Source organism: Myodes glareolus, chromosome 24, assembly GCF_982192425.1.
Source record: "Myodes glareolus chromosome 24, mMyoGla1.1, whole genome shotgun sequence".
Lineage (NCBI taxonomy): Eukaryota > Metazoa > Chordata > Mammalia > Rodentia > Cricetidae > Myodes > Myodes glareolus.
The window spans coordinates 17,031,509-17,313,497 of NC_142049.1; the positions used below are offsets into that span (position 1 = coordinate 17,031,509).

Below are 281,989 nucleotides of genomic sequence, written 5' to 3' on the forward strand. Positions count from 1 at the left end.
TGGTTTTGTCATGACAGGGTTTCTCTGTGTAGCCCTGGCTGTCCTGGAACTCACTTTGTAGACCAAGTTGACCTTAAACTCAGAGATCCACCTGTCTCTGTCTCCCGAGTTTTGGGGTTAAAAGCATGTACCACCGCCTCCCTGCTAACTTTGACTTTTGTATCTTTCGTTTTGTTTTGTTTGAGACAGGGTTTCTCTGCAGCTTTGGCGCCTGTCCTGAAACTCACCCTGTAGACCAGGCTAACTTTGACTTCTTGAAAACAGTCTGGATGTCAAGAGTTAGCCAGAGCTTGGCCTGGAGAGACTGAGGCAGGATTAACAGTTCAAGGCCAGTCTGGGCTACAGTGAGTTCAAGGTCAGCCTAGATGATTTAGTGAGACTATATCTTATTTTTTTTTTCTTTTTAAGGATAAGAGTTGAGGGTGTAGGTCATGGTTGAGCACTTTAGTATGCAAGAGACACTGGATTTAATTCCCACTGCCTGAAGAACAGAAGAGAGGGAGGGAGGAGAGAAGGAGAGAGGAAGATAAAGTTGGATAGAATTGGTGGATAATCCCAGCACATGGAAACGTTTAGCAGTGAAGGAAGATTGTTGCTAGTTTGAGATTAGAAGCTGGACTACATAGTGAGTTCCCAGTCAGCCTGGGCTGTACATATATGAGCCCTTTATGAAAGGGGGAGAGGAGGAGGGAAGGGGAGAAAAGGAATGGAGAGGAAGAGGAGGAGGAAGGAGGAGGAGAGAGGAAAGAGGAGGAGGAAGGAGGAGGAGAGAGGAAAGAGGAGGAGGAGGAAGAAGACACAACAACAACAACAACAACAACAATAACAAACGACAACAATAATAATGATAATATAAAATTTTGTGGAAAACCACCAGGGCTGTGGGGCTTCTCCTACAGGCTGAGGAGGCTAGGAGCCCATCCCTCCAGCTGCAGATGTCTCCCAGATGTGGTGGGCGGGACACTGGGACAGTGCGAAGTGTGGGTGGGTGAGGGCGAGAGGTCCGAGTCTGGCGCGCTTGGGGCCAGGGGCCCGCGCCTTCGGGGGAATGGCTGTTCGCTGGCAGGCTGGGAGGAGCGCGGGCGGAGCCGGGGTTAGGAGTGTGCGGGGGTGGGGGGGGGGGGGTAATCCTGGCGCAGCGGCGGTGGGCTCGGGTTACTTCCCTTTAACCGGCCCGGCCAGGCGGGTGGCGGCGGCTAGGCAAGAGCTGCTCGAGCAGTGCGGTGTCCCAGGCAAGTGCGGGACGGCGACTTTGGGCTTCGGAGGTTTGGGGACACCCAGCGTGGGGCTTGGCATCCGGGATGCGGGAGCCAACTGCAGCTTTTGCCCCCACTCAGATGGGTAAACTGAGGACCTAGAGCTGCCGAGGCTGTTGGAGTGGGTCCCCAAGGTCGCCAGCTGTCTTCAGATGCCTACAGGGCTCAGAGGGAGATCCCGGCTTTGATGACAGAAGATGGAAAACAGTGTGGCTGGAGTCGGGGAACACAGGGTGGTGGCTGGGTCCTGGTGGAGAGAGGGTGGCCAGAGTCAGGGATACAGGGGAAGAGAGGTGTCGAGGGACACATGGTGGACGGAACCGGGGGTCGAGAGGATACTGGATGGTTGGGGCACGGAGGACTGGGGACGGTGCGAGTGTATCAGGGCGCGCGCTGGCTCAGGGAAGTCACAGAGCGAAGCCACAAGTTTCTGCTCTGCAGTTCCGCCCAGCCGGGTTTAGAGCTGTGGCCCGGGCGCCGGACCTCAGCCCCTTGTGAGGAAGCGGGAACCAGATTTTATCCTCGTTTCGCTACCTGGACTCCTGGAGCCCACCCCACCCCATCCATTGGCATTCTTCCTGGAAGCGTGCCAAGTTAGAGGTGGCCGATCCTAAGCGGTGCCCTCCTGGGAGCAGCGTCGGTGGCAACCCGAACTTTCTGCGAAGGGGTCTTTCCAAGCGGAAAATCTCCAATAATAACCTCCGGTCGTCAGACCGACCTCGAGGGTCAGGGCTTTTGTGACTTAAAACCCCTCCTTGCTCCAAGGATACCAGCGAGGTGTGCATTTGGGAGATTTCAGGGCACTAACGCGCACCCCTGTGGCTGACTGTGAGAGTAAAGTCTAGGGCGACAGGTGGACTCTCAGGACCTTGGCCAGGTCACTGTGAAAGGGGAGCTTGGAGCAGGTGACTTCCCGCTGCTGTCAGCATGGGTGGCCAGTAAGAAAGAAGGAGGTGGGCCTCCTCCGCACAGGACCGGCCACAATTTCCCAGGGGCAAGGGGGTTGTTCTTAAATGGGAGGGGCCCAGGAACAGGGACCAGGGCCTGAGTCCTATCTTAAGGGACCCTAGGGTGGCCTCATTTCTCTCTGTGTGGTGTATACGGACAGTGTCTTGTAGCAGCCCCCTGGTGGTTCCCAGCTTACAAGTATCACTTCCCAGAACAACTGCCAATTCCTGGCCACGGTCTGAGTGAAGGAATCTGTCCTTGTTGTGGTCTTTAGAGCCACTCCTACCAAAGAGAGTGTGGGCCTGTATGATTAGTGCACAAGGCCTCCCTGTTCCCGCTCTTCAGGGGCACTTCCCCAGCCCACAGAGGCCCACTTGCCATGGGTTTAATGCTGTTCCCACAGAATGGACAGTGTCCAGGGCTCCCAGAGGAAGCACCCTGGGGGCTGGCCCAGACCAGCCCAATCCAGCTGTGACATGGGAATAGGCCTTCAGCCAGGATGGCCCTGTTCTGGGAGCTGGCTTCGCCCTGGTCCTACTCGAGGCTACTTCAAAGTGGGCAGATGGTCTACACGCTTTCTCCTAGCTTCCTCATTGGCCAGCTTCACAGTACCTACGCCAGAACTCAGGATGAGAGAGCTCTGGAGAGGAATCATGAGCCTGAGGTGTGGTATGGAGCACAGACTACCTAGTGCACGTGTGTGTGTGTGTGTGTGTGTGTGTGTGTGTGTGTGTGTGTATGCACACACATGTGCACATGCATGCATATCTGAAACAGTGGTCAGTGGTCAGGGCTCCCACCCCTAAAGGGGGAAGCAGCAAGGACAACAAGAGCCTTGCTCACCTGCAGAAAGGCTCTACACTGAAGCAATGACCCCCCCCCCCCCATCAGGCAGGACAGAGTGCTATGTCTCCAGCAGCAGGTATGCAGGGTGACCTCAGGCTGCCTTAATGCCTCAGTTATCATCTGAGTTATGAGTTGAGCTGCAGACCAGAAAAAAAAAGAGCAACTTAACACATGATGTCAGGTTTTTTATTACTCACCAGGCCAAGTAACGTGGATTGGTTTTGAGAAAAATATGAAGCAAATGACCTACTTGCTGATGGCGGAGGTGGCTTTTCTGCCCAGTCTCAGAGCCTAGGATGGAGTGTGCTGTGTGGAGGGCGGAGCTATCCCCCAAATCAAGGCTCTGACTTTCCTTGAGTGCCTTAGCTTTTGTCTGCCATGTTTGTGGTGAAGCAGGGGCTGTCCTTGGCGCTGGACTTGTGTGGAGACTGATACAGCTCTGGTCTTTTTGTAAGGAGTGGAGACCACAGACGTATGCCCCTAAGGAGCATGACAAAGTTGTGGTGTTAGAGCTGGGCTTTGATGTGTAAGAGAGGAAAGGTGCTCCTGGCCAATGGGCCAGAGGAACAAAGGCAGAGCGATAAGAGGCTTAGGGGACTGCAAAAACCTGAAGCAGCCAGGGGGTCAGATTCAGGGGTGGTCATGGCCCCCAGATAGAGTTGCAGCCTCACCCTGAAGGCAGTGAGGGTCATCTCATCCACACACCCAGGAAGATACCCTCGAGGCTGGCAGGGCAGGGTGATGAGAACCCCACAGAACCTGCAGACAAGAACCTGCCTGCTGGGGTATGGAAGTGGTGAGATCTGCCTTGAGGCAGGGGCTCTGGAGAGGAGGGGCTGTGCACCCCACACACCCCTAGCCTGGGTTGGTGCCATCCCTGGAGCTATGCCAAATCCAGACACCAGGGCCCCTTTGCGGAGGAGCCCAGATTTTGGCCAGCTGGCCCATGGTCCGCATCCAAAGCAAACAGGAAGAGGTTGCAGAGGGCTGGGCAGAACCTAGCTCTTTGTTTGTAGGCGGAATTAGCCGAATGGACTTGTGGGTGGCCTGCTGTTCAGGTAGGAGGGGGCTGCAGGCCCAGTTGGGGAATGTAGTGAAGGGTTATGATGGGGGGGCATAGCCCTCAGGGGGTTAACCTTCTGGCCCTTCAAGCTGGCTCTGTCTGCAAGCTGGGGCACCATTATGTGCCTTTCTTAAGCGGGGGTTTCCCACTAATGCCCTTTGGCCATCAGCTCAGGCCTCATAGGTAGAGCTGCTGCTTGCTGCAGCAGAGTCCACTCAGGCCCCAGATCGAGGCTCTGGGGATGGGCTGCAGATTCCGGGGAAGACCCGAGAGTACCATATACCCTTGGCCTGAATCGTAGACACTCAGAACTAGACATCTCAAACACAGATCCTGGCCTCGCAAGCCAGAGCAGAGGGCAGCTTCTCACCCCGGCTCTCTCTCACACCTGCACCTCCCATCACACATTCATTCCACACACCTCCCTGAAGGCCAGGGCTGGTGGCGGGTGGATGAGGTCCTGGAGGGTCAGATGGGCTGGAGGAGGGCTCAGAGGAAGGGTAATTGTTCTCTTAAAATGCCTTATTGGCAGAGGCAGAGTGGAGATGAAGGCCAGAGGACTTCAAAGAGGGATTTCTTCTGGAATGACTTATGCAGTCTCTCAGTTGCATACGTGAGCATGTACCCAACAGATCCATGAGGAGTACCTACCAGGTGCCAGGCACAGAGCCAAGTCTGGGGGCAGAAATAGCTAAGGCAGCCGGGTGGTGGTAACGCTTGCCTTTAATTCCAGCACTTGGGAGACAGAGGCAGGCGGATCTCTGAGAGTTCGAGGCCAGCCTGGTCTACAAGAGCAAGTTCCAGGACAGGCTCCAAAGCTACCGAGAAACCCTGTCTCTAAAAACAAAAAACAAAAAAAAAAAAAAAAAGAAAGAAAGAAAGAGAAAAAGAAAAAGGAAAAAGAAAAGTAAAAAGAGAGAAAAGAAAAAGAAGTAGCTAAGGTCTTAGTCTAACAAGCCTGAGGTTCACAGTTACCTCTGAATGGAGTAGAAGCCTATGCTGAGGTACAGGGATCTGAAGAGGACATGCATGGTGGGAAAGCCAACCCACTGGGGCTGGAGATGATGAGGGGGTATAATAAGAGTATAATAATATAAGGATCTAGAGAAGCTAGTCAGGGTGAGAGTGAAGTCTGTCCAGGCAGCAGCATGCACTGCTTGTGCAAAGGCCCTGAGGTTGAGGGGCTAGATGATGGCTGAAGTATTGTGACAGTGTGTGCGTGTGTGTGTGTGTGTGTCCCCGTCCGGGGTGAGGGTGGCAAGTGGATAGGCTGATTTCTGCACCTTGTGTGTGGATCTCTTAGGAAGGCGGGGCCTGGGTCCCAGGGAGTGAAAAGAAGGTTTGAAACAGTGGAGTGCAATGGCCTGATGCGTAAGAGGTTTGAGGGTCACTGGAGGAAGCAGGGAATTTCTGGGAATACAGCAGAGTCTGCTGAATGTGGGGAGGAGGTGCTGGTGAGCTGCACATTGGAGTGAGCATCAGTCAGTGTGGCGGTCTGAAAGGCGGGACTGGTGCAGGAGAATGACAAGGCTATATGTTATGGAGTTGGTAAGTGCTCGTGTCTACCCAGGACAGAAAGCAGGGAGGTACTGTGCTAGGGGAAAAGGTCATAGATCTAAGTTTCGAACATGGGAACATGGGATGGCCCATATGATTCCTCTTAAATCTGCTAGGCAAACTGAGGGGGAAATACTATTATTTACTCGTGGGGGAAGCTATAACTATGAGAGTGGGGGGGGAGGAAGGAAGGAAAGAGGGAAGGAAGGAGGGAAGGAAGGAGGAAGGAAAAGAGATATACGTTACTTTCCTTGGGGAGTGAAGAAAAGAATTTGGTCAGGAAAGAAAGGGAGAGAATCTGAAGAATGTCCCCACAGGCCCTGACATCCCTCAGGGAACCCAGCACAAAGGTGGATCCAGTGTTTGTTTTGTTTTGTTCTATTTTTTGTTTTTGTTTTTGATGGCGTGCTGGGAATTGTCTTTATTCTGCTCTGCCTGTCCCACCTCTTGGGCTGGATGAATCCTTTGCTAAGTCTCACCTCAATTCTCGTATTTCTCTGTCCTCCATTTGTGCTTGCAGGTGGATCAGTGTCACCAGCCTTCCCCTCTGCCCTCTGGGTGCCAAGCCTGCAGTGTGCCCTTCAGCCCCAGCTCTGCCTGATCCCCCTCCCACTTCTCGGCCACCTGCAGCCTGTAACCAGACAGACACTGTTTGCTCCCAGAAGGCATTCCCCCCATTGCACGCGCGCGCACACACAAACACACACACACACACACACACACACACACGCGCGCGCGCGCCAGCTTTGCACACTGTTCCGTTTCTCATCTCTCCAGAGCCTGAGCAGAGAATACCCCTATCTAAGCAAGTGACCTTCGCCTGAGCCCTGGTTAATATTTGTCCAATCCAAAGACAGTGGTGCTCTGCCCCCTGGGAGATATAAATTGGCCCAGGGCTGCTCTTCTTCTCGCTTGGCCTGAGCCACTTCGAGCTCCCTGCCCACCAGCATCATGGCCAAGGGTTTCTACATTTCCAAGCCCCTGGGCATCTTGGGCATCGTGCTGGGTGTGGCAGCTGTGTGCACGATCGTAGCCCTGTCAGTGGTCTATGCTCAGGAGAAGAACAAGAACGCGAACTCTGCCACAGCTCCCACACTGCCTGGCACTACCACCTCTACTGCCACCCCAGCCACCACTGTAGATGGAAGCCAACCTTGGAACCAGTACCGCCTGCCCAAGACTCTGATACCTGACTCCTACCAGGTGACTCTGAGACCATACCTCACCCCCAATCAACAGGGCTTGTACATCTTTGAAGGTAGCAGTACTGTCCGCTTTACCTGTAACGAGGCCACAGATGTCATCATTATCCACAGCAAAAAGCTCAACTACACCCTAAAGGGAAACCACTTGGTGGAACTGCGAGCCCTGGGTGGTTCCCCGGCACCTACCATCACCAAAACTGAGCTGGTAGAGCGCACCGAGTACCTGGTGGTTCACCTGAACGGACAGCTCGTAAAAGGCAATCAGTATGAGATGGATAGCCAGTTCCAGGGGGAGCTGGCAGACGACCTGGCTGGCTTCTACCGCAGCGAATACGAGGAGAATGGCAACAAGAAGTAAGTTCCCGGGCTATGGGCACAGGCTGAGATAGGGCTGCATCTGGGGATCATGGAAAGGAGGGGCTGGAGCCTTCAGGAGACTTCAGCAGCCCTGTTGCTCATCTGTGGTGGCGGTGGGGGGGCAGTTAATGGGGGTACTGTCTTCCAGCCTCTAGGGATGTGGGGTGGAAGAGTTCCTTGGACAGACAGGAATACTGAGAGGAGAGAAAATTGCCTGAGATGACCTCTCAGCTCACACAGGCGTGGAGCCTGCCAGGATTTGGATGGAGTCTGGAAACTTTGGTCTCCCATGGCAGCATGTTGACCAGGGTCCTGAGGTTGTTTGGAGTTGGGTGAAGGGCAGTAAGCAGCTTGGGTCAGCCTTCCATGTACCCCTTCTTTTATACCCTAAAGATATTCTCCTAGCACCCTTTCTAACACTCTGATTTGGACAGAGTGGTGGCCACAACACAGATGCAGGCTGCTGATGCCCGGAAATCCTTCCCCTGCTTTGATGAGCCAGCCATGAAGGCTGTATTCAACATCACACTCATCTACCCCACTGGCTACACAGCCCTGTCAAACATGCTTTCCAAAGGTGAGCCTGGCTGCCCTGGGTTTGCTCTGGACTGGAGTGCAGAGCAGGAAGCCCACACGTTCACGTGTCCCATGTCCAGAGACCAAACTCCATCCGGAAGACCCTAAATGGACCATCACGGAGTTCTATCCCACCCCCAAGATGTCCACATACTTGCTGGCCTACATTGTGAGCGAGTTCACTTCTATACAACCGGAGAACCCATCTGATGATGTTCTGGTACGGAACTGGGCTTTTATGTCCTGGGGTGGCCCTGCCCAGGCTCAAGGGTCCTTCCTAGATCTTCTCAGTACTAGCTTCTGAATTATAAGGCTGCTAAGTCCCAGCTCCGAGTGACCCCAGGCACTCCTAAGAACTTCCCAGTCTGTGTTTTGAACAGGAAATCACAATTCCTGTTTGGTAAGGAAGCTCCTGACCACAGCAGACAGACCTTTACTGGCTTTTTTTTTTCTACACTATTAGGGATTGAACCTGAGGCCTTGGGCTTACCATACAAATCTTCTACCTCTGATTTAAATCACCAACTCCTTTTTAAAAACCCATTTTAAAATTTATTTTTAATTATGTGTATGAGTGTGTGTCTGTATGTGGTATGCACACAGGAGTACAGGTGCCTGTGGAGACCAGAAGGAAGTGTCCAGTCCCTTGGAGGCAGAGTTACAGTGGATGTGAACCCCCAGACTTGGGGATTAGGAATCAAACCTGGGTCCTCTGGAAAAGCAGCAGGCACTCGGGCTCTAAACCTCTAAACTTTCTAACTTTTTTTTCTTCTTCTGAGACAGTCTTTGAGTCTTCTGAATATCCTAGAACTCACTCTGTAGACCAGGCTGGCCTTAAACTAACAGAGATCCTCCTGCCTCTGCCTCCCGAGGGCTGGGATTAAAGTTGTGTGCCACTATGCCTGGCCCCCTTTTTTAAAATTTAAAACAAATTTGTTTTATGCGTGTGGGTGTTTTGCCTACATGTAAGCATGGGTACCACTTCCATGCCTAGTGTCCTTGGGGGCCAGAAGAGGCATCAGATCCTCTGGAACTAGAGTTACAAATGGTTGTTACCTGCTTTGTGGGTGCTGGGAACTGAACCCAGGTCTTCCGGAAGAAGAGCAAGTGCTCTTAACCACTGTCTTAGTTAGGGTTACTATTGCTATGATGAAACACCATGACCAAAAAGCAAATTGGGGAGGAAAGGCATTATTTGGCTTACACTTTTACATCTTAGTCCATTGCTGAAGGAAGTCAGGAAGGAACTCAAGCAGGGCAGGAACCTGGAGTCAGGAGTCAGGAGGCCATGGAAGGGTGCTGCTTATTGACTTGCTCCTCATGGCTTCCCCAGCCTGCTTTCTTATGGAATCCAGGACCATCACAATGGGCTGGACCCGCTCACATCAATCACTAACTAGGAAAATGCTTACAGGTTTGCCTACAGTCCAATGAGAAATGGAGGCATTTTCTCAATTCGGGTTCCTTCTCTTAGATGACTCTAACCTGTTGAGTTGACATAAAATTAGCCAGCACAGCCATCAAGCTATCTCTCCACCCTTCTGTTTTAAATTTTGAGATAGGGTCCACTAATGTGCCCAGGCTGGCCTTGAATTTGTGACACTCCTGCTCCTAAGTGTTGAGTTTATAGGCATATGATACCATGCTTGATTTTCTGTTTAATCTGTTTGGTCCCCATCCTGACTTATCAGCGACCTCCAACTCATTGGATTGTGGGACTCTACTTACTCTCCTTGAGATCTCAAACCTGGGGCTGGAGAGATAGCTCAGTGGTTAAGAGCACTGCCTGCTCTTCCAAAGGTCCTGAGTTCAATTTTTAGCAACCACATGGTGGCTCACAACCATCTGTAATGAGATCTGGTGTCCTCTTCTGGTTGCAGACAGACATACATGCAGGCAGAACACTATACATAATAAATAAATAAAACCTGATATATCTCTGTCTCTGTCTCTGTTTCTCTCATTTTGCAGATTCGAATCTGGGCTCGGCCCAGTGCCATCGACGCGGGCCATGGTGATTATGCCCTGAATGTGACAGGCCCCATCTTAAAATTCTTTGCCCAACATTATGATACACCCTACCCTCTACCTAAGTCTGGTGAGTGACCATGGGGCCTTCATGGGGAGGAGTGTTAGGATCCTCACCCATGCCCGCTCGCTCTCACGTGGCTCCCCTCCACAGACCAGATTGCCCTGCCCGACTTCAACGCTGGAGCCATGGAGAACTGGGGGCTAGTGACCTACCGTGAGAGTGCCCTGCTCTTTGATCCCCAGGACTCCTCCATTGGCAACAAGGAGCGGGTGGTCACCGTGATTGCTCATGAGCTGGCCCATCAGGTAGATAGATGGCTGTTGGGGAAGCAAGAAGGAGTAGAGGCCTTGGAGTGTTCAGCCCTCACTTGGCCTGTGCCTAGTAGACAGTCAGCCGTGTTTACCTGCTATTGGTGATGGCCTGTGAAACTCAGCAGACTTGTGTGTCCCCTGCAGTGGTTCGGCAACCTGGTGACAGTGGCCTGGTGGAATGACCTGTGGTTGAATGAGGGCTTTGCCTCCTATGTGGAATATCTGGGTGGTGACTATGCAGAGCCCACCTGGAATCTGGTAAGCCACCATCCTGGGAATTGGGCCGAGGTGGGAGAGTGGACTGCCTAGGATATACCCCTCCTGGGCCAGTCGCCTGATGGCATTTGGGGGCTCTGCAGAAAGACCTGATAGTGCAGAATGAAGTGTATCGTGTGATGGCCGTGGATGCACTCGCCTCCTCCCACCCATTATCCAGTCCTGCCGATGAGGTCAACACATCGGCCCAGATCAGCGAGCTGTTTGACAGTATCACCTACAGCAAGGTGCTTCTTGGAGGCCCTGAGAGTAGCGGGCTGTGGGGAGGGATCTATCCTGCAGGGAACCTCAGCACAGCCGCTGCTCTGGGGATGTCTGTCCCTGGTAGCCAGCTTGGCCTTCTGAGCTCCCTCTCCCCTTATCCCAGGGAGCCTCAGTCATCCGGATGCTGTCCAGTTTCCTGACAGAGGACCTGTTTAAGAAGGGCCTTGCAGTGAGTATCACTCCAGGTGGTGCCTCAGCATGGCGGCTTTTCCCCTAGCACAGTCCTCCACAGCCCTGGGGACCACCCAGCCCTTACCAAGGTTTGTTGTTCTACAGTCTTACCTCCATGCCTTTGAATACTCCAACACCATTTATCAGGACCTGTGGGAGCACCTTCAGAAGGTGGGTAACATGCCTTCTCCACTAAGGGCCTAAGGCTCAAGGTCCCTGGGGACAACATGCGTGAGACCGTGCCCAGCTTCCCTGTTTGCCAGTCAAGGCAAACTGTTGGGAGCCTCAGTGGTTCGTCTATAAAATGGGTGTAAAGATGAATCCTTAAAGGTCCTTAAAGGCAGTGGGTAAGGCCCCTTCTCCCTGTTCACTTCAGGTTCTTTTTCTTCTTCTTCTTCTTCTTTTTTTTTTTTTTTTTTTTTTTTTTTTTTTTTTTTTTTTTTTTTGTGGGGTCTCTTCAGTTGGTTCTCTAAACTTATTTCTGAGGCAGGGTCTTTTTTCTGTCTTCTCACTTACAAGTGCTGGGATTACAGATGCTTGCCAACATGTTCAGTTTTTTTTTTCCCTTTGAGACAGGGTTTCTCTGTGTAGCCCTGGCTGTCCTGGAGCTTTCTCTGTAGACCAGGCTGGCCTTGAACACAGAGATCCTCCTGTATTTGTCTCTACAGCATGTCCTACTGGCCTGTGCCACCAGAGCTGGTCTACTTGATGTTCTTGATTAAACACATCATGGTGGAGCTTGTGGGATCACTTAGTGCTGAGAACATGAGCTTCAGGGCACCTATGCCCAAACTACTACCTCTATTCCCCTTCCTCTTCCTTATCCTCCTTTTCCTCTTTCTTCTGCGAGAACTTTGGCACCAGCCATTTAACTAACTCAGCACTCCCGGCTGCCCTGTGCCCTGTGGCCCTCCCTACCTGGTACATGCTTGCACACACCAGCACCTTGGATGGAAACTCCGACCCTCTGTCCCTCCCTGCCTCACATTCCATCCCTCAACTTCCAAGCCCTCCTGTCTTCCCCAGAGGCCCCTCTCCTCCCTGCCTCTCCTTAGGGCTGGAGTCCACCCTGCACATGAACCCGCATCACTTTGTCCCCCCGCCACTTGGCTCCCAGTCTTGTGCACACTTTGCCCACCCCTCCTCAGCCCCATCCACCTCTCCTCATCAGTGTTTCCTCCTGATTCCTAGGGCCCTATCATCCTGCCCAACCACTCCCTGGCTGGGCCATGTCCTTCTGGGCCCCAAGGCCATCTCACTGGGGAGGGAACGTCACAGAGTCACAGTTGGGCAGGCTCCAGTCCCCCCTCTCCCTACCCCTAACCTGTCTATTAACCACCCCCCATTTTGGCAGCTGTCTGGGTGGGGCCCCATTGGATCCTTCCTCCACTGCTTGCCTTCCTGCCTTCCAGCAAAGCTTGCTCCCTTTCTCTGTCTTCTGTGGCTCCAGACTTCCCCTGCCTCAGCTTTCCCTTTTGACAGCCACGCCTCTGCCCGGCTTTCAGGGATTCGCAGTTTTAGTTACTAGCAGATGTCTTTGGCTTTTTGCTGTGACTATAAAAGCGGTGCCCATGCATTTGGAAAAGGGTGAAAAAGACCCAAGAAGACAGTGACAAGGGCTGTGGCATCCCCCATTCCCTCCTGTTGGGGGACCTTTCCTCCACACCCCACAAGCCCTGTCCTTGCTCCTGCCTGTGACACTGGGTACTGCTTTATCTCTCTCTGTTCTCATCTCTAAACATTCAGAAGGTGCCCTGGCCGTGGGTCACACCCAGGTGTGTCATCAGTGTGGCGTCAGCTAGAGGCAGAGAGGTTATCCTCCAGCTCACTCAGCACTGGGCAGACAAGGAGAGGCAGCACTGGATGGGGTCCCTTGTCCTCTGCTCCCCTGCCCTGTATTAGGGGCACCATAGGCTTAGGCTGGCCATAAGGCTGCCTAGGCAGTAGGCACAGGAGGACGATGGTTTGTCAGCCACACTGTGTCCCTCGAACAGGCCGTGAACAACCAGACAGAAATCAAACTCCCAGCCAACGTGAGTACCATCATGGACCGCTGGATTCTACAGATGGGTTTTCCCGTTGTCACTCTGAACACCACTACAGGAGACATCTCCCAGGAACACTTCCTCCTTGACCCTGAGTCTACTGTTACCCGCCCTTCCCAGTTTGAGTGAGCACAGAGGGTCACCAAGGCTTGGGTCCCAGGGAAGGGTGGACCGCAGGAAGGGGATTATGTGGGGTCAGGAGCACGGTGACACTTGGGATCGGTGTTGGGACATCTCTGGGCACCTGAGGGGGAACCCATGGTTTGCCCAAGAGTTGCCATCATCACTGACTGGCCGCTGGGTCTCTAACTGCAGCTACACTTGGATCGTGCCCATTCCGTTTCTCAAAAGTGGAGCGCAGCAGCAGGAGGATCCCTACTGGCTGCAAACCAAGAAAAGTAATCCAGTCCTATCTTATCTGCTGGCTCCTGTTCTGGGAGGGGAGGGGGTTATGGGAGAGCTGAGGGAAGACCACCTTCATTATTTCACTCCACAAATGGAGCTGATGTCTTTGTTTCCTCTTCACCTTGCTTCTGTGTAGTCTTGGGCAAGTTACTGACCCTCCCTGGCCTTTATTTTCTTTTCTATCAAGTTGATTACATCTGCTCCATTGAACTGTGTGAGAATTCCAGGAGGGAATTCCCGTGAAATGCTTAGAAAAGTGATTGGCAGGTACAGTAAGCTGCCTTATATGACCAGGCACTGAAGAGTCGAAGGTGAAGGCCAATCACAGGCAGCAGAAGGAAGGCACACAATTAGAAACATTCAGGAACTCTCTGACTGTCTACTGTAAAATCTGGCTGGGATGACACGGTGGTGGGCCAGGAATCAGGATCAGGTTCCATGCAAAGGCCCAGAAAGTGAACTGTGTCCTCCACAGGCTACCCGTGGAAGTTGTCTAGGCGAGGTAGAGGCTGAGAGGAGGCTCAGGGTCCTTCATGACCTTCTGGGCACACTCCACTCAGTCCCGCCCTTGGCCCTTCTTTGCAGGCCAGAATAATGCCTTCAAGACCTCTGGAGACAATGAGTGGGTCTTGCTGAACCTGGGTGTGACGGGCTACTACCAGGTGAACTACGATGAAGGCAACTGGAGGAAGATTCAGAATCAGCTGCAGTCAGATCTCACTGTGGGTATCCCTCCTGCCCTGTCCCCCATGGGATGATGGGTCATCAGACCGCACGGTCTGCCCCTTCCTGGAAGCCCAGGGTCACACGGTTTCCCTTTCTAGGTTATCCCTGCCATCAATCGTGCGCAGATTATTCACGACTCCTTCGACCTGGCCAGGTGAGTGCCTCCTGGCTGAGGCAGAAAGAAGCCTGTGACTGGACCTATGTCACCCTGCTGTTCTAAATTCCCACCAGGTGCTGCACCAGGGGCCCCTAGAGCAGCTTCCTGGGGGCCCCACATGGCCATTTCACAGAGAAGGGTTTTGACAGTGTAAGAACACTTTATTCAACCCGGAAGTGGTGGCTCGCGCCTTTAATCCCAGCACTTGGGAGGCATAGGCAGGCAGATCTCTGTGAGTTCGAGGGCAGCCTGGTCTACAAAAGCAAGAGCTAGTTCCAGCACAGGTACCAAAAAGCTACAGAGAAACCTTGTCTCAAAAAAAAAACCAAAAACGAAAAAAGATGGAAAGCAACCAAGGAAGACATATCTGACATTGGCCTCTAGCATACCTGCAAGCACACATCCACAGGAACACATTCGCACACATGTATACACACACACACAAACACGTAATGTATACAAATTAAAAACAAAAAGCAAAGAAAAGTTCAGCAGAGTTGAGAGCACAAGGCTCTGAACTGGGTCTCTTTTGTGTTGTGTGGCTTTGGGGAAGTCAGTATGCGTCTCCCCAGGAGCACACTTTTAATCCCTTTTGTCCCTGGATTTGGAAGGTAGGCAGGTCTCTGAGTTCAAGGCCAAGGCCAGCATGGTCTACTTAGTGAGTTCAGCCAGGGCTACATAGAGAGACTCTGTCTCAAAAAGCAAACAAACAAACAAAAAAGACAAAACAATTATCATAGTAAAAACTAAACAAAATAAGGATAATAGACAAGAAAACCTGACTGGCAGTAGATTGAGGTGGGGCCCAATTGGTGGCACCACAGAGCACCTGTATCATCCCTTCTCCCATGGAAAATATGAAGGTGTCAGGAGACCCAGGCTTAGGTGTGTCCTTGAGAACCTGAGCTAGGGTCCCCAGGGTGTAGCTGGGTTGGGTGGGTGCTGACCTGGGCTTCCTGTTTGTCTCCAGTGCTCAAAGGATACCCGTCACTCTGGCGCTAAGCAACACCCTCTTTCTCTACAAAGAAACAGAATACATGCCCTGGCAGGCTGCCCTGACCAGCCTTAACTACTTCAAGCTCATGTTTGACCGCTCCGAGGTCTACGGCCCCATGCAGGTATGAGTTGATGACTTCCAGTGTCTGAGTTAGATCGCTGGGAAGGTGCATTACCTGTCCAAGCTCTTTCAAGAAAATAAGTAGGTGTGGGGAAGATGACAGAGTCAGGAGGATCTAGAAGGAACAGGCGCAGAGAAGGTTAGAAGAGTAGACACCCCACCATGAAGACAAGATCTGCCCATTGGAAATATGGGAAGTTAATGCTTTGGGGAGGCCTGGAGAGGACATTGCACAGGAAGATAAAGGCCTGTCTTACCAGCCAGGTGCCTTAAGCAGCTGTTACCAGCAGCACTGGTCTGCTGAGGTGTGGATCTGGTCACAGCCCATCCTCCCAGGCTGGCAGTAAGGCACTGGTCTTACAGGCTTTGACAGGTTCGTAGCATGGCTTAGCTATGTGGAGATCCCACTGGAGAGACCAAAGATGCTCAGAATGAAGTCACACCCATGGGATGTTCACGGCATCCTTCATAAAAGAGCAAACAAGGTGCAAAGGAATTTTTAACGTGTCTGATAGCTGGGATTGGCTGAGTTACACTGCGATGCTCGTTTGGTGGAGTCTTAGCTCTGTAGACCATATTTAAGAGACTTGTCATTGGGATTTGATTGATTGATTGTGTGTGTATTTTGTATGCGTGGAGGTCACAGGTCAATACCATTTTGGCTAGCCTGTGTTTGGCCAATACCTGTGTCTGTCCACTCAGAGCTGGGCTTCCAGGCATGTGCTTATATGGGATCGGGGATTTGAATTCAGGTCTTCATGCTTGGGCAGCAAGCACTTTAGCTCCCTCCACCTTGTTGTTTGGGTTCACTGACCCTGCAGCCCAGTTCCCAGCCCTGGGATTGCAGGTGTTGGTGATGTGTCTGTGTGTGTTTGTCTGTGTGGTATGTATGTGTGTGTGTGTGTTCTGGAAAGTGAACTAACTCATGTTTGCATGGCAAATCCTTGATTAACTGAAGAAACTCCCTAGCCCAGTTTTTGGTTGTTTTTTGTTTTGTTGTTATTGTTTTGCTTGTCTCTTTGTCCATTTTTTAGATAGTCTTTGTTGGTTGGCCTGGAATTCTTTTTTTTTTCCCCAAGATAGGGTTTCTCTGTAGCTTTGGAGCCTGTCCTGGAACTAGCTCTTCTATACCAGGCTGGCCTTGAACTCACAAAGATCCACCTGCCTCTTCCTCCCAAGTGCTGGGATTAAAGACGTGTGCCACCACTCTCTGTTGGCCTGAAAGTCTTTAAAACTTTTTAATTTTTAACTTTTTAAAAGGTGTACATATGTATGTATGTATGTATGTATGTATTATATACAGTGTTCTGTCTGCATGTATGCTTACATGCCAGAAGAGGGCACCAGATCTCATTATAGATGACTGTGAGCTACCATGTGATTGCTGGGAATTGAACTCAGGACCTCTGGAAGAGCAGCCAGAGCTCTTAACCTCTGAGCCATCTCTCCAGCCCTAATTTTTAATTTTTTTTGTGTGTGTATGAGTGTTTCTCCTGTATCTATGTTTACTGGTGCCCAAAGAGATCAGAAGAAGGTCTGGGGCCCCTGGAACTAGATTTATAGATGATTGTGAGCCAACATGTGGGTGCTGAGAATCAAATCTGGGTCCTTTGGAAGAGCAGCAAGTGCTCTTAACCTCTGAACCATCTTTTATTATTATTATTTTTTTTATTATTATTATTGTTTAAAAGTAACCCACTGTCGGCTTAGGATAGCAAATGCCTATTTTGGTAAACGGAACTTTTTTTGTGCTTGGTGCTGTAGCACAATCACAATACCAGCATGCAGCATACGCCTGTGGTCTGGATGCCCTTCGGAGCCAGCTGGAATGCTGTGTTGGCACCTGTGTTCCCATATCTAGGAAGGCTTTGTGGACTGATCCCATAGGAGGGGTCGGGCCTTTCCTGGAGTCTTCTGCCACTTCCAGAACTGCTGCTTGGGCCATACACTAGGTCTTCTACTGACTGAGTGGCCGTCTACTTCCTGAATCCCATGACTCCCTTGTCTATTTTCTCTCAGGGAGTACACGGTCTTCAGAGTTTGGAGGAGGATTTGTGAGGGTAGGTTTTCTCAGGCAAGTTGTCAGGAATGTCTTTTGTTCTGCTTTCACACTGGGCTGAGAATTTATCTGGGTTTGGAAAGTCTCTGAATTGGAAATCACGACCCAGAATGTCTAAGGTCTTGATCTGTTGACACCAGGATTCTCATGTTACAGTTGAAAAGTCCAGAGCTTTTGTCATTTCCAGTTCTTGGTATGTGACCAGTTTTCCTTCCTGGAAACTTCTGGGCTCTTGTAGCAGTCCTGGTGGGCCAGTCTGGGTCTCACCAGCTTGGACACAGATGCGCTGTATCAGAACTATTTTGCTGTCCTTTTGAAATTCTTCCCTGTCTGTTGTCCATTTACTGTCTTTCTGGAAGTCTGAGTAATTGCACTGCTTTCTCTTGCTTTGGCCTGGTTTTTATGTCCCTCTTACTTTCCAGCTTGGGGACTCTTCACTCTCTCCCAGGGAGGGACCCCTCAAAGTTTGCCTCTCTCATTCCTGTCCCGTACGGGATCTTCACGTCTCTCTTGAGGGCGGTTATTACAGGGCTTGTGGAGTCTCCTTTTCCCTCTGTTGACTTGTTTCCTCTGAGCTTTCTGTTTGTTTTGGTCCCTTGTCAAGTTGGAGGCTGAGAGGCATTTTTGGATTTGAGGGTGAGGCAATAAACAGTGACCCAAAGCTGTACCAGAATTGGAACAAAAGAGCGTGGCGGTGCTTGCCCTTATCCCAGCACTCAGGAGACAGAGGTAGGAAGATCTGAGTGTGAGTCCAGCCTAGTCTACAGAGCAAGTTTCTGGCTAGTCAGGGCTACATAGTGAGATGGTGATGATGATGATGATGATGATGATGATGGTGATGATGGTGATGATGGTGATGATGATGGTGGTGATGATGATGATGGTGGTGATGATGATGATGGTGATGATGATAGTGGTGATGATGGTGATGATGATGATGATGGTGGTGGTGGTGATGGTGGTGGTGATGATAATGATGGTGATGATGATGGTGATGATGGTGATGATGATGATGATGATGGTGATGATGATGATGGTGATGATGATGATGGTGATGATGATGGTGATGATGATGATGGTGATGATGATGATGGTGATGATGATGATGGTGATGATGATGATGATGATGGTGGTGATGATGATGATGATGGTGATGATGATGGTGGTGGTGGTGATGATGATGATGATGGTGGTGGTGGTGGGGATGATGATGATGATAAAGACAATGACAAAAAGGGATTGGAAGCACCCTAGAAAGGTGGAAATAGCCATAGGTCCTAAATGTTCTCTCAGAATTGTCTGGCGTCCCTGGCATGGGCCTCTGTTGTGTGTAGTGAAGTTGGCAGTGCCCACTCTTGGGGGACAGTATGGCAACTGATGGAAACCTCTATCTCTGACCTCCTTGTAACCCTTCTCACTGTGTGTGGTGCACAGCACCCCCAGTCTCTCTGGTCTAGCATCTCCTGTGAATGAGGGCAGGTTGCCACTGGACACAGGAGCCAGGCTGGAGTTTGACTTACAGACTTGGATTCCAGTTTCTAGTACTCACAGCTCTAGTCTTAGCTCAGGTTTTTAAATTTTGAGCCTCATTACAGCAAGTTCTTTTTATGTTTTCTTCTTCATTTTCTCCTTTCTTTTCTTTCTTTCTTTCTTTCTTTCTTTTTTCTCTCTCTTCCTTTCTTCTTTTTCTTCTTCTTCCTCCTCCTCTTCCTCCTCCCACTTCTCCTCCCCCTCCTCCCCCCTCCCCCTTCCCCTCCTTCCTCTCCTCCCTATCCTCCCTCTCTTTCTCCTCCTCCTCCTTCTCCTCCTCCTTCTTCTTTCTTCTTCTGCTTTTTTGAGACAGGATTACTCTGTGTATCCCTGTCCCAGAACTTGCTATGTAGATCAGGCTGCCTGTCTCCCAAGTGCTGGGATTAAAGGTGTGTGCCACCACTGCCTGGCTAGCAAGTCCTTTTCTGCAAAAGCTTGGTGGGCAAATCCTTCATCTCTGCCAGGCTGGGCCTACCTCCCTCCTCCCTTCCCAGTGGCCCTGTGTTGGCATCACAGCCACAGCTAACTCTTCTTCAAGAACAAAGATGTTCTTGGGGAGGGGAGCGGTTGATCCCTTTTGCCATTGAGGAATGGCTTCAGTGTGTCACAGAAGCCAGTCTGCCACATCAAATCAGAATCTGCAAAGGACTTTAATAACAGTGTGGGGCTGACATGAGTCAGGTAAAAAAGAACAGTGCACAGATTTAGCACAGCTAAGAAAGGAATGCAAGAATAAGAGGGGATGAACTTGCTGGCTTGGAAATTGTAGTTTGGGTCTGTCCACTGTTTAGGTTGATCCTCTGTGTTTGCTCATCTGTGTTCCCAATTTGCTCACAATAAGATCAGGAAGGGAGACCTGGTGTTACAGTCAGAAACAGGGATGTGTGGATGACATAGGTTAGGACTAACTGGATTTGAGGAGAAAGAACACCAATTCAGCCATCTGAAACCTAGACTGAGGTGCTGACCTTGGGCGCAGCCTGACCTCTCCCTGCCTGCCAGTACCCACTCATGCCTGCGGAGACTGCCAGCCCAGACAGGTGGACCTGGATCCTTGACACTGCTCCTACATTCTTTCCCCAGAAATACCTGCTGAAGCAAGTCACGCCCCTCTTCGAGCACTTCAAAAATAAAACCGGCAATTGGACCAATCGCCCAGACACGCTGATGGAACAGTAAGTGTGACTTTTGTGAGCCCGGACGTCCACATGACCTGAGAGCTAAGAACGCCACCTGGAAGTGTTCTCTGGCTCCTTCCATGTCTGACCACCAGGCAGGGAGAGAGCCCTCCTAAGCTCAGGGAGCTCTCTTGAGAACCCACCTGGCCTGTGGGCTCTTCTAGCGTTTTGGGTTTTGTGGGTTTCTTTGACACGGGGTCTTATGTAGCCCAGGCTGGCCTGGAACTTTTGATCCTCCTGCCTCAGGCTCTCAAGTGGTAGAATTACAGGTGGGCATCACCACCCTCAGTTTGTACAGTGTTGGGATCAAACCCGGGGTTTCCTGAATGCTGCAAACGTCTACAAACTGAGCTACCTCAACAGTCCTAACTTCATTAACAAAGACTCAAACCTAGAGCCGGGTGGTGGTGGCGCACGCCTTTAATCCCAGCACTCGGGAGGCAGAGGCAGGTGGATCTCTGTGAGTTCGAGGCCAGCCTGGTCTACAAGAGCTAGTTCCGGGACAGGCACCAAAGCTACAGAGAAACCTTGTCTTGAAAAATCAAAAAAAAAAAAAAAAAAAAAAAAAAAGACTCAAACCGAAAGCCCGAGGCCCTGAGGCTCAGGGCATTGGGACCCCAGAAATCACAGGCAGGAAGAAAGCAGGAAAATCCCCAAAGGGTCTAATGGACCAGAGTCTTAGGGCCCTGGCTGTGTGGTGTTGAGAGGTCTTGGTGGGGGTCCGTGCAGGATGCGCTAACCACATATCACCCCTGGGACAGGTACAATGAAGTTAACGCCATCAGTACGGCCTGCTCCAGTGGTCTCCAAGAGTGTAAGGACCTGGTTTCTAGACTTTATAAAGACTGGATGGATCACCCTGATAATAACACGTGAGTGTTCCCGGGCTCCTTCCCTGCCTGTCCTCTTGGTCTAAATTGAGCCCCTGGCCAGTCACTGGCTACTCCTTGCTCCCTGTTCTCCACTGATCCTTCGTCCCAACTTCCCCATGTCAGGATCCACCCCAACCTTCGGTCCACTGTCTACTGCAATGCTATTTCTTTTGGCGGCGAGGCTGAGTGGGACTTTGCCTGGGAGCAGTTCCGGACCGCCACTCTGGTAAACGAGGCAGACAAACTCCGAATAGCCCTGACCTGTAGCAGGGAAGTGTGGATTTTGAACAGGTGAGGACATGGCCCCACCCACAGACTCAGCCAAGCCTCCATGCTCCTCTTCCTACAGCCTAGCAGCTTTGCGCTGGTGAGGGCAGAGAAGCTCAGACACAAAACAATTAATAGCCCAATGACTACAGGCTTAGTAAGTGACTGAGCCAAGACTGGAATACAGGGTTATGGTCAGGGTTGGATCCCTAACTCTTAACTGCTGTGGGCTCTTTTGTGAGCATCAGGGCAAGGTCTCCTGCACCTCAGTGAGGTCTCTCTCACCCTGGTAGCCCTTTCAGAGGCCAGACCTGCAAAGTTCCAGAGACCACTGCTAGAGATTGTTTCTGATCCACAAGACACTCATGACCCCTAGACCCATGAGTGCACCCTCAGCATTAGTGACAAGCCATTCAACTGAGTCTTGTTTCACGTCAAAACGAGGAGCAGCCACCCCCTACCTGGTGTGAGGGCTGCAATGACTGGAACTTCTTCCTTCTTTCATCTGTTCTCAGAGAGTTGTAGGGTGGCACATGCTTGCATAGCCAGTGACCCTGTGACCCTGTGACTCAGTTTCCCACCTGCAGAGGGAGGTAGAACCCGGGTTGTCCCACAGCCCTTCACACATCAAAGGCATGTTGAGCCATGCAAGAGGCGGTGATTGGGTGTGAGACATCAGGCTCCCAATCCTGTATCATGACACCATAGTTCTCAAGTGATCCCTATGCTTGCCTCCTGCCGCAGGTACCTGAGTTACACTCTGAATCCTGAGTACATCCGGAGGCAGGATGCCACCTCCACCATCATCAACATTGCCAGCAATGCCTTGGGGCAATCTCTGGCTTGGGACTTTGTCCGAAGCAACTGGAAAAAGCTCTTTGAGGAGTGAGTCCAATTGGGGTGTTGGACTACCAATGGCCAAGGCTGGGGTTGCTGGGATGATCCGCACAGCTCCCCATCCCTGTGCTGGACTTTCCCACCTAGAAAACTGCAGCCAGGGAAAAAAATCTCCAACAGGGACAAGAAATCAGGGACCTACAGCCTGAGCTGTGTTCAAGACTTGGCTTCTGCATGTCCTGGCAGGGTCTCTTTGCGATCTTGGGGTGTCTATTTTGTTTTGTCTCCATGTGTCTCCTTCAAAATGGTTGTAAAATTCTATAGTTCCCTGACGCTCACAGAGAATGCCCCTTAGGTCTCTGCCCCTCCACTGCTCACACTCATCCTTCCCCCACCAAACAGCTACGGAGGAGGATCTTTCTCCTTTGCCAATCTCATCCAGGGAGTGACCCGGCGCTTCTCCAGCGAATATGAGCTGCAGCAGGTAAGGACCAGATCTGTCCTATCCCAGTTGAAGGTGGTGGCATCTGCTCACAGAACAAGGACCAAATAGAGAGAATTTGTATATATTGTTTCCATTTTTTTAAGATTTATTTATTTTATTATGTATACAGTATTGTATCTGCCTGCAGGCCAGAAGAGGACACCAAATCTCATTACAGATGGTTGTGAGCCACCATGTGGTTGCTGGGAACTGAACTCAGGACCTTTGGAAGAGCAGGCAGTGCTCTTAACCGCTGAGCCACCTCTCCAGCCCCTAATGTTTTCATTTTCAAAAATTCTTGAATTTTAAAATTTATTCATTGATTGATTTCCTAGGCTAACCCTTAGCTCCTAGCCTTAGTCTTCCAAATAACTAGGATTGTATATCTAGATTCCTTTACCTAAAAATTGAGTTGCAATTCATGTACCATAAAATTTACCATTTTAAGTGCTTTCTAGTATATTTATAAGATTGTACAACCAGTCTTTGCCATCAGCTCCCCAAAGAAATCCTCTAGTTGCTAGCAGTCCCTCCTCATTTCTGTCCCATCCCCCCCAGCTCCTGGCACTCACTCATCTACTTCACTTTTGCATTTCATAAGATAGAATCATGAAATTTCGTGACCTTTTAAAAGCAGAATTATGTAATATGTGACCCTTTTGTCAGGTTTCTTTCATTTCGCATCTCAGGTTTAAAAGGTTTGTTCCTGTTGTAAGAGGCATGTATTTGTATGACTGAGTAGTATTCCATTGTGTAGATGCACCACGTCTGTTCCTCCATTCCTCAGCTGATGAACTTTTCAGTTCTTCCCATTTTTTTTTTTTTTGGCTTTTATGAGCAGTGCTGCTATGAACGTTAATGCATGTAGTTTAATACAAACACACGTCCATTTCTCCTGGGCATATTGCTAAGAGTGGACCTGCTGGGTCATTGCTTTCCTTCACATTTAGCTTTTTTGAATAAATGGCCAAAATGTTGTCCGGAGCAAATTTACTGTTGCAATATTCCTGGCAACAGTGTAGGATGGTTCTAATTTCCCTGCGTCTCTGGGCTTTGTTATGGTCTTTTCTGGACGAATAATGAGGAGAGCTTACTGGCTGTCGGAATATCTCCGGAATAGCTTCTATCCCTGTCTCTTGCCTGGTTTGAAATTGGGCTGCTGCTGTTTTTATTGCTGTTCTGTGACCATTCTCTGTGGATTTTAATACAGCTGCATGGTTCGCAAATATCTCCCCCCATTCTGTGGGCTGTCTTTTCACCTTTGACACACACACATATTTCTATTTTGTTTTGTTGAGATGGTCTTACCATACCGCGCAGGCTGGCCTTGAACACATATCCTCCTGCTTCTGCTTCCCACTTGCAGAGACTCTTTAATTTTTATGAAATTCAGTGAATTTGTTATTTTAATTTGTTTATACTTGAGTGTAAGATCATTTTAGGCCTGTGTGTTTTAAAGAGTTGTATTCTTTTGTTATACATAGGACATTTTAAAAAGTGTATGTGTGGTGCTGGGGATTCAACCCAGGCCTTGCATGAAAGCAAGCGCTCTACCAATAATGTGTTCCCCTACACCTTTGATTTTGGTTTTTTTGTTTGTTTTGTTTGGTTTGGTTTTTTGTTTTCTTTTGTTCTGTTTTGTTTTGTTGTGTTTGTTTTTGGTTTTTGGCTTTTTTAAGACAGCGTTTCCCAGTAGCTGTAGCCCAGTCCTGGAACTCACTCTGTAGACCAGGCTGAGTTCAAACCCACAGAGATCCACCTGCTACTGCCTCCCAAGTGCTGAGATCAAAGGAGTGTCCCGTCACACCTGACTCAGTACTTAAATTTTCTGGTACTGTTCTAAGGGGACAATCATGTCGCACCTCAGGTTGTCATGGCTCTTCCTAGGTGTACCGTTGATGTTGTAGATTATGAAAACTTGCTAAATTATCAGTCTCACGGTTTCCTTGTATTTTTTCTGGTGCTGGGGTTGGAAGTGAGGGCTTCACACATGCTGGGCAAACTGTCGGTGAGAGGTAGCTTAGCCTGAGTTCTAACAGTTCTTTCGCGGATACCTTAAGATTCGGTGTATATTGTGAATGAATAGTAATAGTCTTCTAGCTGGACGGTGGTGGCGCATGCCTTTAATCCCCGCATTCAGGGAGGCAGGGGCAGGCAGAGCTCTGTGAGTTCAAGGCCAGCTTGGTCCACAGAGTGAGTTGTAGGACAGCCAGAGCTACACAGAGATAAACCTTATCTCGAAAAACCAAAAAACAACAACAACAAAAAGTCTTCTACCCCACTTCAGTGATGAGGGCCTTGATCAGGCTTAGCAAGTTCTCTGCTCCTGAGCTGAACCCCCCTGTACCCACTTCTTTGTAAAAAAAAAAAAAAAAAAGCTACTTAGGCATTGAAGGCACTGGAGGGTCAGAAATTCCCGCAGCTGTTGCTCCTATGTGGCACCTGTTTCATTTGCTCTCTACTGGGTTGAGATTCTTCAGCTGAAAGTCAGGGCCAACTCATTGGATATTGCACAACAGAGCCCAATACCCTCTTTGCAGGGCTCCACCTGGGGCTGTGATTTCCCCATTCTGTGTAGAGACTACTTCTAGCCCCACGAAGTGGTGAGGGATTTAGCTCCTTATACAGGGAACAAGATATGGTCTCCGTCCCCAGGGACCTGTGAGTCGGGTGAGAGGCAGAGGACTGGGAAGCCCCTCTCCTCTCAGGACTGAGTTTTTGAGAGCCAGCCCAGACCTGACGCTTTGTTTTCCTGGCAGCTGGAGCAGTTTAAGGAGGATAACCAAGACACGGGCTTTGGCTCGGGCACCCGGGCTCTGGAGCAAGCTCTGGAGAAGACGAAGGCCAACATTAAGTGGGTGAGGGAGAACAAGGACATGATATTCCGGTGGTTCACAGAGAACAGCTAGGAATGAGACCTGGACCTGAGAGCCGCTTGGTCCCTGCGACACCAATCAACTCTCTCAGCAGCAGTCTGTGCAGGGTCTCTGTCAGCGCGCCATACACCAGCATCCTACCCTCAAGGACCCGGTGGAGCCAGCCTTGCTCCTAACCGTCAGGCTGCTCTGGCACCGCCCAGCCCTTGCCCCTCATGCCAACTCTGCCCCAGGCCCAGGCCTCTGGGGCTGATCTCAGGGAAGCCCAGCTTTGAAGCCAGATTAAGAAGACTTTACTGGACCAAAGGCCGCCCGGATAGAGTCACCCTGCACACATTACTGCTTTCCCCACAGGACCCAGAACCAAAGAATCAACAGGGCACCAAGATCTATATATATTTTTAAGAGAAAAATGTAAATAAAGAATTTATAAAATCAGCTCACAGACTTATCACTCACGGTTGGGGGGGTGAAGAGGGGAGCTGGCGGGGGGGGGCATGCTATAGGTCTAGCGGAGTGGAGAAAGGAACGTGCCTCCTGGCCCCTTACAGTGTCCTGCAGCCAATTCCAAGGACAAGTATTTAGGGTTGGGCCCTGAGGAACCTCCTGGAAGTTGAGAGGGGTGGGATGGGGGTTCCCACAGGATCCACTCTACCAAATCTCAAGGGGGCAGTGTGCTGGGTGCGGCCCTCCTATTGTGGGCACTCAAAGAGACACTGGGCACATGGGAATGGGGGAAAGGTAGTATAGTAGAGACCCCAAACCTAAATGCTGAGTCATGGCCTTGGGCATGAACTTCCTCTCCAGGCTCCCAGGTGGATTTTTCGGGGGACCAGAAGGGCTGGGTTGAAGGTGAAGGCCAAGTAGGCTGCTGGGTGAGGAAAGCTTAGGAAGACTTGAAAGGAGAGTGGTTGGTGCTAAGGACAGCCTCTTGTGCCAGATACACATTGGCCCCTGGGGATTGCAAAGGCGCAAAAGCACCAGGCTGGGCTGCCCGTCTCTATTTACAAATGAAAAAGATGAGCAAGCTAGGTACAGTGGCACACTCTTGTCCCAGGCAGGCAGAGGCAGAAAGATCAGGAGTTGGAGACCAGCCTAAGAAACCCTACCTGAGGAGGGAGGGCGGGAGAGGGAGGGAGAAGAGAGAGAGAGAGTTAAACAAAATAAGCACACTGGGAAGTACTGATAAAGGGGCCCAGTGCCTCCCAAGTCCATCTCTGTCACAAGCTTTAGGAGTAAATGAACGAAAAGAATCGGGGCAGCAGGCAGGAGGGGGTCATTCATAATTAAGTCGTCTTAGTCTAGGTATGGTATGGGATCACCGCCTCTTCTGGTTCAAGACGATCCAAGAAGTCCTTTGTGCTTGAGAGGAAGAAGCTGGCTCTGTGTGAGGACTGACCCTTCGTGGACTGATTGTCTCTGAGGCTCTGCCTGCGATTGGATGCTTTGTGGCACCTTCCTAAGGGTTGGGAACGGGACAGGACAGACATTGTAAAAGGAGGCCAAGAGCAAGATGCCTCAGAGACTGTACTTCCGGCCTTGGAGATGTGATCGCTCAGACATCCCCCAGATGCCCCAGTGACTAATACACCTGCGGGCAGAGTTCAGCTGCTCATATGCCACCACACGCGTGTAGAGGTCAGAGGACAACCTTGTGGGGTTGGTTCTCTCCTTCCACCTTTACTTGGGGTCCTGGGATCAGACTCTGGCTGCCAGGTTTACAAGGCCGCTGAGCCATCTCCCTGTCCCCCAACTCTTTTATTTGTGTCTCGGTATCTGCGTGTCCGAGTCCTTGTGTGCGTGCAAATGTGTGTGAAGGCCACAGGTGGTCTTCCTCTACCACTATCCACCTATTTATTTATTATTTACTTATTTTTATTTATTTGTTTAGTTAGGTTTTTTTTTTGAGACAGGGTTTCTCTGTATAGCAGTTCTGGCCATCCTGGGATTTCCTCAGTAGACCAGGCTCACAGAGATCCACCTGTCTCCATCAGCCACCTTCGTCCGGCATATTTATTTATTTTTTGTGAGACAGCATCTCTCACTGAACCCAGAGCTCGCCTCTGAGTCCCGCAGACCCTTCTGTCTCCCCCTCGCAGAGCTGGGGTTATGGGTTTGCACCGCTGTGACCAGCTTTATGAATGGGTGCTTGCATTGCTGAACTTGGATCCTCACGTTTGTGAGGCAGGTACTTGGCTGACCGAGCCCCTGGTCTCGTAGCTTTAAGGAAAAGGAGACAGATGGAGAAGGCAGGCAGGACTATTAGGTTTTTATTTTTTTGTTACTGTGGGGTCCCAAGCAAGGAGTCAGTTCTTTTCGCCAAAAGCAGTAACATAGTTCGGTTGTAGGAAGCTCACACAACCTCAGCCCAACCAGGCCCTGCTGGATGATTTGAAGGGAAAAAAACGTGACTGACAGTCACAGGAAACCTTGGGACATCAGTTATTACCCACAAACGTTACTTCCCAGCAGGAATCCCTCTTTAAAAAAATCAATCAGTCAATCGATTATTTTATAGCTCTGGATGGCCTCCAGATATAGATAGACCAGGCTAGCCTTGAACTCACAGAAACTGCCTGCCTCTGCCTCCTGAGAGCTGGAATTAAAGGCTCGTGGCGTGAGACATACCACAGCTATTATGTTCTTGGCTGCTTTCGTGTGGGTGTGTGTACATGCATACATGTGTGCACATGTGTATCTGCGTGTGTGTTGTCCAGCAGTCCACACTGTCTGTCTTTCTGGGTTGTTTTCCACCTGGGTCTCTGAACTGTCCACCTATTTATTTATTTATTACTCTAATTACTTATTACTATGAGGGTCTCTGAAGTCAGTCTTCAAGCCTGAGCAGCAGGCACGATCAACTGAGCCACCTCTCCGGCTTTTCGATGACTTTTTGACACAAGAGCAGGAGGAACAGGAGTTCAAGGTCATTCTTAGCAACACAGCAAGTATTACCATCCCTAGCCTCCTCTGGCTCCAAACTCGGGTCTCTCCAAGCAGAAAATCTCCAATAATAACCTCCGGTTGTCAGACCGACCTCGAGGGTCAGGGTTTTTGTGACTTAAAGTCCCTCCTTGCTCCAAGGATACCAGCAAGGTGTGCATTTGGGAGATTTCAGGGCACTAAGGCGCACCCCTGTGGCTGACTGTGAGAGTAAAGTCTAGGGCGACAGGTGGACTCTCAGGACTTTGGCCAGTTCACTCAGTTGCATACGTGAGCGTGTACCCAACAGATCCATGCGGAGTACCTACCAGGTGCCAGGCACAGAGCCAAGTCTGGGGGCAGAAATAGATAAGGCAGCTGGGCGTGGTGATGCATGCCTTTAATCCCAGCACTCAGGAGACAAAGGCAGGCGGATGTCTGTGAGTTGAAGGCCAGCCTGGTCTACAAGAGCAAGTTCCAGGACAGGCTCCAAAGCTACCGAGAAACCCTGTCTCTAGAAACAAAAAACAAAAAAACAAAAAGAAGGAAAGAAAGGAAGAAAGAAAGAAAGAAAGAAAGGAGAAAAAAGAGAAAAGAAAAAGAAAAACTAAGGTCTTAGTTTAACAAGCCTGAGGTTCACAGTTACCTCTGAATGGAGTAAAAGCCTATGCTGAAGTACAGGGATCTGAAGAGGACATGCATGGTGGGAAAGCCAGTCCCATTGGGGCTGGAGCTGATGAGGGGGTATAATAAGAGTATAATAATATAAGAATCTACAGAAGCTAGTAAGGGTGAGAGTGAAGTCTGTCCAGGCAGCAGCATGCACTGATTGTGCAAGGGCCCTGAGGTTGAGGGGCTAGATAATGGCTGAAGTATTGTGACAGTGTGTGCGTGTGTGTGTGTGTGTGTGTCCCCGTCCAGGGTGAGGGTGGAAAGTGGATAGGCTGACTTCTGCACGTTGTGTGTGGATCCCTTAGGAAGGTGGGGCCTGGGTCCCAGGGAGTGAAAAGAAGGTTTGAAACAGTGGAGTGCAATGGCCTGATGCGTAAGAGGTTTGAGGGTCACTGGAGGAAGCAGGGAATTCCTGAGAACACAGCAGAGTCTGCTGAATGCTGGGAGGAGATAGGGGTGAGCTGCATGTTGGGGTGAGCATCAGTCAGTGTGGCGGTCTGAAAGGCAGGACTGGTGCAGGAGAATGGCAAGGCTATATGTTATGGAGTTGGTAAATGCTCGTGTCTACCCAGGACAGAAAGCAGGGCAGTACTGTGCTAGGGGGAAAGGTCATAGATCTAAGTTTCGAACATGGGAACATAGGATGGCCCATATGCTTCCCCTAAAATCTGCTAGGCAAACTGAGGCGGAAATACTATTATTTACTCATGGGGGACGCTATAACTATGAGAGTGGGGGGAGAAGGAAGGAAAGAGGGAGGGAAGGAGGGAAGGAAGAAAGGAAGGAAGGAGGGAAAGAGAGAAGGGAAAGAAGGAAGAAAGGAAGGAAGGAAGGAAGGAAGAAAGGAAGGAAGGAAGGGAGGGAGGAAGGAAGGAAAAGAGATATATGTTGCTCTCCTTGGGGAATTAAGAAAAGAATTTGGTCAGGAAAGAAAGGGAGAGAATCTGAAGAATGTCCCCACAGGTCCTGACATCTCTCAGGGAACCCAGCACAAAGGTGGATTCAGTGGGTTTTTTTTTGTTTTGTTTTGTTTTGTTTTTTGTTTTTGTTTTTGATGGTATGCTGGGAATTGTCTTTATTCTGCTCTGCCTGTCCTACCTCTTGGGCTGGGTGAATCCTTTGCTAAGTCTCACCTCAATCCTCTGTTTCTCTGTCCTCCATTTGTGCTTGCAGGTGGATCAGTGTCACCAGCCTTCCCCTCTGCCCTCTGAGTGCCAAGCCTGCAGTCTGTCCTTCAGTCCCAGCTCTGCCTGATCCCCCCTGTCCCACTTCTCAGCCACCTGCAGCCTGTAACCAGACAGACACTGTTTGCTCCCAGCAGGCATCCCCCCACATACACACACATACACACATACACACACACACGCCAGCTTTGCACACTGTTTCGTTTCTGATCTCTCCAGAGCCTGGGCAGAGAATATCCCTATCTAAGTTAGTGACCTTCGCCTGAGCCCTGGTTAATATTTGTCCAATCCAAAGACAGTGGGGCTCTGCCCCCTGGGAGATATAAATTGGCCCAGGGCTGCTCTGCTTCTTGCTTGGCCTGAGCCACTCTGAGCTCCCTGCCCACCAGCATCATGGCCAAGGGTTTCTACATTTCCAAGCCCCTGGGCATCTTGGGCATCGTGCTGGGTGTGGGAGCCGTGTGCACGATCGTAGCCCTGTCAGTGGTCTATGCTCAGGAGAAGAACAAGAACGCGGAGAACTCTGCCACAGCTCCCACACTGCCTGGCACTACCACCTCTACTGCCACCCCAGCCACCACCTCTACTACCACGACTACTACCACCTCGGCTACCACCTCTACTTCCACCCCAGCCACCACTGTAAATGAAAGCTTACCTTGGAACCAGTACCGCCTGCCCAAGACTCTGATACCTGACTCCTACCAGGTGACTCTGAGACCATACCTCACCCCCAATGACCAGGGCTTGTACATCTTTGAAGGTAACAGTACTGTCCGCTTTACCTGTAATGAGACCACAGATGTCATCATTATCCACAGCAAAAAGCTCAACTACACCCTAAAGGGAAACCACTTGGTGGAACTGCGAGCCCTGGGTGGTTCCCCGGCACCTACCATCACCAAAACTGAGCTGGTAGAGCGCACCGAGTACCTGGTGGTTCACCTGAACGGACAGCTCGTAAAAGGCAATCAGTATGAGATGGATAGCCAGTTCCAGGGGGAGCTGGCAGACGACCTGGCTGGCTTCTACCGCAGCGAATACGAGGAGAATGGCAACAAGAAGTAAGTTCCCGGGCTATGGGCACAGGCTGAGATAGGGCTGCATCTGGGGATCATGGAAAGGAGGGGCTGGAGCCTTCAGGAGACTTCAGCAGCCCTGTTGCTCATCTGTGGTGGTGGTGGGCAGTTACTGGGGGTACTGTCTTCCAGCCTCTAGGGATGTGGGGTGGAAGGGTTCCTTGGACAGACAGGAATACTGAGAGGAGAGAAAATTGCCTGAAATGACCTCTCAGCTCACACAGGCGTGGAACCTGCCAGGATTTGGATGGAGTCTGGAAACTTTGGTCTCCCATGGCAGCATGTTGACCAGGGTCCTGAAGTTGTTTGGGAGTTGGGTGAAGGGCAGTAAGCAGCTTGGGCCAGCCTTCCATGTACCCCTTCTTTTGTACCCTAAAGATATTCTCCTAGCACCCTTTCTAACACTCTGATTTGGACAGAGTGGTGGCCACAACGCAGATGCAGGCTCCTGATGCCCGGAAATCCTTCCCCTGCTTTGATGAGCCAGCCATGAAGGCTGAATTCAACATCACACTCATCTACCCCACTGGCTACACAGCCCTGTCAAACATGCTTCCCAAAGGTGAGCCTGGCTGCCCTGGGTTTGCTCTGGACTGGAGTGCAGAGCAGGAAGCCCACATGTTCATGTGTCCCATGCCCAGAGAACAATTCCCTTCCGGGAGACCCTAAATGGACCATCACGGAGTTCCATCCAACCCCCAAGATGTCCACATACCTGCTGGCCTACATTGTGAGCGAATTCACTTATGTAGAACTGGAGAACTCAACCGATGATGCTCAGGAGAATTCATCCAATGCTGTTCAGGTATGGAACTGGGTTTTTATGACCTGGGATGGCCCTGTCCTGGCTTGGGGAACCTTCCTAGATCTTCTCAGTACTAGCTTCTGAATTATTAGGCTGTTTAGTCCCAGCTCCGAGTGACACCAGGCACTCTTAAGCACTTCTCAGTCTGTGTTTGGAACTCAGAAATCACAATTCCTCTTCGAAAAGGAAGCTCCTGACCACAGGAGACAGATCTTTACTGTTTTTTTTTGTTTCTTCTACACTATTAGGGATTGAATATGGGGCCTTGTGCATACCATACAAATCTTCTACCTCTGAGTTATATCACCAACTCCTTTATAAAACCCATTTTAAAAATGTGTTTTTAATTATTTGTATGAGTGTGTGCCTGTATGTGGTATGCACACAGGAGTACAGGTGCCTGTGGAGACCAGAAGGAAGTGTCCAGTCCCTTGGAGGCAGAGTTACAGTGGATGTGAACCCCCAGACTTGGGGATTAGGAATCAAACCTGGGTCCTCTGGAAAAGCAGCAGGCACTCGGGCTCTAAACCTCTAAACTCTCTGACTTTTTTTTCTTCTTCTGAGATAGTCTTTGAGTCTTCTGAATATCCTAGAACTCACTCTGTAGACCAGGCTGGCCTTAAACTAACAGAGATCCTCCTGCCTCTGCCTCCCGAGGGCTGGGATTAAAGTTGTGTGCCACTATGCCTGGCTCCTTTTTAAAATTTAAAACAAATTTGTTTTATGTGTGTAGGTGTTTTGCCTACATGTAAGCATGGACACCACTTCCATGCCTAGTGTCCTTGGGGGCCAGAAGAGGCATCAGATCCTCTGGAACTAGAGCTACAAATGGTTGTTACCTGCTTTGTGGGTGCTGGGAACTGAACCCAGGTCTTCCGGAAGAAGAGCAAGTGCTCTTAACCACTGTCTTAGTTAGGGTTACTATTGCTATGATGAAACACCATGACCAAAAAAACAAATTGGGGAGGAAAGGCATTATTTGGCTTACACTTTTACATCTTAGTCCATTGCTGAAGGAAGTCAGGAAGGAACTCAAGAAGGGCAGGAACCTGGAGTCAGGAGTGGATTCAGAGGCCATGGAGGGAAACTGCTTATTGACTTGTTCCTTATGGCTTGCCCAGCCTGCTTTCTTATAGAATCCAGGACCATCACAATGGGCTGGACCCGCTCACATCAATCACTAACTAGGAAAATGCTTACATTTTGCTACAGTCCACTGAGAAATGGAGGCATTTTCTCAATTCGGGTTCCTTCTCTTAGATGACTTTAACCTTTCGAGTTGACATAAAATTAGCCAGCACAGCCATCAAGCTATCTCTCCACCCTTCTGTTTTAAATTTTGAGATAGGGTCCACTAATGTGCCCAGGCTGGCCTTGAATTTGTGATACTTCTGCTTCCAAGTGTAGAGTTTATAGGCATATGATACCATGCTTGGTTTTCTGTTTAATCTGTTTGGTCCCCATCCTGACTTATCAGCGACCTCCAACTCATTGGATCGTGGAACTCTACTTACTCTCCTTGAGATCTCAAACCTGGGGCTGGAGAGATAGCTCAGTGGTTAAGAGCACTGCCTGCTCTTCCAAAGGTCCTGAGTTCAATTTTCAGCATTCACATGGTGGCTCACAACCATCTGTAATGAGATCTGGTGCCCCCTTCTGGCTGTAGACAGACATACATGCAGGCAGAACACTGTTACATAATAAATATCTCCTCTCTGTCTCTCTGTCTCTCTGTCTCTCTCTCTCTTTCTCTCTGTCTCTCTCTATGCAGATTCGAATCTGGGCTCGGCCCAGTGCCATCGACGCGGGCCATGGTGATTATGCCCTGAATGTGACAGGCCGCATCCTAAACTTCTTTGCCCAACATTATGATACACCCTACCCTCTACCTAAGTCTGGTGAGTGACCATGGGGCCTTCATGGGAGGAGTGTTTGGATCCTCACCCATGCCCGCTCGCTCTCACGTGGCTCCCCTCCACAGACCAGATTGCCCTGCCCGACTTCAACGCTGGAGCCATGGAGAACTGGGGGCTAGTGACCTACCGTGAGAATTCCCTGCTCTTTGATCCTCAGGACTCCTCCATCAGCAACAAGGAGCGGGTGGTCACCGTGATTGCTCATGAGCTGGCCCATCAGGTAGATAGATGGCTGTTGGGGAAGCAAGAAGGAGCAGAGGCCTTGGAGTGTTCAGCCCTCACTTGGCCTGTGCCTAGTAGACAGTCAGCCGTGCTTACCTGCTATTGGTGATGGCAAGGCCTGTAAAACTCAGCAGACTCGCGTGTCCCCTGCAGTGGTTTGGCAACCTGGTGACGGTGGCCTGGTGGAATGACCTGTGGCTGAACGAGGGCTTTGCCTCCTATGTGGAATATCTGGGTGCTGATGAAGCAGAACCCACCTGGAATCTGGTAAGCCACCATCCTGGGAATTGGGCCGAGGTGGGAGAGTGGACTGCCTAGGATATACCCCTCCTGGGCCAGTCACCTGATGGCATTTGGGGGCTCTGCAGAAAGACCTGATAGTGCAGAATGAAGTGTATCGTGTGATGGCCGTGGATGCACTCGCCTCCTCCCACCCATTATCCAGTCCTGCCGATGAGGTCAACACGCCGGCCCAGATCAGCGAACTGTTTGACAGTATCTCCTACAGCAAGGTGCTTCTTGGAGGCCCTGAGAGTAGCGGACTGTGGGGAGGGATCTATCCTGCAGGGAACCTCAGCACAGCCGCTGCTCTGGGGATGTCTGTCCCTGGTAGCCAGTTTGGCCTTCTGAGCTCCCTCTCCCCATATCCCAGGGAGCCTCAGTCATCCGGATGCTGTCCAGTTTCCTGACAGAGGACCTGTTTAAGAAGGGCCTTGCAGTGAGTATCGCTCCAGGTGGTGCCTCGGCATGGCGGCTTTTCCCTTAAGCACAGTCCTCCACAGCCCTGGGGACCACCCAGCCCTTACCAAGGTTTGTTGTTCTACAGTCTTACCTCCATGCCTTTGAATACTCCAACACCGTCTATCTGGACCTGTGGGAGCACCTTCAGAAGGTGAGTAACATGCCTTCTCCACTAAGGCCCTAAGGCTCAAGGTCCTTGGGGACAGCATGCCCAGCTCCCTGTTTGCCAGTCAAGGTAAACTGTTGGGAGCCTCAGTCGTTCGTCTATAAAATGGGTGTAAAGATGAATCCTTAAAGGCAGTGGGAAATGCCCCTTCTCCCTGTTCACTTCAAGTTCTTTTTCTTCATTTTTTTTTAGTGGGTTCTCTTCAGTTGGTTCTCTCAACTTGTTTCTGAGGCAGGGTCTTTTTTTCTGCATGAACAGTTGACTCCCTGTCTCACTTACAAGTGCTGGGATTACAGATGCTTGCCAACATGTTCAGTTTTTTTTTATTATTTTTTTTTTGAGACAGGGTTTCTCTGTGTAGCCCTGGCTGTCCTGGAGCTTTCTCTGTAGACCAGGCTGGCCTTGAACACAGAGATCCTCCTGTATTTGTCTCTGCCGCATGTCCTACTGGCCTGTGCCACCAGAGCTGGTCTACTTGATGTTCTTGCTTAGACAGATCATGGTGGAGCTTGTGGGATCACTTAGTGCTGAGAACATGAGCTTCAGGGCACCTATGCCCAAACTACTACCTCTATTCCCCTTCCTCTTCCTTATCCTCCTTTTCCTCTTTCTTCTGCGAGAACTTTGGCACCAGCCATTTAACTAACTCAGCACTCACGGCTGCCCTGTGCCCTGTGGCCCTCCCTACCTGGTACATCCTTGCACACACCAGCACCTTGGATGCAAACTCTGACCCTCTGTCCCTCCCTGCCTCACATTCCATCCCTCAGCTTCCAAGCCCTCCTGTCTTCCCCAGAGGCCCCTCTCCTCCCTGTTTCTCCTTAGGGCTGGAGTCCACCCTGCACATGAACCCGCATCACTTTGCCTCCCAGTCTTGTGCAGACTTTGCCCACCCCTCCTCAGCCCCACCCATCTCTCCTCATCAGTGTTTCCTCCTGATTCCTAGGGCCCTATCATCCTGCCCAACCACTCCCTGGCTGGGCCCTGTCCTTCTGGGCCCCAAGGCCATCTCACTGGGGAGGGAACGTCACGGAGTCACAGTTGGGCAGGTTTCAGTCCCCCCTCTCCCTACCCACAGCCTGTCTATTAACCACCCCCCATTTTGGCAGCTGTCTGGGTGGGGCTCCATTGGATCCTTCCTCCACCGCTTGCCTTCCTGCCTTCCAGCAAAGCTTGCTCCCCTTCCCTGTCTTCTGTGGCTCCAGACTTCCCCTGCCTCAGCTTTCCCTTTTGACAGCCACGCCTCTGCCCGGCTTTCAGGGATTCGCAGTTTTAGTTACTAGCAGATGTCTTTGGCTTTTTGCTGTGACTATAAAAGCGGTGCCCATGCATTTGGAAAAGGATGAAAAAGACCCAAGAAGACAGTAAAAAGGGCTGTGGCACCCCCATTCCCTCCTGTTGGGGTACCTTTCCTCCACACCCCACAAGCCCTGTCCCTTGCTCCTGCCTGTAACACTGGGTACTGCTTTATCTCTCTCTGTTCACATCTCTAAACATTCAGAAGGTGCCCTGACCGTGGGTCACACCCAGGTGTGTCATCAGTGTGGCGTCAGCTAGAGGCAGAGAGGTTATCCTCCAGCTCACTCAGCACTGGGCAGACAAGGAGAAGCAGCACTGGATGGGATGGGGTCCCTTGTCCTCCACTCCCCTGCCCTGTATTAGGGGCACCATAGGCTTAGGCTGGCCATAAGGCTACCTGGGCGGTAGGCACAGGAGGACGATGGTTTGTCAGCCACACTGTGTCCCTCGAACAGGCCGTGGACAACCAGACAGAAACTAAACTCCCAACCAACGTGAGTACCATCATGGACCGCTGGATTCTACAGATGGGCTTTCCCGTTGTCACTCTGGACACCACTACAGGAGACATCTCCCAGGAACACTTCCTCCTTGACCCTGAGTCCACTGTTACCCGCCCTTCCCAGTTTGAGTGAGCACAGAGGTCACCAAGGCTTGGGTCCCAGGGAAGGGTGGACCACAGGAAGGGGATCATGTCGGGTCAGGAGCACGGTGACACTTGGGATCGGTGTTGGGACATCTCTGGGCACCTGAGGGGGTACCCATGGTGTGCCCAAGAGTTGCCATCATCACTGACTGGCCTCTGGGTCTCTCACTGCAGCTACACTTGGATCGTGCCCATTCCGTTTCTCAAAAGTGGAGGGCAGCAGCAGGAGGAGCCCTACTGGCTGGAAACCAAGCAAAGTAATCCAGTCCTATTTTATCTGCTGGCTCCTGGCCCATGTTCTGGGAGGGGAGGGGGTTATGGGAGAGCTGAGGGAAGATTACCTTCACTATTTCACTCCACAAATGGAGCTGATGTCTTTGTTTCCTTTTCACCTTGCTTCTGTGTAGTCTTGGGCAAGTTACCGACCCTCTCTGACCTTTATTTTCTTTTCTATCAAAATTCTTGATTACATCTGCTCCATTGAACCGTGTGAGAATTCCAGGATGGAATTCCCGTGAAATGCTTAGGAAAGTGATTGGCAGGTACAGTTATCTGCCTTATATGACCAGGCACTGAAGAGTCGAAGGTGAAGGCCAATCACAGGCAGCAGAAGGAAGGCACACAATTAGAAACATTCAGGAACTCTCTGACAATCTACTGTAAAATCTGACTGGGATGACGGGATGATGGGTCAGGAATCAGGATCAGGTTCCATGCAAAGGCCCAGAAAGTGAACTGTGTCCTACACAGGCTACCCGTGGAAGTTGTCTAGGTGAGGTAGAGGCTGAGAGGAGGCTCAGGGTCCTTCATGACCTTCTGGCACACTCCACTCAGTCCTGCCCTTGGCCCTGCTCCGCAGGCCAGAATGATGACTTCAAGACCCTTGGAGCCAATGAGTGGGTCTTGCTGAACCTGGGTGTGACGGGCTACTACCAGGTGAACTACGATGAAGGCAACTGGAGGAAGATTCAGAATCAGCTGCAGTCAGACCTCACTGTGGGTATCTCTCCTGCCCTGCCCCCATCATTCCGCAGGGGCTGCCCCTTCCTGTAAGCCCAGGGTCACACGGTTTCCCTTTCTAGGTTATCCCTGCCATCAATCGTGCACAGATTATCCACGACTCCTTCGACCTGGCCAGGTGAGTGCCCTCCTGGCTGAGGCAGAAAGAAGCCTGTGACTGGGCCTATGTCCCCGCTGCTGTTCTAGATGCCCACCAGGTGCTGCGCCAGGGGCCCCTAGAGCAGCTTCCTGGGGGCCCCACATGGCCGTTTTATGGAGAAGGGTTTCGGCAGCCTAAGAACACCTTACTCCAGGTGTCACAGCAGCCACACACAGGCCCGTCCTGCTCTACCGTCCACTTCCCACCCACGGCCCCATATTTCCAGAGTGCTGTGTGCACACCAGACCTACACTTGGTGCTTTTTTAAAAATTAAAAAAAAAGTCTGGGCTGAGCAGGACAGAGCGACAGAGCCTGGTCGCAGTGATGTTTATTGAACGCATTCTTTGTGCATGGTGAGGTGCTGAGCTCTTTGACATGAGTGACGCTCCCCAGAGACATCTGTGAACCCAATGCCCACACATGCCTAAGCCAGAAGAGGGAGGCAGGGTCCTGCTAGAAGGGTCTGAAGAGATGATGACTCAGTCAGTAAAGTGCTTGTCACTCAGCATGAGGACAACCGAGTTCAGACTCCCTGAGCCCATAAGAGCCTGGTGCCGCAAAGTACTATAGTAGTGTGCCGTGACCCTAAGACTGTTGGGGAGAGGCAGGTTCCTGGGCTCATTGGCCAGCTGGCCTCTTGGACTCAGTGAGTTCCGGGTTCAGTGAGAGACCTGCCATCTCAAAAAAATAAAATAGAGAGTATCGGTCATTGAAAAAATATGATGAAGAGGCCGACGTTGGCTTCTAGCCTCCACATTCATAGAAACATTCATAGAAACATACCTACAAGCACAAACACACACACACACACACAAATAATTATCATAGTAAAAACTAAACAAAATAAGGATAATATACGAGAAAACATGACTGGCAGTAGATTGAGGTGGGGCCCAATTGGTGGCACCACAGAGCACCTGTATCACCCCTTCTCCCATGGAAAATATGAAGGTGTCAGGGGACCCAGGCTTAGGTGTGTCCTTGAGAACCTGAGCTAGGGTCCCCAGGGTGTAGCTGGGTTGGGTGGGTGCTGACCTGAGCCTTCCTGTTTGTCTCCAGTGCTCAAAAGATACCCATCACTCTGGCGCTGAACAACACCCTCTTCCTCTACAACGAAACAGAATACATGCCCTGGGAGGCTGCCCTGACCAGCCTTAACTACTTCAAGCTCATGTTTGACCGCTCCGAGGTCTACGGCCCCATGCAGGTATGAGTTGCTGACTTCCAGTGTCCGAGTTAGATCGCTGGGAAGGAGCATTACCTGTCCAAGCTCTTTCAAGAAAATAAGTAGGTGTGGGGAAGATGACAGAGTCTGGAGGATCTAGAAGGAACAGGCGCAGAGAAGGTTAGAAGAGTAGACACCCCACCATGAAGACAAGATCTGCACATTGGAAATATGGGAAGTTAATGCTTTGGGGAGGCCTGGAGAGGACATTGCACGGGAAGATAAAGGCCTGTCTTACCAGCCAGGTGCCTTAAGCAGCTGTTACTAGCAGCACTGGTCTGCTGAGGTGTGGATCTGGCCACTGCCCATCCTCCCAGGCTGGCAGTAAGATACTGGTCTTACAGGTTTTGACAGGTTCGTAGCGTGGCTTAGCTATGTGGAGATCCCACTGGAGAGACCAAAGACGCTCAGAATGAAGTCACACCCATGGGATGTTCACGGCATCCTTCATAAAAGAGCAAACAGCGGGTAAAGGAATTGTTAATGCGTCTGATAGCTGGGATTGGCTGAGTTACACTGCGATGCTCATTTGGTGGAGTCTTAGCTCTGTAGACCACATTTAAGAGACTTGTTGTTGGGATTTGATTGATTGTATATGTGTTGCGCATATTGTGTATGCGTGGAGGTCACAGGTCAATACCATTTTGGCTAGCCTGTGTTTGGCCAATACCTGTGTCTGTCCACTCAGAGCTGGGCTTCCAGGCATGTGCTTATATGGGATCGGGGATTTGAATTCAGGTCTTCATGCTTGGGCAGCAAGCACTTTAGCTCCCTCCACCTTCTTGTTTGGGTTCACTGACCCTGCAGCCCAGTTCCCAGCCCTGGGATTGCGGGTGTTGGTGATGTGTCTCTGTGTGTTCGTGCGTGTGTGTGTTTTGGAAAGTGAACTAACTCATGTTTGCATGGCAAATCCTTGATTAACTGAACAAACTTCCTAGCCCAGTTTTTGGTGGTTGTTTTGTTGTTATTGTTTTGCTTGTCTCTATTTGCTTGTCCATATTTTAGATAGTCTTTGTTGCTTGGCCTGGAATTCTTTTTTTTTTTTTTTTTTACTTTTCTTTCTTTCTTTTTTTCAATCTTTGAAAGTCATTATGGAATCTTTAAAATTTTTTAATTTTTAACTTTTTAAAAGATGTATGTATGTATTTATTTATTATGTATACATTGTTCTGTCTGCCTGTATGCTTGCACACCAGAAGAGGGCACCAGATCTCCTTATAGATGGCTGTGAGCCACCATATGGTTGCTGGGAATTGAACTCAGGAGCTCTGTGTGTATGAATGTTTCTCCTGTATCTTTGTTTGCATACCATGTGTGTGTCTGGTGCCCAAAGAGACCAGAAGAAGGTCTGGGACCCTGGGGCCCCTGGAACTAGATTTACAGATGGTTATGAGACAACATGTGGGTGCTGAGAATCAAATCTGGGTCCTTTGGAAGAGCAGCAAGTGCTCTTAACCTCTGAACCATCTTTGTTGCTGTTATTATTGTTTTCAATTAAAAGTAACCCACTATCGGCTTAGGATAGCAAATGCCTATTTTGGTAAACGGAACTTTTTTGTGCTTGCCCAGGCTCCTCTCAAACTGGTGCTGTAGCACAATCACAATACCAGCATGCAGCATACGCCTGGGGTCTGGATACCCTTCGGAACCAGCTAGAGTGTTATGTTGCCACCTGTGTTCCCATATCTAGGAAGGCTTTGTGGACTGATCCCGTAGGAGGGGTTGGGCCTTTCCTGGAGTCTTCTGCCACTTCCAGAACTGCTGCTTGGGCCATACACTAGGTCTTCTACTGACTGACTGGCCGTCTACTTCCTGAATCCCATGACTCCCTTGTCTATTTTCTCTCAGGGAGTACACGGTCTTAAGAGTTTGGAGGAGGATTTGTGAGGGTAGGTTTTCTCAGGCAAGTTGTCAGGAATGTCTTTTGTTCTGCTTTCACACTGGGCTGAGAATTTATCTGGGTTTGGAAAGTCTCTGAATTGGAAATCACGACCCAGAATGTCTAAGGTCTTGATCTGTTGACACCAGGATTCTCGTGTTACAGTTGAAAAGTCCAGAGCTTTTGTCATTTCCAGTTCTTGGTATGTGACCAGTTTTCCTTCCTGGAAACTTCTGGGCTCTTGTAGCAGTCCTGGTGGGCCAGTCTGGGTCTCACCAGCTTGTACACAGATGCGCTGTATCAGAACTATTTTACTGTCCTTCTGAAATTCTTCCCTGTCTGTTGTCCATTTACTGTCTTTCTGGAAGTCTGAGTAATTGCACTGCTTTCTCTTGCTTTGGCCTGATTTTTATGTCCCTCCTACTTTCCAGCTTGGGGACTCTTCACTCTCCCCCAGGGAGGGACCCCTCAAGTTTGCCTCTCTCATTGCTGTCCCGTACAGGGTCTTCACGTCTCTCTTGAGGACGATTGTTACCGGGCTTGTGGAGTCTCCTTTTCCCTCTGTTGACTTGTTTCCTCTGAGCTTTCTGTTTGTTTTGGTCTCTTGTCAAGTTGGAGGCTGAGAGGCATTTTTGGATTTGAGGGTGAGGCAATAAACAGTGACCCAAAGCTGTACCAGAATTGGAACAAAAGGGTGTGGCAGTGCTAGCCCTTATCCCAGCACTCAGGAGACAGAGGTAGGAAGATCTGAGTGTGAGTTCAGCCTAGTCTACAGAGCAAGTTTCTGGCTAGTCAGGGCTACATAGTGAGATGATGATGATGATGGTGATGATGATGATGGTGGTGATGGTGATGATGATGATGATGGTGTTGATGATGATGGTGATGATGGTGATGATGATGACGATGGTGACAATGGTGATGATGATGATGGTGATGATGGTGATGATGATGATGGTGATGATGATGATAAAGACAATGACAGAAAGGGATTGGAAGCACCCTAAAAAGGTGAAAATGGCCATAGGTCCTAAATGTTCTCTCAGGATTGTCTGGTGTCCCTGGCATGGGCCTCTGTTGTGTGTAGTGAAGTTGGCAGCGCCTACTCATACTCTTGGGGGACAGAATGACAACTGATGGAAACCTCTATCTCTGACCTCCTTGTAACCCTTCTCACTGTGTGTGTGCCCAGCACCCCCAGCCTCTCTGGTCTAGCATCTCCTGTGAATGAGGGCAGGTTGCCACTGGACACAGGAGCCAGGCTGGAGTTTGACTTACAGACTTGGATTCCAGTTTCTAGTACTCAAAGCCCTAGTCTTAGCTCAGGTTTTTAAATTTTGAGCCTCATTACAGCAAGTTCTTTTTATGTTTTCTTCTTCATTTTCTCCTTTCTTTCTTTCTTTCTTTCTTTCTCTCTCTCTTTCTTTCTTCTTCCTTCTTTTTCATTCTTCTTCCTCCTCACTCTTCCCCTTCCCCTTCTCCCTCTCACCCTCATCTCCTTCTCCCTCTTCTTCCCTTCCTCCCCGCTCCCCCTCCTCCCCCTTCCCCTCCTTCTCCCTCTCCTCACTCTCCTCCCTCTCCTCACTCTCCTCCCTCTCTTCCTCCTCCTTCTCCTCCTCCTTCTTCTTTCTTCTTCTGCTTTTTTGAGAAAGAATTTCTCTGTGTATCCTTGTCCTAGAACTTGCTATGTAGACCAGGCTGCCTGTCTCCCAAGTGCTGGGATTAAAGGTGTGTGCCACCACTGCCTGGCTAACAAGTCCTTTTCTGCAAAAGCTTGGTGGGCAAATCCTTCATCTCTGCCAGGCTGGGCCTACCTCCCTCCTCCCTTCCCAGTGGCCCTGTGTTGGGATCACAGCCACCACTAACTCTCCTGCAAGAACAAAGATGTTCTTGGGGAGGGGAGCGGTTGATCCCTTTTGCCATTGAAGAAGGGCTTCAGTGTGTCACAGAAGCCAGTCTGCCACATCAAATCAGAATCTACAAAGGAATTTAATAACAGTGTGGGGCTGACATGAGTCAGGTAAAAAAAGAACAGTGCACAGAATTAGCACAGCTAAGAAAGGAATGCAAGAATAAGAGGAGATGAACTTGCTTGTTTAGAAATTGTAGTTTGGTATGTCCACTGTTTAGGTTTGTTTGTTTGTTTGTTTGCTCATCTGTGTTCCCTAAATTGCTCACAGTAAGATCAGGAAAGGAGACCTGGTGTTATAGTCAGAAACAGGGATGGGTGGATGACGTGGATTAGGACTAACCGGATTTGAGGAGAAAGAACACCAATTCAGTCATCTGAAACCTAGACTGAGGTGCTGGCCTTGGGCGCAGCCTGACCTCTCCCTGCCTGCCAGTACCCACTCATTCTTGCAGAGGCTGCCAGCCCAGGCAGGTGGACCTGGATCCTTGACACTGACCCTACATTCTCTCCCCAGAAATACCTGCTGAAGCAAGTCACACCCCTCTTCAATCACTTCAAAGCTGAAACCAACGATTGGACCAATCGCCCAGACACGCTGATGGAACAGTAAGTGTGACTTTTGTGAGTCCGGACGTCCCACATGACCTGAGAGCTAAGAACGCCACCTGGAAGTGTTCTCTGGATCCTTCCATGTCTGACCACCAGCCAGGGAGAGAGCCTTCCTAAGCTCAGGGAGCTCTCTTGAGAACCCACCTGGCCTGTGGGCTCTTCTAGTGTTTTGGGTTTTGTGGGTTTCTTTGTCATGGGGTCTTATGTAGCCCAGGCTGGCCTGGAACTTTTGATCCTCCTGCCTCAGGCTCTCAAGTGGTAGAATTACAGGTGGGCATCACCACCCTCAGTTTGTATGTGTTGGGATCAAATCCGGGGTTTCCTGAATGCTGCAATGAAGCATGAGGGCCAGCTTGTTGGGGTATCTGTCCCGCCCAGTACCCCACAGCAGGCAGGCCCCAAAGAAAATCACACACAGGACTCCATAAGATTATAAACTGATTGGCCCATTAGGTCAGGCTACTTATTAGCTCTTATAACTTATGTTACCCCATTATCCTTATCTATGTTAGCACATAATGGCTCCGTACCTTTCTCAGCTGGGCAAGTTACATGCTGACTCTTCAGTGGTCTTCGCAGGAGTGGCTGAGGAACCCCTGCTTCCCAGAATTCTCCTGTTCTCATTGCATCACCTCTACTTCCTGTCTGGTTTTCCCACCTATACTGCCTGCCTGGCCAATCAGCATTTTATTAAAACATGATTGACAGAATACAGACAATTTTCCCACATCATTTCCCTCTTTTTTTTTAAACAAAGGAAAATACCCATAGTCCATTTGTTGGGAATGTGGGCGTAGTATTTCAGGCTACTTCCTGCTGGTTGGGGGCGCTGATAATCTTATGGGGACCTAAAGAAAATTTAGAGTTAAAATCAAGTCCTGACTGGAGTATCCTGTGAGTCTTGATCATCTCAGGCAGTAGTCTTGAATCTGTTCTGGATGTAGAACTCTGTCATCTGGGCCATCTGTTCCTGTCGGAGATTTCTCAGGTGGCCTCCCTTGGTCAAAGATGATTTTTCTTAACTCTGAATAAATCCACAGTCTCTCGTTTTCTGTGGAAACAAAAGCAAAATCTCTTCTCCAAAGTAGCATATCTTTTGACTTCAATTTTGAAGCCAAGGTATTTTCAAAATATCTATATTGGATTAATTCAGCAGCATTTATAAACAAAAGTCTTTTAGCAGCTGTTGCTCCTTCCTCAGCATTCAAACAATTCAAAGAGAGCATAATAACATACAGTATCAAGATTCTCTGTGTATTTTCCATCTTTATTTTAACCTCTATTTCTTTTATTATTACTTTTTGAGACAGTTTCTCTGAATATCTTTGTCCTGGAATAACTCTGTAGACCAGGCTGTCCTTGAACTCACAGAGATCCTCCTGTCTCTGCCTCCCCAGTGCTGGGATTAAAGGTGTGTGCTACCACACCTTGAACTTACAGAGATCTGTCTCTGCCTCCCAGGCATTGGGATTAAAGGCGTGTACTACCACACCTTGAAGTCACAGAGGTCAATCTCTACCTCTGTCCCTTGAAGTCACAGAGGTCAATATGCCTCTGCCTCCCAGGCATTGGGATTAAAGGTGTGTACCTCCACACCCTGAAGCCACAGAGGTCACTCTACCTCTTTCCCTTGAAGTCACAGAGGTTAATGTACCTCTGCCTCCCAAGTGTTGGGATTAAAGGTGTGTACCACCATACCCAACTACTCTCTTTCTTTTTACTTTAAGAACTTTAACTTTTATCCTGCAAATATTTTAAACACACTGCAAACCATTTAGAGGTTTTCTTCCTCTTTGAATCTCTCTTTACTGTATATCTTCTTTTTTTTGACTACATAAGCCTTTAATTTACAAAGCAATATGGAAAACCGTGGCTTTGAAGGCTAGATCCTTAGCTTTCCAGCCTCATGGCTGAGATACCAGAAAGAGCTGTGTTCACTGCCACAACTCTATGGCGTTTCAAGGTCCTTGCTAGCAAGCAAGCCGCAGCATTCTGCTCACAGACCACACTCAGTCAGACTGCCTGCCTGAAAAAGTCAGAGTTTGCTCTGGCAGGACAGCCCAGAAAGCCAGCATTTTAAAACGGCACAGCTTTTTTCCTGCTATGGCTGAAAACTGAAAAGCATGCATTCAGCTTTTCATCAACACCATTTAAGTGTTTTGTGGCAGGACCTCTTTAAAGAGCTGCAAGGTTTTGCAGCTAAAGCTGAGTCAGGAAGCCTCTCTTAGATGAGAGCGCTTGCTTGCCTCTAGCAAGCAGAGCAGACCCGAGAAATTGCTGCCACCAAGAAGCCATGCTTTATTCTATTCTTTTTCCAAGCTTTTTTAAGCTTCTGTGGATTTAGTTATCCACGTCTGGGCGCCATATGTAACATGAGGGGCCGGCTTGTTGGGGTTCTGTCCCACCCAGTACCCCACAACCGGCAAGCCACAAAGAAAAATCACACACAGGACTCCATAAGTTTATAAACTGATTGGCCCATTAGGTCAGGCTACTTATTAGCTCTTATAACTTATGTTACCCCATTATCCTTATCTATGTTAGCACATAATGGCTCCGTACCTTTCTCAGCTGGGCAGGTTACATGCTGACTCTTCAGTGGTCTTCGCAGGAGTGGCTGAGGAACCCCTGCTTCCCAGAATTCTCCTGTTCTCATTGCATCACCTCTACTTCCTGTCTGGTTTTCCCACCTATACTGCCTGCCTGGCCAATCAGCGTTTTATTAAAACATGATTGACAGAATACAGACAATTCTCCCACATCACTGCAATCGTCTACAAACTGAGCTACCTCAACAGTCCTAACTTCATTAACAAAGACTCAAACTGAAAGCTAGAAGCTACCTTGGGAATCCAGAAATCACAGGCAGGAAGAAAGCAGAAAAATTCCCAAAGAGTCGGGTGGACCAGAGTTTTAGGGCCCTGGCTGTGTGGTGTTGAGAGGTCTTGGTGGGAGTCCCGGCAGGATGTGCTAACCACATGTCACCCCTGGGACAGGTACAATGAAGTTAACGCCATCAGCACGGCCTGCTCCAGTGGTCTCCAAGAGTGTAAGGACCTGGTTTCTGGACTTTTTAGTCGGTGGATGAGGAATCCTGCTGTTAACCCGTGAGTGTTCCCCGGCTCCTTCCCTGCCTGTCCTCTTCTGCCCCTTGGTCTAAATAGAGGCCCTGGCCAGTCAATGGCTACTCCTTGCTCCCTATTCTCCACTGATCCTTTGCTCCCGACTCCCCCACGCCAGGATCCACCCCAACCTTCGGTCCACCGTCTACTGCAATGCTATTTCTTTCGGCGGCGAGGCTGAGTGGGACTTTGCCTGGGAGCAGTTCCGGAACGCCACTCTGGTAAACGAGGCAGACAAACTCCGAACAGCCCTGGCCTGTAGCAGGGAAGTGTGGATTTTGAACAGGTGAGGACATGGCCCCACAGACTCAGCCAAGCCTCCATGCTCCTCTTCCTACAGCCTAGCAGCTTTGTGCTGGTGAGGGCAGAAAAGCTCAGATGCAAAACAATTAATAGCCCAGTGACCACAGGCTTAGTAAGTGCCTGAGCCAAGACTGGAATACAGGGTTATGGTCAGGGTTGGATCCCTAACTCTTAACTGCTGTGGGCTCTTTTGTGAGCATCAGGGCAAGGTCTCCTGCACCTCAGTGAAGTCTCTCCCACCCTGGTAGCCCTCACCTTCAAAGTTCCAGAGACCACTGCTAGAGATTGTTTCTGATCCACAGGACACTCATGACCCCTAGACCCATTAGTGCACCCTCAGTGTTAGTGACAAACCATTCAACTGAGTCTCGTTTCATGTCAAAATGAGGAGCGGCCACCCCCTACCTGGTGTGAGGGCTGCAATGGCTGGAACTTCTTCCTTCCTTCATCTGTTCTCAGGGAGTTGTAGGGCAACACATGCTTGCATGGCCAGTGACCCTGTGACCCTGTGACTCAGTTTCCCACCTGCAGAGGGAGGTAACACCCGGGTTGTCCCACAGCCCTTCACACATCAAAGGGATGTTGAGCCATGCAAGAGGCAGTGATTGGGTGTGAGACATCAGGCTCCCAATCCTGTATCATGACACCATAGTTCTCAAGTAGTCCCTATGCTTGCCTCCTGCTGCAGGTACCTGAGTTACACTCTGAATCCTGAGTACATCCGGAGGCAGGATGCCACCTCCACCATCATCAACATTGCCAGCAATGCAGCCGGGCAATCTCTGGTTTGGGACTTTGTCCGAAGCAACTGGAAGAAGCTCTTTGAGGAGTGAGTCTGATTGGGGTGTTGGACTACCAATGGCCAAGGCTGGGGTTGCTGGGATGATCCGCACACCTCCCCATCCCTGTGCTGGACTTTCCCACCTAGAAAACTGCAGCCAGGGAAAAAAATCTCCAACAGGGACAAGAAGACAGGGACCTACAGCCTGAGCTGTGTTCAAGACTTGGCTTCTGCATGTCCTGGCAGGGTCTCTTTGTGATCTTGGGGTGTCTATTTTGTTTTGTCTCCATGTGTCTCCTTCAAAATGGTTGTAAAATTCTATAGTTCTCTGACACTCACAGAGAATGCCCCCCTAGGTCTCTGCCCCTCCACTGCTCACACTCATCCTTCCCCCACCCCACAGCTACGGAGGAGGATCTTTCTCCTTTGCCAATCTCATCCAGGGAGTGACCCGGCGCTTCTCCAGCGAATATGAGCTGCAGCAGGTAAGGACCAGATCTGTCCCATCCCAGTTGAAGGTGGTGGCATCCGCTCACAGAACAAGGGCCAAATAGAGATTCTTTGTATATAGTAATGTTTCCATTTTTTAAGATTTATTTATTTTATTATGTATACAGTATTGTATCTGCCTGCAGGCCAGAAGAGGACACCAAATCTCATTACAGATGGTTGTGAGCCACCATGTGGTTGCTGGGAACTGAACTCAGGACCTTTGGATGAGCAGGCAGTGCTCTTAACTACTGAGCCATCTCTCCAGCCCCTAATGTTTTCATTTTCAAAAAAAAAAAAACCTTGAATTTTAAAATTTATTCATTGATTGATTTCCTAGGCTAACCCTTAGCTCCTAGCCTTAGTCTTCCGAATAACTAGGATTGTATTTCTAGATTCCTTTACCTAATAATTGAGTTGCAATTCATGTACCATAAAGTACCATTTTAAGTGCTTTCTAGTATATTTGTAAGATTGTACAATTAGTCTTTGCCACCAGCTCCCCAAAGAAATCCTCTAGTTGCTAGCAGTCCCTCCTCATTTCTGTCCCATCCCCCCAGCTCCTGGCACTCACTCATCTACTTCACTTTTGCATTTCATAAGATAGAATCATAAAATTTCATGACCTTTTTAAAGTGGAATTATGTAATATGTGACCCTTTCGTGTCGGGTTTCTTTCATTTAGCATCTCAGGTTTCAAAGGTTTGTTCCTATTGTAAGATGCATGGTTCCTTTGTATGACTGAGTAGTATTCCATTGTGTAGATGCACCACGTCTCTTCCTCCATTCCTCAGCTGATGAACTTTTCAGTTCTTCCCATTTTTTTTTTTTTTTGGCTTTTATGAGCAGTGCTGCTGTGAACATTTATGCACGTAGTTTTATACAAACACACGTCCATTTCTCCTGGGCATATTGCTAAGAGTGGACTTGCTGGGCCATTGCTTTCCTTCACGTTTAGCTTTTTTGAATAAATGGCCAAAATGTAGTCCGGAGCAAATTTACTGTTGCAACATTCCTGCCAACAGTGTAGGATTGTTCTAATTTCTCAGCATCTCTGGGCATTGTTATGGTCTTTTCTGGACAAATAATGAGGAGAGCTTACTGGCCGTCGGCATATCTCCGGAATAGCTTCTATCCCTGTCTCTTGCCTGGTTTGAAATTGGGCTGCTGCTGTTTTTATTGCTGTTCTGTGACCGTTCTCTGTGGATTTTAACACAGCTGCATGGTTCGCAAACATCTCCCTCCATTCTGTGGACTGTCTTTTCACCTTTGACACACACATATTTCTATTTTGTTTTGTTGAGATGGTCTTACCATACAGCGCAGGCTGGCCTTGAACACATGATCCTCCTGCTTCTGCTTCCCACTTGCAGAGACTCTTTAATTTTTATGAAATTCAGTTAGTTTGATATTTTCCTTTGCTTATACTTGAGTGTCAGATCATTGTAGGCCTGTGTGTTTTAAAGAGTTGTATTCTTTTGTTATACATAGGACATTTTAAAAAGTGTATTTGTGGTGCTGGGGATTCAACCCAGGCCTTGACATGAAAGCAAGCGCTCTACCACTAAGGTGTACCCCTACACCTTTGGTTTTGGTTTTTTTGTTTGTTTGGTTTGGTTTGGTTTTTTGTTTTGTTTTGTTCTGTTTGTTTTTGTTTTTTAATTTTTTAAGACAGGGTTTCCCTGTAGCTGTAGCCCAGTCCTGGAACTCACTCTGTAGACCAGGCTGGGTTCGAACCCACAGAGATCCACCTGCTACTGCCTCCCGAGTGCTGAGATCAAAGGAGTGTGCCATCACACCTGACTCAGTTTTCTTTAACACAGCTTAAATTTTCTGGTGCTGTTCTAATGGGACAATCATGTCGCGTCTCAGGTTATCATGGCTGTTCCTAGGTGTACCGTTGATGTTGTGGATTATGAAACCTTGCTAAATTATCAGTCTCACAGTTTCCTTTTATTTTTTCTGGTGCTGGGGTTGGAAGTGAGGGCTTCACACATGCTGGGCAAACTGTCGGTGAGAGGTAGCTTAGCCTGAGTTCTAACAGTTCTTTCGCGGATACCTTAAGATTCGGTGTATATTGTGAATGAATAGTAATAGTCTTCTAGCTGGGCAGTGGTGGCCCATGCCTTTAATCCCCCGCATTCAGGGAGGCAGGGGCAGGCAGAGCTCTGTGATTTCAAGGCCAGCTTGGTCTACAGAGTGAGTTGTAGGACAGCCAGAGCTACACAGAGATAAACCTTATCTCGAAAAACCAAAAAACAACAACAACAAAAAAGTCTTCTACCCCACTTCAGTGATGAGGGTCTTGATCAGGCTTAGCAAGTTCTCTGCTCCTGAGCTGAACCCCCCTGTACCCACTTCTTTGTAAAAAAAAAAAAAAAAAAAAAAAAAAAAAAAAGAAAAAAAAAAAAAAGTTACTTAGGCATTGAAGGCACTGGAGGGTCAGAAATTCCCGCAGCTGCTGCTCCTTTGTGGCACCTGTTTCATTTGCTCTCTACTGGGTTGAGATTCTTCAGCTGAAAGTCAGGGCCAACTCATTGGATATTGCACAACGGAGCCCGATACCCTCTTTGCAGGGCTCCACCTGGGGCTGTGATTTCCCCATTCTGTGTAGAGACTACTTCTAGCCCCACGAAGTGGTGAGGGATTTAGCTCCTTATACAGGGAACAAGATACGGTCTCCCTCTCCAGGGACCTGTGAGTCGGGTGAGAGGCAGAGGACTGGGAAGCCCCTCTCCTCTCAGGGCTGAGTTTTTGAGAGCCAGCCCAGACCTGACGCTTTGTTTTCCTGGCAGCTGGAGCAGTTTAAGGAGGATAACCAAGACACGGGCTTTGGCTCGGGCACCCGGGCTCTGGAGCAAGCTCTGGAGAAGACGAAAGCCAACATTAAGTGGGTGAGGGAGAACAAGGACATGATATTCCGGTGGTTCACAGAAAACAGCTAGGAATGAGACCTGGACCTGAGAGCCGCTTGGTCCCTGCGACACCAATCAACTCTCTCAGCAATCTGTGCAGGGTCTCTGTCAGCGCGCCATACACCAGCATCCTACCCTCAAGGACCCGGTGGAGCCAGCCTTGCTCCTAACCGTCAGGCTGCTCTGGCACCGCCCAGCCCTTGCCCCTCATGCCAACTCTGCCCCAGGCCCAGGCCTCTGGGGCTGATCTCAGGGAAGCCCAGCTTTGAGGCCAGATTAACAAGACTTTACTGGACCAATGGCCGCCCAGATAGAGTCATCCTGCACACATTACCGCTTTCCCCCACAGGACCCAGAACCAAAGAATCAACAGGGCACCAAGATCTATATATATTTTTAAGAGAAAAATGTAAATAAAGAATTTCTAAATTCAGCTCGCAGACTTATCACTCACGGTTGGGGGGGTGGAGAGGGGAGCTGGGGGGGGGCGCATGCTATATGTCTAGCAAAGTGGAGGAAGGAGCGTGCCTCCTGGCCCCTTACAGCGTCTTGCAGCCAATTCCAAGGACAAGTTTTTAGGGTTGGGCCCTGAGGAACCTCCTGGAAGTTGAGAGGGGTGGGTATGGGGGTTCCCACAGGATCCACTCTACCAAATCTCAAGGGGGCAGTGTGCTGGGTGCGGCCCTCCTATTGTGGGCACTCAAAGAGACACTGGGCACATGGGAATGGGGGAAAGGTAGTATAGTAGAGACCCCAAACTTAAATGCTGAGTCATGGCCTTGGGCATGAACTTCCTCTCCAGGTTCCCAGGTGGATTTTTCGGGGGACCAGAAAGGCCGGGTTGAAGGTGAAGGCCAAGCAGGCTGCTGGGTGAGGAGAGCTTGGGAAGACTTAAGGAGAGTGGTTGGTGCTAAGGACAGCCTCTTGTGCCAGATACACATTGGCCCCTGGGGATTGCAAAGGCGCAAAAGCACCAGGCTGGGCTGCCCGTCTCTATTTACAAATTAAAAAGATGAGCAAGCTAGGTACAGGGGCACACTCTTGTTCCAGGCAGGCAGAGGCAGAAAGATCAGGAGTTGGAGACCAGCCTAAGGAAATCCTACCTGAGGAGGGAGGGCGGGAGAGGGAGAGGGAGGGAGAAGAGAGAGAGTTAAACAAAATAAACATACTGGGAAGTACTGATAAAGGGGCCCAGTGCCTCCCAAGTCCATCTCTGTCACAAGCTTTAGGAGTAAATGAACAAAAAGAATTGGGGCAGGGGCTGGAGAGATGGCTCAGCGGTTAAGAGCACTGACTGCTCTTCCAGAGGACCCCGGTTCAATTCCCAGCACCCACATGGCAGCTCACAACTGTTTGAAAATCCAGTTCCAGGACATCTGACACCTTCACACTAATGTACATAAAATAAAGTTAAATAAACCATGAAAAATATTAAAAAAAAAAAAAAGAATTGGGGCAGTAGGCAGGAGGGGGTCATTCATAATTAAATCGTCTTAGTCTAGGTATGGTATGGGATTACCGCCTCTTCTGGTTCAAGACGATCCAAGAAGTCCTTTGTGCTTAAGAGGAAGAAGCTGACTCTGTGTGAGGACTGGCCCATCGTGGACTGATTGTCTCTGAGGCTCTGCCTGCGATTGGATGCTTTGTGGCGACTTCCTAAAGGTTGGGAACGGGACAGGACAGACATTGTGAAAGGAGGCCGAGAGCAAGATGCCTCAGAGACTGTACTTCCGGCCTTGGAGATGTGATCGCTCAGACATCCCCCAGATGCCCCAGTGACTAATACACCTGCGGGCAGAGTTCAGCTGCTCACATGCCACCACACGCGTGTAGAGGTCAGAGGACAACCTTGTGGGGTTGGTTCTCTCCTTCCACCTTTACTTGGGGTCCTGGGATCAGACTCTGGCTGCCAGGTTTACAAGGCCGCTGAGCCATCTCCCTGTCCCCCAACTCTTTTATTTGTGTCTTGGTATCTGCGTGTCCGAGTCCTTGTGTGCGTGCAAATGTGTGTGAAGGCCACAGGTGGTCTTACTCTATCACTATTTACCTATTTATTTATTATTTACTTATTTTTATTTATTTGTTTAGTTAATTTTTTTTCAAGACAGGGTTTCTCTGCATAACAGCTCTGGTCATCCTGGGATTTCCTCGGTAGACCAGGCTCATAGAGATCCACCTGTCTCCATCCACCACCTCTACCCGGTGTATTTATTTATTTTTTTGTGAGACAGCATCTCTCACTGAACCCAGAGCTCGCCTCTGAGTCCCGCAGACCCTTCTGTCTCCCCTCGCAGAGCTGGGGTTATGGGTTTGCACCGCTGTGACCAGCTTTATGAATGGGTGCTTGCATAGACTTGGATCCTCACGTTTATGAGTAAAGTACTTGACTGACTGAGACCCTTGTCTCGTAGCTTTAAGGAAAAGGAGACAGATGGAGAAGGCAGGCAGGACTATCAGGTTTTTATTCTTTTGTTACTGTGGGGTCCCAAGCAAGGAGTCAGTTCTTTTTGCCAAAAGCAGTAACATAGTCCGGTTATAAGAAGCTCACACAACCTCAGCCCAACCGGGCCCTGCTGGATGATTTGAAGGGAAAAAACCTTGGGACATCAGTTATTACCCACAAACGTCACTTCCCAACAGGGATCCCTCTTTAAAAAAAATCAATCAATCAATCGATTATTTTATAGCTCTGGATGGCCTCCAGATATAGATAGACCAGGCTAGCCTTGAACTCACAGAAACTGCCTGCCTCTGCCTCCCGAGAGCTGGAATTAAAGGCTCGTGGCGTGAGACATACCACAGCTATTATGTTCTTGGCTGCTTTTGTGTGGGTGTATGTACATGCATACATGTGTGCACACGTGTATCCGTGTGTGTGTTGGCCAGCAGTCCACACTGAGTGTCTGTCTTTCTGGGTTGTTCTCCACCTGGGTCTCTGAACTATCCACCTATTTATTTATTACTCTAATTACTTATTACTATGAGGGTCTCTGAAGTCAGTCTTCAAGCCTGAGCTGCAGGCACTATCAACTGAGCCACCTCTCTGGCTTTTCGGTGACTTTTGGACACAGGAGCAGGAGGGACAGGAGTTCAAGGTCATTCTTAGCAACAAAGCAAGTATTACCATCCTTAGCCTCCTCTGGCTCCAAGCAGCCCTCCTTCCCAAGTGAGAAGGGGTAGTCCGGTACTGGGGCAGGCGGGAAAGCTCCCAACTTCTCCCCTTCTATCTGCATATCAAAGGGCAAGGAGGGGCAAGATCCTGTGGCCTGGCCTTGGTGAGGGGCCCTGCCGGAGGTTCCCTGGGCTGCCCTAGATTAAATGTCCAGCCTCCTTCACTCTGCACCAACCCTTCCTGTCGCCAATACCCAGCAGCCTTGGCTAGCACTTGACCTTCTGGCGTTCAGCTGGGGGAGGGGTCAGTCTCACTGTTTCGGGTCCCTGTGGATATCACAGGGGAGAATTGGCTTATCAGAGAGCAGTCTACCAGCATCCCCTCTTTCTTAGCTGATGCTAAATGATCATAGACTATCTTAATCTGTGTTTTTTTGTTGTTGTTGTTTTTAGTTTGACTTTTTCAGTGCTGTGGACCAAACCTAATGCACGCTAGGCTCATGCTGCAAAGTGGGGCTACACAGCCACACCCACTCAGATTTATAGATAAGGTAGCTGAGGCCAGAGAGATTAAGTCGTGACTCTGGCGTAGGAACTACCTTTGACTCTATCGTCAAAGTTAGTGGTAACCTAACCTTTACTTTTAGCTGAGCCAGAGTCTGTGACATCCACATTTATAAGTTCCTGTTCCCTGTCTCCTTAAAATGCTGGCATTCATAAGGCTCTGTGTGGCTGGAAGATGCCAGTCCCCTGAGATGCAGCCGAGATACCCAGAGCCAAAAGCCTGCCCACAAGAGCTTAGTTAAGGTCCCAGAGAAGAAACTCACTAGAATGCAGGCTGCCCACTGCCTGTCCAGCCTCTGCCTGCAAGGGGACAGACCATTGCCATCAGGGATAAGGATGCTTCCAGCAGACAGCTGCAGTCCCAGGGGTCTCAGAATAGCACCTGAAGGTGAGGGATGAACCAAGCTCAGTAAACCTTTACTGCAGCCTTGATTCTGAGCCAACCAGGCCTACTCCTCCAAGCCTCAACTTTTGCATGTAGAGACAGCGTGGCCATTAGAAATCCTGGGTGAATACTCAGGCAGTGTTTAGTCTCCTAAAGATGCTAAAAGGGCCCCCAGTCATCCCAACCGGCACCAACATCTCCATTCTCCCTGCTCTAAGAGTAGCTCAGGGCAATCTGTGTGAAGACAAGGGATGGGTGGGAAGACAGGGAGGGGTTACAGCTTTGAGAGGCAGGGCTGAGCCTACCTGCTTATTTCCAGTTGCAACTTGTAGGTGGGTCTTCTGCACCACCACCTCCCCCCCCCCACGCGCATCCCATTGGACCTCCATGCTGGGAACTGAGGCAGGAATGATGTCTTTCTGTCCCTTTGGGAGCTCATCCTAAGCAAGTGTCAATCACAGGAAGCTCTGGCACTTGTCTAGTTCTGCCTTGAGGCCAGGTCTAGTGAGACAGGTATCGAGCCCCATGTCCTCTTGGAAAGGGAGAAGCGGCAGACTGGAGTCAGGTGCATGGTGCTTACACCTAGCTAGGAGCTATGGGAAGGGAAGTTGCTTTCCTCCCTAGGTCTCTTTGCTCAACTGGAACAAGAAGGTGTACTGGGCGGTGGTGGTGCATGCCTTTAATCCCAGCACTCGTGAGGCAGAGGCAGGTGAATCACTGTGAGTTCGAGGCCAGCCTGTTCTACAAGAATGAGTTTCAGGACAGGCTCCAAAGCTACAGAGAAACCCTGTCTCAAAAAAAAAAAAAAAGAAAGAAAGAAAGAAAGAAAGAAAAAAGAAAAAATAAAAGAAAAGGAACGTATAAGGAAGAACTACTGAGTCAAATCCTGTCTGGACCTCAAAGTCCCTCTTTAAGTGGGACACTGTGCCCAGGTGGCTCAATATCCAATTAGTTTGGGAGTCACCTGATTGGGTCATTAGTTCTGTGACCTGACTCAGCTACTCCGTTTCTTAAGCGGCCATCATCTTCCAAGTATAGCAACCCCGAGGGACAGGTGGGATCTATTATGATCTCCACTGCACGTTTGGAGAAGCAGATGCAAAGGGCTTTCATAGTTCACCTACAGTTACTCAGCAAAGAAGAATTGAATGTAGTGTGCACTGAAGTAAGTCTGTGTGTGAGTGTGCTTGTGTGTGTGCACACATGAGTGCATGCGTGTGTGCATATGTACATGTGCTGTAGACTTTTCCTCATCTTCCCAGGAATAGTGACAGTCCTTAAGGACTGTTAGACCCTGAAGCTGGAACTAGACCACTTCTAATAGACGAAAGAAAAAAAGAATAGACCCCCTCTAGTAATTACCTAAGCCAGTTCTTCCTTTAGGAGGGGGTAAACTGAGGCTCAGAGAGGGAGTGTGGAATATTCCTTTACACTGTGTCGCTGTGATTGGTTTAATAAAGAAACTGACTGGCCAATAGCTGAACAGGATAAATTTAGGCCAAACTGAGAATATCAGGTGGGAGAAGGGTGGAGTCTGGGAAAATTGCCAGCAGACTGAGAGAGAAACAAGATGGGCATGCCGTACTAAGAAAAGGTATCAAGACACGTGACAGAGCATAGATAAGAAATATGGGTTAATTTAAATGTAAGAGTTAGCTAGTGATAAGCCTGAGCTATTGGCTGAATATTTGTAATTAAAACAAGCCTCAGTGTGTTTATTTGGGAGCTGCTGGTGGGACAGAAACTTGCACCAATAAGGGAGTAACTTGTCTTAGGGCGTGTCAACAGACAACTGGCTCCACATAGGACCAGAGTTCCCACATATGAGAGGCCTCATGTATGGCCAAGATCCTGGCCAGGGAATCAACAGCTTCCTCCCTTCCTTCTCTCCACCTAGGCTCTTTGGTGACTTGTTTTTGATCCAGAGTCTGATGTATCCCATGATAGTCTTGACCATGCTTTGTGGCTGAGGATGAGCCTCCTGCCTCCACCTCCCCAGCTCTGGGATTATAGGTGCTTACCATGCATAGTTTTACGTGGTACTGGGGATTGAACCCAGGGCCTTCTGCATGGGAGGCAAGCACTGTACCAACTGAGCCACATCCCCAGGCCTAGTAGCTCTTTTATTTTTTTTTTTTTTAATGAAGTGTTGAAAGGACCCAAGATCTCCCCTGGCCATTTCACCCCTATTCCCAGCTTCTATAATCTACTACTCACAGGGTTCCACTTAATCTTGCCTCCTTTGAGATTCCCTCTTCAACTCTCTGCTCTCCCCCAGCCAACTCAAAACATTGGCTGCTTCTACCCGCTAGTAGATCATCATACCCTTTCCCAGAAGCCTGTTAGGCTTGCTGAAGATGCCCCGAATCCAAGCGACGGGGATTGATGGTCTAGAAACTGAAGAATGAAATGGTCCCCAAGCCCCTATACAAGCGTCATCTTTACATTTAGAATCTAGGGACTGATTATGGGGCTCCCTATAATTTGCCTGATTTGTTGGGGAATAATTTTACACTGGTACTTAACAACAGGCTGAACAGGTCCCCTTAGAACTGAGATTGAAGCCCCTTGCTGTGATTTAGATTTTGCATGCGCCCTCACAGATCCATGCGTTGAAGGCTTGGTGCCCAGGAGGGTACTATTAGAGGTGAGGCCTTACAAGAGGACCTGAACTAGGAACCAAGATTAATGCTTTTTTTTTTCTTTTTGAGACAGGGTTTCTCTGTGTAACAGCCCTAGCTGTCCTGGAACTGGCTCTTGTAGACCAGGCTGAACTCGAACTCACAGAGATCCACCTGCCTCTGCTTCCCGAGTGCTGGGATTAAAGGTGTGCACCACCACCGACCAGCTAATGTTCCCTTTTAAATTTAATTACCTCTGGCATTTTGTGATAGCCACAAGAAGCAAATGCAATCCCTACCATCTAGTACCTCAGAGTGGGACTGAATTAAGATTAAATGGGGAGAAGGGACTAGGGAAATGGCTCAGTTAATAAGAGTGCTTGCTCTTCAAGCCTGAGGATCCCCAGGACTCTTGTAAAAAGTTAGACATGACTGGGTGTGTCTGTAGCCCCAGCATTGTGAGGCAGAGACAAACTGAACCTGAGGTGGCCAGCCAGGCTAGCCTAAACAGAGAGCTTCTGGTTTAGTGAGAGACCCTGTCTCAAGGCTGTAAGGTGCAGGCTAGCCCAAACAGGGAGCTTCTGGTTTAGTGAGAGACCCTGTCTCAAGGCTGTAAGGTGCAGGCTAGCCCAAACAGGGAGCTTCTGATTTAGTGAGAGACATTGTCCCAAGGCTGTAAGGTGGAGAGTAACAGTAGGGGAAGACAACCTTGGTCCTTGCTCTGACCTCCTTGTGTGGAGTGTGTGCACACCTACACATTCACATTCATACAACACACACACACACACACAGAGAGAGAGAGAGAGAGAGAGAGAGAGAGAGAGAGAGAGAGAGAGAAGCACATGCATGACTGGTGTCCCTGTAAGGGATTATAACACAAATAAAAGGAGGAGGATAATACCTGGAGGCTAAGGGAGGCCCCAGACACAGCCAAGCCTGCCTACACTTTGGTCTTGGGTTTTCAGCCTCTAGAACTGACATTAAGTCTCTGTCCTTCGAGACACCCAGTTGGTGTCTTTTGTCATGGAAGTCCACACAACTAAAACTGGGCCTAGCCAGAAGGGGTCACTCAAAATCATTTGAAATACAACAACAACAACAAAAAAGTTTTTTGAGACACCTGGGTCTTTCTATATAGTCCTAGCTCCCTAGGAATTCACTATGTAGACCAGGCTGGCCTTGAACTCACAGAGAACCACCTGCCTCTGTTTCTGGAGTGCTGGGATTAAAGGCGTGCGCCACCACACCTGGCACCACATTTCTTTCGTTTCTTTCTTTCTTTTCTTTTTTTTTTTAAGTTTTTTTGAGACAGGGCTTCTCTGTATAGCCGTGGCTGTCCTAGAACTCACTTTGTAGACCAGGCTGGCTTTGAACTCAGAGATCTGCCTGCCTCTGCCTCCCAAGTGCTGGGATTAAAGGCGTGAGCCACCATCACCCGGCCATCACATTTCTTATAACTTTGAAAGAGCCCTACCTCACAGTATCTGGGCACCTCATATCCCCATTCAGCCCTGTTTATCCAGGACTGCACACACACATCCTGAAGTCATCTATCGCTGTAGGTCAGGAGCTCCTGGCCCCTGTACCCAGGCACCGCAAACACTGTCAAACTGACAAGCTCATGCCAATCTTGGCAGGCCTGGATTGCAGAAGCGGAGGAGTGGCAGGCTCGTCCCCCTCAACAGAAATACTTCCTTTCAAAAGCAAGTAAAATGTAAGCTGATAAAAGAAAATCAGAAGCAAACAAATTTTTGTTGGTTTACTTTTTAATTACAAAACAATTATAAAACAAGCATATAAGATTCTGGCCAGCTGTCACCAGCAAGCAGGGCATGGTCATGTTCTATCGTCCAGACCTAGGACACCCCATTCTCAGAGCTGCTTAGACTCCACAGAGCTCTGAGCCATTAGAACAGCAGTTCTCAACCTGGCGCGGGGGTGGGGGGGGAGCGGTCACATGACCCTTTCACAGGGGTCGCCTAAGACCATCAGAAAACATGGGTATTCACATTATGATCATAATAGTCGCAAAAGTACAGTTACGAAGTAGCAAAGAAAACAATTTTACGGTTGGGGTCAGCACGGCATGAGGAACTGTGTTAAAGGGCTGCAGCATTAGGAAGGTTGAGAACCACTGGTCTAGGATACCTAGGAGTGGAGGGCATTGTCACAACCCCCTCCAGTCAGGGAAGGTACCTACTATCTCTCTGTTCCAGATAGGTTCCATGAAAGGCGACACCTGGGAAAAGAGATTTGTGGCTACGGAAAGCTCAGCATGTCACAGAAGACGCAGATGAAGGCCCTTCCAACCAGCCCCGCCTCCACACCGACAGGGAGCAGGCATGGCCATTAGTAGAAGATATTCAGTGGAGGCCCCTCCAGGTCTTCCTGCCACAGTTCAGGACAGCTACTGAGCTGCAGGCCTGAGCCCGGGGTGGGGCTGGCCACAGGCAGCTGGCAGGCCGGACTGGAACCTTGGTCCTCGGAGCTGGAGAGCGACTCTGCATGGTGGCCCCAGCAGCCCCACTGAGGTTGAGGCTGTAGTCTCTGGCACGAAGAGCGGGGAAGGAGGGGTGGGCTTCCCAGGGACAGGCAGGGTTCTGGAGACACGGAAATACTCTGCAAGAGAGACGAGAAGGGCTTATTCCCTGGCCACTGTTTGGAGATTCCAAACCTGGCTGTTTCCCCCCAGGAGTGCGGCTGGTGGTGTCTGGATGCCCCAACAGTGCAGTGGGGTGCAGAGGTCAAGAACACTGGTTCTGGAGACACACTGCCAACCTTCAAATCCTAGCTCTGCTACTCACTAGCTATAAGAAGTCTCTTCATCTCAGTTTTCCCACCTGTAAAATGGGGATGCTAATGTTTCACAGGGCTGTATTAGCAGGGATGAATAATCAGACATAGGTGTCAGCAAACATTGAGCACTCAGTAAAACTCAGTCATTAATAGAATCTTTTATGGACCACAAGGCATTCACAAATGAATAGACCTCAAAGAAAACACAAAGGTCCCCAACGCCAGAAGAATCTATTCAGGAAGTGCTGCCCGTACCCCTGGGGCTCAATCCTGCCCTGAACTTAGAATTTCTGGGCATTGCAACCCCTCATCTTCCACCCTGGCCTCTGTGTAAATCCAAGAGCCATCCTCTCTTCCCCAGGCTGTGGAGACTGTTGTATAGCAGTGATGGCCACTGTGGAGGTGGCTTTAACGTCCCAGGGACTCGTCTTCTCCCCATAGCTGTCAATAAGGCTCCTTCCATCCTCCCCTTCACTAGAGAACCTGGGACCTGAAAAGTTGGAGACCCTGTATAGGTTAGAGACCATCCATCTACTCTATTTCCAACCAGAGCCTGGGGACCTCCCTGGAGAAAGCGTCAGGAGCCCTGGGACCTACCTGGTACACTTCAGTCAGCTCTGCGGAAGCAGTGGATGGTGACCAGAGTCCAGTCTTGTTGCTAGGCTCTGGGGATGTCTGCACACCAGAATAGGCTTGGGGTGGTGTCCAGTGAGAGGTGTCAGGGGCTCTTCCTAGGGACTGGTTCAAGGGTGACTGTATTTGAGGACAATAAGGAGGTGTCACCCAGGGATCCACGTTCGAGATCCTGCTCCCAAGGTTTTCAGGTGAGACTCGGGGTCCGGGACAAGCGGGAGGGGACACCCAGGACACCCCACTACTAATGGTTGATCCCAGGCCAGGGCCAAGCAACTGAGCCTGCGACGGGCCGCCGTCGGGGCACAGAGGGCATCGGTGAGAGGACGCGGTGTCTGCGCTCCGTCGGCGCCTGCTCTGCAGACTGTCCTCGCTGAGGCCCAGCACGGCCGACAGGTGGCCGATGTAGCGGATGGCCAGTCGCAGCGTCTCGATCTTGGTCAGGCTCTGGCCAGCAGGCGCCACAGACGGCGGCAGGAAGCGGCGCAGTTCATGCAGCGCGCGGGCGAGCGTGCGCATGCGCAGCTTCTCCCGCTCGCTGGCGCTCTGCCGCTGTCCTCCTGCCGGCGCTGGGCGCGCACGTCGGGGCGCCGGCGCGGTGGCTTGAGCTTTGCTCGAGCTACGGGCCAGACTCGCGGACTGCGAGGTCCGGCGGGTGATGTAGCAGGGACACGATCCGGATGAATCCGAGGATGAGGCTGGGGACGTGGAATCTGAGTGCTGGGTCCAGCCCCAGCTCTGGGAGAAGACCCAGTGGTCGAGGCCCTGGAGGCTCCGAGGAGGGGGTGACTGGGCCATGGCTGGTGTGACTCTGGGAAGCTGGACCGGTCACCTCCAGGTCCTAACTTTTATCTGGACCAAAGGTGTGAGGTGGCCCCCTGCCAGGTTGCAGAGAGGTGTCAAAACCCACAGAGCCCAGGGAAGGTCTGGGCAGGGGGGGGCCTGGGAAAGCGGGCCCATTTGCGGAGGTGTGGATTCTGACCCCTCGAAGGCTCTAATTGAGGCCCCTGCTGCCGGGAAGTGTGGGAGGGACAATTCGCATCTGGATGGAGTTGCTAAGCTTCTCACTGAGCCCCCACCCGCACTCCGCCCAGCTACTGCTGCCCGAGTGCCCAGGAACCCACCGCCACTATGGAGACCGGTCCACGGACTGCAGGGTATCTGGCTGTCCCTCTTGCACCTCCTTGGCCCACTTGAGGAGCGGCCGTCCTTTATCATTAGCCTGTGATGAGCTATTCCTAGTAACGTTTACCCAATGCTCTCAGGTGCGCTGCATGGGACTGGACCAGTGACAGGCCCAGTGGCAGACAGGACATGTTAGGGGTTTCCTCAGGCCCCACATTAGCTAATTTGCTGAATGACACTAAAAAAGTCATCTCGTTGACCTCAGCTCTCTCTACCCCCTAAAAATGGAACCCCGCAACCCCCGGGGGGTGAGAGAATAGGAAGTGGGTACCCAAAGCCAACTATGCCTTGTGTCACCTCAATGTCATCTAATTCCTCCTCATCTCAGCAGTGATTGCTGCAGGGAGGCTTCTGGCCCTCGCAGGAATGGTCCTGAAAGCCTTACATTGGGTCTTCATTGCACCTGCCACTTATAAAGAAGGGACTGACAGTCAGGTGTGGCGGCATACACTAGTAATTTAGCACTGGGGAGACTGAGGCAGGAGGATGGGGGAACAGTGTGTAAGGTCAGCCTGCACAACTCATTAAGACCTGGTCCTGGAGCTTTTCTCTCCTGCAGATACTGTTACTGGGGAGGGGGCTCTAATCCAAGCACTTGGGAGGCAAAGGCAAGAGGATCAGGAGTTCACGTCCATCCCTAGTAACGTAGAAAGTTCGAGGCCAGCCTGGGCTACAGAAACGCCTGTCTCTAAAAACAAAAACAAATAAAACCCATGTGCGAGCATATCAAAGCATTTATGGGCGCTCCTTTGCTTTTAGGCAGGGCCCTCAACCTGCCTGAGCTCGTCCTTCCGGTGGGTGAAACAGGAATGAGTAGAGCGTCTGCTCCCAGGACGGCTGTGGGAAATAACTGAGTTAACACAACGTACGACGCACAGGCTCCCTCAGCGACAATTACAGTTTAAACAAGGTGCCCGTGTCCTGCATGACCTCTGGGAAGGGGCTAAATGAGAGCTCCTGGGACGGTTGGGCCTTGGCCACGGAGGCTGAGTGGTTGTCGCTGGGCCTTGAACCAAGAGTATTGTTTGATGAGGGAGGGGGACGGGGAGAGCATGCCAGAAGGGTAAGGCCTGGTGGTGGGATAAGAGGGTGCTGCTAGGGCAGGGGTGTGAGGGCCAGGTGTGATATATATATATGAATTATATATATATATCATATAATTATATATGTATATATACATATATACATATACGTACATACATATATATCAGTGATCAGTAAGTCAAGGTTAGTGTGACCTGAATGCTTAAGAGGGCTGGAGACATGGCTCCGTGGTTGAGAGCACTTGTTCTTACAAAGGACCTGGGTTCGATTCCCAGCACCCACATAATGGCCCCCAAATCCAGAGGATCCACACGTGGTGTACATACATGCACGTGGACAAAATAGTCATGCAAACAAAGTAAATAAATAAAAAAGCTTTAGTTCAAATAAATTTTAAAAGTTTCCAAGAACTGATTTAGCTGGCACAGCCTGGAGTCATTAATGGCCATGTAAAGGTTCCTCATTTCGCAAGTTAATCTTTTTATTACACATATTACATAGCCAAATATTTCATGGCGAGAGTTGGAACCCTGATAGATTAAGCCACCCCTCCCCAAGGCCCTGTGACTCTCCAAACTGACAGCTCTAGGCGGTCATCCATGGTCTAGCGCCATCACGGCATCTCTGTGAACTCAGGTCTCCTTAGGGAGGACACAGTACTGACTAGGTGTTGGGTCAGTCCCCTGGAACTCCTGCGCTGAAAATACTCCCCCCTCAACGGTGTGGAGGGTGGGGCCTTTGGGAGGTGACAGGGGCCGTAAGGCCTCTGCTCTCCTGACTGAATTTGACTTTGCCGAAAAGGCTAGCTCTCTGCCGTGCTCACTCTGTTTTGACTTGGGGTGGCTTCTGCCATAGGATGCGGCCCTTGTGGCATGTTGGCGCTGTGCTCTGGAATGTCACAGCCTCCAGAACAGAGAGACACGAGTCTCTTTTCTTGTTTTGAGACAGAGTCTATGATGCAGCTCCAGCCGTCCTGGAGCTCATTGTGTAGACCAGGCTGGGCACAAACTTGCACCTGCTTGCGACGGGACAAAAGGCATATATTACCATATACAGCCTTTTTGGGTTTTTTAAATTTGGGACAGGGTCTCACTATGTAGTTCCGTCGAACCTCCTGGATTCGAGTTCTGTTTTTTATTTCCATCTCTTTTGTTTGTTTGTTTGCTTGTTTCGAGACAGGGTTTCTCTGTGTTGCTTTGGAGCCTGTCCTGGAACTAGCTCTTGTAGACTAGGCTGGCCTTGAACTCATGGAGATCTGCCTGCCTCTGCCTTCCAAGTTCTGGGATTAAAGGCATTGCCACCACCGCCCAGCTTTATTTCCATCTCTTGATTTATCTCGTTGCTTCATTTACTGGGAGATTCCCTGCATTTTAATCTCCATCTTTTGGGTCTGAGGATGAACTCAGTGGTTGACCTTTCACCTGGATGTTCTAGAACCTGGGTTTTATCCCCAGTACTGCAAACGGAACAACAAAACCGACTCTTCCTTTCTCTGTCATGTTTTGAATTTTCTAAAAGCTAATTTTTTAAAAAAAAAATAAAAAATTTAAATGTTCTTCCCACCTCCCCCAGACCAGGTCTCACTGTGTAGATCAGACTGGTTTTGGACAGAGAGATCTGTCTGTCTCTGCCTCTGCCTTCCAAGTGCTGAGATTAGAGGTTTGTGTTACCGCACGTTTTTGCCCTTTTTATAATAATTGTTGGGGCTGGAGAGATGGCTCAGAGGTTAAGAGCACTGGTTGCTCTTCCAGAAGTCCTGATTTCAATTCCCAGCAAATCACCTACGACTCACAACCATCTGTGATGAGATCTAGTGCCCTCTTCTGGCATGCGGGCATACATGGAGGCAGAATGTTATATACATAACAAATCTAAAAAAAAAAAAATTTAAAAAATTGTCTCTGGCAGGAACTGACTGGGGCCCTGTGAGAACACACTGATCCTTCTAAGGACAACCCGTCCGCCTCCTGTGGGATACCACATCTTAAAAGTCCCCTCCATCCTCATGTATAAACCCCAGGTTGGACTCAGACTTGGGGCTGATTCTCCTGCCAACAGATCAGTTTCTGTACCACCTCTTATCGTTGCCACATTGAGAATCAAAATTCTAACTTAGGGACCTGCGGGGATATACTCAAACCACATCCAATAGACCACAGCAGCTCAGAAAGTCTTTGTGACTGACTGTACCCTTCTCAGTTTAAAACACCCTGATACGGTTTTGGGGAGGCAGGTTCTCAAGTCCATCTGGCTGTCCTTGAATTCGATGATCAACTCTCCTATATTCACCTCCCAAGTACTGGGATTACAAACACATGAAACCATGCCCAGCTCTTTTTTTTTTTTTGGTGGGGGGGGGAGGCAACATCTTTTAGATCAAGCTGGCTACAAACTCATGGAAATGCTCCTGCCTCAGCTTTCCGAGTGCTCGGATCACAAGTGTTAGCCGTCACTCTTTTTCCCTTAGCTATTTGAAAATATACAATTAGCAACAATTACCTGCCATGAGATAGAGCATTCGATGTTAATTCTACCCACCCCGCTGTGGCTGTCTCCATGGATATCTTCATCTGCATTTGCATCTGGAATTAGACTGTGGGACTGGGGTGTAGCTCAGTAAAGCACTGGCCAAGGCCCTAAGTCAGGTCCCAGAACCGCAAAAGTGGTCACTTGAAATTTCAGATAAACATTTCTCACGGTGTTTCTAATGCATGCCTCTCAAAACAAAAATTCCACTGTTTATTATTTATTTACTCGGGAGTGTTCTGCCTAGCCAGCTAGACATGCAGCTGTGGAATGCAGTGTGTACACTGGTCTTATAATCTCCAGGAAGTTCTGAGTTTCCGAAGTTACTCTACCCCTCCTCCGACCTGGACAGCCAGCCTAAGGGATTTCCTGTGAAGGGATTTGGTGAACCCCAAGAGTCTACTGGCAGCACAGAGCCCCGAACATAATACATAATACTTTCTCTTCTCTGGGCTAATTTGGCCCACTTCTATGGTGTGGGCTAGCTGCAGAGCCCAGACCTTAGGACTTCAGAGTATATTTCTAGAAGACGTAAAGCACCCCAACCAGACTCTTGAATCATAGGGCACACTCTATGGCGGCCTTATTTGTGCAGAGGTAGACGAATGTTGATCCTTCACCAGCCTCTATTTGGTACAAAAAGACCGTGTGGGTCAGTGGTTACTGCTTTGGGCTATAGCATGGGGCCTGGCTTAGGGCCCCAGTTACACCCCTTTCAAACTGGTAGGATTTGGGTACTTTATTCAACTTTACTTTTTTGTTTGTTTGTTTGTTTGAGACGAATTTTCTGCCTCCCAAGTGCTGAGATTAAAGGCTTTTCACTACCATGCCTGGCTCTACTTCTGTTTTTTTTTTTTCCTTCTGTGAAGTGAGGGCTCTGGTCTCAAGATAACCGTTGGGGGAAAATAACGTAGCTTGGAACACAGAGCTGATGTACCACTTACTGTAAGTTCAGGGGCAGCAAATGAGTCAAGGGGTAGACTGGACCACGAGGACTCTGGTCTCTTCTGTGTCAGACCTGGCAGAGGAAAAGGTTCTGGTCTCTGGAACGCTCAGCACTGGCCTTGGTCCACACTCCTGTCCCCTCCATGTCCATCCTCAGCACACACATTGTCCTGTGGTCCCCTGAGCAACATGCAGAGCTGAAGGTGCCAGCCAGCCAGCCAACCAGACCAGAAATAAAGACTCAGAACTACTTCCTACTGGGTGCAGGATTCTGAATCAGGTATTGGAACTATCTGCTGTTTCCCTCAAGCCCTCAAGCGTGTTGTTCAACATAGGCCCACGTTGGGCGCCATATGTAACATGACGGCCGGCTTGTTGGGGTTTTTGTCCTGCCCAGTACCCCACAACTGGCAAGCCCAAAGAAAATCACGCACAAGACTCCATAAGATCATAAACTGATTGGCCCATTAGGTCAGGCTTTTTTTTTATTTTTTTAAATATTTATTTATTATGTATACAATATTCTGTCTGTGTATATGCCTGCAGGCCAGAAGAGGGCACCAGACCCCCATTACAGATGGTTGTGAGCCACCATGTGGTTGCTGGGAATTGAACTCAGGACCTTTGGAAGAGCAGGCAATGCTCTTAACCTCTGAGCCATCTCTCTAGCCCCAGGCTTTTTATTAGTCCTTGTAACTTACATTAATCCATTATCATTATCTATGTTAGCACATGGCTCCATACCTTTCTCAGTTGGGCAAGTTACATGCTGCCTCTTTGGTGATCTGTGCAGGAGTGGCAGAGGAACCTCCCTGCTTCCCAGAATTTTCCTGTTCTCATTGCATCACCTCTACTTCCTGTCTGGTTTTTCCGCCTATACTGCCTGTCTGGCCAATCAGCGTTTTATTAAAATATGATTGACAGAATACAGACAATTCTCCTGCATCAGGGTTTGCTTCTGTGCCCTTGGCACCTGGAAGGCATCCAGCACCACCTCTCCACAGGTGCTGCTTGCCTCTCACCCGATGCCTCCTGAACCTGAACTCTCACAAGGCGCTCATGCGGTTCTGTGCACCCCGTTAGTTGTGGCTAATGGGGGCACAGGCCAGCCTGTTGTGATGGCTTTGGATCCTGGCTGATAGCCATCATTTCCTGGGTACAGGTCTCACCCTAAATTAGATCAAACCTGGGTCATTGGAGAACTAGCTGAAGGATTTGGGGATATTCAGCCCAACAAGATAAGGCATGGGGACGTGCTGCAACCTCAGCACTCGGGAGACTGTGTGGAGGATGCTGGAGTTCTGATGCTAGCCCAGGCTATGTACTGAGTTGGAGGCTAGCCTGAGCTACAAAGTAAAGAAACCAAACCTGGGCTGGAAAAATGGCTCAGAGGTTAAGAGCACTGACTGCTCTCCCAAAGGTCCTGAGTTCAATTCCCAGCAACCACATGGTGGCTCACAACCATCCATAATGAGATCTGGTACCCTCTCCTGGCATGCGAGCATACATGGAAGGAATGTTGTATATATAATTAAAAAAAGAAAAGAAAAGAAAAGAAACCAAACCTTGGAGGAGGGGCTGCAGAGATGACTCTGTGGCTAAGAGCATGAGCTGCTCTCCCAAGGGGACTGGCATTCAGTTCCAGGCCCTACATGGTGCCTCACAACCATGCATAACCTCAGTTTGGATGGTTGTGAGCCACCATGTGGATGCTGGGAACTGAGCCACGGACCTCTGCAAGAGCAGTAAGTGCTGTTAGCCACTGAGCCAATGCTCCAGTCCAACCGCTGGCCAAGAGCTGCCTTGTGAAAGACAGAGTGGCCTGACCCTGAAGGCGATGGTGACGGGTGCCTGCAAGAGCTAGGCAGGAGACTGTCACAGAGTAGATCAGTGGCTCTGGAGCCTATAAGATTGCTCCCGAGGCCCAGAGCCGGAGAGAGGACCGTGGGGAGTGCCAAGTGGGAGTGTGCTGGGAGAGGGAGTTCACCTGACACTGTCTGGCCCAGTCCTGACCATGCCTCGGGTCCGTGGCCCTGCTGAGCCTGCTCTCGGGGCTGGGGCTCTAAGACCACCATCACTTTTGCCCTTTCAGCTTGGGTGAGGTTGGCACTGTGGGGCAGGGGACCTAGGTCAGAACTGTAGGTGCTGGCCAGCCAGACCAGACCAGACCAGACCAGACCAGACTAGAAATGGAAGCTCAGAACTACTTCCTGTTGGGGTGGGGTTCTGACCCATGGACCCAAATTATCTGCTGCTTTTCTTAAGCCCCACAGCCCCCAAGCATCCCCCTGAACACAGATGTGCCTGAGCCGGATTTTATTGTGCTAGAATCTGCCCCAGGTGCCCAGGAGCAAGTGAGGCCTGAGTCTTGCCCTCTGCTGGTCTTGCCTTCGTGAATCCCCGAGTCATCTACCCTGGCATGTGCTGTGTGCTATGCTACTCGCCTCAGACAGCAGGGAGACCAGGCTCCAGCCCACCACCCTGTCCGCCTCAACACTGCCTCGCACACCAGGTGTCCTGAATCACCTGGATATGCTTCCATTTCGGCCCCTTTGGAGGAACGTGTTGGGGTGGCACGTGCACACACGTGAACACACGCATGCTTGCATGTGTGTGGGGGTGGGGGTGGTGGTGAGGTGTCTGGTCCAACCTGTCCTTGATGGCTCTACATACTTAGGAGCAGATCCAGGAAGCTGAAGCCCTGTTAAGGCTGGCCTGTGACTGTTAGTCTGGCTTCTCCGCCTCCTCCCATGAGTCTCCTGCCCCAGGGTGTCAGGCTGTGGGAAAAGGGAGGGCAGGAGGGCACAGTAAGAGCAGGTGGGCAGGGGCTGCAGGGCTGCGTGGTATTCTCATTACTGACCAGTGGAGAGGGCCAGCCTGGGCTCCCCGTGGGCCAGGCCACTGGCGGCCTTCACACCTTCTGGCTGCCTGTTGACACGAAAGGCTGCCTCCCTCGGGGCAGAAGGTGTTAACTTGGGAACTGGAGTGTGCACGGGCCTCCAAAACAGGCGGCAGAGGCTTCTCAACACCCCAGAGAATACTTGGGGCGGGAGCCAGAGGAAAGGCAGGGCTGTGTCTTTGGACCAGAGATGGAAGGTGTCCCCAGGCTCTGAGTCAGCCTCTTCTGGTCCTGGGATGCTGTGTTTGATGCTGGGCACAGCCAAAGAAACCTCCTGACAAGGCACTACCAGTGTTGTGGGGAGTCCCAGAAACTGACAGCCACTGGGGCAAGGCCACAGAGACGCCCCAGGGTCTGGGTGTCTCCTGCTAGGACTCAGAAGAGCCACCTTAAGCACTTTTGAGTTCAAATCCCACGGCTCATCCCACAGTGTCGTTCCTGCCCACAGAGGTGGCATCTCTCATGGAAGGCCTCTAGAGCCAGATTCTAACCCAGTGGCACCTGGCTTTGAATCACAGGCTATTTATAACACTAGGGTCAGGGCTAAGGGACAAGTGGCCCGCTCTTGAGTCTGGAGGAGGGGAAGGTCGGCTCTGAGTCTGAGGGGGACCTGGTATGCAAGGGGCCTGAAAATCAGTAAGGCAGTCAGGGCCCGGCTCCATGGTAAAATGATCGATTTTCTACAGAGAGAGGGGTTGCAGACAAAATAAAAAGTATGAGACAGACCTGGAAGTCTGGGCCTGGGTGGGGAGGGCCAGGGGTGCTGGAACCTTGGGACAGAGTGGGGAGAGGTAGGGCGTGGTGTGGTCAAGCTGGGTGGGGCACTTGATCTTAGCAAGGCAGTGGCCCCAAGGGATTTTTTTGGAGGGGGAGTTGGAAGGGAAAGAGGACGCTGTGATTACAGCAGGCGGGAACTGGCTGGAGCTGGAACAGGGCAGGGTCCAGTGAGTCCAGGCCAGGATCAGGGCGGCGTGTGTGGACGGGTGTGAATGAGAATGTGCTGGGGAAGCAGGGAGGGGCTGGGGTCACAGGCCTTGAGGGAACTGGGGTCACAGGCCTTGAGGAGCTGGGGTCACAGGTCTTGAGGAGCTGGGGTCACAGACCTTGAAGGAACTGAGGTCACAGGCCTTGAGGAAGCTGTTCCACAGCCAGGGTTCAGAGTCCACCCTCTGCTTCCCTCTGCCCAGAAGGCTAAGCCAGGCAGGGCAACATGGCCTCCTGGAGGCAGCTCCTACCCAGGGTCAGCAGAGTCCGGGTTTGAGTCTCAGCCTCTGTGAAATGGGAGATGGAGCATGCACTAGGCACCGGCCAGTGTTGCAATGGGGAGGGAGGGACAGGGGGTGATAGTAGGATGTCCACTCAGTTGGACGGCAGGGGCTACAGTATCCGCCCTTTCTTTCTCCTCTCCCATCTTCTCCCTTTCCCTTCCCTTTTTTCTTTCTTCTACCAAAGTGATACGCAGACCTTACAGAGCAGTAAGAAAGCACTGGGGAAAATAAGCACCCGATTTCTATCCACCCAGAGGGAAGCTCTGCCTTGTACACCCCGTCTCAATTCTAAGTCTCAGCTACTGGGATTAAAGGTGTGTGCCACCATGCCTGACTGGTGTGTGTGTGTGTGTGTGTGTGTGTGTGTGTGTGTGTGTGTGTGTGTGTATGTGTGTGTTTAAAGGCGTGCACCTCTACCACTTGGTTTGTTTTCTTTCTTTTTTTAAAAAAATATTTATTATGTATAGAATATTCTGTCTGCAGGCCAGAAGAGGGCACCAGACCTCATTACAGATGGTTGTGAGCCACCATGTGGGTGCTGGGAATTGAACTCAGGACCTTTGGAAGAGCAGACAATGCTCTTAACCACTGAGCCATCTCTTCAGCCCCCCACTTGGTTTGTTTTCTATTTTTAAAATATGATCTTATTGGGGCTGGAGAGATGGCTCAGCGGTTAAGAGCACTGATTGTTCTACCAGAGGTCCTGAGTTCAATTCCCAGCAACCACATGGTGGCTGACAACCATCTCTAATAAGATCTGGTGCCAACTTCTGGCCTGCAGGGACACATGCAGGCAGAACATTGTACACATAATAAATAAAAAAATAAGAAAAAATATGATCTTACGTGGCCCAGACTGGCTTCAAACACTCTATACCTGAGGATGACCTTGAACCCCTGATTCTTCTACCTCCACCTCACAGGCACTTCGAGACACATGCCGTGTGTGTGTGTGTGTGTGTGTGTGTGTGTGTGTGTGTGTGTGTGTTTGTGTGTAGGCCAGAGGCCGACACTGTCTTTCTCAACCATTTTGGATTTCTCAGTGACTATAGAATTCTTGGATTCAGCTAGACTGACCGACCGTGAAGTCCTGGGGATCTTCCTGTCTTCACTTCCCTAGTGTGGGTTTACAGGGGCATGATGTCGTAGGTGAGCTCTAGGGGACCGAATGCAGGTCGAAGCAAGTATTGTACTGACTGAGCCATCTTTGCAGCTCCTGGCTTTTTGGCTTTGTGTTTTATTCCGTTTTTAGTATGGTTTAGTATATTTTCCATTGAAAGATTTTTTCAAATTTTAATCCACTCATTTAGTGTGTGTGTGAAAGAGGGGGAGGGGCATGTCCCAGCTTGAGTGTGCAAGTCAAAGGACAACTTGCAGGAGGTGGTTCCCTCTTTCTACCATGTGGGCCCTCGGCCTCAAACCTCGGTTGTCGGGCCTGGCAGTGAGCGCCTTCTCCCACTGAACCATCTTTACGGCCCTGTATTTCCCTACAAAAAGCAGAAGAAAAGTAAAAATCCCAGAGAGACAGAAGTCACAATTTAAGGTTTTGTATATTACATTCTTAATTTTTAAAAAATGTGAATCTTCAATCTAAAAGTTTCTAAACCTTGTGGCTGTGCATGGCTACAAGTCTGTCACTCAGGAGGCTGAGGCAGGAGGATTGCCATGAATTTGAGCCTATCCTGGGCTACAGAGTGATATTCTGTCTACACACATACACACACACTCACTCCCACACACACATCACACACACATACTCACACACACTCACAACACACTCACACCCACACTCGCACACACATACTACACACACACTCACACACAAATACTCTATTTCACACACACACACACATTCATGCACACACACACTCATCCACACACACACCACACTTACATACTTTTTCCCTGTCTTTGTTTTGGGGGTAGAACTTGGCGCCTCACCCATCCTAGACATTTGGTTTTTCCCTTGGTGTTGAGAATCCATGCCAGGCCCTCAGTCATGAGAGGGAGGCCTTTACAGGACCAGCGGCAGCCCTTTGGAAAGCATGTTTGAGGGGCAGCTCCATGACATAAAACATACGGTGATACTGCAGCTGCCACCACTTCTATTTCCAAACTGTTTTCATCACTTAAACAGGACTCTGGTCCTGTAAGCAACAAAAGTGCCCTGCTTCCCCTCATCACACTGTAGCCTCTCACCTGCCCCCGTCCTGTGCTTTGCCCTCTCCGGATACCTGGATACCTCCCATCAGGGAACCACAACACCTCTGCCCTTGGCATCAGCCTCAGTTCACTCAGCATCGTGTTTCTAAGGGTCACCCAAGTTGTAGCATGGATCACAGGCCATCCTTTTTAAGGTTGGATAATGTTGCATGGTAGGTTTGGACCACATTGTCGTCCATTCACCTGTTGGGTCCCTTGAGTTCTTCCCAGAGTTTACTGTTTGACTAGGGATGCTCTGAACACCAACAAACATACAAGAATCACCTGAGTCCCTGCTCTCGGGTCCTCTAGTGTACTTGGGGCTTTTGTTTTGAGACAGGGTCGTAAGTATTCCAGGCTTGCTCTGAGTTCCCTGTGTAGCTGAGAATGACCCTCAGTGCTGGGACCCCAGTGAGTCCCCACAGCCAGTTCATGTGTTACTGGAAATGAAACCCATGTGTACTGGGTAAAGTACTCTGTCACTGAGCTATACCCCAACCCTGAAAACTCATTTTAATATTGCACACATGAGCCAGGCATGGTGGCACACATCTGTAATCCTAGTGTTTGGCAGGCAGAGTTAGGAGGATCAGGAGTGTCAGTGAGGCCAGCCTGGGTCACATGAGGCCTTGTTTTAAAAAAGAACAATAGTTTGCACACGCTTAAAAATAATTAAAAAGAAGAGAAGAAAGCTTTAAAAATCATGTCAGAGGGCTGGAAAGATGGCTCAGAGGTTAAGAGCACTGGCTGCTCTTCCAGAGGTCCTGAGTTCAACTCCCAGCAACCACATGGTGGCTCACAACCATCTGTAATGAGATCTGGTGCCCTCTTCCGGTGTGCTGACAGAACATTATATACATAATAAACAAATATTGAAAATCTTGTTTCAATAATTTATAGATGGAGTCTCCTTGTGAAAACTAAACATTACAGTTAAGAGTCACATTTCTCTTGAAATCTGAACTCAGACCCCCCCCCCCCCCCCCCGCTGCAAAGGTACTGCATGGTAATGACACAGTCAACAATATGTACGACACGGTCCCCTAAGATCCCATGGTAGAGCTCGGTGCTCTACCATGCAGTGGCTCCCTTGGTTTAGGCCACTGTATTCTACATGGTGACCAAACTGCCTGGGTCACGTTTGGAGACCGTATCCTGTCAATCGAAGGACATGCACGCAATGAGCCTCGAGGACTCTGTCTCTGCCTTTGCACACATACACACTGTAAACCCTTGCAAAACACACAGCACCACAGGCTGCTGGCTGTGCAGAGCAGTCTTACAGGCTTGGAGCCACAGTCTTACACTGAGTGGCTATTTCTGCATCTGAGTTTGTCACTCAGCACGCTCACACCTGCCCTTTTACTCCTTGCTCGTCAGGACAGGTTCCCATCCAGAACGGCTGGGCAAGGTGTGTGGGAAACCTCGGGCCAGCCCACTCCCGCTCCAGAGGTGGGTGGCTGAGACCAGCAGCCTGGCCCCTGGCCCCTGGCCCCTGGCCACCCCCCCATGCCCTCCCAGGGACTGGGATTGGACAAAATCTGAGGGGTAAAGAAATCTCCTGTGTCAGGGCTGGCTCTGAACTTGTTTGGGAGAGGAACCCCAACAAATCAAGGGTCAATCCACCAGATCCTTGGTTCTAAGAACAAAGTGCTAACCCCACGAGGCCCTTCTCCATTTTTCTCAGTCATGTGACCAGTCTAAGCTCCGGCCTCTTCCCCCTAAATGTTCCACAGCCCGTTTGGTATGGCCGGAGTCTCCAGCTCGTTCCTGGGTTTAATGCCAGGTACCTGTGCCATTGAGACAGAACCTTGGAGTTAGCTGAGGGCCTTGGTTAGCCCTGGAACGTGGTGTGGGATCCTCACTTCTGCTCCTGTCTGTAGATCCCTTGCCTGATGCTTCACTGCCGTATGGGGCAGGGAAGGGAACAGAGGGACCAGAGCTCCCCAAACCTTTCTCTTGTCTGAGTGACGCCCTGGCCCATCTTCCTTCAGGCAGCGGGTGCTGGGGCTGTGAGGAGCCCACAGCCTCACTCCTCATGTTGGTAGTTGGCCAGGTCTGCAGATCCTCCCGGATTGGCTGGAACAAAGGGGTCAGACCTTTCATGCTATTTGCTTATTTGTTTGTTTGTTTCTCTGGAGAAGGGGAGCCCAGGCTAGTCTCAAACCGACTGTATAGCTGAGCATGACCTTAAACTCCTGATTTTCCTGCCTACACCTCCCAAGGGCTGGTGTTGCAGGCACACACTACCAAGCCCAGCTCTTTCTCTGCTTTAGCTGGACCTGTGGTTGTGTGTTCCTGATCTCCCTTCTCATTTCTCTGGGCCCCTGTCTTGCTTTGCTGTCTGCATATAAATTCGTTTTTCCCGCCAGGTCGATGAACAGACAAGTTCACAGAGCCCACCCCAAAGGCATGGACATCCCTGATCCCCCTGTCCCCCCACTCTCCCTCACCCATCTCACCCTACCTTAAAACATAACCTCAGCTACGGTTCCAGCAAAAGTCTAGTGATTGGAGGAAGGTTGGCCTGGTCAGGTTTAACGTTTCCACAATGTGCCATGTTTGTAATCCCAGCACTCAGGAGTCAGAAACAGGAGGAATTTCCCAGAGTTGAGGCCAGTGTCAGTTTTATATATATATATATATAGTTTGAGGCCATCATTCTGGCTTCCTCGGGAGGAGACCTTGTCAAAAAAAAAAAAAAAACTGACAGGGAAGTAGAAAAAGATAAGATCACCTGAGTAAATTGGGAGCATGGGGACCTTGGGAGAGGGTTGAGGGGAGCAGAGAAAAATGTAGAGCTCAATAAAAATCAATAATAATTTTAAAAAAGCACCAACAAACAGCGTTCAAGTGACTGTACATCGCCCTCTGGTGGCAGCAACTGGGAAGGCAAGAACATAAAAACACCCAGAAGCCGGCAGAGGTCTCCACAGGGAGAGTTACCTGATCCCTTTAGAGTGAGGAACCGAGTGGGCGTGGCACATTTCCTGCGTTCATATGTGTTTGCGTCTTTGCTCTGGGATAGCTAGCTCAGATCCTTAATCCTTTTATAGCTCAGTTTCTCCTCTTTTCACCCTAAGGCCCAGACCCACCCCCAACTTACCTGGATGGGTGTCATAAATATGACCCCCTAAAGAGAGAGGTGATACCTACTCCCTCCGTATTATCAGCCAGCCTCAGACCCACGGGGCTTCTGGCATTTCCTCTTGAGCCTTTCCGGGGGTGGGGAGGAGTGATCTGCCAAATCTCTTTCCTCTTTTCCCACCCCCTCCCTCCTCATCACCCCTCTGCTGCCTGTGGCTGCCACTGGCTGAGCATCCAACTGGCCCACTACCAGATAATCAGATTATCCCGGGTCCAGAATAATATATTCCAGATGGCGTGCCAGCTCAGTGGCTCCAAGAGCTGAAGGTGTGAGGAGGCGGCCGGTGGGGGTCTGGTTGGAAGGGCTCTCCTGGGAGCCTCAGGAACCTCGGGAAGCCTTATCGAGCAGGCAGTCTTGTGGGGTGGCTGATGGGCAAGGAGGTACAGGGAAGGGGAGAGATGGAGGCCACTGTTGCTGGGCCTTCTAAGTATATGGGTCCTGAGTCATCTATCTGTGACCTAAGGAATGAAGGTCCCAGGGGAGGGGAGAGGCTGGCCGCTCTCTGGTCCCTTTTCTGTCTCTCTGAATTGGGGGTGGTGCTTTCGTTATTTTGAAGCAATTTTAAAAATATTTATTACTATTGTATGTATGTATTATGTATGGGCTGTTTGTGTATAAACACACACACACACACACTTGCAGGTGCACGGGTGGCAGTCCTCAGAACTTGTAGGTACCGAGGGTTGAGGATTGAACTCCAGCTGCCTGATTTGGAAGCAAATGATCTGACCCAGTGAGCCACCTCACAGGCCTGGGGTTTTATATTCCTGGATTCTCAGGCTCCATCCTGCAGAACTTCTGCTTCATGTGGTCCTGACCTGGCTGTGTCCTGAAACCTCTTTCTTCCCATGTCTCCTTGGGGCTCTGAGATGTGAGGTTAAGGCCTGATGGAGATTTGAGGGTATCCAGAATTAGGGGCTGCAAGGTAGTTTTATATAGTGCCTTTGATTAGCAAGGCCGGGAAAGGAGGGCACTGGGGTTGCAGAGTGGATGGGCGTGTGGTGTCCAGGCTCCAGCATGAAGGCTGAGGTTGGACCCTGAGCCTGAAAGGGGGGGCCCCTGTCCTGCCTGCCCCCCTACCCGGCTGAGGCTTGAACTTTCACCTCTGTTTCGGTGGGGTGGTGGCAAGGCCTCATTTCCCAGCCTTACACATTGGCAACCAGGGGAGGCTCGGGCCAGGGGAGCAGCAGCCACTAGCTCTGGCACTTGTCAAAACACAGGCCCCAAAAGTGTGAAGGCCTTGGCCCAGCGGGGAGGCTGTATGGGCCAGTGCAGCCTGGAGAACTCATTAACTCCAAGCAGCTCCCAAATGAACCCGCTGAAGACAGTGGCCAGATAAGGAGATCAAAGGGGCAGAGGAAAGTGGAGGCTCGGACTGCCCTTGCGGCCAGCTGGGCCACTGAGGTGGTTTCCCAGAGACCACTGGGACAAGGGGGGGGGGGACGGGACAGGAGGAAGGCACTTCAGTGAATTAGTCTTAGGACTCAAGACTTCAGGGATGGGTTGGAGACAGGACCTGCCATCTGATCTGCCCTGCCTCTCAGGCAGTCCTGAGTCCTTCACTGCTTCACTAACCCTGGGCCTTTTAAACCCTCCCTCATCTCTGACACCACATCTTATCCTGACTCTGTACTTAATAAAATAGAGTTCACTTCAAAGCGCTGTTAATAAGAAGCAAGCAGTAAGCAATACCGGTCTGGTCTGGAGCAGGTAGGCAGAGAATCCAGAAGCAGGCTGGTCAGGGAATTGGCTATGACCTCTGGACTGGGGCATCTTTTCATTTGAAACTATGTGCATCTAGCTGAGGTCTCTCAGTGGATTGTTTCAGCTTGGGCTAGACTATAAGGTCATAACCCACACGGGTATCCGAGGCTGTTTGGGACACTCGGGTGTTCTCAGAGCTGAGACCTCACCTCTCCTGTCTGTGGGAACCTACTGTGGGCACTCCCACCCTGCCCCCATATACAGCATGTCCCTAGTGGCTTCTTCTAGTGCCAACCAAGAAACACAATCCTGGAGCTCGAGGTTCAGATCTGGAGCCCCAGGAAGGCATCCATCTGCCACAGTTCGGGAAGGATGGACCCCGTGACAGCTGCAGGCTGGGAAGGGACCTTCGGGTCAGGCACATAAGCAAGTTCACAGCGTGAACCCCACTTCTCCACTCCCCAGTGGAGTACTGTTTCTCAGGGTGTGACTGTGGGCGTGTACCTTCTGACAGGGGACAGAGGGAAGGATGGAGAAGTGTTTGAGGAGGCAAAGGGCAAAGGGATGGGAGTGGGCAGAGATGCCCAGAGAATTGGATACCAATCCTTGGGGTCTTCACTGCTACAAACCATCACCCATCCAGAAGATGTATGGGACCCCTGGGAGATCTAAGATGCCATTCTGACCTGAAGAAAGGTCACAGATGTAATGCCAGACACCAGGTACTTGGTGGCCTGGCTGGAGAAGAGATGACAACCATCTATGCACTAGGTTAGCGACATAAACTCACACCTGAGGGACTCGGTAGGCAAACCAGATACTTTGCTGGGTGCATTGTCAAGCAAGTGCTCTACCAGCCCTATTTTTATTTTGAGACAGAGAGTTACTAAGTTATCCATGCAGGCCTTGAACTTACTCTGTAGCCTAGCAGGACTTTGTGGCTCTCTCTCCTACCTCAGCCCCTCAGACAGCTAATCCCAGATCAGGTGCAGGGCCTTGGTTCTGAGATATGCCTCAAACTATGTAGTTGAGAATATTTCTCAATTCTCTCTGTGTGTATGAGCACCTGTGTGTCTTTGGTGTACTGCATGCACATGTAGTGTTCAGAGGCCAGAAGAGTGCAAACCCCTGGAACTGGAGTTACAGACAGCTGTGAGTCACCATGTGGGAATCGAACCGGGTTCTCCAGAAGAGCAGCCAGTGCTATTAGTCTATCTATCTATCGATCATCTATCTATCTATCTATCTATTTATCTATCTATCTATCTATCTTCTATCTAACAATCTATCTATATATCTATCCATTATCTATCTATCTATCTATCTATCTATCTTCTATCTAACAATCTATCTATCTATATATCTATCCATCATCTATCTACCTAACAATCTATCTAACAATCTATCATCTATCTAACAATATATCTATGTCTATCTCTCTCTCTCTCTCTATCTATCTATCTATCTTCCATCCATCCTTTTGGTTTTGAGACAGGTTTTCTCTGGCTCTCCTGGACTCACAGAGATTTGTCTGCTTCTGCCTCCCTAGTGTTGGGGTCAAAGCTGTGTGCCACCACCGCCCAGCTGAGCAGGCCGATGATCTTGATCTTGGTCTTCTGGTCTTTCTGTCTTTACCTCCCCAGTGCTGGAGTTACAAGCAGGTGCAAGTCCCGGGCTTCCTGCTGGCTAGGCGAACACTCTACCAACTGAACCACACACCTAAACTTCTAGTAGGTGTTTTTGAGACAGTTTTGTAGCCCAGAATAGCTTCAAATTCACTTTGAAGCCAAGGCTAGTTCAAACTCCTGAGCCTCTTGTCTTCATTTTCCAAGTGCTGGAATTACTGACATGTATTATATGCCCAACTCCTTGAGACTCTGTGAAAAAGCATGTTGCATGTAAGTCGGGACAGTTTTATTTCTCTTCAACATATCTTTATATCTCTTTATTTCCCAACCAAGACCTTCCATCTGGTACAACACTAAGCAGGTGTGGTAAGAGCAGGCATCCTCAACAGCTGGGCACAGCATCTCACAACTGCGATTTCAGCACTCAGCTGAGGCAGGAGGATTAGGAGTTAAAGGTCAGCTAGGTTATAGTTAAGTTCGAGACTAGCCTGGGCTACAGGAGACACTGTTTCAAAGTGGGGGGCACCAGAGAGACAGCGCAGCAGCTAAGAAGAGCACATGTCGCTCCTGATGAGAACCCAAGGCTCAGTTCCCAGAAGCCACCTCAGGCAGCTCACAATTGCCCGTGACTGTGGGTCCTGAGGGACGTGGCACCTCTGGCACAGATTGGTGCACATCTATACATAAACGTAAGAAAAATGAATCTTGGAAAAAAATAAAAGACATCCACAAGATAACACCCTAGGAAATAGTGGGGTTGCAAGAGCCATGGACAGGGGAAGACTCCTGCTTTTGGTTTGTTTTGAGACAGGATTTCATGCAGCCCAAGTTGGTCTGGACTATATATAAGTGTGTGTGTGTGTGTGTGTGTGTGTGTATGTGTAGCTAGGACTGGCCCTGATCCTCCTGCCTCCACCCTCCCAAGTGTGCCACCATATCCAGCTCAGGGCTGTTGAGTTTTGCCAAACAGTAGTCACACAAGAACTGGGAAACGGACCAAGCTCCCCATTCCATACAAGACTAGGAATGACTTGTAGTGTAGGGCACAGGCTCACCTTTCCCCCTGCTCAGACAACCAAGCAACCTCACCGACTGAGATCGTTTCTTCATTGTGCCTTCCAAGCCTGGACATCAGGGAAGGGCTACAGGCCACCACCAAGCTTCTGAGGAGGAATGGGCTACAGTTCTTTCCATGTCTAGAGGTTCCTACCCTAGTCCACAGTCGGCCAGTGCAATCCAGGATCTCGTTATACAATTTGTAAATTAAAGTGATGGGGAAAAACTGCATATTAAAGGAAGGCGTACCCTAAACCTCGGAGCTGAACTTCAGTTCTCTCTGAGCGTGGTTCTTTCTACTTGCAGGGCTGGTTCAACGCCCTGGGCACTGCAGGTCATAGACGCCTGTCTTTGTGACGCCCCAAATACGGCCCAGGTAGGATAGACTGAACCAAGCTAGGGTCCTGCACCTTAGAGCCCCTGCTCTTGGTTCAAAGGGTCAGCCCCTGCCCCCACTCCTGGCCCGAGCCGGCTTTGATGTGCTGATGAGTTCTGGAAGGGGCCACTTAACACCTTGGGCTCGGGATAAAGCTGCCACGGGGCCAACGGACCGGCCTCCGCTGCTATGGCTCAGCCCCTGTGCGCACCACTCGCCCAGTCCTGGATCCCGGGCCCCGCTCGTCGGCCCCCTCCGATGCCTTCCGACCGGGACAGCGTCTGTTCCCCGGCCTGGTCCTCGGACTCGTGGGACGGTGCCCAGGTCGGCATCCCCGTGCCACCCTGCGCCCGTCCGGTCCGGCGCGCAGGGACCCCCGGCAGGCGTGGGACGCACGGCAGCCGCCTGGGTAGCGGGCAGCGACAGAGCGCCAGCGAGCGCGAGAAGCTACGCATGCGCACGCTCGCCCGAGCGCTGCATGAGCTGCGCCGCTTCCTGCCGCCGTCCGTGGCACCAATCGGCCAGAGCCTGACCAAGATCGAGACGCTACGCCTGGCCATCCGCTACATCAGCCACCTCTCGGCCGTGCTGGGTCTCAGCGAGGACAGTCTCCGGCGACAGCGGCACGCAGACGCGGCATCACCTCGAAGCTGCCCGCTATGCCCGAACGGTGGCCCGGCGCAGTCGCAGACGCTCGGTCTGCATCTGAGTCCGGCCGCCTGCAGCGGGGTGTCGTGGGGGTCCCGGCCCGTCTGCCCTGATCCCCAAGTCGTCGCGGAGCCCTGGGACCCATCGTTCCTGTACGCTGAGACAGAGACAGCATCCTTGGAGAGGCAGGAGATGGAGCCCAGCCCCTCGTCTCCGGTTAGTAGCCCCTTCCTCGCGCTGTCTGGGTGGCACCCCCTGCTGTCGGGGCGGCGACGCACAGCCCCACAGCGCGGACCATTTCCTTGCTCAGAGGGCAGCTGACCTCACCCGACCTCCCTAGCGAGCATCCCCGCGTTCCCTGGGTGCCCAAACGGGGTGGGAAGTGGGGGACCGGCAGGGATTAAGGTCGCTTTGCTCGCTCGACGAACCTGGAGCACATAAGCGCGCGGACCTGGCACTGGGGCAGGTGTTGACTGCGATGCTGTTCACTCTTTCTGCAGCTCTTCAGCAGCGACGTACTGGCTCTGCTAGAAACCTGGACGCCGCAGGAGTGGCCGCCGGCCTGAAGAGTCGAAGGGACATTGGATGACTGGCACCCTGTCTGAGCACAGAGACTTTTCCTTTTGCCTCCGCACCTTCGAAGCGAGTATTTCCTGAAAGAGGCATCAGCGATACCAACGTGGGCATTCCCGGGGTTGGGAGCCTCGTCTAGAACGTACCTTCTCTGCCCTCCTTGGGAGGAGGGACCCATAGGGTAAACGCTCTAAAATGAAGCGGGAACAAGACTCTGCTTGGTGTATATTTATTTATTTGTGAATAAACCGTCTGTGCTGGTGTCATTTGGCATTTGTGTGTCTGTCAGTCCCCGGTCCTGTCCCCTCACACCGCCCCACCGCCTCTGTGCTAGGACCTCACACTGTAAGGCCCAGGCTGGCACAAACTCGTGCTGGGATTATAAGCAGGAACCCACATATCTTGCTGGAAGTTCTGCTATGTGGCAGGAAAGCTAACGGGATTGTTGGGAGAGAGTTTTGCCATCTTCAGCCTGGAAGTCTGAGTCCTTTCTTCCACCCCCATCCTGGTCAACCTGTGTCTTGGTGACCTTTGCGTATGTTTAACAGAAGCGTAAAGGTAAGACTCAGACCCACGCAGGACCTGGGCATTGGAGGGCTCAGCCTGGGGAGGATAGTGTCTATTCACTCTGGGCTGCTGGACTGCAGCGCTAGGGGCATTGCCCCTCCCACGTGACTTGGAAACATCACTAGCACTGGTAGGAGAGCTGAGTTGGTGTGATCATAGTTCCTTGGAGGCCTGGGCTAGGGTGAGGTGAAGAAAGGACTTTGTTGATTGCTGGCCTGTGCTGGTGCAATTTAGATCAGGAATAAGCAGCTAAAGAGAGGCACCTGGAGTTCATTAAGAGCGAGACTGACATCAACCAACCAGGGGGTTGCAGACAGTCCTATGAGGGCTCTTGACTCATAGTAGCGTCTGCCAAGGGCTCACTCTCAGGCGCAACAGCTCTCTCTCCCCCTCAACTGTCAGAAATTTGGGCCTTGGTATTTGTTTTTTTTTTTAAGTGAGCATTTTATTGAGATAATATCCCCAAACTCCTGGTCCTCCTGCCCTTGCCTCAGAGAAGTGCTGTGTGTGTCGCCACAAGAGGCGGCATGTTTGTGTTAAAAAGCACAACGCGCCGATTTGGGCATATTCATAAGTGTTGCGCAATTTTTCTCACTAATTTTAGAGTATTTTTACATGGATGCTGTGGTGTACCTTTGATCCCAGCACTCAGGAGGCAAAGACCCGGGGTTTTAGGATGGGGAATTAAAGATATTAGCAAGTCTTTTCACAGATAAGTGGAGCTCATTGCCAGCCCCCTTCCCCGCAGAGGGCCTCTCCTCCAAGGGGCCTGGGAGCAGCCCACTGTTTATTAGCACCTGGGTGTGAATTTTCATTAACAGGTCTCTGCTAATAGTGGCTGGGACACGGGATTGTAGATAGCAAAGGGTCACCTCCCACTGATCCCAGGCCCCTTCCCCCCTTCCTGGCCCAATCAGCACCTGGAGCAGACTCCAAGTGCCAGTCCATAATGAAGATAACAGCCCAGGAGGGCAGCCCCAAGGCAGATGGTGGGGGAGCCTGTCACCCTGGTTCTCAGCCAACCTAAGAGGTATCCCAATTACAGGCCCGTCTTACTGATGGTGGGCAGTTGTAAGGAAGGATGAGGTTCACAGGTCCTACAGATGCCAAGTGTCTGCATTGGGATTGACTCTGGAGCCTTGCTAGACACCACCTCAACTCCTTCGAGGTCTTTACAAGGTCTGGAGAGGTCCAGACTCGTGCCAGGAAGCTGGGCACAGGCACATGGGTACCAACCAGGCTGGAGCAGCCCACTCTGAAGCCCTCTGGCTCCAGCTGCCTTTCTTCCAGTGAGGGAGCTGCTTTCTCCATCTATCCTAGTTAAGAGCACTGGCTGCTTTTCCAGGGAAGCTCGGTTCCGTTCCCAGTACCCACCCAGGAGCTCACAATTGTCTGTAATCTCAGTCACCTAGAGTTTGACGCCCTCTTCTGGCCTCCGCTGGTACCAGGTGCGCTTGTGGTACAGGTAAAACACCATACGCACTAAGAATAAAAATTAGTATTTAAGCCATTGAAGGATGCCGTCTGAAGGCGGGGCCAAGGGAGAGGGGTGGTGGTAGACAGTGCCCTCATCAGCAGGTGATGGATGGTTCCTAAGCAGGCTCAAGAGTTTGGCTTAGCGTCAGGTAGAAATGGGGTTGATGGGATCCTCGCAGAGAATGAGAAAGTGACCACGTTTAGACAAGCGGCATGTGGTTGAGATCACAGGTTTTTCTGGCCACGCATGATGAATAGGGGCCTTCTACATGCGTAAGGTCCAGCAAGCGTGTGAAGCCCGGAGAACTGAAGAGCTAAGGGTTAGCCTCATCTAGCCACAATGTCCTGGGGGACCAGGCCTCATGGCTCTATGTACACCTTCCCTCTGGTGCCCGTCACTCTGAGCAGGGATGCTGCATTAAGTTTTGTGCCTGGGTGCTGTGTGCATCACCCTAGCGCTGCTGCTCCTCCTACTGATATTCCTTGGGGCCTCTGTCATCTAGGGGAAGACCCTCTCTTGGAACCACCAGCTTCCTTCTCAGTGGATGGCACACTGAACCCTCCTAGCCTGGAGAGGGCTTGACTAGGTCTCGCTGGTCCTTCTGGATGCCACACCTAAGTCCTTGGAATTTCTGGCTCCCTCTTCCCTTCTACATGCCGGAAGAGGGTCTGTGTCACTGGTAGACGTGACAGTGTAGTCGTAGCTGGCAGGACACTCTACTCAGGATACCTTCCATTTACCTTACATAGTTCTCCCTCCCCTGGGCAGATTGAAGTTTGGGGGACAGACCTCTATTGTCCCTCCAGGGATAAACATGCACCACAGACCCGTGTCACCTACACCATCATCTGACCACAGTCAGGTCAAGAAGAGGCAGGCTTGGGACTCAGCTAGAACCACAGGAAAGGGACATGAGCTGTGTGTGCTGTGTGCACTGGGTGCCATGGATGTACCTGGGTACTGTGTGTGCTCACCCCAGGCGAGAGCTTAGCTGAAAGGGAGTAGGGCCGAGGGAGATGCCGGAAACTCCCATGCTACGTCCACGCTCTTCCTGGGACTCCAGAAGTGTCCCTCCTAGCTGACTGCTGCTCCAGTCAGCCAAGCCCCTTTGACTGTGACCGTGGAGCTGGGTGGCTGGCTTGCAGGAAAGGCGATCCGACTGTTGGAGGTTGTTCTAGGAACCCGTGTAACCTGGGTCTGCACTCCCCTCTGTACGTCAAGGACGGACATAAGGGCTGGCGTATGAAGCACGCATGCCCCTCGTGAAGCCTGGCTCTGAGCATTTGGGTCCTGTGCAGGTTAAGACTGAAGTCCCAAGGCTTCCACTTCATCTCAAAGAAGCCCTGTCAGGAAGAGAGGGGCGAGAGGGAGGAGAGAGGGAGGGAAGGAGGACAGAGGGGGAGGGAGTAAACGGAGAGAGAGAGAGAGGGATGGTAAGAGAGGGAGAGGAAGAGAGTGAAGAGTGGGGGGGGAGGGGAAGGGGAAAGGAGAGGAGGAGGGAGACAGGAACTGTGTACTGAATTCTCTTTCCCACTGAAAGAGAGGACGGAGCGTAGTGTTATTCGGGGACATTTGGGCGGTCGGTGTCAGTGCCAGCCAGGGCAAGGCCTGTGCCCCACGAGAGGAGGTGAAAGGGAGCACAACGAAGCAGCAGCACAGACCTGCAAGGTCGGTCAAGACCCAGCCCAGCGGGGGAACCCCTGGGTTAGCCTAGGGCCAGCCTGGGAGGTAGCCTCCTGCAGTTCTCAATGTGACCACATGGTGTCCTCAGAGAAACACATTTCCCCGAGCAGCAGGGCATGTGGCATTCCTCAGGGAAGGGCGATTTCTGGAAAAGAGCCCGGTGCCTCTCTGTTCTCCTCTACCGGTCCGTCTCCCACCAGGTCCCGACTCTCTCACCCCGCCTCCCATATCTGCGTGGTCTGACGTTATCCCACCGCTCCCCTCCACTCTCCAGGCCCTCCTTCATTCTCCTTCTTCTGGGGCACCTCACCAGGGCCTTGGTCTGCTAAATACATACTTTCCTACTGTGCTACACACACAGGTCAAAGAGCCTGTGAAGATCTGTTTCGAGTGGGTAAGGGTGTGGAAAGAGAAGGGGCCACACAGTAGCTGGCAGGCTGGCTGTCTTACTTCAAGGATGTGACTCCCCTAGGCCTATGGAGCTAGCGGTTCTCACTAGTCTTGGGGAATCCAAGAGTTGGGCCCTGCTGTGGTCAGGGCTAGATGGCAATGATGAGCCACACGCACAGCAGCTTCCAGTTTCTTTATTTGACCGATACATCTAACCACCAGGCATTTAGTATTTGAGAGTTCTCAAAATCTGTTGGCCCCGCTGGCTCCATGGCTTGGAGTGTGGCTCTTTGTCACTGTCCTTTTGCCTTCCAGGGTCGTGGGGAGTGGCTGTCAAGTGGAGGCTCCTGCGGAGGTCCCAGAGTGGTCACTTCTTTAAGTTTTCTTTCTGGAGAATAACGGAGTACCTCCGCAGCCGTGCCCACTGGTCACGCCCTTTCATCTGGGTCTTCACCAGCTTTTGGAAGCTGAGGGCCACACAACCATCAATGACAGCTGTCAACCCAGCCACCCAGGCCCCTGGTCCCTGGCTGACCCTAAGCATTCAGGTGGGGAACTCTGGAAGATGACACACTGGCTCCATCTCTGTCCCTTCAGCCCGACAGACCTTTCCTGAGAATGGCAGGCCCGTTGCTCTACGGTGCAGGCCCAAAGAAGGTGGGTGCCTAGAAGCCCATGTACAAATAAAAATACCCAAACCTTCTGAAGGGGCAAGCACTTGAGTGACAGAAACCAGTTCTAAAACAGACTGTGACTCACAGCTGAAGAGGTCTGCGGTCAGCTTTTAAAAATGAGAAATCAGTCCGGCAGTGGTGGCCCACCCACGCCTTTAATCCCAGCACTCCAGAGGCAGAGGCAGGCAGATCTCTGTGAGTTCTGCTCACAGTTCCGAGACAGGCTCCATAGCTACTGAGAAACCCTGTCTCGAAGAAAAAAAAGAAAACAATCCAAACAAACCAAACAAAGGGCGGGGGTGGGGGAATTCAGGGGCTGGAGAGACGGCTCAGTGGTTATGAGTACATACTGCTCTTTCAGAGAACCCAGGTCTGGCTCCCAGCACCCACATGAGACAACTCACAACCGCCTCTAACACCAGTGCCAGGGACTTGGTCCCCACAGACATGTGTGTGCATGTGGTGTACATACAGAGAAGAATACACACAGACACACAATTTAAAAAATTTCCTTTTAAAAGAGAGCTGACAGGAAACATCCCCGCCATCCCCAAGGTCCTTGTCCCCATACCCATCAAAACAAGCAAACAAAATTTAAAAACCCCTATACATTTGACTGTCCTGGAACTCACTATGTAGACCAGGCTGACTTTGAACTCATAGAGATCCACCTGTCTGTGCCTTTGCCTCCAAAGTGCTGGGATTAAGGTTTGTGCCACCATGCCTGGCTCTAGAAATAGTTCCTGAAACGCTATATGAATATATGCCCAGCATTCCTCATTGACTTTCTCTCTGGTGGCAGAGGACAGAGACTGTCCTTTGTTTTGTTGGGTTTTTATCGTTTTTCAACACAGGGTCTCTGTGCAGTCCTAGAACTCACTTCATAAACCAGGCTGGCCTTGAACTCACAGATCTTCCTGCTTCTGCCTAGGATTGAAGGCAAGGCCACCACACTCTCCTGGCAGAGCTCAGTAGTGTTTTCAAACGTCTCTGAGGTTTGCCATGGTCACCACTAGTAGGTGCCAGTGTCAGCTGACCACATCGTACCTCCTGGTTCTCAGGCCACAGCCACATTTCAGAACAAGCTGGACGTGGGAACTCTTCACAGAGGACAAGGACAAAACCCAAAGGAGACACGGGGCAAACCTGGCTCTTGGACATTTATGGGAACTTAGCACTTAGCATTTAGGTTAGGTGCTTCCAGGTTCTTGGTTTCTCCAAAGACAAAATTACAGGATATATATATATATATATATATATATATATATATATATATATATATATATATATATACATACATACATGTATGTATATATACATATATATCAATGTCTGTCTGTCTATCTATCTATCTATCTATCTATCTATCTATCTATCTATCTATCTATCTATTTTTTTTCCAGGAAGGGTCTTACTATGTAGCCTGGCTGGGCTGACACTTGCTATGTAAACCAGGCTGGTCCCCACTTGCCTCTGTCCCGAGTGCTGAGACTAAAGGCATGTGCCATCATTCCTGGCTGACAGCAAACTCTTAAAATTGATAGACAAAAGTGAAAAGATGTGTGCCAAGTTTCACAGGAGAGAGGAGTGCCACTCTGGATGTATAGCAGAGCTCCATTGAATTCCAGACTAAAGCCATGCAGACTACACTCCGGGTACCTGGTTCTGTTCCTCTAGTCTGTGTGGGAAAGGGTAAGGACAGTGGGACGAATGGGGACTCAGATGTGCCTGTCACCAAACCCTAAAGTTCCACCTCTGAGAACCTGGCCTGCAAGCAAGGCTAGCCCACTTAACCAAGCAGCTTCCAGGCACTGTGTGGTGTGTGGCCTCTGTTCCCAGCAGCCCACTGGGCTCCGGTCTGGAGCTAAGAGGACAGTTGCTTGCTTGTTTGCCCATATGGGAATATGTTGACATTATCTCCTGACAAGGACAAATCTGTGCCAGGAAGAGAGGGGAAGCCAGGAGGCTGCCACCAGATGGAAAAGAAGATGTTGAAGGAAGCAAGCTTGGGGCAGAAGGTGCACGGGGCCTTAGGCTGAGGAGCAATTCTCAGCCTGGGGCATAGGCAAAAGTAGAGTGGAGGGGTGGGGGTGTCTACCGGGACCCAGAGAAGACAACAAGGGGTGAGCTTAGGCAGAGAATATGGGAGATAGTGCCAGAGTAGAGGTGGTTGGGTCAGCCCAAAGTGGCCACAGGCACCTATAGTGTGAGTCCTTTGACTAGTTGGCAATGAGGAAGAAGGGGGAGGCAGCCTTGTTCATCCAAGGCTGGTACTACCTGGCAAGAGAATTCTCCAAGGAGCGACATCCTTTCCTCTCCACCACCCCCACACAGGGCTCCTCTCACGAAGTTCTCACGGTGGTACAGAACTTCAAGTGTTTCTCGTTGTTTTGGCAAGACACAACAAGGTGTATGGCCGCAAGCGGCTTAGACGTGAAGCATCCTCCAAAGGTTCATGTGTCAAAAGCTTGGTCCCTGGCTAGTGATGCTACTAGGGGGTGACCGGATCACGAGGGAGCTAATCCACCAGTGAGTTCACAGATGAAGGGCTTGTTAGGGTGGAGACCCTGGGCCATCCAGAAACTTAGCCCTGGCAGCCAGTGGCACAGTCTGGGTCTTGCTGGGCTTGTGTCTGACAGGAAAGACAAGGAAGTTTTAGCTCCTGTCTGGTTCCTGGCATCCTCAAACCTAATCAAAGGTTTGTCTCAGCTAGAGATGGGGACACCAGAACAGACAAGGAACCCAGTATTGTGGAAACGGTGGCCTAAGAGCATGCCTGCCAAGAACAGTGGCCTGCCAGGGAGTACAATCAGTGTGACCTGGTCTCCTTGCCAGGCCCTAAAGGCAGGCTCTGTTCATGCTGGCTGATTTCAGAAGTCCTTCTGCAGCTCTGTGAATCCATCACCACGTGGGCCTCACTGTCTCACCTAGCTGTGGTTGTAAAAGATTTATTTACGAGTGTCCTGCCTACATGTATGTATGTACACCACATGTGTGCTTGGTGCTACAGAGGCCAGAAGAGGGCATCAGATCCCCTAGAACTAGAGTTACAGGCATTAGTGAATTGTCATATGGGTGCTGGGAACCAAACTTGGGTCCTCTGGGAGAGCAAGAGTGGAGCCATCTCTCCAGTCCCTGCTTCCGCTAATTTTGGATGGAATGACACTTAATTTCAGATATAAGGAATGAGCAGAAAAGGTAATAGAGATAGAAGGGAGCCAGCAGTTCTCAGTACATGCTCGTATCTACATGTATATGTATGTGTGTGTATGTGTACCTGTGTATGTGTATATTCGTGTGTGTGTGTATGTGTGGATGAGCGGACAGCTAGAGACATGAACACGTGTGTGCTCAAAGACCCAGCATACCAGTGGAATCTCTCCAGGCAGCATTGTGGGGTTATTCTCTGGAGTCCCAGATGTTATGCCTCAGAGCAAGCAAATCAGGCTCCCCAAGGTATGCGACTCAGACACCATGCTCAGAGTCCTGAAAATGCTCTTGCAAGTCTGACCCTCAGGTAAGCAGGGAGCTGGCCTGCCCCCAAGCACACTGTGTCCCCTCCAGTTCCCAGAGGTTCTTTGGAGTTCTTACTGCTGTTAGGCCCAAGCCCAGCCTCTGGCCCACACAGCCATGTTGGCCCGCCCTGCTGTTGGCTGCCCTCTTCTCTGTAAAAGGTCCCTGGGCATTTGGCCCTCTACACTGCAGCCAGCCGCTGGGGCCTTTGCAGGGAGAGGCTGGGCTGGAACCCAGGAGTTAACTGTGCTGAAAGGGAGGGAAGCAGGGAAGAAGAGTCCCTTCCGTTCCTGCTGGGGTTCAGGGTGGCCTCAGGGTTCCAGAGATAGGGATGCTAGGGCAGAAAGAAGACTCTTCCTCCTTAGCCAAGCAGCCCAACCACAGAGGCAGGAAGGAAGTCATATACATCCGTCCCATGAAGAGTTAGCTATGGAAGTCATACTTATGAGTGCTGAATGGCCCTAGAGGCTCGTGTGCTACAGGCTCGGTCCCCAGTGTGGTGCCATTGGGGAGTGGCGAAACATTAAGAGGTGGGCTTAGTGAGAGGTTCAGATATTGCAGAAGTGCCTCAAAGGGGATTGCGGGGCCCCAGCCCTTTCCTCCTCCTCTTTTTGCCTGGAGTGTCATATAGTGCAATCTTGTCCTGAACCATGGCTCCCCACAGTGGTGTGCAGCTTCCCCACAAACCCCAAGCAATAGGGTCCAATGATCATGGACGGAAATCCACAAAACTGCAGGCCAAAGGAATCCTTTTCTACTTGCAAGTTACTGTCTTATCACAGTGCCAGGCGGCTGGCGACACAATAGAGCCATCTCTGGACACTAGGAACTTTGGAGAGTCGTCATCAGTAAAGTGCTTGCTATGCAAGCAGGGAGACCCAAGTTTGATCCCAGACTTGGGTGAAAAGCTGGGAGTGGCAGTACAAACTGGTGATTCCAGTGCTGGGAAGGGTGGAGACAAGACAGCCCTGGGGCTCGGAGGAGGCCAGCTCGCCTAGCCTACTTGGCAAACCCTGTGCCAGTGACAGACTGTCTCAAACAAACAAACAAACAAACAAACAAACAAACAAACGGGGTTGGAGAGGTGGCTGAGTCCTTAAGAGCAAACACTGCTCTTGTCAGAGGATCTGAGTTTCATTCTCAGCACCCACACCAGGTAGCTGACCCCGGCCTGGAACTCCAGCTCCACGAGAGCCAACACTTCTGGCCTCCTAGTGCACCTGAACTCGAGTGTATGCACCCCCACACAGACACACACAATAAAAACAAGAAAAAAGTCCTGAAAAACCGAAACCACCAAGGTGAACAGTGACTATAGAGGAAGGACTAACACCCACACTGCTGGCTTCTGTAGGCAGGCAGCACACACGCGTGCATGCATATCCTTATATGAACATACACATACATGTATACATTCACAGAAAGTTATAGTCTGGAGCAATATAAACTCGGATAAAAGAGTGAGCACGAAACATGATCTTAGCTTGGTGAAAACGCCAACAAGCTAAGTGACCAGGAAGGAGATGTTAGTGGTGGGTTATTTCCATTTCTTTTTTCCATATTCATGTTTTCCAAATTTCTACAAGTATGTATACACACACATATACTTCTTTTTCCTTTTTGGTTTTCAGAACAGAATTTCTCTAAGTCCAGGGTGCTCTCAGATTCCCATCTTTCTGCTCCAGCTCCCCAAGTACTGAGGTTACAGGCAAGGCCACCATGCCTGGCTTCTGAGTTCATTTTTTTCTTTTTGGTTTTTCAAGACAGGGTTTCTCTGTAGCTTTGGAGCCTGTCCTGGAACTAACTCCTGTAGGCCAGGCTGGTCTCAAACTCACAGAGATCCACCTGCCTCTGCCTCCTGAGTGCTGGGATTAAAGGCGTACATCACCACCGCCTGGCTTGGAATTCAGTTTTATAAGAGTGGGAACTGACTCTACTAAGTGGTGGTTCTACTTCTGAAGCAACTTTCCCCAGTTGGAGTTGGGCTCAGTAGAGATCTGTGACAAGATCACTTGGTTAAGGGTCACTTGGTTAAAAACCTCAGTCTGTGACCAGAGGGAAGTGAGTTATCCGGCTGCAGCTGTGACCCTGGGTCTCTTCGCACAGGTGGGTGTCCACCTTTGGGTAGAGTGGGAAATGTCACCCTTTCTAAGCAATAAAGGGAGGAGGCTGCTTAAGAACAGACAGAAATGGAAGGAAGCAAGTTCATTAAACTGGGGGTTAGTTCACAGAGTACCCAACCACCCTGGGAGCGCCAGAAAGCTCCAGGCCAGGGCCTGGGCAAGCACCTCCCCACAACCATGGCCTATTCTCACACTGGAGACTTCCCTCCCCTACTATTTGCATTCTGTTTGCCAAAGCTAAGGAGGCTTTTGTAGAAAAGTTGCAGACAGAGGGAACACAAAGAAAACCACCACACATGCTCGCCACCCCACTGCAACCCATGCTCCTTCAGATGTGCTTTCTGCATCTTCAGGACTCAAAGCAGGATGGTTCTGCCATAGTTCATCACCTCTCCCCTTCCGTTCCCTTTGAAGACTTCCAAACCCGTTAAAAGGATGCAGGTAGCACAATGAACCTTCATCCGCGCCCATAATCCTTAGCGTTATCTCCCCGCACTCTGCATACATTTCCCCGGATTTCAGCATCTCTTACCAGTCTCGCTTTCTGTTTCTATACTTTCCTGGATCATTTGGAAGGACGGTTATAGACATCATCATACTTTCCCCTAAATTTATCTGAAGAGCAGGTCCCCAGGGTCCAGAATAAGGGAGCTCCTGAGCACTGTTGCCAAACACTGAGCGGTGTTGACACACAGCCCCGTCTTCCACTGTCCCTTGCCTCCTCCAAGAACTATGAGACGATGATTCATTGTTGATCAAGGGGCACAATTCCTACCACGAGATACTGAGAACCACTTAAGCCACATGGCACAACGTAGGAAGGGCGAAGCAGCTAAGAGGCCGGAGTGCGGATCATGGGTGATAACCAGCCTCGCAGGCAAAGACCCTCTCGTCCTTTCTGGATGAGAAAAATAAGCAAGAGGAAAGTGTAGATATGCCCTTTGAGAAAACAGAGGGAGCTGTGCTGCCACCTAGCGGTCATATTCAGGATTTCCCCAGGCACTCTGATTTTTAAAAAATTCTTCTATCTTTATTTTAGGTGTATGAATGTTTTGCTTGCGTGTGTGTGTGTGTGCACTACATGCATGCAGTACCCTCAGAGGTCAGAAGATGGTGTTACAGCCTCTGGAACTGGGGTTACAAGCAGTTGTGAGCCACCCTGTGGATCCTGGGAATCAAACTCCAGTCCCCTGAGAAAGCAACAAGCGCAGCAAGCACTCTTAAAGTCTCACTCATCTCTCAAGCCCTGAGGCTTAGATCTTAACAGATGGGCACATCAGACTTGCTACTTATGGAGGAGACAGCCTGTGGTGTTTTAAATGAGAATGGCCCCATAGGTTCATATATTTGGATGCTTAGTAGCAACACTATTTGAAGGATTAGAAAGATTAGGAGGTGTGGCCTTGTTGAAAGAAGTGTGTCTCAAAAGCCCACAGCAGCCCCCCCACATGTCCTCCCCGACTTTGGGGATCAAGATGTAACTCTCAGCTACTTCTCCAACCACGCCTTCCCACCATGTTCTCCCCTGTGATGATAATGAACTGAACATGTGAGCCAGCCCCTAGTTCAATGTTTTCCTCTGTAAGAGCTGCCCTGGCCTTGGTGTCTCTTCCCAGCAGCACAGCAGTGACTAAGATACACCCTGCCTGGCACTTTGTACCCACGACCTCACCCACAAGCCCCAGACGTCAGGCCTAATCAAGATGTCCACACCATGGCCTGGCAGGTGGTAGACGCTCTGGACCTGCACTTTGGGGAGCATGGAGACAGGTTCTGAAAGGGGAACCAGCCAGGTCTCACAGCTAGGAGAGTCAGAATGCAAACCCAGGCCTGTCTGGACGCAAACCTCCATAACTTGTTCATTGCACTTCCTGGGGGAGAGGTCTAAATAAAGAAAGGGGAGACGGTCTGACGGACTTGATGGTTGTTACACTGACTTAAAAAAAAACCACTCAAGCTCAGGGGCCACTTTTAATGAGGATAAAGAGGGCTTGGAAGAGAAAGGACCTGTGAGTCACAGCTCTGGATTGTCGGGCCAGGGCTAAGGCTACGGAGACCCACCAATGACCCCATCCCACCTAAAATAAGTGGCCAGACCACCTCAGGAACCATCAAGGAACTGTAGCCCTGAAATGTTCTTTGGGATGGGTTAGAAGAGACTCCTATGTTCATTGGGCTGTTTGAGCAGAACAAAGGATTGGGGAAAGTGGAAATAAAGAAGAGAGAAGAAATTCACCCGTAATAACCGTCTATAATGCAGAAAAGAAAGTTAAAGATCAGCAGTAGGCAGATATATCTATATTATATATAGATATAATATATATAAATATAATATATAAATAGCCAGAGAGTCAGCAATTCAGACCTCAAGAGTCATGCTGTTTCCATGGCAACTACTTACCTCTGCAATGGTAGCACACAAGCAGCCATGGGCAGTAAAGTTGTGTTCCAGTAAGACTTAATTTAAAACGAATGGACCTATACACAGAGAAAACGCTCCCGCCAGAAGCCCAGTGCTTGATGTGGGGTATCTCCTTTTGCGTTGTTTGTCAGGGAAGAGTACCAGATACCTGCTCCCCCTGCCCCGTTCTACAGGATACTGCCCCTATTCTTAGTTGCCCACTAGAACTTGCTTGTAAGACACTTGCTGAAGATGCCATGCACTTTGCTCAAAGGTGCAATCAAGCTGGTGCTGGACTGGAAGTTTCCCACCTGCTGGCTAGTCTGCAGTGCCAGAAAGTGCTCTGCAGGCTGCTCAGAGAGAAGCCAATAGCAGTCTCACCCAGCTGTGAGCCCCGAGAACTACAATAACCACTGACTTGTCAGGATATGTCCATTGGTGCAACAGTGGCTTGAAGGTACGGGGGTAACCAACCATGGTTTCAAAGTGGATTTGAGGTCTGCTCCGTGGAAGGGAACTCATGCTGGTACTGTAAGCCTCACCAGAGACCTATCGCTGGGGAGGTCATAAGCCCCAGGGGGAACCTACTGCTAGTGTATTTTGCTAAATGCTTTCTAAATACTTCTCTTTATACCCACAATGTCAGTGTCCCTCTCGGCCATCAGAAGTGAGGTTTTTTTTGCAATGGCAAGAAGTGGCAGTTACTACAGAGATTCACAATTGGTCCAAGTGCAGAGAGTAAGTGAATACAGAATGCTCAGCCCTAAATGGACATCTCTAACACCACCTTCCTCCCAAGGCACAGGAAATATCAAGGAAGAATGGTATAAAGTTCGCCAGAGCCAGAGGTCAGTGCCAACCAATGCCTTTTGGACACGACAGAACCATTGCCCCGTGAATGCACCCAGCTGTGGTTGCTACCCAAGAACTACACAGGGCAAGCCGGTCAGCATTGCAGTGCAGATGGGAAAGGAAGGTCCAGGGAGTCCCGCACCATCAGAGAAGACACTGGCTGTTGGTGACTATGGTGGGAGGGGAACCCCTGTCGGGTTGCCCGTGCTCTAATGGATGTTCCACACCAATGCGCATATGGGCAGCACTAACTGGATGCAGAGGGCTTTTTAAAAAAACCAACAACAAAGTACATAAAGTTGGAGGGGGATGTGTAAGGAGGCCTGAGGGGGGGTGGAGGAGGGCAGTAGTGATGATATCATTAAAATACACTGATATCTATGAAATTCTCAAATAAAAAGCCAGTTATTATAATACACTAGAAGGTGGGGGTGTGACTCAGTGCTGGAACACTTGACCAGCACACACATCCCTGGACCCAACAAAACATTTAAATTTCACAATAAATAATTGTGCTGATATGGTCCATGGGCCAAGTTGGCCAATCCTGTTATAATGAATGGTATCTAATAGTCCACAAAAAAGAAGAGTCTTGGCAGGAAACATGAATAAAGCATTCGTTCCTTCCTTCCCTCCCTCCTTTTCCTTTTATTTCTTTCCCTTTTGTATGTGGTATGTAAGTCTGGGTGTGTGTTCACACAGCTGCATGGGCAGGGATGCTCTCTTCAAGAGCCATTCCCCTTGTTTATTTTAAAGAGAAAATTATTTTATTTCATGTGTGTAGTGTAACAGATCAGATGTTTCTTCATCTTGTCGCAAGCAGGAGCTAGCTTTGGTTTAACCTGAAGAAGACCACTACCCACCACCTTCTGCCCCCTAGCTGTTAAAAGCCCCAAGGAAAAGTATCCAACCCTGTTCTAGAAACTTAGGCTAGAAATGCCCCCAGCTAATTGCATGTTTCTGGCTTCTGTTAAACTGCTTGCTTGCTTTTCTTCCCCCTGCAACTGCCAATCAAGATGTAGTTTTTCTGTGTCCATTGCCTTTAAAAGCCCCCTGGAAAATGTTTTTGAGGCTGATTTATGAGAAGTGTTTTTCTCTAAACTTAATACAGACTCTCAGTTCAGACTTTGGTTCTGCTGATTGGCCTTTGGGTCTCTATCCCCAACATATAGGTGTTTTGCTGCCTGCATGTCTGGGACCGGTGGAGGCCAGAAGAAGGTAACAAATCTCTGGTACTCCAGCACGGTTGTGAGCTATTATGTAAGTGATGGGGATAGAACCTCGGTCCTCTGGAAGAGCAGAATCTCTCACTGGCCTAGCACTCACAGAATGGGATAGGTTGGCTCATGGGGTAAAAACCCTTCAGTTAGCAGTAATTAAATATGGAAACGTTCTTAACCACAAACCACATTCAGTGATGGTTCACCAGACACCACCCCACAATTGGGCAGGGTCTCACCAGACACACCCCACAGTTGGGCGGGCGGGGGGGGGAGCACGGGGAGTCTTACCTCTTCTGGAGAATCTGCTCACATCTTTTCTCCAGGGGCAACACCTGGAGGAAGGCCTGGTTACATTCCAAGTCCTTTTGAGAAACAGTGCAATTTTTGGAGATATCTTTTAGGAGGGAATAGTCCTCAAAATTGAAACAGAAAACAGAATCTGGGGCGCCCTTGGCATCATCAGTATGTGTGGGGTTACCATCCTGGTGGGCTCCTGTGAGGAGAGAAGACCATTGTATTCAGTGTAATTGTCTCTCCGTGGGGGTAGGGTCTTCAGGATGTGGGACTGTTCTCTGGCTATGGAGGCTGGCTTACCTGGCTTGTTTTGGAAGGGAATTACTTAATTATGCAGAACAAAGACCTTGCCAGCATTTTATCAAAGAACATTGTGGAAACCAGGCTGAAGTCTCTTTTGCCTGGGACAGAGGGGGCTGAGGAGGCAACGGAGAAATGCTGCCAAGCTTCGGTGAGAGGTCAGGAAAGGTCAGGGAAGAGTATAGTGGACCCCAGCACCGAGTTGCTGTCCTCAGAGTCCCTTCCATACCATGAAGCAGAAAATAGGGACGGTGTGGAGACACAATGAAGAGCGGCTTCCAGGGCATCGCCTGGCGGTGGTGTATGGGGGCCGCAAAGGCACAGATGACTTCAGCCTTGGCCACGTCCATGAGACTTATAGAGTGGTTCTTGGAAAAGATGAGCACCTAGGAAAGAAGAGAAAGACCTCTCCGACTTGGCTCTCACAGAAAGGCAGAGGGCAGAGGCCACCTTGGGACCCTCTTCTTACCTCCTGGCATCTGCCCACTTCAGACACAAGTTGCCAGAAGGAAAAATCTGGTTCTCAGTCCAGGGTGCTGCCCTCATTCCCTCCCTGCTGGCCCTGGGCTTTCAGGGGCCCTTCCTGCATGCCCTTGGGGTCCCTCTCTGATTATGAACTCACTCTCCTGGTCTTGCCTGTCAGGTCCGCTCATCTCCTGGGGACTATAGGGACCCAACAGGACACCAGCTTTGACAGTGATTACTAACTCCTGGTGGGCACAGAGCGGACGTTTGTAAACTCGTGTTTCAAGAGCCACCCTGGGCCCTGCAGAGCCTTACCCACTGCCACACCATACCAGAAGTCACAGACGTTCTCACCAACCTCTGTCTCTGACCCCGACATGATTAGGGAGTCAGCAGAATGCGGCAGAACCCGCCAGCACGCCCTTTTCTCCTTCAGCTACACCCAGAGGCAGAGCAGCATGTGGTTCTAGTCCGTTTCCACCTTTCAGTGCTGTGGGTCTTCTTGATGGGAGGGATGCCTGCATTCTCTGCCAGCATGCAAAGGCTGGTCCTTCCGCCCTACCCCCGCCCTCTTCCTCCTGAACTTTTAGTACTTTTTGATACTGCCTCAGCTACTCTGGCTCTGCTGTCCCCTCCTGTCACACTACCCTCCCCTCTGCAACTTCTGCATCGGGTGGTCCCTCCTCTGTTACATTACAAATTAGGTCCGAGGCAGCTGTTGGTGATGTGTGTCCTGATGAAGTGTGAGCACCGTCAGGGTGAGGACATTCTCTTAGGTATGTTAGTATTTATTTGGTGCTTGGGATTGAATCCAGGGCCTGCCGACATTTACTCTACTGCTGATCACTACCCCCACCCAGCCTCGGGGTTTCTCTTCCATATCCATATCCATTTACATATCCAAAGCAAATCCAATGCCTAGCATGCAGTAGGCTGGCAGCAACTGTTTCTGGAAGGGATGATGAACACACTCACAGAAGATGACCGAGGACCTACCATGCCAGGTAAGGCTGGGACTGGGGCCACTGTACAGATGGCTTCTTCCAGGTGCTTCGTGGGCCTATGGGGCACAAAAAGGGCACTCTCTTCTGCAAAGGTTTGAAGCTTTTATTATCTTTCCTAGGTATTATTTCTATTTTGTGTATGAGTGCTCGATATACATGCCCACGTGCCAGAGGAGGACATTTGATCCTATTACAGATGGCTGTGAGCCACCATGTGATTGGTGGGAATGGAACTCAGAACCTCTGGAAAAGCAGCCAGTGCACTTAACCACTGTGCCATCTCTCCAATCCCGAGAGAAACAGTTAATGTTTACCAGTAGATATATGAAGGGATCATTCACAGTAGCAAAACAAACAAACAACAAAACCAGGAACAGTGTAGGTACTCACCAGCAGGAGGCTGCTTTTGCAGCAGAATATAACACACAATGGAAACTGAACTGGATGGAGGTGCATACATGTGCCCACATGTATAGCTTTCATGGTCAATGTTATAAAGCAAGTCAGAATAAACAGAATGAATAGAAAGCAAATTGAAGGCTCACAGAATATGATTCCAGTCATAATTTCCTAAGTACACACAACTTAATGCATTGTTTAGAGGCAAAATCATACAAAGATGGTAAATCCTTAAACCAAAGGAATAAGTAAAGGAAAAAACAGTGTGGTGGTACACGCCTTTAATCCCAGGACTCAGGTGGCAGAGGAAGGCAGATCTCCGTGAGTTTGAGGCCAGCTGGTCTACAACGTGAATTCCAGGACAACCAGGACTGTTACACAGAGAAACCCTGTCTTAAAAAAAAAAAAAAAAAAAAAAAGGAAGGAAGGAAGAAGGAAGAGAGAAAGAAAGAAAGAAAGAAAGAAAGAAAGAAAGAAAGAAAGAAAGAAAGGAAAGGAAAGGAAAATTATGTGGAAATTGGAAAAAAAAAACCCAACCCAAATATTTAGCAGCAACTCTCCTAAAAACAGGGGCTGTAGAGCTGGGTCAGTGATTAAACACACTTGGTTTTCCAGAGGACTGGAGCTGGGTTCTCAGCACCCATATGCTAGCTAACAACAGCATGTCGCTTCAGTTCCAGGGCATCTGAAACCCTTTCCTGTCCTCTGCAGGTGCTACATGCACACGGCGCACAAATATACATGCAGCCAAGCAATCATACACTTAAATAAAAATAAATTTTTAATATATCTCAACTAAGGGAGCCATTTTAGGGTTTGCAAGAGACTTGATTCTGGAGGGTCCAAGGAGAGGTCCCCAGATTGTTCCCTGGACAGCAGAGGAGAAGGTGCCTGAACTGGCCTTGGCCCATAACCATACTGATGAATATTTTGCATATCACCATAGAACCTTCATCTGGCGATGGATGGAGATAGAGACTGAGACACACATTGGAACACTGGACTTAACTCCCTAGGTCCAAATGAGAAGCAGAAGGAGGGAGAACGTGAGCAAGGAAGACAGGATCAGAGGGAACCCTCATCCGACGATGGATGGAGATAGAGATGGAGACCCACATTGGAGCACTGGACTGAGCCCCCAAGGTCCAAATGAGGAGCATGAAAAAGGAAGTCAGGACCGCGAAGGGTGCGTTCACCCACTGATACAAGGGGACTGATCGAATGAGAGCTCACCAAGGCCAGCTGGACTGGGACTGAACGAGCATGTGATCAAACCGGATTCTCTGAATGTGGCTGACATGGGGGCTGACTGAGAAGCCATTGACAATGGCACTGGGTCTTGTTTCATCTGCATGTACTGGCTTTTTGGGATCCTAGTCTGTTTGGATGCTCACCTTCCTAGACCTGGAGGGAGAAGGGAGGAACTTGAACTTCCCACAGGGCAGGAAACCCTGACTGCTCTTAGGACTGGAGAGGGAGGAGGAGAGGGAGTATGGGGAGTGGGGGGAATGGGAGGGTATTGGGAGGAGGGGAGGAAGTGGAAATTTTTATAAATAAATAAAATAAAAAATAAATAAATTTTTATAAAAGCTAAGGAAACAAAAAGTTTCCCACTGTTTGAACATGGGCGTGGCCAGGGCATGTGCCTCTCCATTAAGATCTTAGCAGACATCAGAAAATCCAGAAGGGCAAGAAGCATGTGCACTTTGCTGTTGCCCTCTCTTGCGGATGGGCAAGCTCAGACTGGCATGTGAGGAGCCTCGGGCAGCCAGCAGGAGAGAGCAGGAGGAAGGAACCAGGGTTTCCTGGTCAACAGGAGTGGGAGAGAAGTTATCCTAGGCCCTAGCCTGCGCATGATGAGCCACCAGTGGCCTGCAAGCACCTGCGCAAGCTAGGTAAGGCCAGTGGAGACCGGATCTGGATAGCTGCAGGCATGGGGGTGATGCTGAAGGACTGCTTTCTGCGGCCAGTCATATTGAGGAAGATTTGCTATGTGGCAGCTGACAGCAACCTTCAAGGAGAAAGGAGGAGGATGTGAGGATGTGATCAGTTCCCTGGGGAACAGGAGATGATCAGCTTCTGCTGGGCACAGTTTATCTCATCAATGTGTGCGCGCGCGCGCACACACACACACACACACACTGTATGGATTCATTTACACGCATACAACATTAAAAAAAAACATTTTTGAGACAGGGTCTCACTATGTAACCCAAGCTCCTTTGCTTCCTGGATGCTAAGATTAAAGGTGTGTGCCACCATGCCTGGCCTTATTTTTTTTTTAATTTTTTTCTTAAAGATCTCTGGGGAAATTGATGAAAGTTATTCTGGGAGAGCTGAGCCTCTCTGTGGTCACATGGCATGGGGAAGGGACAGTTTTTCTAGAGAACTGTGCCCTACCCACAGGCCACTGTGCCCAGGCCAGGAGGGTGGCAGGTATGGCGGTGGGCTCTAGGCAGAGGCTGCCAGTCTTTCCTGTCTGACCCTGAGCCACTGACCTCTCCACAAGCACCTCGCTGGTGGGTCCCCTGGTCCCGCTGGCTGTCACCAGGTGGAGGGAAGCATCAGTGCAGAGCACCACACACATCATTTCAGACTTCACCGGGCCTTCCGGATACACGTTCCGTCCTTCGTGCACCAGGAAGAATCTTAGGAAGTGAATGCTTTGGCAGAAACACCCCTCGGGCAGAGCAATGACCCCAAAGAGGAATCCTGGGGAGAAAAAAAATTACTCTAGCTGATCAGAAAAGATGAGGTAGCAGTCATGGGTTCTAGTTCTGTGACCAGGAAGTGTGTGAGGGGCATGTGTCGGATAAGGACCAAGTCAAGCAATGTGCAGCCTCTGCAAAGGGAAAACCCATGCCCATTGCAGAAGAACCATCGGGAAGAATCTTGTGCCTAGAGAGGAGCTGGGGGATGGAAGTCCAAGGCCTTAGCCTTGGAGGGGAAGAAGCAGTAATGGAATGGAGGTATCTACAGCCCAGTGGACCTGCAGCTGCTCAAGGGATGGCACACAGCTACAGAAGGTGTGGCTTTAGAAACTGTATGTGTGGGCAGCCAAACAGAATCTTCCGATACCCTCCCCACGGGTTGAGAACAAGCTGTTGGCTATGGGGCTGTGAGTCACTGTTGATTCACGATCCATGTTGAAGCCTGGCTTGTGGATCCTTCCAGATGTGACCATCTCTGCATATGCCAGGCTGGCCCAGGAACCTGGACCACTGCTGGTCTTGCGTTGACCACTTTCTAGGTCCCTCAGCTCTAATACCAGCAGAGTTCCCGCTGATTGGCATGGGGCAGCACAGCATGGAAGAAGCCCTGCTTTCTTTGAGAGCAGGGGCAGAGGCTGCAGGACCTCTCAGGCTATGCTGGGAGCCATATCTTCCCTGCAGTGGGACAGGGGAAGCGATGGCTGTGCTCTCAGGAGCTGATGTACTACCAGGCACAGAGCCAGCTCTCAGTGAGAACATAGGCAACAGAAGCTAGTGCGTTCCAGGAAGGAAGCAGGGGAAGCAGGCTCAGCTGCCCCAAGAGGACTATGAACATAAATGAAGGAATCCCCAGCTCCTGGAGGCTCACTGAGGGGACCCATCAGGTGCTCAGTCAGGAGGGAGATGGGGAACTCACCTTGGGCCAGGTCCCACAGAATGAGCACACCGTCCTCACAGGCAAGGGCCAGGTAGGAGGAGGAGCTGCTGATCTGAGACACTGCAATGGGCGCTGCACAGGGCCACACGTTCTCGCAGTCTAGAGGGAAGAGACATTTGCCAGGCCCCGCCCCGCCCAGCACCTCCACCCAGGGAATCTGAGGCCCAGACTGGTCTATCCGACCCAGGCTCTGAGCACTGGGAGCCCCTTGTCTAGACTCTCCACCTCTCTTCAGTACTGTGTCCTTTCCCAGAGTAAAATAAATCACAGCTAATGGTTAGGGGCTATTTGCAGGCATGCGCAGGACATAGGCTTCACAGGTCACAGGTAGTATTTCATTTAACTTTCATAAGGGTTCTATGCAGCAGGTCCTGTTACAACTGCATCACATAGGTAAGACTGAGAAATAAACAAGCAGCTTGACTATGGTCATAGCCAATCAGTAGACAAGCGGGGAGGAGGGGGATTAGAAGCCAGGCTGCCTGCCTGCTAGAGGAAAACTCGTCCTTCTGCATGCATACTGCATACTTAACCTGGCTTCTCTTTCTTCCTCTCTCTCTCTCTCTCTCTCTCTCTCTCTCTCTCTCTCTCTCTCGGGTTTATCTATGTAGCTTTGGAGCCTATCCTGAAACTTACTCGGCAGGCCAGGTTGGCCTTGAACTCAGAGAGATCCACCTGTCTCTGCATGTGCCACCACTGCCTGGCTTTAACCTGACTTCAGAAGCACAGCATGAATGTAAAAAGCACAGGTGCCAGCCACTCAAGACTTATCCTGAGCGGACTGCACATAGGGCTGTGTCCATGGATATGTCCGGCAACAATCACTACCTGTGTTATAGCTTTAAAGGATTTTTCCTATATTGAACCCTCTGGATTTTGCCACTTACAGCCAATACACTCAACTTACAGTGATGTATAATACCTGAGTTTTGTTTCAAAGAAAAAAAAATGGGATGGGAAGCAACTGGCCTGAAACTACACCTTTTACATACAGAAGGCCAAGCACTGGCCTTCTGAAGCTAAACCCATTCTCCGTTCACATCACATTCTGTAGGGCCCTGTGCACTGGACTCGGGGCACTGTCACTACTGACAAGAAACATGACAGTTGGGGACAAACCCCAAGCACCCACTGAGCACCCCACTTCTGCCTGCACAGCTCCGGGTCCCTCAGGACACACTCTGATAGCTCAGCTGGAGAAGCACAGGCTCTCAGAGCCCCGAGCTAAGGCACTGTCTCAGCCTCGATAGTTAAAGTACCAGTTTTATCCTTCAAAGTTTTGTTCAGCGAATAGAGGAAGAAGTTATGACTTCCAGTCCAGTGTATGCTGAGGACACAGGCTGCCCCTGGAGGTGGGGAGAAAAGAAAGGGCGTTATAGACAGCAGGTAGCCTTTGGTTTGTGTCCTGCCTGTCAAGTCTGGAATGTTTTGTTCTAATGGGTTCCTCTCGGCAGAAAGATGGACTTCCCAGGAAGGACAGTTGGTACCTCCCTGGAGGCTATTCCTAGTGTAGGCTACAACTGCCTTTGGCTGCTTTTCATCTTCTAGACAGACATCAGAGTTTGATCTGGTTGCTACGCGTTCATAACCAGAAGCAGCGTGACAGACTTATGCTCACACGCCCTTCTAGGGCAGTCCCTCCCTGAAGTCCTGTGCCTTCCATCTTAGGGAAACTGGGCTCAGAGACACATATCCAGACAGACACTGCCAAGCTATGGCTGGCAGCCTGATTTCCACCTTCATTCCTGCCCACTACGCCAGGTCTGCCATGTGGCACACCTCCAGGAGGCCCCCTGCCCAGATGACTACCGTCCCACTCTTGCTTACCTGGACAGCTCTTGACATCCATTGGCACTGGGATCATGGAGTGAGTAAGGAAGTGGAATGTGGCCGTGCTGGGAAAGACAGACAGGAGTCAGAGCCACGTAGACCCCTTAGCAAGAAGAGATCTGGCACAATATGTGACTAAGATCAGAATGGCTTAATTTCTGGGGATGAGCCTCCCAGAGCCTCATGACAGCCCCATGCTTGAGCTGAGGGGCCACACAGACCTTGGTCACAGATGAAGACAGTGTTAGTGAAGTTGTGGGTCACTCATAGGCCAGCAGGGTACGGTTGGAGACTCTGCCAAAGGAACTTCCCATACACACCTTTAGAAGGCCTTGTCTGTCCTCAGAGGAGATCTCTTAAAGGCCAGACATGGGTGACATCCCATAAATGCTTTCTCACCAGGGGGTCACAAAACTCAAAGTGTGCTGATAAAGTACTCCTTTATTTGGAATACTTGTGGATTCTCATGGTATTTCCACAGTGGATAATACATGTGGTCCCTAAATATCTTTCTGGGCAGAAGGAACTAAGTGGGAACCATCAAGCCAGGCAAGGGTCTCAGCTCACAATAAAGGGTTGCCATCAAGGCTCAGCCTTCAGAATCTATATCCTGAGGTGAGTACATTCAAGGTGCACTTGGCAGCAAGATGGGAGATCTCACTTGTCATGGGTAAACAAGATTGCTCCAAAGTCATGCACAGCTTTGAGGCAAGTTGGTTCTTAAAACCACGGCTACTTCAGACACTGAGCTTAGTTCTGACCATCAGAACGTGTGCTAATGAGGCTTGCCTGCTGACTGAGGTGTTAGCATAAGCTATTGCTAACATACTGTAATAACTATAGACCTATACAACATCGCGTTTAGAAAGACACGAGAGCCTGGTGTGACGCTCAGCAGCAGGGATCCTGCCTGGCACACAGAGACCCAGTGCTGTAAAATAGCAAGAAATAGCGGTAACTTTTTTCTTTCTTTCTTTCTTTCTTTCTTTCTTTCTTTCTTTCTTTCTTTCTTTCTTATCTTTGTTGTTATCTTTTCTTCATGTGCTTTTTCCTTTTTGGAAACCAGAAAGAAACAGAGATGACGTCATGCACGTATCTAACTCTATCTCATCTCCATAGGTACATATGAAACTACTGCTTCTTTTCCCTTGTCTGGGGTGCTGGACTTTGAACCCAGGCTCTGGGCTTATCAGACAGTGTTCTGCTGAGCCATATAGCTATTTCTTCTTTAACATTCTAGTTCCCAGCTTTCGTTCTAGCTGTATTTAAACAAGCCCCACAGAACATTTTACAAGGATCTGCTGGGACTGGAGAGAGTGCTCAGTGGTTACGATCACTGGCTGTGGTTCTAGAGCATTTGGGGTCCCAGCACCCCCGTGATGGTAGCTCACAACTGTCTATAATCTGGTTCCCATGGATGATCTGAGGCCCTCTTTTGATCTCTACCGGTACTGCATGTACATGGTACACAGACAGACATGTAGGCAAAACACCCATGCACAAAATTTAATAAGTTAATTAAGTAAAATTAAAATAAACTTTTAAGAAGAATCTGCTGAAGTTCTCCCAAGCTCAAAGAGGTTTTAGAGGGGGACTAATCCAGGATGCGTACACGGGACCAGTGAGCACAGAGCCAGCAGCGGCTCTTCAGCTATGCAGGAAGCAGGGCCTGGCAACCTCCTTCCACAGGCTCACCTGAGAGGCTCCTCCTCCCCCAGGCTCACCTGAGCAGCTCCTTCCTCAGGCTCAGCTGAGCTTACGTAGATCCTCCTCCCCCAGGCTCAACTGAGTGGCTCCTCATTCCCCAAGCTCACCTGAGTTGAGCTGGCTCCTCCTCCCACTCCCCTTCCAGGTACTTCCTGTAGGAGGCACGGAAGATCTCCACGTGCTGTCCCCACTGCACATCCTTGATGAAGTGATTCTGCCCGGAGCCCAGCCCACAGTAGTCCTCTATCTTTGAAAAAATCTCCAAGGGGCTTTTAAATGTGGTACCTGGATTGAAGAGATCCCAGGATTCAATGAAATCCTGTTTCCCTTTGCTGGCTCCTTCACAAGCCTCAACTCAGAAACCCACAGTGGATCTATGAACCAGGGATCCAGCTCCGGCCACCCTCTCCCTTTAATGCACAGGCTCAGAGAGTCCAGGCAAAGGGCAAATGTTCTCCCTCTCTGCACCTCCAACCCAACACCCCAGGCTTTCTGCAAAAGGGCCAAGGAAATGCCGGTGGTGTGCTAGGGCCTGTGCTGCTGTTTCTCCAACAAAGAAAGGCCCGACCTGGCAATGACCATCACTTCCCGCTATTCTTACACAGTCTCTGCCTCGTTTGCACTCTAGAGCTAGGAGTAAAACCCAGGATCTCATGCCCAGCAGGCAATCACTCCCATTAAGACATTCCCAGTCCACTATGCTATCCTGTGCCTGCGTGCATGTGTGCGTGCGTGTGTGCGTGCGTGCGTGCATGCGTGCGTGCGTGCGTGCGTGTGTGTGTGTGTGTGTGTGTGTGTGCGTGCGCGGTGTCTGTACACTTGTTACTATAGGTATGTGTGAAGGCCAGAGGTAGACATCAGCTGTCTTTCCTTGATCTCTACCTTTAGTCTCAGAGACAGGGTCTCTCAGTGAATTTGAAGTTCATTGACTAAGCTAGACTGAACGGACGACTAGCTTCAGGGATCCAGTGCCCACATGGCCTCCCAGTTCTGGGGTTATAAGGCACACACCATCACACAACACTTTTTATGTGGGTTCCGGGGATCTGAACTCAGGTCATCAGGCTTATGAGGAGACACTGTACCTACTGAACTATATCCTGGACCACTACTGCCATTCTTACACAGGTCTCTTGGTATTTACAAGTCTCTCTCTCTCTCTCTCTCTCTCTCTCTCTCTCTCTCTCTCTCTCTCTCTCTTTATCTATCTATTTATCTCAAGATGTGATAGAGAATGACCTTGAATTCATGATCCTCCTGCCTCTGCCTACGTAAATGCTAGGATTACAGATTCATCTTTTTTTGTTTGTTTGTTTGTTTGTTTTGAGACGTGAAACTAGGTTTCTCTCTGTAGCTCTGGCTGTCCTGGAACTCACTCTGTAGACCAGGCTGACCTTGAACTCACAGAGATCTGCCTGCCTCTGCCTTCTGAGTGCTGGGGTTAAAGGCGTGTGCCACCACTGCCCAGCTGATTAATTTTTTCTCAATTACTGCAGTTTTACAAAAAACCTTTAACTTTTTTTTATAATATATATTTATTTATGTGTGTGTTGCTTGTACCACATGCATTCTTGGTGCTCACAGAGGTCAGAAGAGGGGGCCAATTCCCCGGAACTGGAGCTATTGATAGTTGTAACCACCATGTAGCTGATGGGACCCAAACGTGGGTCACCTATAAGAGCAACAAGTGCTCTTAGCCACTGCTCCATCTCTCCAGCCCTTGTAACAAATCTTGCGAGTCCTATCACTAATTTCTTTTAAATTTTTTAATGACTTTTTATTTCCCGCGCGTGGTGTTTGGCCTGCATGTCTGTGTTGTATGTGCATGCCCGCTGTCCATGGAGGCCAGACTCGGTGTCAGGTCCCCTCTGACTGGAATGAGCCACCACGTGGGTGCTACGAAATGAGCGTGGGTCCTCTGTAAGAACAACACATGTCCTTACTGCCAAGCCACGTCCCCAGCTTCCATTAATATTATCTTTTTAAGTCAATACTATTCTTTGGCCTTTGCATTTCTCTCTGATTTTTTCTCCAAAATAATTTATTTATTTTTATTTTATGTACATTGATGTTTTGCCTGCATATATGTCTGTGTGAGGGTGTCAGATCCTCTGGAACTGGAGTTACAGACTGTCATAAACTCCCTGGTGGGTGCTGGGAATTGAACCCTGGGTCCTCTGGAAGAGCAGCCAGCGCTCTTAACTGCTAAGCCATCTTTCCAACCCTTTCTCTTTGATTTTTAACGGCTGCAAAGTATTCCTTTGTACAAATATACTAGATTTTACCTACAAGTCTGCTGTCCTTGTCAATAACGCTATGAAGTCTATGGGTGTGGTAAACATTTTTATTGGTATGTCTTTGAGACCATGTGAATGCCAAGATACTCCATACTCTCTGCTTATAATGGCTCACTGCTTTCCTCTTCTTGGCCAACTCTTACTTAGCCTTCTAGACTTTGCTCCAATATCCCTTCATTTGATAAAGCCTTTGTTTATCCCCGGGCAGAGTGAGACATTCCTTTCTGTTTTCACAGTCCTAAATGTTTCCAGTTACTATATTTAAAATACCGCACTGTGGCTTCCGTCTACTCTCCCTTGGTAGACCTTCAGCTTCTAGAATGAAGGAGATTTGCCTTTCTGGTCTCCATGCTTGTTTGCAGACATTAAGCAAAAGAGTGATAATGACTTATATGGAAGTATGGGAATGAGTTAATTCTTCCTAGTAATCTCTTTGATCTCCTAATTCTGTTTTTCAAAGATTTATTTATTTATTATGTCTAGTGTTCTGCCTACATGTATGCCTGCAGCCAGAAGAGGGCACCAGATCTCACTACAGTTGGTTGTGAGCGACCATATAATTGCTGGGAATTGAACTCAGGACCTTTGGAAGTGCAGCCAGGGCTCTTAACCTGTGAACCATCTCTCCAGCCCCAATCTCCTAATTCTACTAACTGAATTCTTGTAATATTTGTGCTTCCTTTTGGTTTTTAGTCCTAAGGCCTCAGAGTTTAAAAAAAAATGCTTTTTAGAATTGTGCATTTAATTACATATTACCGCTAATAAGTAGGAAACAAGAGCATGGGGTAGGGCTAGTAAGGAAAACAAAAGAGGAAACAACAGCAAAAGAAACAAGTGCTACCTCTTACTTACCTGCTATGGGCTTAGGCGGTTTAATCTTCATTACATAAACTGGAGGACTCAACTTAATGTCACTTTTAAAATGAATGTTTAAGTCCTAAAATAAGGCAAAGGCACAATAAACTAACAAAGGAGATTATGTGGAATCATTAAAATAACCATTCTTAAGGATGCCAAAAAAAGAGAAAAATAAACAGGACAAGTAGAAATGGAAAAGAAAGAAATGGAAAACTCAAACTTGCCAATAACAACATTAAATGTAAATGCTGTAAATACTATACTTAGGAAGCAGATACATCAGTTCTGATTGCTAGGTGGAATTCACTCATTCTTATATCCCTGTGTTATCACCAATATTTACTGAATATGCATAATGCACCAAGCACAAAAATAAGAAAGACACATTAATGAAAATACAAATTTCAATTATATGATGTCAAAAACAAACTCCATTTAAGCCAGCACTTGGAAGGCTGAGACAGTAGGATTATGAGTTTGAGGCCATGCTGGGCTACAGGGCAAGTTTAAAATCAGCTTTAGCTACATAGAGAGATGCTGTATCAAATAGACACACACATACACACACACACACACAGAGAGAGAGAGAGAGAGAGAGAGAGAGAGAGAAACCCTACTTCAATTCTCACTTTAAATATAAACATATTAAAAATAAAACTATTAAAACTGGTGGTATATATTAACCCAAAATAATGAAAAGAAAGCTGGGGTGGCCGATGCTAATGTCTGACTTGGGTTTCTATCAGAACAGACTACTTCCAGAGCCAAAGAGGATGTGAGCAAAGTTAAAACGTTAGTTTGTCGGAAAACATAGCTCCTCAAACTGTTCTGCATCTAATAACAGGGTTTCAAAATACACAAACAAAAACCTCACAGAAGGGAGAAAACAAATACAGCCTTAGAGGCGCCGCCTCCAAAGGATGGTAGGATGAAGCACCCAGCCATGGGAGTGAAATAAAGCACGGATGTAGGAAGAAAAGCAAGAAGGATGCAGAGGATTTGAATCATTTGTCCAAAACAAGCAGAATTTACCATCTTTTCAAATGCATTTAACAATGTAAACCATATTTGGGGCACAAAACAAATCTTAATAGATTTGAAAGGTGTCACACTGCAAAAAACCCACTAAAATATTAGCAAACTGAAAGCAGCAAGCTGGATCTGTGAAGAGTCAGTCTTGACGACAGAACGGCACGGGACTGAGGAGCTAGTTCAGCGATAAGGTGTTTACCTGGACTGTATGAGGGCTTTGTCTTGGTCCCAAGCTCTGGAAAAAAAAACCCACAAATAATTCAGTAATGTTATGATCAAGAAAGAGAAATAGACAAAAGAAAAAACACAAAGGAAACATTTACACACATATCTTTGTTGTTGCTGGTGGTGAAGGTGGTGGTGGTGGGATATATGCATGTGTTTTGAGACAGGGTCTTACGATTTAGCTCTAGCTGTCCTGGAACTCACTATGTAGACCAGGCTGGCCTCGAACTCACAGAGATCCGCCTGCCTCTGCCTCCAGAGTGCTGGGATTAAAGGCGTGCGCCACACCCAGCTTCACACAGATGTCTTTATGAAATAGAATGCCTACATAAAATGAATTACCACCGAAACTGACTCAAAACATTAAAAAAAATGGACTGGACAGCATAGAAGTTGAAAACATAATAAAATTCCTTGCTGTTAATTAAGACCTCAGGACTCTCACGTAAGAGGAGGATATACAGCTTACCTTACAAGGAAGGCTAGCACAGCATGACACTGGAAGCCGAACAGAAAACTATCCAGACAAGTTCACACAGAAACAAGAAGCCAGACTCATGTCTCACATTTAAACTTGAAAATACCTGTGAACCTAGGATTATCGTGTGTGCGCATGTGTATGTGTGCGAGTGTCTGTGTAGATCACCCAAACAGAGCACACTACGAACAGCACAGCACAGGCTACGTAGCCAGCCTATGCAGGAGAGGTGTTTTTATTTATTTATTTTTGTTTTTATCAATTTGACACAAGCTAGGAGTCATTTGGGAAGAGGGACCTTCAGTTAGAAAATACCTCCATCTAGGCATCACAATCCCTGACTTCAAACTCTACTACAGAGCTACAGTACTGAAAACAGCCTGGTATTGGCATAAGAACAGACAGGAGGACCAATGGAACCAAATAGAAGATCCGGATATCAATCCACACATCTTCAAACACCTGATCTTTGATAAAGAAGCAAAAAATATCAAATGGAAAAAAGAAAGCATATTTAACAAGTGGTGCTGGCATAACTGGATATCAACATGTAAAAAAATGAAAATAGATCCATATCTATCACCATGCACAAAACTCAAGTCCAAATGGATCAAAGACCTCAGCATAAAGCCAGCCACACTAAATCTTATAGAAAAGAAAGTGGGACGTACACTTGAACGCATTGGCACAGGGAACCACTTCCTAAATATAACCCCAACAGCACAGACACTGAGAGAAACAATTAATAAATGGGACCTCCTGAAACTGAAAAGCTTCTGTAAAGTAAAAGACATAGTCAACAAGACAAAACAACAGCCTACATAATGGGAAAAGATCTTCACTAACCCCACATCAGACAGAAGTCTGATCTCCAAAATATACAAAGAACTCAAGAAATTGGACACCAAAAGAACACATAATCCAATTAAAAAAAAACAAAAACGGAGTACAGACCTAAACAGAGAACTCTCAACAAAGAAATCTAAAATGGCTGAAAGACACTTAAGGAAATGCTCAACATCCTTAGTCATCAGAGAAATGCAAATCAAAACAACTCTGAGATTCCATCTTACACCTGTAAGAATGGCCAAGATCAAAAACACTGATAACAACTTATGCTGGAGAGGTTGTGGGGAAAAGGGAACACTTCTGCATTGCTGGTGGGAATGCAAGCTGGTACAACCCCTTTGGATGCCAGTTGGTGATTTCTCAGAAAATTAGGAAACAACCTTCCTCAAGACCCAGTAATACCACTTTTGGGTATATATCCAAAGGATGCTCAATCGTGCCACAAGGACATGTGCTCAACTATGTTCATAGCAGCTTTGTTTGTCATAGCCAGAACCTGGAAACAACCTAAATGTCCCTTGACTGAAGAATGGATAAGGAAAATGTTTACACAATTGAGTACTACACAGCAGAAAAAAATAATGACATCTTGAATTTTGCAGGAAAATGGATGGAGCTAGAAAACATTATTTTGAGTGAGGTAACCCAGACACAGAAAGACAATTATCACATGTACTCACTCATAGGTGGTTTTTAAACATAAAGCAAAGAAAGCCAGTCTATAAACCACAATCTTGGAGAACTTAGACAACAATGTGGACACTAAGAGAGACTTACATGGATATAATCTACATGGGAAATAGAAAGTAGAAAAAGACAAGATCTCCTGAGTAAATTGGGAGCATAGAGACCTTGGGGGAGGATTGAAGGGGGGAGGGGACAGGCAGGGAGGGGAGCAGAGAAAAATGTAGAGCTCAATAAATATCAACAAAAAAAAAAAAAAGGAAAATACCTCCATCTGATTGGTCTGGGTGCTAGGGGTGGAGCATTTTCATCATTAATTATTGTTGTGAGAGGGTCCAGGCCACTGTGGGTGGTGCCACCCCTGGGCAGGTGGTTCTGGGTTGCACAAAAAGGAAGTTTAGCAAGTCACAGGGGGGAAGAAGCCACTAAGCAGCTTTCCTCCCTGGTCTCTGTTGCCAGGTCCCTGACTTGACTTCTGTCCTGGCCTCCCCTGATGAGAATCTGTGACATGGAAGCATAAGATGGGATAAGTCCTTTCCTCCACAAGTTGCTTTCAGTGTTTATCATAACAGCAAAGAACAAACTACTGCGAGAAGCCATCTCTTGGCTACATTACCTCATGGCGTGCACAACAATGATGGCAGTCTGTGCAGACGCAAGCCAAGCACTATCTTGCATTAGAGAGAAAAGGAAGGCCCAGGCTTATTCCCTCTTATGAGGATTCATGAGAGAGCACAAGCCAACGACCACTAGGTACCCTGCCCTGAAGGTTCTACAGCATTTCCCAAGTCTACTAGTCTAGGGACCAAGTCTTTGGTTATGGCGAACTCCCTGGACACCAACTACAATCTCAGCGTAGAATCTCAACCAAATATCAAACATACAGAGAAAGAAAACTGAATGGTTGTTGCCATGGCACAGGGGTGGAGAAAGGGTGGTGAGATCAGAGGCTACAAAGAAGCAGGTGGGCAGGATGAGCAACCTAAAGACTAATACGCTTGAGGCCACAGTAACAAAACAGTGCTGTGTGGGCAACCCGGCAGAACGGGAGTCTGTCTGCTCTTCTCATAGAGCCGCCACAAGCGGGTGGGTGTGCACAGATGGAGACATTCATTTGCCTCACTATGGAAACCTCTCCGAAAAATCTGTATGGATCCCACAGCATCCTGTTTTGTACCTTAAATACACACAAAGTTCATTTCTTTTAATGAGGAAAAAAACTTCGATCAAAGTCAATATCCATTCTTGATTTAAGTAAAACAAAACTCTTAGCAAGCTGAGGCTGGAGGGACAGACACAGGCTGAATTCGATACAGGCTAATTTACTGCCTCTCTTCAACATTTTTCGCAGGGACCCTGGAAAGTCTAAGAGAGCAAGAACAAGAAACGGACAAGGTTGTCAGGACTTGTATCTGTGGTTATGTCTACAAGACACAAAGTTATTAGACAGCAAGCAAGTCATGAGAAGGTCTATAAATGCCCAGGAAAGAGACCAGCAGGGCCAGGATGGGAGGAAGAGAACAAGGCGCTCACAGTCCAGCGGGGCCTGGAGGAACTCTCAGAGGCCTTCGTTCTGATGTGTGAATTCTGCACCTAAGAGCCTCTCTCTTTTAATAGATCGATTTTTGAAGTCGTGTGTTTGTGTGGAGGAGTGTGCATTAAGCGTAGGTGCCTGAGGAGGCCAAAAGTGAATTCAAATCCCCTGGAGCTGGAGTTACAGACAGTTGTAAGCTCCAGCTGTAGGTGCTGAGAACCAAACTCAGACTCTCTGCAAGGGCAACAAGTGCTCTTAATCACCGAGTCATCCCTTCATCTCTCCAGCACCCTTCATTTTTTTTTCTGAGAGTATCTCTTTAAATTCTGCACCTTCATTTAAGTAACATACAAAAATCAGTAAGTTCATATGAACCAATGTGGTAGAGACTTGTCTATTTTGAGACAGAGTCCTGTTTTGTAGCCCTGGCTGTCTATCCTGGAATTTACTATATAGACTAGGCTGACCTTGAATTTGCAGAAATCTGCCTGCCTCTGCTTCTTGAGTGTTGGGATTAAAATTGTGCACCACTGGGTGATAGTGCACGCCTTTAATCCCAGCACTCAGGAGGCAGAGGCAGGTGGATCTCTATGAGTTCGAGGCCAGCCTGGTCTACAGAGCGAGTTCCAGGGCCGGTTCCATAGCTACTGAGAAATCCTGTCTCGGAAAACCAACCAACCAACCAAATAAATAAATAATGTTGTGCACCACCATGTCTGTCTGTCTGTCTGCCTGTCGTCATCGCTGTCTTCACCGTCTCCTTCTTCTTCTTTTGCCTCCCCAGCCCTGAACATTCCTATCTGGAGGAGCCTTAACCGTTGCTTACGTCTTGAAGAATATTTCTTCTCTGAGAGAGAATTTCATGTACCACAGGCTGGCCTCATAATTGCTCCATAGTCAAGGAAGACTGAGAACTCTTGATCCTCCTGGATGGACCTCCCAGGTGCTGCAGGAGCCTATGCCTCCAGGCTGTCGGCTAGTGAGCTAACTTTTCCAAGAGTGATGTTGCCATGTGTTATTCATGTAGCTTGAGACAAAGTGTAACTTGAAGGGTGGAAGGAAGGACTCTCACAAGGGACCCCATTTCAGATGTTTGTGGGTCCTCTGCTAAACCTTAAGAAAGGGTATGCTCCATGTACCCCAGCACAGGAGTCTGTACCATCTCCCAAAGTATTCCAAGATGAAAATGAACCCCACAGCTCACTTGCCTTGGTGGACCACGCTGTCACAGCAGCAGGGGCAAACCCAGGTTTCATGGGGTCCTCTTCAAGGCAAAGAACAAAATCAGGACGTGGTAGTGTGTGTCTGGAATCCCAGCACGGGACGGCAGTGAAAAACTGATAGTTCAAGACCAGTGTGGGCTACATGGACACCCAGCCTCAAAAACAAATACCCACAAAGTCACCAACCCAGAACGCCCACAGCCATTCTAACCCACCCTACATGAGGGAGATCACAGCATAGGGAAATTAGAGTCTCGAGTGATGGCGATGGACACTTTGGCAAGTTTCATAGAAATCAAAGCACCACATCACGAGGGCCCCTGCCATGGCCTTGGAAGGGGCTTGACAGTGGTGGGGCTGGGTCGAGCTCCCTGAGCTTCAGACAAACCGGTCTCAGGTCACATGGTTTGAGGCTGTCTTCAGTGGTTGTAAGATTTGCGATTAAGACACAGAGATGCTGGGAGCAGGACCCCAGCAGGACATTTTAGCAGTACACTTGATAGAGGATTTCTTTTTCTCTTACAGGCATGGCCCCTTCAAATGTAACTTAGGTCTCTCTGAAGGCTGTCTTTAAGGTCCTTACCGTTTCCACACACTCTGAAGCAGCAGGCTCTGGAGTGCCCTGAGGAAGCAAAGGGGAAATTCACAATAGGTTTTCTGTGTGTTCCTGACTCCCTGCTGTCTTCAGAGATGTTCTTTCTACCCTGGTCCCACTTTTTTTCTTTTAAGAAGTGAATTCACGAGCTGCGTATGGTGGCGCTCACCTTTTAATACCAGCACTCAGGAGACAGAGGCAGGCAAGTCTCTGTGAGTTCGAGACTAAACTGATCTACAGAGTGAGTTCCAGGACAGCCAGGGCTGTTACACAGAGAAACCCTATCTGAAAAAACTAAACAAAACAACAAACAGTAACAACAAAAACAAGTGAATTCATGGTGTACACATGGAAGTTTACTATCTGGGCAGTCTCCTAGCCTGTAGGGTTTCAAGACGTGACCTTTAAGGTCTTTCAGGACCTTAAACTGTAGTTGGAGAAAGATGAAGTACTTAGAGACTATAGGTGTGGGATGAGTGGATCAGTTAGGACACCATTATAAAAATCAATGTTGGAGAAACTTGCAATGAGTATTTCTTTAATTTTTTATTATTTTATGTTATATATATTTTATTATATTGTAATTAATTTTTGATAAATGGAATTAAAATTTAATATCGAATTAAATAGTTCAATTTAAAATTTTAATATTTAAAAAAATAATTTAGTTTAATAATTAATTTACGTTTATTTATTTGTGAGAAGTAGCCTTGTGTGCCATGGTTTGGTTGTGGGAATCAGAACGACCTGTGGGAGTCAGTTCTCCTGCCATGTGGGTCTCGGGGGTCAAACGCAGGCTGTCAACTTGTCAGTGTGCTCCTTTACCCACCGAGCAATCTTCAGGGTCCTCCTTTTCTTTTTCAAACTGACACATATGTATAGAGCACATGGGATGTTTCTGCACGTGGCTATATTGTGTTGTGTTTTACTTTTCTTTTTTCTTCCAAGACAGGGTCTTACTATGTAGCGCTGGCTGTCCTGGAACTCACTGTGTAGATCAGGCTGGCCTTGAACTCACATCTATCCACCTGCTTCTGCCTCCGGTTAGCTAGGGTGAAAGGAGTGTGCCACTGTGCCCAGCAGCCTCTGTTGTGTTCTTGAAGTGAACACTTCTGATTTGGAAGATACAACAATGATGATAACAGTTTATATTTAAGTAACTCCAAATATAACTTACAGTAAAAGATCTATCAGCTGGGTGGTGGTGGCACATACCTTTAAACCCAGCAATCAGGAGGCAGAGACAGATGGAACTCTGTGAGTTCAAGGCCAGCCTGGTCTATAAGAGCTAGTTCCAGGACAAGCTCCAAAGTTACAGAGATACCATACTGTCTCGAAAAACAAAAAACAAAACAAAACAAAAAACAAAAAAAGTTCGATCACTGTTACATTCTGGTTCATTCTCAGTACATAAAAACAAAAAAAACAACTGAATATCCAGGCAGTAGAGGCAGATACCTTTAATTCCAGCACTCAAGATCTCTGAGTTCTAGGCTAGCCTGGTCTATAAAGAGAGTTCCAGGACAGCCAGGGCTATACTGAAAAACCAAAAACTTGTCTTAAAAAAGCAAAAATCAATCAATCAATCAATCAATCAATAAAATTTTAAAAAGCCGGGCAGTGGTGACACACACCTCTAATTCTTGCATTTGGGAGGCAGAAGTAGGCAGATCTCTGATCTAGAGAGTGAATTCCAGGACAGCCCAGAAATCTTGTCTGAATTACTACACTCTGGGAGAGTTAGTGGACTGCGAAACCTTGAAGGATCACCTCAGATCAGGAGAGGGAAAGTTATCTGTGGGGCAGGAATCAGAACAACCCCCTGTCCTCTGCCAAAGAAATGCCTGTGTGCCGTCCCAGGAGTAGCAAGTCCAAGTCAAGGGAGACCCTGAAACTCGGGCTCCTCAAGATACCTCTATTGACAAATACTCTATCTAAAGTAAATCAGTTCTGGAGACAGTCACTGTTCCTGCTGTCATCTGTCAAGCCTTCAGTGGCCTTGCTATTTCCACGGAGAATTTAGGGTAGATTTGGGCTAAGGGCGGAGAGAAAAATAGTGATTGAAAAAGCTGTTTCCTACCGGTTGCAGCGGCTTGGTTTTTTTCTTTGGATTTTGAGCAGACTGTGGGTGCTCCACTTCCTTTATCCAAGTCTCCTTGGGCAATTTATACACTTCCAGCCAAACATCCCCAGCTCCTGCGTTGGGAAACCAAACAAGCAAGCGTTAAGTAACTGCTAGCAGGCGATGAATTTCAGCTGAAGAAGGTGTGTTTTCTCGGAAGTGCTGGCCTGGAGAGCCAGGCCTTTGCAGCAGGTACCCATGGAAGAGAGACAGCACCAACTGAAGCGCTGGTTATGGCAAGCCCTCACTAACTGAGCAACGTTTGCATGGAGAGCTGACCCCTTATGCCACTGCTATCTAATGGAACTGGGGACTTCTCCCACAACACTGACACACTGCATCTTTAATCAGACTGTCTTCTTTGCCAAGTCCCCTGATTTCTATGCCACAGTCAGTTCTGCTGGCAGTCTGCCCTAGAATTGCCATTGCCACCTAGGGAAGGAAGGTGGCACAAGTGAGCACAGTAAGAGAGTCTTGGAGCAATGGAAAGGTTGGAATTCTTCCAGTCAACCTTTGAGATGATGATCTATGGGAGGCTATTGGGCCTTCTCCCAGTGCAAGGCCCAGTTGGGAGAGGTTGCTCTCCCATGAACTGGGGTCCTGCCTCAATGTTCCATTAAGAATATAGTCATCTGGACACTTTAACATCACACTTCTGGTTTCCAGAACCATGATGGAATAAATGCCTATCATTCTAAGCTGCCCACTTTGTGGTACTTTGTTGTGACAGCCCAAGAACATGACTGCATGTATGTTTGTATGACATCATGTATGTGCCTGGTTCCTACAGAGGCCAAAAGAAGGCGCCAGATCCTCTGGAACTAGTGTTACATATGGTTGTTCGCTGTCATATCAATAGTGGGAATCCAACGGTCCTCTGGAAGAGGATCCAGTGCTTTTAACTGCTGAGCCATCTCTTTGGCCCCTACCATGTCCTAAATTTTCTAAAATCTAAAATCTCTATCTTACTTAAGCATTTAGCATTTGAGGGCCCGTAGGGGACAAAAAAAGTATAAATTCAGACTCATATAAAATATGTTCAAATATTTAAAAGCTGAAAATCAAACCACCAAACATTTGAATAAAATATGTTCTGCTGACACAGGCATAGCTGCAGCTGGCAAGATGGGCTATAGGGGCTAAGACTGGCGGGTAATCTCGGATATCTTAATTCTCCTTAAAGTTTTACCTGCCAGATCTCTGAGTTAGAGATCAGCCTGGTCTACAGAGTGAATTCCAGACCATCCAAAGCTACACAGAGAAGCCCTGCCTCAAAATACAAAAAAAAAAAAACCCAAAAAACAAAACAAAACAAAACACAAAAAAGTTTTACCCACCAATTTTAGCACCCTCTGCACACGTTACAGTTGTGTAGCTTTGTGTTCTTGTGGGACTCCTAACAGTGGGAATGGGGCTGTTTCTGATTCTTTTGCCTGCTTCTGGGACCCCTTCATCCTACTGTGTTGCCTTGTCAAACCTTAATATGAGGGAAAGTGCCTTGTCCTTATTGCAACTTGGTATACTTGTTTGGTTACATCCCTGGGAAGCCTGCCCTTTTCTGAAGGGAAATGGAGGAGGAGTGAATCTAAGGGAGAGAAGAGACCGCTAGGAAAGGAAACTGGTCAGGATGTAATATATGAGAGAAGAATTTTAAAAAAATAAAGAAAGAAAGAAACAATACAAAAAAAAAGATATCTGTATCTTCTCAAAGATGTTCCCCACGATGTCTAATTATTACAACAGTGGCTTTAACATGCGACCGCATGATCTCTGACACCTAAGTCACCTTCCTCTGAACGCTGTCTGGACTCAGGGACTTGTTCCTTGAGGAGGATATAAAGGAGAACAGTGAACTAGGCACGGTAGACCTAGAATGACAGCTACTCTGGAGGGTGAGGCAGGAGGATTGCTTTGCTTGTGCACAGGATTTGGGAGCCAGTCTGGAGGAACCTGTGACCTAGGCTAATATGAGCAAAAGCAAGTCAGCCTGGGACCCTACAGTTCCTGAGACAGTGCGCTAGCTTTCCCTAAATCCCAGCCTCGGCTGGGTCATGAGAAAAAAGGTAGACACACTGAAGTGAAGGGCACCCCACTTGCTGCTGGGTTGATTCCCCTGGAAAATGTCAAGATAATGGAAACCATGCAGTGACTAAGAAGCTGTCACAGGCATACACTAGGGTGACGGACGACTCCACACGATGTTGTATCCTCGCCTAAAGCAAGGAGAAAAAAATAACAAGAAAAAAAAAAAGATGAAGCGATGGGAAACTTGGTCAGCAGGGGCTAGTCAGTGATATAGTACCACTGTTAGTGGCTTTGTGTCCACACTCACGCCATACGGTAAATGGAGGTTAGTGAAGAATACGGAGGAACTATGTCTGGCTTTGCTACTGTTCTGGTTTTATTTTTAAGGCTTTATTTATTTTCTGTGTATGAGTGTTTCGTCTCCAGGTATGTCTGTACACCACCTGTGTGCAGTGCCCAAGAGAGGGCGTCAGATCTCCTGAAACTGGAGTTACAGACGGTTGTGAGCTGTCATGGGGATGCTAGGAACCAAACCCTGGGCCTCTGGAAGAGCAGCCACTGCTCTCAACTGGCGAGCCATCTCTCCAGCCCTTGCTATTTTTTTTTAATTGAAAGTTATTTCTTTTATTTGTCTTTATTTTTTGAGACAGGGTCTCACTATGTAGGCTTACATGCATGTTCCTTGTACCTGAGCCTCCCTGGTGCTAGGATTACAGATGTGTGCCACCACACATATCTAAATCTAGAATTAGTCCTAAATAAAAGGGAGAGACACAGATCCGAACCTCCCTCGCAGCTTTTGGGTGAGCTTGCCTTGGAAGAGGAATGCTGCGTAGTCCCCAGTCTGAGAGAGCTCTATCTTTACACAGCTGCTTTGCTTGCTGACATCATCCTGAAAAGAAGAGGTGCCAACAGAGTGAGGGCCAGGTGCTACACTGTGGGTCACACCGGGACGGGTCCTCCAGAAGTCTGCGATGGTGTGGTGCCGCCCATCACTTTGCATTCCCCGTCTCTGTCCAGGAACTGGACAAGACAGAATGTGAATAAATGGGACTTGCTGTAGACATCGTTCCTTGTGGGTCATGGGATGCCATCTGATGTGGTTTGCAAACCCTAAAGTCAATTATTCAGTTTATTCAAGGTGAGTTCTATACAATACTGAACACTTGTGCTTGTTGGACAAACCTCGAGCTGGAATAAAGCAGAAGCTGGGTGTAGCCTTGGAATAAAGCTCCTCCAATCTGGGGCCAACTGAGAGAGGCCGGGGGATGGGTATGTTACCTTGGAGGAGCTTGAGAGCTATTAATAAAATAAGGCAGTTAGACTAGTTTTATTGGTGAGCTCCTTAATTTGTTTAAAAAGTAAACAACTTTTTATTTATGTACCTCAATATCTATCAACTTACAGCAGAGATTTTGCAAACATACAAAGTGGCATAACCGGTCCCCCGTGTGGTTATTGTAATCCTCCACTGTACCAGAACCAGGCTCCACTGTGACATAAAAGTGCTCAGTAGTGACATCATAATACTACACTGTTACCTCAAAATGCTGACTTGTGCCAACACAGTGCTTCATGGCATTACAGTGATGCATTGTGACATCGCAACTCTCCATTCTGCAATCTTAATGCCATTTGTGATGCCACAATGCTCCACTGTAGACACAATATTGTACTGTGCCCCCACATGCTGAACTGTGACAAGATAATGTTCTATGGTGTCATTAGAATGTTTCATTGAGACATCACAGAGCTAAGTTGTGTAATCAGAATGCTGCACTGTGGCATTATGTCCCATTGTGTGATAGCAGTATTGCTTTGTGTTATAATGATCTACTGTGCCAACACAATTTTGCATTTAGATATAATAATTCTGCATTGTGCCATTTCAATATTTAATTTTGTCACCACACTGCTGCATTGTGATGTTATAATCTCCACTGTGACATCACATTGCAGCCCAACTGATGTCACATTACTTAACTGTGCCGTCACAATGTTGTACTGGACAACTTGTGATTGTGTCATGAAATGTAAGGTACATTAAAATGCTTCCTTGAACCATCAAAATGATGCATTGTGACATCACTGTTACTACATTGTAACATCACAATGTGTTGTGACATCACTGTTACTACATTGTAACATCACAATGATCCATTGTGACATCACTATCCTGACTGTAACATTACAATAGTGCATTGTGACATCACTGTCCTGCATTGTAACATCACAATGATATATTGTGACATCACTATTCTGTACTGTAACATCACAATGATGTATTGTGACATCACTATTCTGTACTATAACATCACAATGATGTATTGTGACATCACTATTCTGTACTGTAACATCACAATGATCCATTGTGACATTACTATCCTGCATTGTAACATCACAATTATGCATTGTGACATCACTGTCCTGAACTGTAACATCACAATGATGCATTGTGACATCACTACCCTGCATTGTAACATCACAATGATGCATTATGACATCACTGTCCTGCACTGTAACACCACAATGATGCATTGTGACGTCACTATCCTGCACTGTAACATCACAATGATGCATTGTGGCATCACTATCCTGCACTGTAACACCAAAATGATGTATTGTGACATCGCTATCCTGTACTGTAAAATCATAATGATGTGTTGTGACGTCACTATCCTTCACTGTAACATCACAATGATGTGTTGTGGCGTCACTATCCTGCACTGTAACATCACAATAATACACTGTGACATCACTGTCCTGCACTACAACAATATTACGATGTGAGTCCACAAAGCTCCACTGTGCCACTGGAATGCTCATTGTAGCATTACACCCCACTGTGACAATTTCCATTGTGTCATCATGATGTTGCATTGTGGTGTCACAATTTTAGTTGTATTTATTACCATCCAAACCCAAGAAATTGCTAATTTTTATTTAAGTTCACCTAATGAATTCCTAAATGAAAGCTAACTACTCGTCTGATTTTCACTTTCCTCAGCTGCCTCAATAAGGATATTAATATCTTTCACAATTGCTATGTTCAGATCACAATTTTAAAAAAAGTCCATCAGGCACTGTGGTGCACACTTTAATCCAGAGGCACACAGATCTCTACAAGTTCAAAGCTGACCTGGTCTACATAGCACATTCTAGACCAGGTAGGGCAACATAGGGAGACCCTGTTTCAAAAAAAATAAATAAATAAAATAACCAACAAAAACTGAAAAGTCCATGGTCTGGAAAGATGGTTTAGCTGGCAAAGGGCTTGCCTTGCCAGCATGAAGCCCTGAGTTTGGATCCCTAGCATTCATGTAAAATTTGGATATAAACTGTCAAAACATAAATTTGATGATGACGACGATGAATTAGGGGAGGCAGTGTGTGCCTCTAATCCCTGTGCTGTGAGGTGGAGGAAAGAAGACCCTGAGCTTGCTTCTCCAGCTGGTCCAGTCAAATCAGTGAGCTACACACAGAGTTAGTGAGAGCCTGTGCCAAATTAACGTGGAGAGTGGTTGAGGAAGACACCAGAAGTTGTCCTCTGGCCTCCACATGGGTGCATGCCCATCTGCACATACATGTACACGTATATGAACACACACAAGTCAAACTGCACTTTAAAACCTTCAATTACTATAGCTTTGAGAACTTGTTAATGAAAAAGATACTGAGAAGTATAGTTCTTTCTGAATGTCACAGTGGAGATACCAACTCCTGAAAGTTATTTTCTGTTCTGACCTCCACATGTGTGCAGTGACTCTGCTCTCTCTCTCTCTCTCTCTCTCTCTCACTCTCACACACACACACACACACACACACACACACATACACACACGTGTACACACACAAAATCAACTTCTGCTATTTTCCATTCCATGATATATGTATATGTACGTGTGTGTGTGTGTGTGTGTGTGTGTGTGTAAATGTGTGTATCTGTAAGAGTCTATGCCATGTGTGGTGTGGGTGCCCAAGGAGGCTAGAAGAAGGTGTCATATCCCCGGACTGGCGTTCCCGGGTGACCTGATGTAGGGACTGGGAGAGCAGCAGGTACTCATGCTGGCTAAGCCACCTCTCCAGTCCCTGCATTTGCATCCTTCAACTCCTGCTGTGCCCGGGGCATTTTATGGCCCAGTTCTAAGGTTCTCTGGAAGTTGACACACTCTCACATCCCTTCGTGAGAGCACATCTGTCCCCAGACAAAGCTTCCATCCCGTCTCCCTAACTGTTGTGAGTCTCCAAGAGCTTCACAGAGCCTTACAAGCATCACCTGATTGCTCGTTGCCATAGCAGCTGGCATTTCCCAGACAAGAATCCATGGCGGTTGTAGACTAGTTTCAGCAGAGTCTTTCTTGGCATGGGATTCACCTCCTTGTCCCTCCAGAGACTCTGCTCCCTTTTTGGTCTCTCCGTCCTTGAGCAGTTCTGGGTTAGTCACTGCCACTTCTACACTGTACCCTGGGGCAGTCCCCATCTTACCGCCTGACCAGAAAGCCAGCTAAAAGAAAGGCATTTTTTTTAAATCTAGGATAGACAGTTATTATTAAAAGTAATTTAAAAATTTCTAGAGGTTGCGACACCCATAGGTTTGAGATTTTCCTGCCCCACAATGGAGGTATTTGCAACAACCATCTGAAAAAGAAAGTCCATCTCAAGTACAACCCTGATGCCATCTGGGACCAGAGGAAAGTGGTAGCAGCCCACACTGGTGTCCATTGGAGTAACATCATTCTTTAAAAGTGGAACACAATTTTTAAGGACCATATGGCTCAGAAGATCATAAAATCCATGATGGGATAAAGCAGGTGCTTTATTACCAAAAGAGGGGGACTTCTTTCCCCTGCCCTGTCCTGCCTTCCTCTCCCACCTTCACTTGACAACTGGTATGGATGATAATTTTAAACAAGTCACATGAATAAAAACTTCAATGCAGGGGAAAATAGCAATTTTAAAATTGTGTGTGTGTCTGTTCTCTCCTTCCACCACATAGGTCCTAAGAAACGAACGCAGGTCATCGGGCATCAGGCTCTGGAGCAAGCACCTTACCCCTGAGCCATCTTGGCCCCATTTGGTTTTAGTATAGTTTGATTTGCTGCAGCTTCATACATCCTGGATGCAAGCCTTTCATTAGTGAGTGCTTTGTGTTGCCTACTTGATGCTCCCCAGCCAAAGATGAAAGAACAGGGACTCACCATTTCATTGATGACTTTGATGAGAAGAAGACTGTCTTTATACAAGTAAAACAATCTCACAATGCCTGAAACAGGAAAACAAGAGACTGTGAGCCCAGGGAGCCAGGCGGGGTCGGGGCATAGTCTCTGACTCTGAGCTCACTGCCCCCCGCGGTCTATGCTGCTCTTGATCCCCCAGCAGTGCCCACCTTACCTTGAGATACTCAGTCTTCTTTCCCTCCCAAGCCCCTCCTGCCTAGTTGGTGTTACCCACATTTCCTGGAGGTCTCCTGTAAGCATGCCAGGCACAGCACTCCCTGCCCCTTCTTCACGCTGGCACCCAGATGTTTGCTGTGAACACACTGGGTTCATAAGCTCCTCTGACAGAAAGGATTACCCCTCACCTTTCCGTGTGCCTTAACCCCCTAGGCTCCTCGTGCAATTAATGCTGTTGAATTCAGGATGCAATTGTCACCTACAGTGACTTCTTACCTTTCTTCCTCCCTCCCTCCCTTCCTTCCTTCCTTTATTCTTTTTTTTCTGTCTTTTTTTTTTAACTTCTTACGTTTATTTAGGAAGTTACTCATAACCTGCCTTTGCACCAATGATACAAACTGACCACATAGAGGTGTTTGGCCCACTGTGGGTGAATCTAATCCATCCTAACAAAGATTCATGGGACAGGTATTCTGTGACACAGTACAAGGGTCCCCAAGGCTGTCTGCCTTCAGATTCATCAAAAGAAGATAACACAGACATGAAACTATATGTATAAGGGATCATAATGAATATGGCTTTTCCTTTATCCCAAAGACCCCCGTGTCCTGCCCAGATATCTTGCAGATATCTCAAATCTGTGGGTGTTCAGATGGACTTCTTCAATTCACACGCCCTGCCTTCTATTATTCTTACTAAACTCATCCAGGTATCCAACGCAGGAAGGAATCTTCACTACCCGTGCTGCCCAGCACACCTCCTTTACCACAAATAGGTTTATTGTTAAGTCTTTTTGGTAGAAAGGGTAATTGAGATAGGCTCTCATGCAATTCAGGATGGTCTCGGAGAAAACCTATGTGGTGGAAGATGACCTTGAATTCATGACCCTCTTGCTTCTTCTGCCTTGCGAGTGCCAGGCTGCACGTATGAGCGGCTACTCGTCACCACGTCTATTGTATTCCCATTTCCATTTTAAGAAATTTAAATTTTTTATTACAACTTATTTATTATAAGAGGGGGCACTCATGCCACACAGGCATGTGGCAATCAGAGGACAACTTGTAGGAGTCAGGCCCCTTCTACCAGGTGAGTCCTAGGGCTTAAACCAAGGTACCATAGCGAGGCAATCCTACCAGCCCTCTCATTTCATTTCTAAGTTTTTGTTTGGAGCTAACTTTATTCTTAGAGGAAAGGTGCAAAAACAGAACCAACACTCCCTTGTATCTTCCACCTCACTTCAGCTAAATCCACAGCTTGGACCATCACAGAACAATTTTTCCCTTTATTGACCCGTCCTGGCTCAGACCTTCAAATTTTCTCTAATGAAAACATCAGTCCTTCCCACAAGTCCCCCCCACTCCACTTTCTCTCTCTCCCTCTTTCTCTCTCCACCCATACTTGAAAAAGAAATTAAACTGAATACCAGTCTACAAGTACTTATAAATTAATCTAAAAATGAAGAAAAACAAATACCTATTTCATCCACAGGAACAATAAGTACTTCATTGCCCAGATCCGTAGCCCAGATGGAAACAACGTCAACCTTAAACTTCTCCCAAACGTACATTCTTTTGAAATTGTGCAGATTATAAATGGAGAATCCTTTGACTCCTCCAACAAACAGATAGTCTTGTGAAATAGCCATGCCGCCAGGCGTTTTGCTGAGCTGGGGAAGCACAGACACAAAAGGACCAAACTGAGTCTTTCCAGCCGTTGATGCCATAGACCAATCTGAGCTAACTTTTCAAAGAGGGCTCATCGCAGGCACAGCACCGCCAAACGCGTGCCTGTTGAAAATGCTTGCCATAAGCATTTCCCTTCGGGGGGCAGCAGCCAGGGAAGATAAAAGTTGAGACTAGATAGATATTCTGAATGTAAGCACGCCTGCAGGTCCTCTGCTTTATTAAATCTAGTGTCCTGTGGGAAGAACAACAGCTGAGCCACTGACAGGTCTCCACTGCCAAGCATGGAAGGGGCCTAATACATTAATGAAGCTTTTCAGTGTCAATAACACAGCACAAAGGGCCTTTGTGCTGTCAGCTAACCGTAACACCCCACTGCCCGCAGGCAACTGCCAGCTTTTTTTTTTTTTTTTTTTTTTTGACCAAAAGCAACATGCCTACTATCCCTCAAAAATGCACATGTGCTGTTCATAGAGCTCGGTAAGAATTCCTCCCTTCCCTGAGTCGGGCACTTCCATTCACATTGAAATGAAAACCAGGCACCCTCGTTCATACCTGGATCTCTGTGACTGGGGGGTAGACAGTGGACTGGATGCGGTTTTTCTTGATTTCCCGGACAGTTTCTTTCTTTTCGATAATTTCCCACGCGTGGTCAAACAGCTGGTTCACTAGCTTGTTGATCATTCGGTAAGGCTGAGGCAAGGAGTCCAGCTCTTGGTCCATGTCCCTGAAGACAAAATCCTTTTCATCATCCTTAGGCCAGTCTGCCTCTGTGGGAGATGGAATCTCCAGTGGTCCCTTGGCAAACACAGACAGCCTGTGTTTCTGAGCCTGACTTCCTTTGGAGGATGACATCTCAATGGGTGGCAGTGAGAGGTTCTGGGAACTCCAAGCTGAGAAGCAAAGTGAGAAGAGAGACTTTGAGAAGAAGGTCTCAGACGACTTCCTTATGTATCATAGGATTGCTACCACATTCCCGGGATATGGTCTTCATAGTCACGTGGGCATCGGAAGGGACAGGTACTTCCAGGCTAACCCAAGATGATGTGCATTGTTGTGGAAGAATTTGTTCTTCTGTTGTCTTTCTTCCCCTCCTGATAGAAGTAACTATCTTTTGTTCCAAATTGAACCCACTTACAGCTAATACCTTTCCCTGGTTGTCTGCCTTTGCAGATGGCTCTGGTTAAGCCACTGAGTCTCCCTCTTTCTCTTTCCTCAGGACCAGTCAGATGCAGCTTAACACCTCCAGTATTTGTGCTGTAATGTGTTCCCTCGTCAGGAGCTTTGTGGGTCCCATGCCCTGAGCTCTGCATCTGTGAAATTCTTCAAGAGTCTACAGAACTATCTGGGGCATGGAAAGACTATCAGAATAATTAAATATTTCTAAAGTAGTTATAACTTAGCAGCTCTCCTCTATATTTCTATATAAAGTACAAGCCTATGGGAAGGGAAAAAATAATCTGTATTTCAAAAGCTTAAAAGTTGTGTACAATTCTGTGTAAAAGAGATTTTTAAATGTTAATTACATTTTCCTATTTATTTGTGTGTGTGTGTGTGTGCTCACATATGCACATACACATGTGTGCCATAGTGCATGTGTGGTATGCTGAATAGGTATGACTCCCATAGACCCCCATGTGTTTGAATGTTGGCCCATAAGGAGTGGCATTATTAGGAGGTTTGGTCTTGTTGGAGTAAGTGTGACTTTGTTAGAGGAAGTGTGTCACTGTGGGGATGGAATTTGAGGTCTCATATATGTTCAAGCTATACCCAGTACACAATCACTCCTGCTGTCTGCAGATTAAGATGGAGAACTCTCAGCTTCTTTTCCAGCACCACGTCTGCCATGTCCCCCATGATGATAATGGACTAAACCACTGAAACTGGGAGCCCAATTAAATGTTTTCCTTTGTAAGAGTTGCCATGGTCACAGTGTCTCCTCACAGCAATAGAAACCCAAACTAAGATATGAGAGTTCAGGGAACAACCTTTAGGAGTTGGTTCACTCCATCCTCATGGGTCCTAGAAATTGAACTCGAGTCATTAGGCTTGGTGACAATGCCTTTACCCACTCAACCATCGTGCCAGCCTCTGTCTCGGCTTTAAAAAGCATTTGATGACGAAATTGTGAGACATTTTAAGATGCTTAACTCAGGGCAGCATGGTCTTCTATTGATAAAGTGGCTGTGGTCTATGCAAGTTCTATAAAGACCCTGCTGCCATCATGGTCTTTACTACATGCTGGCGTGCATATACAATGTTTCCAGTATGTGATGGACAAGGCTAGCTGATACTGGGGCAAGGTCCACTTGAGGGCGTTAGTGAGGACAGTAAGCTAAACTCACACAGAGCAGGGAATACTGTGGTTTCTTTAACTAGCTAGACTAGACAATCTCATAAGTCACAAGCAGTGGATAGAGCATTCAGACGGGTCTAGACTTTGAAGTGGGGAACATAAGCCCAAGAGGGAATTGTTGCATCAGAATCACACACATGAAATGATATATTAGAATGTAGAAGGCCAAACAGCCTTTAACAAACTTTATCTCAGAGCAAAGATTAAGAACTTTCATAAGAATACAAAAAAAAAAAAAACCCCAAGAAATCTACCATCACTTTGCAAATGCCACTGTCCCCTGTTGCTGTTTGCTATCATCCATGGTCAAACCCCACTGTGTTCTTCAACATCCAGATTGATGGCCAGCCCCTTAGATTGTGTCTCCTTTGAGCTGTCTACAGACAAGAGTTCCAAACCATTGGAAATCTTCATGCTCTGAGCACCAGAGAGAAGAAATGGATTTCTACGGGCTCATCTTTTCCTAGAGCTGACCCAGGGCTGCTGACAGTGGCAACTTCACACACCATAATGGCACTGGAGGAAAGTCCACCCATGAGAAGAAATCTGAGGGTGAGATCATTCCAAAATGCACAGTCCTGCCATCTCGTTCATAGTGGACGCTGAACCAAACATAAATAGTTTTCTGTGGGTTTTTTTTTTCCCCTGCACTGTAAAGACTGAGTGATTGAATGGCAGACTGTGATCTTGGGAAAGGTGAAGGATGGAAGCCATGGAGTGCTTTGGGTGCAGGAAAACAGATCAGCAGGATCACCACTGCTGACTGTAGGAAGCTCTGATATTGTTTGCTGTCATTGTTGTTTCTGAGACAGGGTCACACTATTTAGCCCTTGATGTCCTGGAACTTTCTAGGTAGATCAGTTGGCCTTAAACTCACATAAATCCACCTGTCTCTGTCTACTGAGTATTGGGGTTGAATGAACTATGATGCTTTTGATCTGTGCATCTTAACTAGCCCCCAACATCCCATTTGCTCACAATATCCCATGAGTCTTTTTAAAAATTTATTTATTATGTACACAACGTTCCTCCTGCATGTACATCTCCATGACAGAAGAGGGCACCAGATCTCATTACAGATGGTTGTGAGCCACCATGTGGTTGCTGGGAACTGAACTCAGGACCTCTGGAAGAGCAGCCAGTGCTTTTAAACTCTGAGCCATCTCTTCAGCACCAATATTCCATGGGTTTTGCACCCTCACTGCACGTCTTTGAGTTCCATATTACCTTTTTGTTTTGTTTTTTCTAGAAAGGGTTTTCTCTGTGCAACCTTGGTTGTCCTGGAACTAGCTTTGTAGATCAGGCTGGCCTCAAACTCACACTCAAACGCAAACTCACTTGCCTCTGCCTCCTGAGTGCTGGGATCAAAGGTGAGCACCACCACCTGTATTATGCCAGAGGGCTGAGTACTGTGGTCCAGGTCCTTGCAGGGATCAGTGAGGTGAGGCATAGCTGCCCAGAGAAGTAGCGCTGAGAGGTCCTGGCAGAGATGCTTTGCTTTCAGAGAAGACTGGCAACTCCCACGTTACCCCATCCTGAGAAAACACCTCTGGGGGATCCTCTAAGAAGGCAGGGTGACATGACTGAGTCTGTGTTTCAGCAGAATACTCCCACCCTAGCCATCAGAGTCCGGAATGGGAGGAAATAATGGGAGATGAGAGAAGCAAGCAGAAAACCAGGGAAGGGGGAAGGAGGGAGCAACGGTGAAGAGAAGATGATTACAAAATAAGTGAGGCCCCATTTTCCAGTTCCACAGAACCAATGATCAACAGCGCGATATCACTATGACCTCCTTCACCTGCACTTTGTCCATGTTGAGCCTTTTAGGACTCCCTCAGGAAAGAATCATTCGGGTTTCATTACTCCTAATAGAAAATTCTCTCACTTTACCCCACTCTCCAGCTAGAAACACCTTCTAGGACTGGCTTAGCTCTGTCGCCTGCATCGTCAGGCCAGATACAAGGAAATGAGGACGCCTGCGGTCTCCAAAAGAAGACTTCGGGGTCCTCCGCCTGAGAAGACCATTCAGGGTTCCAGGTGGGGTTCATGGGTACCTGAGCACACCGGGACGCCCGAGGCAGGGAGGGGATTGACCCACTCAGTGCCTCCACCTGGAAACGAGGCGGGAGGAGGCCACTACAGCTGAACTGGTGAGACGTAGCTTTGCTCGCGGCTTGGCGTCGCCTAGTAACTACTACTTCCGGTCTCCACCGGAAACCTAAAAAGCCGCGCTTCCGAAGGTGTGTCCGCCCCCGTGTGGGCGGAGAGACCCGCTCCCGCCCACTCCGCGGCTGTCCTGACCCCGACTTTCCCCCGGGACTCGCGGCCCCCCAGAGGACCCACGAGTGAGCCGGGTGAGACGCGTGACCGTGGGAGCCATGGACGCCTTCATCCGCTTCACCAACCAGAGCCAGGGTCGGGACCGACTTTTCAGGTGAGTCGGGTGCCGTCGGCCTCCACCCCTGTCCCGTCCGGACTCAAGATTTCCTCTCCAGGGCTCGGAGAAGGAGGTAACAGCCCTGTAAATCGAGGCACGAGGACTCCTCCCCACTTGAGGGAGTTGGGACCCGAGTCCCTCCTCCTCCGAAATCCAATGGGGCTGTGCGCCCAGCCACCTCGGTGTCAGCAGCCTATGACAGCAGCTTATCGCCTAACTTTCCCCCAGAGAGGGAAACTGAGTCCCCAACGTGCAGCATCTTTCCTAGAGATTTCTTTTCGAGAGGAACTTTGTTTTTTGTTTGTTTGTTTGTTTTGTTTTGTTTTTCTTTTTTTTTTTTCTTGGTACCTAAGGAAGCAGAACCCCTGCGGCTTGGAACGCCAGATGAAATACTCACGGAAAGACAGTTGTATTTTTTTTTTTTTATCTTCCACTTGGGCTCAGCCTGTGTCTTGAAGATACCGAGTGTTAAGAAGCTTTGTAAACTGTAAAAAGTACAGTGGAAAAAGCGTTTGATCGAAACCTCCAAAGTACATGGTGGTGTAGTTTTGAAAGCACCCGTGAGTGTTTGAAACTAATCTCCCTTCATTTTTGTTGTCAAAGAGAAATTTGTCTTAGTGGTGCTCAATAACCATTTAAAAGAAAAGGAAAGGAAAAAAAATAAATAGCAGTTTTATTTAACAGCCTTTTCCAGGTGTTTGTGTTCAACCTCTAATATACGCTAAACGTATAAGAAAAACCCTAATAGACTCCAGGAGACCAACTGTAGAGCTCTTCATTGCAGCCCCGTGGAGGAGATCCTTTAACCTCCCAATTTCACATCTAGGGAAACTGAAGCAGGGGGTTAAGAAGAACGGAACTGCAGAGCCGAGATATGCAGGTCCATACAGTCCGCTCTAGCGCCCGCCTCTTAACTTAGCTATGTTGTCTTCCATCTGACTTAATAGGTTTTCAAAATGATGGAAGATATATCTGCTCCATCAAAAGTCAAAGCACAGAATTCTAGTGTGACCAGAATGTACCCTACCATACCTTTTAATAAAATAATAATTTTGGATATCCCAACCTTTAAAGGATCTGTGTAACCATAAACAAACTAGTGTTTCTAAAATAATGCCTTGGTTTCAGACCCTCTCCTGTTAGACCAAATCTGAGAGAGGAGGATGTATTGACATGCACAGTTTGAGCCCTTTGGCCAGAAGTGGCTTCTGTCTTCTACGCTCCCTTCTTGACTTCACTACCCAGAAGTAGCTCATCGTTGTGGAAAATTTACCACTTTGGGGAGGATTTATTTATTTATTTTGAGAGAATCTCACTCTGTAGCCCAGACTGCCACCACAATCCCCTTGTCTCGGCCTTCTGAGTGCTGAAATTGTAGGCACGAGCCACCAGCCCTGTGCCAGTTTTGCTGAGAAGAACATTGATACTCTACAGGGAATCCGGTGCAGTTCTAAGACAGCAGGAACCAACCAGCACCTACTGATCTGTGTTTGTTGTTGTTCTTTTGTTTTGTTTGAGACAGGGTTGCGCTATGTAGCCCTGGTTGTCCTGGAATTCTGTATATAGACCAGGCTGGTCATGATTACCTTCCTCTACCTCCTGAGTGTTGGGAATGAAGGTGTGCACTAACTACCACACCTGGCCCAGAACTTGCTTTTATTAAGTAAGCTGCAGATGCATTTGGATGTTTGTGATTCTCATTTATGGTATTCATGGCCATTGTCATTGTTACCATTGTTGGTGTGATAATAATCACTGTATTGAATGTGCAGTATTATTAAACAGCTGTATATAAAATACTAGTTGGCTTGAAGGACAAACACTATAGCTGCTGATTTGTAGATTGGTGTGTATTTGGTCCTTTAGTCTTAAAAACTAAATGTTGAGACTGGACTTTTCACTTGGTTTTTGAGATTGTGTCCTGTCACATATAGCAAGTTTAAACTATGTGGTAGAAACAATCATTTTGGAAATCGGATCTACCCAGGGGCAGATAGTGAATGTGCACCTTCGCGGAGCTGAGAGACATCTCTGTGCAGCTTTTCACGACATCCATCTTCCTGTGCCAGCAAAGGGCTTTAGAGTCCTCTTTCCTAACCTTTGTGTTACATTTCCATTGCATGTTCACCCTTTGGCCCTCCTGTGCAAGGACTATTGCAGAATGTTGCTTTTGTAAGAGCTGCAACATGAGAAACCTTCCCAGAAATTTGGCCTCAGCACGATGCTTCTCTTGGCCTTTAGAGCATATGTTTCTCCTTCCCTTCATGAATCAAATTTTATTTGCTTTGTAAACCATTTTCCTTATTTTTTTTTCCATTTCAGAGCCACTCAACACGCATGCATGTTGCTTAGATATTTGTTAGAGTCTAGAGCTGGCAAAGAGGCGGTGGTAATGAAGCTCAAGAGTCTGGAGTCCAGTGTGAGCACTGGCCGTAAATGTAAGTACCTGTCTCTCAAGGTACGGTGCTTTCAAGGTCTCCATTTCCACTCACCCAAGCCTACGATGCAGCTGGCAGTAGTCCTGCTGGGGATCCAAAAAAGGTTGAATACTTTGCTGTGGGCCGTTCTCAGATGTCTTCCTCTGGTCGCATTTGATGCTATACCATAGCCTCCTGCATAATCATAGCCGGTGGGGCACACGATGTGCTGGTTCACTTCAGTTCTAAGAATGTCTTGGCAGTGCCCACATGAGCTTCAGTCTAGCATGACCCCTTAAGTTGTAGAACAGAACAGTCTTATCCTAGTGAAGATCCAGTGAGGATCCGTGGGGGATCCGAATGGGTACATTTTCTGAGTTTGTCAGGTAGCTGCTTGTGAGAGGCCAAGAGTGATGGCAGGGGTTTCACCCATGGCTACCCCCTCATATCAATCATCCTGGGAGATCCCATGCTTTTTATAACAATTGCATACCTGACTCCATTGTGTGATGCAAAGCAAATGTCTCGACAGTAGATCAGAAGATATATTAGGATGAGATGTAGACCATCCTATATCGATGAGTTGTTCGAGTACCTACTTAATAAGTGAGCATTCCTCAGCTTTATGGGAGAGATAAAATAACATAAATCCTATTTAGAGCCAAATATGATGACTGGGGTAGAGGGAAAAAAATATTTTGAAGGAGGTAGGATTTGAGGCGTGGCTGGAGAGACAAAGGACTCTGAAAGGGAGGTTTCCCCTAGCAGGGGCTCAGGTCTGCTAGGTGCAAACTGACCTGGAGTGTCAGTGTCAAACCAAAAAGCTGGTTTGGCAGAGAGAGGACTTAAATAGTCAACAAGAGGGCTGGGGAAAGTTGGGTAAGATTTCTGGTTGTCTTTGAAGGCTAAGATTAGAAATTCTGTAATAAATTCTCCAGAATGTCATTGCTGAAGTGTCCCTTAGAGTTTCATTAGTCTTGAAAGGCCAGAGGTACTTACCCAGTGTCAGTCAGCCAACTGGCCCACGAGCTGGAATGAGAACCCGAAGCTCCGGTTTTGAAACAGTCATTTCATATACTGCTCTGTGCTAGTTAAAATACTGTCAAGTGCTCTTCTGAGATTGTGTTTGGAGGGTAGCTGCTTCCGGGCAGTTGCTAAGTCAAATAACCCATCTCTGGGTGCCCAGGCACACATTACAGTGGTTGGGTAGTGCGTCTAGTTCATCTAGGCACTCCCTGTGAGTCCTGATTACCGTAGCCTCTCAGTCCTACCATTTCTCTGTGCTCTTCTTCCATAGTTAGAGGAAGATGAGCTAGAATGATCCTTAAGTGATAATGCTGCTTTGCCTAAGGCAGCCAGCCTTTTGATGGTGTCTTAGTCACTGTTCATTGCTGTGAAGAGACACTATGACCAAGGCAACCGTTATATAGGACAGAATTTAATTTGGGACTTGCTTACAGTTGCAGGGACTTAGTCCATGATCATCATGACTGGGAGCATGGCAGCAGGCCATGTGATCATGGAGCTGAGAGCCACATCTTGATCTATAGGCCGAGAGAGAGAGAAGGAGAGAAGAAGAAAGAGAGAAAAACAGACTTTGGACTGGGCCTGGGATGGGCTTTTGAAACCTGAATGCCCACCCCTAGTGACACACTTCTTCCAACAAGGCCACCCTTCCTGATCCTTCTAATACTATCAAAGAGTTCTACTTCTGGTGACTAAGCATTCAATTATGAACCTGTGGGGGCGAGCAGCATTCTTATTTAAACCACCACAAATGGGAAATCAAATCCTGGAACTCGTGTTAAGTACTCTTGCTTCTAAAGTGTAGAGGTTAATACTCAAACGCAGTAACACACACCTGGTCTTGAGTATCCTGGAAATGAATGTTAAGGCATGCCTTGGAATGGGGGTGTTAAATTGTAAAGGTCACTACCTTTTGGGCTTTTCAGGATCACGGTAGGGCTCCTTCTTTCCTCAGCTAGTACTGTGAACCTCAGCTGCGATCAGCTGCTAAATTCTAAATCCTTAACTTGTCACGGGGCTTCTGCCTCCCATTAATAACTAATTAAGTGCTGATTCTGTGGCTCCTTTTTACAGGGTTCAGACTAGGCAACGTGGTTCACGCCATCCAGGCAACAGAACAGAGCATCCAAGTCACGGACCTAGTGCCCCGCTTATGCCTTACGCTAGCCAACCTGAACCGCATGGTTTATTACATCTGTGACACTGTCCTGTGGGTGAAGAGTGTGGGTCTGACCTCTGGCGTCAACAGAGAGAAATGGCAAATGTGGGCCACCCGCCACTACTACTACTTCCTCCTGCTGAGCCTGGCCCGCGATCTGTACGAGATCTTGCTGCAGATGGAACGAGTGGCCCGGGACAGGGCCAAGAGAGAGAAGTCATCCCGGGACCCTCCTGGGTACAGCGTGGTCACTGAAGACACGGACTGGCTGCAGTCCTTTCTCCTACTCCTATTCCAGTCTCTGAAGCGGCATCCTCCCTTGCTCCTAGACACAGTGAAGAACTTGTGTGACATCCTCATCCCTCTGAATCAGCTGGGGATCTACAAATCCAATCTCGGTGTCGTGGGACTGGGGGGTCTCGTGTCCTCCGTGGCCGGCCTCATCACTATAGTGTATCCTCAGTTGAAACTGAAGACCCACTAGGTGTTTGGAGGTTTGGAAGCTAACAGTTTAGTGGAGCAAATGTCTGTTTTTGTCACGGGGTCTCACAGTGCTTAATTGTTTAATCATGTGAGCGTCTTACCAACTTGCAATGTGAGAAGTGGGACCAACAATGGCTCATGCAGACTGAAACGTTTTTTAAATGCTGCAGTAACTTTGGAACTTCTGAGTATTTTCCCTTCAGCTAACATTACTGAGTATTTTTATATGTGTTGTAAGAGCTTAATGTTTGCTGAATGAATAAAAATGGAAAGGAAAGAAATCATAGAAGACCCAAAGAAACTAGAACTGTGGATTTGTTTGTTTGGGTCCTTGATTTCATCAGAGCTGGAGCATGACACTCCTGGCTCTGGTTAAGGCCTCCCTTTCCTCCCATCTGTTATTCTGACCCCTGACCCCACAGGAGTCAGTGTGGGATGGAGGGGAGCTGGGCTTGGAGCCTCCTAACCTGTTGGCCCTGGCCGTTGCTGCAGTGTGTCTTTACTGTGTCCAGAGGTAGACTCAGGGAAGCGTCAGGACCCTCGGGGTGTAAGTTGTGTCTGGGTGGAATCCTCAGGTAATGCTGTGGGGCAGCGGAGGAGACGGAGGTGAAAGTGGGTGAAAGGTCACTGTCGTGCCTATCACATAGTCCGTGACAGATACCTATCACATAGTCCGTGACAGATACCTATCACATAGTCCGTGACAGATAAGGAAATTGACGCTAACAAAACTGAAGTCAGAGGTTTGTTCTGGTTCTTTCCAAGGTGATTCCTCTACCATCTCATAACCATCAGCAGCATTTCCAGGCTCAAGAGTCCTTTGCCTTTTGCCCCTTGACACCCCCGCCCCCAACACACATACACATTCCAGGCCTGGAACTTTCACTGATGGTTTCTGTTCTAGTCTGTGAAAAGAAAATCTAGACTTAGTCAGATTGATTTTATTAAAAGCTACAAAACAGTTGGGGCAATTCCATAATAATTTTCATCAAAATAAGAGAATTAAAAATTTCTTGTCTTTGAATGTAAGAATGTCAGTTTTCTGTGATAAATCAGGTTTACTCAGGACAGCAGGGGGAGAGGGGGTGGGAAAGAGCAGTAGGGCCAGTGAAGGGTACATGGGACACCGAGTCCCCGCCACCAGGCGGGCCCGTGACAGCACTTACCAGTGAAGGGTACATGGGACACCGAGTCCCTGCCACGAGGCGGGGCCGCGACAGCACCTATAAAGCCATCTGTATCATTTAAATGGAAATGTGAAATACGTACTGAATAACTGTTCCCCATAAATGTGATGAAGATCCTTGAGAAGTGGACTCGGGTCCTTGGCTCTCTGTTTTTAAAATGAGTGACGGGAGAAAACTTTTGGGGGAATCCGAGAAAAACTAGAGCAGCTAAAACAAGACAAATATGCCTAAGTAGCTACTTGTACGGTAACATCGGTTATGTCTAATAAATTTCTAAACAGAATTGACTCGCGCGTCTGTGAATGTGTCTGGGATTGGAGTTTAGAGTAAGTGAGCTGAGGAAGCTCGGGGCTGGCAGGTGCAGGCTGGGAGGATGGCACAGGGACATGGATATCAGGACTCTTGGTTGAACGGTTCCTTTGCACGCTGTCCAGACCACCCCTGCCAAGGTGCGCTACCGTAGCCTGGCCATGGCTGGCTAGCGTCTTCCTGGAGAAGCCTGCCTTGAGTTCATGGCAGTGTTTTACAGCTATCTGTTTTGGTCCTTGGGTCTCACACAGTGGAGAGGATGGTGGGCAGGTTGGGAGCTACCATCTCTAGAGTCTGTAAACTCCGTAGGGCCCTGCTACCTCGTCCTTGTATCTTTCTCCACATCTAACCTCACCTCCTGGGTCCACAGTCACGAGGGATTTCAAAAACTAAAAAGTCCTGAGGGGCTGCACAGACCAGCACCTTCACAGCTGAGCGTTGCTGCTGAGGGCTGGCTCCGCCAGTGTCTGAGTGCCCTGTTCGGCTTGGGGACCCACCTGTGCACAGCCTGGCCAGGATTCCTGCTCCCCTGCAGTGGAGGGAAGGGGCCAGCATGAGAGCCTGAGATAGCTCAGAGCCTTCCCATCCCCCAGTACTGTTGGAGACTGCCTCTTCCCCTCCCCCCCTAGGATCTGCCTGGCTCTTTCCCTTCTCACCTCTCACCCACTTTCTAGAATCTCAGTGGAAGCTGTCAAAGGACCAGCCTTGTCAGCAGAGCTGTTAGGCACAGAGCCCTCTAGCCCCTCTGGCCCAGAGCCACCACCCGAGAAGGCAGACTGCCCTTTAACCTGGGCCGTGTCCAGATGCGAGCCTTCCGGATCGTTTGTCCTGGACCTTGAAGTGAGAGCAGAGGCCACTTTACACACACGCTTCCCTCCTTCGCCACAGCTGTCTTACAGCTTAAAGGCTCAGACCAAGGTTGATAGGTATCAAACGCTTCACTTATTCACTACCTCTTTTGGAAGCTCCTTGCTCCACATATCCTTATTTTTTAATTACATTTATTTATGTATCGGTGTGTGTGCGCACATGTGCGCATGTGTACATGCACACACTCAAGTGTCACAGCATGCATGTGGAGGTCAGAGGACAGCTTGCCAGAGTCAATTCTCTCCTACCACGTGGGTCCCAGGGACTGAACTCAGGTGGTCAGACTTGGTAGCAGTCACCTTGACCTGCTGAGTCATTTTGCTGAACCTACGGCCCGGTATCTTTCTGTTCTACACTAACTCAGTAGAGTCAGCAACATGCAAATCTGCTAACTAGGAACGGTATTTCGTGTTGTCCTCTCATTTTGATAAGAGGCCCTTTCTAGCTGGTCGGAAGACACTGGTTGAGATTACAGTGTTCCTTCCATCTACTATAATCAGGAACTAAAGTTTGAGCTTCCTCGGTGGAGGAAGGAATGACATGCACTGATAGTTCTTGACTGTTTGGGTGCTGTTGGTTGGCAAAACAAAACAAAACAAATCCAAACTCAACACCATCACTTCTCCAGACTTAGGTGAACAATGATTCTCCTTCTTCCTGTTTTGGCCGTATCTTGGGCTAGGTAAAGCTTCACCCCGCCCCCTTTCCTCAGTGAAGAAGATCAAATCCAGGGTCTTCAACACTAGGCAAGTACTCTGCCACTGAGCTCCGCCCCCAGCCTCTAGTTTTTTGAACTGAGCTCTTGCTCTGTAGCTCAGGTTGCCTTCAAATTATCAATCCTGCCTCAGCATCCTGAGTGCTGGGATTACCGGCATGTACAACCAGCTTCAAAATGTTTTCTTTAGCTTTCGAGATTGACAGAGGTTAAAACTGTTCTCTCAGAGCCCAGATTACTGAGGACTCAGCTCTATCTTGGCTTCTTTTCTGGGAAATTATCTTGATAGTCATAGACTGATAGAGTAAACTGAACCCCATCCCTGTGTGGGTTTGAATCATGCTGTTCAACAGTCATCCTTGCTAGCAAATAGCAAAGGATGGGAGAAACTCTATGGGAGTACTGGTCCATAGAAACATTCGGGGGAAGGGACCAAAGATTGGGGACAGGGACAGAATAGCATGGAACTTTGATCTTAGGGGTTTAATGGCACAAATATTAGTGTCTTCTTTATGGAAAGCAATTTTTGTCCATTGAAAGCCAGAAATATTCTGGAACTACTGTCTCGGGGCTCTGGCACAGGGCTCCGTCAGCTCTGTGAGCAACCTTGTCATTGGCTAAGCGTCCCCCATAGAAGCTAGGATGAACCCAGGGGACATCCTGGGTCAGACAGCTATGGCAACGGGCCGGCCCAGCTTTCTCTTCTTCCTTGCCCTCCTCCAATTGGGAGGTCTGAGAGGCATTGCCCAAGATTCCCTGGAGTGGCTGGAGGTGCTTCTGTGGAGACTTTCCGCAGCTGGGTCTTCTGAGACTGAGGTGGCCAGCCGCTGCAGTGAGTGTGGGGGTTCTCGGGTGTCTGCCTTACCCTGCTGCTTTCTGGGTGTTAAAGGGGAAGGGGCTGGGAGAAGAAGCAGATGGGAAAATTCCGAAGGGGCGCAGTGCTCTGCAGAGAGACCATTGAGGAAAAGACCAGAGCAGAGTGGCCATGGGCTTCCCCAGAAGACAGTTCTTTGGGAGGCTTACCTAGCTGGCACGAGAGGGAAATGGTAATTAACTAGAATTTTATCATGGAGAAAGGACTAGACTCTACCTGACACTCATTCTTTAGTCTCTTTGGGACTCTGGTTTAAGAGCCCCAGACTTTATCCTTCTCTCATTCTCTCCTTATCTGTATATAATTACCTACAATTTCTTTTATCTTGAGCCCTTAAAAAAAAAATCAGACATCAATTTTGAGCAGACTTTGGAGACATAGGAGACTCATTGTGTTGGGACTCCAACGAGTGGCCTCTTGTATGGGACATTCATCCTTCAACCTAGGGCAGCTGAGGTCCCGGATAGCTGGCGGGTGGCTGGGGGAGGTCGGGAGTCGCCCCGCGGACTGCAAGCCTGTGGGCTTCTGATGGACCTGGGACTCTGCCTTGCAGCCTGAAGAGTAAGGATGGCAATGAACAAGGGCCCGACCCTGCTGGATGGAGACCTCCCTGTGAGTAGCCTGGCCTCATGTGAGACGGGGAATGGACAGCCAAGGAAGGAGGAGAGCGCAGATTGGGAGAGCCAGGGGTCTCAAGTCGGGGGTTCCCGACTAGTTGAGACTTTCTCTCAACTATTTCTGCCCTTGTCACCGTTAGCAGGGGTGTTTGGGGGAACTGGGGAAAAGAGACGATGCCTACGAAGGTCTAAGAGCCTCGGTGAAAAGGATAGGAGTGTTGGCTGGGGGTTAAGGAGAGATGGGGCAAGAACTCACCATGCCCAAGGCAAAAGGGCACCACTCAGGAAGATATGCATGCCATTTGGAACCCATGCATTCTATGACTCTGCAATGCCCTCACTGCCTGTGCTGCCATGCGTGGGAATAAACGGAACACTCAGTGTGGCCATCATTCATCTCTGGCCTGGTTTTCACCGTGATTTTAAATAATTCTGAGACTTTTCTATGTCCTTGATACGTTTTGCTAAAACCTCTCTGATTTGGGTACAGTTCAGATAGTTAGTGACATTCAGAGTTATGACCCTGTCGGAGACTAAACTCATCCCTAATTAGCCTTTACTGAACCTCCATTCTGGGGATAACTGCCTTGTTTTGTACTAAACTGTAACGGGTGAAAATGGGTCGCAAAACGGGTGAAATGCTAAGTTAGTGTTTTTTTTTTTTTAAGTTAGTGGTTTCTTCCACGCCCAGCCCGTTTCTCCTTTAACTTTGTACAAAACTTGAAAGTGCTGTCCAAAACGTTAAAGAGAGTGTTTCCTCACCTTCTCCAAACCCCTTTCTCCTTCTGATATCTGACTCACCGGCAGGATAAAATACTGTGGCTTTTTTGTGCCAGAGCCCAAACCGTTCTCCTTGATGGTTCTGCTAACTTGATCCCCTGCAAGCAGAGCCTGTCACAGGGTGCATCTAAAGTGAGACAGAGCTGGAGCAGAGGGGTCAGCCCTGGACAGTTGGCTTGTACCACTTTTTGAGTGGACAATTCTTAACATTCACAAGACTAGGCAAAAGAATACAAGGTCCCAAGTAGTTTTGACTTATTGCAGAGACCATGAATCCGTGACCAATCTGCCTCATCCTCACCCAATCATTAATTTATTTTATCTTAATTTATTTGGAAGCAAATTCCATAGAGTTCATTTCAAACCTGACTTGGAAACAGTCCAATATAGTGAACATGCTTCTAATCTCAGAATTTGGGAGGTAGAGGCAGGAGAATCAAGTGCTGGTTATATAGTGAGTTTAAGGTCAGTCTGGACTAGATGAGACACTATCTTTTTTTTTGAGACTGGGGCTCTCTTTGCAGCAGTTCTGGCTGTCCTGAAAGTCACTTTGTAGACTAGGATGGCCTTGAACTCACAAAGATCTGCCTAACTCTGCCTCCTTGTGCTAGGATCAATGACATGTCCCATCACACCCAGTGATACCCTGTCTCAGAAACACACACACACACACACACACACACAAACACACACAAAATCAAATCAAACCTGACTGACTTCCTGGCTTTGCTACTTGCTATCTGTGTGATCTTGGGTAAGTCATGTCTTATCTCTGAATCTCAAATACTTGAAACAGCAAATGACTGTTAGGTTTGAGATCAAGGCACCCTGACCAGTGTCCCAGAGCATAATGACCTTTAGTAAAGGTCGCTTCCTACCACGCGACCAGACTCATTCCTTCGCTCTAAGATTGGACTTTTTCTACTCTCTAAAGCTTAATTATGTAACTGCTGACAAAGCAAAATGCTTTGGTAAGAGTAAGACATCCCAATAAGAAGAGAGGACCACAGTGCACCCCAAAGGCTCAAACTTTAAACTTAAAAATGGAGTGTTGTATTTTAAGAAAGGTTGTGTCAATTCTAGAGCATCAGGAGGAAAGGGTCACAAGAACATCGTGTGACCCATTTATAAACTAAGATAGGATGTGTAACTGTTGCCTATGGAATAGGGACCTTTATAGGGTGTCACTAACTGGATGTATGTGATGGGCTGACACACAAAAGGTGAAGTAGATTTGTTTAGGGTTGCTCCAGCGGGGCAGGGGTGGGGTGTGGAGGCAGGCTTCAGCTCAGCAAAGTTACCCAACAAGGGCACCAGCCGCTCTGTGAAGGCATCAAGCCCACCCAAGGAGATAGCCAAATACAAGTCTAGTGAGACTTTCTGGAAAGGATTCTTGCTGAGGAGCCCCAGGAGGCCCCAAATCTGCTAGTCTGTGTAGTCTAGAAGAGCCCACGGGCAGTGGTGGTACTCTCCATTAATCCCAACACTGGGAGGCAGAGGCAGGCAGAGCTCTATGAGTCTTAGGCCAGCCTGGTCTACAAGAGCTAGTTCCAGGACAGGCTACAAAGCTACAGAGAAACTTTGTCAAAACAAAAAACAAACAAACAAACAATTAGTTCCAGGAGTTCCAGGACAGGCAGGGCTACACAGTGAAACCCTATCTCAAAAAACAAAAAAAGCAAATGGATAGATCTAGAAAACAAATTGAGTGAGGTAACCCAGACCCAGAAAGACAAATATAATATGTACTCACTCATAAGTGGCTTTTAGACATAAAACAAAGAAAAACCAGCCTACAATTCACAACCCCAGAGAAACCAGACAACAAAGAGGACCTTAGAGAGAGACATACATGGATCTAATCTACAAGGGAAGTAGAAAAAGACAAGATCTCCTGAATAAATTGGGAGCGTGGGGATCATGGTAGAAGAGGAGGAGGGAGAAAGGGAGGGGGTAAAGGAAAATACATAGCTCAATAAAAACAATAAGCAAACAAAAAGTAAAGAAGAACCTATACTTTCCACAAGGCACAGCTCCATGTATGGCTCATGTCTCTAGGGTCAAGTTTTCACACTGGGAAAGAGAGGACATTCTCCTGGAAGAAAGGAGGCATACACACATAATCATAGCAGGGTGATGTATGTAGGGACAGCCCAAGGACAGACAGAACCATGATGGAGGAGAGCCAAAAGCTGGTCAAGGTGACAAGTTTATAATCCCAGCACTTGGGAGGTGGAGTCAAAACATCAGTAGTTCAAGGTCATCCTTAGCCAAGTATTGAGTTCAAGGCCAGCCAGGGCTACTTGAGGCGCTGTCTCACAGAGGGAGTGAGAGTGAGCAGAAAAGGGTGTGGGAGGGACAGCCAGCCTATTCGGCAGTGGTCCAGGACTTGTAGACCAGGGCCCGGATCTCAGAAACACCATGAAAGTGTTTAGATGAAGCTACCAGTTGACGGGGCACTAAAACCCTCAGCAGATACATTAACTTGAGAGTCAGTCTAAGAGGGGTGAGCTGGGAGGGGGATGGGATTTGGTTTGGTCCCCAGAGAACACAGACCGCCTCAAGAGTTCTCCAGAGTCTAGGTAGTGACCAGGAAGACATTACAGACAGGTTTTCATTTTCCCTGAGGGCTCCCTTATGGTCCCATGACTGAGTGATTTAGAAACACCTTGCTTTCCTTAGAACTGGGCTGGCCTCACCAACGCCATGTATGACCCTAGCTAGGCTCAGCTTACAGGGAGGTTGAGTGGGGGGTGGTAGGCTCTGACTCTTTTTTTTTTCCTCACAGGAGCAGGAGAATGTTCTCCACAGAGTCCTGCAGCTGCCTGTGGTGAGCGGCACTTGCGAATGCGTCCAGAAGACCTACAACAGCACCAAAGAAGCCCACCCCCTGGTGGCCTCTGTGTGCAATGCCTATGAGAAGGGTGTCCAGGGTGCCAGCAATCTGGCTGCCTGGGGCATGGAGCCGGTGGTCCGCCGGCTGTCCACCCAGTGTGAGTTCTCACTGAACCTGGCAGCAGCCTGCCCGCCCACTGATAATCATTGCCTGTCTGCCCGTCTGCTTGTCAGTCTGTCTGATCATCTCACAACTTGTCTGTCCACCTCCTTGAACAACTTCCTGGTCTTTTTGTCTGCAGAGATAGAGGCACAGATGCAGATCTCTTTGTTTCTACACATGCCTCAACTGTAGTCTGGTCTAGGGCATCCTAGGTTAACAGTGACAAAGAATTTTCAAGGGGAAAGATGGGTAGAACTATGTGAGCAGCGGTGAGAGGGGAGCCTGTGGCAGGACAGCTAGCCAACCCGACTCCAAATACAGCAGAAGGAGCAATATCCATGAAAGCCGCCCTACCAGTGCACAAGGACACCAAGCAAAAAGGCCCATTCACCCCATTGCTGCTGATACTGGCTCCCACCAGGTGGGGCAGTAGAGAGTTACCAGGCAGGGTTCTGGGGGCAGAAACAAGGCTCACCCTGTCTCCACCATCCTGCCTCCATCAGAAAATACGGCCTCTAAGACTCAGCTCTTCACAGGGCTGAGGGAAATCTCGGCAGCACCATGAAGCCTAGCATCTTCTATCGTCCTAAGAGATTTGGGGGTGAGAATTCTACCCAGCAACCAGGCAAAGAAGACTTAAAGGCTCGATTTCAGGTTCACGGTCAGATAGACGGCCCTGGTTACATTCAGTGGGCCACAGAACAAAACAAAACGATGAGGAATGTGAGAAACAGACACATGTTTCTCATGTTTCTGGGGGATGGCAAGGGTGGGAGAGAGATAAGAGAAGATGTGGGGATGAGTGAGAAAATGGATTCTATTTGTGTATAAAGTTCTCCAAGAAAAACGCATTCACCTCATGAAGGTGATGATGATGATGATGATGATGGTGATGATGGTGATGGTGATGATGGTGGTGGTGGTGGTGGTGGTGGTGGTGGTGATGGTGATGATGGTGGTGATAACGATGGTGATGATGATGATGATGATGGTGATGACGGTGGTGGTGGTGGTGGTGGTGGTGGTGATGGTGATGATGGTGGTGATGATGGTGGTGATAACGATGATGATGATGATGATGATGGTAAGGATGATGGTGGTGGTGGTGATAAATACCACAGACTCTAGTCTAGCCCTCATGGATACCCTCATTCTGTCCCATCTGAAGGCAGCCAAAGTCATCTGGGCTCTTTGCTGTTTCAGACAAATATGAAAAAGTATCTATAAACACTCTTTAAACCCGTGCCATCGGTGACCTTGACCATAGAGGCTGCGTCCTCAGCAGACCATGGGCAGTCTGCCCCTGGAAACATCTGCATTCCAGAGCTTGTCCCACTCCGCTAGGGCAACTTCGTTCTCTTCCCCGTGGCTCCTTTCAGCTGCAGCCATCTTGACAGCTGGGGGTTAAATCGGGGTCTAGGGACAGTCTGGAACTGCTCTGACCGTGGCTGTATGTATCATCCCCAGGACTCGGCAAGCCCAGGCCTCGTCCCCCTGAGGCCAAGGCCAAGGGGACCAGTGTCACCTGCCTCACTCCCACATGGATTCTCTCACTTCCTCACAGCCTTCCAGAGCACTGAACAGGAAGTCTGGGAGGAGGGAGAGACTCCTGCTCTGCGCACTCCTAACCTGCTCATCCATTCACGCTTTGCAAACACAGAGGCTGATGGTTCTGGCTCCTGACAGGAGGGGGCAGCAGAGAGCTGCTGTCCAGGGTCCTAGAAGTAAAGAACATGGGCCATGTGATGAGCCTTACCTGGTCTTCAGACAGATGAGACTCGGACCACATGCTGAGCAGGTGTAGGTCTTACTGAGTCCAAAATGAACCTGCTCTCAAGGAGCCATAAGTACATGGGTACTAAATACAGCAGAGTCCAGATGACCTGGAAGCAGCAGAGCTGGGATCTGAGGGCCCCAATGTACTTCCTTTGAGAGAGAGGCCACTGTTTTTTCCTGGGGAGGGGGCAGAGATCATCCCAACACAGCCTTTCCCTTTCAGTCACAGCTGCCAATGAGTTGGCCTGCAGAGGCCTGGACCACCTGGAGGAAAAGATTCCAGCCCTTCAATACCCTCCGGAAAAGGTGAGTCCTCCCTCTTTCGTGGTGCTCCGTATACTCCATTGTGACCTCCTCTCAGGAAGGAGAGCAGCCAACGCCCCAGCTGTGTAACTTTCTGTGTTCACGGGGTGAGCACCCTCTTTGGCAGAGGGAGACCCCTCTTCCTCTTTCTGTGGGGTCCGGTAGAGTCGGGGTGTCTGGGATAGCAGGTATATGCCTCGGGCAAGCTCAGACAGACACTTTCAGGGTCCTCAAGGGGGAGAAAGGGTTAACCCCTGTGTGGTCCCTTCCATAATTGCACAGCCTTCTGATACTATGGCCGTGGGATCTGGAACTCTAAGGGTTTGGCACAGAACTCTGTGGCGACAGCAAGTATCAAATTGCCAAGTCCACTCACTGGAACCTCGGGGTCACATACCTGGCCTTGAGATCCAACTCTCTATAGACCGTGAGATGAAATAAGTCACTCCCCCCGGGCCACGTCTTTATCTAATCCTATCCAGTACTGGCTTCAATAATGCCTATGGCCTCATCTATTTTACTGACCAACCACCAGCCTGTCCTACAAATCTCCCCTAAGCCCCGTGCCCTATGTCCTGTCCTTGTCAACAGTCGCAGTGTGACCTTCATAGAGCCCTCTCAGGTCATCCTTGAGGATGGGGCTTGCTGCCCTCATTGTGCTGATGAGTAAACCCAGCCTGAGGTAGAGGCCACCAGGGGCAGGCCTGCTGGTCACCTCCTCTCTAGTGCCCTAGACCAAGCCACAGAGGAGCTCCCGGGGTCTCAGATGGAAGAAGGCAAGTTACTCCAGCATAAAGCTTGCCATATCTGTCAATCAGTGTGAACTGTGTGCTGAGGGAAAGACAGAAGAGGGAGGTGCGCCTTTGGAAGATGGGGTGCTTTATGTGAATGAGGTTATCGGGACTGGAACCACCAGGGAAACTTTTGGGGCTACAGAATGGATCTTCATGCAATATGAAGAAGCCAGGAGACCCAGGTGACCGGCACAGTCAAGGTGACCTTTTTCTTTCCCACATAGCCACATATTTCTGCTGGTTCCCGGATCCATTTTTTTTTAATTTTTAATTTTTCAATTTTTAGACATGGTCTTACACTGTAGCCCAGGCTGGCCTTGAACTTGCTTTGTAGCCGACGATAGCACCAAACTCATCGTGATCCTCCTGTCTCAGCCTCCAGCCCTTGTATTACAAGTGTGCGTTGCCATGTCTAGTATGCCTGGGTCTTTAAATGGGGCCCTCCAGAGACCTGGGCTCAGGGCCGGTGAGGAAATCCACACAGCTGACTGTCTCCCCCACACTCCCCAGCTCGCCTCTGAACTGAAAGGCACCATCTCTACCCGCCTTCGAAGCGCCAGGAACAGCATCAGCGTGCCCATCGCAAGCACATCGGACAAGGTCCTGGCCAGCTGCGAGCTTGCCTTGGGGGTGGCTAAAGAGACCGTGGAATATGCCGCCAACACCCGAGTGGGCCGATTGGCTTCTGGAGGGGCTGACCTGGCTCTGGGCGGCATTGAGAAGGTGGTCGAGTTCCTTCTGCCACCAGCCAAGGAGGAATCAGGTAACTGCCCTTCAGACTGGCTGGCTGCCCTGGGAGCCCGCTGTGCACTCAGAACCTGAGGATCAGTGGGGGACCCCAAGTCTTATCGGCCTTGCTCTGGAATAGGGAATGTCCCCTCGGAATCTCTAGAGGTGCTCGGTCCTTTGCTCCTTCCATCCTAGATATAAGAGGGACAGGGAGCTGACATTGGCTAACACCAGTGGGGTCATGGTTGGGGGTCATGGTTGAAGTAAGGCAACCCCCTTCCAGGCCAATGCACCACCCTGAGGCCATTTTCTAGTCTTTCAAAAATGTATGTGTTTGAGTGTTTTGATTGCATGTATGTGTGTGCACCATGTGTGTGACTATGGTCTGCAAGAGCCAGAGGAGGACACTGGATCCTCGGGAACTGGAGTAACAGATGCCCATGAGCTACCATATTGGTGCTGGGAACTGAACTCAAGTCCTCTACAGGAGTGACAATCGCTCTTGACTACTGGCTGAGTCAAGGTCCCTCCATCCATTTTTGATCTGTTTTCTTCTATATCTTTTATCTAGCCCCCACTTCTGGACGGCAGAGGGACCCGAAGACTCCCAAGGCCAAACCAAGCCTCGTGAGGAGGGTCAGCACCCTGGCCAACACTCTTTCACGACACACCATGCAGACCACTGCCTGGGCCCTGAAGCAGGGCCACTCTCTGGCCATGTGGATCCCGGGCGTGGCACCTCTGGTGAGTGTCTGCTCAGACTCTGCCTGGCCCTGCTCGGTGGGTTTCCTGGTCCCTCTGTCCTGGAAACATCCTTCAAGCTGGGCTGGAACCTTAGACGTAAAGACGGGGATCTTAAGAGAGTGGTGGTGCACGCCTTTAATCCCAGCACTTGGGTGGCAGAGGCTTGCGGGTCTCTGCGAGTTCAAGGCCAGCCTGGTCTACAGAACTAGTTCCAGGACAGCTGGGGCTGTTACAGAGAGAAACCCTGTCTTAACAAACAAACAAACGAGCAAGCAAGCAAACAAATAAATAAATAGGATGTTGGTCTAATTGCCCAGGCCACAAATTGAGGGGTGGTCCTGATCCATCTTCTTCTGTCTCCCCTGTCCTCTCTAGAAGTCTCCCTGACTCCCAGTTTTCATGACCCAAAGTGCCCGGGCCACCTTCCTCACCACCACACCCAGGCCAAGCTGCATCTCCATTCATCTTGATGCAGTTAGGCTGCAGTTTTTGGAAATAAGAAACTTAGTGGGAAACAAAGAGGTAAAAAATGAAAGAAAAAAAGGAGAAAAAGTATTCAAGTCAGGCACATAAGTGCATGCTAATAATCTCCACACTTGGGAGGCAGAAGTGGGAGGATTTCTTCAAGTGTGAGACCAGCCTTGTTGACAGAGTGAGTTCCAGACTATCCAGAGCTGTATTCAGACTCCATTTCAGAAGACAACAAGACAAGACCCTCCAACAAAAATAAACAGAAAACCAGAGACAAGTAAAACAGCACAGAGAACATGGAGGTGGGGTCTGGACAGGGCTGCAGCTCAGTGGTAGAGCCCTTGCTAGCTCACTGGAGGCCACACACCCACAGAGTCGCAAGAGGAGAAATCTCAGGAGTCAGCAGGCAGTGACCTCTTTTCAGTTGTGTGAAAGGTCTTTATTACTTTATTTTTTAAGCTTTAATTGACTAATTTTTTGAGATGGGTTTTATTCTGTAGCCCAGGTTAGCCCTTATTTTGTGGCTGTCTTCCTGCCTTGACCTTCCAAGTGTTGGGATTACAGGTGTTTCCCATCACACCTGGCTGTGAGTGGTAGTCTTTTTCACATTCGGTTTTACTTATTACTCTGTGCGTAGCCCCCTACCCCTTCTGGGATAGGGATGGATGCATGCTATGTTGGTATGGTGGGGATGGCACCCATCCTGAGGTCAAAAGACAGCTCTCAGGGGCTGGGGCTCTTGAGAAGCAAGACAGGAGGATCCCTGCAGGTTGAAGGCCAGCCAGGTCTACATGGTGAGTTCCTGCCAGCCAGGGTTACATAGTGAGACCTTGTCTCAAAATATGTATATATGAACTGAGGTTGGGGCTACAAACTCAAGCTTTGAATAGAAGGGCTTCGGATTCCATCTCAACATTAAAAAGAAAAGAGAATAGCCAAAATGAATGTGTGACTGTAAAGTTAGAGGGTTTGGACCACAGACTCGGGAATACAGATGGAAGAGACTGACAAGAATCTTTTGGGATGTTGAAATAGTCTTTATCTTTATCTGTTATGGTTACATATTGTGTGCTTAGAAAGTCACAGAGTTCTATGCTAACAATGGATGCCTTCGGTGATAAGCTATTGCTAATTAAGATGCTGGGGAAGAGGTTAGCTAGATGGCTCAGCGGTTAAGACACTTGTTCTTGCTGCAGAGGACCCAGGTTCAATTCCCAGCACCCACATGGTGGCTCACAGCCACCCAGAACTGTAGTTCAGGGGAATCTGATGCTCTCTTTTGACCCCTGTGGGCACCAGGCACACAGGTGGTACACATAAAATGAAATAGATAAATAAACTCAAAACCCTGTGGGGCCAGACCCTGCTCACCACCCCTGTCCCTGCTCCTTTGACAAAGCCTTCCAGCCTAGGGGGTCCACTGAGCCATCTGTCTGCTGGCCATTCTCCCGCAGAGCAGCCTGGCCCAGTGGGGTGCGTCAGCAGCCCTGCAGGTGGTGTCCCCGCGGCGGCAGAGTGAGGTGCGGGTGCCCTGGCTGCACAACTTAGCAGCCTCCCAGGATGAGAGCCATGACGACCAGACGGACAGCGAGGGAGAGGAGACAGACGAGGAGGAAGAAGAGGGGTCAGAGGCTGAAGAGAACGGGCTTGGAGAGGTGATGAGGGGACTGAGCGCCTGAGGCCGCACAGCCCGTGGGTGGGGCTGAGAAGCAGAGAAGCTGAGTAAAATAAAGGACTCTGTCCCCAGGTCACCCCCAATCCACAGCCAACTAAGCATCACTGTGTCACTCAGCGGGCTCCACCACACCCAGAAAAGTAGGCAGGGCGGGGGGATTGCTGCTCCATTTTGCAGATGAAAAGTCTGGGGGGGGGGGTCAGAGAGAGGAAGTGACAGGAAGTGACATGCCCAAGGTCACACTACCCACAGCTAGGGACAGAGCCTCTCTCTCTCTCTCTCTCTCTCTCTCTCTCTCTCTCTCTCTCTCTCCTCTAGCTCTGGGCTGGTGGTTAGGGAAAGGATCAGAGGAGTTGATGCAGGACAGGGGCTAATGGTTCTCTGGCCTGCAGGTAACAGCCCTGCCCAACGCGAGAGGCCTCCTGGGTGGGGTGGTACACACCGTGCAGAAGACTCTCCGGAACACCATCTCAGCAGTGACATGGGCACCTGCGGCTGTGCTGGGCACGGTGGGAAGGATCCTGCACCTCACACCAGCCCAGGCTGTCTCCTCCACCAAAGGGAGGGCCATGTCCCTATCCGATGCCCTGAAGGGTGTTACCGATAACGTGGTAGACACTGTGGTACACTATGTGCCGGTGAGTCCCACCCCAGGGCCACCTTCTCCCAAGGCAGATTTGGTTGAAGGAGATGTAGGACACCCCCGCTCCCGCTTCTTCCAGCCCCGTGGAGACCCTTCTCCAATCTTCAGTACTCAGAACCTTCTTACAGACTGATCTTTGCCAGTCCAGAGCACAGACGTTCATAGCCCTGGCCTCAGATCTCTCCCCTACATTGTGCCTCTCTTTTGATGATGGAGTCATTGGTTTGAGTCCCTAGAGGCTCAGACCGCCCCTTTAGCTCCAGAGGAAGGGCCTGGCCGTAAGCTTTCAGGACAACCTGTGCAGTAGGCTGAGCATTCTAGGGAGAGTAGCGGGCCCTAGGTCAGCTCTATCAACAGCAGCGCGGGGCGGGGTGGGGGGGGAGCGGAGAAACCAAGACTAATATCATCTTTTTGGGAATCCCTGACACCCTCTCCAAAGGTTGAGTAGGGAGAGCAGGCTGAAGTAGAGCTTGGTGAAAGGGGAGGTGCCCCTAGAGCTGGCCAGGGGAAAGGTTACTCAATCAGCTTCAAGGAGGGGACTCCTCCCACTACTAGAGGCGACCAGAGTCCTTAGAACCTCAGGGGTCTCTCGGATCCCCCCCCCTCCATCTTGATGGCTTGCACCCCAGTCTGTGCCCTTGTGATGGATGCCCCCTGGTGGGGGGAACTAGGCTAAAAGATATAGAAAGGGGCATGACTCCAAGGAGAGGGATCCCTAACAAGAATGCCCGGCTGTCAGCTTCCCAGGCTGTCCCTGATGGAGCCCGAGAGCGAATTCAGAGACATCGATAATCCGCCAGCAGAGGTCGAGCGCAAGGGGTCCGGGGCGCGGCCAGCCAGTCCGGAGTCCGCGCAGCGTCCGGGTCAGCCTCGGGGTGGCTTGCGCAGCGTGCGGGGGCTCAGCGCGCCCTCCTGCCCGGGTCTGGACGACAGGGTGGAGTCGTCGGCGCGTCCCGGCTTCCTGGCCATGCCCAGGGAGAAGCCTGCGCGCAGGGTCAGCGACAGCTTCTTCCGGCCCAGCGTCATGGAGCCCATCCTGGGCCGTGCACAGTACAACCAGCTGCGCAAGAAGAGCTGAGCGACCTGCGTCCCTGCTCGCCCCGGCGCCACCCCATGGAAGGTTCGCCTCTCACCAAGGAAACAGAAACCACACTTCTAAGTGGGCCTCTCCGTCAGATTGGCTCCTTGGAAGCCTGAGCTACATCCCCACGATGATGCTGCACACATCATTTCTAAAGCATCCTTTGGGGGCTTGGCCATCACAGGCAGTTTTTAAGGGGCACCAGAGTAGCGGTCGATTTTTATTTCATGGCTTTCTTTTCTTCCTTCCTTCCTTCCTTCCTTCCTTTCTTTGTTTCTTCCTTCCTTCCTTTTTTTTTTTAACTAAAAAGTAATTGTTTAATTCAATTTCTCACTTCCGTGTCAAAATTTGTGGCGAAATAACACCTGACTGATTCTAAAATTCACATTCTTTCTCTGTGAACATGTATTTTTTTGGTAGTGGGTTAGTTGACAATTTCTTTTCTTTCTTTTTTTTCCCCTCTTTCCTTCCTCTCTTTCCCCTCTCTCTTTCCTCTTCTCCTTCTCCCAAGTAACACAGGCTGGGTCCTTCTCCAGTGCTAGGAGATGCCCTCTCTGGTCTGCTCCCTCTGAATGTCAGGAATTCCTGGTGCTTTTTTAGCGCTGAGCCTAAGACCCTCTGATAACCTGGCTCTCAGCACACCGCTTTGAAATGAACAACGAGGTGCCAAAGCTTTTGTGCGCTTATTTAGATAGCAGTTCAGACTTTGCATCTCTCTTGCCTGCACAGTGGAGCCTCGGGTCCGTGCCACGGCTCCTTCTCATCACTCCTGCCTTCCACCTGTGTGGTCACTCTTGAATGTTGATACCCCCAGACGCTGGGAGCCGACAATGGTCACCTTTAGCCTAACAGTGTATACTATATAGAGCACATACCCATAGCCACCATTCATTCCAAATCCCATTTTTGGAGAATATCAGTATTTGGTCAATCTAGGGAATTCATAAATATACTTGTTCAAACATTGCAAGGTGTGTGTTTTTTCTTTCTGGATTTCTCTATTCTCTTTCATAAATACAGCCACACTTCAGTTTCTTATGGTTCCTTCCAGTAATAGGCTATGCTTGGGCAAGCACATGTGTATAAACACCCATCTTTGTTTATACAAACCGTGGGTGGTATCCTCCCTGGCTTTTCCTACTCTGGTCAATATATCATTTTAAAATGCTTACTACATTTTTTTAAAAAGTTTTTTTTCTCTTACTTTACATGTATGCTTTTCTCACATATATGTGTCTTTGCACCATGTATGCCTGGTGCCCATGGAGGTTAGAATAGGGCACTGGATCCCCTGGAACTGAGTTATGTATAGATGTTTATCTGCAACGAGAGTTCTGGAAATAAAATCCTGGTCCTCTTCAAAGGCAACAAGTGTTCTTAAGGACCTAACCATCTCTCCAGCTCCTCAACTATACCTTCTTATCCATTTCTTTTTGTACCAGGATCAGAAGCCCCATGTTCTCTTTTGAATGGTAATCCAGAATATGCAAGTAATAAGAATAATTTGTTATAACTAACTTCTTAATGATGAACTTCTAGGTTGTTTCCTTTCTCTCCCCTACTGTAAACAGGAAGGCTTGGATGTAACTCAGTGGTAGAACATATGTGTAACATGTACAAAGCCCTGGGTTTGATTCCCAGCAATACTATTATGCATATATGTTGATATATCTATAAACAAAAAGTAATTTGTAACCATGGTTTTTTTTTTTTGAGATAGGTTTTCTCTGTAGCTTTGGAGCCTGTCCTGGAACTTGCTCTGTAGACCAGGCTGGCCTCAAACTCACAGAGATCTGCCCGTCTCTGCCTCCTGAGTGCTGGGATTAAAGACATAAGCCACCACCATCCAGCAACCATGATATTTTTGATGAAATATGTGTTTTCAAAAACCACTAATTTCAGCTATCTTTCTAAAGGAAACTCTATCTTCTTCAGTTATTGTCATCTGCTGCTATATAAATGTACATGAGTTATTAGGTCATGTCAGTTATTCCTTTTAGACATTCATGTATACACCATACTGTTGGGATCCCTCCTTGGCCCCTGCTGTGTGATATGATGACCCCTGGTCTTTGGCAGACCTCTGTTGTAATGGGCTCTATACCTTCATCCATTTTTTGGAATTTGAGGATGCCAAAAAATAGGGAAGCGGGGATGAACAGGGGCACGCACGTGTGACCATGATTAGCACAGCCCTCCTAATTAAGGTGTATCAGCCAGGGATGTGGGGTTTCTTGATTGTTGTGAGTGTGTGTGTGTGTGTGTGTGCGTGTGTGTGTGCACATGCACCCACCCTTAGAAACGCTCAAGACTGCACTTGGGTCCCCAAAACACCTGATGTAGTCACCATACTTTCTGTAGGCTTAAACCTACATCCGAGTGATCTTTCCCAGTGGAAAACTCACAACCATGTCTCTTGTATTTCTCCAAAAAATAGTTTCATAATGTTGTTCTATACATTTGATTACTCTTAAAACATGATTTAAGTCAAGAGTCAGTTTTTCCATCCATGTGGAGAATTGCCTGGAGGCCTGCATGTTTCCCAATTGCGTCACCCTGGAATTCTTTGTAACTGAATATACAGGAGAATCGAGAGTTTCTCAGAGGTCAGCTGGAGATTTCTGACCTATTGTTGTTTGGAGCCTCCATGGAGTCAACAAACCGACTTCTATTTGATGTCTCAGCAGCCTGACTTGCTGCCGCTGATAAACATCCTGTTATACAAGCCTAACTTTTAGTATATTCTTTTTATTTCTACGGGATTATCTGGATCACATGTTCCAGTGTTTATATCTGCTTCTCTGTCCCCACACTGCTCATTGGCAGGAGGGTCTTTGCTATTCCCTGAACTTTGAACTTCTGTATAAGTAATAAAAACCTGCTGGTCAGATCCTTATGGTCTTTTAGGGCTATCACACTGTCAAAGCATCCAGATTTCTCCTCCTTCCTTCCCTCCTTCTTTCCTCCCTCCCTCTCTTCCTCCCTTCCTTTCCTCCTTCTTTCCTCCCTCCCTCCCTTCCTTTCTTCCTTCTTTCCTTTCTCTCTTCCTTCCTTTTCCTTTCCTTCCCTGCCACTTTCTATCTCTTCCTCTTTATTCTCCTTTCCTTCCTCATAATTTTGCCTCATAATTCCCTCTCCTCCTCAACCCCCCCTTTCTTTCTTGGGTTTTATATAGCCCAGGCTGACCTCAAACTTGATATTCAACTGAGGCTGGCCCCAAACTCCTGATCCTTTTGCCTCCATCCTCCCAGTTCTGGGATTGCAGGTGTGCACCGCCTCACCTAACAGAACCTACGTTTCCTGACCACACACACACAAAAAATTATTTCAATTCTTGACCTAATATGTGGAACCAGCTATTTTGAATTGAGGACAGTGATAAAGACCACAGCTGGAACCCTGGGACGGGCATACTAGACTGTGCCACATTGGGCTTTGGCGGTACACATGAAATCACCACTTGCTCAGTGGTATGGGTTGGGCAAAGGTTACTTCTTTGTAAAGTCATGAATTCGGACTGACAGCTCCAGAGATGCCTAACACCACCGGATTCTACAGTTTTACGGCAGCAGCTTCAGCATTTCCTTCTCTGTAACTTAATTACTATAATTGCCATTATAATTATAGTCATAACTCCTCTGAAAAATGTGATGCTTCATCAGTCACTCCCGCCTTGTGCCAGGTTTATGCAGGTTTAGCCTCTGGCTTCTTCACATCCGGAGTCTGAATGAATCTCTTCGGTTGTCCGTGGCAGGCTGCTTTGCATTTTGGGTTATTCCTGCTCAGGTCTCCAGCTGGTTTAGAATAGTTGGGACCGACAATGCAATTCTATGGCGTGCGAGGGAACTCTGCACTGCACCTGCATTTCCCAGGTGCAGAATTATCTCCTTCACTGAATTGCATATGGTAGGAAGTGCCACAGCTTCCAGCAGATCCCGTGCCCATGTGCACCTAACAAAGAGCTGTCTGGTGTTCTCCTGGTGGCCCTTCCTCGCCCAGGAATCAGCTGGCTGCCTGCTCCTCTTTCGAAAGTCTAGGCTATGGCTATGGCTGACTTCTCACTATTTATGCCATCTCCTGAGCGCCTGTAGGCCACCATCTTGCCAGTGATTAGCTCAGGAATAAACAGACTTAACCATGTGACATACAAGGGCTGAAGGAAAGAACATAGGGTCAGATCGCTTGATCCCCAGAGCCCTGCCCACCGCTCCCTCCTTTCTCTGGGCGGTAGATCTGGCAGCAGATCACACACGTGAAAGAGAAGGTCCTTGGTACTGCTGCCCCTGACTCCACCTTCTGGGGACCCCCTCCCTCTCCTGTGCTTATACCACATGGTCTTTGTTCTTGTCATTTCAGGCTGTGTTTCTTCCATTTAGGGCTGAGAGTTTTCTCATGTAGATCTGGGAGAGCTGGCAATTTCTAAAGCCTTTAATTATGCTGCCCCTCTATAACAGGCAATCTTCTGTGGATGTACCGCATTAAAAATTATTGCTATATCAGAGTTTTCTTTGGTGTTGTTTTAAGTGGCACATATGTATTCTGAGATGGTGGTTGTCTGTGGTACTTGGGATGGAAACCAAGGCCTCCCTGGTCTAGGCACATGCCTTACTACTTTTCCTGTTCGGTGTCCTGATTTCGTATTTTTGCGTTTGTTTTGAGACAAAGTCTCACTCTGTAACTCAGGATGGCATTGAACGCCTCCCTGTCTCCCTGCTTTAGGAATCCCGAAGAGCTCTTGGATTGCTGGCTTGTGATTCCCATCCCGTTTGGATTCCAGTTCTGGATTAAACATTCAACAATGCATGGTGTTTCCAGTGGGAACAATCCCTCTGAGGTCACTGAGATGGCCACACCTGTATCACCTCTCTCGATGATGTGTGTCCTTTGACAGTGACTGTAAGATGCATTTTGATCTCAGAAATCCTAAAATGTGACAAACTTAGTTTTAGAATTGAAGGAAGGTAGGCTTTTGCTTTTGTTTTTAATGAGGAGGATGACTTAACGCTGGGAGCAGAAAGAAGTGGGTCTCTAAGTGAAGGACAGATGCCTAGTGTGGATTTCGGAGACTTTTGAGAGTCGAAGAGACGCCACTGGCTGCTTCTCCAGGCCCGCCCCCTCCGGCCTAGGCCCGCCCCTCCCCCAGCCGAGGGCCCGCCCCGCCCTGTCTGCGGGCCGACTTGGAGGCGCCCAGCTAGCGCCTCCGCCCCCGAGCGCCAGGGCAGGCGGAGTTGCGGGTGAAGGGAGGGATGTTTGGGGGGCGGGGGTCCCGATGACGGCATCGGAGCGCGCCGCGCCGGGGCGCCGAGCGCGATCGCAGGTCCCGGGACTGAGCTCGCACCCTGGCAGGTGGGTGTGGGTCAGGAGAGGGTGGAGGGCGAGGCGGGGCGCACCCGGGAGGCGCCTGAACAGAGCCCCATCGGTGTTCTTCAGCCTGCCCGGAGCTCCTCACTGGGCGGGCCTTGCCAGGAGGAGCAGCCTGCGAGGGTCCGCGTTTGTAATCGCTTTTGCAAACTTTCCGGGAGGGCCTGTTCCCAGTGGTCGATCGCGCGGGAGGAGTTGTCAGGACTCCTTTGAGGCTCGGGGCGTTGATTGTGGGGATGGAGAAGCCAGGTCTAAGCTCCAGAGCCTTACCTGGAGTGTTACTACCACTCCAGGTAGTGTTATCACACCGCCAGACGGTGTTACCTCTGTGTACCCAGGTCCGGGTACCTAACCCGGACCGAAAGAATGAGCGGTTATACGTGTAGCGAGACTAAACAGTAAATACCAAAACAACAAAGTGCAGTGTGATGAGGAAGGGGGATGGAGCTCCGGGGGTCATCAAGGATTACTGGGTAGTGTTGTACCCTGTGCTGGGTGCTGGTGATAGGATTCAAAACAGAGAGGGTTCTTGCTTTTCCATCTGGAAGGCGAATCTGGCAGTTGCATCTGTGTGGTCAGTGTCTGATGTGGGCAGCTCAAAGGTCTGTCTACGGTGGTGGTGGGCACGGAGAAGAGCAGTTTCCCTGGCCCTGTGCAAAAAGTGGGCCCAGCCCAAGCGTGGGTGGTAATACAGAGGTTGTTGACCTGTGAGGTGAGGAGAGAGAGGTACTGATTGTCCAGGAGATGGGGAAAGTGGAGTGTCTGTTCTAAGTTTCCTTTATTGTTGATGGTGGCATATATAAAAAGGAGATTGCTGTGATTGCATTTTTGAAAGCTGCCCCAGGCTGTGGGTTTGGAGAGGCCAGGGAGACTGAGACTCAGAAGGCTGACAAAAATCATCCCTTCAGGATGTCGGTAGCAAGACAGGATGAGGCTAGATCTTGAGGTGTTTAGGAGCTGGAATTGGCAGAACTTAGTGATGGGAACTTACCTTGAAGGATCCGATGGCTTCTTTGAAGAAATGGGCAGGCGTCGAGCAGTCTTGGAGACGGACAGTGGTGGGCTGTGTGAAGCCTAGGGGTTATCAAGGTGAAGGAGTTCCCTGGTATGGTGCCCTGTGTGTGGTTAGAGATGAGGTCACAGGGGAAGGTGTCCGCTGGGACACGAAACCCCAGGGTAGGAAGTAGTGGGGTGTTTTTTGCCAGTGAAGGATGTCAAAAGAAGTTACTGTGTTATGGTGGTATCACTGTTTGTGTGGCACATGGGTGCCAGGTTGAGCAGACGCTCTCAGCTTTGACAACCCCTCTCCCAGTCTTCCCAAGGTCTACAGCTGTGTAGTCTGGTCCTGATGGCAGGGGCCTTTCCTCTTCTCTGCAGACCCAAGAGCTGCCGTCCTTCAACATGGGACTGGAGGCCCAGAGGCTGTCTGGAGCTGAGGAAGCCCCAGTGAGGGTGGCCCTTCGAGTTCGTCCACTGCTGCCCAAGGAGCTGCTGCATGGCCATCAGAGTTGCCTACAGGTGGAGCCGGAGCATGGTCGAATCACCCTGGGGCGTGACCGCCACTTTGGCTTCCATGTGGTACTGGGAGAGGACGCCGGACAAGAGGCTGTGTACCAGGCTTGTGTCCAGCCCCTTCTTGAGGCTTTCTTCGAGGGCTTCAATGCCACCGTCTTTGCCTATGGTCAGACAGGTTCCGGAAAGACGTATACCATGGGGGAGGCCAGTGTGGGTGAGTGACCCGTATTGTGCCCGTTTGACCACTTTGAGGGACTTCGAGGTCTTCCTGAATTTCTGCTCCCCGACCCCGGGAAGGTGACATGCTGAGGAGGGAATGCAGATTTCCTAGACAGAGATCAACACTCCTTAGTGGGACCAGCCATGCCAGTTGCTGGAAAAGGCAGGAAGGGTGGGTGGAGTTGAGGGTGGGTGTCGTTCTCAAGATGGGTTTTGGAATCATAGCACAGGAAGACCAAGGAAAGCTGGCGTGTCTCAGGGCTACCAAGGTCTAGGAACCTGTGTTCCAGTCAGAGCAGTTGAGATTGGAGCCTCTGCATCCGGGGAAGACTCAGTTCCAATGGGAGGAATTCCTCCTTCTAAGTAGCATGAACTATTTTCTCGTCTTTTGTGGCAGAGTCTTGATGTATCTGAGGCTGGTCTGGAATTCACTGCATAGTGTAGGCAGACCTCAAACTTTCAATTTTCTGCCTCAGTTTCCCAAGTGCTAGGAAATTATAGACATGCACTACCATACCATGCTCAAAACCTTTTTTTAAAAAAAAAAGATTTCTTTTTATGTGTATGAATGTTTTGCCTGTATGTATGTATGAATGTATGTGCACTACATGTATGCTTGGTGTCTTCAGAGGCCAGAACAGGGTACCAGATCCCCTGGAACTAGAATAACAGGTGATTGTGAGCCACCATGTGGGTGCTGGAAACCAAATCCTGGTCTTCTGCAAAATTAGTAAGTGACCTTAACCCCTCAGCAACCTCTCCAGCACCATATACTTTAAGCACCATATACACTCATTTAAGTCATGAGGGCTCCAACTCATGAGTTAGTCACCCTATTTCCTAGTATTATCACAGTAGGGGTGAGGATTTTAACACATGAGTTTTGGGAAGCCATAAGCAGACCATAGCATTACAAAGGTGTAATCATCTATTATAGAAAATGAAGAAAAATACAAAATAGCATGTTTGATAATTGCCTCTCCGAGCTTTTTCTCTGTGAAAATAGTTATTCTTTAAGCATGAATTTTTAAATTTTTTTTTTTTTTGTCTTTCGAGACAAAAACTGTGTAGTCTCTGTGTTGTCCTCACTGTCCTGAATCTTACTCTGTCGACCAGGCTGGCCCAAAACTCAGGGATCCACTTGCCTCTTCATCCTAAGTGTTGGGATCAAAGGCATGTGTCACAATGCCCAGCTAAACATGGCATTATTTTATGCTTACTCTTTTCTAGCCTGTTTTATTTTCTTAATAATATGCCATAGGGCTGCGGTTGTATGTAGCTCACGGGTAGAGTTGCTGTCATATTTGAGGTCATGACTTTGATCCTCAACACCACATGCGCAGACGCCTACACTCAAATGAATAATATTTCATGGTAAATGTTCATGGCTTATGCAGTACCACACCTGGCAACATCTGAATTTTCTGACCACGGAATAGTATTTTAGTTCCTGACCTTATGTGGAACCATCTACTTTGAATTGAGGATAATGATAAAGACTCTGTGTGTGTGTGTGTGTGTGTGTGTGTGTGTGTGTGTGTGTGTGATGAACATTTATCGTTAAATATCGTTCAGTCTGTCTTGTGTGTGCGTTGCTGTGTATTGAACTTGGGGTCTCACATGTTAGGCATGTGCTCTACCACTAAGCCACAGTAGTCTTCAACCTCCTTTTTATTTAGAAACTTCCTGGCATTCTGCTGTGAATGTATTCTTAGGATGAACACTACTTCCTTGAAGCAAACTAAGAGCCCTTTAGTTAGCTGTGCATGGGCCATGCTAGTGACTTACTTGTCCCGGGGAGAGATGGAGCCCAGGGTATCTGATATCTGTTGGGAATGTAGTGAAGGGGGTTGATGAAAGGTTGCTCGAATTCCCTAATTCTGCTTAACCATCCTGGAGCACCGCCTACCAGAGGCTGTCTGTCCTTCTTGGTCCCTGTCATTGTCTTCTCCCTGCTACAGCTCCATTCTCAAGCCGATGGTGGGATGTAGGATACTTGGGCCGGGTTTAGCGGAGGGGGGGGGGGTGGCAGTGGGAGACTCTGTGGTATCTCCCTAGCCTCCCTGCATGAAGATGAGCAGGGCATCATCCCAAGGGCCATGGCCGAGGCCTTCAAGCTCATCGATGAAAATGACCTGCTAGACTGCCTGGTGCACGTGTCCTACCTGGAAGTGTACAAGGAGGAGTTCCGAGACCTGCTAGAAGTGGGCACTGCCAGCCGGGACATCCAGCTTCGGGAAGATGAGCGGGGAAACGTTGGTGAGAAACGTTGGGGATTGGGAGTGAGGCAAGGAAAGCCTCAGGCTGGCTTACCTGTGTGCGAGAGACATTCCATGAAGGAAAACACCATCCAGACCCTGGATGCTTTTTTATTCTCCTGCCTCCACTTAGTTGAATATGTGCTTCTGTGTCCAGAGTGAGAAGCACCAAGGTTAAGTGTGGGAAAGCTAGGACCCTGGGCGTGAGTGGGTGCTTCTGGGGGAGGAAGAACAGGTAGGAGTCCCGGACTGTTGTGCTTGTCTCTGGCTGTCTGTAGGGAAGCCGCTCACAGTCTTCTGTATCCACAGTGCTGTGCGGGGTGAAAGAAGTGGACGTGGAAGGCCTGGATGAGGTGCTGAGCCTCCTGGAGATGGGCAACGCTGCGCGGCACACAGGCGCCACCCACTTCAACCGGCTCTCCAGCCGTTCACACACGGTCTTCACTGTGACCCTGGAGCAGCGGGGACGGGCTCCCAGCCGGTTGCCTCGACCCGCCGCCGGCCACCTGCTGGTCTCCAAATTCCACTTCGTGGACCTCGCAGGCTCCGAGAGGGTACTCAAGACCGGCAGCACCGGCGAACGGCTCAAGGAGAGCATCCAGATTAACAGCACCCTGCTAGCGCTCGGCAATGTCATCAGCGCTCTAGGGGACCCTCAGCGCCGCGGCAGCCACATTCCCTACCGCGACTCCAAGATCACCCGGTGAGCTGGCCCATCTCTCTGGGCTCGGTTGGGGTCATGGAACCCTCCAGGAAGGGTGGCTTTGTCACCTGGTCCCAGGTGAGTATTCACAAGAGCTCAGCCGCTGATGCTCATCGTCCTCTGACCGGCAGGATCCTCAAAGACTCCCTGGGAGGGAACGCTAAGACAGTGATGATCGCCTGCGTCAGCCCCTCCTCGTCCGACTTCGACGAAACTCTCAACACTCTCAACTACGCCAGCCGCGCCCAGAACATCCGCAATCGCGCCACAGTCAACTGGCGGCCCGAGGCCGAGCGCGCCCCCGAAGAGCAGGCTGTGGGCGCGCGTGGGCCGCCGCGACACCGCTCGGAGACGCGCATCATCCACCGTGGCCGGCGCGTGCCCGGCCCCGCAGGGGGCTCCACGGTAGCGGCTGCCGGCCTGGGAGCCGAGTGCGCGCGCTGCCGGGCCCGCACCAGCGCCGCCTACAGCCTCCTGCGAGAACTGCAGGCAGAGCCGGGGCTGCCGGGCGCTGCTGCCCGCAAGGTGCGGGACTGGCTGTGCGCTGTGGAAGGCGAGCGCAGCGCCCTGAGCTCTGCCTCTGGGCCCGACAGCGGCATCGAGAGCGCTCCAGCCGAGGACCAGACCGCGCAGGGGAACAACGGGAGAAAGGTGGCCCTGGGTTGGGCTCGAGGAAAGAGGGTCTTTGCCGGGCAGTCGTGCCTGTTAACAGTATATTCGGGGTTCACTGTCACTTCCTTAACTTTGTTTAGCTTCTGGATCTGTTAAATAAGGATATTATAAGATCGGGATGTGTAATAGGTACCAAGCACACTGGTAAAGACCGAGGTATTCTTAATAATATAATATTAATAAAAACGTGATCTGTGGGAATAGTGACCACATCTCTAATTCAAACACCGTGGAAGAGGAAACACAATGATCACGAATTCCAGGCTAGCCTGGGCTACATAACAATACCCTAGCTCAAAACTAAAGTACTATTAATAATAAGCAAAATTTAAAGCCTTATTAATAATGGCGGGAGAAGGCTCAAATGGCGTGCAGAGAGAATGTAAGGCTAGATGGGACCAGGAGCACCCGTTGCAAGGCAGATCTTAGAATAAAGTGGAGAGTAGGACTGGGTGAGCTGGGGACAGGGCAGAGAAAGAGTTGGGGTGTCCCAGTGCCTTATCAGGCCCCCCCATCTTAGCCTAAAGCTTTTTCCCTTGCCGCATAGGGAGATGAGGGGGACCAGCAGCTGTTGAGCCTGCAGAGCCAGGTGGCCCGGCTGGAGGAGGAGAATCGAGACTTCCTGGCAGCTTTGGAGGATGCCATGGAGCAGTACAAACTGCAGGTAGGATGCTCCCTCTGTAGACCAGGAAGGCTTCCTGGAGGAGGGAGGGTTTCCCAGAGTGGAAGGGAGTTTGTTTAAATGGGGAACTGGGACAGGGGATGCTGGTGAAGGGATATGTAGAGACGGGAGGTGCTTGGCATGGAGAGAAACATGGGGATGAAGGCAGAACAGAGAAGGGAGTGCGCTGACAGCATGCCTGGCATCTTGGCCCTTGCATGAGGGCAGCAGGATGCTATCTGGGAGTCTGCTGATCAGGTCAGCATTATGCGGATTCTCCGGTCTGGGGCGGGGAAGGCATGCAGGCGTGGTGGGAATGTGATGAGCATTGGACATGGGAGCTTGAGTCAACCAACCAGTGTAGTATGTTATTCAGACAGAATGGGATCCAGATGGGGTCAGTGGTACTCAGACCGCTCAGTTTCATCCCAGAAGGTGAGATGTTCTGATCGGCTTGTCAGTTTCTTGTTACTTACGCTAGTCAGCAAACATCCCTTGGCACCCATGTCCGCATCAGTGCCCGGACTGTGTCTTGCAGAGTGACCGCCTGCGAGAGCAGCAGGAGGAGATGGTGGAACTGCGGCTCCGGCTGGAGCTGGCACGGCCTGGCTGGGGAGCACCAGGGCTCCTGCAGGGCTTGCCTCCCGGGTCCTTTGTGCCTCGGCCTCACACAGCCCCCCTGGGGGGTATTCACGCTAACATGCTGGGCATGATGTCCCCCACTTGCCTTCCTGGAGAAGTTAGCTCTGAGCAGGTGAGGAGCTGGTAAGGATTGGAGCAGGGTCAGGGCAGCATTAGAGCATGTGTCCCTTGTTCATGTCTCCATGGGACCAGCTGTGAGTTATAAAATTCCTATTTTAAGTGTCCCTAGAGAAAGGGCCAGAATACGAGAGACTGTGGGGCCTCTCAAAAGTGGACAGGGCCAGTGAGCATCTTGAGACCACCGGAGGGAGAAGATTGGTGACGTAAGGTGGCACCTTGTACGCCTGAGGATGGAACTCTTAACGTCTGCGGGTGGCACTTTGCAAGCTCACTCCTCCGTAGCTCTGCTCTGTCTCCCCAAGGCTTGGTCCCCTGCCCGTAGGTTCAGCTTGAGGTCTTTTGGATAAAGTCGATTGAATCCTGTGCTCTTCAGAACTCCAGCTCATCTCAGCTCTGCAGTGGTAGAGGGCTCGGGTTGGGTGGGAGTATGTCAGGTACCCGTCATTCTGGCGGGGCGTCAAATGGTGAGAAAGGGCTTAGGTTCACATGAGCTGCCTACTAGAAAGGGCAGGTTGTCACCCGAGGAGACCCAGATGCTGGGGGGGATCACATCCTTCCTCGAGGACGAGACTACTTCCCAGTGTGTCCCTTGACAGGTCTGGAGGGTGAAGTCAGGGCGGAGGAAGTTGAGGAGAGGAGGGTGTGCATGGCTGGGCACACCCCAGCAACAGCCTTGGGAGGGAAATGGCTAGGAGGATGCCCCGCAAATATTCTCATCCTGAGTCCCTAATGTTCCCCTAGCAGGTGACAAACAGCGGGGAGGTTAAGGCGGAGGTGCTGGCCCAAGTGGACAAGCTGGGAGGTAGCTCTTCCAGTGAGGAGGAAGGGGAGGAGGAGGAAGAAGAGGAGCCACCCAGGCGAACCTTACACCTTCGCAGGTGAGGGAGACCCAGTGTGTGGACGCGCAGGATCAGCTCGGGGCTGTGCTAGGCTGTGGGAGACTCCTGGTCTTTCTCCCAGCGGTGGTGTGAAGGCCTCTCATGTGACAGGCGCTTGACTGTCTCATGTTCACCAGCTCTTGGGGGACTGTGAGCTCTGGTTGGGAAGGCTTCACTGGGGTGCCTGTGAGAGGAAGTGCCCAGGCCTCCTGCTGCTCAGTTTCCAAGGTGATCCTTGGTACCTGCAGCTTCTTGGCATCTTCTAAGCTCTGCTCCTGACTTCTGGCTTCTGCCTCATCCTGATCCTGAGGGTTGGAGGGTCCCGAGGTCTCTCTTCTTTCCCTCCCCAGGCCTAAGAGGTAGTAGCTAGGCTGGGTTAGGAGCTGGGGAATGGTACTGACTTCTGCTTCTGCCTTGCAGAAATGGGATCAGCAACTGGAGCCAGAGGCCAGGGGTCCGGCCCGGGAGCCCACCTGACAGGAAGGGCCCAGAGGTCTGCCTAGAAGAGTCAGCTCCTGCCAACCCTGCTCCCCATGGTAAGCTGGATGGAGAACGGAGAGGGTCCTCTCCCTGTCTCTACTCACCCAGGAGCCCCTCCATGCCACCCTTCTGCCTCCTCCACTCTTAGTCAGGGTGCTGACCCTAACAGTCTGCATGTCGTAGCAGTTGGTGGCAGCAAGGTCCCGGTCCAGCCCCGCCAGGCTTCAGCTGCCATGGCCTCGGAGTGGCGACTGGCCCAGGCCCAGCAGAAGATCCGGGAACTGGCCATCAATATCCGGATGAAGGAGGAGCTCATTGGTGAGCTGGTCCGCACAGGTGAGTGGTGGCATTGGAGTGGTTCCTCCTTGGGATGGTCCCCATTTGCCCAGCATTCTTCCTATGGCTGCTTTGGGGGAGGGTTTGGCAGCGTCCCGCTTAGCAGCACAGGCCACAGGGCCTAGGTCTGAGACCTAGCTCAGCCTCCTCTAGCTGTGTGGCCTTCAGCAGGTATCATAACCCCTCTGCTTCCTCCTGTCTGAAGGGAGTGAGGCCTGAACCTATTTCTTAGGATGGCTGTGACGGTGAAATGACATCATTCTGGTGGCATGTCTTGAATAACCCTCAGTAAACAGAGCCCCTTACTTCCTGACCTGCTGTGTTGGAGGTGCCGAGACCAGTAACTCTCGGTCCTCGTCACACAGTATAAATGAGAACCCACTACCTCCAGATGTGCCACATCTGATACTGGTGATGAGCTGAGGAATGGGGAATAATTTTAAGTGGTGGCCATTTGATAGGTTTTCAAAAAAAAATTTAAAACATTTTTATTTATTCTCTATCCCCCCTGCCGTGTGTGTGTGTGTGTGTGTGTGTGTGTCCATGTGCCACAGTGCCCCTGTCAAGGTCAGAGGGTAACTTACAGGGGTAGTTTTCTCCTTCTGCCGTGTGGTCTAGGGATCAAACTTCGGTAATTATGCTTGGTGGTAGACATCTTTATTAAAGGTGTGCGTCACCACTGCCCAGGTCTGAATGTCTTTAATAGTTGTGAATTTATTAGAAATTCCCTTTTCAAACTTTCAAATAGATGGTGAAGAAGAAAGAACAGTACACAGGTCTTCATCCAGAATTAGCAGTCACCGAGGGTCCTTCCCCCCTACCCCTACCTGAGCTCTGGACCCATTTCTTTGCTGAAAGATTTTGAAACAAATTCCAGCTACTGTACCCTTTTACTTTTCTACCTACAGTGGCCTCACACACACAACAACAACAGCAACAACAACCAAACAAAAAAAAAAGTGGACCTTTTCCTGACTAACCGCCATGCCATGCCCCTGTTGTTTTCTCGCCTTTTCTTGATTTTGTTTGTTCTGAGATGGTTTTATGTAGCCCAGGCTGGCCTGAAAGTTTCTGTGTAGCCAGCGCTGGCCTCAAACTCTTGATCCTGTCTCCACTTCCCAAGTGCTGGGATTACAGGCTAGCTTGTGTATTTTGCGCAGTGAAGCTGCAGGCTCTCCTCCACGTTAGAAACTCCTGTTCCCTTAGTACCCAGGCCTTGTCCCCTGGTGACCCAGCGGTGTTCTTCAGCCTCATTGGCTTGAGTCGGCCTCCCATACCTGGGCCCTGGGCAGTCTCTGCTGGCTTCATGGGTGCCTGAGGTCTCTCTTCTCTCAGCTCTGAGTCATCCTGCCAGAGTGTGTCTGTTAACTCCCAGCAGGGGTGTTTTTCCTCTGTCCTTCGTATTTCTTGCAGATTGATGCTCGAGATATATGCAGGGTCAGGGTCTATATTGATTTTTGTCAGGCATTAGATAAAGATAAAACTTGCTAATTTGGGTCACTTCTGTGAGCAAAACTCATTTAAAAATTGAGTAGGGGGCCGGAAGGGGTGGTGCGTGTATTTAATTCCAGCACTCTGGAGGCAGAAACAGGTGGAGTTCATGAGTTCTGAGTTCATGGCCAACCTGGTGAACATCAGTTTTGGTCAGCCAGGACTAGAAGCAGGGTTTGTGTGGGGGGGGTGTATGATTTAGTGAGTGGATTAGAGGGCTTGAAGAAATCCATGTAGTGTTCCAGCCCAGGAAACAATGCTCTGGAAAGGGGTCTGCCTGTGCCACCGTCTGGAAAGGGGTCTGCCTGTGCCACCGTCTGGAAAGGGGTCTGCCTGTGCCACCGTCTGGAAAGGGGTCTGCCTGTGCCACCGTCTGGAAAGGGATCTGCCTGTGCCACCGTCTGGAAAGGGGTCTGCCTGTGCCACTGTGGACCCGCTCTCTTCCAGGGAAGGCAGCCCAGGCCCTGAACCGCCAGCACAGCCAGCGCATCCGGGAGCTGGAGCAGGAGGCTGAGCGTGTCCGGGCGGAGTTGTACGAAGGGCAGAGGCAGCTTCGTGAGCTGGAGGGCAGGGAACCCCAGGATGCCAGCGAGCGGTCTAGGCTTCAGGAATTCCGCAAGAAAGTGGCTGCAGCCCAAAGCCAGGTGCAGGTCAGTGTTGGGGTTCCCCAGCGGAGGAGGGGGGGGTCTCTGGGAACAGGCTTGTGGGCCTGGAATCTGGATGTACTCAGATCCTTGCCATCAGCCCTAGCTGGTGGCAGTTACTCCTCCTGGCCCCTAGGCTGGTGCCACAGGTAAGGTGTAATGAGCTTAGCTTTCCACATGACAGGAATAGAGAGGTGGGTGCTGCATACCAACCAAGGAAGGGCGGTCGTCTAAAGAGAATGTCCTTCAGCCCACAACGCTGTCCATGCATGCATCCCAGCTTGCTCTTCAGTCCCGTCTTTCCTGTTTGTCAGTATGTATGTCCACCTGACCCTTCATTAATTTAGCTCGCTTGCTTTTTTTCTGGGAAGGAAACCTAAGGCCTTGAGTATTACAGAAGATTGCCCAGACCAAGCGCTGTCCCCAAGGCCTGGTTTAGCCTTCTGCCGGACGATTGCTCACGGAGCTGTGTGCTCCCATCTTTTACATCATCCCCTTGAGCAGCTCGGGCAGTTTTTATTCATTCGCTAGTGCTGCGAGAGTGAACTCTCACACTAGAGGCTGGACATCCAAGTTCAAGGTCTTCACAGGTCTGGCCTGTCCTGAGGCCTCCTGAGGCTTGTGGATGGCAGTCCTCTCTGTCTATGTGTCTGCCTTCCTGTGCCCCTGGTGTTTCTCCCTTACATAGGATGCCTGGATGCTAGGTTAGGGTCACCCTCGGGCCTCCACTTACACTTAACGGCTTCTTGAAAGGCCGCTCCATCTCTGAATAACATCCCATTCAGAGTGTGGGGAAGACAGCTCGGTCCGCTGCCCTGCCCTCTCTACCCACCTATCTACCCTTCCCTCTACTTCCCTCTTTCCTTCTTTTCTCAGTTCCAGCCAAGAGGTGATCTGGTAGAATGGCTGAGAATATGGGCTCTGGAACCCGCCTGGCTTTAAAAGCTGCCTCTGTCTTTTTTTTTTTTTAATATTTATTTATTTATTTATTATGTATACAATATTCTGTCTGTGTGTATGTCTGCAGGCCAGAAGAGGGCACCAGACCTCATTACAGGTGGTTGTGAGCCACCATGTGGTTGCCGGGAATTGAACTCAGGACCTTTGGAAGAGCAGGCAATGCTCTTAACCACTGAGCCATCTCTCCAGCCCTGCCTCTGTCTTTTTGTTTGTTTGTTTTTCGAGACAGTGTTTCTTTGTGTTACCCCGCCTGTCCTGGAATTCAATTTATAGATCAGGCTGGCCTCCAACTCACAGAGATCTGCCTCTGCTTCCTAAGTGCTGGAATCAAAGACTTACTTATTTTTATGTGTATGAGTGTTTTGCCTGAGTGAATATATGTGTAACGCATGTGTGCTTGTACCTGTAGAAGCCAGAAGAGGGCATCAGATCCTCTGGAAGTGGAGTTCTTGATCATTGTGAGCCCATGGAGGTGCTGGGAACCCAACCCAGGGTTCCAGCAAGTGCTCTTAAACCACTGAATCTCTCCAGTCCCTGGGTGTAGGTTCTTTTTTTATGATTTATTTATCTTTTTATTTTATGTTCATTGGTGTGAAGGTGTCAGATCCCCTGGAACTGGATTTTCAGACAGTTGTGAGCTGCCATGTGGGTACTGGAAATTGAACCCGGGTCCTCTGGAAGAGCAGTCAGTGCTCTTAACCATTGAGCCATTTCTCCAGCCCTGGGTGTAGGTTCTTGATCAACTCCCCTAACCTCTCTCTGTGTGCCTGTTTCCTAATCTATAAAGTGGGGATAATGGTCATACCAATTTTCTTTCTTTATTTTTGTGTGTATGTGTAAGGGTACCACAGTGTGTGTGTGTGTGTGTGTGTGTGTGTGTGTGTGTGTGTGTAGTTCAGAGAACACCTTTTAGGAGTTGGCTTTCTCCTTCCACTGTGTGGGTCCCAGGGATCAAATTCAAGTCAGTCACCAGGCTTGACAGCAAGCATCCTTACCCACTGAACTGTTTCGCCAGCCCAGCAGGCAGACTTTGTCATAAGTCTGTTAGATCAGTTACTGTGTACAGAGCACCTAGCACAATTCACCCAAAGAACAGTAGAAGTTATCTGTAGCTATGTTATTAGTATTCTGTTGCCATTAGTCTCCCGTCCACCTATCTTTCCCTCTTTCCTCGTGTCCTCCTGTTCACCCACCTGTTGGCCCTGCCCACCCTTGCTAAGTGCCAAACACTATGCCAGGCTCCTTATGAGCCCTGTGCCAAGTCCCGTGGCTGCTGTGTGGGTCCCAGGTTCTGAAGGAGAAGAAGCAGGCAACCGAGCGGCTGGTGTCACTCTCGGCTCAAAGCGAGGCCCGGCTCCAGGAGCTGGAGAGGAACGTGCAGCTCATGCGGCGACAGCAGGGGCAGCTTCAGAGGCGGCTCCGGGAGGAGACCGAGCAGAAGCGGCGCTTGGAGACAGAGATGAACAAGCGGCAGCATCGAGTCAAGGTCAGGCTCTGGCTGGCCGGGTGGGTGAGGGGTCTGTCTGGTTCCCGCTACTCACAGCTACACCGCGCTTCTTCCTCTCCTCACCGGGCTTCCTCCCCCCAGGAACTGGAGCTGAAGCATGAACAACAGCAAAAGATCCTGAAAATCAAGACGGAAGAAATTGCAGCCTTCCAGAGGAAGAGGCGCAGTGGTAGCAATGGCTCCGTGGTCAGCCTGGAGCAGCAGCAGGTGCGGCTGGGCTGAGCCCGTGTCCCCGTGTGATTGGCGGGGAGCCTGCTCGTTGCCACTGTCCACTGGGGATTTGTTGTGGGACCCGCTGCTCTCTCCGTGGGACTTTGGGTAGTGGCTCCAGCAAGAGGCGGGTATTGAGATCCCCGCCTCCCCCACGGTCCCTCAGAAGATCGAGGAGCAGAAGAAGTGGCTGGACCAGGAGATGGAAAAGGTGCTGCAGCAGCGGCGGGCGCTGGAGGAGTTAGGGCAAGAGCTCCACAAGCGGGAGGTCATCCTGGCAAAGAAGGAGGCCCTGATACAGGAGAAGACCGGCTTAGAGAGCAAGCGCCTGAGGTCCAGCCAGGTGAGGCCCCCACTCCCAACCTCCTCCATCCTCCATCCCCCCTCCTCCTGGCCAGGTGAGGTCCCCCCTACAGGACAGTGTGCAGGTAGGTGAGGTTCTTCAGAGCGATGGTCTTGATGGTAAGACAGGGGAAGCTTTGCCCTCTGGTCTGTATCCTATGGGTTCCCACGAATCCCAAGGCTTTAGGCTGTTTATGATGCAGGAACTAGCACCCGTCCCATAGTCTACTTCGCGTTTTGCAAACAGCTTTTTTGGGACCCACCTGGGCAAAATGAGGAACAGGTGTAGGAAGTGGTATGGCCAAGTAGATTCCAGCTTTGGGGGAGGCAGGCTGCGGGTCCATCTGCGTCTGCCATGGTTACCTCCTCTTTAATAGGAAGTCCAGCTGCTGAGCCACCTTGTTCTTCTATCAGAAGAGGTCACAGTGTGGCCAAGAGAATTCAGTGGGACTATGTCACACCCAAATCCAGGCCTGTTCTAATCCAGGTGCTTGGGTCAAAGCCAGGTTCCTGAAGGGTTGTGGACAGACTAGGGTTCCTTTCACTGCCATCATGGAACACAAGAGATCTGAGAGGCCTAGGGGTCATTAGGTGATCCCTAACATCCCTTGGACACAGTTCCCCTTGCTTCCTCCCACATGAGTCCCCAGGAAGGGTCAATTTCCCATAGTCCCATACTCTCCAGCCAAGTCTCCTCACTGATAGCCTCCCGCACAGCAGCTTCTTGATATTAGAGTCTTTTCTCTCCGTTTGGACAATCCTCTGGGCCATCCCCTCCACAGATGACCTGGTCCTCTGAAGGGCCCTGCTCCCTAAGCAAGCATCGGGGTTACAGGTAGGCCAGGGAAGGACCCACATCCTCCTTAGCATCTAGTGAGCCAGCCGGGCCCTTTCTGTGCCCTCTGTGAGGACAGTGCCTTCTCCTTCTCTGATCACTGGTGGTGCTGCCTCAGGCCCTAAACGAGGACATCGTGCGCGTGTCCAGCCGTCTGGAACACCTGGAGAAGGAGCTATCTGAGAAGAGCGGGCAGCTGCGGCAAGGCAGCGCCCAGAACCAGCAGCAGATCCGAGGGGAGATAGACACCCTGCGCCAGGAGAAGGACTCGCTACTGAAGCAACGGCTAGAGATTGACAGCAAGCTGAGGCAAGGAAGCCTGCTGTCACCCGAGGTATGGCCACTGTGCGGCCACCCAGCGCTGTCCCTTTGCTTCAGCTCTCTGACCCATCCCTTGTCCACCTGTCCTTCTGCCACCCTCTACCTCCTCCCCTGGCTCTGTCAGTGCTGGCCCTGCTGCTTTAGGACACACGTGCCCTAGTGTGTGCTAAGCCTCATCAGGTGGAGTGAGATCGTCCCTTGGGCCCCCTTGACAGATGCGGGACCCTATGGACTTCTCAGCTCCCTTCCAGCGGAACTAGACAACTGTGCTGTGCTGTATACAAAACGCTCTTCCTTCGAACAGTGAAAGCCTGCACTGCATAAGCTTATTCCCGGTTGTCTGGGGTCTTAGGCAGTCCCAGCAGCTCCGCTTTCTGGAGCTCCCCGAGCTTCTCCCGAAGGGAGTAAGAGGTAGCTTCCCTTGAGAACCCAGCCACACAGCATTGTGTCTGTCACGCTGTGTCAGGCAGACCCTGTTGGTGTTGCAGTGAGGGGCATTTCTGCTATGTTCAAGACATTCTTAGGTCGAGGAGACATGGAAGGCTCCGCCGTGTCTGTGCGTTGGCTGTTTTATATCTGCCCAGGACTCTTGATAAGGTTGGTACCCCTCTTCCATGCATGCACCTGTTTCTTCAGGAGGAGAGAACACTGTTCCAGCTGGATGAAGCCATCGAGGCCCTGGACGCCGCCATTGAGTACAAGAATGAGGCCATCACATGCCGGCAGCGGGTGCTGCGGGCTTCGGCCTCCTTGCTGTCGCAGTGTGAGATGAATCTCATGGCCAAGCTCAGCTACCTCTCCTCCTCGGAGACCAGAGCCCTGCTCTGCAAGTATTTTGATAAGGTGGATTACCAACACAAACCCTTCCTTTAGCTTGCTGCTGGAGGCTCTGCTGACAACTCCCAAAAAGTTTGTCCCTTCCTCCCAGATGAAGAGTCAAGGGCAGGGTCTCCTTTACTTCCCAGTCTCTTTGAAGTTATCTTAGTGAAGCTAAGACTCAGTCTTCTCTCCCTTCTGGTCTGAAGGCCCTGGCCCACATTCATGGGATTTCAAGAGAGGCTGGTTCCCACCCCCCACCCCCCCACCCCGCCCAGGGATATGTCTTGAGGTTCTTTTGGTTGATATTTGGGAGGTGAGGGAGGCCCAAGATGTTGCTAAATATTGCATAATAGACAGTCCTCATGCCCAGGAATCACTCAGCCCCAAATGCCTTATTCTTTGGTTGAGAAATCCTGGTCTGGGTGCAGTCCCACAGTTCCACTGTGTAGTAGCTCAGCACTCTGTGGTGGGGAAAGGTTTGTGGTAAGTTCCACCTGGAGAGCCAGCTCTGAGTGTTGCGAGTTCACTGTCTATAGCACTGTGTGAGAGGCAGGAAAGACCCGGTGATTTCCTGGGGACCACATTTACCAACCGGCTAAGGATCACTTGGGGAAAGACAATGGTGTAGTGGCTGAGCCTGGCTGGTCTTGGGACAGGTGGTGACACTCCGAGAGGAGCAGCACCAGCAACAGATTGCCTTCTCGGAGCTGGAGATGCAGCTGGAGGAGCAGCAGCGGCTGGTGTACTGGCTGGAGGTGGCGCTGGAGCGGCAGCGCCTGGAGATGGACCGCCAGCTGACCCTGCAGCAGAAGGAGCACGAGCAGAATGTGCAGCTGCTCCTCCAGCAGGGCCGAGGTGAGGGCAGGGAAGTGCCGGCGCTCTGCCCACAGCCCTGGCTGCCTCTAGGCCAAGGTGCCCTGCCCACAGCCCTCACTCCCTAATCCTGTCTCTCCACACCAGAGCACCTTGGTGAGGGCTTAGCAGACAGCAAGAGGCAGTATGAGGCCCGGATTCAAGCTCTGGAGAAGGAACTGAGCCGACACATGTGGATAAACCAGGAGCTGAAACAGAAGCTTGGGGCAGGGAACACGGCAGGCCAGAGCCGAGGTAAACACTGGTGCTGCCCGGTTTGAGTCTGCCCCACTGGGTTTGGGGACATCTATGTCTGACAAAGATGCTGTTCTGACAGGTGGGGAGAGGAGAAGCCTCTGCCTGGAAAACAGACAAGGCCTTGGAAATGAAGATGGGCTCCACCCAGCAGCTCCTGAAGCTCTCTGGCAGTCCTCCCTTCTGGAGGGGGCGCCCCGTGCCTGGGATGAGAGCAGGGACTTGGTCCATGCTCCACTACCCCTGACGTGGAAACGCTCAAGCTTGTGCAGCGAGCAGGGCTCCTCTGAGGAGCTGAGGGCCCGTGAAACAACTGAACCCCCAGGAGGGCGGGTGCTATCCATGGGTGAAGCAGGCCTCTCCTGGAACTTTGGACCCTTGCCTAAGCCCCGGTGGGAACCCCGAAGAACCAGCCCATGGATGATCGATGTCAGGAAAAACCCCCTGTAGGCCTTGGTCAGGTCCTGCCTCCGAATGCAGTCCTGCTGAGAGGCTGCCTGTTGGCTTCTGTGAAGAACAGCCTCACCCTGTAAACCCTTTCTCATCTTTACACTGATTGGAGTCAGCAAATTCGGGCTGTAGCCCAAAAGAACCGGACTTTGTCCCACTGTGGTACTGGGGATCAAATCCAGGAAGTCTTTTTTTTTGAAACACATGTGAACTCCTACTACCCCTTTAAGCTGTAGTAGCTGACAGCTACCTTCCATCTGTGGGACACAGCTGGAGGTCATCCAAGGCTTGTCACAGAATGGTCAGTGACAGCAGGGCTAAAGCTTCGATGGTCTTGTGTAGGTGGGGAACTAGGAAAGTTATTACCATTTTTAGAATTTTTTAAAATATCATTTAATAATAAACAGAAATAATCTCATCACAGTTTACATCTTAAATGTGTCCACAAGACTCCCGAAGGCTGATCCTCAGCGAGGCAGTGCTGAAGGCTGGTCTTCAGCGAGGCAGTGGAGCCCATTGGAGCTGGGGTCTAGTGAAGTTAGGTTATTGGAGAGCATCCTTCAAGAGGATACTGGAGTCCTGCCCCTCCTCTCTACTTCCTGGCTGCCTCCCTGCCAGTGCACAGGTGGACAAATAGCCATAAACTTTGACCTCGGAAAGCTTGAAGCCCTTTCTTTATCAGCAGTATTGGGAACTGAACCCAGGCAGACACTCCAGGTCTGCCTTTTCTTCATTTTTAGTTGTTTATCTCAACCACACAAAGTGAACATCTCTGAAAGGAGAAATGGAAGTTTTCACTTAGAATCTGACTATAGGAAGTCACAATAGGGTTCTGGGAAGACTGAGAAGGTACCAAAGCAGCCCTCACTGCAGATGAGGCTCCTGCCAAGACTCCACAGCAGGTGGCTCAGTTGATTACAGGTCAACCCAGATGCCAAGCACATACCTAGCTAAGACCCCTGCCATGATGTCGCTGGCTCTCCGGGCAGACCTACAGTATGATCACTCTGGACCATGGTTGCAATTACTCCCAGGCAAAAACACTGAATGCTCAGTAGCCAGGAGAAGTTTACTGTGACCTAGCTTCTCACTGTAGTCTTTTACTTACATACAGGTCTTAGTTTATGAAGTACCACTTGTGTCAGGGAACTCAAGCCTTATGGCAAGTACCTCAAGGGACTATATCCAGGGTTCTTTTCTCCATTTCAGTGTGGCAATGGTCCTCTGACTCACCGAGGACATGGCATGGAAGCACTGGAGTGGGACCTTGCTTAGTGTCTAGATTCCCAGGCTGCCCACCAGATTCCTAACCTTCCCTAAAAAGGCCAGGGCCTGGCCTCAGATGAAGACCACGAGGCACTCCAGTGGTAAGCTCAACAATGACTGGGGAAAAGCCAAGGTCCTTGATGTCTTTTTGCTGTTTGTTTTTGGGACAGGGTCTCATATAGCACAGGCTGTCCTTGTACTTGCTGAGCAGTCAGACTCTTCTGAGCTTTCTGCCCCCATCTCCCAAGTGCTGGGATGATAGGCCTAGTACCACACCCTGCAAAGCCCCCAATTTATGTAATTCCAAGGGGGACCTAGCTGCTTGTGAACTTTCTCAGTCCCATTAAGTTCTGGCCACTCCTGTTCTGGGCACATTGCTGGGACCGGTGGTATGGGCTTGGCATTGTTTCCACACCCAGAGAAAGCCCCTCTGGAGTACCGCTCCAGGAATGCGAGGGATCTGGCCAGGCTCTGTGCTCCTCATTCTGAGTCCTCCAGCTGGGTTCTACCAGGGCTAGCTAATGAGCTTCTTCCTTGTGTAGGTTCTGAAAGGCCGTCTCCGGGAGAAGGCTTGGCTGAAAGGAGACACTTCGGTAGTAGAAGAGAACACATCCACATCCTCATCTAGGGAAAAGCAGAGATCAATGAGGCCTGAATAAAAGACAGCATGCTCTAACCACAGAGGGTCTTACAAGAGTGGACTCAGGAGAGTCACCTACACTGTTTTAAGAGATATGTGCAGACGGTGAAAAATCCACTGGAATTGCAAAGTGCCCGAACGTGTGTCCACACATAAGTCTTTCTTTTAGGTCAGATTAGAGGAGTTTGTTACTTTGCATGGCTGAAATGTTTTGTGAGAAGAGAGCTACCCAAGTCCCTCACTGCAAATGTTTCTAACCAGTGTCTTGAGTAGCTGGATCTTGTGCTTTTACATAAGGGTCAGAAGGCGGGAAACCTAGGGTCCGATGGCAGAGGACGACAGAACTTACTAGTGATGAATGGGAAGGAATGTGAAGGAAATGTGGACATAAACCTACTGGGAGAAAGTGGCTGATCACTGTCACTTGTGTTGCCCAAGCCGTTTCACTAGTCAGAGCCCAAGACTACAGACCAGCACCACTCCCAGCATCTGAATTAGTTTGGTAAAATTTTGCAGGTTTCTCTTCAGGTGCCCCAAGTTCTATCATGAAGTCTCTGGGAAAGGCACACGACACTGCAGGGTCAAAACCACCTTCCCACACTCTGCACTCTCAAGAATCCTGCACGTCACTCGCAGGAAAGCCCTGCCCTGGTAAGCACTGGGACCTTTAACAGCAGGTTACCTCTGGTGTCCTTGCTGTGAGAGGATGGTGTTCTTCCCTGGAACAGCAGCGGAGACTGAGTCAGGGCCTGCAGACTACTGGCAGAGAGGCTGCTCCGTACCATGCAGCCAGAGGGTGGGGTGGAGCCTAAGGAGAGGCCACAAGGTTAAGTGTAGGCCCACAAGACTCCAGGTGATCCACAGCTCCAAACACCTCCTCACCACCCTGCCCAAGAGAAAACATACATGTTGGTTTGAAAACTACACTCACCAGAAACAAACACCTCGTCTTCCCCTACAGAGCAGAGTGGTGGTGCACTCCAGTGTGGAGACCACTCTCTGTGCTGGCTAGCTTGGGGGTCTTCACTCACGGAATCACAGACCCTTTTGACGTCGTATTCAGCTTCTTCCTGGGCAGACTGGTGTCTCTTTCTGGAGCCTAGCCCAAACTGTCCCCAGGAGAAGGCTTCTTCAGCCTTAGACTCACTGTCTTTGGGAGGTGACTGGTCTGGCAACTGACACACCCCCTCTAGTTCAAAATCCTCCAAGACAAGAGCCTTAGGGAGGTCACCTTCAAGGCTTCGCTCCTTTCCCTCAGCCCCAAGGAAGTCCGCACTAGCCTCGCCTCTCCCAGCACAGGGACCAGCACTGCAGTCCACCGCCCTCTTCCTTCGGGGCCAGTCTTTGATAATTTCAGGAGTGGTCTTCCCACTTTGCTTGGGGGATGGTGTCCAAGAAACCCCGACATCTGCTTGAAATGGAGAGGGGGTACTGGGCGGGCAACGCGAGGGAGTACAAGACTGGCAGATGAAGGTCTGCCCCCCATTCTTGCCAGGTGTGCTGTGTGAGGGGCGGAGGCAAGGGGGTGACAAATAGGTACTGGAGGACTTGCTGGCCTTGGGCATGCTGAGAGCAGGGAGGGAACCCTCCTCTCCCAGAGGGCTTTCCTTTCCTGGAGCCTCTGCTTCCAGAAGAGCTCCAGGGTCTAGTTTTTTAATTCGGAGCTTGGGAAGGCCAGATGTTTGCATCTCCAGCTCAACCTCATAGGTCTGAGGGCTGCCAGTGTCCTCCAAAGTGTGTGGGCTCCCCTGCTGGGCAGCAGTCTTGCTCTGCCTTCTGTCTGCCATGCAGGTGTAGGCCAGCAGCTCAGGGGAGCTGGACACAGAGGAAGGGACAGGTGGAAGAATCCCAGGGTCAGACACAGAGGGAGGCTCATCAGCAAGTGTGCTCTTCGGCCCCTCACCTTCTTCCCCTGGTAAGATGCCACCTTTTACCTCATGGCTCTCAAAGCTATGGAGTTGGGCTTCAATCAGAGGATGGTGCTCTGTGTCATCTGCAATGAGCACAGGAGAGGATACCTGCCAGACATTCCTGAAACCAGTGCCCGGGCAGCTCTGTCCTTCAGAAGATTGAGATTGCTGTCCTCTAGAGCCTGCAATGGCCCCTGGGCTGGCAGCTGCCTCAAGCACTGGAGCAGCAGAGGGTCCAGGCTGGCACTCTGGGAAGTCCTGAGGACTGGAGGTCTTTCTCCATTGTCTCCTAAGCTTTGATGGCGGAGAAGGGGGAATGTGGTGGGAGGTCATTCTCTGTGGGGTTCTGGGAGGAGTTGAAGGAACAGAGTAATAGACAGATGGAGCTGTGCTGGGTGATGTAGGAGGAGAGGCTGACAAGGGTTTCCTAAGCTGGGAACCATCATATCCGGAAGTAAAGTGTTCCTTTGGAGAAAGAGGTGGGGAAGAATGAATGGAGTCTGCTGGCTTCTTTGGGATTTTGAGGGCTTTCTCCTGTAGTTTCTGTGCAGGTTCCTGTACCTGAGAGGTCCTGGGGAGAGGGAGCTGTTGGTGCCTCTGATGCTCAGGTGTGCCAGCGAGGGCTGTACGTGGAGGTGTTCTGAAAGAATATCTTACAGGGCTTAGACACTGACTCTGGGACTGGACAGTCAAGGGAGGTGGGGATGCTGGACAATAAAGGTCCTTTGGACTGGAATTCATTGAGTGTAGCCATGCACAGTCCGACAAGCATCGAGGAGGTTGGACACCTTCCCCACTGGGTGTTCTGGGCAGCTCTATGAGGAGAGGAGACGTTTCTTCTGCTGCGGGGGAGGCTCTCTTTTGGGGAGTGACTTTTGATGCCAATGGTGAGCTATAACCGCGTGGGGAGTCTGTTAAGGATGCCTCAGAAATGGCTCGCTCAGCCGGAGGTATTTCTGTAGGGGAGTTTTGTAGTCTTTCTGGAGTGCGTAGTGAAGTCTGTGCCGTATGAGGGAACTTTCTTGGTGTAGTCTTAGGAAAGCTTGGAGATTTTTGGTTACTCTTTTTGGGAGTCTGAAAAGATAAAAATGTTCATTTCAGAGCTTGAATATTATAATCTCTATTCTCTAAAGATTAGTCTTAATAATCTCTAGACCTCTAGAAAACCAAACAGGAGATTTAAAGTCAGCCGAAAGAATGGTCTTAAGTTGGAAATTAGAAGTAGTGATCTGTTTCCTGCTCCCAAACATTACTCAGATTTTACTGATACACTTTTCCTACAGTCAAGGCGGGGTAGGGGGCAGCAGAATATACACAGCAACAATGATGTCTCAGAAAGGCTACTCCCAAACCCCAAATCTCCTTCTTTTTTGTTAACAGTGTAGCTAAAAATTCTACAAGGTAAGGCAGTCAATGTCCATCTTTCTATACATGACTGTCTGTTTCAGGGGAAGCCCAGGCTAACTGGTTTTCATGTTCAGTGAGTTGGTAGGGACATGAAGAAAGCACAGAGGGAGCTGTGTAGCTCAGCTGAAGGCCCACAGGATGGCTCAGTAAGTAAAGATACTTTCCATACATGCCTAAGTTTGATCCCTGGATCCCTCAATAAAGGTAGGAACAAAGAACCAGTTCCACAGAGCTACCCTCTGACCTTCACACACAGGCTATGACATGTGCACAGCACTTTACATAACACACACACACACACACACACACACACACACACACACACACACAAATAAGTACTAATTAAAAAAAGAATGAGCATCTGCAAGGGAAGGCAGAGACTGGGAAAGTGGGGCAGAGGGAGTGGGTGTGTGTGGAGGGGCACAGACTTGATTTACAGAAAACAATACAAACAAAAGCAGAAATATGAAAACCAGTAGCTTTCTAGGTCCAGTCTGAGTAGCAACAGCATCAAGTAGGGAGGGCTCAGGCCCACATATGGACATGGTGGACCGATGAGAACATGGAGATGGCCCTGGGGAGAGTGGCCATGGTCGTGTAGCCCTGGGGCATCCTCTAACAGTGAAGTGGTTTCAATGATTTTCAAACAAAATGATGATTTCTGAACACAAAGGTTCTGCTTTAGGAAAACTCAGGGAACTTTGCTTTTAGCAAGGCCAAATGGCAGAAACCAGCTTGATTCAAATGGAGGATGGCAAAAATGCTCCAGGTGGAACTGAAGAAGGCAGGGCTATGGGGGATGGAGGCAAGCATAAACTTCTGTACTAAGACATGCAGGACTTGACTCAGTGGCTTTGTCCTGAGAGAGACACGAAGAGCAACTGCCAGTGAAGTGGGACTGGATGGAAGAAGCAGAAACCAGAAAAGTCTCTGCAGTAATCATACATGTGGTAGACACAGCCAAAGGAGCAGAGCAGACAATCGTGCCTCCATCTCCTCCTCACTGCCATGACTCGGCCAGACCTGCTACTTTAATTTTTTTTAAAAAAATATTTATTCATTTATTATGCATACAATATCTGCCTACATGTGTGCCTGCAGGCCAGAGAGGGCACCAGATCTCATTACAGATGGTTGTGAGCCACCATGTGGTTGCTGGGAATTGAACTCAAGACCTTTGGAAGAGCAGGCAATGCTCTTAACCACTGAGCCATCTCTCCAACCCCCCAGACCTGCTACTTTAAACCCCCATATTCCCAGCAACCATTCATGAGGTTTAACCCAGCCACTCAAACCTTTTTTTTTTAAAGACAGGATTTCTTTACACAGCCTTGATTGTCCTGGAACTCACTGATCTGACTTCAAACTCAGAGATCTGACTGCCTCTGCCTCCCAAGTGCTGGTATTAAAAACATGCACCACCACACCTACCCACACCTTTTATCTCTACAGATTCCCAGTTTTCTTTTCTACTAGACACCTGCTTCTTTCAGCCATGTTTCTATGTTCCCCAAGACTGTACTATTTTAAACACTAAAGAAATTTTATACCTGGTAAGCTGTAGAGATCTCAGAATCCAACATGCTTCTTGATGACTTCCTGATTCGGGCTGAACCCTTCTTGGAGGAACCGGTTACCTCAGATAGTGCCCCAAAAAGAAGTGTTTTAGGAGACTGAATATTTTGGACTGTAAAGTTTTCTCTTTGGTCTGCAAGTCAAAAACAACATTTAATTCTTCCTCAAGACTTGCCCTTGCAATATGTTTTGAGGGGTGGGGTCAAGACAGGGTCTCTCTATGTAGCACTTGCTGGAACTCACTACATAGATCAGGTTGGCCTCAACCTTGCAGAGCTCCACCTGCCTCTGCCTTCCCAGTGCTGGGATTAAAGGTGTGCGCCACCATGTCCAGTACTCCCAACATGATTAAACAAGAAAAACAATGTTTAGCGCAGTTGGGGTGGAGAATCCCCACTGATGATTCGCACAACTGCAATGATCGCTACCTTCCTGGATTTAAAAAAAAAAAAAAAAAGAGAGATATTATTTATTTTTATTTTATTACGTGTATAGGTGTTTTGTCTATAAGCCTGTGCACCATGTGCATGCAGTGCCTGAGGCAGCCCAACAGAGTACTGGATCCTTTGGAACTAGAATTACAGGTGTTAGCAATATATAGTACTGGGAACCCCAGTCCTCTGTAAGAGTAATCAGTGTTCCTAACTACCAAGCCATCTCTGTAAGCCCTGTCTTCCTGGATTTTAACCTTATTTTAGAAAATGTAAGCAACTGAAATAACTTATTTTTAGTATAAATATAGTTTAGTATAAATGTAAAAACATTAGTCAAGCTAAAAATGGAAAACAGAATGAAGAATAGACAAACTGATAGTGCCCACCCTCTACATGGGCAGCTATGTGTAGGAGTGAATGAGACACCTACAGCAGCAGCGTGGGTGACCAGCTGTAGGAACCCAAGGAGGAATGGCTACAGCCATCACCGATTACTGACTTCTAATCTTAACTTCTCAAACGTTGAGAAATATCAAATTGCATATTCCCTTTCCCAGAAACATTCGCTTGAGAGACGGGCTCACATTACCTGACTTCTGCTGGAATGAGTGGAGTCTTTGCACACTTCGAGACTTTGGCTGAGACACAGAGTAGAAGGAACCAGAATTTGTTCTGCTAAACGACAACTGTTTGATTCGAGGACTTCGTCTCAGACTTGTTTCTGCAAACCCAGAAGCAGAGCTGGTGAGCAGGAGGACTTCAGACTCAGCCCCTCCCTCCCCAGTGTTTGTGTCATGGGTGTCAGTCTGGGACACCAGATTCAACAACGGCTTTTAGAGGCATCTGAATGTCTGAAAAATGTACAAGAGGCTGATACACAGTCCCACCAAGGTGGTAGAACACACTGACCGTGAGCTTCCTCCTTTACAAGTCTCATCAATTGCCACCTCAAGTGTGACAGAAAGAACGAAAAGTATAAATAGTGTGACTTTTGTATAAAACAAAAGTTTGTTTTTAGAGACGGAGTTTATCTGTTATGTACCTCTGCTTGCCTTGGAACTTTCTACGTAGACCAGGCTGGCCTTGAACTCACAAAGATCCACCTGCCTCTGCGCACAGAGTGGTGGAGCTGCAATTAAAGTCATGCACCACCACACCCAGCTTACTTAGGTTTTCTATATGCACATTACATAATACTTTTGTCTAGGAAGAAGACACACTAAAATGTATTTAAAGTATTTTTGAGTACTGGGATTATCAGGCCATTTTTCTGCCACAAATACTTAAACAATTTAAGAAAGTAGTCTTTGAGCTGGGCAGTGGTGGCGCTCGCCTTTAATCCCAGCACTCGGGAGGCAGAGGCAGGCCTGTGAGTTCGAGGCTAACCTGGACTACAGAGTTAGTTCCAGGACAGCCAGGGCTGCTACACAGAGAAACCCTGTCGAAAAGAAGGAAGGAAGGGAGAGAGGGAGGGAGGAAAAAATTTCTAAAAAAAAGTGGTTTTTGAACACCTGCCCTTATTAAGATACACTTTAAAATAAGTCACAGCACTCTGTATAACATAGAAGTTGTATCCTCACACCAACCCTAATTTCTAGTACGTAAAAGTATTTCTATTTCTTCCCAAAAAATTTAATACATTTTCTGTAAAGCAACATTCATATATGTGTATGCTAGATCCAGAGCCACCCCTGTTTCTGTAACTATTTGAGGATATGCTGAGTGAAAAACACAGAACAGCCTTTGTGGAAGCTAGGTAGAATGCAAAAAGAGTAAATAGCATGCTCACCATCCTCTTTCTCAGGAGATTCTTCAACTACGTGAATATCAGGACCAGGATCAGAAGACCTTGAAGAGCAACAACACCGAAGGTCAGCAGCACTCGGGATTTACTCAGGCTCACCAAGGAAGGTGCTTGCACCAAGCCCAACAGCTTGTGTTTCTACCCCCAGGAGCCACAGGATAGAAGGATAGAACCAACTCTAAAAAAACTGTCTTCAACCTCCACATGCTCTCTGTCATGCAAGTGTACACACACACACAGACACATACACACAGACACCACAAATACACACACAATTAAAGTAGAACGCAAAAACAAAAACACAGTAAAGACAGAACATATCTCAGCAAAGTTACAAACAAAAGTCTTGAGTTTGACAATATTAGCACTGGTGAGCTCTCTCATTCACAATTATCATCCCTGTGAGAACTGAGGAGTGAACTGTGAATCTTGCATAAGCTAATATACACCATCAAGCTATGCTCCATATATATAGAAATGATTAGAATTTTTTAAGATATAAGAAAAAATGTGTTCTGGAGTTACAGATTGCTGCAAATTACACTATGTGGGTGCTGGGGCTGGGAATTGAACTTAGGTCCTCTGTAAGAGACTATGTACTCTTTTTTGTTTTGCTTTGAGACAGGGTTTCCTCTGTTTAACAGTTATGGCTGTCCTGGAACTTGTTTTGTAGACCAGGCTGGCCTTGAACTCAGAAAGATCTGCCTGCCTCTGCCTCCCGAGTGCTGGGATTAAAGGCGTGCACCACCACTACTCGGGTGTGGAACATATTTTGACAATGTCAAAATTAGTTTTAAAATAGAAGATTTTTTTAAATTAATTCCATTAATGTATTTTAAAGAAAGTACAGCTAAACATTGTAAAGTCACAGTGGGGAGTAGGCGTGTTTATGAAGAACTTTAACAGTCGTCAGCTCACCAAGGACTTCTGACTCTCACTCTCACAAATTCCCCTGTCACCTTCACAAGTGTGTAAAATCTGTATACAATGTCCAGGCGGAGTTGTGATAATATGTAGTAGATGTATTTTTTCCCTGTTCTTAATGAACTGTGGGAGGAAAGAGTCCAACAGGGATCTGAAAGGAGGCGCAGTGAGCTCCCTGGGCTTTATTTGCTGCTTATATCTCAGACTGGGTGTTGTAGAAGCTGACAACAGATACTAAAAGGTCGAGACAAAATTTACTCCCAAGAGAGATGGCTCTCTTATGGAAAGGGGCGGCAATTATCCTAGTCCAACTAGTGACTACAAAAAACACAATCCCGGGATGTACCTCTCTCAGCAATGGTGCGGGAGAATTATCTGTATTCTGTCAATCATATTTTAATAAAACACTGATTGGCCAGGCAGGCAGTATAGGCGGGAAAGCCAGACAGGAAGTAGGGGTGGAGCAAAGAGACTGGGAGTATTCTGGAAGCAGAAGTTCCCTCCGCCACTATTCCTGCCCAGATTACTGAAGAAGCAACATGTAAGCTGCCCCCGCTGGAAAAGGTACTGAGCCATTATGGCTAACATAGATAATGACAATGGATTAATATAAGTTACAAGGACTAATAAGAAGCCTGACCTAATGGGCCAATCAGTTTATAACCTTATGGAGTCTTGTGTGTGATTTTCTTTGTTGCTTGCCGGCTGTTGGGGTACTGGGAGGGACAGAAACCCCAACAAGCCAGCCCTCATACTGCACAGCAAAGGCTAACTTGGCTTTCCAGCCTTGCCTGGCAGGAAAAAGGACCCACCTTTCCCCATGTTAGCAGGTGACTGCAGAAGATCCATTTAATAGAATACTACTTAATAATAAAAAAGGGACAAACTGATACAAGCAGTGTGCATAAATCTCAGAATAATTACTTACAACCAGTGAGAGAAGCCAGAGTGGAACAGTGCACATTACTCTACTGTCAGTAAAATATAAGCAACAACGTAAAGAATTAGCCAAGAAAGAGCCGCCTGTGGGACGGTACTGAAGGTGGCCTGATGGGGTCTGGACTGGGTTGTCACTCACCTGCCCTTGATTTGTCTGTGGAGCAGTCGCCTGGAGATTTGCTTATGGACTGGGGTCTCGGCCACACTATTAGTCAGCAGTTTGTGATAACCTAAGATGCAAAAACAGTGTAAACTATAAATCTCACTTAACCCTCACAGGCAGCAGCAAGGGAAAGGGAGCAGTCTGAACTTATGAGGGGCTTATTACAGGCTAGAGAAGATGTTAAACTGAGCTAGATCCTATACCTTCAGGGCTCATCAGAATAGTCTTCAGCACTGATTAAAAACGACACAAGCCGGCTTGATACAAGCCGGTCCCAGCACTCAGGAGGCAGAAGCAGGTGGATCTCTGTGAGTTTGAGGCCAGCCTGGTCTGCACAGCAAGCTGCACACTGGCCAAGGCCAGTGTGACCTTATTTCAAAAACAAACAAACAAACAAACAAAAAACGAAGCTGATGTAAGATATAATACAAATCGATGTGGGATGGCTATAGACATTGGGCCTCTCAAACAGCAGCGGCTTTTTCCACAGCATCTATCAATAGACTGATTGAGGGGGCTGGAGAGATGGCTCAGTGGTTAAGAGCATTGCCTGCTCTTCCAAAGGTCCTGAGTTCAATTCCCGGCAACCACATGGTGGTTCACAACCATCTGTAATGAGGTCCTGGTGCCCTCTTCTGGCCTGCAGACATACACACAGACAGAATATTGTATACATAATAAATAAATAAATATTTAAAAAAAAAAAAAAGACTGATTGATTTTTGATTGTTAATTTTTAAGTGCTTGTGTGTGTGTGTGTGTGTATGTGTGTGAGAGAGAGAGAGAGAGAGAGTGCAGTTGCTGGTGGTGGCCAGAGGCATCAGAACTTCCTGGAGCTGGGGTTAAAGGTAGTAGTAAGCCACCCAGCATGGATATGGGTCCTCTGGAAAAGCAGGAAGTGCTATAAACTATCAGTCACCTCTCTAGCCCTCTAGTAGTAGATTTAAAGGGAAAGGCATAGCTTTTTCCAATCCTTTTCATATCCAGATATTTATAAAAATCTTCAGCAAATCATTACTATACACAAAGATAAAAGACAGAACTGCAGTGTCACTCCTAACAAGAAATGTTTTTACATTATAATTTGTTGAACAGCGAGTTCATAACAAAAATCAAAAGGCATACAAAGGAACATTAAATTATGGCCTATTCACAGGAAAAAAGAAGTTGGCAAAAACAACCCCTAAAGTAGCCTACACCCTGGAGTCTCAATATGGCCAATGAGTTTATGAACCCACAGGTTACAAAAATTAAGGAAACTGGGAAATACATAACTAACATAAAAATGTCAGCAAGCAATATAAAGTATCAAAGGGAATTCTGTAGCTAAAAAGTATATCCAGAAGTAGGGGTATAGCTCAGTTGGAAGAATTTCTACCTTGTACATAGGAGGTCCTGAATTCAATCAATAGCACTAAACAAAACCAGGAGGCATATGCAGCAAATTCCAGTACTCAGGAGGTAGAAACAGGAGCAACAGAACTGATATAAAGGGAGAAACTAAAAAACAGGGAGGGTCTTTAATTAAGAATGAGGGAAGGAGAGAGATCAATACAGGAGAGGGAAGGAAGGGGGATAAATAATATTAAGGATGATTGAAAAGCCACAGAAATCATATTATTATATACTTACTTAAAATTCTATATAAAGTATTTGTGTATGTGCATATATATAATATGTGAAGCTGTGCCACTTAGATATTTTGGACACAAGACTTAAGGATTTGAACTGGATCTGACCCAGAAGCCTCCTTTCTGAGGACTAGCTTTTTATTGCACTGGAAGTTGCCATGAAAGCTGCCAAAGGAAGGAGGTAACCCACGATCCTAATCGGTTGTGAAGCCTATAAACTGTAACAGTGAGCAGCCTGGCAAAATATCCCTAAAGATGTAATAGCGGCACCTGTCTTGGCAGTAAGTAACCAACAGCTGTCTAGTTAGACTTAAGTCCTAGTCAACAATAGGGAACCCAGGTCTGGTAGAGAAACCTAACCATCTATGGCTAATGAGATCACGGGTCTTAGGGGACAGCCTACTACTTTACTAAACTAGTATAATCCCTACCTGCCTTCTAAATATCTATCCTTATACCCATAGGTAAGTATAGCATTCACCTCTTATCAAAGGGGCATCTCTTTGCAGCTAATGGAGACCAATACAAAAAGCCATAACTGGCCAAAATGCCGAGAGCAACTGATTGTGGGGTATTTTGCCCAAATTAGTATATCCACAACACAAACTGCAGACCTGAGGCTTGGGAAACATCACCAAAGAGGGGGCAAAAGATTTATAAGAGCCAGGAGACAGAAAATCTGACGCAAGGGGGCTGAAGAGATGGCTCAGAGGTTAAGAGCACTGGCTGCTCTTCCAGAGGTCCTGAGTTCAATTCCCAGCAACCACATGGTGGCTCACAGCCATCTGTAATGAGATCTGTCATCCTCTTCTGCTGTGCAGGCATACATGGAGGCAGAATGTTGTATACATAATAAATAAATAAATCTTTAAAAAAAAAAAAGAAAGAAAATCTGCCGCAAATGACAGAGAAGCTACATACATTGTACTTCAACAATTTGGATGCCTAAATAAAAACTGGACACTGACATCAGCAGACATGCTAACATAATCTCATAGATTCTTTGTCTAGGCCTAGACAAAGAACTACGGGCAACTAATGACTGAGAGAGAGGGAGAATTAAATACCCCCCAAAGAGGATAACCCCTACAAATCGAGTTGAGGGGTTATCTAATACCAAGTGTTCAGCCCTAAACTCATACATACACAAGCAACACTAAATGGACTCAGCAAGTTGTATTTATAGATTTATGTGCATACATAGGCATACACATATCTACTTACATGTGTGTGTTTAACAGTAATAATTAAAAAAATAAAAGAAGACCATGAATCTAAAAGGGAGTAAGGGATTGGAGGGGCAAAAAAATGATGTAATTATATTTTAATTGAAACATTTCCAAAAGGTAAAAATAATTTGGATAAAAAAAGAGAAGAAAGAAAGAAATCAAAGGTCTTAGTAATATAGCAAGCTTGAGACCAGCCTAGGTTAAATGAAACTGACTCAACAACAAAATACAGATGCAATAAGAAACTCTGTAAAGGAATTCAACCACACATCTTAGCAGGCAGAATAATCAGTGAATATGAAAAATAAGGCTTCCAAAATTAAACAGCCTGACCAAACAGCCTAACCAGAAAAAAGAAAAAGAAATATTAAGGACTGAGGCACCCGTGTACACTGTACCATCATGTATGTCACCATATGAATCATGAGAATTCTAGGTGGAAAAAAGTGGCAGAAAACGTTTCTGAAGGAATTGTTAAAAAACATCCTCAATCAGATGAAAGACACGAACCTAACTTTTCAAGTTTAATGTACTCCAAGAAGGATGAGCCCAAAGAGACAACTTATTGCCTACACCCTACAAATAGAAGCTCTGTCTTAAAACAAAACCAATGACAAAATTTTTTAAGAAAGAAAAAAACCAAGAAACTAAAGCCAGAGTAAGCGAGGCTAGAAAGTCAATGAAGAAAAAGTTCAAGTTTCTCCAAAAGATAACAAAACTAGCAAACCGTTAGCTAAACTAATCCAGAAAAGAGCAGAAAGACTCAGATTACTAATTTGGGAATAAAAGTAGAAACAATGTTACCAGCAAGTTTGTTACCAACTGTGTTTGTGGGTACCTTGAAAAGTGCTACTTTTGGTCTTCTTGAAGCCGTTCTGTTTGTGGTGCAGACACTCCAGGGTTGATACAGAATGGCTGCGAGGCAGTCCCCGCTTCAGCCCCCGCTTTGAAGGAGAAAGCATTTCCTCATTGAAGAGATTTCTTCGGACTTTGGTCACTTCTAAGAGCATTGAGGGGAGGGGGACAAAGAGATAAAAAGCAATATGTTGGTGTAAATTGACACGGGATCCAAACACAGAGCTGCTTAAGGAAGCCACTCTGTAACGCTAAGTATTGAAATGATTCCCCTGAATGGTACTCTTCTCAGGGATCTCAAAACTACTGACCTTACAGGTTTCAAAAGTTTTTATACGGAATTTTCAATGAGGTAGAGGTCCCATATCATTCTTTTGTTCACAGATATACAGTTATCTCAGCATCATTATTCAATGTAATTCATTCTTCAACAAACTGTCTAGAAATATCAACTGAAATAATACAAGCTAGTGTGTTTATTTTAAATGCTGAGTACAATTCAGCAGCGAAGCCATCATCTAATCTAATCTTCAACTTTTCTTTGTGGGAAGTATTTTTTAAACAATTAATTTAGTATCTTTACTTATAAATTTATTAAATGTTTCTATCTGTTAGCACTAGGGAGTCAAGGTAAGACAGCTCTCTGGCTCCAGAGGCCAGGCTGGTTCACATATTAAGTGCCAGGCAGCCAGAACTAACTAGTAAGAGTCTATTTTAAAACAAAACAAAACAAAACAAAAACACAAACAAAAATATATTAACTTCAGAGAAATAGTCTTTCAGCAGGTATAAACCCCTAATTGGTTATCTAATATTAGATGGTCAGTCCTGAAATCATAGACTTATAAGCAACACTAAACAGACCGAGAAGTTTGTATATTTATATGTTTAGGTTTGTACTCCACATACATATATGTAACAATAACAAAGAAAAAGAAACCATGATTTCCAAAGGGAGGGGAAGGCTCATGAGCAGGACTAGAGAGTGGAAAAGGAAGGGGAAAAGTGATATAATTATATTTTAATTGCAAAAAAGAAAGAAAAAAAATTAACTTAAGATCCAAGCAAGACCACGGAGTGCATTTTGACTAGCATGTTAAATTCCTTTTGTCTAAAACAGTCTCATTACCTCCATCACTCTTTTTCTTTCTTTTCTTTTCCTAATTTTGGATTCCACGATAATGACATTTTAAAATATTTTAACTCAGCAATTTACATGATGCAGTATTTTAATTTAAGGCTATATGAACTATCTCATTCCCCCCAAACAAGGATTTGGATGTACTTTTTAAACCAGTGTTGATATGGAGCTGTAACTTACATTAAATACATCCAATCAAAATAAATTTGCCAATCCAGTGAATAGGTGTTGAAAACACAAAACACACCTTGACCTGTGTCTTTCCTTGGGAGTGATGGCTGTGCAGAAACAAGGTGAGAATTCTCCTGGAAATGAGAAATGAGGATGATCAACACAGGCATTCGTTCAAGATAAAAGTTCAACCTGAAATTCTCTGACCTTTGCAATTCAGAGAGATCCATAGCAAAAATGCACTAAAGCATATGTTCCAAAGACACTTTCACAACAGAGCAGTAATCCAAAATAAGAAGCACCATGAACACACAAAACAAAAACAGCAACAGTGAAATCACACACCCAACTAATGAGGGTTTGAAACCACACACGGGAGACTTGTGTATACAATGAGGGTTCTGAAATTCAGAATAGTAAGTATGGCAGCTTAAGTCTATTGCTTCTTTGTAAACAAGAATTTCTATGTAGTTGGGTTGGCCATGCAACGATCCTCACACTTCAGCTCCTTACACCAAGTTTACAGGGATGTGCACGTGCCCAGCTAGGATGAAGTTATTTTTAAAGTTCATGTAGATGTGGGTCTGTTATGAGCAAACATAAACTGCCGAAGTCTGTTTTAGGTATACACAGAAAAGGGTCTAGGATCATACATACTGTAACTGGTGTTACAACTTTTGAAGATCTGATGGAGAAGAGATACTGTTCAACTTTTTAATGATGACTTAAAAAGGTGAAAGCCATAAAGATTGATTAGGACATGGGACTCTTAACATATCTCTATCAAACCTCTATTGGCTTGGTATTCTAGTAAAGAAGTCAAGACTCTAAATTCCAGGTGAATCTAATAAGGGAATTCTTTCTCAAAATTTTCCTATTATTTCTTTCTTTTTAAAGATTTATTTATTTTACTTTGTGTGTACGAGTGTTTTGTCTGCATTGTCTGTATGTGCATCATTAATGTGTCAGAAGAGGGTACTGAATCCTCTGGCACTGATCTATGCATGGCTGAGCCACCATGTGGGTGCTAGGAATTGAACCTGGGTCCTGCACAAGGCGGCCAGTGCTCCTAACCATGAAGCCATCTCTCCAGCCCCATCTACTTGCTGTTTCAACTGTGCCATTTCTCATAATAGTTGAAGAATGGAATACCACATATGACTTAACTTTTGTTTTTTTCTTGATGGCACTGGGGATTGAACTCAGAGCCCTGAAACAAGCAAGGACTCTTCTCCCGAGTTACACCCCTAGCCCTGTTTTTATACCTTATTTCGAGACAGGTTTGCCCAGGTTAGTTTTGTCAACTCATTCTGAAGCTCTAAATTTGCATTCCACCAGCCCCAGTCTTCAAAGAACTGGGATTACAGTCCTGCACTACCAAAGAAAAACTTAATAAATGTTCTCAGTAATATAATTAGGGTCTTTCTGGAAAAACCAAATATGATAGTTATTAGTTACAATGGTTGTTAGTACCTTCTATAATGACCTAAATGACAACTACGAAAACATGTTTAACATAAGAGTCTCTAATGAGCAAACCAACATATACAGACAAAATCTGGATCAGCTTTTGTTTAAGAAACAAAATGGGCTGGAGAGGTGGATGGCTCAATGGTCAAGAGCACTGACTGTTCTTCCAAACAACCTGGGTTGATTTGGAGTACCCAGCAACTTACAACTGCCTGTTACTCCAGTCCCTGCAGCCCTGATGTCCTCTTCTAGCCTCCCTGGGCACCAGGTACAAATGTGCAGACAGACATGCAGACAAAATAATCATACACATAAAATAAATAAATAATTTAGCTACTTTTAGAAAACAAAGCTTGTGTGTTTACAAATTGCCCACGGTCACCTTCTTAACAGAAATGTGACAAAATGACAGAGACTGGACAGCCTACTAAGGCTTAAATATTTACTATCATGATTTTTACTTTTTCTGTATTGACACATTATTAACATCCTCATTCTTCCATTCACAAAGGAAAACTGGGGCTGGAGTTTTGGCTCAGTGGTTAAGAGCATTAGCTGCTCTTTCAGGGAGGACTCAGGTTTGGTTCTCATTACCATGGTGCCACTTACAACTGTCTGTAACTCTAGTTCAGGGTATCTGATGTCCTTTTCTGGCTTCTATGGATACTAGGTATTCACGTGGTACATTTAAACACACACACACACACACACACACACACACAGTTAAAACATACACATAAATAAAATACACACAAAGTGAAAATCTTTTAAAAAGGGAAATGAGTAAAGAAAGAAAAACTAGGAGATTGTATCAAGGAGGTACTTTTCCCAATCATTCTAATAGAAAATATCTGAGCCTGTTCAACAGCTATCATTATCTATGGTACCAACTGGCATGAAATAATTCTATAATCAATATCAAATTTTGATCTCCATAAGTCTGCTCTGATATTTTTTATTGTTGTTTATTTTCAGAAGCAGGGTCACACTATGTAGCCTTGGCTGGCCTGAGACTCGTTAGGTAGGCCAGACCAGCCTCGAACTCAGTGATTCATCTGCCTCTGCCTCCTGAGCACTGGGTCTAAAGGTGTGAGCCACCATGTCCAGTCATGGCTGTCTTGGACAATATAAAATAAAAATTTCAAAAAATGCTAGAAAGAGTAAATCACTATAAAAACTAGTGATAACAGAGTTTGCTCAGCTTCTGTACATCCACTTTTGGATTTCTGTCCTTCAGTCATGACTGTAAGATCTGTGAGACTGGCAGCTTATCCACAGATAAGGTAAGTTAAGAAAAGTGAATACTTCTATGTCTAAAAGAAGCCCCACCTCCCATGCTAAGGGCAGTTTAGAAATGAACAACCACTGTTGTAGCAGATGCTTCAGAAGCAAGTTCTCAGACTTGCCCTCTTCTCAAATAGTTCGTGTTCCAAAGCATCACTGCACCTTTATCCTCCCTTCTTTGCTCAGTATGACGTTAATTCCACCTAGGAAGCAGATTCTAGGTATACTGCACTGTTTCCGGGCAAGCCCTTATTATGCTGCCACAGGAAAACCAGTTACCACCAGGCTTCACGACAGTGGTCATCTTTATCTACTCTCCCCACCCCCAACTACTAGTGAAATAAAATGTAACACATTGATTCTGGGAGATAATCAAACACCTATTACAAACATATTATTTTTCAATAACATTTTAACTATTGTTTTATAAGTTTTGTTATGTACATTAAAGACTTCGAATTTATTCTTGCTTAACTTTTTAAAAAGACTTATTTATTTATTCATTTGTTCATTCATTCATTCATTCTTAGGCTTTTTGAGACAGGGTTTCTCTGTATAACAACCCTGGCTGGCCTGGAATGAGCTCTGGCTGTCCTCAAACTCACAAAGATCCACCTGCTTCTACCTCCCATGTGCTGTGAGTAAAAGGGTGAGTCACATGCCTGGCTAAGACCTATTTTTATTATTTTCAGTTATGTGCATGTGTGTCTGTGCAGGTATCCTTGGAGGCTAAAGGCAGGATCCCCAGCACTGGAGTCACAGGTGCCTGGGCTGTGAAAACCAAAGGAGTCCTCTGGAAGAGAAGCAAGCACTCTTAGCTGAGCCATCTTCCCAGCCCCAACGCCTAGCTTTTCCTTGTTCTCTTCATTTCCTATCGCTATCATTGTCTCTGAGTTTGTTTGTTCACAGATGTGTGTATTTCCGTAGAGACAGGTTCACATGTGTGCATGTGGAAGCCAAACACCAACTTAGGGGTACCTTTCTTAGGTACAATCCACAATTTTGTTTTTGAGATAGGGTCTTTTACTGGCCTGAAACTGGCCAAGTAGCATAGGCTAGCTGTCTAGCAGACCCAGGGATTTGTGACTACTCAGATCTTCATGTTTGCTTAACCACTGAGCCACCTCTCTAGTCCTATTGGATGTATTTTTTCTTTTTTCTTTTTTTCCTTTTGGTTTCTCAAGACAGGGTTTCTCTGTAGCTTTGGAGCCTGTACTGGAACTCACTCTGTAGACCAGGCTGGCCTCTAACTCAGAGATCTGCCTACCTCTGCCTCCCGAGTGCTGAGATTAAAGGCGTGCGCCACCACCACCTGGCTGGATGTATTTTTTCAACATGGGTTCTAGAGATCAAATTCAGGTTCTCATGTTAAAGCAAGAAATTTATTGACTGAGCTTCTATCTCCCCCTACCGCCGTCCTTGTATGTGTGTGTACATTCACATAGCAGTTCTGAAGACTGAATTCAGGCTGCAAGTACTAACTCAACCATTACCCTAGCCCTTGTTTTGTTGCTTTTGTTGCTGGTTTTTAAATTTATATTTCTTTATTCCTTTGGTTATAGTTTCATACATGTTCACAGAAATATTCAACATCAGTTGAATATACCTATATCCAAAAGTCCAAAATCAGAACTGCACTAAAATTCAAAGGCTTTTCTTTCCAAAAGATTTGTTTATGTATATGGGTGTTTTGTCTGCATGTATGTCTGCACACCAGAAGAGGACAGCAGAGGCCATAGTAGCACAGTTACAATAAGCTCTGAGTCACAATGAGGGTGTTGGGAATTGAACCCAGGACCTCGGGAAGAGCAACAACTGCTCTTAACCATTAAGCCATCTAACTCCCAAAGATTTAAGAAAAAAAAATTTTTTTTGGATTATAAATACTCCAAAATCCAAACCTGAAGTGTCATTTCAGATAAGATACTGAAGCTGTCTTCCCACCCGGAGAAACACTGCCTTTCCTCTTCATCGCCAACCCTAGCCACAGAAGAGCCGCTAGCTCTTAATCAATGCCATCACTTACATTTCGCGTAGCTCTCTTGGACACTTTGGGAACTTCAATTTGTCGAAGAGTCTGTGAAATCTCTGCAATGCTTTTATGTCTTATTAGTGCATTTTTCCTTTTAAAAATAGAAAACACACCAAGTAAAAGAAAAATGTAGTGAGGCTTGCATGAAACCAGCATCTAAAATACATTGTTTAAGTAAGTTCTAGTTAGTTATCTTGAGGTTGGCCTGTATCTATAACAAGTTCAGAATTAAGAAAAATAACTACTACAGATTCAGCTAGCTAATAACAATGACAGGCAGCAAGGGAAAAGTTATATATAAATAAGCTGAAGCCTTAATCTTATTTCAGAAGAGGTTCCTAACTCTTAGACACCCTCGAAGACAGTAAAGGACTTTGCAATAAATAAATGAATGAATGAATGAATGAATGAATGAATAAATAAATAAATAAATACCACATATTCCCTGAATAAAAAACATAAAGTGTCAAATGCTACTTGGAGGAACTCCTGAGAATTTATGTCTGTGGTTCTGATACAAGGGCAACTACCAAGTCAGCACATTCAATGAACAAAAACAAGACTGTCTTCAAACTTGCCCCTTCTCTGAACTCAACTATAGTACAGGTAATTGCTTCAATACCTTCTCTTCTTGGCTGATCTGGTCCGCAGCTCCTCCAGCTGCTCAGACTCAGTGACGCCTGACACCGATCTGTGAGCACTTGATGGGGGAGGTGGTGACTTACTCTCTAGAGTCATAGAATCATCACTAAAAAATTCTGTAGGAAGGACTCCAGCCAGCTTCTGAGGAATCTTTAAGCCCAGGCTGTGGTAAAGTTGTCCAATTGTCCCTGGGATGGAGTCAATATACCTGTGAAGTATATTGGTTAGATACAGAACAGATTCCCATCTCATCCTCCCTATCCCTCCAACCAGTCTGAAAAAAAAAAAATGCCCCTGTAATCTTGTAATTCTAAGACAGCACCCTGAGAAGTCCTCAGTAACACAACTTTAAACTAAGCCAGTAATCAAACTTACAGTCTCAAAATCTCCTCCAGAAACTCTGACAGGTATGCTGAGTCCTTAGTGAGACAAACCATGCGCAGCAAATCTGTCACCTGGAAGAGGGTGCAGAAAATAACCATAGCCTCTGCTGGGAAGCAGAAAGCGGGGGCACATGCTCTCGGGGAAGCAGCCATGAACTCACCTCCTCCACTACTTGTTCCACCTCATCTGTACTTTCCAGTATTGAGGGGCACTGCTGACACATCTCCAGACGAAGAAACACCTGAAGCTGGCACCTGGAGGAAACAAAATACTTTGTCACATCTCCTTTGACTGTCGCTTACTGGAAACTCTTTCTCTGAGCAAAGATCTATTTACAGAAGAAACAATGACCAAGAACAGGGAAGGCAGCTCAGTGTCAAAGCAGACGCCTAGCATGTACCACCAAGCCCTGGACTCAATCTCCAGTACTGAAGGGGCGGGGGAGGGGGGCAGTAAGTGGGTGGGGAAACCTGGAGTGTGGCTCAGTTGGTGAAGTGCTTGCCTAGCATGCCTCAGGCCTTGTATCTGATTTTCAGCACTACATAAACTGGGCATGGTGATGTACACCTGCAACCTCAATACTTGTAACGAGAATGAGGAGTTCAGGCCAGACTCAGCTACACAGCAAGTCTGAGGCCAGGCCGGGCTCCATGACAGTCTTTTTTTCTTCTTCTTCTTTTTTTTTTTTTTAAAAGAAAGAAAAGAAAAAGGAAAGGAAATCGAAGTCCAATCTAAGAATCCAGTGCTTTCTCTAAACACTGGTGTACCTGTTAGGTAATAGGTGACCCAAACTGCCCCTCAGATCATAAAGATTACCAACAAAAGCATGCTTAAGCAGTTGACAACTTTAAACTGTCCCAAGCTAACCTGAGAACTCTTTTTTCTTTTTTTTGGAGTAGTAGTAAAATTGAACAAAGTTGTTTCTTACTCTCTGACTTTGTCTTCTTTATCCAGTTTCCCCCCGTGATTCTGTCGGAGAGTTTTGCTGGTTTTTAAGAGGCTGCTGTTCATATGATTCAGGCAAGCCACCTGCAAATACAAAATTTTCATATTAAATGTTACTCACTTCTAGTTTGCTTCACAGTTGACTAATGCCTTAGATACTTCCCTTTTATTTCGTCTCAATGAAAACCACTGGAATGAATGCTTTCCTTTGATGTCAAGAGAATGAGGGTTTAAAAAAACAAAACAAAACAAAAAAACAACCAAACAAAAAAAATCTATTGTAGCCAAGTAGACACAGCAAGCCTTTAGATTTCAACTATTAAAGGAAGGTTCCTTGAGCTACAGACATTCAGCAGCTAAAGTTGTGCAGATGACTCCTAGAACCTATGCTGACTGCTCACAACCATCTGTACCTTTAGCTCTAGAGGATCTGATATCCTCTTCTGGACTCTGAACACACTACTCTCACACATGCTTATACTACACACACACCCACACACACCCTTTTTTCTTTGAGAGGGTTTCTCCATGTAGTCCTGGTTGTCCTAAAATTTATCATGTAGACCAGGCTGGCCTAGAACTCACTGGACCCTTCTACCTCCCAAGTGCAGAAATTAAAGGAGTGTGTCATCACACCCAGCGATATCCAACTAATTAAAAAAGAATAAGGTATTCTAAAACAGTGGTTTACAGCACTGCTAAAGTTATGGACGGAGTTTTTAAAAACAAATAGATGCCCAAGTCCTAATACAAAGAGACCTGGAGTTAGACTGTCAGTCTAGAAGGACTAGACACCAGCATTAAAAACAAAGCAGCAGGCCTGGAAAGATAGTGCATCAATTAAGAGCAGTGGCTGTTCTTCCAGAAAATGCAGGTCTGATTCCCAGTGCCCACACAGCAGCTCACAAATGTCTGTAACTCCAGTTCCAGGGGACCCAATGCACATATATGTGTGCAGATATATGTGCAGACAAAACACCCATATACATCAAATATAAACAATAATCAATAATAATAAACCGAAACAACAACAAATTGATTCTGAAGAGCAGCTAGGGTTAAACCCATTAGTTTAATTCATGTAGTTAACACACACATAAATTATAGCACTTTCTTTAGGACAAAAGTTCATTCTCCATTTTATCAGGCTCACATTTCAAAATCTGGAATACAACCCTTTACTCATCATTTTAAAAAAATATTTATCTTTATTTTATTTACATGTATGGATGTTTTGGCTGAATATACATCTGTGCACCATATGCGTGCAGTACCCAAAGAGGCCAGAAGAGGGAATCAGATCAGAGTTACAAATGTGAGCCACCATACAGCTGGGAATTGAACCTGTTCCTCTGGAAGATCAGTCACTGCTTTTAACCACTGAGCCAGCTTTCCAGCCTACTAATAATTTTTCAGTCATGTAAGCATAATGGAAATTCAAGGTATTAGCACTAAACTATCAACTACATCGATGACAGCATCATCTAGTCCTTACTTCTACTTCCTTGACGTCCTTCGACTTTAGAAACACTTTAATGGTTGAGACCATATTTTGAGCACATGAATACAATGTGGTTTCTCCTGTAGCCACAGTCTTTTGGTAGTTTTCATGTATGTAAGACATTAGCTCCTCTTCAGTTTTAAAGTCTGTGAAAAAACAAAAAACCAAACGTTTGGTTATCATACTCTGATCAACTCTATCATTTTAAGGGTTTATCAATTGGGGAGAGAGACTTGTCTCCCAGGAAAAATCTAACTATGTCTGGTCTGGATTGCCATGGTAGACCCTAGGGATCATTAGCATACAATGTGTAGATGCTACTAATAATGTTAAACACCCACAGTGCCTAGCACAGATCAACAAGAAAGGATATCTCAAAGTATCACTAGTGCCAAGGCTGAGAAAGAACAGAGATTAGTGACTATGTCTATGGCTTTGTAAATGTATAGAATAAAAATTTAAGATCAAGAAAAAGAATTTTAAAAAATGTCTTTTTTCATTGACGACAAGACTTTCTACATAGGAAATCTGAAAAAAACTAACAAGACCACTCCTGGAATTAACGGGAGATTATAAAAAGGTTGTATAAAAAAAAGTTAACCTACAAAAGCCTGTCACTTCTTTAAAATATTAGCAATTTATGAATGGAATTTGAAACTAAAACCACATTAGCAGGGATTAGTAGAAAAGACTCAGTGTTAAGAGCACTAGATGCTCTTGCAGAGAACCTGGCTTTGGTGCCTGGCACTCGTCTGGTGGTTCACAACTCCCTGGAACTCCAGTTCTAGGTGATGTGAAGCCCTCCTTTGACCTCTGCAGATACCAGACACACATGTGGTACAAATACATAAATGCAGGTTAACCCATAAACATAAATAAATCTTTATAAACTCGCACACACATCATTAATCATTTTTAACATGTAAAAAATGGAGTACTCAGAAATTAAATCTAACAAAATATGTGAAGACCTATATGAGGAAAACTACAGAACTGTGAAGAAATCAAAGAACCAAATAAATGGAAGTATCCCTATGTTCATAAACAGGCAGATTTTGTATTGTCAAGATATAAATTCTTATCGTCTGATCTACAGGTTCAACTGACAGACTCAATGAATTAATCTGAGGATACTGGCAAACTGATTTTAAAATTTATACAGAGACTAAAAGCCAACTCAATGCTAAGAGATAAAAGCAGAGGACTAAAAACTACCCAACTTTAAGTTTACTACATGTGTGGTATCAGAAAAACAAAATACAAACAGATCAGTAGAACAGCATAGAACTCAGTATTAGTACAGTCAACTGACCTTTGGCAAAGAACCAAGGTGATAAACAGATACAGATAAATTGGTGTAGAACAGCTGAACATCCCAATGGGAAATACTAAGTTCAGACACAAACTTTTAACCTCCACAAAGATTAATTCAATATAAGTCAGTCACAATACGAAAATAAAAGGTCTAAGATTGCTAGGAGATAACAAATAAAATCTAGATATCTAGAAGAAAGGAAAACCAGAAGATCAAGGCAAGACTCAGAAACATAGTGGGCTTGAGGTTAGCCTAGGCTACGTGAGATGAAAAGCTAAATGAATGAAATGTTCTACCAACTTACTGATGAGAGTGTAAAAGGTAAGTCATAGATTTGAAGAAAATATTTGCAAAGGACATCTGATAAATGTTCATTATCCAAAATATGCAAAGACTTTTTAAAAAATAATAAAGGCTAGTAAGAGGGATCAATAGTTAAATAGTCTTATTGCCAAGACTATCGGCCTGAGTTTGACCTCTAGGATCAAACTTACATTGTGGATGGAAAGGACAAGCTCCCACTAGCTGTCCTCTGACTTCCATGTACACTGCAACATGCACACACCATGTATGTACACCATAACATACAATATAAATGAAAATGTTACAAAATGTTATTTAAAATTAAACAATATGGCCACCCAAGGGTCACAGCTCAGTTGTAAGGATGAGAACCTGATCTCCCAGCATCATTGTTTTAAAAGACAAATGTGGTGGACCATGCTTATAATCCCAGTGCTGGGGGGATGGAGACAGATAAATCCTTACAGCTTACTAGCCAGGCTAGCCCAGACTCTCAGCAAGCTTCAGGTCAATGAAAGACCCTACCTATCTCAAAAAAAAGATTGCTGGGTATAGTGGCAAATGCCTGTGGTTCTAGCACTGTGGAGGTGGATGCAGGAGGATCAGGAGTTTAAGGCCAGGTTCAGGTACATAGAGAGTCTGAAGATAGCTTTGGCTATATGAGACCCTAAGTCAATAAAATAAATTAATTAAATACAAATTTTAAAAGGGTGGCTGGCTCCTGAAGAAGGACAACCAAGGCTGTCCCCTGGCCTACACAGGGACAAATCCTAGTCTGGTCTTCATTTTCCCAAATTATCTCAATGTCCCACCCCTCACCTATTTCATTTTATTTATTTGTATATTTACTTACAAGAGGTTTCATATAGCTCAGCTGCCCTCAAACTCATTACACAGATGACGCCAAACTTTTGATCCTCCTGCCTCTACCTCCCAGTGCTGAGATTATATGTGTGCACCATCACGCTCAGTTTTATGTGGGGAATCAAAACAAAGGATTCCATGAATGCTAGGCAAGAACTCTATCAACTGGGCTAGACTCCCCAGCTTCCCTTACATAACAACACAGACACCAAACGCTCTAGAATGAGTGAATGAATGAATACCCTTAAGTTTAGAACTTCTTAATGTTCTTCCTCTATCTTCCAATTTATCTCCTGTTCTCCCGACAGCTGTCTTTTGGAGGCCTTTCTCCACAGCAATGTCTGGACTACCATCTGGATGTAACTTCTGAGCCTTCACATTTAGCCTTGCCACATTCAGCATCTTCAAGGAGCGGGACATGGTATTCATCTTCTGTCTCACTGGAGTTCGAGGGATACCGCCTGCCAAAGCATCAGCGTGGAAGAAAAGTAAACTTTCACCTCTATGGAATCAAGAGCTATATTATGCTCTCTGTGTGTGTGTGTATGCATGAATGTATGTATACACACACACACACACACACACACACACACACACACATATATGTGAAAGAACTCCCCTCAGAAATTATCTGAACTAGGTAGTTCTTTTATCTGCTTCTTCCTATAATATAAACAGGTTCTTTTTACTGAAGTTTAGGGACTAAATAACTCAGTCATTTTTTTAAGATTATTTTATTTTCATGCATAAGCATTTGCCTACATCTGTGTATATAATTCTTTTGCCTGTGTATGTGTGTGTGTGTATGTGTGTGTGTGTGTGTGTGTGTGTTTCTAGTACCCAGAGAGATCAGAAGAGACCACTGGATCCCTTGGAACTGGAATCACAGATGGTTGTGAGCTGCCATGGGGTACTGGAAACTAATCCTGGGTCCTCTACAAAAGAAAAAAGTTCTCTTAACTGCTCAGCCATCTCTCTTGAACCATCTCAATGATTTTACCCAAAGCAAATATCAAGCATGCTTCAGTTTGGTGTTGCTCAAGAGACAGTGGTGGTGAGACTTTTCTTTCTGGTAGTGCTAAGGATGGAGCCTATAGCTCAGGCATGCTAGGTAAGTAGATGCCTTTTCTCAAGCACAATTTAGCAATCTCCATCAAAAGCCAATTTTCTTATTCTGTAACACTGACAACTCACTCCTGGAAACGTACAGCTTATGCATGATATATATATGTACACACACACACATACACACTAGAGTATTATTTATAATGACAGAAATTGAAAACATCTATATAGTCAACAACATGAACGAAGCAGAATGATTAAAAAGGCAAAGTCATGTGGGGATGTGGCTCTAGGGGAAAGCACTGCCCAGCATGCCTAATGCCCTAGGTTCATGCCCCGAGCATGGGGTTTGGAGAGGAAAAGTAACTCATGAGCAAATATTTGTAAATAGGGAGTAAAAAAGCTGTATTGATATTTCTATTATAATAAAAATGAAGATGTTCAATTCATTAGCAAGAACATTAGTGATTTAATCTAAACTGAATTAATATTTTCAGATTTGAAATATAAAAATTTGCCTTTAGTTACTATTCAATCTTAATCAGCCTTTTGTTTCTTTTTTAGAAAGAATAACAGTTTTAAATATAGTCTCAAAAGGAAAAATGACTGCCTCAAGAAACAGGCTTTCTATAAGCATACGTTTCTTTCTGCCGCGGTCTTGATTAACTACAGTCGATTCTTCATGAGATTTTCTCTGGTAGAGTTCAGAGAGGCAGCGAGTTAGCTTACTTTCAGCTTTAGAGGATTCTTCATTATCAGATGAGGCGGCCTGTAATAACCTATAAGACAGGATACATTGTATAAAGACAAATTCTAACTTTCCAAACCATCAGAATCTGAACAGGTTCAGGGCTATCAACTTCATACACGCATGCTAGTCTTCAGCAGACTGACTGTCCCATGAGAGCTGGAAGGTAAAGAAGGTTTGTCCCACCTTTTTCCCTTTCTAAAATTTTGCTGTTGATTTGGAAATATGAACTTTTCAACCAGAAAAAGAGAAAACAGTAGAAAAAGGTAAGAATGAACCTAGCATCAAGATTAGAGTTTAGCTGGGTGGTAGTGGCGCAAGCCTTTAATCCCAGCACTCGGGAGGCAGAGGCAGGCAGATCTTTGTGAGTCAAGGCCAGCCTGGTCTACAAGACCTAGTTCCAGGACAGGCTCCAAAGCTACAGATAGATTAAATTCTTGTTAATAGTTGCACCTGTTCCAGACTGTTAAAAGAAATTGAGCATTGCAGACATAGTTAAAGTCACAACCCATCTTTTCTCACTACCCAGCATGATTTCTATTTTCTTCGTTGTAAATTTTATATAAATGAGGTCATATTCTTTGCAATTGCTCATATTCAACATATTTTTCATTTGCATATAAGTATCTCTAGTTTATTCATCTTTACAAGTTTTATCAAAAGTATATGAGGGTTAGAGAGATGGCTCGGTGATTAAGAATGTGCTGTTCTTTCACAGGACCCAGTTTCGATTCCCACATGATGGCTCAAACCATCTCTATCTCCAGCTTCAGGGGACAACTCTGGCCCCCTAGGTTACCTTCACTCATGTGACATATCTATATGCAGACATACACACCTAGATATAACTTATCCTGGGTTTTATCATTCTAGTAATTTTAAAGTGCTTTTCATATTTTTTAATTTACTGTTGTGTATTCTGAATGATTAAAATCTGATTTTATCTTTTGGCTATCTTCTCTGCTGGCTCACAATGCCACCCTTGTTTGTTATATGCCACATATAGCAGTCACTTTCCAGGTTCTCTACTTTTTTGGTTTATTTGTGCACTAATGCCACACTGCCTCATGTACTAAGGTTTTACAGAAAATCTGCATGTCATGGGAGGAGGAACTTTTATTTTGATCTTGGATTTTGTTTGTTTGTTTTATGGTTTGTTGTGACAGGGTTCCTTGTAGACTAGGCTGGCCTTGATCCGCTCAGAGATCCACTTGCCTCGGCCTCCTGAGTGTTGGATTAAAGGTGTGCACCGCTACCACCCAGCAATACTGGTTCTTTACCACTTCTTGTACTTGATTCTTATTAACTGGTTCTTAAATTTCTCTTTAGAAAAATAGTCAGTGAAGACTATGTTTCTTTCAGTATAAATTAAGACTATTGTCTTAGTGTTCTATTGCTGTGAAGAGACACTATGACTATAGCACCTCTTATAAAAGAAAACATTTAATTGGGGCTGGATTACAGTTTCAGAGGTTTAGTCCATTTTATCACGATGAGGAACAAGGGTCCATGTAGACAGACATGGTAGATAAGACTCTACATCAAGAGTCACAGGCAGCAGGAAGAGACACTGAGACTGACTTGGGCTTTTGAAACACCAAACCCCACCTCCAGTGACACACTTCCTCCAACAAGGCCATACCTCTTTATCCCTCTCAAGCAGTGCCACTTCATGTTACATAACAGTTTGACATTTTCTTTGCATTTATGCATTTATTTATTATTTTTTTCTCTCTCTCTCTCTCTCTCTCCCTCTCTCTCTCTGTGTATGTGTGTGTGTGTGTGTGTGTGTGTGCATGCATGCACACATGCCATGGTGCACAGGTAAAGGTCAGAGGATAACTTCTGCAAGGATAACTTCTTCCACCATTTGGTTTTCAGGATGAAACTCAAGTCATCAGGCTTGGCAGCTTTAGTTACCAAACCATCTCACCAACTCAAGTTTGCTTAATTTCTGCTTTCATTGATACTAAGTTCTAAACGTTTCCTGCTGCCATATATTTATACAGATAGATAGTGGTTTACATGAGAATGACCTCATAGACTCACTCACATTTAAATGCTTGGTCCTCAGTTGGTGGACTATTAAGGAGGAGGAGGTGTGTAACTGGGCTTTAAAAGCCGACAGCAGGCCTGTCTCCAACTTAAGGATCAGATGTAAGCCCTCAGCTACTGCTCCCACACCATGTCTGTCTGCCTGTTGTCATACTCCCCACCACAAGAGTCATAGACTAGCCCTCTGAAACTGAAAGTAAACACCTAATTAAATCCCTCTTTTATAAGTTGCTTTGATCAGTGTCTCTTCATAGCAATATAACAGTGACTAAGGGAGATAGACGTGTTTGTATACTATGTATTTATATTTGTCTGAAATATTCCTCTAAACGCATTTAAAAATTATCCTATTTTTCTATTCTCAGAAATTTACTTCGTTTAAAAAGTATCTTTTAGTACAAGAAAACAAAATGCAGAGAGCCACCACACTGCATCAAGTTGATAAATCTGCAATAGTAAAACATGACACTGAGTTATTGAAGGGTAAGCTCTCTTATGACAAGCCTGTTCACATCTGACTATTGACTTTAATAATCAATATTCAAAAATATGTATAAAGCTTTACCAAAATGATTCCATCAAGTCTGAAGTGGCACCACTGACGTTAGAGAAAGGAAACCACTTTTCCATAAGAGCTGGACTCCAGGGGCTGGTGCGACTAAGCTCCTGCTGGGCCCACTCTGGAACACAGGGGGCTAAAGGACAAAAACAGAAGAAGACATCAGAACCAAGGAGAAAATTCAATTCTTTGTCCCTGGACTGACTCCCTCTCTCCAAAGGGCACGTAAATGCTCACTGTTAATAACAATCGCATTCTGCATTACCGACTCCTGCAGGTCTATCTTGTCTGCAATCAAGGTAGGAGGGGGTGGGGAATACAAACACAATTTGAAGCTTTTTGCTCCGATTATTCTCACAACCTTTGATCTTAATTCTGAAATATTCCTCTAAATGCACTTTAAAATTGTACTATTTTTCTATACTAAGAAATTTACTTCCTTTTAAAAGTGCCTTTTAGTACAAGAATAAATAATGTACTAACATAAAAGCAGTCTAAAACCATAGAGCAGAACCACCATATTGCATCAAGTTGGTAATTCTGAGACAGTAAGATGCGACACTGAGTTATAGAAGAGTAGGTTCCCTTGGAACAGGCCTGCTAGAGGGTGTGTTTGGAGCACCTACCAAGCTTCAGTAGGACTTCATGAATAGGATCTTATCTGGATAGAGTATGGTGGGGAGCCTGGACAGTAAGGCATCATGCCAACTTACGTATTCCAAGAAACTGAGCCATGCTAGAACACTCTGGCAAAATACTCAGAATGCTGTTTTATAGTATTCTAAAACAGCTTTCTGATCTGTTTCTAAAGACTTTACAAATAGCCTACCCACACCTGACAAATGAGACAATAACACAGATACAAAATAATTCATTGCTTTGGTTAATATGTATTATTTCAAATATGCTAATACGGCATCCTACCTAAAAAGCAACAATTGAATTTAGAGTGAGTTAACATAAACACATAGGAGAACACAGTACTATCCACTGCCCTCTTCCAGCCTACACTCTTGCCCTCGGGCCACATTCTTTTCCTTGCCACTTGGCCACATCTCTAGAATACCAATCCCAACCTTTCCTTTCACTCCTTTTCACAGCAGCATCTTTACCTCTTATCGATGGAATGAAAAACACGCACTCAGCAGTTTACTGACGAATATAATGCACCTTTACAAAAGTTGTTGATTATATTACTGTGTATGTGCGTGTAACAATGTGCACATGGAGATCAGGAGACAACGTTGTAGAGCTGGTTCTTTCTTTCTTTCCAGAGATCAAACTTAGATTCTCAGGCTGGGCAGCAAGCATTCTTAGTCCCTCTGAGCCATCTCCACAGTCCTCACGGTTTTTTGTAATTTTATGTGTATGGGTGCATGTGTCTGTGCACCACTTTGTATAGAGCCCGTGACGGCTGTGAGAAGGCACCCATGATCTCATTATAGATGGCTGTGAGCCATATATGTGGGAGCTGGGAATTGAACGCAGGTCCTCCAGGGCAGCAGTCAGTGCTCTTAAGCCCTCATGCAGCCTTCTCCACCCCAAGCTTTAAAATTAATTTTTCAGTGTATAAAATATAGGTTTCACTGTATTTTCATTCAAATTTTTTTCATTGGGACTTTTATCATGCATCATTGAACCTTGTTCATATTTATCACCCGTTCCTAAACTGTCCCAATTCTGCTGTTCCCCTTCCCACCTTCATGTCACATATATATGTATGTATACAGAAAGATAGTACCCGCATGAGAGAAATATATATTGTCTTCCTTTCCTAGTACATTTTTACCCTCCTGCTTTTTTAAATCTCCCTCTACTTTTATGTCCTATCCATCTACATGTATAGTCATAAACTATAGCAATAGTCAAGCTTCAAAAAAAAAAAAAAAGCCAGGCTTCATCTTATCACGACTTTCAAAGTGTTCTATAGAGCCTTCAGCTGAAGGCCTTCAGGATTTCTAAAACTAGAAACTTAAACTGCCTATAGCTTATAATAGGGCTTGCTTTTTATCTGTCTTACAACATCCTAGGGTTCCACTACATGCATGATGGAAAGGGCTGGAAGAGACTGCAAACCACCCATGACATGCTAATTACTGGTGGGAAAACTTACCAGAAGAAGCAAGATCTTCAGATAAATTATGAACCTGATTCAGTACACTATCTACAACATCTGAGAAAAGGGGCGCCTTTTCCTGGGGGCCTTCAGCCCCAGCTGTCTGGAGAAAACACCTTTGAAATTCAGCTTCTTTGGCTCGGAACACTGTGAGAATCATAGCATTGGCAGAGAATGGGGAAATAATTCCTGTGATGGGGGGCCAGCCTTCACCAGGATCTACACTGGCAACCTGCAAAGAAATGCTAATTAGTTGAGACTATTATTGTCAATATGCCTAAAAGAATGTAGCCTACTAGGAGACAGAACAATAGTTGGCTAACAGTGGCAGAAGAGAACTTACAGTTACTAATTATACAGTCTCTAAATCTCAACCTATAAGAAAAAGTTTACAGTGCCAGTAATATTTACTACATGCTTATTGTCTCTGCATCCATCCAATTGTATTTGCTTTATTTTAATAGTCAGAAGCAGAAAACAAGATTTATTCAATTGGGAAAAAGAATAAAGAACTCCTGGCCCACTTTCTTCAAGTTTAGAATATGGCAACCAAAGCAAGCCCAGCTATATATACATGCATTGCAAGTTTGCCGAATCTTACAACCACTCAATTTAAAACGATTATCACTTCTACTTTATAGGATGGATTGAAGCTTAGGAAAAAGCTACTTGTTTAAGGTCACCTGTTGGTGTAAGAAAATGCTACTAGGTACATCTGACTTCAGAACAAAGTACTTCACTGTGAGGCAATACAATCACTGAAGGGATTTAGCCAACACACATCTAGACAGTAGAGCTGAGACCTAATCCAGACGCCTGCCTCCCCAAGCTTATCTACCTAGTATAACCAAGTTTTGCATCACATTAGTAATAACACAATAAAGTGTTCTTTCCAGTGGAGCATGCAACTCTTATGACAGTTCCCACAGATCTAGAATCTTCCTCTAGAATCTTTTACCACAGGATCCAGAATAAGGATATTTCCTGAGATTACAAAGAAAAATAAGGAATTTGAGAGTAATTTCAAAATAGGCATCATAGTTGGGCGTGGTGCTACACAACATTTATCCTAGCACTGGAGGGACAGGGGCAGGCGGATCTCTGACTTCAAGGCCAGTCTGGTTTACAAAGTTGAGTTCCAGGCCAGCAAGGGCTACAAAGTGAGATTCTGTCTTAAAAAGCCAAAACAAAAGAAACAAAAGAAGCCACCATTTTAAAGTCAAAGTTGGATATATTTGTGTTCCTTTCAGAAGACAGTTCTAAGTTTGAGTACCTATTCTTAAATTATTATATTTAATTTTACATTATAGCAGCTTTTTCTTAAATAGATTAAACTAAAAGTATATTACAGAATATTTAATAAATAGTAAGAAACCACCCATCATCTCATTCTCATTCAACGCTCATTGAGTCAACTACATTTTCCCCATGTAAATTCAGGGTCTTTAACTTAATTGGATTTATAACGTTTGCAACTTCACAAATGGTTTCTTCACTAATAATCATCATTTTTGTTATGCTTCAGTACAAACAACATTATTTGAAAAACACCACCAATTTCAGTAAGAGTGTATCAGGTAGGCAATCCTTGGCATTTTCTGAACAAGCTTGTTTCATCTCACCAGTGTGCTATTGACAAGAATCCCTGACGTGTGGAGGACACCTACCAGATGGAATTCTTCAGCAGTCAACCTGCTTACCAGCTCCTGAAACAACAGCCTTTGAGCCCCTGGACTTTGTAGCATCCAGTTGTCCGTGCCTAACTCACTACTCATTGAGAGAGACCACTGGGCCACTGAGCCTATTAGAAATATTCGGATTGGCTTCTGGAAATGTCTCTGATGCATGGCTAAGGGCTCTAGGGAGATTGTCCATGTTTCTTGAATTTCTTTTCCTGATAGAAATAAAGAATATTAAAATTTTAATGTATGAAATAGTTTCTAAAAGAGATTTCATAGCAAGAATGAAAAGAATTGCTTACCTTTAACAGGGAGAAACAATGTCCCTTCAGTCTGGGGAAATGAGGCTTCATACTCGGGAGAATTATAGAGTAAGCAGTTTACAGTGGCATCTATTGGCAGAGCTGAGATCCACGGGGAGAGGTGAGGTTCATGTGACAGCTGGTCACCACTCTGCAGTACCGTTTCCCTGACTTTAGAAAAACCCAGGCTCCAAGTTTCGGGTGGCAAGATGGTGCCTCCGCCATGGTGGAGCAGTTCACAAACTGTCCAGTATCCAGCGTGGTCTGGGGAGGTCCACAACTAAGATGAACATGACAAAGAGCTTAGGTTAGTGCAAATTAAGCATTTATGAATAAACTAGAGGAAATTGGGGAAAAGTTGATACCAACATTAAAGGGTCAAATTATACAATTAATGTGTCTGTTGAACCAAATACAAATAACGGCTAGCATCTATTACTACACAGTCATAATTACCACATAACATTCCTTCAAGAAAACAGAGTACTGGGGAGATGACTATCAATAAAGAGCTTGCCTTGGAGGTATAAGGACTTGAATTCAAACCCCAGAATCCAGGTTAAAAAGCCAAGCACAGTGACACATGCTTTTAAACCTAGCACCGAGATATAGAGTGGTTATCTTTAGGGTGTACTGGCTGGCTAACTTACTTGGTGAGTTTCACTTGAGCAACACCACCCAAAATTGCCTACTGCCCTCCTACACACATGAAACACAAATGAATATAAACTACAGAGAAAGAAAAGATTCGATTTTTTTTAAAGTAGATCTCTTTTTAGTGCTTTTCATGTTTTTATACGCATATATGTAAGTATATGCAGTGTATGTGGGTGTCCTCAAAGGCCAGCTAACACTACATACAGTTATGAACCATCCAACATGGGTGCTGGGAGCCCAACTCAGGTCCTCTTGGGAGAGCAGCAAATACTCTTCAGTCCTGGGTTGCTCTTCCAGAGGACCCAGATTCAATTCCCAACAGCTACATGGTACCTTAAAACTATCTGTAACTCCAGTTCCAGGGGATCTGACACCTTTTTCTGAACTGCATGGGCACCAAGAGCACAAGTAACACAGACATAAATGCAGACAGAACACGTTCAGTCCAAGAATGAAACCACCTTCATGTTTGTAAAAATGGCACTTCCATGGACTTTGAGGGATCAACTAAATGTCACAGCACTTGGGAGGCTAAAGCAGGAAGACTGAATTCCAGGACAACCTGAGCTATACACCGGTCTCAGCTTTAAAAACAAAAAACACAATATATTCTGAAAGTTTTCTTTCAGTTGTGCACACCATATAAGTGCTGTAACAGCAAATAACAATTCATCAATTAACCTGTTATCATACATGCAGTTCACTACTATATGGAAGAAAGCAAACTAGTTCAGATATCACTGTTATGACTATTGAAACTGATTCAGCCAAGACCAGCTTGGAAAGGTGGAGTGGGGCAAAACTTAATAGAGCATGTTGACTTTTCATTTACATGTGTTCAATGTATACAATTCTCCCAGAATTTCACCACACCCAATTTACACTGTTGGGATTAAAGGTGGTGGGCTGGGCGGCCACCATGCCAAGCCAACAACAAAAGTTAACACAGGTTTCTACAGCTTTCGAAGGGGGAGGACTAGAGGTCCAGGAAGACAGGGCAGCTCAAGACAAAACAAGCAGTCAAGATCTGTGACCTGAGCCGGGCGGTGGTGGGGAACGCCTTTAATCCCTGCACTAGGGAGGCAGAGGCAGCGGATCTCTGCGAGTTCGTGGCCAGCCTGGACTACAGAGTGAATTTCCAGGGCAGCCAGGACAACACAGAGTAACCCTGTCTCGGAAAAACCAAAAAAGAAAAAAGATCCGTGGCCTGGCCGAACCAAGCTTCCACATGCTGGAACAAAGTCCTGTGCAGGAAAATTAAGTACGCGAAAGCACACAACTACCAAAGTGCAGAGGCTCTTCCACACTCGTACTTAGTAAATACCCAGAACCTACTCATTTTGTTGGGGAAAACCGTCCCTCTTTGGGACCCGCAGGGGTTTCCTTCGGAAGGGACGTGGGGTCACGATGCACCGTTCATTCTGGGTCTATGGCCCTCTACAGGACCTGCCAAGTTCTCGCTGGATCTAGTCCTGGATCCGAGACCACGCTCACCTTACCTTAGACCGCTCGGTGGTGTCCACCCAGTACAAGGTTATATTTCGGGCGATCATGACCTCCTGGACCCTCTTGGGCAGCACCTTCTCCATCACCTGCCTGGGGGTTAGCGGCACGCGTTGGGCCTGGGCCTCGCACCCGGACACGAACTGCAACAGCTCCCTCTGCGAGTGCGGACAGGGCGCCAGGAGGAAGACGGCGTTCCCAAAGCCCCCGAGCGCAGCCTGGGCCTCCCGGGCCTCGCTGTCGGCGTCCAGCAGTCTCCGGCCGCTGCTCCGCAGGATCGGCTTCGTGGGCGACGTGATCTCCGGTCGATCCCACTGATAATCTAGCAGCGTCTCCATCAGGGCACCGTGCGTGTGGGTGGCCCTGGGCGTCGGGCCGGGCAGGTGGGCGCCGGGAGCGCGATCGCCGAGCCTGGCCTCCAGCTCCTCCTCGAAGTCCTCCCAGGAGCGGCTCCCCAGCTCGCGGAAGTCAGACACGCGGGAGGGCCGGCTCCGGGCCCCCTGGGAGTCGAAGAACTTGAAGGCCCAGTGGACCCGGGCCAGGCCGAAGCGGCAGCTTAGGTAAGTGAGGAGGCGCAGGGCGGCGCGCCGGGCCGGGCTGTGGCGAGCGGCGTCGCCCGCGGTGTCCACCAGCAGCAGCACTTTATGACAGCAGGCCATCTTCGGCCGCCACCGGGCTCAGCCCCGGTCTCGCGCTGCCCTTCCCGAAGCAAGGCACTCTACTCAGCGAACCAGCGCCATTGCCCGCTTCTCTGAGGCTCCGAAGCCTCCCGCGCTCCGCGACAGCTGCCGCTATTGGAGGAACTGGTTCCCAAGCTTGCTTCTTATTGGCTGTGAGCTGAACGTAAGTTACGTAAGCACTCCCATTTTTAACCCTAACTGGAAGGAGTGCAGAAAAGTCCCGCTTGATTGGTGGAGGGTGAGACTGTGGGCGGGGCGATGAATTCCGGGGAGACCTTCAGTCGTCATTGGCCTGAGCCTTCGTTTTAAAATTTAAAGAGGCGGTACTTCGGGGGCTGTGCGTGTCGGAGGCGGGGCTTGTTTCCTGGGACCCCGGAGCCTGGGCGGTGCGCGGGCAGGGATTTGGCATAGCTAGTAGACTACTCTGAAGTCTTTAGGGAACAGAATCCGATGACGGAGGCTTTAGTTTTTTCCCGTAAAGATGAATTTCATAATCTCCACGCTCGGGAGGCGGAGGTAGGAGGATCGAGGGTTCCAGGCCAGCCGGGACTACTTAGCTAGGCCACTACTGGAGCAGGGAGTACAGTGGAAGGGATGTGGATCCTGTGAAGGACAGGAAGGCAGGGGAAAGGTTTCCAGGAAGGAAGGGAAGTGACAGGACTCGGGGTCCTAGGTGGAAGAATTCGATATACAGGCCACTAAAGGAGTCAAAATAGAAGCAGTGAGATCCACGAGGAGTCTGCAGAACATCTGGGAGACTGTCTTACAAACTAACGAAGGAACGAACACACCAGAGAGTACCTAAGTCAGTTCTTTCGGTGCAAAAAAATTATACCAGAACGTCTATATTCCCAGAACCTGCCTTTTAAAAAAATCCTAACCCTCATCCATTCAATATATGCTAGTGTTTTGTGGCATTTTGTTTTAAACTTATTTTTGTTGCTTGTTTGTTTGTTGTGACTTTCTCTTGTATCCCAAACAGGCCTCAAACCGGTGAATTACCTTGAACCTCTCTGGTCACTCCGCCTCCGCGTCCCCAGTGCTGGATTGCAGGCGTGCCCTATTAAACCCTGTTTATGGAGCATTGAGTGTCAGATCCACAGCTTGCGCATGCTGGACAGCCAAGCACCTGTACCAACATCTCCAACATCCATAGGTGTTTCTTTTTCTTCTTTTTAATTTATTGTATGTTGGGGGAATGGTTGCTGGCGATGGAACCCAGGGCCTGGCAGGTACCTGTCGACAATGCTCCCTCTCAGCCTCACCCCTGGCCACTGGATAGTACTTATTTTATTTATTTATTTTTAAATTTTAAATATATGAGTGTTTTGATATCATGTATAGATATCATGTGCATGCCTGTGGACGGAGATCAGAATACGATGTTGGATCCCTTGGAACTGAAGTTACAGATGGTTGTGAGCCACCACATGGGTGCTGGGAATTGAACTCCGATCTTAGCAAGAACAAGTGCTCTACACCACTGAGCCATCTCTTCTGCCCCTCATATGGGTTTTTGTTTGTTTGTTTGTTTTTGTTTTTGTTTTTTTGTTACCAGACTAAGGGGATTTAGGATTATCTGATGGAGTGTTAACTTAAAATTTCTTTTCAAAACAGGGCACATAGCCTTGTAAAATTTCTGTAATAAAGCCGCATATTAATGTTAATAGTGCAATCACAAATCAATACATAAAAATAATGAATATGACACCATTCCTAGAATGCCAACCATATTTTGAAGAAAGAAAAAGATAACTTGAACAAATCTTACACTTAAGTTGTCCAGATAAGATTTGGAATTACTGAGACTGTTAGATTTTTGTTAACATTGTTCTGTTTTTAATAAAAAGACCTTGACATGTAGCTCAGATTGGCCTGGAGCTCTCTCTCCCTGGTCCTCCTGCCTCCGACCTCCAAGTGTTGGAATTACAGTGTGTACCGCCTTGCCGGGTGAGGTCTTTGAAACAGAGATTACAGTGTATACCACCATGTGTGGTGAAGGCATTTGAAACAGGGATTACAGTGTGTACCACCATGCCGGGCGAGGGCTTTTAGAACAGATTGTTTTCTTATAAGGATAAAAAACCATGGACCTTAACATAAGTGTTTGTTGTACTTTGAAATATTAGCTGGGCGTGTTGGCATGTTCTTATAATTGAAGCACTTAGGAGTAAATCTGAGACAGGAGAATCCAGAGTTCTTGAGTTGTGTTGCAAAATTCTGTCTTAAAAAAAAAAAGATTAAAATGCCAAATGCTAATGGAGGCATGCCTTTAATCCCAGCACTGGGGAGGCAGAGGCAGGTCGATCTCTGTGAGCTCAAGGCCAGCTTTATTTACAGAGTGAGTTCCAGGACAGCCAGAGCTGTTACAAAAAAAACCCTGTCTCAAAAAACAAAACAAAAAAGTATAATTAGTTAGGCATGTCAAAACGTCTTGTACTTATTTATATCATTGTTTCTAAGTTTATTTTACACTTCATTATATATGTATTAATAGAAAAGAGCTGGGCATGGTTGCTCTGTGCTTTTAATTCCAGCACTCAAGAGGCAGAGACAGGCAGATCTCTGAGTTCAAAGCTAACTAGGTCTACATAGTTCTAGGCCAGCCAGGGCTACAGTGTGAGACCCACTCTACGTAAGGTCTCAGAGAGGTGGGAGGTGGGGCTGGAGCAATCGTGGTAAAGATCAGTTGTTGCTCTTGCAGAGGACCTGGGTTCATTCCCAGTATGCATTGGTGGCACACATCCATCCATAACTACAATTCCAGGAAGTCTGATGATGCCCTATTCTGATTGCCATGGATACCAGACATACATGAAGTGTGTATACATACGTGTATGAAAACACTTATACACATAAAATAAATATTTTTTAAAGTAGCTACACATAACTTGGGGATTAATTATACATATTGTTAGGAGCCATGTGACCTAGTTTCAGACCAGTATATGAGTACTTGTCCACGGGTCTCCAGATGAGGCACAGCCCTCGGCAGACCAGCAAGAGGAATATGGTGCAGAATACTGCCGGGACCACATGGCCTGCATGCTCTCTTCTCTCTTGTAATGTTGATGATTCTCTGGGTGGTTTTAATGTCATTTTGTTGATAATGCATGGGACAGATGTGATCATTCCTGGAAATTCCATTTTTTCTTAAATATTTTCCCCTAAAATTCTTTGGGAGCTGATGTTTCTCAGATTTCTTGTCTGGGGATGCCAGCGATCACTTCAGACCCTGGGAGCTGTTCCGATAGGCAGATCACCCCTATTTCTGTAAATATGTTTTAAACAGGGTTGTTTTGAAAATGCATGCCTATGTTTATCACCTTTAGTTTCGTAAAGACAGGCTCTGGCTCGGTATTTGGCCAAGCTTGCAAAATGATAAGTGTTGTTTATGGTTTAAAGGTGTTTTGATGTAAAAGTTGGGAAAAAATATTTATTTTTGCTGGAGGTTAACACTGAAAGATGGAAAAAACGTGTTTGTTAGTATGGAAAATACGCTTGTTTTTACATATAAATAAAGACTACTAGAGCTATTCAGGGCGATCCACTTGTGGGAAAGTCATCCAGTGGTCGGACAGTTCTTAGCACCAACACCCCTTCCCCATCTCAGGACCTGAATCCAGGCTGTGGCAGGACCACAACAACATATGTTGGGGATACAGATTCAACACCTTTCTATGTGTATTTTTTTTTTAAAGATATAAGTCTGCATGTAAGCCTACATGCCAGAAGATCCCATTATAGATGGTTGTGAGCCACCATGTGGTTGCTGGAATTGAACTCAGGACCCCTGAAAGAGTAGCCAGTGCTCTTAACCTCTGAGCCATCTCTCCAGCCCCTCTATATGTATTTTTAAAAGATTTCTTGGGGCTGGAGAGATGGCCTGGGATTGTGAGCTAAAAATCACTCTTTTCACCCCCCCTAATTTGCTTTACGTCAGACTATTTATCCCATCAGCAGAAACGAAACAAGGCTAATTCCCCAGGTGGGAAAGCTTCAGGTGTGCTGTTAGATATGCGAGTGCGTATAGAGAAACGGGGAGAAGCTGGGGCGAAGAGGTAACTTGGAAATGATGCGCACCTAGCTGCCATTTAAAGTCCTACGCCTGGATGAGCTCCCCAGGGTGTCTCAGCGCCAGGTGGTGAGGGGGCCGGGGGCCAGACTGCCATCTGAGTTGTGGGTGTGAAGAATAGCAAGGACAGGTGCTTCCCGATCCGGGTAAGAAGGCTGGCTGCAGAGTCCCCATGGCTGACTCAGATTTGCCGGCTTTGATGACCAATAAAATGAATCCTCAGGCTGCCTTCTCTTAAGGTAAATTGAAAATCGATGGTAATACGGACCTTCAATGATGTTACAAAGCTTTTGGCTTCGGTCGGGCAGAGCTAAGCCACTAAGAGCTCCCTTGGGCAACCTCGGAACATCCAGATGAGATGGAGAGTCATGTAGATATCCATGTCTCAGTGTCAGAACCTAGACTGGCACTTCCCAGCCGCAGTGGGTGTGGACAGCTGAGATTTTCTTGAGCTTTGAGCCTGCTACCCTGAGGAATCGCATACCACTGTATGTCAAACTACTATTGCAACAATGGTTTGGGGTAAATTTGAATTTCAGACTAAAATTAAGAACAATAAAATTGGGCGAGAGCTCTGTGGTTAAGAGTACTTGCTCTTGGAAAGGACCCAGATTCAATTCCCAGCCTCCACATGGAGGCGTCCCACCTCCTCAGGCTGCAGGCATGCACACGGTACACTGACATGCTTGCAGGCAAAACACCCATACACACAAAATAGTAAGATAAAAAAATTTTAAAAGGACAGTAGACTAAAAATATTCTTTTTTTCTGATCCAGGGAGATGAGTCAGTGAGAACGCACTAACCTGGTGATGGGAGTTCAATCCCCAGAACCCACAGAAAGCCAGAGTAGTGGCCGCCTGCAATCCCAGCACTCCCACAGCAAAACGGGAGGCAGAGACAGAAGCCGCTGGAAGCTTGAAGGGCTGCTAGCTTGAAATAACACAGCGTGGTGGAGACAGGCTATACCCTGCCTCAATAGGGCTGAAGGAGAGAGCGGCTCCCCAAAGCTATTCTCCGCCCACGCGTCCAGCAGGAGCTATGATGAAACTTAATCTCACTGACCAAGGAAGCAGAGTGCTTAGGTAGGAAGTGAGATCTTCAAAGGCCACCCCAGTGACCTACCTCGGTACACAATCTTAAAAAATAAGTAAATAAATTAATTAATTAAAAAAAAAGCCACCACCGAACTTGGAACTAAATGCTCAAATACGTGAGCCTGTGGTGGACACTTCGTTTTCAAACCGTAACAAGCCGCGTCTTTCTCTTTGTAGCCTTACCTAGCGAATGCGTATTCAGTAATTTGCGTTAAAATATTACCAATAATTTATTTCTCCGGTTAGAAAGTAGACCGATATTATAAAGTACCACCAGGGGGCGACGGCAGCTCTCCATCAAGGGCTCTGACTTTTGTTTCACAGAGCTGCTTGACCTTATTTTGCCTAAGAAAAGCAGAAACCATTGCGATCCACCCTCCACCCCCCAACACCTCTCAAAAGACCTTGGGTGACTGAGAGGCTGCATCTGGGACACATAAGTCCTCTTCTTTTGGAGAAAGCTGCTTCCTTTTCCCCCACAAATAGAAGAGAAATCAAGTATTTTTAGCACCTAGTGGGACGGTCGGGAGCCGGGCCGCCTTTTGGTGATTCTGGTGCTATTTTCTTCCTCCTTCCACACATGAGCGAACTGAGGCTCAGACTAATTCTCACAGCTAGCAAGGGAGACGCAGGACTGGGTTTAGTCTCTGCCAAAGTCCTCACTGCTTTCCCCGAAAGACGCGGACAGCCTCCCCTCAACCCTCATCTTCCCACCGCCATCCAGCCAGCAATGGGTGGGCATTTAGTGCTCCCGTGGCGGCAGCGGATACTAGCTAGGGAAGTTGTGTCTCATCCCTCCTGACTACATGCCAGCAAGCCTGTGTCATATGCCTGTCCCCACCTTTCCTGAACGGGAGCATTATCCACGCTGGCCTTTGAGAGCTCGGGAGTCAGGGGCCAGGACTGTGTAAGTTAAGGCGCCTGTGCAGAGTGAAGTGCCAAACCCTAAAAATGGGAGGAGCGGCCATGAAGAGATGGCTCAGCACTTAAGAGTCCTTTTGCTGATCTTCCAAAGGACATAGGTTCGAATCCTAGCACTCACATGGCAGCTTACAGCTGTCTGTAACTCCAGTCCCAGGGGATCTGATGCTCTCTTCTGACCTCCTCAGGCACCAGGCACACACGTGTTGCACAGACTTACCTACATGCAGGCCAAGCACCCATACACATAAAAATGAATAAAAATTTATTTTCAGTTGCGTGAAAGAGTGGTTTTAACTTTAATTTTAATTTTTAGTTTTTATGTATATATATGGATATGTGCATATGAGTGCAGTGCGCTCGAAGACCAGAAGAGGGCATTGCATCCCTTGGGGCTGGAATCACAGGCATTTGTAAGCGACTTGATGTGGGTGCTGGGGTCAGAACTCAGACCCTCTGTTCACTCTCTACTGAACCTTTTCTCCAGCCCCTCCAACCTCGAGACAGAATGCTTAGAAGGGACCTGGGTTTAGACAATCTGATGGTGCCATCTTTAAATTCATAAGCTTATTGCATTTTATTGTATTTGTTGTTATTATTATGGAGGTTTTGAGACAGGATCTCCCTCTGAGGACTTGGCTGGCATCAACCTTCCTGCTTCTGCCTTCCATGTGCTGGGTGGGATTCTAGGTGTGAACCACTGTGCCTAGTGAAGGAGAATCCCCCAACAGTGGGGCTTCCTCCCAGGCCCCGGCTTAGACACAAACCACACTTAGACACCTGAACTGTGGTCGTAAGCTCTTAGAGAGAAGGAAGCAAAGAGAAATAGCATTCTAGGTTTTTCTTTTTGAGAGGGGTAAGGGGGGGTCCTGCTTGTTTTTTGTTGTTGTTGTTGTTTTTGGTGTTTTTTTTGTTTGTTTCAAGAGAAGGTTTCTCCATTATGTAGCTTCTTTTTTTGTTCTTTTGTTTGTTTGTTTTTGAGACAGGATTTCTCTGTATTAACAGCCCTGGTTGTCTTGGAACGCACTCTGTAGACCAGGCTGGCCTCGAACTCAGAGATCCACCTGCCTCTGCTTCTCGTGTGCTGAGATCAAAGGTGTTTGTGTGCCTGGCTGAGAAATTGCATTTAATGAACACTTTCTGAATACAGGGCATCAAAGACAAGAGCATTCATATTTAATTCTCAAAAAACAAAAAAACCTACAGGGTCTTTTCAAATCCCCCATTCGTACAGCTTGGAATGGCTAAGTAAATTGCTGAATGTCTCATGGATGACTGAAGGGACTCCCACTTCAGGGTGTGGGGGGGATGGGGGACATTCTTGCAAGCTAAAGGCCTGAGACTCTGCTCTCTTCTCAACCCCACCCCCTCAGACTCCAGCAGTGCTCACTGGGCAAAACCTGTCTGCAGGCTGGTGTGGTTCCGAACTTCTGTGGTCTGGCCCTCCCTTTTCTGGCCAGGGGAGCAAGCTGTAACTGAGGGCAGCGAGGCATGGCCTAGTCCTGCCTTATCACCAGACACCCCTCATGTCAGGTGACTGTAGACATGACCTGGAACATTGTGGCTGTTTATAGACATGGAGATTCAAGGGCTAAAGGGCCATTGGGAAGGTGTCCCTCTGGAGGCCATGGGAAGGTGTCCCTCTGGAGGCCACCAGGAGAGGGGCCAGAGCAGATGGGCAGCATGGGACACCTGAGCAGAACTGAAAGTCCTTACGAGACCAGACCCCTCTGAAGGAGACCAGACCCCTCTGAAGCCTGTCGTACTTCAGAGCTACCATCCTGGCTCTCGTCAGCCCCTGGTCCTTCCCAATAGAGGACATATTTACTACAGAGGAAGGGGCTTAAATCCCTCTTGATACATGACAGGGGATATAAAGTCTCAGAAAATGAATGAGCTCCTGGGTGCAGGGACGAAAAAGAACAGGTACCTCAGAAAGTTGGAGGATGGGCAAAATTGAAACTTTCCCCAGTGGGCTATGGCCAGAGCCTGGGAAGGACGGAGTAAATTCAGCATCCTAGTGTGAGGTCACACTCCTTAGGAATCCATGCCTCCCCTTTTAGGAGTAAATCCTTGCAACTTCCTACCCTTGCACAGAGCCCAGACAGCAAGGGCCCAGCACCAGGGCCCTAAGACCTGATTGCCATCAAAGTCTGAATCCCACAGCCTCCAGGTTGTTTGGGATCAGGGCCTGGGAATCCCTCTTAAATTCATTCTTCAAAAGCATAAACAAGGCAAACTGGGGGTGTAGCTCAGTTTATAAAGTGCTTGTCTAGCTTTGGGTTCAGTTTGCCCCAGCCCTTCTCCTGATGGGCTCTCAAGCACCCTATAACCCCCACAAACTGGGTGTAGTCTGTAATCCAGCACTTGAGAGGTGGAGACAGGAGGACCAGGAGTTCAAGGCCATTCTTAGGTAGGTAGTGAGTTCAAGATCAGCTTGAACCTCAAAACACTAACATATATTCACATTGTTGCAAAACCACCATCTCATTCATGTCAGGAACTACTTCAGTATTCCATATCACACATCCATATCTTAGAAACTATGAGCTACACACACAAACATACACATACACACACACACACACACACACACACACACACACACACATTCTAAGACAAAACTATGATATGGAAGGCCAAAGCAATTTTGAACATGAATGAGGGTTGGTGGTTGTGCAACAGTGTGAAAGTATTTATTACCCCCTGAACTGAGAGATACCCTTAAAATGATGAAAAGTGTCAATTGAATCTTATATAATTTTTATTGTGATTTCAAGAATGTGGTGCTGATTGGTTTTCCGAGCAGCACAGCCCCTGCCTGGCCTGCCTGAGGCCCCAAGTATAGTTCCCAGAACTTGGAAAGTTTGAGGAAGGGAGAGGAAGAGGCCAGAAGGGAGGAGGGGGGGGTAGGGGAGAGAAGGACCTAGGGTAGGGAGTAGGGGAAAGAACAGAAGGAGGGAGGGAAGGCTTTCAAGATTCACATACAGTATTACAGGGAGGAAAGGGTTTAAAGATAAAACTGACGGTCTGGGTGAAGCTGGTGGGGATCCCTGAAAACTGTGAAGGAAGGTGTTTCCAGCCAAAGGGAGGCTCAGGGCAGAACATGGGCTCTAGCCAGGTTCAGATGCAAGCAGGGACATTAGGAAATTGTCTTCCCCAAGCCCCTGGCTAGGCATCCCAACTCTCCACACCTTCTCTAGCTTGGAGAGTTAAGTCATATTTGGACAGGGTCCTTTGAGAAGTGCTACCCATAGCCATAAAAAGGAGACAAAATTTAGACCAAAATAGGTCCTCTTCAATCAGAGATAGCATCTACATCAAAATATTTTAACATTTTTATTTGAATTCAAAATCACATGTTGTTTCAACTATTGTCCAGCTAAAGACTGCATGCCAAAACTAGCGTAAGTGATGTTTTATGTCAGGAAAGTCATTTCGGTGTCTGTTTGTTGATTTTCAAAATGCCAATCATTTTTTTTATTTTGTTTTATGTGTGAGTATGTGGGAAGGTGTCCAACCCAGTAATAAATTAAATAAAAGTTATTGTATAAAAGTTCAGATAATACTGTTATAAATAAAATAATGGCTATAATTCTTCCATTGACATTTTGATATATGTATCTGTATATATAGCTTTATGTTTAAAAAAAGGGCAGGGAGCTAAAGAGATGGCTCAATGGTTAAGAGAACTGGCTATTCTCTTCCAGATAACCTAGGTTCTATTCCCAGCACTCACATAGTGGCTTTCAACCATTTGTAACTCTAGTTCCAGGGGATTCAACACCCTTTTCTGGCCTCCATTGGCACCAGGCACACACATACACGCAGGCAAAAACACCCATACAAATAATATAAAAATTAAAAATATGATTATAGTATGCCTATTATTTTATAACTTGGAATTTTTAATTTAAAAACATTATGGGCCAGGCATCGTGGCTCATAGCTGTAATCCTAGCAATTAAGAAACAGAGACAGGAAGATTGTCACCAGTTTGAGGCTTACCTGGGCTGTGCAGTAAGTTCCGGGCTAGCCTATGCTACAGAGAGAGACTTGTCTCAAAAAAAAAAAGTTATGATGAAGTTAAACTTACTGGTTCATGTATGAAGAAGGCTGAGGCAGGAGAATTGCCGTAAGTTACAAGTTAGACCAGACTAGACTGCAATATGCCCTGTCTCACATCAAAACAAAACAAGAATTTTATGGGTAATTTTACATACCAATAAACATTCTACATTAACCTACTTTAAGAAAAAAAGGGCCTCCCATGCCTTTAATCCTAGCACTCCAGGAGGCAGAGGCAGAGGCAGAGGCAGAGGCAGGTGAATCTCTGTGAGTTAGAGATCAGTCTGATCTACAAAGAGTTTTAGGACAGTCAGGATTGTTACACAAAGAAACAAAAAACAAAAACAAATAAACCAAAAAAAGAAAAAAAAAGGAAGGAAAGAAGGATGAAAAAGGGAAAAAGAAAACTGGATGTAGGGGTACACGCCTTACTCTGGAGGCAGGCAAATGAATCTCAGTACATTTGAGGCTAGCCTGGTCTACATAGCTAGTTCCAGGACAGTCAGGGATACTTAGACCATGGAGAGAGAAAGAGGGAGAGAGAGGAAGGGAGGGAAGGAGGGAAAACAGGCAGACAGACTGCTTGGAGACTAATTTCCTCCTGGTACTAAATCAGGTGCAGGCCCAGGTGGGACCACCTCAGCCGCCTCCATGTTCACCCTGAGTTTTACCCTCTTTCCTTTCTGACCCTCGCAGCCTTTGGGCCCTGCTGCTCATTCTGACTTGGCCAAGGACTTTGTCTAAGCTTCCTGGCACTTATAAAAGCGACAGACCTGACAGAATCTGCAAGGGTTTTTTCTCAAGTAGCAAAATTGAGAGGAAGGTGACCTCGTTATTGGGGTCCAGGAAGACTGGAACGACATCAAAGGACAGGAAGGTAGAGCAGAGTGCATGCTGGGAGACATCTGCTTCGCTTGCAGCCCAGGTTTTGGAGAACCACCTGGGGCTAGTGAAGTGTGGGTTGCAGTGGAGCAGTCTAGGACGCAGGACCACCTGGGGCTAGATGCTTTGGAGCTGTCTAGGATACAGATTCCAGAGGACCACCTGGGGCGGGAGAGTTGTAGACAGCCTTGAAGCAGTCTGCAGTTGATTTGGAACCTGGCAGGGTAGATAGGCTAGGGAGAGAAGATAAAGTTAGGGAGCTTAGGGGGAAATTTTTATCTTGGGTAGACATTTGAAACTTTTAGGTCCATGGTCTTGGTAGTTGGGTGAGGGGAGTCCCAAAACCGGGGGGGGGGGGGGAGAGAGAGAGAGAGAGAGAGAGAGAGAGAGAGAGAGGAAGAGAGATCGTACCCTTAGGTGTACTTATTTGGAATTCATTTGACCTGCAAGAGGAGAATCCAAGTTGAAGCTTACATGGATTTTTGTTTTTTGTTTTTTTTAAATTATTTATTTATTATGTACACAGTGTTCAGTCTCCATGTATGCCTTCAGGCCAGAAGAGGGCACCAGATCTCATTACAGATGGTTGTGAGCCACCATGTGGTTGCTGGGAATTGAACTCAGGACCTCTGGAAGAGCAGTCAGTGCTCTTAACCTCTGAGCCATCTCTCCAGCCCCTGGATTTTTGTTTTAAGTTCATAAAAAGTTTTCGGTATATTAGCATTGCCACTGTTTGTCCTCTGTACTGAAATCCACATTGTAGGAAAAGCAGACTCACACCTTTGAGTCATAGTAAAAACTTAGGGACCCAAAGAAATGATTCTGAGTTAAAAGTAGTGACACTCTTGCTCTCTCTAGAGGGCTGTGTAATGGTTGGTCTGTCTACCTAAAAATTCCTTGGAGTGACTAATGGGTGGTGTGATAGTCCCTATAGCCAGGGACCAGCAGGGATGGGTTCAGATGGATACCTGCTGATGGCCCAGCAAACAAAAGCAGCCATATTTTCTTCTTTCTTATAAGGAAATCAGGGGGAAGCTGGTTTAAAAAAAATATAGCATGGTTTTATATTTTTCAGGACTAATAACAATAGTACTTCCAAAAGCTTTGATATACTCGATCCACGTGACCTCTACTGAAGAGCTGATGGGGGGGGGGGGCAAATCTTGAGCACTGTGTAAGGTCATTTAGCCCTTTCTGAAGAATTCTGCTAAGTGCCCACCGAGAATTTACTTAGCAGTAACCGTTAATGACTCCTGGGTGGGCGGATCTAAGGAAGAAGTCTGTCCACTCACCCCTCCTAGGCATTCACTAACACACGAAGACGTTCGGGGTCTCTCTTTCTCGCATTGACCTCTGACCTTCAGCTGCATAAAGCCGGCTAGTTTCTTCCAAAAGTCATCGTTCGAAAGAGTCTTGGTGAATTTGCAAATCAGACAAAGTGCTGAGAGGCTTCAAAGTAAACTTCTGTCAATTGTTTTGCCATCCGCCCCGTCCCCCTCTCTCAATCAACCAAGAGTAGGGGACCATCGGTTGTTTTCCTCTTGACTTTTTTGACCACTTATAATATGATCCCTAAATAACTCCTGTCCTATGTCCCAAGTGGAAGGTAGCACTGGATTCTGAAGAACGTAAGTTCTATCCAGAAACAAGAAAAATGCTCATCATTGTCAGCTACTTATAGTTATTTTGCCAGCATCTATCAACCATTTTTAGAAGAACACAAGCCAATGAATCCTCCATGAATGGATGAATCTGTGTTTTGATGTGATCTTCACAGACCTGTCTCAGCTGCTCGGACGAGTTTGCAGAAATCTTATAAAAACAAAGATTTTCTACAGTCTGCCTGCGTTCTTCTAAATTGTACTTAATTGAAGTACTATTCTGAAGCCGGCGGTGGTGGTGCATGCCTTTAATCCCAGCACTCAGAGGCAGAGGCAGGCAGATTTCCGTGAGTTCCAGGCCAGCCTGGTCTACAGGAGCTAGTTCCAGGACAGGCTCCAAAGCTACAGAGAAACCCTGTGTCAAAAAACCAAAACCAAAAAAAAAAAAAAGGTACTATTCTGAAGAACTTCCTCCGTGTCTTTTAGCTTTTGCAGTGTGTCATCTGTGTAGTTTTAGGGTTACCTTTAGAGTTCTCGATCACTGACTTTTTAGCAGAGCCAGCCTTGCTATTTAAACGAAGCTAGAGACTATGGTAGAGGATTTAGCCAGGCCATTTGCACAATGCACCGAAGAATTAATATACTCTTTTTTTAAGTTGCTGCTGCTGCTGCTGCTGCGAGGCTGCAACAGTTGGTAAAGATGCAGAAGATGAGGAGGAAGATTCCTCAGCCATTTTCATATCAAACCCTACAAACTCCAGGGTGTCTTCACTGGTAGCTGGAAGTGGCCGCTGGAACCCTGCACCAGGCAGAGGAGGAGGTTGAAAAGGACAGGGAATCTGTAGGCTGAGGAGGAATGGTAGAGTAAAATGTGGAACCAACCATTTATCTCTAGCTACTGCTGTAGCAGCTGCCAGTGCTGCTGTTTAACTCCTCTGCTTAGCAGAGGTGGGAGGAGCGATGCTAGTTCTACCATCAGTGACGGAAGTGCCTGGGAAGACACTTTTCACAGCTCCCAGATCCTGGAAGTCCCTGACTTGTCAAGTCACCTGGACTTGAGGCGTGTGTGTGTGGCGGGGGGGGGGGGGCGCATTCAGCTTTTTATTTAAAAGCCTCTCCTATAGTTCCGTTTGCCGTGGACCACAGGCTATGAGGGCTTGACTAAACTTTAAGGACCAGGGATTCAGTTACTAATTATACATCCCCAAAGATACAGACCCACCACACTAGTATGTGCACGTCAGTAGACAGTACCTGTTGCACCACGGTCTTCCCACAAGACATGTTTAGACTGAGGGCGTGAGGTCTGGCGCGGCTCCATTGTTCCAAGTATCTTGTTTTATTATGCTATTATGTTTTCATTTGGTGACTGTTGCTTGGGTGTGAATAGCAATGATAATTATGATGGCAATGCCATGGTTATTCTGGTTACCCCCTAGTCCCGATTGTTTGAGTACAACAATCCAGAGAAAGAGATTCATTCGTTTACTCAGCATCCCTGGCTGACCATTAAGGAGCCAGGTCTTGTCTCAGGCTCCTCCAGTGGCCATAACAAAATACCAGCAACTGAGTGGCTTAAATGACACCCATGTATTTCTTACAGTTGGTGCCAGTCAGTCCAGCAAGTCGATGAGGGCTCTCCTCCTCAACTTCCAGACAGATGCCACAGTAGTATTTGGCCTCCCACAATAGACAGAGGGAGATGGTTAGTTCTCTGGTATCTCCCCTTCCTTCCTTCCTTCCTTCCTTCCTTCCTTCCTTCCTTCCTTCCTTCCTTCCTTCCTTCCTTCCTTCCTTCCTTCCTCTTCTTCTTCCTCCTCCTCCTCCTCCTTCTTCTTCTTCTTCTTCTTCTTCTCTCTCTCTCTCTCTCTCTCTCTCTCTCTCTCTCTCTCTCTCTCTCTCTCTCTCAGTTATTGTTTTGTTTGTTTGTCTTCCAAGACAGGATTTCTCTGTGTAACAGCTCTGGCTGGCCTCGAACTCACAGAAATCTGCCAGTCTCTGCTTCCTGAGTTCTGGGATTAAAGGTGTGCGCCACCACCGCCTGGAAGGTAACTCCTCTTCGGAGGACACTAAGTCTATCAGAGCAGAACTTCATCCCGTGCTGCCATGTGGTTGCTGAAGAACCAAACCTGGGTCCTCTGAAAGTATTTAACTGCTCACCATGTCTTCAGCCCCCAGACTTACAATTTTTTTGTATGATTCCTACTTTTCTAGGACTGTCTGGTTTTCTCTTAAAGTCTTGTATCTACTGCTCCTGTAGCACCTTGGGAGGAATACATAAATTTGTATTTGATAGGCCTATACTCAATGCAAAATTGACAATTGGCCCTGCATTGGGGTCTTCTGGGCCTCTAGTAGGCAGGTGATTATACATACCTCTTCAGTAGAACCAGAACCCAGGTGCTATGGTTCAAATGTTCTGGCAAAATTCATCTATTGAAATCCTAACCTCCTGAATGACGCTATATGGAGGTGGCTTTGGGAAGTGGCTAGGTTGTGAGGGTGGAGCCCTGGTGTATAAGATCAGTGCCCTCCTGGTAGATCAGATCAGTGCCCTTCCAACAGCGGCCTGAGGGAGCTGCACCATCCCTGCTGTCATTTATGAGGGACAGCAAGAAGACCCCATCTAGGAGAGTGTTTTATTACCAGATGCTAAATCTGACCTTGGACTTCTCAGCCTCGAGAACCACGGTTTAGAATTCTATTGTTAGTAACCCACCCAGTGTTGGGTAAATTCAGAGCGTTGTACTTTTGGAAGCCCCTACTGTACAGTACACAGATCATATTAAAATATTTCCATTTCACATTTAATACATATTTGCCAGAAAGCAATTTGAAATGGGTGTGTGGGTTCTTTTTTTCTCTTACAAAAAAAAATTTTTTTAAATTTTGCCACAAATTTTTCAGATGTAGGAAGAGGCAAAGAGTATAACCCATTGCCTTACCTCTAGCTCAGGAATGAAATGTTACCCCCCGTAGCTGATTGCTGGGAGATGCACCTTCTCTGGGCCTTTTCATCTGCTGCAGAACTAACGCCCATCCTGAATTTGGAAAATATTGTTCCCATTCATTTCTTTACTTTTCAGAGGTGTCACAAGATAATTGTTTGTTTACAAGCTAATTAAATCACTTAAATTCTTGAAGACCCTCCCCCAAACAAATCTAACCTATGAATTGACCTCAGAAGTTATTAAATAGTCGGGCAGCCGTGGCATAGGCCTTTAGACCCAGATCTTGGGAGGCAGAGGCAGGAGAATCTCTATGAGTTTGAAGCCACAGCTACACAGAGGAACCCTGTCTCAAAAAACAAAACAAAACACAGTCATAAAAGTTATTTAATGTGTGCAAACACAGTACATATGTTTGATGGACATTTATCTAGACCATCACTTCTTTCTGTAGCTTTCCTTTTACACTTTGTCAAAGGTTTCTGTGGGTATGGAAACCGAAGCCCTGACTTTGGGTCTGGAGTCCCGGGACCAGATTGGGGTGATATACAGCAGAGTCCCTTAGGGAAGCACAGAGCAAGAGCGGCAAGGATATTGCTGAGCCACAGGTCTGTCCTAGGCCACTGTCATTCCATAATGCACTCCTGTCAGGTGGGAGATGTCAGCGACACACACGCCAGAAGAAAGGAGTAAGCAAGGTAGAGGGGGAGCTGGGATTGAACGCAAGCGGCTGACCCATCCTTAGAGGTGCTGCCTGCCTGCCGTTTCTTAGCCCCGTGCGTGTCTACCCTTTCAGTCCTGAGTCCTTTCGTAGGCTACTGCCTAGAACCTTGTTTTACCGAAGGGAAGTTGGCCCAGAGGATCTGCATCTCCAGGTAACCCAGTTAAAACACCACTGGGCATTTCCCCGACCCTACTTCACCACCCACTGACCACGCCTCCGCACCGTACTCCCTCCCTCTGCTTGTTCCCCCTCTTCCCCTCACCTCTCCACCTTTTCCTCCCTCTACCCTGCACCTGCTCAGGGCAGAAGAGAGCCCGCAGGCTGCTTTCCAGATGCGATAGTCTCAGGTGGCTGCCTCTGGGGCCCGCAGATTTTACCTTATCGTGATTTGTCAAACCTTTCCTGCCACTTGAGCTCCCGGCTCAAGGTCACCTCCAGCGGATTCCTGGCCCACTTCATAGACTGCCTGCTACCTATACCTGGAAACCAAGACAGGAAGGTAGGGGCGTTCGAAGAGCAAAGTTCTAGCTCCAGAACAAGCAGAGCCACAGTAAGTGTGATCCGGGATGACTGGGGCTTCCTTCGAGGCTCTGTTCTGAGCCCCACTACCCGGATGAGTTATTTCCTCTCTCTGGGCCTCAGTTTCTCCAACTGGAAAGGCTGTGGTGAGAACAGTGCTCTCCAACTAAAATCCTTTTAAAGTTGAATGACTTGGTGGCTCATGGCTTTAAACCCAACCTATCAGGAGGCAGAGGCAGGTGGGTCTCTGAGTTCGAGGTCAGCCTGATCTATAGGGCAAGCTCCAGGACAACCACAGCTACACAGAGAAACCCTGCTTTGAAAAAAAAAAGAGTGACTATGTCGTCCACTGCCACAGCCCTATTAGGTTTGTGACAAGTGTTTAATAGATACATAATTTTATAAATTAAATATATATTCTTGGGCTGGAGAGATGGCTCAGCGGTTAAGAGCATAGCCTGCTCTTCCAAAGGTCCTGAGTTCAATTCCCAGCAACCACATGGTGGCTCACAACCATCTGTAATGAGGTCTGGTGCCCTCTTCTGGCCTGCAGGCATACATGTAGACAGAATATTGTATACATAATAAATAAATAAAAATATATATTCTTCATTATATGATTTGTAATTATGCACAATTATATAGTCCACACATAACTATATAGCTTGTATTGTTTTTTCTTTAATTAGAAATTTTATTTATTTTTAAAATGTAATTTATTTTATGTGTATGGATGTTTTGTTTGCATGTATATTTGAGAATCATGTGGGTGCCCGGGACCTGAGGAGGCCAGAAGAGGGCATCAGATTTCCTGGGTCTGGAGTTACAGACAGTTGGGAATCACCATCCATGTGGGTGCTAGGAATAAAAACCAGGTCCTCTGAAAGAGCAGCCAATACTCTTAACTGCTGCCCCAAATCTCTCCAGCCCCAAATGTTATATTTTATTTAAAAAAATTTATATATGTACTATCTTAGGGTTTCTGATGTTGTGGTGAAATACCATGACCAAAAGCAAGTAAGGGAGGAAAGAGTTTAATTGGCTGACACTTCCCCATCATAGTCCATCACTGAAGGAAGTCAGGACAGGAACTCAAGCAGGGCAGGAACCTGGAGGCAGGAGTTGATGCAGAGGCCATGGAGGGGTGCTGCTTATTGGCTTGTTCTCATGGCTTATTCAGTCTGCTTTCTTACAGAACCCAGGACCACCAGCCCAGGGATGGCACCGCCCACAATGGCCTGGGCCTTCCCACATCAATCACCAATTAAGGAAATGCCCTACAGGCTTGCCTGTAGCCAACCTTAATGAGGCATTTTCTCAACTGAGGCTCCCTTCTCTTTCCAATGACTCTAGCTTGTGTCAAATTGACACAAAACCAGCCAGCACATATACTTATATATTAAATATAATTGCTTGCTTTGGTTAGAAATATAAATCAAGCCCGGTGGCACAGGCCAGTCATACTACTACTTGGGAGCTTCAGGCAGAAGGATTGGAAATTTAAGGCTGCCAGGTGAGTTAGCTACAGGCTAGCAAGACCCTGTTTCCAGATATGAAGGAAAGAAAATGGAGTGCACGTGTAACTCAGAGGCAGAGCATTTGTGCCCTGGTTCAAAAACCAGTCCCAACAAATGGAAAAAGAAAGGGCTGGAGAGATGGCTCAGCAGTTCAGAGTGCTTGCTGATTCTAGAGAACCAAAGTTCAGTTTCCAGCGCCCACATGAGGCAGCTCACAACCACCTGTAACTCCGGCTCCAAGGAACCCGCCGTTTTCTTCGGGCATCTACACATGTGCCATACACATGTTTGTTTGTTTTTAAGAAATGCTTACAAAACCATGCCCTGCAATCTCAGGAACAATCCCACCCATTGCTTAACAGGAGGGACAGGGAACCAAAGGAGGGCAGGGCAAGGAAGGGATCCCGTGTTCTCCACGGTGCTACACACTAGGATAGTCAGTGGTCTTTGCAAATGGTGTGCTTCAGACCTTCTGCAGGACGATTAAATCAGAACTTCTCGGTGTGGACCTGACATGTGTGGACTTTGGTGCTCCCGGGTTCAGATGAATCTGCTATGCCCTGAGGGCCGAGAGCCACCCTTTGGGGTCAGAGCTTCCCACTCTTCAGTGCTGCTGAGTCCCCTAAAGAGCTGTGCCCTGGGTCTCGTTGCGGACTTTACCGCTTATTAAGACGATGCCAATGCATTTCTCATGGCTACGTTCACAAACCACCGTTAACTTCGTCACACAACACAAATCTCTTCTATTCTTACCATTCACAATAAGCCTGACTGGGCTAATCTCACTGAGTGGGTCTCATGCTACATCCGGAGGCTCCAGGGATTCTCAGGGAAAATCCTGAGTGTCGATCTGATGGGATTTTCTAAGGTCACACGCTCACTCCTAACACATCACTATGGACTAGATAGTATAGACTGGCCTAGACTATATAACATGTTCTAATCCTGGCCCAGAATCCTAATCCTGGCCCAGAATGAGCTTCTTATCAGGGAAGAGGCTGGTGGAGCAGAAACCCTTGGGCGTCAGGAATCACCCAGATCCCTGTTAGCTCATTCATTCATGAATTTAAAGCACTGGAGACCTTAACCAGTGTCCCCCTTACCTCTGATTTATAACAAAATCCCTAAAAGTTAAAGACTTCAAAAACTATGTAATGGGTTCGCTATGGTGTGAGCCCACAATCTGGGCTGGGTTCTGCTGGCATAGGCTCTATTCCAGATGTTTCCACAGTGACCTGGCTTCCAGGCCAGGAGTGACAGGTTTTCCCATACCTCTACCCTGTTGCCTTTAAGTTCATAAAAGGGCTTGATAGTCACAACCCATAGTGATGATAGCTTTGGTTCAGTGGGTATTGCCAGTGAGAGGCACCTGGAACTAGAGTTGTGTGGGACTTGGCAGAGCCCTTGACCTCGAAAAGGCAGGAACAGGACAAATGGAATGCCTTTGTTTACGTATCCACAGTTACAGGTGGGGACAGAGGCCAGCTATGGAGCAGCCAGTTCTAGGCACCCTGAAGAGCCTGGGAAGGCAGGACCTTCAGGGTTCCTCCATGCTCTGGCTCCTTACCTCATGAGGAAAGCGGTAACTAGTTCTCAGGGCTCTTAGGCCGTAAGGCTCCAAAGAAGCTTTCCTAGAGGTCTAGTGGGTGGCAGTCAGCTGTCACGCCAGAGTGACCATGTGTCCCATTTGCCTGGGGCAGTCCTGTTTGTACCTGTTGTCTCCGTGTAATTATTAATAGTTCCCCTTCTCTGTCCATTTTAGATGTTGCAGGCCAGGGATCCTAGGTAAAGCCCTTGTTCATCCTAGACTGTAAGAAGTTGGCAGGAAAAACTTGCCCAGAGTTGGGGACAGGAGTACTTTGTCTTGTCCTGTTGCTGCCAAACTGGGGGACTTAAAGCACGTCCATTTTTCTCTCTGGTGTCAGTGGCTTCACGTCTAACTTGGGGGGGGGGGTTAGGTCGGATAGCCCATTATAGGTGGCCTGAGAGTGAGATGCTATCCCAGTGGGTGGGTGGGAGTCCACTCAACCCATAGGTCAATGAGCCTTTGACTCGCTGTCCTCTAGGAACCCACACACCTCTCTGTGCCATGGCTCATTGGTGTCTCCCAGTTTCTCTCTGTCTCAGGGCTCCAGGCCAAATGGGACCTGATGCCTGTCCGCCCACCTCTCCTCCCCTTCGCTGTTCCAGCCAGATTATTTTTTTAGCCTGCACTGCATAGCTTGGTGTAGTCTGGGACAAATAGCTAAGTCCCCACCAATTTTCTCTCTGTATCCTACCAGGTGATAGAGTCAGGGCTGTCACTTCAGGGATGTTGTGTTAAGTGCCTGGCTCATGTAGAGATTCTCCAAGGCATTATGACATTTACTTCTCTGCCTTGCTACTGACTTCCTGGAGAGCCCAACCCCAGTCCTCACGGGGTCGTTTGAGAACTAAGGGGAGTGATTTGCCCACGTGAAGCTCAGAGGCTTCCTTCCTCTAGCTCTCTGTCGCTGAAAGTTTCTATGAAAACTCCTTGTTTAATTCCACTTTAAATGCCATGTTTCGCTGTTCTCAGAACTAATGTATAGGATGCAGCAATCTGGACGCTTTGAACCCTTTAAACACAGCTACTCTGAAGATCTCTATCCCAGCAAGGCCAAGCTGCCAAGTTGACCCTGAACTTCCTTCTCTAATTCCCAATCCTTCAGTCCTGATTTTAGTTTTCCTCAAGCAAGTATCAGAGAACAAGAGCTTTATGATCTAACCCTCAACTAAATGGAGTCTTATCCCCTTCTGAACCAAGACATCTTTTTTTGTTTCCCTCTTTGAGAGAGGGTCTCACTATGCAGCCGTGGCTGGCCTTGCATTTACGCAGATCTGCTAGTCTCTTCCTCCTGAGTACTGAGATTAAAGGTTCTCCATCACATCTGGCCTGATGCATTTTCTCTCTCCCTCTCCCTCCCTCTCTCTCCCTCGTTGTTTTTTGAGACAGAGTTCCCCTATGTAACTTTGGAGCCTGTCCTGAAACTTGCTCTGTAGACCAGGCTGGTCTCTAACTCACAGAGATCCACCTGCCTCTGTCTCTTGAGTGCTGGGATTAAAGGCGTGAGCCACCATCACCCAGTGATTTTCTTTTGGACAAAGGAGCAATCGTCTCTGACTCTCAGAACCTGAAAGGCTTTCTGAGGTGGTGTGAAGAAAGGCTCAGGCCTGTGAGAGGAGTCAACAAATGTGTCCTTGCTTTTTATCCTGTTCTCTTCCTGGTTGCTACGAATATACGGTTTTCTGTGGGGCAAGAGAAACAAGCTAGCAAGAGTCTTTAGTTTGTTTGCTCATAAATGACTGCAAGGCTGAGGCTGTGGCTTGGTTGGTAAAGTGTTCCCCTAGTGTATCCGAAGCCCTGAGATCAGTTCCTACCGCTATAGAAACAGGCATGGTGGAACCTACCTGTAATCCCGGCACCCAAGATGTAGAAGCAGATGAGGCTGTAGAGATGGCTCAGTCTGTCCTTCCCAAAGACCTGGGTTCAACTCCCATCTGACCTCCAAGGGCACCAGGCACTCACGTGGTACACATACATGCAGGCAAAACACATAAACATCAAATCAAATTTAAAGGTTAAAAGAAGAGGTGGTGGCAGGAGGATCAGGAGGGTCAGGAGGTTGACATGCTCTTTTGCTACTCAGTGGGTTTGAGGGTCACCTGAGCTACACGAAACCTTGTCTCAAAAAACACAACGGTGCCTTCCACACTTAGCTGCTCGGAGAAATCATGCTTATGTTCATGATTTCGTGGGTCAGAAACCTGAAAAGGAACCCAGGGCAGTGCTTGCCGGCGATCTCCACGCAGTTACAGTCAGGTGGGGGCTGTCATCACCTGAAGACTTAACTGAGCCGGGTGTACACCGTGACTCACTGCCATGACGGACAGCTGATGCGGGCTGTTGTCTGCATCCGTGACTGGTCAGCCAGACCCCCGCAGAGGCCTCTCCAGGATTCTCTCCCGTTAGTTAGATTTCTTACAGGGCTTACGATCTACGATCAAACCCTAGTACTGAAGTGGGTAGGGGGGAACCCGAACTATACTTCCCTGTGGAGGGAATGACAAAGTTGCCATTGGCTGTCGTGTGGGATAGAGAAATTATTGAGTCCCTCTTCATTATATCTCCCAAGTCTTCTGAACTCGGGCTTTTGTAGCTGTCAAGATTCTTGTGCATAGGCCCATACTGAGGGACACTGATGTTTGGCAATGTCTATGACCCCAGGGCCCAGCTCTTTGACAGCAGTCTATAAAGAGGGAAGCTGAAGAAGAGCAAGCTGATTGGTTCGTGACAAGCTGCATTTTAACTGGTTAAGTCTGGACAGAAAGGGGTGCCACTAGGACCTCTTAAAACTTCTGTTGGCCTACTGTGGAGACTGGGTATAGTGGGAGAGTCTCCAAAGAAGGCGCTCTGAGGGGCGCAGAGAGATGGGCATCTGGATATTCGCGAATCTCTGTGTTCCCTAGACAACCTGGAGCCTCGGACAGCTCCTCCCCCATCTCCACCCCATCCCCGTAGCATGTGGGTATAATGGTCATATGTGCACATAAAGACACAGCCCCTCAAGGAGCACTTCATGGAGGTACGACAGCTTTTTTTTTTTTCTCTCAAGACTAAAAGAACTATTTTTAAACTTTGTAATTACACTTTTAACGTTTGACTAGGCAATACGGCCACTGAAAGAATATTAAAAGGAACACAGCGAGGCGGTCTGGCTCCCACTTCTGTTCCCTGCCTGCCTACTCATTTAATCCTCTTTCTCCCCAACCCGTCCTGATCGTAGCGCCTTGGGTATGTTCCCTTTGACATTTTTCCTTTTGAGGTTTTATGGAACTCACTCTGTAGACCAAACTGGCCTCAGACTCACAGAGATCCGTCTGCCTCTGCCTTCAAGTGCTGGGATGAAAGGCAGGCTCACACTCCGCTTTAGGTTTTATTTTAGTAAGTCAGTGTTGAGTTCATGTACGTCGTTTCTCACCACTACCACCCCCACCCATCTCCAGAGCTCTTTGCCCTTGCAGAGCCAAGACTCTGCAAAGCAAATCACTCCCCACCTCCTCCTTTCCCAGCCCCTGGCAACCACCTTTCTGCTTTCTGGCTCCATGGATCTGATGACTCCGTGTACCTCATATAATAGCACCATGCTGTGCTTGACCTTTGGGAATGGCTTCCTGCACTGAGCACAGCATCTTCAAGGTTCATCCTTGTAGCATGTTGGATTTCCCTCCACTTTTAAGGAGTGATATTCCCTTATATGTATATGCCACAGTCTGTCCAATCCTTCTCTATCCAGATGTTAGTGGCTAGCCCTTTGACTGATGTGGATATGTGATACATCAACACTCAAGAAGCTTCACATGCCATCACCTAACGCTGTCCTTTCTCCTCTAGTAGTTCATTTCATCATTTTGTACATTTATTTATGTATGTACTCTGTGTGTTGCATTGCGTGTGCATGTGCACACATATATGTCACAGTGCATCCATGGAAATCAGAGAACAACTTGAAGGAGTTTGCTCTCTCTTTCCACTATCTGGATTTGTGGGATAACCAGTTGCTCTGCTTAGAGGCCAGTGCCTTTACCCGCTGAGCCGGCCTATCTAAGCAACCCTCGTCTTCTGTTTTGATTCAGGACCCATCAAGACTTAATCAGGTATTTTATGTAATTTTTGTTTAACCTCAAGTCATTCTTCTCCTTTTTTGCTCTTTATTTTATTGACATCTTTATCTATGACATCTTTAGTTTATTTGTGGTTTTGGTTTTTGTTTTATTTTATTTTGAGACAGGGTCTCATGTAGCCCGGGCTCTCATGATCTTGTTATTTAGCCCATGATGACCTTGAACTTCTGATCTGCTTGCCCTACCTCCCCAGCGCTGCGATTATAGACCTGTGCCGCTATGCTTGGTTTATGTGGTACTGGGGATGCATCCCAGGGCTTCAAGCATGCTAACTGATCATACTACCAAGAAAGCTACATGCCCAACTCACACCCACAGTGTTTGGAGAGTCCAAGCCAGCTGTTCTGTAGTGTTTAGCATCTTCATAATGGCATCTCGGACGCACCCTTTGGCAGGATGAGCACAGAGGCCAAGCTGTTTTCCTTGGAGCAATGGTCAGCAGGCACATCACATCCAGGGTCCCGAGGTAGGTGCTTTTACCTTTGAGCCCCCATAGTTCTTAGAAGACAGCATTTTGGAGGCCTGCGTTCTCACTGCACAAGCCACCCACACTGCAACGGGAAGTGTGGGGAAGAGGCACTCTCGGTCATTTCCAGGGACTTCAGGGGCTGGGAACAAGACCAGGAGTCCCTGCCATGTGGCCCTGAGGCCATGAGCCTGGCTCTCCTGGGCTCACTTACTTTCCATGACTTTTCAAGAGTTCCAGAGGAGAACCCTGCTGTCCATTTCCACAGAAGCCGCCCCTAATGATAGCCGAGGCACGTCTCTAGTTGCAGTGGATTTTCCCATTTACTTCCAGCTGCACATATCAAGAGCGTCTGCTTTATCAGGTGTGCAGCGTTAAAGGTATCACGTGACCCGGGTAACCTCTGCTATCATTGCCATTCCCATTGCATAAATGTGTAGAAAGAGGTTCAGCCAGAGGTCCCCAGTGCAGGATGTGGCACTTTGGTTCTCTGAGTCAGAGTGCCAAGTGCCATGCTGCAACAGCCCCTTGGAGCAGTGCAGGGCAGACATGGAGGTACCAGAGCCTGGTGGGACTGTTTACCAGCCTGAGAATGTCCGACCTCCAGCCTAGTGCTCCTGCACAAGCTTTAGCTTTATGGGATCCCAGGCAAAAATACAAGAGTGGCGTTGGCCTGCAAGAAGGCAGAGCCTCAGGGGTGACCAGTCCTGTACCATTCCCCCAGCACAGCCACACCCTTGAAAGAAAACAGTAGAACTGACTTTGCTCACTAAACACATCTTCCGTGCTCTCTGCCAGTGTGGAGCTCCACCCTGCCTCTCCCTGGCTGCGGACAGAACCACACGCTCTTCCCACAGCTGTCACTGCTCAAGGCGTGCCCACCTGCAGAGGAAGTTCCTCCAGTGAAGTCCTCCCTGCCTGACAGACCTGAGCAGTGGATTCTTGAACCCTGGTCTCTAAGGACGAGCCCTGAGTTCCCACCTGCAGGCGGTCAGTAGTAGTCCTAGGCTAGAGAGAGCTGTGGGGAAGGAAGTCTGCGGGTGGAAGGGGAGTGGGGCATGGGGAGGAGGGGAGTGTGTGTGTGTGTGTGTGTGTGTGTGTGTGTGTGTGTGTACCCATGGAAGCCAAAGGTGTCAGATCCCCCGAAGCAGGAGTTTCAGACAGTTGTGAGCTACCTGATGTGGGTGTCTTTGATTCCAGCCTCAGTATACAACGGTAGAAACTGGCTTGATCAAGCATGGTATTACCCTGCTTTTAAAAAGGGTGCTGGACCTGGCCGATGGCTCAGCTGATAAAGATGCCTCACATGAAGCCTGAAGACTTGAGTTAGATCCTCCAGACCTCCATGGTGGGAAGAGCTGATTCCCACAAACTATCCTCTGGCCTTCCCATGAGCATGCTACAACACAGGCATAAACATAAACAAAATGTAACAAAAGGTTATTAGTTGTTTAAGATTTATTTTTGCTACTTTTAAGTACACGTAGGAGGAGGTGTATGTGCACATGCATGCAGGTGCCTTCAGAGGCCAGCAGCATCAGGCCTTTCGGAAGTCGCAGGCTGCTGGAAGACACCAGCGTGAGCGCTGGGGACAGCACTTGAGTCCCTTGTTAAACAGTGCCATCTCTTCAGAACCAAATGTTGTTTAATCAAAAATAAGTAAAAAGGATTTTGGAAAGTAAGTGTGGCGGCTCAGGCATGTAATTCCAGTACTTGGGAGGTCGAGGCAGGAAGCCAGCCTTGGCTAATGTATGAAGATGCTGTCTCAACACCACAGAACAAAACAAAACAAGATAAACTACCACAACCAGAATCAAAGCTAGACTTTAATCTCAGTGCCCAGGAAGCAGAGGCAGGCAGACTCTCAGAGTTTAAGGCCAGCCTGGTCTACACAGCAGTTCTAAGACAGCTGGGACCACATAGAGCAACCCTGTCTCCAAAACAATGAAACAAAAGGGAAGCAAAAAATAACAACAGGTTTGGTGGCAGAATGCCTGTAATTCCAGAACTTAGGGGGCAGAGACAGGAGGTTCACTGTAAATTCAAGGCTGACACAGTGAGTTCCAAGTCAGCCAGGGCTACACAGAGAAACCCTGCTTCTGCACAATCAATCAATCAATGTAAATAAAGACGCTGTAAAGAGTCAGAGAGATGTTTATTTATGAACTGCTGAGTAACCAAACTATCTATGAATATTACAGAGTGAAACGATCTCTCCTGAGCCTGTGTCGTCTCTAACAAGCTTGAAAGACTGAATTTATATACATGCAGGCACCAGAATTCCAGGATTGCTTCTGCATGGCAGAAAACTGATGGTTTCTATTTCCTTCTTTATGCTTTTCTGTACCTTCCCCCAAACTGCTCTGGTTTGCAGCAGTTTCTCCTAATTCCTTTGCTTTTCATTTGTGCATTCCCTTTATATTTTGTGAACTGAAAAAAGAAAAGGTTGTTAAGTGGCTTCAAGCCAATAATCTCACCATTTGAGAGGCTGAGGCAGGAGGACTGCCAAGTGTTCAAAACTAGCCTAGATTATAGAGGGAGTGTGTCTCAAAAAGGATGGGAGTGGCTGGGCTGCCGTGGTGCATGCCTTTAATCCAAGCACTCCAAGGGCAGTGGCAGGCAGATCTCGGGGAGTTCCGAGGGCAGCCTAGTCTACAAAGCAAGTTACAGGACAGCCAGAGCTACTCAAAGAAACCTGTCTTGAAAAAACAAACAAACAAAACAAACAAAAAACAAAGCAAAAGGATCAGAGTGGCGGCGATGTGTGTAGTGATTCCAGTCTTGGAATTCTTCGTTCTGATCTGGATGAACAGTGAAGATCTTCTCGCTCTATTCACCCAAACAAGGGCGAAAAGATTAGGTAGGTATCGACAGGACGTGCAGAAGTTGGGACGTTCTACTCTCTTCTTTCCGGCTGCCTTTGCTCCCATCACCTGGAGCTTCCAGGGGCGCTGGGCTCGGGGCGGCCCCGCGGGCCTCTTGCCGGTTGGGTAGCTCCCGGGGCGCGAGGGCGGCACCAGGGTCAGCTGTTCCGCGTCCGCCCCGCCCAGTGCCCGGGTCTTATAAGTGTCGCCCCAGTCTCCCTAGCCTCGGAGCCCGGCGTGCGGAGCGACCAGCAGTGCAGAGCATGGCTTTGAACACCAACCTCCGGGGGCGGCTGCCCGTCATCTGCCTGGTCCTGCAGGTGGTGATGGTGGTTCTCTTCGGCGTGTTCGTGCGCTACGACATCCAGGCGGATGCCCGCTGGTGGTTGGAGAAGAAGCTCAAGAACATCTCCAGCGACATTGAGAACGACTTTTACTATCGCTACTCAAGTAAGTCCTATGGCTGGCAGTCTCACCTGTAGAGTCTCCCGGTGGTTCCCATTGGATGACCGCCTGACTGCTCTCCGCTTTAGGTCTGCCTCTGCCTCTGGAACAGGATGGAAATGAAGGGGCGATACTGCCCCTAGAGTAGGCTCCGCACCAGGGCACTCTCCTACCTCAGACTGGAAGAAGTGGCCATATGTGCTCACACTTGCTGCAGTAGGGCGCTCACCTAGGGGAGGTGGGCTGTCTTTTTTTTTTTTTTTTAATTGATGTTTGGTTAGTTTGGGTTGTTTTTCTTTTTATTTAACTTTCATCTCTCCCAACCATCAGACACTCCTATGTCCCTGTCCTTCTTGGTCCTCAAAATCCAGAGTCCCACCTCCATCAACCAACCAGCAGATGACCTGGCTCCCATACACTTCAAATAGGGGGCTGGTCCAATGTCAGCGGTCACAAGGATGACATGATGACCCTCCACTTTTGTTATGGAGACAGGTTTCGTGGCCCACGGGTGGTATTGGGCCAGGAGGTCACAACACCCACCCTCTTTGGCTTTGGAGAAAAAGCTGGACACCCTGCCCTGCCCTGGGGTTGTCTACATCCATGATATTGTGGTTAAGAGTGTGACTCCGGAGACTGGAGAGATGGCTCAACAGTTAAGGGTGCTGGATACTTTTCCAGAGGACAAGGGTTTGATTCCTAGCACTTATGTGGTGGCTCACAACCATCAATAACTGCAGTTTCAGGGAATCTGATGAGTTCTGCCTCCTGTGGGCACCAGACACACATGTGGCACACAGACACGCATGCAGGCAAAGCACTCACACACATCGAAAAGAAAAAAGAAGAAGATGACGAAGGATATGGTCCTGGAATGACATATGTTTTTTTTCTATCATGGCTCTGCTGCTTTGAGGGTGCTCTCAAGCAGATGACAATCATAAAGGATCCTAACTTCCTTCTTTACTGACTAGGGTTGCTGGTGGGAGCCACCGCACAGGAGGGGTATGAAGAAGTACTGGGAGTGTGATCCTCGCTTTGTAACAAAGCCATCAACCTCAAGAGCGCTAAACACAGGCACCTGAGAACTTCAGGCATCTCTGAGGGCACGAAGAACTAGCCCAAGGTCACCCCAGGCAGCCTAACCTTGGACTGCCAGCCCAGGGTTTGCCAGTGCCCTTGTGCTTTCTGAATTCCCACTCTGTCTACCAGCAGCCAATGACAATTCTTCTGACAGCGGGCGTTCATGTGGTCATGGGCCATTGGTTTTTGAAGGGACCCTGAAGCTCTTCTCCAGCAGCTGCCTGTGTCAGCCTCTGTCCCTCTGCAGCATGTATGCTCAGCTGCAGGGCACCCTCTGTGTCTGGAAATCGAGGGGCCCCGCTCAGGGCTGTGTGCTTCAAAAGAGGTCTTGACAGCTGCGGCTTCAGAATTCACAGGGTAAATCTGCCGAACCTTCTTCTTCTGTGTGGGGACTTGGCAGGCAGAGGGGAAGCAGGCGAGCATAGGACTCATCCTTGGCTTATTCCGTTTCATCTCCAGCTGTCTTGCTCACATCTGGGCACCAGAGCCAGCCCCCTAGTAAAGTACGAGGGAGAGGCTTCCTTTCATGGGCATTTGTAGCTCTTGTGATGGCAGCACAGGGCATCGAGACCCCACCGGAAGCTACAGAACCTCACACCCCCTAAGAAGGGATGCAGTCCTCAGTCCCCCCAACTCCTACCCTGTCCCTCTTCACCCAGTCACCTGTCTTCTTTTCCATTACCCCAATAAGTGTTTATCTAGAGGGCCACCCAAGGGTGTTGGCCGCAATGAGTTGGGAGCAAGACATAAACCCTGACTGTTCCAGTGAATTGGGATTTATGGTCACTCTAGACAAAAGACAAATGGGCTGTATCTCCTCTGTTCCTCAAGGACCCCTAGATTTATTGGGAACAGAACACTGCTCGCCAAAACACCCAAGGCCAGTGGTGCTGAGTTCTGAGCAGGCAGTTCGTCTCTGACAATGAGGAGAAAGCAGGGCAGCCAAGGGACCTCTGAACGGGAAGCCTAGGAAGAGGGGTGAGAGGTTCAGAATGGCCCAAGAGAAGGACTCTGAGAGAGAAGGGGGGAAATGCTGAGGGAGAAGGGAACCCTAAATACCAAGGATGCCCCCCAGTTGCCCTTGTTTCTAACTCCAGTAGTGGCGGCGAGCACTTGCCCAGAAGCAGGAAGTGGGAGGGAGCTGTGTTCCTTGGCAGGCACAGGAAGTGCTGTGGTGGCTGAAACAGCCCCAGTCAAGCATGGGATCTCTCCTTGCTCATCACTATCAACCCTCTAGGGGAGACATTGCTACTCCCACTCCCCCACCCCATTTCACAGATGAGAAAACTGAACATATTAGTAGGTGTGTCTCACACGGGTCACCCAATAAGAAACCAGGAATCCAGGCTGTTACTCTGGGGTCTGAGCCTGCCCTCCTGGTGACTTCCCACCCCACATCTCATCCTTTGCCTCTTTGAGTTGCTAGATCATGGTGACTGTAGTTAGATGCTAAGGAACGTGAAGCTTCCTGGCCAGGTGCCTCTCCAGGCCCCAGTTTCTGCATGACCAGCTAATTCCAAAGGGTAGGGGTCAGGGTAGGCCCCTGTGGTTCTCCTAGTTCTTGGCTTGTAGCCATCAGCACCGGTTCAGGGCGTGCTGTGGGGGCTTCATTCCTACTCAAGGGATCAGTGGAACCTGCTGGGCGTCTCTGGTTTCTGGAGCAGGAGAGCACCGGGGCCTGAAATCAGCATCCCCGGCCATAGCCCCTCACAGACAGCAGACACAGAGCTAGCTGGGAACCTACCCTCCAGCTCGTGGAGATCTGAAGTGCCACGTCAGATCAGCTGCCGAACGTGAAGCTTCCTCCTATCTGGTGTCGCAGCCTCAGTGACCATGAGCTATGACAATGGTAGCTGGGTCAAGGAGGATCGCCACGTCCTGACCCCAGAAGCTTTCTGGAGACATCGCGGGAGGTCACGACATGTGTTAGGAAAGGGCCTGAAGTAGAGGATGCCCAGATTTCCCACGACTCAGAGCCTGTGTCCTGAGGCCAAAGCCTTCAGGCTCGCCTGGTCCTCTATGGAAATATACATCAGACTCAGTTTCATCCCATCAGAACTCATTTAGGCGGCAGCACAGCCTGATGATTATCCTCCCAGTGAAACATCTGGGTCAAATCCCTCACTTGGCGACCTAACCTTGAGCCTCAGACTGCCTCTCTGTAGGGCGGGGCTGTGCTGTAAAGTAGAGAGTATCTAAGAGGACCCAAGGCTCCCAGGGTGCCATTTCCTAGTAAACACTGCCATGGAGACTCCAGAAGGGAGTGAACGCTCCATGATGTTTAAATGGAGGCCCAGCTAGAGATGTGGCTGAGAAACTTGTCCCTGGTACTAGTTGGAACTATCGTAGACCTTTCGCTCCTCTGTGCTCTTCCCAGCTGCTGTGTGCTGCTTGCCTGTAGTCAGGCAGGACATTTCTTCTCTTCATTTTACTGTGGAAGAAATGTGGATTGGGGAACCCAGTGCTGAGCTGGACAGTAGCATAGGAAGGGGCTGGCAGGAATAAAGCCAGACCCTTCTACTGCCTCAGCCTGCCTGCTTTCTGTGGTTGCCTGTGTCATTGCTGCCCCCATCAGGACACCGTGTAGTGCTGGTGTCCCAGGAGAACCGGGCAACTGCCAACGGGTGTCTAAGAAAACAAGCAAGGGGCAGGTGACAATGGTTCAGTTGGGACAAGCCCTTGCCAGGCCTGAGACCTTGACTTTGATCTCTGTAACCTGTGCTGGAAGGAGAGAGCCTACTTCCAAACGCTGTCTTCTGACCTTGGCACTGACACACAAGCTCCACCATCATTGTCACCATCGTCATCATCCCACAAACCAAGTGAGGCTGAGTTGGCCTCTAGGAAATGGGTGGAGAGGTCCAGTACCTCCAGGGCACCGCCCTTAGTGTGATGATGCAGGAGAGGTGGGGACAGGGCCTTCAGCCACTCGCCGGGGGTGGGAAACTATTATGAACTTTGGTTGAACCTCTTGACTGGGGAAGCCTCGTCTGAAGAATTTCAGAAATGTCCGAGGTGACCCGGAGTGGGAGAGTGGAAACAGCTGTGTCGTGGCGCCCTCTGGTGGAAGATCACAGGGTCGGTCACTGGTCTGCTGATCTGCTTTATTAGACGGGAGAGAACCGGGAGAAGCGCAGAGGACCAGCTTCCACTTACCAGCAGCCAGCCGCCTGCACCTGGTCACGCTTGACAGAGAAAAGGAGAAACATCTGCTAATACGGCTGAGCAATGGCCCTGTGCCAGAGGTTTGATGCGATCCTGTCATTAAAAACCCCCAACAGAACCTCTTGGGATAGCTGACTGTAGACCAGAGAAGACATGCCTTTGATGACGTCATACAGACCAAATTTCTACTATTACTGCTTGGATCTCTGAAGTCGGCACCGAACCTGAGGCAACAGCACTTGATGAACAGGTGGTTCCAGTTCTAACTCAGGGCCAAATAAGAAGAAAAAGAAGAAGGGAAAGTGCCCAAAAGAAAGCCACATCTCTAGAGAGCAACAAAAAGGGACAGAGCACCCAAGAGACTGGGATGAGAGGGTCCAGATGGGGCGGGCGGGCAGGAGGGTGCAGAATTTCTCGTGCCTGCTCTTGGGACTCAGGGAGACCAAAGGCAGCTTCGGGGTGTCCCAGTGTGCCCTAGTGCCCTTCTGCTCTTCTTCTCTGCCTGTGTGACTCTTCTGTGCCACTGGGATCGGGGTCCCCTCCTTCATGACAGGGCATTCTCCTCTGGGGGCTTCCCCCAGTGTACCCTTCCGGGCCTCTAGCTCTAAGGCACACTAGCGTGCGGGGCTTGATCTGTCTTCTCTTCCGCCCCACATTCAGCAGCTAAGGGCCTGCATACTAGGGGGTGAGATAGTTGGTTCTCTTAGGCTTCATGCCCGGCCTCTTCCATGGCTGGTTATCATAGGCTCGCCACAGCCAGGATAGCATCCGTCACTCAGCCTTCACCAGCTGCCTCTTCACTCCCATGGCTCTAAGTTTGGCAACAGCCTGGTCTTCATGCCGTGGGCTCGGCTCCCTGCTTGGGGGACTGTCATCTGAACACGAGGCCTCTCTCTCCTTCGCAGAAGTCTTCTGCCCTGCCACTCCTCAGTCCTTCCTAGAACAACCCCGAGATCTTTTACGACGCATCCCTAACATTCGCTCCATTTACTCCACAACAGTTGGTAACTTGATAAGGCACGGGACGTGATCGTAGAGGAAATACCCACACGTTTAGAAACCCCAGCCAGGATGTGTTTGCCTTGGTGAACTTAGCAGAGCTGAGTAATCCTGAAAGCCTAAAGGGGGCTCAGAGCATCACTGTGAAGTGCTTGGGGTACGGAATGTCTGTTTTCCTGTATCGGTCTGTGCCTCTATCATCCGATGGGCAGGAAGGCCTGTTCCTCTTGTTCAGAGCCTGCTGCTGGCCGAGAGGCCTGGGTCTGGATCTCGGGGAAGCCTGGGCAGGGTGGGGTGGGAGATAGATGAGGACAGGTAGGAGAAGTCACGGTCAAGGTTGCTGCCCCAAAGACATTGTTCATCACTACCTTGCCAGACTACAGGGGCTCCACGGCTTCTCAGTCCTATGCATTAGAAGGAGAGGGACCACAGGTCTGCCGTACTGTAAAAGTGTCCCCATTGCTCCTTGACTGTGCCCAGCTGGCTACAAAACAAAGGTAGTGAGACTGTAGTCTTTTTTTTTTTTAAAAAAAATTACAAATACAATATCATTTTGTGTGTGTGTCTGTGTGTGTGTGTCTGTGTGTATAATGGCTGTTTTGACTCATATATGTCTATGTACCACTTGCATGCATAGTACCTGCAGAGACCAAAGGATTTAGATCCCTTGGAACTGGAGTCACAAATGATTATGAGCCATCATTCCATCATTTGGGTCCTGGGAATTGACCCCTGGTCCCCCGTGAGAGCAGCCAGTCTGCTGTATTCTTGAGAATATCATGGAGGGCTCCCCTTGGTGCTCGCCTAGGTGTCGAGAATGCCCTGGCAGTCAGCACGGGCACAGTACATCTTCCTGGAGCTTTCTGGTCTAGAAGATTACACAAACAAGCAAACACACAACTTCACTTTGTAATGGAACTGGGAAGGAAATGAGGTACCGCGAGGGGACAGTCTGCCTTAACGTAGGTGATCACAGCCATGTGTAGTGACACATACCTTTAATCCCAGCATTTGGGAGGCAGAAGCAGGTGAATCTCTGTGAGTTGGTCTACATGATGAGTTCCAGCTACAAACTGAGACCTTGTTTTAAAAAAAAAAAAAAGTATGTAGTCAGAAGGCTTCTCAGTGAGGGGGCATTACTCTGAGATAGGCAGGGAGATGTGTTTGCTGGCCATTCTGTAACAGTAATTCTGTAACAGTCCCGTAGTAAAGGAAGCACCAAAGTCCCTGCAGTAGGACTGGGAACCAGAGGGAAGCAGGAGGCCTGGCAGGTCCTTGGAGCTGCCTTTTCTTTCTCTTTCATCTTTTTCTTTGGAAATAATTTTAAACTTACAGACACTGCAAAAATAGAGAGAACACAGGGAGACACAGTATGCTGCAATATACTTTACCTCAGACGCAGGCATGGCTCTTCCTCTCTCCAGCCACACACACACACACACACACACACACACACACACACACACGGCATGCATACACACACACTCATACACACTCACACACAGCATACATTCACACACACACAGCCTACATTTACACAAACACATACACACGGCTTACATTCACACACACACTCACGCAGCATACATTCACACACACACTCATACTGCATGCATTCACACACTGCATACATTCACACACACACACACACACACTCACACATATGGACCCATCATGAATCGCTTGGAGGGTCAATCACATTCCTCATAGTCTTCCTCCCTAAGAACAGGAGTAAGGAGCACTCACTTCCAGATCAACAGTATTCAGCTTCATACATCCACATGGGTGAGAAATCTTAACCCACCATCAACCTAATTCTCTCGCTAACCTAATAACTTTTTTTAGATCTTCCCCATACTCTCTGCCAAATCAAGTGTAGATGTATTTATTAAGTATAATTGGCATATCTTTTAAACCAGAACATAAAAAAAAGCCTTTTCTTCATTTTCCACGACTTGATTATTTTTCAAGAGTACAGCTTAACCACCATTGTTTTGTTTTATTTTGTTTGAGACAAGGTCTTACTATGAAGCACAAGCTGGCCTCAGATTTGCAGTCGTCCGGGCCAGTCTCTCAAGTGCTGGGCTACCAGGCATGTGCCATTGTGCCCTGCCTCAGCCTCAACCCCTTTTAACAATAGACTCCTCGTTCTGTGTCCAATTGTTTTTTCATTATTAAATTTGTTCCTGCCGTCTCAGGGAGAGCACTCTATGGGGGGTACCGGGGGATACCTCCTTTATAGGATGTCCCATCTGGAGACACACAATGTCCTTCTGCCACCATTGGACATGTTAATTTGTATTCCGCCAGTTAATACGTAACCTAATTTTTCCTCTGTGCAATTACTATTGTTTGTTCCTCCCTTGAGAGCAATGAGTCGTTTGTTGGCAGAATCTTTAAGATGGCGCAAAGCCCTGCTCTTCTTGGAATTTCCCCTTGCATTAGCATCACTCATGGGGCTGATGCTGTGAAAGCGACCATTTCTCCAATCCCAACTCTCTACCCAAATTCTAAGCAGGGTCCTCAGCGTTCCATTGCAGACAAGAGTCCTCTTTGCTCCCTTGTCCATTTTTGCCTGTTTATTATCAGCATGGACTCGTGAATTCCTGTATGTAAATGATTATAACTTATTATGAGAAACCATTATTTTGGTGCTTACATTGTCCCAGATGAGGCCAAGGGGAGCCCTTCTGTCTGGCTCTTTGTGTCCCATGACACCCACAGTTCCTTTGTGTCTTATTTCTATTAGGTTTTTCACTGTCTGAGCTGCTTTTTTTTTCCTCCCCAAGACACGGTTTCTCTGTGTGTAACCCTGGCTGTCCTAGAACTCACTCTGTAGACCAGGCTGGCCTCGAACCCACAGAGATCCACCTGCCTCTGCCTCCCAAGTGCTGGGATTAAAGGTGTGCGCCACCACACTTAAGTTTTCACTTGCTAAAGCTCTTCGCCGTCTCTCGTTTTGTTTTCTCGGGTTCTACTAAAAGCAAACAGTATTAGTGCTGGGAGAACAGCTTAGATTCCTCTAGCCCATCCCACATCATTTCAGCTCATCCCTTTAGCTTTATTAGAAACTGGGGCTCAGGGCTGGAGAGTTGGCTCAGTGGTTAAGAGCACTGCCTGCTCTTCCAAAGGCCCTGAGTTCAATTCCCAGCAACCACATGGTGGCTCACAACCATCTGTAATGAGGTCTGGTACCCTCTTCTGGCCTGCAGGCATACACACAGAAAGAATATTGTATACATAATAAATAAACAAATAAAAAAAAAAGAAACTGGGGCTCAGAGTGGGGAGGAGACTTGACTTGCCAGGATCGCTGTGGGTTAGAAATCTGGTCAGACTTGGAAATAGAGGCAGTGCTTGAGCAATAATAAATAAAGACAGCTGCCCACTTGGGTCACCTGTTGTGGGTGCACACTATGCCAAGAACTCTACTACACATCTGTATTTTACCTCTATAACATCTGTAAGGCATTATAAAACATGCTGCGGTCCAAGTCTGTTTGATAACAGCTGTCCATCAGGAAGATGAAACACTAGTGTTCCAACTTCTCCCACTGCGTGGTTGGAGGACGTGCATTTGGTGTGTGTGTGTGTGTGTGTGTGTGTGTGTGTGTGAGAGAGAGAGAGAGAGAGAGAGAGAGAGAGAGAGAGAGAGAGAACTGCATGACTGGAGGCTGTGCATTGGCTGTGGGTGTGGGGGGGGGATGGGGAGAGGTAACTCCTCCCACTGCGTGGCTGGAGGCTGTGCATTGGCTGTGGGTGTGGGGGGGGGATGGGGAGAGGTAACTCCTCCCACTGCGTGGCTGGAGGCTGTGCATTGGCTGTGGGTGTGGGGGATGGGGAGAGGTAACTCCTCCCACTGCATGGCTGGAGGAGGTGATTAGGTGATGGAGGCGGTAGCGGGGTGTGGACATGATAGCTGTACGCACCTATGCTTGGCCGGCTGAGGTCCTGCTTATTCAGAGTAGCTTTGATTCTTCTCCCCCGAGGAAAAGGTTACAGTGAAGAGGGGGAGACTACATTACCTGAGATGAACTATGCTCTAGACTGTGGATCCAGAGTGTAACTCGCAGCTTGGCCTCAACTTTAAATGCCCAGGGCCGGTGGAAGAACCTAGTGGATCAGGCCAAGAGTGAAGGCCCTGTGTTCTACAACCAGCAAGGCTGGCGGGAGGTGGGGGTGGGGGGTAGGGCTGGGGGAGGGGGCATATGGACCAGCAGTGCCATCCAGATGGTGGGACAAGAAAACTGTCATCTCCCAAGGGTGCTCTCAGTCATCTTGAGCCTATTATCCAGTGGTCTAATCTGGAGACCCACCGCTAATCCCCTGGCTTCCTTCAGAGAACCTGAAGATGAACGTAGTGACTTTTTTTTTTTTTTTTCCAATCAAGAGGTCTCTTGTTATGGCCACCCAGATGTAGTCTGGTTGCCAGGAAGAGGGAAGCAGGGATGAGGGGAAGAGGGAGTCAGGGCTCCAGGTTCTGTCGCAGTGGCTGAAAATACAGGAGCTGTCCTAGGCTGTGCTGGCCTGTCAGACTCAAAGCCATGGTGGACCTTCTCTAGGCAGCAGAGCCTTCAGCTGCGCTCTCCCTCCCGGCAGGTTTCCAGGATGTGCACGCCATGGTCTTCGTGGGCTTCGGCTTCCTCATGACCTTCCTGCAGCGCTATGGCTTCAGCGCTGTAGGCTTCAACTTCCTGCTGGCAGCTTTCGGCATCCAGTGGGCGCTGCTCATGCAGGGCTGGTTCCGCTTCTTTGAAGAAGGCCACATCATCCTGAGCGTCGAGAAGTGAGCCCGGGAGAGTTCGAGGGGAGGGCGGGCGGGATGGACAGGGCGGGGTCCAGCGGAGAGGGCGGTCCGGCAGTGGTGGGGTGGACCCTGGGTGGGGAGGACTCTGGGTGGGGAGGGAGCGCAGGTGAACTGGGAGGTGCTCACCAGCTGGTTTTGGCTGGGGGTGGGTCCTAGATTGAACGGCATGGCTCAGGAGTGGGGTTGGGGGTGGGGTCTGGATTGGGATGGGTCCAGTGGTGACAGGGAGGGCCCTGCGGGTGGGTAGGGGAGAAAACCTGGAAAAGGCTCAGAAGGCCTAGTGAGATGGTAGTGCGGGTGCAATGAGGGAGAGGCGATGGGAGTGGGGGGAGGGGGGTTAAAGGGCACCTTGGTTCGGTGATGGACACCTGCAGCTGTGCTACACACACCATTTTTCTTATCGCTACTCTCCAGATAGAGATTGTATATAATGTTATTCAGGTACCGTGGGAGGGTCTCTCTCCCATGATGGAGGATAGATAGTCTTTTCTCCAGAAGAGGAAGAAAGAATCCAAGCCACACTTCCACACACGGAAATGCTCTGAGATAATGCAACCCCAGGGACCCAGGAGGGCGGCCCAGATGCCTGAACTCATCTCAGAGGGTTCTTTGCTAGGAACAGCAATGGGGAACTCAGCCAAATGGAGCCCCTCTCTCCTTGTACGCCACTCTTCTGGCAGAATAAGAGCTGGAAGGCTGGTGTGGGTGTGCAGGGTGGGGCACCAACCTCTTCTCCCATCTCCAGTCCTCTAAGTGACTTCTGTGATAACTTCTCAGTTTGACGAGTGTCACCAGCCCTTCCCCACCGGGTACCTCACTCTCCTCTTTAGAGAAGTGGCCAGTTACTGACACATGGAAAGAAACAGGAAAGACAGTTGACTAGATAAACTGCCTTCAGTAAAATCTGTGACATGCACAAAATAGCCTCAATACCATAGGCCCAAAGCGTGAGTCTACCTATTATATATCTAATTAGCCACTGCGGGAGAATGGCCGTGGCACATGAGAAAGTATACCATTATTTATTTATTTTTTTTTTTCAAAAGAGTGGCTACAAACCCTGAGTTAGCAAGTCTGAGGTGAACACTTATGCAGCAAGCTGGTCACTTGGTAAATAGAGCTTCGGCCAATTGGATTTGGGGGATTAGAGTCCAGCCACTGGCCTGGAGCTGATGTTGGGAGCCCAGGGCTAGGATGGGCATGTTGTTCCCAGATCTAGCCTGTGGGTTTATAGGTACGGATATACTTCTGGCATCCGCCCGGCTGTGCTCACCTGCCACACTGGGGGTGTTCTCCTCTGTGAGCTCTGCTCAGGCCTCCCCGAGACCCCTGACATGTGGTAGCCAGATCCACCTCCCAGGAGTCAATGGGCAGAAGCCCGCTTTTCTGTTCTTGCTCTTTCTCCCTCCTGAAGGGCGCCCCCATCAGGTGGCTCTTTGGGATGCAGCTGAAGAACTCTAGTTACTCACTGGGCGTCGCCGAGCCTTCGTATCAGAGTGATGGGATATTGAGGATGAGAAGTGCCCCCCTTTTGTGGTTGGGGGATAATTCAGGAGGCCATGTGACTACTTACTCAGTAGCCCATCACCCTTTCCGGCAGATCCCGCAGACACAGTGCTGAGCAAGGCTAGCAATGGAAGGGGAACATCCTGTAAATATCCTCTGGAGAGGTCCTGCCCTCATTCAAAAACTGGGCCTCAGTGAGATTGTTTCACCCCGAGTCGGTGTTTTGCCCACACCCCCACACATGCGGAGGATCTCTGTATTCGACAGCCTTGATGTAGCAACCCTGTTTTCCCTACGCCCACCCCACTGACAGCTTTCATGCTCTCGTGAGCTGCACTGGAAGTCTGCTTGAGAATGCCGGGTTGCCTTGCTGCTCGCAGGGAACAATACGCCCGGCAAAATGGCCAAACGGGAGGTGGGCAGAAGCAGGGTCTCCGGCAGGTGTAGGCATTGCGTGACTGCAGTAGGTGACTCCCTTGCTGCGGTGGCTGAGCCTGGGCATTTCAGGATTGAGGGCAGCCTTTGTGCCACCCTTTGCCCCATCCCTTCCTTGGGCCTTCCTGCCCCCTCCTTATGCCCAGCACCATGTTAGATCTTTACTTCCTGTGGGAAGGTCCTTCTGTCTCTTCTGAGGACGCTGACCTTTCCTTGTGGGTACAGTGACAAGGAGGACCCAGAAGGCCATGGCAGGGCAGGGTGAGTGAGTCTGGAGTGAACTCAGTGTCGGGAGCAGGGCCACATGGGGGGGGGGGACCGAGGAGGGCTTTTGGCAAACAGGGGCAATAAGAGGAGGTTTGGGGAAAGGCAAGCAGAAGACATGGGGCAGGGTTGTACCCTAAATGCAGGGCTTGTTCAACAACAGTGGATGGACCACTTGGGTCCCTGAGCATAAAGCCCACAAGGCTGTCAAGGGAAGATGCCCACGATGCCCACTGCTACACAGGAGCCTCCCTGGCGCCTCCCTGTGGAGGAGAATAGTATTTGATCACTTAGTACATTTCCAAGCCTCCTCTTCTACATTTGAGCCCAGGCTGAAACACTCCCTACCCTAGGGGAGGAATTTAGACCACCTTAAATTCCAGTCAGTCACTGTGCCATTTTGTTTTAGCCCTCAACCACCGACTCTCTCATCTCTCATCCCTGACCCCTGTCCAAGCTTGACTCTGTTCTCCAAGTCAGGCCGGTCTCCACCAGAAGCCAAAGTGGGCTTTTCACCAGGCGTACTATATGCATGTATGGTCCTAGCTAGGATGAGCCCATTATCACAGAGAGTGAAACTGAGGCTCAGGAAGATTAAACCACCGGTCTCAGTCCACAGAGGACCAAAGGCTTGGAGTGTCGCTTCTGGCTGTAGCTGCAGCTCCTCGCTGGTCTGTCTCTCGGTAGCATCATCGAAGCCGACTTCTGTGTGGCATCTACCTGTGTGGCCTTTGGGGCAGTTCTAGGCAAGATCAGCCCAGTCCAACTGCTTATCATGACCTTCTTCCAAGTGACCCTCTTCGCAGTGAATGAGTACATCATCCTGTACCTGATAGAGGTAAACAAAACTTACTTAGAAGCGGGAGGGAGACATTGGGGGAGATAAAGAGGGATACAGAAAGAGAGGACTGTGGATAAACGCAACCTGGTGAGCCATTCAGCTTCCTGCCTCAGTTTCTCCATCTACAAAGGAGGAATCATGATGCTTCCCTAGCAGAATCACTGTCTACCTAACACATCTGCCCAGCATCTGGGCAGAGCAGGCCTTCTCTGAATGTGGGGTTTTCTTGTCTTTTTTTCCCCTCTCCTTGCTTTCCCATCAGATGGGAAGAGTGGGACCTTCCTGCAAATACTGGGGCATGCATCCATCCCCAGTTCTTTCTCCCAGGAGAAAAGCTCAGTGTGTTGAGGATAGATCTGCCAGGAGGGATCCCAGAGAGGTGATCCCATACAACTGCGCTGGTGGCAGATGCCACAACCTTAGGAATTGCCGTTCACGTGAACCGTGGCGAGAACGCTATGCTTTGGGTTTGGCTGGATTTGTGCACTGGCACACAGCGCCTTAGACATCTGACCTCCCTGATGCCTCAGTGTGGAGGAGGGTATTATTTGACTCCCTTATGCATTTCTGAGCCTCATCTTCTACATTTGAGCCCAGCCTGGAACATTCCATACCCTGGCGGGGGGAGGGGAGAATGGAGACCACGCTAAACTCCAGTCAGCCACTGAGCCTTTCTCTTTGAGCCCTCAGCCACCGACTCTCTCATCTCTGACTCATGTCCAAGCTTGACTCTGTTCTCCACCAGAAGCCAGAGCAGGCTTCTCACCAGACACGGAGGATCGCTCCGCAGATTGAAAACTACCAACAGCTTTCATTTCACTTGGGATACTTAAGGCTCTGCAAATTCTGGCTCCGGTTTCCTCTCCCTCGAAAGCGTAGGGCTGGGCTCTGCTTTTTGTCGGGACCTCCTTTGTGCCCCCAATCGCATGGAGCCTGAGCCTGTCAAGAGCTTCGCCCGTGCTATCTTCTCATCCTTAAACAGCCATCTTTATTCTTTTCATGAACCACATATCAATTTATTTAAAAAATTATTTATTTATTTATTTATTTTGTGCACAGTGTTAGTTTCCATGTCTGCTTACGTGTCAGAAGAAGGCGCCAGATCTCGTTACAGATGGCTGTGAGCCACCTTGTGGTTGCTGGGAATTGAACTCAGGACCTTTGGAAGAGCAGTCAGTTTTCTTAACCTCTGAGCCATCTCTCCAGACCTCACATATCAATTTAAATGTCACTTCAGAGAGGCCCTACATGCTTTCTTCCATGTGGTCCCTTCCTGGTCCTAGCATGGCTTGGGCCATCGCTTTGTCTTGCATGGCTCTTACATTGTTTTTTTGTCTATTTTTCTTCACAGCCCTTGGGGGCCTGTCTAAGAAAGGAAGGTTGTATGTTTGGATGCTCTCTGCCTTAGCACCTGGCCAGTGCATCAGACATACTTAGATTTCAGAGTCTGAGGCTCTGTTGAGCTAGACTGAAGGCTATAGGCAGAGGGGAGAGAGCCACACTGAGATAAGTCCCAGAATTTACAATTCAGTGCGTGATCCAGAGGCGCTGAGCACGCCCTGTGTTAAGGATTGACCTCCAGGGCTAGGCAGTCCAGCAGAGGGCGCTACAGAGCCTAATAGTCCAGAGGCTTCCCATGCCAGGAGAGCTAAGGAAGCCAAGGAGAGGACAAGAGGAAAGGGCCCTGGCATTTTGTTGGCTAACCAGTCAACATCCCTACCTCCCTCTCTGCTCTCAATTGGTTGCTGTGGGAACTCTTAGGGTTTCTACTGCTGTGATGAAAATCTACTTGGAGAGAAAAGGATTTATTTATTTTAAATAAATAAATTTAAATAAATAAAAACAGACTTCCATTTGACAGTCTTATCAAAGGAAGTCCTGGCAGGGACCTGGAGACAGGGACTGAAGCAGAGGCCAGGGAGCAATGCTGCGTCCTGGCTTGCTTCACATGACTTGCCCAGCCGGCTTCCTTACACAACTCAAAACCCCTATAGACCAGCTGGATGGAGGCGCTTTCTCAATTGAAAGTTCTTCTTTCCAGGTGACTTTAGTTTGTGTCAGATTGACAAAACAAGCAAAAAACAACCGAACACTCACGCGCGCGTGCACACACACACACACACACACACAGATGAAGAAAATGGGGCAACAGGGACATAGGCTCTATGTTCCACAGCTGGAGTCAGAGACGGCTAAGCATGTGTGCATATGTGTGGGGTGGGGAGTACTGTGAGGAAGGATGGGGAAAGGGTACCAGGCCCTGACAGGCCCCTTGCGCTCCAGGCGAAGGATGCAGGGGGCTCTATGACCATCCACACATTTGGCGCCTACTTTGGGCTCACAGTGACCTGGATCCTCTACCGAAAGAATCTGGAGCAGAGCAAACGGAGACAGAGCTCAGTGTACCACTCGGACCTTTTTGCCATGATTGGTGAGAAGTTGGTGAGGGCAGCCATGGTGGGGGAGGTCTTCCCATGTTGGTGAGGGCAGCCATGGTGGGGGAGGTCTTCCCATGTTGGTGAGGGCAGCCATGGTGGGAGAGGTCTTCCCATGTTGGTGAGGGCCGCCATGGTTGGGGAGGTCTTCCCATGTTGGTGAAGGCAGCCATGGTGGGAGAGGTCTTCCCATGTTGGTGAGGGCCGCCATGGTGGGAGAGCTGTACCGGCTGCTATGATTGGTCGGAAAGGCTATGAGTGGGTAAGACCGACTAGGAGTAGGTGGAAGGCTACCGTAGTGAGTGAAGGTCACCATAATGAATGAAGAGCGGAACACCCATCTTGAGTAAGAACAACCATGCTGGGTGAGGGCCGATATAAATGCGTGAGGGTCTGCATGGTGGGTGAGGATTGTTGTGTGCATCCCTGGACTCCACGTAGTCAGTGGGTGGTTGCTGGTTCTTTGGGAGGAAGGGCAGAATGAAGTGCCCTGTAGATACTTCTAGACTCCTGGGTGTCCAATTCTCTCTCTCCTGGAATAACCCAAGACGGACGGAGTGGAAACAGGAACTGGTCACTTGGTCCCCGTGACATGTGATGTCTGTCAAACCCAGCCCTCCCTCCCATCACCCTGTAGACTGAGACAGTAGCACCACCAGCTAATCTGTCTACAGAGGGGAGAGACTCTCCCCTATGATGCTCTAAGAGTAGGCTACAGGTAACCGGTCCTAGGGTCGGAGAGACAGAGAAGGCATTGTGACATGGCATGGGAGGTCAAGTGGGATCTAGGTGAGTTGGGCCAGGAGGATCTTCCAGAAGGAGCACTCATGAGAGTGATTCTTATAGGCTGGAAGCAGCCAGTCATCTCTGGAGCTGAAAGGCAGTGCCTTGGGCTCTGTGAGCCTGGCCTAACACCCCCTCTCCTGGCCCCTGGCCTGCATATGTTCTGACCCAGGCACCCTCTTCCTGTGGATATACTGGCCCAGCTTCAATTCAGCCAGTTGCTCCCACGGAGACACCCAACACCGAGCAGCCCTCAATACCTACCTCTCCTTGGCGGCTAGTGTGCTAACCACAGTGGCAGTGTCCAGCGTCATACACAAGAAGGGCAGGCTGGACATGGTGAGCAGGGGGCTTCTGCGGGAAGGTACCCATCTGACTGCCTCGCCCTGCCTGCACCTCACTGTGGCGGGCAGCTTCTAGGTTGGCACACCCAAACCTGGATGTTCACAGTGGGCCATCCCTGCCAAATGCTCTTGTCTTCCCCACAGCCTGAAATGCTGTTAGCCAGTGCCAGCTGTGTGTCCTAGCAGGCCTGCCTGGCAGAATCGCCAGTGTGCATGCGGATTCCCCTCCGCCAGGTCTTTATCCTCCTAACACCACTGGCCTCTTGGGCTTTTTAAAGCTGTACCAGTCCCCACACTTAGAGGAGCCAGCAGCCCAGGACCTGCCATGGCTGACAAAGAACATTGGGAGCAGCTGGGCATGCGTGGGAGCCCACAAATACCTGGTATAGATAACAGCGTGCACTCAGATACACCCACTGACCCTCAGGTGGACGTGGAGAGAAAGGGAATGGGCTGATGGGTTTCTAGGGTCCATGGGCGTGTCCAGCAGTACACTGCCTCATGGACACAGAACATGTCCAGGTCTGCTGGGGGTCGTGGATGACTTACTTGTAGATCACACGAAGCAGCTGTATTCAGCTGGGGCCATGCTCCTGGCCTGCTGAGGCAGAACCTGAGCTGTTCCCAGCTCCCAGCTTTGCGTGACGTGTGAAGGCAGGCCACGCTCCAGGAACAGAAACTGAGAGCTTGCACGTTTTGTCTACCCTGCCCAGGTGCACATCCAGAATGCCACACTTGCAGGCGGGGTGGGCGTGGGCACAGCTGCGGAGATGATGCTCACACCTTACGGCGCCCTCATCGTGGGCTTCTTCTGTGGCATCTTCTCCACCCTAGGATTCGCGTACCTAACGGTGAGGACCCTAAGGCTGGGGCTGGGGGTGCTGTGGGGGTTTTGTTCCTGAAAGTAGGAAGAAGAAGAAGAAGGAGTGAGGCCTAGGGAACACTAGATCTGTGTTTTTGAAGGCCTCCTGTGCCCCTGCCACAGCCACAGCCTGAACAGCGCCACCTTCTCTTCTCCCCGCAGCCATTCCTGGAGTCCCGCCTGCGCATCCAGGACACATGCGGCATTCACAACCTGCACGGCATCCCTGGCATCATAGGTGGCATCGTGGGTGCTGTGACAGCAGCCTACTCCTCTCCTGATATCTACGGAGAGCCAGGGTAAGTGTGGAGAAGGTGTGGGAAGTGGGGTTTTTCTCCTTCGTTCTCTATTCCTGCTTTTGGTGGGACCGGACGTGTCTTCCTCCCCTTCATGTTCACTGGCCTCTCTCCCCACCCTCAGACCTGCCACAAGGGTCCAAGAGAGGAATAGAGTAATCAGGATGGAGGAGGCCTATGGTTTCAGGAACACATGGGTGGGGTAGCAGTAATCAGTTCCCTGGCCTCTCCATGGGGGTCCTCACTTATTCCTGTCTTTGTCCCAGGCTGGTCCATTCATTTGGCTTTGGGGGCTATAAGGCAGACTGGACCAAGAAATTGCAGGGCAGATCCCAGATATTTAGCCTCCTCCTGACCTTGGCCATAGCCCTGGTGGGCGGCATCATTGTGGGTGAGTGAGAGTGGCCACACTAGAAAAGATGGGGTCCCAGTGGGGGGCTTACTAAGGGGGAGGGGAACCCAAGAACATGTCTCAAGGGTGGACCTGGGTCTCCCGCAGAATACCTGGTGTCTGTATTGTCCACTGTGGGACTGGGAATGTGGGGTCCACCTGAGGGAAGAGGTTGGGGTAAGCCAAAAGTGTCCTGACCACTGTGCACTCCAATCTACTTAGGGCTCATCTTGAAATTGCCATTCTGGGGGCAGGCAGCTGATGAAAACTGCTTTGAGGACTCCATATACTGGGAGGTAATTTCTGTACAAGGATAGCTGTACCCCACCTTGTCTCTATACAAGGAGAGCTAGCTGTACCCCACCTTGTCTCTATGCGAGCATAGATGTACCCCCACCTTGTGTCTATACAAGGATAGCTGTACCCCCACCTTGTGTCTATACAAGGATAGAAAGCTGTACCCCCCACCTTGTCTCTATACAAGGATAGCTGTACCCCCCTCCTTGTCTCTATACAAGGATAGCTGTACCCCCCATCTTGTCTGTATACAAGGATAGCTGTACCCCCCACCTTGTCTGTATACAAGGATAGCTGTACCCCCTACCTTGTTTCTATACAAGGACAGCTTTACCCACAGACCAACACCAACACAATTTAAGACACTACAATTAGAAACACCTGGGCATAATGCTAATAAAATGGACCCAAAATCTCCATGCATAGGAGTTGCCTCTGTCCGTCTGTCTGTCTATATATCTGCCTACCATCTATAATCATTATCTACCTGCCTGTCTGTCGTCATCCATCTTTCTACGTGTCTGAATGTATATCCACATGTGCCCAACCAGATATATATACATACCTATGTATGTATGTATGTATGTATGTATATATATATACATATACATACCTATGCGTTCAGAAAATGGTGTTGAGTTTCTCTGTCACTCTCTGCCTAGTCCTTTGAAGCAGGGTCTCTCCCTGAACCTGGAGCTCATATTTTCACAGCTAGGCTGGAAGCCAGTAAGCCCTAGTGGTCCTCCTGTCTCCACTCCTCTTGGAACTGGGGTTACTGGCATGTGCCAGATACCTGGAGTGTCATGTGGTGCTAGGATCTGAGCTCCAGTTCTCATGGCTGCAGGGTAGGTGTTCTTTGACTACCAAGACATCCCTCCATCCCATCTCGCATTGTCAGGACCTTTGTAATTCATGCCAAGTTCATCTCTTCCCCCAGCTATATACTTTTAGCAGTGCTAGGTCAGGAGGAAGCGGAAACTGTCCCTGCACCCCTGGGTTGTCTGCCTGGGTCGTGAGCCGGCTTCCCAGGGGAAGGGGTGAGACAGCTGTGAGAAGGCAGGGCTGAGCAGTCCCACCCATGCTTCACTTCCCAGATCTTTGCATTCCCTTGTTCTACTTTGGGATGTGACTCTAGCTCTGAGAAGCCACACCGCTCATCTTTCAACCCCCCCCCCCCCCATGTGCTTGTAAGAGTCTAGAATGCAATCTGAACTCTATGCCACCCAGCGTTTGTCCTTGTGGGACAAGGACCCTATTTGGTTCTTGCCTTGCCTCAGCACCCTGACAGTCCTGACAGGGTCCATAGCAAGCTGTAAAGGAATGTTTGTGTCATGCAGTTTTTAACATGACCACAAGATGGCACTCGCTACACAATGTTTGCAGCCTTTGGCTTACCCTAGCCCCTTTAGTTCCACTAGGCATACAGGGTCCTGCCCTCTCTCCACAGATTCCTGAAGAGGTGAACTCTGTCTACATGCCTGAGGACCTCACCCACAAACATTCTTCTCCTCCAGTACCTTCAATGCCCTTGGTACTTCCAACGCCTTCAGCATCCTTGGTTGCTCCAGTACCTCCAACACCTCCAGTATCCTTAGCAACTCCAGTACCTTCATCATCCTTGGTACACTAAGCTCCCAAGGCAGGTGAGAAGCAGGTAAGCTTTCTCTTTGGGGGATGGTGCTCTGGTTCTCTCAACAGAGGCTCAGGTCTCAAAGCCAGATGAGGGTATGAGCTCTCCTGCCCCTGTGGTGGGATAGGCAGGCTAGCCTGGAGGAGCACATAGAAAGAGACCCAGTGACACACTTTACTTTGTGACTGCTTGCTGCTGTGTGACTTGGAGACTCTCTTGAACCTAGAGATCGAGCTTCGGTTTCCTCATTCATGATCTGGCTTTACTTGGTTAGATCAGGCTAGACCTTCCTCCTTCCCCTCTATAGAGCACAGTGTATTGATGGGGTGCTGTAATACCAACCAGGCCTTGAGAAATTTCCACGAAGCAGGGTAATTGCTTGTATCCCAGGCTTGCCTGGAACTAAGAAGTATCCTCCTGTCTCTGCCACGTGCTGGAATTACAGATGTGTACCATCCCAACCAGCCACCCCCCAACCCCTTTCAAAGACAGGATCTCAGATACCCCAGGCTGACTTTGAACTCACTATGTAGCCGAGGATGACCTTGAACTCCTGATCATCCTGTCTTACCTCCTAAGTGCGGGAATCACAGGTACCACCCCACCCCGTTTAACCAATGCTGGGTTTCAAACCCAGGACTTTGTGCATGCTAGGTACGCACTCCATCAACTGAGCTACATCCCCAGCCCCCCTTCTTTCTTTTTAATCGCTGAAGAAATTAGGCCACATGACTAACAAGTGGGGGAACTGGGGTCTTTCAAGGTCATTGTCATTGATCTTATAAACAGCTTGGAAGCGGCTGAGTCTAGGGTAAAAGGCAAAGGTCACGTCAGGAAAGCAGATTTGGGGGAGTACCAAAGCCAGACTGTGTCCATTGCTGCTGGTGTCTCCCTCAGTGCCGGGAAACTGCAGCAGGCCTGGTAGCGACACTCCCCACCCGCTGTCGCCCCCCTCTCTCTCTGCAGGCTTCACAGACTGTCCCCAAGTTCTAGAAGGAGGTGGAGCAACCTAGCTAGGGATTCAGGAGCAGGGCAGCTGAAAGGCCTGCTGACCTGGACCCAGCACCTCCCACACCCCCTTCATCCCAGGGGGCTTGCCTGAGAACGAGGAATTCCGACAAAGTGAGCTCCAAGCCAGGGTCAGCTGCAGAAGGTCTGTCCCTGCCTGGGGTCACCATGGTCAGTAGCCTGTGACAAGCAGCATGGACAGTGGCTGGGGCGGGAGTGAGCTTGACCCTCCCAGGGGGGTACCACTTCATGGATTCTTCCAGCCCTGCCTGTTCCCCAACCACAGTTCCCATGCTCCTGGGGACCCCAGACCACTCTACCCTGTGTAGTAAATAAATGTTGTTGATATTCTTTGTAGAATGGGTGTGAATTCTCTGGTAGGGACCCTGTGAGAGATATATGGATCCAGAGAACCTGGTCCCCTGCCTGGCCCTGACCTTTGCCCAAAGGCCATTCTCTCTACAAAAAGTTGATCCAGGGACTCAATCCGGCTGCATTTTTCCCCCTTTTCCCTTACATTAATGGTCCACCCTGGTGAGAAGGCCACTGACTTGCTCTGGGTACGGTCCAACCGGCTAGGGAGAGGGAGGCTCCCCTTCCAGTCGGCTTTCCCAAGCCCTCCCCTTCCTCTGCCAGGCCAGCCCCCCTCCTGCTGTACAATGGGGAAAGTTTCGGGTCCTTAAATTCCCAGCTTTGCAACGGACAGGTAGACTACGGCGACAGGAGCGTTTGGAGAGGCAGTCTGTGCCTAGGCGGAAGCCTGGTGGGGTTGTGGAGGTTGAATAGTTACTTACTAGAAGAGGAACAAGGGGAGATAGCAAGGACAAACTCGTGGACAGGAATCAAGTTTGCCTTTAGCTAGCAGAGAGGGGAGGGGAAAGTGTGGGGACTTGAGAGCAAAGGAACCCAAATCTTTTGTGGAGCAAAGGTTCCTGGGAAGGAAGGGATAAAGAGAGGAAGGGACTGGTCTCTCCTGCCTCCGACTCAACTCGCTCTCCCCGCCTCCCTGGCAGTTCACACGTACACGCGCATACACGAACACTCAGGGCTCCGTGCCCTCTTTGCAGAGCAGGGGGAGGGGGAGGAGAGGAGGAGGAAGCTGAAGGGCCACCTATTCATGTTCCGCGATGTAACACCCCTTATTTTCCATGCTGGGTAAAGACAAAAACCCTTTACAACCTGTTTCTGGAACTTGTCAGCAGCTGCCAAGAGGAGCATGTTAATTAAACGTCGGCAAAGATGGAAGCCGGAGGCCCCGGCTCTAATTGGACAGTTTGCTTCACCGGATTGAAAAACATTGTGACAAAGGAGGAGGTGCGCGGCGGCTCGGCAGGGGGACGGGGTGGCGGGGGAGGGGGCGGTGGCTTTGATTCCAGCTGATCGGCCCGGCCCCTCCACCACGGTAGTGCAGTCCCGCCCCGCGGGTCCCTGCCGGGCCAGGGCGGGTGCAGGGGTGGGGTATGGGAGGGGCGCAGGTGGTGAGGTGCAGAGGCGGAGTCTGGGAGGGGACAAGAAATGGGGTGCAGGTGGCGGAGTGCAAGGGCGAGGTGTGGGAGGGGCGTAAGGGACGGGCTTGGGGTCTGGGAGGGGCAGTACAGATGGCGGGGTGCAGGGAGCGTGGGAGGATATCTGCGAAAGATACAGGGGGGCAGGATCCACCAGAGGTGCGGAAGGCGGGGTGCCCTTGGAGTAGAGAGAGCATGATCCTCCAGAGGGATCTTGGGTCTCTATGAACCGTCTTCCAAACTGATGAAAAACCAATGGTGGGCCAGGCTTCGAAGGAACTGTGGTACGACGCTCCCCCTGTCACAGGACTTGGGCACCGAGGACAGAGACTGACAGGCTTCTGCCCTCGGGCAACATCAGGCTGGCTGGGAGCGAGCTGGGCAGAGGTCGCCTCGACGTGACGTGAACAGGAATGAGGTCTCGCTATGGACTAGGGCATTGTACCAGAAAATTGGACTGTAAAGGTTCCCAGGGAGCTCGCGGGTCCACTAGGGCTGCCCTGCCAAAGTCCTATGGATGTGTTTCTGGTTCTCTCCCCTGTGTGCACTGAGCGCTAAGCTGGACACTCTGCGGAAGACTTCCCTCACCCACCCAGACATTTAACTTTCCAACAACCCGGACAGAGTGGCTGTAGTCTTCCAGGCTTACTGCTGGGGAAACTGAGGCCGAGAGAACATAACACCTTATTTAAGGTCACAGTGGTGGAATGGAGAGAAGAGGTCTCACTATATAGTCAGCTTGGCCTGGAATTCCACATCTAGCCTGCCTTGAGCTCCCAAGTATTGGTGTTCTTTTTTGGTTTGTTTTTCAAGACAGGGTTTCTCTGTGCAGTCCTAGCTGTCCTGGAACTCACTCTGTAGACCAGGCTGGCCTCAAACTCAGAGATTCACCTGCCTCTGCCTCCTGAGCTCTGGGTTTAAAAGTGTGTGCCACCACCACCCAGCCCAATAAAAGTTCTTAAAGATAGCCTAAGGTGAGACATGGGCCTCTGATTCTGATGCCTGCCTGGGGCACTTGTTCCAGGCTTTCTGACTTCAGAACCCCATTTTCAGGATGTTCTGAACTGTGTGGGGTTCCCACATGCAACTACTGTTCTTATTGTATTTCTAGGCTGGGGTCCCCCGAGGATGGTGCATCAAGTTGGAGGTTACCCTGGAGGGTCCACGCATATATACAAGCCTTATACCCTAGAGAGGGACACTCATCTCCAGTAGGGAAACACTGGGGGTAGGGGGCCAGGCTGAGGCTGGTGACAGGCAGTAGCAAGGATGGGAAAAGGCACCATTGTCGCTGGGCCAAGGGTATTAAGAGATCCCAATTGGATATGAAGTGCTTGGGGCATTGACTGGCATAAACTGAGTTCCCAGGCGGGGCTGGAGCAGACTGCTCTGTATCCAGATTGCCTGCCGAGCCTAATCCCCTGGGAGCCAGGCCCCGGGAACCCAGACAAAGCTGCTGGGGAGACAGTATGCTTTTGCTGGGGTCCCTGCAGACTGGTCCTGGGTGCTGAGGAGGCCACCTGGAGGAGGGATGGGTGGGCGATAGGTAGTTAAGCCTGAAGGAGTGTGCACAGCTGCTCTGGCCTGGGTGTTGTATGTATGTAGGACGCTTTAAAAATAGGCAGCCTAATATATCAGTGTGTGTGTGTGTGTGTGTGTGTGTGTGTGTGTGTGTACTTGAGGGTTGATCGAGCAGGGTGCTCAAGAGAAGCCCTTCAGAGGCGGCTGGAGGGGCTCTGCAAATTGTAATCAGATTAAGGGGACCAATCACTTAGGGCTCTTGAAAAGGCCACAAGGTCCCTAATCAGCCCTGAGCGCCCCAGCCTACAAAGCCCCGGAGGAACTCTGCAGGAGCCACCCTCTGGGGGGCCAAGGGGTGGGGGCTTCTTTCTTCCCAGTCTTTGGTAATTATGTCAATTTGCTAGCCAAATTGTTTGCTCAAGTGGACAGGGGGGCATGTGCCCCATTCATGTGGTAATGTGGGAACCAGCAGGATTCCTGGCTGGGAAAATAGGAGGGACTGGGACCTTTCTCTGGGGAGCAGGCAGGGCAGGGGCATGAGGTGCCCAGGTTTCTGGGGCTCCCCTCACTGGTATAGGGCTCCCCTCACACTCCTACATCTGACTATGGAACCCAGGGCCCACATTAAAAAATCCACTGAGCTACCTCTCCAGAGCCTTTGACACGTTCCAGAAACTTCCAGCCTAGATTGTCCTCTGGGAAGAACTGAACTAATGGGTGAAGTTGACGATGGGGAGGGAGACAAGGCCATGGAGAGAGGGTTGGCCAGGCGAGGCATCCCTAAGAGACCTTCATGAAACTGGGCAGGCAGCTGACTGGCTCTCCAGTAGGGCAGGCTAAGACTTGAGCCATTTGTGAGAGACAGGAGAGTTGGAAGATGGAGTTTTGGAGGATGAGTTCTCTAAGTGGGACTGATGGCGTCAGGCAGATCCAGGGGTGGGTGGAGACTTGGAGGAGGTTCTTGCTAGTTTCTTGAGTCTTTATGACTGCAACTGTCAGCGTGCCATAGACCCTAATCCCAAATCCAGAATCCAGAGACACAGAGAAGCTAAGCCATCTGCCCAAAGCCATGCAGCTCATGGGTGAGCAGCAGAGATCTGAGTCTTCGCTGTCCCTCTGCCCCACCCTGCTCCATGGACTCATTCTTCCCTTCAAACAGGAACTATGTCCCTGTCCCTGACTCGGATGAGGCACTGAGACTTTGGAGAACTGAGTTGACTCAGGTAGGAAATGATCACAGGGTCCTTGAACACTAGTAACACACCACCATATCCTGTGGTATGTCACTCGGCATGGGACACATGGAAAGGCCAAGCGTTAGACGCGGCACTTAGGGACGGTGCTCACTAAGAACAGTAGTGTCATTAGGTCCAGGCACAGCACACGCACCGCCTGCTTTCTCCTGCCTTATGGACTCCCAGAATCCCCTTCAATGCATAAACACCCTTCCCATCTGTCCTGGATCTGGCATCCCAATACTATTGTTTGGCCCCCACTCCAGTGCCTCCTAACTTTCCCTTTCAAGGCTGTTAGGATCCACCTGCAAGGGGCTGGATACAGGGAGAGACCTCGGGAGGGTCACCAGCCAGGGTCATGCCTGGGGAACGGGCCAGGGCCAGTGTTTGTAACTGTCCAATGGCCAGAAGTCCTGTCTGCTTAGAACAGATCTGAATGGTGGCGAAGTTATTACAGCCTCAGCTGGGTCAGGGGCTGTGAGGCCCTGAAGTTCTAACCACTGGCTTCCCCAGCCCTGGTCAGAGAAACTCAAACCCAGAAGTTAGTGGCTGCTCTGGCTAGGAGCTAGCTACTCTCAACAGCCAACACGGGAGCACTGCTTGGTGCCAAGCTATGGTAGGCATGTGTTGTACATTAACTTAACAAATTGTCATAACCTATGTGGCAGGGCCATTATTATACCCTTTTCACTCCGCAGAGAAACAAAAATGAGGTTGAATAGGGTCCCAAGACCCTAACGCTGAGTAGCATACCTCCAGCCTCCTACCCGTCCCTCCTGACAAAGCCACCGGGAACCCATGGATTTGAACAGGAGAGAAGAACATACAGATCTGTATCCAGCCACCCTGGAGGCTGCGTTCAAGCTGGGTCCTGAAGGACCAGTGGGAATTTCTGAGGCAAAGGATTGTGGGTGAGGGAACCAGATTCTGGGAGGTGGCAAAATATCCATCTCAGAAATCGTGAGGCCAGAAAGAAAGACAGAAACCTCCCTCGCCAGGGGCGAATTGGAGATATCTTACCATACTGTCTAGGGGGATGAAGGCGGGAGCTGTAAGCAATCACGTGACTGAGAACAGCGCTCTCCATGCATTGCCAGGCACTATGCCAACCTTGGTTCCATCCAGTCCTAGAGATTAGCCACGCTCCCTTCACCCTCAGAAGCTTCGCTTAAGCTGCGTCCTTTGCCTGGAACAGTGGTTCTCAACCTGTGAGTCTTTGACCCCTCTGGGGCTGCATATCAGACGTTTATATTACAATTCATAAGAATAGCAAGATTATAGTTGGGAAGTAGCAACGAAATAATTTCCTGGTCCGGGGTCACCACAACATGAGGAACTGTATTAAGGGGTCACAGCATTGGGAAGGTTGAGAACCACTGGCCTAGAATGTTCTACTTGCCATGCCCCCTTCCTGCTCGTGTCCTCCTTATCCTTGCCTTTCCTTCACGATGCTCGTCAAGTCTGAAGTGTGGTGTGTTTCTTTGTGTGGCCAGCCACCTGTCAATCTCGGGGGTACATATACTACACCAGGACAGGTAGCTCATCTGCCAAGGCTGAGCCTGGCAGATTATGGAGCTTGAGCAATGCTTGCTGGGTGAAAGAATGATGAATGGATGGATGGGGAGGGTGGGTAGGTGGATTTAGTTCATCTGTCCTGGGAGACTAAGGCCAAAGACAGCAGAGCTGTCACTGTACCCTGCTCTCCCAGGACCGACTCAGGTCGTCACCGTGCCAGCTGTGAACAGATGGCAGGCCGTGAATGCAGGCGGTAGACATGTCGAACAGTGTGGACACTGTAAGGCAGTACTGATAGCAGGCGAGTCTGCCATCTACAGCATTTCTTCTTGTTGCTGTATTTTGGTTTTTCGAGACAGGGTTTCTCTGTGTGGCCCTGGTTGCCCTCAAACTCATTCTATAGACCAAGCTGGCCTCGCACTCAGAGATCCACCTGCCTCTGCCTCCCAAGTGCCGGGGTTAAAAGTGTGCGCCACCACGCCCAGCTAGCACATCTTCTAGGTTTGAGAGTAGACTCAGTCAATAGATGAGCAGAGGCCCCTCTTGCAACTTAGAAATCCTTTCTCCAACCTAGTAACCCTTGCTGCCTTGTGCTGAAAGAAGTCAAAAGCTGTGCTTTGAGTCGGGGAAGGAAATAACCCCCAAACCAACTAGTCGGGATGGTGGGCAGTAAATAAAAGAGGGTAAGGCTGCCATCCTTGAAACTTGCTTCATGCACTTGGGCATGAGTTGTTTGGCCCTGGCATTCCTCTTATTTGTACCTTTAAAAATGTCAGCAGAAGTGGTCTTACCATATGTGGTATTAAGGCTGGCTGTGATGAAGACTCATTCAGAACCTCTTAAACAAAGACTCAGAGCCGAGGCTCCAGGGCTATATCATTTCTGAGACTCATTGTCACCCTGGCCAACTAATAGAGAGAAAACTGGCTGTCCCATTATAAGGATTTACAGGGCCTGTCATTATAAAACTACATTTCCCAGCCTCCTTTGTAGCTCTCTTGTAATCACATGGCCAAGTTCTGGCTGATGAGAGGTCAACACAACAGGTCAGATTTCAGGAAGGAAGCTCCTTTCCTCTTCCATGGCAGAGCAACAAGATGGAAAGAGTTGGGGCTAGTGAGAAAAGGGCATTGGCTCTCCTGGAACTGGATTTACAGATAGTTGTAAACTGCCGTGTGGGTGCTGGGAATTGAACCCAGATCTTCTTAAAGAGTCTCATAACCTCTGAGCCATCTCTCCAGTCTCAGTTTTACATTTTGATGGCAGGTTTGCAGGGACCTAGTCAAGCCATTTTTAGGACAGGAGCTGTGAGATAATATGTATATACGTATTATATAATACATATAATATGTATACCTTGTGTTGTAGAGTTTATACTAATACTATCATATGGAAATCTGTGTCTGACCAGGCATGGTGGTACTCACCTTTATTAATCCCAGCACTTGGGAGACAGAGGCAGGCAGATCCTTACATCAAGGCCAGTCTGATCTACATAGTAAATTCCAAATCAGCTAGAGCCACATGGAGAGACTCAAATAAATAAACAAAGCTATGCCTGTTCATTAGTCATCTACATATTTCTATCTATCAGGGTATAAATGGACATTCACACACGGCACCCATCTCCTTAAGCACATACCTGGAGCAGATCAGGGTAAAAGGAGCCAGGTGCCTTGGCGCACGCCTTTAATTCCATCACTCTGGAGGCAGAGGAAGATGGAGCTCTGAGCTGGGGGGGGGGGGGAGCTGGTCTACACAGAGAGTTCTAGGACGGATAGGGCTACAAAGTGAAACTTTGTTTCAGAAGAAAAACAACAGCAAAGATAGGCCTTAGATAAACAAAGACAACCTGTCTCCTTTCCTGGGTCTTTGTAGATGGAGGCCAAGGGAAGTGGGGGCTTTCCTTTTCCTCTAGCCTCATGGTTGGCAAATCCTATGTTTTCTTACTGCACCAAGGAAACAGCACACCTGGGTCACAGAAGAGAAGACTTGAGATGTACTGACTGACGTCTTCTGAGTGACAGCAACGCTGTGCCTGATGCCAGCCGTCACTAGTCAGAAGATCCATCTTGTCGCTTTTCTTGTCTCTTCGTACAATAGCCAAGCCCAGAATTCAAGAAACCTGACACCTTCCTCACAATATCCCCCACCCCATAACCCAGCTCAGGAGACTTTTCCAGAAAAGTCTTTTCCATGGCTGGGCAGAAGAACCTCACTATGCATCAAGTGCCTTAAAGACCATTTGCCTATCTGATCCCATTTGATCTCATGTAGCCTAGGCTGACCTGGAACTATGTAGCAGAGGATGGCCCTAAATTCCTGATCTTCCTGCCTCTACCTCCTAAGTGCTGGGATTGTGCACCCCCGTGCCCAGGCATGACCCTATTTGGTCTTTTCAGTCAGCCCTACACAATCATAAAGTGTCAGTTTGATGACTTGGAGTCTACATAACAGAAAACCCATGGGAAGCGTGAAAACCTCTCATTTTTCCAACCTACAAAATCAAAACTCTGAGAATGGAGATGGACGATTTGGGTTTAACCAGCCCACTGCTAATTTGAGGCACGAGAGGCTGGAGAACATGGCCCTAATTTACTAATTTCCAATTGAGAGGCATTTGTGTTTTTTTTCCAATTTCTTCTACTATAATATGGCCCTTTCCATATTTTTTACATTCTGTGAGGACATTTTCCTCTCAAGATTTGTTCAAATTTATAGTTTCTCTTCCTCTCTCCTCCTTTCTCCCCCAGCAGGTGGAATTCAGACATGCTTGGTAGGCCAGCTCTCTCCCACCGATCTCACAATGACTTCTGGAGAATGCTGTGATCTGCTTCTAAGTTCCAGTCACAGCGGCATTGTGTTGCATATGTCTTACTTTGAGATGGACTGGCATCTTTTTAAAAAAATATTTATTCATTTATTTTTTATATGCATTGTGTGTTTTGCCTGTGTGTGTGTATCTGTGTAATGGTGTCAGGGACTATAGTTACAGACAGTTATGAGACGCCACGTGGTGCCGGGAATGGAACCCAGGTCCTCTGGAAGAGCAATTAGTGCCCTTAACCTCTGAACCATCTCTCTAGCCCCAGGACTGACGTCTTAATATTGAATTTTTTCATCAAATGCTGAAATCCTGGAGATGTTAAGCTTGTGACATAGCTGTAAATCTTCTAGCCACGTTTGCCATCCTCCTGCATATGCACAGGACATAGGGTGTGGGCTCCTCCTTCCCTCTGAATTTTGTGCAAGTGAGAGCCATCATCTTGAAGAATCAGGCATGTTCATCACGGAGGAAGTTTGTGTGTCATTCTGGCCTCACAGTGTTGGCGCGGTTAAGTTTATGGCTCCCTTCGAGAGCAAAGAAGCCTGTCCCAGGACCCTCCTAAACACACTTCTCTCTATGTTCCACGGGCTGTGAAACATTTAAACCATGGTCTCTAAATTCGTTGGCATTCCTCCCTTTGAGCAGTAAGACTGATGGCCTCCTTCGAATCAGAGTGAGGTGCCCTCCCGGCCCACAGAGTAGAACAGTGGCACTGGGCTGGTTTGCAAGCCCACATCTTTTTTTTTTTTTTAATTATTTATTTATTTATTATGTATACAATATTCTGTCTGTGTGTATGCCTGAAGGCCAGAAGAGGGCACCAGATCTCATTACAGATGGTTGTGAGCCACCATATGGTTGCTGGGAATTGAACTCAGGGCCTTTGGAAGAACAGGCAATGCTCTTAACCACTGAGCCATCTCTCCAGCCCCGCAAGCCCACATCTTAAAAGACTGCCAACTTCTGCCTCTGTTTCTTGGACCCCAGCAGAACAGTCAGGGACCCAGACCTACATTCCTAGGCTGTGACTAGCCATGAGGACAGGGCCTGGGAATTAGGTTCTTTGGTCAAGTCCGACCTGAACCAATGGCAGATGTGCTGGGCAAACACTTTTTAGCCATCATTTTCAGTTTTGAGATAGTAAGACTGCCACTAACCACAGTGCTAAGGGCACGTATCATTCGCTGCCTGAATCAATCATTGATATGTGGGTATTGTGATCCCTGTAAATGACTTACACCTTCTAGAACCTTCTCCCTGAGGCTACCATAGGGCTTCAGCAGGATTCTCCTTCCCTTTGACAGAGACAAAAACAGGCTTAAGAAATGGCTGCTGTGGGTCCTCAGAGTGAGGCAAGTGGCCCAAGGTTGCTTATTCAGAAAGTGACAGGGGCAGACTTTGAAACTAGGCTTCCCCAGGCTGGCAAGAACAATGTGGAAATGGCTTCTGTTCATAACTGCTCTTCCTCCTACTCAGAACTCATGCCAGTGTTTCCCCTCCCAAATCCTTCCTGGAAGCCATTTCACACATAGCATGTGTCATCATGGGGCACCATCAGGACCATTTCATACATAACATGTGTCGTCATGGGGCACCATCAGGACCATTTCATACATAGCATGTGTCATCATGGGGCACCATCAGGACCATTTCATACATAGCATGTGTCATCTTGGAGCACCATCAGGACCATTTCATACATAGCATGTGTCATCTTGGAGCACCATCAGGACCATTTCATACATAGCATGTGTCATCATGGGGCACCATCAGGACCATTTCATACATAGCATGTGTCATCTTGGAGCACCATCAGGACCATTTCATACATAGCATGTGTCATCATGGAGCATGAGCAGGACCATTTCATACATAACATGTGTCGTCATGGAACACCATCAGGACCATTTCATACATGGCATGTGTCATCATGGAGCATGAGCAGGACCATTTCATACATGGCATGTGTCGTCATGGAACACCATCAGGACCATTTCATACATAGCATGTGTCATCATGGAGCATGAGCAGGACCATTTCATACATAGCATGTGTTGTCATGGAGCATCAGCAGGAGGCCCTGCATCCCCTCAATAGATGATATCTTTACTACTTAAGCCTGTCTCTGGCCCAGAGTCGAGTTTAGGTTCTGCGGAGTCTTACCTTCTGTGGGGATTAGAGTCAGTACTCAAAGCAACTTCCAGAACAGTTGGCTCTCTGAATCCTCAGGCTCCATACTGGAAGATCCAGTCAGTCTCTACAGGTAGCAAACTGTCTGCACTAAATACAGATTTTTTTTTTCCTGGTGAGTATTCCCTAAGCAATATAACAGCTGGTTTCCATAGCATTCACATTGTGCTGGATAAGTCATCAAGAGGTCATTTAAAATACACAGGAGGTTGTGGGTGAGTTCTATGCAAATATGACACCATTTTACAGGAGGGATCAGATCTTCAATAGATGTGGATATCTATATGGATTCAATAGAAATGGAGGGCTCCTGAATCAATCCCTCAAAGATACCAATGGACAAGTATATAGTCGGAATTACCTTCAGTGGGATTTTAAATTGCCCAGCAAGCTAGGACATATGATTCATATATCCAAGTCTCAATAGGAATGTATGATAGATTCATGCAATATGCATAAAAGTGTTTTTGTGGGGGTGCACATGGGCCACAGTGAGTATGTGGAGGCCAGAGGACAACTTTCAGGAGATGGTTCTCTGGCCAGGCATAGTGGGCACATGCCTTTAATCCCAGCACTCGGGAAACAGAGTCAGGCAGATCTCTGTGAGTGCAAGGCCAGCTTGATCTACAGAATGAGTTCCAGGACAGGCAAGGCTATGTAGAGAGACCCACTCTCAAAACCTAAAAAAGAAAAAAAAAAAAGAAGGAGCTGGCTCCCTCCTTCCACTGTGTGTTCCAGGAATAGAACCCGTATCTTCAGACTTGGACAGCAAGCCATTTTGCCTACTGAGCCATCTCATCAGCCCCCACCTTTTCAAGATTCATCAGTCCTATTATTTTTAACTTGTGTGTTGGTGTATGTGTCTGCATGTGGATTTGTGCATGTGAGTACTAGTGTCCATTAGGCCAGATCATCAGATGCGCTGGTGCTGGACAGACAGCTGTGAGCCACTTGATGTGGGTGCTGAGAATCGAACTCAGATTCTGTGGAAAAGCAGAAAGGGCTCTGACCTCGGAGCATCTCCTCTCTCCAGCCCTTGTCAGTCCTTTACTGGCATTTTTGAAATGAAGTCTCATGTCACCCCGGCTGGCCTCAAAATTGACATGTAGCTCAGGCTGACTTTGAATTTCTGGTCCTTTTGCCTCTCATTCCCAAATGTTGGGATTACAGGCATGAGCCATCGGGCCCGGTCAGTTTATATGATACTGGAAACTGAGCCCAGAGTTTCTTGCATGCTAGGCCAGCACTCTGTCATCCTGATACCCACGAAATTTCTTTCTCTCTCTCTCTCTTCCTTCCTTCCTCCCTCCCTCCCTCCCTCCTTCCCTTCTCTCCCTCTTCCTTCCCTTCCCTCCCTCCCTCCCCTCCCTCCTCTCCCTCTCTCCCTTCCCTCCCTTCCTTCCCTCCCTCCCCTCCCTCCCTTCCCTCCCTTCCCTCCCTTCCTTTCTTTTCTTTCCTTTTCTTTTATCTCTTTTTTCTTTGCAACAGGGTTTCTTTGTGTAGCCCTGTCTGTCCTGGAACTCACTTTGTAGACCAGGCTGGTCTCAAACTTACCTAGATTTGCTTGCTTCTGCCACAACCTAGGTTGTTGTTGTTGTTGTTGTTGTAGTTGTTGTTGTTGTGTGTGTGTGTTTTGAGTTTTCAAGACAGGGTTTTTTGAGTAGCCCTAGCTGTCCTGAAACTAGCTCCATAGACCAGGTTGGCTTCGAACTCACAGAGATCTGCCTGCCTCTGATTCCTGAGTGTTGGGATCAGAGGAGTGTGCCACCCACTGCCCTGCCAGGTTTTTCATTTTAAAACACTCTGAAGGTAAATCATTACATGCTCTTCAGTTAAGTGTGTATAAAATAAATGCCATTCTGAGTGGTTCTTCCTCTGCCTGCCTCCTCTTTCTCTCCTTCCCTCCCTCCTCCCCTCATCATTTTGTGTGTCTCTCCCCTTGCTTTCCTCCCCTCCCTCTGGCCCTCTCTGAGGGGTGCTGTGGGATCGCGTCAAACCCAGAGGGAAGGTCAAAGTATCCAGAGGGCACCAGCACAGACTGCCATTAACCTGTCACTGTTGCCTCCAGCTGGGAGAACAGAGGGTCAGGGAAGGCAGGGATTGCCTTCTTTGGAGAAAGGACAGCTCTGCCATTACAAGTGACAGCAGTGAGCTGCAGGCAGAACTGCATCTGGGAGCCAAGGGAAGGGATCCGGGTAGTGTGCTCTCTTTTGACCTCTGGATAAGGAGACTGGGGAGATGAGGGAGGCTGAAACCACAGTCAAGTGTCCTCCTCCTGTGCTCCCAGTCCAGGGGCTTCATATCATACCAAAGCCTTTCAAAGCCAGTGAGTTTCACAGTTTAAAAAAATGGCTTGTTTGCCGGGTGGCAGTGGCACACACCTTTAATCCCAGGACAGAGGCAGATCTCTGAGTTCGAGGTTAGCCTGTTCTACAGAGTTCCAGTACAGCCAGGGCTACACAGAGAAACCCTGTCTTAAAAAAAAAAAAATTAGCTCTTTTTTTTCCCCCTAAGGACCTGGCAGCACTGGGGTGCTGAGTGCCTGTCACTGGTACCCTGAATCTCCAGAGCCGTTTGTGGGAAACATGGGTGTCCCCTTAGAGAAGCCTGCCTGACCCGAGTAAGTTCACAGTTGTGTGACTTCAGGCAGAGCACACAGATTCTGTGAGTATGACAGAGAGGGCCCGTGCAACATCAGGGAAGACATGTCTGCTTTGCAGGCCTTGGCTCTCCCGTCTGCCGTGTGTGAGGTTGGATATGCCCAGAGGTACAACAGGCTTTTCAAACGTCTGATGAAAGATAGTCTTCATCCTATAGAAAAGGCCCTACATGTAGATTTTCAGAGACAGGGTTCACATGCCCTTCCTTCTGGGGCCTGAGGATCCCAGGCTATGAATATGAACCTCTGCTGGCTCCTCCACCTCAATTCACTGAGTCTTGCTCAGATTGGCTTACCTTCCTCCTCTTCTTCCTCTTCTTCCTCCTCCTCCTCCTCCTCTTCTTCTTCTCCTTCTTCTTCCTTCTTCTTCTTCTTCTTCTTCTTCTTCTTCTTCTTCTTCTTCTTCTTCTTCTTCTTCTTCTTCTTCTTCTTCTTCTTTTTATTTTTCGAGACAGGGTTTCTCAATAGCTTTGGAACCTGTCCTGGAACTCGCTCTGTAGACCAGGATGGCCTCAAACTCACAGAGGTCTGCCTGCCTCTGACTCCTGAGTGCTGGGATTAAAGTTGTGACCAACACCACCCGACTTCTTTCTCTTTCAATGATACCCCTGTAGTCCATGTTATCTGGAGAGGCCTGGCCTGCCGCTGGCTTAGATAAGGTATCCCAGGAGGTAGGTCCCGCAGGAGCATCTACACACAGCTCTGTGTTTGTCCTGTCCCCAGGTAGTACTGTCCCAGATTGTTCCGCTGAATGAGACAGGGTGACACAGAGAAGCTACCTGGGCTGGATGTGGGGCCACTTGGTGTCCCTCCAGTCAGAGCTGCAGAGGACTGTGGAATGTCAGTCACAGTTGGATGAAGATGCCTGCTTGCCTGAGAAGAGCATCCTTTCACCTCTGGAGGTATTTCCAGGCTGGGCTGAGGTTGCCTTCGGCAGCCTAATTTATGACTTGCATAAGCATCCCTGATTTTCATCTAACCTAGGGAGGATGGAACGGGCAAGGCTGGGCACAGTGTACTTCCAGAAGGTATTCTGGAGCAGGACAGTACTATCTGGGGGGTCAGGGGCATCCCTGTATCAGGCAGATTCCCTCCCAGGCTGCTGATGGGGCCAAAGAGGCCCTGTGCCCTTGTTAGCTACCAGCTACAGCTGGCGAGTTTTCCTGGCTCTTGTGGGCTTGTGTGATGTATTGTTGGGGAGACAGCCCAGCTGACTCTAAGGCTCATACATAGCCCAGCACTGCTGAAAGCTGAAATTGTTCTCTGACCTAACAGCCACAGAGCAACCCTGGATCGCTCCTATGTAGATATGTGAGGTTGATACAGATGGGCTATGTAAGTCTCTGTCTATGGATTACCTGCAGCCCAAATACTCTGACCCGATCAGTGGGCTATCCTGGAGTCCATGTTCCTGTCCTTCTACTTACACAGTGACATAAGGGTTGTACCAATGGCATGAAGCAAATGGGGGATTGAAGGCAAGGCCGTCGTATTAGCCATGGCATCCTAGGACAGAACACAGTGAACTGAGCTGTTTTCTTAAACTCCCGCCCCTCAGGTCTTCTGTCCCAGGAGACTCATCTCCAGGCCCCCTTGGGCCTCCATGCTTCTTGAAGAGCCCTCCTTCAGGGTGCCCAGCAGAACCTGACCACTGATCCTTCAACCACTACGTCATATCCTAAGCTAAAGTCAATGCCACCCCCTCTGAGGGGTGGAGGGAAGAAGATTCCATAATGATGAACCCTCTTGCTTTCCAAGCACCTTTCAGTACATCCATCCCTGGGGAGCAAACACCTCAAAAGACCCCTGCATACCAAGAGAATTCCCACCAGGTGCAAGACATAACGTCAGCTGACGGGAAGAGGCCCATCACACCCCTGGGCCTGCCTGCCTGATACGACTAACTCTGCCACTTACCAGCTGTGAGACTTAGGCCCGCCAATACATCTCTCCATGCCTCGGCTCCTAGACTTGGCAATGAAGCGAAGGTTCTATCCTGGAACACATCTGGCTCCCTGGAAGCTAGGCAGAGCTGGGGACCGAGGCAGGTAGCTTTGCCTTCTGAGTTTACCAAGCCCTCAGGAACTTGCAGTCCCACTGTCCACTAGCGATCAGTACTGTAGAAAGCTATGGTCTGCCCGCCTGCTTTCCACGAGTCCTCTCTCCCCTGCGTGTGTTCCGACCTCTCACAGGTCCCTTCTCTCACCTGTGACTGAGATGTCCATGATGGTGGAAGGCCCAGCCGAGGTCTGTGTGTGTATGTGTGAGCATGTGTGTACTGTTTATAGGAAGCACACCGTGCACATGAGCATGGTTGCCCCCGAGTGTCTAACTGTACAGGTGCATATACCGCCATCATGTTTGGCTGTTGGGAAGGCCTTGTCCTTGCCTGGCATCCAAACGGTGCCAGAGAGTGTCCAGTGGGTTGACACCGATTTGAGTGAGTCTATGAGACTATGTAAGAGACCCAGGAAACTGGCATATCTCTGCAGAAGGCAAGGGGATAGTTCATATTCAGCCAGGGATAGTCATACGTCCAGGCCATAGTTCATCATTGGTCCTACATGGACAAATACACTTTCCATAACCGCACCCACTGAGGTGGGTGTGTAATATCTGAGAGAATGATGACCAATATCTGGAGGCAGGTGACATTTATGGGAACTTCTAAGAATATACAAGTGCTGAGAACGTTGGTATGCACCACCGTGATGGTTCAAACACAGTTTTTATTCTTTATTTGTATACAAAAGGTTATATATCATACTGCACACTCCTCCTCCTCCTCCTCTTCTTCCTCCTCTTCCTCATCATGACCCAGGGTCCTAGGACTCCTTGGGATATTTGCCTACAGAGCTCCCTGGCCTGACGTTGGTCTTTCTCTCTTGAGTCTTGTTTATGTTTTGCTTTCACAAATACCACAACAGCAAATAGTTCTGCGCATGGTTCAGCTGAGCACAGTGCAGGGTAAATTCCCAGAAGTAGTCTGGGTGCTTAAACGAGGTTTCTCCTTGGCAACACACTGACTAGCCCTGTTCCCCTGCCTAAACCCAGGGTCCATGCTAAATCTCTGCACACACCTCAGTCTGGTTTTCAGGGCACAGGCCTTGCAGGCCTCTGGCCCAGCACACCCCAACAGGACCTGCACAACCCACATCCACGAAGCCTGATTTATGCCCCTCCCCCATTCCTGGAAAGTATTTCAGCAGAGTCTAGGCAGCGGTTCTCAACCTGCGGGTCCCAACCCCTTTGAGAGGTCTTGTTAGGATTTATGGCGCCAGTGACCCTGGTGGATCCCACTGTGGGGGAAGGGGTGGGGGCCCCAATGGATAAGGGGACAGAAAGATGTGCACCATGCAGAAAGAGCTTGGGTGTGGAGAGTTTATTTAGTGGGTACTGGGAGGGTATAAGGGTAGGGGGAATATGGGGGGGGGAACAGGAAAAGAGAGAGAAAAAGAGAAATAGAGGGACAGAAAGAGAGAGGGAAGAGGAGAGAGAAAGAAGTAAAAGGGGGAGGGAGACAGAAAGCTGCCTCTTCAGAAAGGGAGACAGACTGGGAGTGGGAGGAGCTTGTCTCTTAAAGGGACAGGGTACCCAAGTGACAGGGCAGACCAACATAAAAATCATAACAGGTCTCATATCAGATATTTATATTATGATTCATAATAGTAGTGAAATTACAGTCATGAAGTAGCAATGAAATAATTTTATAGTTGGGGATCAGCACAGCAAGAGGAACTGTATTAAAGGGTCGCAACATTAGGAAGGTTGAGAACCACTGGAAAGAAAGAAGCATGTCTTCAGTGAGCTTCTCTGAAGAAGCCATGTCTGTCCTGCAGATGATGTCTGGCAGAAGTCCTGGCCGTGGAGAGAAGGATGCTGCAAATGGAGAGCCCAACCTGACCCTTCCTCCGTCCTTGTTAGCGGCTGTTCACTCCCACCTCTGCCTCTGTAGCTATTTATTTATTTACTTACTCTGGAGGCAGGATCTCAGTGTGTTGCTCAGACTGACCTCAACCTCTCGTGATATGGGCCAGGCTAGCCTTGAACTTTTGATATCCCTGCCTCTTGCAC

At 48.4% G+C, this 281,989-nt stretch overlaps 10 protein-coding genes, 1 long non-coding RNA gene and 1 pseudogene across 17 annotated transcripts; 8 read left to right on the forward strand and 4 right to left on the reverse strand.

The window, feature by feature from the left end:
- Positions 1-1,148: 1,148 nt before the first annotated feature.
- LOC146889887 (aminopeptidase N) lies at positions 1,149-25,853 on the forward strand. The gene is made up of 21 exons (XM_087901473.1): positions 1,149-1,232; positions 6,191-7,229; positions 7,667-7,809; positions 7,889-8,028; positions 9,780-9,906; positions 9,991-10,145; positions 10,296-10,409; positions 10,511-10,654; positions 10,795-10,860; positions 10,968-11,033; positions 12,857-13,032; positions 13,223-13,305; positions 13,898-14,034; positions 14,137-14,192; positions 15,166-15,313; positions 19,985-20,076; positions 20,841-20,951; positions 21,075-21,242; positions 21,963-22,103; positions 22,458-22,539; positions 25,299-25,853. Exons 2-21 carry the CDS (start codon positions 6,622-6,624, stop codon positions 25,446-25,448), a joined length of 2,907 nt encoding a protein of 968 aa, XP_087757599.1. The 5' UTR covers positions 1,149-1,232; positions 6,191-6,621; the 3' UTR covers positions 25,449-25,853.
- A 4,678-nt stretch (positions 25,854-30,531) lies between these two features.
- On the forward strand, positions 30,532-51,895 carry LOC146889889 (aminopeptidase N-like). Its single transcript, XM_087901474.1, has 20 exons — positions 30,532-31,257; positions 31,692-31,834; positions 31,914-32,077; positions 33,849-33,975; positions 34,059-34,213; positions 34,369-34,482; positions 34,584-34,727; positions 34,868-34,933; positions 35,042-35,107; positions 36,877-37,052; positions 37,242-37,324; positions 37,927-38,063; positions 38,150-38,205; positions 39,287-39,434; positions 43,758-43,849; positions 46,849-46,959; positions 47,093-47,260; positions 47,966-48,106; positions 48,462-48,543; positions 51,343-51,895. The coding sequence occupies exons 1-20, from the start codon at positions 30,587-30,589 to the stop codon at positions 51,490-51,492; spliced, it is 2,994 nt and encodes a 997-aa protein (XP_087757600.1). The 5' UTR covers positions 30,532-30,586; the 3' UTR covers positions 51,493-51,895.
- Positions 51,896-59,902: 8,007 nt separating this feature from the next.
- Positions 59,903-62,370, reverse strand: Mesp2 (mesoderm posterior bHLH transcription factor 2). Its single transcript, XM_048434989.3, has 2 exons — positions 61,537-62,370; positions 59,903-60,762 (listed from the first exon to the last, which is right to left on the reverse strand). Exons 1-2 carry the CDS (start codon positions 62,368-62,370, stop codon positions 60,493-60,495), a joined length of 1,104 nt encoding a protein of 367 aa, XP_048290946.3. The 3' UTR covers positions 59,903-60,492.
- Positions 62,371-81,727: 19,357 nt separating this feature from the next.
- Mesp1 (mesoderm posterior bHLH transcription factor 1) lies at positions 81,728-83,040 on the forward strand. Its single transcript, XM_048434988.3, has 2 exons — positions 81,728-82,417; positions 82,702-83,040. The coding sequence occupies exons 1-2, from the start codon at positions 81,743-81,745 to the stop codon at positions 82,765-82,767; spliced, it is 741 nt and encodes a 246-aa protein (XP_048290945.2). The 5' UTR covers positions 81,728-81,742; the 3' UTR covers positions 82,768-83,040.
- Positions 83,041-87,069: 4,029 nt separating this feature from the next.
- On the reverse strand, positions 87,070-132,880 carry Wdr93 (WD repeat domain 93). The gene is made up of 18 exons (XM_048434886.3): positions 132,732-132,880; positions 128,877-129,214; positions 128,113-128,305; positions 126,445-126,509; positions 122,060-122,138; positions 119,180-119,295; positions 117,088-117,126; positions 111,711-111,746; positions 110,474-110,558; positions 107,432-107,609; positions 105,615-105,682; positions 105,047-105,133; positions 103,767-103,886; positions 102,638-102,851; positions 99,733-99,796; positions 98,501-98,657; positions 97,966-98,170; positions 87,070-87,358 (listed from the first exon to the last, which is right to left on the reverse strand). The coding sequence occupies exons 2-18, from the start codon at positions 129,174-129,176 to the stop codon at positions 87,259-87,261; spliced, it is 2,106 nt and encodes a 701-aa protein (XP_048290843.2). The 5' UTR covers positions 129,177-129,214; positions 132,732-132,880; the 3' UTR covers positions 87,070-87,258.
- Positions 132,881-132,924: 44 nt separating this feature from the next.
- Positions 132,925-139,669, forward strand: Pex11a (peroxisomal biogenesis factor 11 alpha). The gene is made up of 3 exons (XM_048434888.3): positions 132,925-133,111; positions 135,437-135,552; positions 137,632-139,669. Exons 1-3 carry the CDS (start codon positions 133,056-133,058, stop codon positions 138,198-138,200), a joined length of 741 nt encoding a protein of 246 aa, XP_048290845.3. The 5' UTR covers positions 132,925-133,055; the 3' UTR covers positions 138,201-139,669.
- A 2,267-nt stretch (positions 139,670-141,936) lies between these two features.
- Positions 141,937-155,735, forward strand: Plin1 (perilipin 1). Of its 2 annotated transcripts, none has more exons than XM_087901322.1 (9): positions 141,937-142,112; positions 142,708-142,766; positions 146,340-146,544; positions 148,549-148,631; positions 149,933-150,185; positions 150,723-150,895; positions 152,821-153,021; positions 153,434-153,679; positions 154,424-155,735. In XM_087901322.1, exons 2-9 carry the CDS (start codon positions 142,722-142,724, stop codon positions 154,760-154,762), a joined length of 1,545 nt encoding a protein of 514 aa, XP_087757448.1. In that variant the 5' UTR covers positions 141,937-142,112; positions 142,708-142,721; the 3' UTR covers positions 154,763-155,735. The 2 variants fall into 2 exon arrangements, with proteins under 2 accessions (XP_087757448.1, XP_087757449.1); XM_087901323.1 differs by lacking the exon at positions 141,937-142,112 and adding an exon at positions 142,197-142,326.
- Positions 155,736-160,004: 4,269 nt separating this feature from the next.
- Kif7 (kinesin family member 7) lies at positions 160,005-177,714 on the forward strand. Of its 5 annotated transcripts, none has more exons than XM_087901581.1 (19): positions 160,005-160,111; positions 161,504-161,855; positions 163,919-164,119; positions 164,428-164,821; positions 164,953-165,472; positions 166,041-166,157; positions 166,693-166,908; positions 167,658-167,794; positions 168,215-168,330; positions 168,458-168,610; positions 170,549-170,751; positions 172,994-173,191; positions 173,294-173,419; positions 173,592-173,765; positions 174,718-174,933; positions 175,557-175,763; positions 176,396-176,594; positions 176,700-176,846; positions 176,929-177,714. In XM_087901581.1, exons 2-19 carry the CDS (start codon positions 161,528-161,530, stop codon positions 177,294-177,296), a joined length of 4,020 nt encoding a protein of 1,339 aa, XP_087757707.1. In that variant the 5' UTR covers positions 160,005-160,111; positions 161,504-161,527; the 3' UTR covers positions 177,297-177,714. The 5 variants fall into 5 exon arrangements, with proteins under 5 accessions (XP_087757707.1, XP_087757705.1, XP_087757706.1 ...); XM_087901579.1 differs by having other exon boundaries at positions 168,461-168,610; positions 173,589-173,765; XM_087901580.1 differs by having other exon boundaries at positions 167,661-167,794; positions 173,589-173,765.
- Ticrr (TOPBP1 interacting checkpoint and replication regulator) lies at positions 177,665-215,574 on the reverse strand. The gene is made up of 22 exons (XM_048434885.3): positions 214,806-215,574; positions 212,650-212,929; positions 212,336-212,562; positions 210,666-210,900; positions 208,559-208,688; positions 205,830-205,969; positions 204,368-204,586; positions 201,638-201,789; positions 200,126-200,226; positions 199,358-199,451; positions 199,189-199,268; positions 198,794-199,021; positions 198,166-198,262; positions 193,462-193,519; positions 192,057-192,218; positions 188,335-188,425; positions 186,318-186,376; positions 185,118-185,249; positions 184,070-184,227; positions 180,134-182,186; positions 179,885-180,010; positions 177,665-179,186 (listed from the first exon to the last, which is right to left on the reverse strand). The coding sequence occupies exons 1-22, from the start codon at positions 215,466-215,468 to the stop codon at positions 179,077-179,079; spliced, it is 5,595 nt and encodes a 1,864-aa protein (XP_048290842.3). The 5' UTR covers positions 215,469-215,574; the 3' UTR covers positions 177,665-179,076.
- Positions 215,575-215,867: 293 nt separating this feature from the next.
- On the forward strand, positions 215,868-220,953 carry LOC146889891 (uncharacterized). Its single transcript, XR_014999413.2, has 3 exons — positions 215,868-216,005; positions 216,472-216,645; positions 220,342-220,953. It is a non-coding gene; the product is annotated as an uncharacterized LOC146889891 (long non-coding RNA).
- Positions 220,954-227,839: 6,886 nt separating this feature from the next.
- On the reverse strand, positions 227,840-229,453 carry LOC125400810 (cullin-4B pseudogene; annotated as a pseudogene).
- Positions 229,454-243,091: 13,638 nt separating this feature from the next.
- Rhcg (Rh family C glycoprotein) lies at positions 243,092-264,823 on the forward strand. 2 transcript variants are annotated; one of them, XM_087901299.1, is made up of 11 exons: positions 243,092-243,323; positions 253,164-253,350; positions 256,264-256,414; positions 258,701-258,848; positions 259,808-259,974; positions 260,693-260,830; positions 261,004-261,140; positions 261,404-261,528; positions 261,751-261,824; positions 263,273-263,479; positions 264,422-264,823. In XM_087901299.1, exons 1-10 carry the CDS (start codon positions 243,137-243,139, stop codon positions 263,453-263,455), a joined length of 1,497 nt encoding a protein of 498 aa, XP_087757425.1. In that variant the 5' UTR covers positions 243,092-243,136; the 3' UTR covers positions 263,456-263,479; positions 264,422-264,823. The 2 variants fall into 2 exon arrangements, with proteins under 2 accessions (XP_087757425.1, XP_087757426.1); XM_087901300.1 differs by having other exon boundaries at positions 263,273-263,468.
- The last annotated feature ends 17,166 nt before the right edge of the window (positions 264,824-281,989 follow it).

What these genes read in the sequence shown, in the direction of transcription:
- LOC146889887 (XM_087901473.1), top strand. Translation starts at nt 6,622, where the DNA reads ATGGCCAAGGGTTTCTACATTTCCAAGCCCCTGGGCATCTTGGGCATC. An exon ending in GAAGTGTGGATTTTGAACAG is followed by an intron (nt 21,243 to 21,962) that starts GTGAGGACATGG and finishes CTCCTGCCGCAG; the next exon opens with GTACCTGAGTTACACTCTGA. An exon ending in TGGAAAAAGCTCTTTGAGGA is followed by an intron (nt 22,104 to 22,457) that starts GTGAGTCCAATT and finishes CCCACCAAACAG; the next exon opens with CTACGGAGGAGGATCTTTCT.
- LOC146889889 (XM_087901474.1), top strand. Translation starts at nt 30,587, where the DNA reads ATGGCCAAGGGTTTCTACATTTCCAAGCCCCTGGGCATCTTGGGCATC. An exon ending in ACAGTATCTCCTACAGCAAG is followed by an intron (nt 34,728 to 34,867) that starts GTGCTTCTTGGA and finishes CCCATATCCCAG; the next exon opens with GGAGCCTCAGTCATCCGGAT. An exon ending in CCAGACACGCTGATGGAACA is followed by an intron (nt 43,850 to 46,848) that starts GTAAGTGTGACT and finishes CCCCTGGGACAG; the next exon opens with GTACAATGAAGTTAACGCCA.
- Mesp2 (XM_048434989.3), bottom strand. Translation starts at nt 62,370, where the DNA reads ATGGCCCAGTCACCCCCTCCTCGGAGCCTCCAGGGCCTCGACCACTGG. An exon ending in AGCTGACTGAAGTGTACCAG is followed by an intron (nt 60,763 to 61,536) that starts GTAGGTCCCAGG and finishes TCTCTCTTGCAG; the next exon opens with AGTATTTCCGTGTCTCCAGA.
- Mesp1 (XM_048434988.3), top strand. Translation starts at nt 81,743, where the DNA reads ATGGCTCAGCCCCTGTGCGCACCACTCGCCCAGTCCTGGATCCCGGGC. An exon ending in AGCCCAGCCCCTCGTCTCCG is followed by an intron (nt 82,418 to 82,701) that starts GTTAGTAGCCCC and finishes CTCTTTCTGCAG; the next exon opens with CTCTTCAGCAGCGACGTACT.
- Wdr93 (XM_048434886.3), bottom strand. Translation starts at nt 129,176, where the DNA reads ATGTCATCCTCCAAAGGAAGTCAGGCTCAGAAACACAGGCTGTCTGTG. An exon ending in AAACCAAGCCGCTGCAACCG is followed by an intron (nt 117,127 to 119,179) that starts GTAGGAAACAGC and finishes TTGCTTCCTCAG; the next exon opens with GGCACTCCAGAGCCTGCTGC. An exon ending in AAAGCCCTCATACAGTCCAG is followed by an intron (nt 110,559 to 111,710) that starts GTAAACACCTTA and finishes GCCTTATTTTAG; the next exon opens with GACTTAAACATTCATTTTAA.
- Pex11a (XM_048434888.3), top strand. Translation starts at nt 133,056, where the DNA reads ATGGACGCCTTCATCCGCTTCACCAACCAGAGCCAGGGTCGGGACCGA. An exon ending in GGTCGGGACCGACTTTTCAG is followed by an intron (nt 133,112 to 135,436) that starts GTGAGTCGGGTG and finishes TTTCCATTTCAG; the next exon opens with AGCCACTCAACACGCATGCA. An exon ending in TGTGAGCACTGGCCGTAAAT is followed by an intron (nt 135,553 to 137,631) that starts GTAAGTACCTGT and finishes TCCTTTTTACAG; the next exon opens with GGTTCAGACTAGGCAACGTG.
- Plin1 (XM_087901322.1), top strand. Translation starts at nt 142,722, where the DNA reads ATGGCAATGAACAAGGGCCCGACCCTGCTGGATGGAGACCTCCCT. An exon ending in TCCCGGGCGTGGCACCTCTG is followed by an intron (nt 150,896 to 152,820) that starts GTGAGTGTCTGC and finishes ATTCTCCCGCAG; the next exon opens with AGCAGCCTGGCCCAGTGGGG. An exon ending in AAGAGAACGGGCTTGGAGAG is followed by an intron (nt 153,022 to 153,433) that starts GTGATGAGGGGA and finishes TCTGGCCTGCAG; the next exon opens with GTAACAGCCCTGCCCAACGC.
- Kif7 (XM_087901583.1), top strand. Translation starts at nt 161,528, where the DNA reads ATGGGACTGGAGGCCCAGAGGCTGTCTGGAGCTGAGGAAGCCCCAGTG. An exon ending in CATGGGGGAGGCCAGTGTGG is followed by an intron (nt 161,856 to 163,918) that starts GTGAGTGACCCG and finishes GTATCTCCCTAG; the next exon opens with CCTCCCTGCATGAAGATGAG. An exon ending in TGGAGCAGTACAAACTGCAG is followed by an intron (nt 166,158 to 166,692) that starts GTAGGATGCTCC and finishes TGTGTCTTGCAG; the next exon opens with AGTGACCGCCTGCGAGAGCA.
- Ticrr (XM_048434885.3), bottom strand. Translation starts at nt 215,468, where the DNA reads ATGGCCTGCTGTCATAAAGTGCTGCTGCTGGTGGACACCGCGGGCGAC. An exon ending in CAAAAGTAGCACTTTTCAAG is followed by an intron (nt 188,426 to 192,056) that starts GTACCCACAAAC and finishes TTTGCATCTTAG; the next exon opens with GTTATCACAAACTGCTGACT. An exon ending in AGACGAGGTGTTTGTTTCTG is followed by an intron (nt 180,011 to 180,133) that starts GTGAGTGTAGTT and finishes GCCTCTCCTTAG; the next exon opens with GCTCCACCCCACCCTCTGGC.
- Rhcg (XM_087901299.1), top strand. Translation starts at nt 243,137, where the DNA reads ATGGCTTTGAACACCAACCTCCGGGGGCGGCTGCCCGTCATCTGCCTG. An exon ending in AGAAGGGCAGGCTGGACATG is followed by an intron (nt 259,975 to 260,692) that starts GTGAGCAGGGGG and finishes TACCCTGCCCAG; the next exon opens with GTGCACATCCAGAATGCCAC. An exon ending in TAGGATTCGCGTACCTAACG is followed by an intron (nt 260,831 to 261,003) that starts GTGAGGACCCTA and finishes TTCTCCCCGCAG; the next exon opens with CCATTCCTGGAGTCCCGCCT.